The following is a 288,358-nucleotide window of genomic DNA, read 5'->3' on the forward strand; positions in this document are numbered from 1 at the left end:
CCCAAAGATGATCATGTTAGGTTAATTGGATTTGTTAAACTGACCCTGTGTGGGTGCAGGTGGTGCTTCCAGCCTTGTGCTCAATGCTGATGGGTTCTTCTTCTCCACAATCCTTAATTGGAATGAGTGGGTGAAAAAATGGATGGGAGTACAGATGGTGCTCCATCAGCTGTATAATTCTGAGCAAGGTCAGTGTAGTACAAAAGGGTTAATTTAATGAGAACAGGAAAAAAGAAGTGAGAAAGATACTTACAGATGGTGCCAGGATCAAATTACTTTCTAGTAAGAGGAAAAGCCAAACTCAAGTCCCATCCTTAAGGATTAGGGCCTTTAATAAAGACTTGGTCTCCATTTAGCAATCCAGGAGGAACAGAAACTGACAATTTTAAAATCGGAATTAGCACATTTTAAAATATCATAATGCAACCAAACAGAAATTGACTACAAACAGAATTGTACAGTACAAAATGGCATTCATTAACCCTGCTTTGATAAATGTTTTGGTTGCACTAAATAAATGTAGTAAGTATAAACTTAGAAACTGGTGATGGAGTTGTTTTGGAGAAAGGAGGGAAATTCGGCTGCTTAGGAGATGATGGAACCTGCCCAAAAGTGATAGCAATGGTGAGAGGTACATTGAAGACTTTCTGAGAGCTTTCCTCAATTTTGTCTTTTGTCTAAAGGAGTCTCGTTGGCATTGAAGTGCAAAGTTTGTGAAAGCCGTGCAAGAGCAGGACATGGCTGATGACTGCAGAAAATGAAGCAAAGCCGGAAAGAATAGAAATGAGAATGATCAGACAGACGTGTGGAGTGTCACAGAGTGAGAGGAAAACTAATGCTGAGTTAAGAGAAAGACTTGTGTGGAGGTGATAGCTGATGTGATGAAGAGAAACAGGCTAAAGCCGGCTGCACCTTACCCAATTTCTAGATGGAGGGGTTGTCAAACTTGATGACAACAATGGCTGATCTTGTTGCCTGAGGATGTCAGATTACAAAGAGTAGAAATTAAATGTGATGACAAATTACACAACTCTGTAAGGACTTTCCAGCAGTTTGTCACATTTCCAATGTATAATGTTATTGCCCCTTTTTCTGACATCCAATAACGTGCTGCCAGACCATGCAGGTGCCGTACAAATGCTTTCTAGGTATGTCAACCTCATCCATAATCTCAACCTTTATTTTTTTTTTCCATTCTGTTGTGGTATTTATAACACAAGACATCAAACAGGTGAGTTTTGTTTCTCTTTTGTAAGGTCCAAAACACCCTCATTAATTATTCTTTGCACCAGCATTACATGCATTGTACTCCTGAGTGGGCATTAATTGGTTCACAACACATACCCCTACAACTTCAGACAAAATCAATCCTGGGGTAATTCACAGACTGGTTGGACTGAGTTACTGGGGATGTCAGACTACACCACCGGCCATCATAGGAATGTGCAACAGCTACAGTGGGATGCAAAAGTTTGGGCAACCTTGTTAATAGTCATTATTTTCCTGTATAAATCGTTGGTGTTTACGATAAAAAATGTCAGTTAAATATATCATATAGGAGACACACACAGTGATATTTGAGAAGTGAAATGAAGTTTATTGGATTTACAGAAAGTGTGCAATAATTGTTCAAACAAAATGAGGCAGGTGCATAAATTTGGGCACCGTTGTCATTTTATTGATTCCAAAACTTTTAGAACTAATTATTGGAACTCAAATTGGCTTGGTAAGCTCAGTGACCCCTGACCTACATACACAGGTGAATCCTATAATGAGAAAGAGTTTTTAAGGGGGTCAATTGTAAGTTTCCCTCCTCCTTTAATTTTCTCTGAAGAGTAGCAACATGGGGGTCACAAAACAACTCTCAAATGACCTGAAGACAAAGATTGTTCACCATCATGGTTTAGGGGAAGGATACAGAAAGCTGTCCCAGAGATTTAAGCTGTCTGTTTCCACAGTTAGGAACATATTGAGGAAATGGAAGACCACAGGCTCAGTTCAAGTTAAGGCTCGAAGTGGCAGACCAAGAAAGATTTCGGATAGACAGAAACGACGAATGGTGAGAAAAGTTAGAGTCAACCCACAGACCAGCACCAAAGACCTACAACATCATCTTGCAGCAGATGGAGTCACTGTGCATCGTTCAACCATTTGGCGCACTTTACACAAGGAGATACTGTATGCGAGAGTAATGCAGAGGAAGCCTTTTCTCCGTCCACAGCACAAACAAAGCCGCTTGAGGTATGCTCAAGTACATTTGGACAAGCCAGCTTCATTTTGGAATAAGGTGCTGTGGACTGATGAAACTAAAATTGAGTTTTTTGGGCATAACAAGAGGCGTTATGCATGGAGGAAAAAGAACACAGCATTCCAAGAAAAACACCTGCTACCTACAGTAAAATATGGTGGTGGTTCCATCATGCTGTGGGGCTGTGTGGCCAGTGCAGGGACTGGGAATCTTGTCAAAGTTGAGGGACGCATGGATTCCACTCAGTATCAGCAGATTCTGGAGACCAATGTCCAGGAATCAGTGACAAAGCTGAAGCTGCGCCGGGGCTGGATCTTTCAACAAGACAACGACCAAACACTGCTCAAAATCCACTAAGGCATTCATGCAGAGGAACAAGTACAACGTTCTGGAATGGCCATCTCAGTCTCCAGACCTGAATATAATTGAAAATCTGTGGTGTGAGTTAAAGGGAGCTGTCCATGCTCGGAAGCCATCAAACCTGAATGAACTAGAGATGTTTTGTAAAGAGGAATGGTCCGAAATACCTTCAAACACAATCCAGACTCTCATTGGAACCTACAGGAAGTGTTTAGAGGCTGTAATTTCTGAAAAAGGTTAATCTACTAAATATTGATTTCATTTCTTTTTTGTGGTGCCCAAATTTATGCACCTGCCTGATTTTGTTTGAACAATTATTGCACACTTTCTGTAAATCCAATAAACTTCATTTCACTTCTCAAATATCACTGTGTGTGTCTCCTATATGATATATTTAACTGACATTTTTTATCGTAACAACCAACAATTTATACAGGAAAATAATGACTATTAACAAGGTTGCCCAAACTTTTGCATCCCACTGTACCCCCAACTTGCTGAGATTAAGTAAAAGAAGTCTGCAGCTGAGCATCGCTGGAAAAGTTATGTAAGGTGGCAGGGCCTTAAGGTCGCTTGAGCATGTAAAGCAAAAGGCTGAGACTGATTTGATGAAGAGATACACCATGATGGAGTTGGAGGAGATGAGGCCAGAGGGTGACTGAAAAAGAGTTGGGTGGAGGTGATGGCAGATGACATGAAAAGAAAGAATTTCACAAGGCCAAAACAATTTGGGGACAACTGACTAAAGTAAATTCAGAAAATGATCATTAATCCAGTAATGATGATGATATAGCTGTAGACACATAACACTTGAATGGTCCTATATTTCTTGACAAGGCAGCTTAACTGAATACACTTCTCCATTGAACTAGGATGTCCAGATGCTTATACTTCTCAACTAACACTTGACAGGTCGGGGAGATGCCCTATAAGCTGACCCCACCAATGTTGTATTTTAAATATGATCACATCTGCATTTCAGTTTCAGACAGTTTCCAGAACCTTGTCCATTTCATGGAAATATGCAAAATTCTGAAAAGATGATCCCCGACTGTATTCACAGCCTCGCTGATATCAGCCCTGTGAGGTTTTAAGATTAATCTGACACATGTTAAATTAAAGACGATATACATGTAAAGCAGGGTGTGTACAAGTGTTTCTTCACAAGGTTAAGTGCTGGAGTCATTGCTCATCTCGCTTCATTATTCACTGTGCGCTAAAAATGTAACCTGCATTCTGTTCATTATAGTAATGTAAGTGCCATATTTGAAAATATCCTGTTGCCAAAATGCAATAGAAATCAGCAACAAAAAGTCAAAATTGGATTCAGACATCTCAATTTTAAAAAAAACCTGCAAAATAACACAGATTTGCTGTGAAAAAGATATTCACAGAACTAAACATAACATTTGAGGATGGTTAATAAAAAAAGAAAAACCTATCACTGAAACATTAAGAAATAACACAAACTCAATTTTATGATACTAACAGCATGACTATTTTTTAAATAGGTTAATGGTGAGACTGTGAAAAATTATACATATATTAACTATGATGGACTCTGCCAACTGATGAGTTGTTAAGATCTTCAGAGTGCCACATCCAGACTAATGGATGAGTAAAACGCTTAACATTGTAGAGCAGCGGTCTCAAACTCTGGTCCTGGAGGGCAATAGTGGCTGCAAGTTTCCATTCTAACCCTTTTCTTAATTAGTGACCTGTTTTTGCTGCTCATTAATTTCTTTTGAATTCATTTTAATTGACTTTCTCTTGAAAACTCAGACCCCTCAACTGTTTATTTTCCTTAGTTAGCAGTCAAACAATAATGAGATATAAAATAAACCAAAACATGACCAGCAAACTGTGTCCATCATACAATATCTGAAAATATAGAAAAGTGAAGGTCTCAGGAATGCTGACCTGCTCAGGTCCACAAAACATTTTAACAGTGCTCTTAGAAATGAGAAAATCAATCATTTTGGAAATGTATGCCATTGCACAATGAGAACAACAACAAGCCATAGAATAAAAGAACGGGTTTAATTAATAACAAGAATCAGCACCTAATTGAGCAACTGGTTAGAGTCAAATTCGTTGGAGTTTCAGGCCCTGACTTGGTTGGTCTTCTGTTGGCTCACTCACTTCACAATTCATTTCTCTTTGGGTGCCATTTAAGAAAGAAACAAATGAAGCAATTCAGAGGAATGATGAAGAAATTCAGAGAAACAAGTCTCAAAAAACAAGTCAATTAAAATGAAAGGAAAAGGAGTTAATTAGCAGCAAAAACTGGTCATCAATTAAGAGAAGGGTTAGAATGAAAACCTGCTGCCAGTTCGGCCCTCCAGTGGACTGACTGTATGAAAGGGCCTGATGCTCACTACAGTAATGCAGTCCATCCATGATTCTGTTCTCTGCCCTAGATGTTTCCTTTAAAGGGTTGGGGGAATCAAAGCCAGTCGCATCAGCGTTTTACTAGGGTAACCTCCCTTATACTGGCCATCAAATAAATTACTACCAGCATCTTTCAGATGTGCAAGAAATATCTGATTACCTCAAGTAAACTCATGAAGACACGGTGAGAACTTACTAATTCCATAACGCCTGTGCCAGAGTCCCTGTCTTTAGACCTATGAAACAGCTCTGCCATCATTCAACCAATGGGCAAATAAAGCAAATAAAAACATGAAGTAAGATATATAACAGTAAGTCTGATTTTTAAATATAAAAGAATCAATGTCTATATCAGGTTAATAAGTTTCCATTTGACACCTGCAGTATAAACTACCTGATATATAGACATTGTAGATCAAAGTGAAAGGGCGTAAATAGATAACGGACACCTGCACAGACAGAGTATAATGAATAAACTAGAACATGCTAAGACTGATTGGCAAAACATCTTCTTTTTACAATGTCGAAGTTCTATTCAATATGCCCTCGGGTTCAGTGGAATGGTATTATGATCACATACAACAAATACAAGGAAAACCAAACAAATCACAAAGCAGATGAGCTGACTGAACAGCACAACTGTAAGCTTCTGTAAGCTCATATATGGCAGACTTAGAGGTCATATTAAATGATCCCACCAGCCCAATCCCCAGGCTGACGGATAAAATAAACATTTGATGCATCCGGTACAGGACTTTATCTACATGATGGTTTAAGCAATAAAATGCTGCAAACCAATACATTATTAAGTGAAAAGAAATGTTTGGGCACATTTAATTACATTCCATTTTCAATAATTAGAGTGTTTTATGGAAGTGGTGCATTTAACAATACTAGCCAACCCGTGGCGTACCATACGCTGCATAATCAGGCTGCTTTTTTAATGATTTTTAAGCAAAGGGAGAAAATTAACATTTGAAAAATTGGTAATGTAATAAATCAGCAAGAAAAGCAACATTATAACAATGCACAGAACGAACCAACACACAATCGTCCGTGACTGAAAACTGGCGGACCGCCATCGCTCATGTGCCCACCTCCAACTCGTCACTTGAGTCGTTGTCATCTTTGCACAGTCCAGATGTCCCTGTGACTCACGTAACTTTCCGTGTTCCTGCAGAAGCATCTAAGAAGACGCATGTTTGTCGTGGATGAGATTTGCTGTATGTAGCGTGTAAAACAGTTTGCTATGGTGCACGCGGTCGTGTGTCGTAACCGAAAACTCGGTTTTTAAAGACTGCTTACTTCATTGTGTTTTAACCTCAGTTGTAAAGGATTGTTTTAAGGATCCCATGGGATACCCCTCGCAAACTGTTTTACACGCTGCATATGGTGATTCACCTCCGCAAGAAACATGCCTCTATGAACAGTCAATGCGGCTCGGAAGTGCCAGGAGTTGGTGGGCGTGGCTCCTTCCTGCGTGCGCCATAGGTGTCTTACTTGTTGGCGGCTCAGTGAATCCACTCCCCTTCCGGCGTGCTTTCCGTGGTTGTCTTGCCTTAGTGAATTATATATATAGATTTTAGTAAAAGTATGTGTGTTTGGGACATTGTGAGCAAATGGCTGGCTAACACTGTATCTGAATAATGCAATATGAGTAACGTGAAATTGTTTTATTGGACTTTTTGATTTTGTTTGCTGTAGTTCAGTGCTGGTCATGATCGATACTCTGTTATATCAGAAACTTTGTTATCTCCTCTCTGCAAGACAACATGAGATTAATTTTTTTTCCTGGCTATCAATACAAACAACATCGGTTAAGTAACATATAGAAAATATCATTTTCGGGTGGAGTTTTCCTTTAATATGACATTTAATAACTGAAAAATAACTTTGAGGGTAATCCTTACTCAGGTAGCAAGACACGAATAAAGACAAATTGTAACAGCAAATATTTCAATTCATTGCGGCTGTAAGCTTTACTATCAAGCAATGAAAGTGAAAACTAATGGCTGTTTGGCTGCTGAGTGCCACTGAAAGAGGACTCAAGTGAGCACACCTGTTCTAAAGCGCATCAGTATGCAAGTGACGTCACCCAGAGGCGTTCAAAAGCTCCAGTGCTCACTTGCCCTGATGGAGCTGTTCCCAGAGCTTCCCTGGCTATGACGTGTATTTTTTTACCAATCTGTCAGGAAAGCTAATAAGCTGTTTGGACCCAAGTGCATATTTCAAAAGGGGATCAGGCTTGTAAGGGGTTAAGTATACTCTCTGGCTGTGCCCACCATGACAATAGCACCCATTTATCCCCCACTAGCCATACCACCTACACTTCAGAACAGGTAATCCACCTGAAGTTAAGCATGTTTGGACCAGGCTACTACTTGGATGGGAGACCATCTAGAAAATGTTTGTGATGATGAGGTCAGTAGGGGTGCTTACCTTGTGGTCTGTGTGTGGATCCTAATGCCCAGTGCAGCACAAATTGGCACCATCCTTTGGATGAGATGTAAAACTGAGGTCCTGCCTCTCTCTGGTGATAAAAGATCTTTGGGTATCATTCAAAAAGTGTAGAGTGTTTCTAGATGTTATAGCTAAATTGCAAATGTATCGTGTCATTACGATCGGGAATACGCGACGCTCGAATATAAAAGCACCACGAATGCATCTCTATGTCGGCATTTTGGTTCTCCACTTTGAACCATTCATCAAACAGAAAAGTGCGCACATCGATCCCCGAAGGATCTCCATAGAGGCTTGCTGTCACATGTAGATAGTAAACAGACACTCTGACGTCACGTTCCGACTTTTAGCACACTGCGCCCCCCGACTTTTTGCTGGTACTGCAACTCGCGCACGCGTCGCGTTAATTTCTGAGGACCTGCTCAGAGGACGCGTGAAATGAACGCTGGGAACGCGTGGCAGCCATGATGCGGGCGCGTATGCGTTCTAAAAAGTGAAGTATAAACCGGCCCTAAAACTCCTACCCACTGCACTCCTGTGCCATCTTGTGCTCTCTGCAAACAACAGATATTTTTATTAAAACTAAAATTGTTCTCTCCCATATGAAGAAATTGAAAAAGCAGCTGTCTACACTAAATTGAGTGAACTACTAAGAATTTGTTTAAAGAGTTGCTGCAAGCCAAGTTTATAAAAAATATTCCATACATACTAATGATCACATAAGTAGCATGGAGGTGCAGCAGTTAGTCTGGGGTATCCTGGGTCTTTGTCTGCATGGCTTAATTGACTTGGTGAAGTCTGCATGCTCTAGTAGTATATTTATGGATTTCCTCAATGTACTTCGTGTCTTGGCTCTCATCACAGATGTTAATGTTACTTTAATCTACAGATCTTCGGTTAGCAGCTTATGGATGGTAACAGGCTTAATGTATAGCCGATTCTAACGATATAATGTAGAAATGTGCAGGTTGGCAACGTGTATGGGTATATGAGGCGTACAGCATGCTCATGTTTCTACATGTCTCTCGTTTAAGAGACAATCAGTAATGATGTGCAAATGTGTTTGAAGAATGCCCCATAACCACACGCGGTAGCCAAATATTCCTCATCCGTTGTCTACGCAATTGATCTGCTGCGGAGAAAACACACTCTCCGGTCTGCGACCCGATTAATATAGAAGCGAATGTGTTTGTGTTCTTGTAAGCTTGATTTGCTAAAGCGGTGAACAGAGAACCCCAGTTCGCGTCCCGTGAGGACAAGAGTCGTTCGTTCAAAAACTACACTGCTGCTGAGGCCATGGAGGGGCGGCGCAAAAACCACCAAGCCACGGAGGTCGAGTTGCCCGAAGTGGAGACTGTAGAGAGTTGGAACTAAACTATCTCGCTGTAGTTTATTAGTCTGCAGCCTGAGGAATACTCGTTTAGCTCCCACTGGCTAAGAAGGTTGCTGTCCGTGCAAAGTGAAGACCCGATTTAAACGTGGTGCCTATTCGAGACGCCCGTGCACTGAGGACTCACTTAAATCACTACAGCCGCGACTATTCGAAGTCCGTCCTGATGTGTTAATTTCAGCGCATGTAACGGTTTGGAGGCATAAGGGATGAACGTGCTCTCTTGCACAGTAGTCTCACGTTTTCTGGAGCCTAGTCGTAAGGAAGAGAAGACTCAAATAACTGAAAGGGAAGAGAAGACTCAAATAACTGAAAGAAAAGCCTGATTCGGGATAGTGCACGCCCACGTACACAAGCGCGCGCACGCACGCCTGTATTGCCATATTTGTTTTGCACACTGTTGACACTCGCGTTATTTTATGAATTGTGGATCTGCGATACAGGGCACGTGAATTTCTCCAATATTATTACTTAGTTTTTATTGGAGAATATGTCGCGTTAATGAAATAAGTAATGTGGGTGGAATTAATGGATGGATAAATAAACAAACGAGGCCGTCACTTTTAACTCAAATGTCCAAGAATCACAAACATCATTTTAAATAAGATGATCTTATTTTTCGTTATTTTTAATACTATGATGTTTTTAAATGCATCCGCCGTCTAAATATACACGCGTGCACGGGCAAATTAACCAATCAACTTAGCCGTTCGTGCCGAGTATCTTAATTAGACAAAGATATGGGCTACTTCACCCTCCGTGGAAAATCAGTTCTGCTTTTGTTCGTTTAACTTTGTCGTGGATGCACACGTCTTAAACTAGCTGTCTGAGCAAAGTACCGCTTGTTATAAAAGTCACGAAGAAAATACGTGTGAAAAAGCAGGTTAACGGTAGCGAAGTGGAACGTTTTCAGGATATATGAAAATATGTACTTTATGTGATTATTAGTGCTTCCCAAAAACGGATGACGTATAATGGAAAGATTGATGTGTATTCAATGAGATGAAAGTTTGAATATTAACTTAGTGCAAGACTTAATCATTTCGCACATGGTTAATGGTATTTTGTCAGACACCATGTGATAATCTGTAACGATAGATAGATATATAGATTGATAGGTAATCTCTTCACAAAACCGCTCTTCACATACACGTATAGTGTTGTACATTCGTGTATTGTTTCGAGGAGAAACTGGGGTGTGATAGGTTTTTCTGTAACTGCCACAATATAACAAATTTTGGTTTTTTTATATTTTACAGGATCGTTCCTCCCAAAGAAATTGACTGTAATTGTTATGCTTTCATTTTAAACGTGTTTGTTTACTTATAAATAGATGTCTTTTAATGTAACTTGAGCTATAAATCGTTCCCTTTTCTTTCCTTGGGCAGTCTGTCATTTATCACGGAGAAGGCGCAAATACAGCAAGGAGTAGCAGGCAGAAAGAGGACTCTCACTTTGATACGTTAAAATGCTGCACATGCCCTCTACTGGTCGATTTCGATTACAACAGGCTCTGGTTTTTCAACCTATACGCAGCGGCAAAAGATTTCCATCTGCCCGTCCATTATTAGAACCCCTGTGCTACAAATGGAGAAAAGAAGAAGCACTTAATATAGGAAGAGATGATCATGCATCAGTCAGAAAGTACGTTTTATTTTCCTATAACGATCCTTAACATGCATTTTGTGCAAAAGCAAAGTGGGGTTACTTATCGGAATGTCCCAAGTATAAATACTTAGCATTCGCACCAATAGTTTAATGAATTTCAGCTTGAACTGTTTGACCCACACCATTCATTTTTTCAGCGACTTAGTCGTCAAAAAGTAATTTACTGATGTGTTATATTTCCCTATTAATAGAATATGAAACAGTTGAAATTGCTGTATATGACACGCTGGTTTTTATTCTAGTACTCGTTTCTTCAGGGATTTAGAGTCGAACCCTCTAGCATCGGGAGCAGCACCAGCAGCTAGTAAGTGCGTCGAGACTTTTGTAAACGATAACGTCACACAGACAGGGGGACAGCGCGACAAACTCCACCCAAACAGTGTCGGGGTCCGGCGTTTGACCCGAGCGCTAACCACTGCGCAGCACTGCTTTTAATTTGCATTTATTTACTTGTATTTTGTGTTGCTTTATGTTTTCATTCTTGCTATTATTATACGAAAAATAATTACATTTGTTTTACAGATAAAAATCATTATAGGCGGTAAAACATTTAAAATTAGTGTTTTTATTTTGACACCCATGCTATTTACTAAAGTATGCGTCGATTTGTAATTAACACATTTATTTTTAATAGTAACACAATAAAAAGTATTGCTTTCTTTACCAAAATATTGTGTCGTAATATACCTCTACAATCTATTATTTATTTTAACGTTTCACGTGTATTTTACCAATGGGAAAAATGCTCTTCGAAATTTAGTTGTAAAGAAATTTAGGAAGAAAACTAACTGCCTCGAAAATCGACGCATTGTAGCGCTTTCTGTTCAAGACGCTACATAAAATAAACACCGATGGAGAATTGTAATTCCGCGACGTGTTCGCCGATCACTCGTGGTTTTCTGTTTTTATATATGATGCTTCATATTAAAGTCATTTCAGAGACTTCTTCTTCGCGGTCAATTTTACGTTTAACCAAGCTAAAGTAATTTCAGGAACAACACTTGAATGTAAATAATAATTAAGATTACAGTAAATATCCTGATCTCTATGGTCTTAAACACGTCCGTTTGTGCGATCGTGTCTATTTTATAATGACTCGTGTCATTAGAAGTGAAATTAGATATTTTGTAATTATTTTGTATTTAGTTAGTCTTTACTGTCTGTCAAATAATACGTGCATGAATTGCCGATAATACATAGCGGGCGGGTGCAGTGCCGTGACAGAGCCGTGGACCCCTCTGACCAGCTGCTTCTCCTATGTGGCCCTACGCACTGCTGCAGCAGCGCCATTATCATTTAAATTAATGGTGACGACTACACCCCAGTGGAAGACAGCCAGTTGGCCAAAACGCATTAGCTGGGACAGTAAAACACATTCACATTGACTAAAGTAGTTCAGTACCTCCTAATATGCTGGACATTATATGTCAAGAGTTCATCCCACTTCTTGTTCAAAGTGTATAAGAAGGACAAAACCTTCCAAAGTCCCTCTCGCACTCTTAAGAGGAACACGACAGGCCATTGCTAAGCCTGACCCTGGCACTTCATGTCATTTCATAAGCTAACCCTCCGCTAAATTAGCATTTAGCGCCATGATTAAATGTTTTGCTTTTTAAACGAAGCTTGATAATCCACCTTTTAAGCAACTGTTTTTATTTTCGTCTCATTTTAAATCTTTATTGCTGAATACAAAACAGTCCGCCTGACTTAAGCAATTGTTTGTTTTTTTCAATTCTCTGTCATTGAAATTTTCACTATTTGAAAGAATAAGTTGTTCAATCTGTACTCGCTATTCTTAATATGAGAAAGGTCAAGACAAAAATTAATGAGCTCCAACCTCTTTATATCATGATAACTAGTTAAGACTGGTCAATTAATTGCCAAATTCCCTTTCAATTATGTCGGTTACAAAGTGTACATCTCTCAGTTTTTAATGGCTTAAGGCCAGAAAATTCTAGCCCCTTAACAAAAACACTGAGGTAAATTTAGTCGTCTGAAAATAACATTGAATAAAATCTTGTTTCTTCTTATGCTTTTTTTGAGATAAAAATACACTTTTTAAATTAATTAGATTCATGGATTAGGTTATTCGTTTATTCAGGGCTAACATTTATTTGTATGTTTGTGCTTTTCTAAATTATATTTTCTTGAAAAACTATATTGAAATTAATAAAAAAAAATCACGTATTTTGCATACACTGGATCACCAAGGACATAATAATCATAATATCATAAATCATATATGCGCAAAATACTGTTATAGGCCTACGTATAGCCAACTTTGAAACGTTCTCGTTCACTATTTTAAAATGATGATAGATAGATAGATACTAACCTCAAATATTTTTGCAACAGAAATTGTATTTTTTTTTTTATCTCTTGGCACAACTTATTTTTCCCCTTATGAAATTAGTGCCGTAAATAGATTGTACGTAAGCCTGAATAAAGTGAACTGTTAAAATAATGTAAAAGACAGTTACGTTAGCCGTAAGTCTTCCTTAATGAAATTACTATTGTTGTTGTTTGCTTTCGCAGTGCTTCAATAAAATCCACATAAGAGTTAATTACACACGGCTTTACCTCCGCACGCAGCGCTAAAAGTGCCTGAAAATGAGCAGCCGCTACTAAATGAGCCCGTTATATTTACTTGGCTCTTACGGCCCGGCGTGCTATTATTCCACTGAAACTGTAAAAGCAAAACCCCATAAACAAGACTTTATTTCATGTTATTGTCCGCTGGTTTGATTGAATGCCTAGCCAGCGCCAATTTAGGAATGGGGTCAGATTTATTGTGCGTACCAGAACGAAGCAGTCATACAGAAATTACACAATAATGACATTTCGAAATCGTGTTAAGAATTAAGGGCAAGGGCAGAGCCCTCTGCGATTCCAAATGTTGTACTTGTGAATTGAAGTGAAACTTAGCTTTAGATCAATTGCGATGTAGAGAGTCTTTTCTAAAATAGTAATAACAGTGCACCCATTGATGGAGCGCCATTTCCCTTTAAAAGAGTCAAACGTGGAACTTCAGCACCTTTAGATGCGTGATGCTTTAATTTCCCTGAACGAAAATGTAGCGAGCAGGAAAATCACCAAAGGTGTTTATATAGTATGAAAGCACCACGTGTATTTGTGAGTGTGTGAAGCCTCCGGACCACCTAGACACCAAACAAGAAAAAGTGTGTCCTTAAAATGAATATACAGTATATACGAACGGTAATATGTAGTATCAGTCATTTGTCTTGTAAAATATCATCTTATAATAAACCCATATCAGATCAGATATCACTCTGTCCATTTTCTAAACCAGCTAACATACACACTTAATATACTCTATATATATATATATATATATATATATATATATATATATATATATATATATATATATATATATATATATATATATATATATATATATATTTATTATATATACACACACATATACAAAAATATACACATGCACACGGTGGGTAGCCTTAAATGAAAACACACAAAAAATATTTCTTCCCTGCTTTACTTACTCAATGCAACCTATAACATCCAAGTGAAAGATAACACAGCTACAGTTGAGAAAAATGGTAAAATCATCAAAAACAAGACATACTGAGATTAATAAAGGATCATCCCAATGTCAATATTTTGTTGAACCACCTTTTGTTGCAATGACAGCCTTGAGTCTGCTGGGATAGTTCTCTATCAGCTTTGCACAGTTATTAATATTTGCCCACTATTCTTTACAGAACTGTTCAAGTTTGGTCAAATTGGATGGTGAGCGTTGGTGGACTGCTATCTATAAATCTTTCCACAGATTTTCAATGGGATTTATCTCTGACTGGGCCACACAAGGACATTCACTTTTTTCTCCTTCAGCCACTTTGTGGTCAATTTTGCTGTGTACCTCGGGTCGTTGTCATGTTGAAAGGTGAACACTCTGCCCATCATCAACTTTCTGGTAGAGGGTAGCAGGTTTTCTTTAAGAATTTGACGATATTTTGCCCCATCGATTGTTCCTTCTACCCTAAAGAAAGCACCAGGCCCTGCGTCAGAGAAACACCCCACAACAGGACGCTGCCACCTCCATGCTTTACTGTAGGTATGGGGTGTTGTGGATGGTGAGCTGCATTGGATTTCCACCATGTGTGCTGTTTGCTATTGAGGCAAAATAGTTCCACTTGGCATCAGAATCTTCAAGGTGCATTCTGGCAAAGCTCAAACAAGCCTTAATGTGGCCTTTCTGAGAAGTGGCTTTTTCTTTGCGACCCTCCTGAACAAGCCACAATTGTGGGGCGCTTATGAAATTGTTGTCACATGCACACAATGACCACTCGTTGCCATAAAATCCTGTAACTCCTTAAAAGTGGCCATTGGCCTCTTGGTAGCCTCTCTTACCAGTTTCCTCCTTACTTTTCCATCGAGTTTGGAGGGACAGCCGGATCCAGGGAGGGTCCTAGTAGTACCAAACACTTGCCACTTTTTTATTATGGACTTTACTGTGCTCCTTGGGATTGATCAAGCCCTTGAGATTTTTTTGTATCTATCTCCTGTCTTAAGTCTGTCCACAACTCTACCCCCGAGATCTTTTGAAAGTGTCTTGCCACCCATAGTCAGTTGTTTGCTGTCAGTTGCACTACCAAGCAAGGGAATGAATGCTCCAGGAACAGCTGTTTTTATGCTTCACTAATCACACCGATTACAATTGACCATGGTCTGCAATGGAAATGGTGGTTACTTACACCTGATTGAGTTTACAAATATTGTTTTTATCATTTATTAATCTCAGTATTTCTTGTTTTAAATTTTTTAAACTCTTCTGAATTGTAGCTGTGATATCTTAACTTGGATGTTACAGATTGCATTGAGTAAGTAAAGACAGAAAAAAATATTGGTTTGTGTGTTTTGAATTAAGGCTGTAATGCAAAATACATGGGAATATTTCGAAGGGGGTTCTTCTTTTCTATACCCACTGTGTGTATATAATATATACACACACATATATACACACATATATACACGCACATATACACACAAATGTGGGTACTGTATATATTGAAAGAAAATTCACAAAAGCGCCATAAGACAAGAGTGCTCCTATATACTCATTCACTCGATTTTTTTGGGGTCTTCTTTTAATTCAACGGGCCCCGAAATCCCGCTCCAGAACGTAATGCCTCAAGCACTTTCACTAAATGGAAAATCGCTTGGTTTGCTGCTAAATATTTAAAGCCATTAATTCGTGCAATGTCACTCGTGATATTCATGCCTTCTGTGCGTTCATTGTTGTCCTCCACACCATCCCCCATCGCACCGTTAAGGGGGTGTAAGGGTGACCTATGGCTGTCTGTCTCCGGTTGCCGTGCGATACAGGGAGCGTTACTAAGGGTAACTGGGAGCGTTGCTATGGGTTACAGAATGAGGCGGCCTCGTTCCTATCTGACAATCAGGGCTGTTCTGCCGCACATGGGCATGCAAGAGACAGAAGCGGTAAGATAAAATAATAATAATAATAATTATAAAACCTGCTAACTATGCACAGGGCAAACTTTCCAGGGAACATTAACCGGAATGGAAACTTCGATGGATGAAGCCAAGAACAGCCATCTTCTTCTAATGGAGAACGAAGAGGGGTACACAACCGGCAGTTCTAGTGAGTTATTTGTGGTTTACTGTTATCCCGGAGTATCGAATAGCTCGGTAAAAAAAGTTTAAAGTACAAGACTTCAAGTGTTTACATTTCATAGCTATATTTGCAAAGTGAGCAAACGAATCTGCATCGTTAGGGTATTAAATTACAAACCGTTAATACTTTAGTTTTTCCTAAATCAGTAGTTATTAACAGTTGTACTTTCAATGATGCTTCCCTGCCTCTGCCTGGCGATGAAACTGCGACGTCGGCCTTTCTGATATTTCTGATAACTGTGTAGCGTCGGCCCGGCCTCCGACTTCTGTAGCGTTAATCGTAATCTGCTGCTGAGATTCCTCTTTCGGTAAAACATTATTATTTTGTTTTTTGTTTTTTTTTGGTTGGTATCAGTGTTGCCAGGCGTTCAAGTGTAAACTTAAACAAGATGCATTTGGGGATCAGTAAAATGCAAATTTCAGAAACGGGTTTAATGTTAGATTGATGTTATTTCAAAGGCCTTGATTGAATATTGAACTTCCGCGCCTGGACCGCACTCTTCATTAAATGTTTATGCTGTCATGTGGTCGGACGTGAAAAGTAATGACTGTAAGTAAAACATTACATTTTTTGGAAGAAACAAAAAAAGATGACGCGTTTAATTTGGCATTAACTGCAAACTATTGGAAACGTGTAAATTGTTATCTGGATAAGGTTACATGTGTGTTCAAAAAGATGTACTGAATTTACTTGAAACGCAGGACTAAAAATTCTATGCAGTATCATTAAGGAAACAAGGTGTATGATATGATTGTGTTTGACATCATTTCATCTCAATCAAATGAGAAGCATCATTTGAGTAACTCTACTTTTATTTTAACCATGTCTTAAATGTCTAAATCATTTTTGACTATAAAGCATCCATTTCAAAAGCTGGCATTAAGTATTATAGTATTCAGGTGTGGAGGTCCAGATGTTAAATATAACAGTTGACGTTTTATCATAATTTTGTGTTTCACGCCCGTGTGAATGAAACTTAAACTGATTACATATACTGTATATTTATGTTCAAACATGGATACTGATATAATTTAAACTTTCGGTTAAAATGTATAGGCCACCTTAGATATTTATAAACGGAATTTATACAAATACGGACCGGAGTGCACATATTTTTTCAGTCACTTAGAAAAGAGTGAGGGCAAAACCTGCCGTGCTGTTGGGACCCGGCATAGATGCATTTTTTACACTGAAATACATAGCATAAGCTAGACATAGACGGAAAAATGTGCATGTGGAGCCTAACAAATTAACCACTTTATAAAATACATGAGATTATTATTGTATGAAAATTGATTACTCTTCTTTAAGTTATGAAAGATACTTTTTACTTTTGCCATTTTTTCCCCACTTGTTCAGTCTTAACTGATCATGTTCGCTATGATTTCAAATGTATATTTGGTAATTTAAACATAATTTTTGAAATTCTTATAAACTAGATTAACACATAGCAGTAAGAAAATACAAAAACAATTTGTTATTGTCATCAATATATTTTCTCTCTGTTAGGGTTTAAAGTAAGGAGGATTTGTTGTCTTTTTTGGAAACAATTTGTAATATTAATAAATTACACTTAACTTTCACATTTACTTACAAGTACATTTATTAAGGTAAATTTTATATTGCATTTAATTGAATTGAACAGTATGCAAATGTTGACCTGAAACATATATACACTTACAAAAATAACCTTACAGTAGTATATTGTTAAAAAGATCATGTACATCAAATATTCATATATGCTACAACACATGAAATAAATTAGTCACCTTCAGAAACCAAGCTGAAAAATTACATCATACTGTCTGACATTTTAACATTCAAGTCTTTACTGTAGATTCGATTAACAAAATTGTATTCTCTATAGGACAGTATTTTACAAATGTACAATTTTATAAATATTTCATTTGTATGACTAAAGATTACTTTCTCATAAGTTATGAAATTAGTATGTTGAAAAATGCAGTATTAAAAAAATGTCACAGTGTCATAAAATAACAAAATAGCAAAAGTCCATACCATCACATTAACTTTCTTTGAGAAACCTTCTTTCCACATATCTGTTTTTATAAGTGTGATGTGTAAACCACTCATTAAATTTGTAGGACAAAAAAGTGTTGACATTTAAATGGGCAAACTATAATCAGACATCAGAGTTTCATTGTTATTATTTATAAAAAGACTGTTTTTATGAGGTGAACAATTATGCCCTGGTAGCTTTTTTTGTTATAAAAAGTTAAACTCAAATATTTAAATACAAGCTGTGCTCAAAAATAATACATTCAAAAATATAAAAGGATCTCATATTACCACCAGTGTCTAGTTAACATATTTTTTATTACTATTAGCAGCACTATAGCCAGTTCAGGAATTTCACTAATGGGCAGTTTCTAGATTTGCTCATTTTGGAGCAATGTTTAGAGTACTATACTTCAGATGGCAAACATGGTGGCCAACTAAACAGTTTCCCTTTCAGACAATTTTGTTTTGCAGTCTTGAAAAGTGTTGTCATCGCTGCTGTGTCCTAGCCCCGAGGATGAACTGCAGGGAGGAAAATAAAATAAGAGGAAATTGGTTTCCACAACATACTGAAAGCCTGAGTAACAGAGGAGAACCTTAATTATCTCCAGTCACACAGAGAGACAGGAAATTTGGACTTTTAATTAGCCGTTCGGAGTGCAGACTGATATTTTTTTAGCTAGATAATTTAAAAGGAAATAATTCAAGTCTGACTAAATGAAATTCACATAATCAGAATGCAGATAATTGAATTTCCTCCACGTTCATTAATTCAGTGCAGAGGTGTAGGCAAAGCCTATATGATGAGCTGTCACAGCTCAATAAAATCTCAGTCAATTAATTTTTTCATTATCTTAATATTAGATCAACAGAAAGAATGCAGACTAGATAAACCAGAACACAAAATACCTCTCGGAGTCAGAGTCTGAATAGGTTTTGCTTTGCTCTTCATATTCTGTTTCCACTGGGAATCGTCTGCTTGAGCAGGCATATCTCTGGATGGCATCTGCCACACTGTACTTTGTCTGCCCAGAAGCACATGCCTCAATGTTTTTAGGGCTAAGCGGAGACTGAAGAAACAAGTGTAGTCGACTATCGGACAGCAGAGAAGTATTTTGTAAAATTCTGTTGATAGGGGAAATAACAATAAAAACTGTCAACTGAAAAGTGATTTGTCAAATATATACATTACTTCACAAAATTTCAGAAGAGACAAGAATTACTCTATAGCCCTTTGTTTTAAACGTACAAAAAAGGCATATGTTCATAACTATACAGTTATGGTTTCACTTATTTGTGCATGTATGGTCATAGGCACACAAAATAATCATATATGAATCATATGACTGTTCAATTATATCAAACTGACGGTTACTTAAAAGTTAAAGCTCATTTATTCAACACTGATGGATGGTATATAACAATCTCCCAGACTTCATAATCCAGGGTGTTATGCAAGTACCACGTTCATAACAATATGCAATCCAGTACATGAATCTGATTTAACTTAATTCAATTTTGCTCATCTTAGATTGAAAAAAGATTTTTTTTTTTTTTCTTAAGATTATCCATTCAGGGGAGTATATTTATGCATCAAACATTTTAAAATATGAAAGTGAGTTAATTTACAACACAGCTTCAACAATCCATTGTATAAATATATGCTATTCCTTTGTCTCCTAAATAATTCTTAGTGCTTTTATGCAGGTGCTATATATTACAGTGCCCTCCTTAGTGATGAGCGCTTCCTTGTCTGAATTCTCTATATTTTACAAAAGCTTGGAATTTTATACAGAGATGTCCAATGTGTTTTTTTTTTTTTTTTTTTTTTTTTTAAGAGACTATTCCATCTCATCCCACTTGATAAATTATCTCTACATGCTAAATGAACTAAAGCAACAACAAGAAAGTTTGATAAAATTAACAAATAGACATTCAGAACTGCACTGCATTTATGCACTTTCCCCTTACCCCCTCAAGCATATTTACAAATTAATAAAATCCTTAATAATTTTGATAAATTGTATGAAGTGCACTATGGCAAACTTGTGACATTGCAAAAATCATTCATTGAAAGCACACTGAAAAAAGGCTATCCAAATAAATGGCAAGCAGTTAACCACAAGTGTGTGCACATTTATTACTTTATTGCATTTCTTTTAAAATGTGATTTACTTTCCTTATAAAATAATATTTATCTTTAAAGAGATTTGGGATGGTTTGAGGCAGGCCACCACACATATAACACCCACTAATGTAAATGACACTGGACATTAATTTATTTCAACTTGATTTTATGCCCAAAGCAATTTTTCTAACGGCTGGCTTGGTGAAGGACTTTAATATACTTCATAACACTCTTTCACAATAGTACGGCTAAGAATGGCTTCACAAGAAAGATTGAAAAATAAACTTTGTTATGACGTTATTCATTTCCTTTATTCTCAATGCTGGAAAAGGGAGATAACTCATAATCTTCACTGAAACATCAACTAGACATGCATTTGAAGTAAAATACTCTGTGTACATCTTGCTTCAGTATTAGGGCAACAGTAATAGTCCACTAATAAAGTTTAATCTGCTAGGTGTCAAAATGAAAAACTGCAGTGTGTATAAAGAATTACCCGCATCGACTTTTAAGCATTACTTTCAAGTGCTCAGTCATTATGTTATTTATGCTTATAACATTTTTAAAATAATTAAAGGGGGTATCATCAACCATTTTTTCCCCATTTAATAATTTTTAAGCTGATCTGTTATATTTGTTACTATATCAGAGTATCACTAAAATTATCCTAATTAAATCCTAATCCTATTAATTAATGATATTACTACATTGTATTCAAAAACGTGTAAAATATTTTACACTAAAAATAATCAAATTTTGGTAACAAAAACAGTCATTAACAGTAAAAGTAAACGAGGTACAAGGGGGGAAAAAAAACGGGGAAAAAATTAAGGAACAGAAAAAAAAAAAAAAAGAAAAACGGTCACACTGGAACAGAACCAAATACAATATTTACTTTTAGCCACTAGGTGTCGCTATATGTAAGCAATTGCTTAGTTTATTTGTCCTTTTTGGTGCAGCAATACACATGGAAAAGTACTCAGTTTAAGGAAACTAATTTAATTTTTATTAAGTCATAATAGTGTCTTTATATGAAAGATGAGTGGACTCAGAAAGCATTCAGACCCCTTCACATTCTGCACAATTTGTGTTTTAGATGCGATTTTAGGCTCAATCAAAATTCACTAACCCATACTAACAAAGCAAAAGCATGTTTTCAAAAAGTTTTACAAATTTATTTAAAGTTAAAAACTGAAATCTCTAATTCATACCATTAATCAGATCCATAATTTAGTACTGTACTTTACACAAGTCCCTTTGGCAGCAATTGCAGCTTTGCGTCTTCCTGGATTAGTCTGTACAAGCTTTGCATACTGAGAACTGGGCAGTTTTCCCCATTCTTCCTGTTAGATCCTCTCAGGCTCCATTAGATTGGATTGTAAGCATCTGTAAACTGCCATCTTCTGGTCTCTCCACAGATGTTCTATGGGGTGTAAGTGTGCTTTGGCTAGTTCACTCAAGGATGGGCAGTGATTTGTTCCAAAACCACTCCAGCGTGGCTATATACTTTGGGTTACTGTCATGCTGAAAGGTGAATCTTTGCCCTTGTTTAGGTCACATGCACCCTGGAACAGGTTTTCTTCAATGACCTCTATGCATTTTCTACATTCATCCTTCCCACAATTCTGCAGGGTCTCCCTATCCCTGCTTTTGAGAAGCACCCCCAATAGCATGATGCTGTTGCCACTATTCTTCATCTTACATACTGCATAGGTGATGAGCAGTGCCTGGTCTTCTCCACACATAGTGTTTGGAGTTCTGCCCAAACAGTTCAATTTTTGTTTTGGCAGACCCAAGAATCTTTTTCCTCAAGCTCTCAGAGTCCTTTAAATGCTGTTTGGCAAACTCCAAGTGGTCTGCCATATGCCTTTTACTCAAGAGTGCTGCCAAGTTGGTTTCTCTAGCAGATTTTTCCATATTAACAGAGGAGTTCTGAAGCTCTGTTAGAGTGACCCAGCGTTCCTGGACACCTCCCTTCCCAAGGCCCTTCTTACCCAATCTCTCAGTTTGGTTGGACAACCAACTTTAGTCCTGTTGGTTCCAAACGTTTTCCATTTAAAATTATTTAGGCTACTGTGCTCCTGTGAGTATTCAAAGCTTTAGTAATAGTTTTATATACACTTGCCCTGATTTATGCCTCACCACAACTTCAGTACAGAGGTCTACAGAGAGTTCCTTAGATTTGATGGCTTGATTTTTGTCCAAACAAATTGTGAGACCTTATATATACACAGATGTCTGCCTTTCTAAACTATATCTAATCAATTCAATCTGCCACAAGTATAGATCAATCAAATTTTAGACAGATCTCAAAGATAATTAAACAGGATGTACCTGACCAAAATCTGGAGTACCACATCAAAAGGTCTAAATACTTATAGAAATAAAAGATTTCAATTTAAATTTTTCATAAAATTTGCAAACCTCTGAAATCCAGTGTTCACTTTGTAATTATGGGCTATTTACCAAGTGTAGACTAATTGGCAAAAATGACATGTAAAATTAAAGCTACTGCACAATATTACACAATAACACTTTCTGAATCCACTTTAAACCTGATATACAGTATACACAGTTTATACTATATTTAAGTTCACCTTATTTGATGATTTTTTTTTTTTTTGACAGCCTCAAAAAAACAAAAATCCACAGTTGCACGTTCAACATTTTACACAATTGTACTCATGCTGCTCCTATGGTATTTTTAAAAAGAGTGTAAGGGAAAACCAGGTCAATTAATTTTTTTTTTTTTGGTCAAACAAATGTATTATCATATTAGTATTGATTTGAAAAACAGATACCTATATAACAACAACTTACTTTTCAAGAAACTGTTGCAGACCTTTAATTCTTTCTTCTAATTGTTGCTTATTGCTCAAGCTGAAAAATGGTTTCTTTGGAGGCAGATCTGGTAATTCTCTACAATAAGAAACAAGATTAACATGCAACAGTCCAAAAATATTCAAAATGTACTAAACATAAATATACAGGAAACTAGAGAGATAGTAGGACTATAGGTCCTTAATCCATCTTTTATTTATGATTTTCTTCATTTTGAGCAATTGATAGGAATGAGGAGGTACACTCAAAAACAAATTCTATGGCAAATCTGAGAATTCAAAGCAAGTATTGTTGGGCATCCTCATTTTAGCATGGGTTCATTTAAAAAGGGGAAGAAAATAAAGATAAGGTAACTGTTTAGAGTATCAGTATTCTTTACTAGATGGCTATCATAAATAACAGCCAGTGCCAAAACATTTTTCTACCAATATATTTTGGATTAATAATACATACTGTTTTTTTTTTTTGGTTTTTTTTTTGCATTAGGAAATCACTTTTATCTACCTACAGAAGTGGCAAAAACCCACCACAACATTCTTTACTTATACTTGAATACTTGCTTTATTTGAACCAAATCACAGGATTCCAATTTTGGAACAAATATATATATTTTTAGTGTGATTTGAAGAAAACAATTTCATTGTACTAATTACACACTCACACCTACATACACAAATCATCCAACTAGTTTTGTTAGGAAGCTTTAATCACAATTAGCAGTTATGTTTTACAACTGTATGATGCCACAGACATCACTATATACTTTTCAGAAAACAAATTATATATGAAACACTATCTCAAAGCGGTGACAAAGCAGCATTAAAAAGTACTTTTAATTGTATTACAAAACGTAATTAGTATTTAAGTATGCTGCAAATCAAAATCTCAAAATAACTAACAAATTAGTCCCATGATGGAAACTGTAATCTTATTTCAACTTAAAAAGACTTATGTCCATGGCAAAATATGTTCTTATAACTCACCTCTACAGTCAGTTCACAATATGCATTAAACTTTTTTTTATTTTTGATATCTGATTTAGGTTTAGCATAATGAGCGTGTCAAGAGATACAAAAAGGTAACTATGGGTAATATAGATGAAGTAATTGTAATATATCTCTCTATTTATAAAAAAAAATCCTGGAGAGAAACAGTAGGGTGACGATACGTGATCTTCACGTTAAGATCACGGAAGACACTTAAAAAGACCCACGAGACTAGAGAGATTGGCCACGGAGCATCTTGCAGGGACCTTAAACATGAGCCTTTGTGCCAAGAGACTAACCTAGGACCGTCTCGCGATGACGTAGAACATGAGATTCTTGCAAGACACGTCCTACTTACAAATAAATACAGTAAGAGCAAGGGTAGCCAGCAACACACTCAGTCATAAGCACACACAGATCCAGGGCTCTCAGCACATATAAAGTGTATAAAGGACAATACGTTATAAATGAAACCTAGACGACTAAGCGAAGAAGAAAGCAGCGCAGAGAAAAGAGACTCAAAAGTGTTGGAGAGACAAAAAAGAAAAAGAATAATCTAGGTGCAAATTCAGAAAATAATGAAAGTAATTATCAGCCTGGAACAAGTGGAATTGGGGAAAAAAAAAAAAGCACATCCAATTAAAGAATATGAAAGCAGGAAAATTAGAAAGTATAAAAAAAAGAAAGTAAAGATCGCAGGAGCGCAAACAAACGGAAATTATTACTCGAAAAAGGGAAAATAATCACCATGGACAAAGTGTCATTGAAAAAAAAAGCAGGATAAAGCAAGGTCAGAAACGTCATTAAAAAAAAAAAAAAGTTTAAAAAACAAGGGGGCCCAAACACATGCAGAGCAGGTTAGAGATAATGAAAACTGGAATTCAAAAGACAAAAAAAAAAAAAAAAGAGAAATTACTCTGAAAAATAACAAAGGCGAATAGAGATCGAATATATAGACATAGGTGATACGTCAGAAGTATGTAAATATTGTAAAGCTTTGAAGTTTAAGTCAGAGAATTTCAAAAATGTAGTTTACCTCGCATATATTTATTGGTTACTTTGCAAAAAAAATTATTAACTGCTGATGATGTAGATTGTTTTGTCTGTGCTGATATTCCAAACAGAGAAAGCTATCCTGAATTATGGTACAAAGTCATTAAACACATGTCTCACTGACCCCATTAAAAAGATTTAGCACGTTGGGACTCGAAAGATTCCAAATATTGTTTTTACAGAAGTTCTGAAAGCCCCCTAGTTAAATGTACAAAATAATCTTGGTGTCTGACAAAGCAGTGTTCATTCTATTTACAGTGAAATGCATTCAATTTAACTGAGTGACAGATTTGCAATATATAAAGAATATAATTAAATATAATTTTAGGAAAGGGCACATTCAAAAAGTTCCATTTAAAGAAATTATTCAAAACTTTATCATCTCTTTCACAAGTTAAAAATAACAAATGAACATTCAGGTGATAAATAAGAGCCCTAAGTAATACATGTTTTCTAACCTAAAAACACATTTTGCAAATATTAGAAGTAGGCATCAGGGGCTTTTTGATTTTAACAGTACAAAATGAGTATGTAGTATTCCAGGTTAAATGTTAGCGCAGCATGCAGAGCGATAACCAGTCCATATGTACAGTGGCATGCAAAAGTTTAGGCACTCTTGCTTCAAATGTCTGTTACTGTGAATAGTTAAGTGAGCAGAAGATGAACTGATCACCAAAAGGCATAAAATTAAAGATGACATATTTCTTTTCAGCATTTTATGCAAGATTAATGTATTGTTTTGTTTTGTACGACTGTATGGGGGGGAAAAAAGGAAAGGAGCGCCATGCAAAAATCTGGGCACCCCAAGGTATGCGAGGTCTCAGATAATTTTCACCAAGGTCTCAGACCTTAATTAGCTCATTAGGGTTATGGCTTGTTTACAGTCACCATTACGAAACCCCAGGTGATGCAGATTGCAAAGCTGTATAAATTCTGACTTCTGAAAGTTTGTCCCAACAATCAGCGGCCATGGGCTCCTCTAAGCAACTAACACTCTCAAAAATAAAATAACTGATGCTCACAAAGCATGAGGCGGCTACAAGAAGATAGCAAAATGTTTTCAGGTAGCCGTTTCCTCAGTTCATAATGTTACACTGAGAAATGACAGTTAACAGGAACAGCAGAGGTCAAATTGAGGTCTGGAAGACCAAGAAAACTTTCTGAAAGAACTGCTCAATGGATTGCTAGAAAGAGAAATAAAAACCAGTGCAAAAGACTTTCAGGAAGATTTAGCAGACTCTGGAGGGGTGGTGCTCTGATCTACTGTGCAGCAACACCTGAACAAATATGACCCTCAGTCACAGTCAGCAGAAGAAAACCTTTCCTGTGTCCTAGACACAAAATTCAGCATCTGAAGTTTGCAAATGAACATTTAAGCAAGCCTGATCCATTTTGGAAACAAGTACTATAGACTGATGAGGTCAAAATAGAACTTTCTGGCCACAATGTGCAAAGGTATGTTTTGAAAAAATAGGGTGCTGGATTCCAGGAAAAGAAAACCCCTCCAACTATTTGGGGTGGATCGATCATGTTTTAGGCTTGTGGTGTTGCAGCCAGTGGTACAGGGAACAATAGAGTCAAATAAATACCAGCAAAGTCTGGAAGCAAACATCACACCATCTGTATAAAAGTTGAAGTTAAGAGAATGGGTCCTACAACAAGATAATGATCCGAAACACCTCAAAATCTCCAGTGGAATACCTCAAGAGGCCCCAAGCTGACGGTTTTGCCATGACCATCACAGTCCCCTAATATAGTTGGAAATCTATGGTTAGATCTCAAAAGAGCAGTGCATGCAAGATGGCCCAAGAATCTTGCAAGGATGAATGGGCGAAAAAAACAAGTAATAACTTAAAGACTCTTAGTTGGTTATAAAAAGCATTTACAAGCTGTGACAATTGCCAAAGGAGGTCTTACAAAGTACTATGTCAGTCACCCAAACTTTTGCTTCAGGCCCTTTTCATTTTGTTGGTATTTTGCAACTGTTAATGATGGAAATAAAAGCGTAATCTTGTTTACAGTATTAAGGAAATGTGGCATTTTTAACTTTATACCTTTTGATGATAAGATCTTCTGCTCACAATAACAGACATTTTAAGCACAAGTGCCCAAACTTTTGCATGCCACTGTATATGTTTGTGTGGCTTTAGTCCCTCAAAAGTACAACAAAGCAAATGCAATTTTTAATTCTAAAACAGCAAAATTAAACAATGTTATAAGCAAAAATATATTTGTCAGTCTAAGCAATAGTTCCTTCCCAGATGCACAAACAATGCAAGGTCGACAAGATATAAAAATATTACTTAACAGTAGTGAGAACAGCAGATTAGACAACTGAGATCAAAGAGGAATTTAATGCCAATATACAAGAAAGAGACTAAGCTCCAGTTTATCAAACAAATTTACAATTTATCATGAAAGTAGCACCTTAATCCATCTAATTTCTCAAGTTTTAGGGCGCTGGAACTCGACCGTTACCTATGGAAATGACTGCCAGCCATCATAAAGCAATCTTAAGTAGGGGTTACATTTCCTCATATTAAATTAAATTAATGCCACATTACATCCGAAGGATACACAGAAGAGTGTTTAAAGTAAACCTACATGAACACAGTGAGAATATGCAGACTACACACAATTTCCTTGCCAAGAATTCAATTTGGGGCCTCTCAAGCTATGATGCAGGATCTAGTAAATTAAAAATAACTTCTTAAAAACCCTTCAATAAAACAAGATTTTAAATTCCAACACAATACGAAATGTATGAGTATTACATTAACTGCACAATTGGACTTATGTTTAATAAATAATCACAGAAAATAGATGGATGAATCTTGTGTCTTAATTCTGAATACAATATCCTACAGTATTACCTGTTCTAAAAGTAAGGACTGCTGGCTATGTACACAACACAAACACCAGGGTTTACATTTATTTAATGAGTTAATGTTAGTTTATTGTACAATCCTATTATTTATCATGCTGTTTCTACGAAATAAGGAATCATCATAAGAAACTGTATATGAAACAGGGTTAGATTAAAATACTAAATTTACTTAAATATGTATATAACAAGCGAAAAACAATTATAAAAAAAGACATATAGCAGCAAACATCATAATGAATATAAGCCTTAAAGTGTATTACTATTAAAAAAAGTGAGGACCTTAGTACTATTATAATCATAAATAACTATTAAAAAAATATTATTAATTTCTGAAGAGTTCACATTATGATACATACATTAAAAGGGCATTATCCTGAAGCCTCTGTCTCAGCCACACAAATTCTTTATATCTTCTTCTAACACATGTTGTCTTCTTTCTAAAGCACATGCTATTTGTCTGAAACACAATATACAAAATATTAACAAATTTTTGCTGACAGATGGAATTTTTACAAAAAAAATAAGATTTTAGACAGAAAAGACATATGCATCTTACATGATTACTATTTACTGTTTTACATAGGAGGTGAGAAATTGCTTTGAGCAGCCTTAAAATTAAGCGCAAAATATGGTCTGAAATATACTTACATGAAGGCATATTTCATAATCAATGAAAGAGTGCCAGGAATCTTCTTTTTGTACCCTTGGGTCCCGAACCCAAACACTGACAAACTCCTGCAGAATCATTGCAATGGGAGGAAAAAAGCAAAAATAAATTAGGGAGTGTTTCACTGCAAGCAAGCAAGCACAAATACCACTTCCAATCTGCTTTCTGTTTGCTTATTTATTGGAAAAAGGAGAAGTAAAACAGGGTGTTGACTCATAGTTTTACCAAAATTGTTAAGCTATGTACTTAGTTGGGAAACTCCTATTGTTGGGTTAAATATCCACTCCATTCTGTTGCAACACATCCACAATTATTAGCATTTATGGCATTTCTCAGTGTAACTGGTTAAACAAACGGTTGACAAAAGAGAAAAAAAAAAGTTCCCCTAAAATATACTAAAGTGATGCAAGTTTGACAGGCACATGCATTTTCTTAATATTTTAATTATGTTTTATTAACATTTTAGTTCAGCCTATACATCATGTGTTTCCGAAAAAGGTTGATTATGCTGATACTACATAACATCACATAATAATCAAACTCTCAATGAAAGTTTTAAGCCTTTTTGTATATTTTGCTGCATTACCATAGGACATCCATAAACTCTAACAAAGACATAAAATATTTAAATAAGATTATGGAGTCTTAGTTTCATGAAGTTTCAAAAATGTAAAATAAATAATAATGCTGTCCTTTAAAATAATACTTTCTGTATTTTTCATTTATTTTAAATTGATTGTCTTTAGCAGGTGTGTCCAAATAAGGTGGTGCCCATGCCTAAACACTACATATGGTATCCCCTATAAAATTAAAATGGAGAAAAAATTTAAAACAGTAATAACTATATTTAAAAATGTTCTTAAATTATGAAAGCTTTTCAAGTTGCATCCCAAATTAAGTTGATAACCTGTTTTAATGTAAGAAAGACACATTTGTCAAGGGTTTTTATCGTATAGCTAAAAACTCAAAAGGTCAAAAAGAAAGAACACAAAAATTAAAACGTAAACTGTGCAACCTCCATACTAACATTTATTGTTGACAGTTACAACATTGTGGGAAAAAAAAAGCAGAAACTGTGGCTTATGTAGTGAATGCTACTCAGATTTTAAGACTAAGCACATATTCCAACTTCTCACCTAGTCCCTACTACAACCTTAGTTAGTACTGTTTTGCCAAATGTTCATTAATATTACAAAACAGTCAAGTCTTATTCATTCTTAATAAAAAATTAAATCCTGGTTTGTCTAGAAGAATTTTACTGCTTTTGTAATCCACAGTCCAGCTGAACAGGTTTTTGATAACTTGTTTTCTATTACTGAATAAGCAAAATACTGCTAGCCACAGCTTCACATGTTTGGAAACATATCTGATATCTAGCCTAGTCACCGTTTACCCTTCCTGTGTCCTTCTGGGTATTCTCTGGGCACTCTAGTGTTTTATACCATCAAATACATGTTTTAAGCTCAATTGTAACTCTAAACTGGCCCAGATAAAAATGAATATGTATATGTAGGAGTCTGCTTTATAACCGAATAGCTTTCCATCCAGAGCTGGATTCAGCCATACACCCAATTATGTTTTTGGTCTTTAACTGTGTGAGTTTGCAAAAGTTTGGATGGGTGTAATAATTACAGTAATACTCTACAGTTTACACAATGATAGTTCTTCCCCACTCCTTTCCCACTAATGGTCTTCAACATTTTAAAGTATTCTATATTTGTTTTTAAAGTTGTTTTTTTTTCTTTAATCACACTAACAAAAAAATGAAGAACTCTGCTCATGTATTGAAAAGAAGGACAACATCATTCTGCTTTACCACCAAAAAATGACAGAAAAAAAGACACGAGGACATTACTCCATGTAACAAAGACATTCTTTTATGTAGACACAGTATTATGTAAAGATTCTTAAAATATAACCAATAATTCAAGGAAAAAAATATGACATTAACTAATTAACGGGTCTTTGTTGATTTGTTTCAATATTCTACTTATTTTAGGACTGCTCAACAGATAAACTGAAAGAGTTCAGAGCAAAGCTGCTGCCTTCTGCTTTTCTAAGCCATGTATACTGAAATGAGATGTTCCACTTTTAGGCACCAAGTAAGTATAAAATGTTTAATGAAGACTGCAAGAGAGGGGAATTCAGTTTGCAATATTTTCAACGTTAATGTTCTTTTTTTCCCCCTTTCATACTGTTTAGTTTCATAAAAAGTATTTCAAAGTATAGATTAAGAAGTACAATATTAACAAATTATGTTTTAAATAATGAATTAACTAACATGTTATTTGTATAACCATATGAATGCTTTCAAAAACATTTGGCAGCTGACCCAGCAACAGCTTTACTCAAAGCACTTTTTTCAACCTTGATGACATAAATAACCTAAACCATGAAACCAAAAGTGACTCTTCCAAGATATTTTTGTGTGTTATTGGTGGTACGATGCATCTGATTTTGATTACTGATAGCTTACATACAGCTATGCGCTCAAACAATTGAACTTTTTGAACCAATTTTTCCTGTAACTGAATGTTTCATAAACAAAGTGTCATGCAACCCACTTATGCTGACAGCTGTACAGTCTATAGAACTGTGACTTATGTACTCCGTGATTTCTCCTCTGTCATGGATTTGATTCATATTTCTAATGTAGAATATGAATAAATTACTGTTTATGAAGTAGTGTGTATTTTGTCTTGTGATTTACATGTAAAATTAAACAGTTCTACATCTGAAAACATCAGATCCATTAACTTGAATGAATGCAATTTTAATGATCTGAGTGGCTGCTTTATTGGTAACACTTGACCTTCACATGTAGGCAATGCTATATAAACCAGGTAAACAGGTAACTTCAGCCGATGTTTAAGTGAATGACTACAACATTGCTGCAGGTGCCAAAGGCACCACGGTTAATGACCCACTATCCAAAACCCATCTAGGTAATAGCAGCTGACCAAGGCTCTGAATAAAAAACAGGTTACAGTCACATCACAGCTTGCAAGATTGTCATGGATGAGGCATAGAAGCCAATGAGCCAATTCTCTTCTAATAATGCATACACAAAACAACAATCCAAGAAGAGATTATCGTAGGCTAAAGTAATCAAATTTATTTTACTTCCCACTAATTTACACTGCTGGAAGGATATCCATTGTGAAAACCTGTTGCTGTCAACAATGCATCCTTTGGCAATTGTGTAACGGTGTAGCATGTGTTTTCACATCAGGCATGATATATTTTGATATACGTAGAACAACATTTGAATTACACAAGATAGCTGAACATCAACTGCGAAATCAGTGTGAATGGGTTCTTTCAGTTGAAGAATGTTTCATGATAGGAGGCTCAAGTCCTGGAATAGCTCTAGGAAAATGACAGCAAGCTTAATACAGTGACCTTCCCAGTTACTAGATCACAAACCAATCCAACATCTGTAGTATAGAACAAAATGAACTATCTGTAAAATAAAGATTCATCACCAGGTCATTTGCAACAACTTCAGAACAAATATGGATGTCAATGTGGGACACATGGCCTTATAAACTGGTCAAACGAGTTTGAGATGCATGTCAATTTAGGTTTTAATTATGTAAAAATGATTTGTTCCTAATTAAAGTCAAAGCAATTTAAGATGATTAAATATCCACCTTTGTTCATTCTTCTCACTGCTCAGTCATGCTGTATCTGTTTTCTCTGCACTCAGAGAAACATTTCATTTTGTGGGTCAAAAAGGCCAGAGCCTGTACTGGTGAAAAAACAGCCCTAGATAAGATTCCAGTAAATTAAACAGAACACATAAATATCAAGAGTAATCATGGATGGCAGTCAATCTGACAGTATTTCTTTTCAAAGTGGAAGAAAAATAAAGTCCCCAGAGGAGACACTGTGCTCTATCAACTACACTACTGTGTAGCCCTATTATCCTTTATATCATCGTTTAACACTTTTTTGTACTTTGCATTGTCCATCATCAGTAATACTCCTCAATCACTGATGCTCACATCAACTTTTTCCTTTATTTTCTCCAGTGAGTACAGCTCTACTGGAAGAATTAATTTTGTTGCTTAATCTCACTCCCTTTCCTTTTCAATATACGCCATATAGCAACATTAGTTCTTTCTCTGTATCAACATTTTTAAGATTACATACAGCCATACACGGATAATCCTAATGTTCTATTACTATTAAACATCAGTGTTTATTTTAAACAATCAAGAGTTGTTAAACTGAATTTTATTCAGACCTGTTTATTATATAGAATAACTAAACTTCATTACATTCACTCAGTACTGTGTACACTTCAGCTAGATTCAAAGTCAGATAAACTTTCTCTCTAGTGAAACAGTTTTAAACAGTTATAATAATCTATAAATGAAACACAAAACTACACAAACTTCCCAAAATGGGTGACTAATATACCAAATAGTTTAACTTTACCCAGTCCACTTGATTTCTGGATCATTTGTGCACATGCAAGAATGCAGCATAAAACAAAAATGACAATTCCACCCATTACAGGTATGCATCATGGACACGTTGACTTTTGTAAACACTTTGCATTACACAGATGCAGATTTTAGAAAAATGTAAGTCTGTCCATGTTTTGCAGTTTGTGACTAGAAATGTATATATAAAGATATGAAAACCAGGACTGTGGAAACAGTTTACAAGACCTCCGTCTCCGACACCTCAATTTATGGTACCACTGACCCAGGCTTCAATTTTTCTTCTATTTGTAATCAGACTGCTATTTTTACTGTGTTGATTGACAGCACATAACATACAAGATACAAGACATTTCATTACTGCCAATGTGAATCATCAAGCTACTTTTTAGCACCCTAACCAGTTACACTTTGGATTTACAGGTTGTAACGATGAAGCTTTTTATTATTATTTATTAAGCAACTTACAAAAAATTGAGTAACATTAAACAAAAGACAAAATTTAAACAATTACAAAATAAGACATTTTTATTATTAAAAGCTAGAGGAAAAAACATTTTCATTGAATTTGTATATATGAAATTTTAATTTTCAACACATTATACTAACAATTTACATTTAGATTCCAGCCCCGATGTAAACTAACTTAAAAAAAGGCATTCAAAATTATTATATTTTATATTCTACAAGTTTCCTCCAACATCTGAAATACATGTATTAGTTTAACAGATGCAAAGCTACATTGGTCAAGTGTGCAAGTTTACTCTCTGATGGAGTCTGTGTGTTCACAGTGCTGCTAAGATATGGATATGATTATAACATAGCAGCTGCCAAATACTTTAGAATGCTATGTTTCAATAAATTGTATATTTTGAAAATCCACCCGTCTCATTTCAGTATCTAAAATAAATGGCAAGAAAAAGTGGGGATATTTCATATTCTCCTTCACTTACCTTTTTTTTAAATATGTCTTCCATTTTCCGGTGCCAAGACTACAAAAAGAAATGAGTGTACATTAGTTACATATATAATTTAACAACTATTTTTTCATATACAGTAATTAATGAATATTTAAAACTGACCCAGAAAAAAGAAACCAAGTACAGTATTAAAAGTTAGAAACAAAGCTGCCTTGTACAGCACTGAAGACATTGCATATGTAATGTACTGTATTTACTAAACCGAACGACCCTATAAACCTATAAACATTTACTTGCACACAACATGTGGTCTTTAAAATACCAGATTACAAGTACAAAGTCTGTGTCACATCTTATTGTTTAAAACATCTTAAACTGAACAAGATGATAGAGCTGCTGGTGGACAAATAGTTTGATCTGAAACATGGTATGTGTTCTTTCACATCTCCTATAATTGTTGCACACATCTAAATTGACAGGCTGGTAATCGTTATCTGTATTAAATTTAGCACTGTCCTATTAAATTGTTAAAAGATTAATACAAGGGATTTCATATATCATCTGCAAAATGCTTATTCAGAAAATGAATGAATCTGGGTAAAACAAATATACAGCACATATAGTAAAGAAAAAAAAAACACTTATTTTTCAGCACTCTGAAGGATGTTGCAAGCTATAAATGGAAAATATTTCTCCTTCCCCTATTGTAGCCACATGCTGTTTCTCCAGTGGAAGTACCACTGAAGCACATGATAATGCATCATCATCTTGCAACCTAACAGTACCCGATCAAAATTGTACTTCTAACACTGTCTTGTAATTTCACTTGCACACATTACTTAGTATTCATTTCCCCACTTAAGGATTAAATCTTTCATGACAGCAAGCCAAACTGCAACAAAACTTCATCTCAAAAATGCAAACAAGAACAGAAGTGGCTGAGGAGGGCAGAGTAACTTTACTGTTTTTTTGCCAATGGTGCTCATTTCTGTCACAACATTAAATTGTGACTTTACGTCTCTCTGATCTACAGACAGACGGGTTATGTATAGTTAATGTAATAACCTGTAATACAGTATATATTCCAGTTCATCTGCCCTTTCATTACAGAACATTAGAGTATTGTCGTGCTCATCTCCGTTTTAGTTAGGTATTTTTCTGTACTTGGAGGTTAATTAAATTATAAAAGTAGTATTGGAACCCTGCCTGAACATCGATTTTGGCGTTATCTTAGTGGAGGTTCCATATTTCCTCACTGTTTTGTCAGTTTCCTAAAAGAACTCCAGATTCCTCCCAAAGTCCAAACATTTATTGACATCTTAACTGGAAAACAAGCTAGTTGTAATAATTAGTAAAGCAGATCATTTTATTTATTGAAATAGCAGTTTCAGAAAAGACTAGTCTCCAATGAGCAATCTTAATGTTTTCCCATAGTATCTGAATGTTATTAAATTCTTAAGCACAGATACGGTGTCTTTCCACTTTGCTACTGCTGTATATTTAGAACTTTCAGCAACAGGTTAGTTATGTCATATCTTGTAGTATTACTTAAAGGTGCACTTTTTTTTTTCTTATATGGTGTTTTAGCTAACAACTATTTTTTCTGCCATGTTGTTTTTGAATTTTTGCCTTTCTTAATTTGAACTGCAATATTTTATATTAAAAAGATGTTATGTTTTATTGCTTTTAATATTGCATTTTCATAGACTCAATACATAACTCATTCGGGATTTGTTCAGGCCCCAGATATTCACATTCCTGTAATGGTCCAAAAAGCCAGATAAATGAGGCAAAGATCTCAGGAATGCTAACATGAAATGAATACAGAGGCGTTTTATCTGCACAAAATGTCAGAACCTCTCAACAGCTCATTAATTCTATCTGTGCACATGCACAGCTATTAGATATTAAAGCTATTTCCAAAAATTAAACTGACTTTAGAAATTAATAAAAGAGGTTAAACTTCAGTGGCATCTGTAACAATGTTTGCATATACTTGCATTACTGCTTTTTTTTTTTTTTTAAACTTTTGTAGTTAAATTATTTATTGTAACCAGTGCAGTGACGTGCACTTTCCAAACCTTGGGAAATAGTTATTTCTTCCCCTTTATTAAGTGCTTTATTTAGTTTATTTTCCCATGATGTTGGAATATTCTACCATAAAAGAAGAACACAGATTTTTTTTTGGGAGGTCAGCATCAGCAAGCAAAACATTTTCCACTCATAAGAAAATCCAGATAAACTGATCTAAGCAGTATAGTTTTAATAAAGACTATCAGCACAAATCTTACAATGCTCCACTCACAAAACATCATCATCATCATCATTTTGGGCCACATTGAAAAAAACTTGCAATTGAAGCAGCAGGAATGTAGCTCTTGTCACATCTACTCCTTATTTACCTAAAGAATTACACTGTCCTGTGTTCAAGGTCACAGTATTCCATTCAGTGGCCTCATTGTACTTGAAACTACCTGCCACTGTAACATCTTTGCCTTTATAGAACTTTAATTATTCTCTGGACATTGCTGCACAAAACAATTTACCACATTATCTCATGTGGAATGTATTTTTGATTTTTCTCACTTTAATAACTGATGAGATTTCTTGGAGAGCGAAAAAAAAAGTCTTCTTTGTATTAGCTGGTAAACCACAACAACCTCTAAATGAGACATGGGAAATCCTGGTCCTGGAGGGCCACCTTTATTCTTAGTTGGTTTTCAATCCAATTTACCTCTTGACATCTTTAATCAAAATAATAATTAAATCTGATCATAATCTCAAATAAATGAAGCTACAGAAAATGCCACTGTCTGCAAAAGTCAGTTCAGAATGCTAACCAGCACTGTACTGCAATTCCTTTTCCAGTACTGCAGTGCTAACTTTTCTAATGACAGCAACACAATTTTACCTGAGGCACACGTGAAACCTTTAAGGCCGATTATGACAAGCTGAGCACATATCCAGAATAGGCAGCACTGAGGAAGTAAAAATAAACTTCTCACTTTCAGCAATATTTTAAATGTACACAATAGTCTAATTATTAAAAACAGTTTATTATTTAAGTATCAACATAGTTTCTAACGATTTTGTGATCTATGATTCAAATACAAGATACTTGATGAAATGACCAAACAGCATATTAATCATTCTAAAATTTTATTTGCTGTGAATTTTATTTTTTCTTCTTCTCCCATCTACAGATAGAGCCATATTCAAGTGCAATCTGATTTCAAATCCTTTCTAACTGGGCAATGATTCAACATGTGCCTTTTGATGATTTATTTTGCAGTGAGTTTAATTATGTAAAATTCCTTCCAAACAGTTATCTAATAACTAGAAATAATACTCTCACCACATGCATAACTTCTATAAAGTATCTAAATTTCGTGCACCATTGAGCACAGATTAAAATGGCAGAACTGTTAATTTTATCCAAAACAGACTCAGAAAAAGTGAGTAGTTAAGATACAAGTCGGCAGAAGACTGCTTGGTTTATTTATAACTATTCGCAGACACTCTGATGAGATGAGGAAGCATATAATTATGGAACATAAAAGTCACTCTGTATTATGTATAAATTCCTCTTCAATAACATATACCTAGAATCAATGCTTCACTGTGCAAACAATGTAATTTTCTGAACCAGGACCCTGTATTAACCATTATAAGGGGCAGCAGCTCATGCATTGAAGACAGTCTTGTCTAACACACTTAAACCCATATTAAAATGAATCCATTCTTCCTTCCCTGTCAAGTTCCAAAAACTGCACTTAAACAGAACAATTGTATTTACCACTCAATGTTTGTCACATCAAATACAGTATATCAACTCCCACTTTTAAATAGTTTATTTTTCTATAATTTATTCCTCACAATATTTCCAAACCTGTCACAAATACTGTATGTTAGAATAAGACAGGTGTGTTGTGTGTGTGTATGTATAAATTATGCTCATGTGTTAAACCATCACATTTGAATAATAAAAAATATTTTTTAACCCAGTTTTCTTTCCTTTTGACTGTTTGTATATTCCACCATGCTGCCATGTTCACAAGCACCCTGGATGTTGTTATCAAAAGACACCATTGCAGGCATTACAGTAGAGGCACACTACAGTGTTTATTAGCCACAAGTCCCATAATGATGGCTTTATCGCACATTGTTAACCGACAGGAACCCCTCCTTGCTTGCAAATGTTCTTGTTACACTAGATTCTCAAAACTACACTTCAAGCAACACCTTTAAAACACAACCTATCTTTCAAGAAAAAAAAAAAAGATTTTATTGCTGTGTAAAAAAATTCTTGGGTACATCATCACATAGATTCTGCTAATAAATAAATGAATCTACAAAAGGTAATGTACAAAATTATTCCTTTATCCCTACGCTTAATGATTTTAATCAAAAAAGAAACAGAGTAAGGATTTCTTGGATGAGGAGCAAAATACATAGTGATTAAAAAAGGCAGCTCACTCCCTGGATTATATTCAATCAAGTGAAAATAAACAGTAAATGCAAATTTCTGTTGGCTCATATTATGACTCTAAGAACATCTTCTGGTGTATACAGCATGGAATGACATCACTTTGTGAGTGCTTCTACAAAATGCACAATTCAGCAATTGGTGAAACAGTGGCATACTATGGGGTCCTATGAGGAATGAACATAACCATGGAAACTATGTACCTTCTCCAGTGGTTGTCACGAATATTGCAGATCATATGGAAAAAGTCCCCATATGTCAATACAAAGATTAATACTACAGATGAGCTCAGGTCCATTTTTCATTAAAATGTAACAGCACACTGAACTTTGCAGAACTGCTGGTTGATGCTAGTTTCAGCACTTTCTTTAAAATAGTCAGTAACATTCGTTAACATAATTCTCTAATAATAAAATAATGTTTCAACTATAACATTATCACCTATTAACATTGTCACTTCAGAATTAAATATTTTTTCATTCACCCTCCTGTATTTCACCAACCACTGAACATGCACTATTCAAGACGGATTTAAAAATAAATTTAGGAATCTTTTTCTAATGCCCAACAAAAAATTCCTTTAAACAAGGTGATGGAGTTGGCAGGTTGGAGAAGAAGAAACAAGCGAACAACTGAGGAATGGTTTCCTCTATCTCTATACCAGGACATTTTGATGAAAGACCTCCACAAATCTACGATCTACCAAACTTCTCCATACACAGTTACATAAAAACAAATCCTAAAACAAAGCCAATGTCTGCCTGTTCTTGCACTGGTAAAGCTAATTATTATAAACACAACTCATTCAGACACTCAATTCACTATCAATACTGCAATGAACAAAAGCAAGTAAAAAAGTGACATATGTTAAAGTACAAGTTACATCATTAATGTACTTATTTAGTACATGTGCATTTCAACACCGAAAAGACTTTGATTAAAAGAGCTTTTTGTCATCAACATGCAAAACTTCAACTACTTATGTTATAATCAAATAGTAGAAGGTAAAAACAAATGATCCTGACTCGTCTGTGCATAGGAGATTTCATTCAAGAGAATCTAAAAATTAAAAAAGTGCACAAACACAAATCTTAAATGAGGTATTGTCTTAAATATCAGAATATGATTTTTAAAATCAAATAAAGACAAACGAATAGTTAATTGGTTCCTTGTGGTCATCAATACTGGCTTTATAGACAATACCAAAACCAACATTTATGACAGAAAACATGAACAAATTAAACTGCATCTTGCATGCATGCAAAAGAAAAAAGCCTCTGCCATTATACCAGCAGTATTATGTAGATGAATGCCCCAATATCAGGCAGATTACATGCAGGTGATAAACTCTGGTCAGTGGAAAAAAAAATCACAGGCTGATGTTCATACTGGTGCAGTTTTACTCAATTACTGAAAATACTATAGAACTCCAGTTTTACAAATAGTCAGTATCTTAATTATAAATGAAAAAAGCACAAATATTAATTATAAAAAACATTGAGACAAAAATATATATTACAGAGACGACTGAAAGAGGAATACATTTGGAGTGCAAAAACAATTGTTCATTAATAGGAAAAAGTGAAGACAATATGAGAATATGTGTGATTACTGACAACTAAGCATGACTATAAGCCAAGACACATTTTTCCACAGAACAATTGTCACCTTTATAGATATTTTGAGCTTGTTATCAGGTCTGCAGAATACAGCAAGATCTTTAACACCAACAATTTAAGTGGTCTATAATAAAAGTAGCAGGTAAATTTGGCCTACTCTCTCTTCTGTTTCTTTTTCCTGCGCCACCACCACCTACTCAAAGCATCAGGATGCACCAACATTGATGGACTGAAAGCCAGAAGTCTACATGACCATCATCATTAGGTCCTTCCATGAAAACCCTAAATACAAAGAGGACTGTTTGACTAATGTTAGGTAGATTGACCAGAGGGGACTGGGCGGTCTCTTGGTCTGGAACCCCTACAGATTTTATTTTTTTCTCCAGCCTTTGGAGTTTTTTGTTTTTCTGTCCACCCTGGCCATCGGACCTTACTCTTATTCTATGTTAATTAATGTTGACTTATGTTTATCTTTTATTGTGTCTTCTATTTCTCTATTCATTTTGTAAAGCACTTTGAGCTACATTTTTTTGTATGAATATGTGCTATATAAATAAATGTTGATTGATTGATACTTATCTTTTTATTAAAAATGAAATACAGTCGACCCTTGACATACGACCGGCCTGACATGCGAACAACTTGATTTACGACTTAAATTTTTGTTTTGATGTACGACCAACATCTTGCGGTACGACCCGAATGCGGTCACATGTATCCGCTTGTGCGATTGTAAACAAACAGCCGAGAGCGTTCGTAAAGCGTCAGTCGGAGCCCAGATACATGTGTTTGTGGACGTACTTTCGGTCAGTGCAGTGATTTATCTATATATATAATTCACTAAGACCATGGCAAGCAAAACGCATAATTGCTAAGGAAGGAAGAGAAGGTAACGAAGGTAAAGAAAGCGATTGTTAAGGGATGTTAGCTAGCGGGCTGGTGCGGCACATGATGATGTCATCAGGCTGAGTCAGCACCGGCTTGCTTTGGAGTGTATTATTACAGCAGTTCACAACACGGCCAGTTTTGAACGGAGTGCTCAACTACAGTCATTATTAACTTGAGAAACAGCAATCACAATCGAAACGAAGAAGGAAATTGTACGGAAATATGAGAGTGGCGTTCGTGACCGATCTCGCTAATATGTACAGCATGTCGAAACCCACCATCTCGACAATTTTACAAAGAAAAGATTTGCATAAGGAGGCTCCTTCTAAACAATAACCACCTTCCGTTTCATTCCCCTCCTCCTCCTCCATTCCTGCAGCCTAAAGATGTCAAATTAAATGGTGAGTACAGTATGAAATTGTTGTTTCTGGTAGGCTAGGCACTTTTTATAACTTTTTGGTTAGTACATTAGAAAAGTTATTGGTGTTTTGGTAAATTATGTGCATTATAGAACCCTTTTTTATTATGAAAAGGTTAAGTAAGTGTTGCTGTGGGAGGTTCAGAGCGCATTATGGGTATTTCCTTTATTTCTTATGGGAAAAATAGTCTTGACTTACAACCAACTTGAGTTACAACCAGCTCTCATGAATGAATTGAGTTCGTAAGTCAAGGGTCCACTGTAAGACCCTTTAACTTGCAATTGCTCAGACCTGGGTATGACAATAACCTGCATCCAGTCCTTCATTGTGTGGTGGATGCAGCAATGTGCTGTTACCAGGGACAGCAGTACAAATTCAAACGTAAGCAAGTGTGTACTATTACCATACCGGTTTGGATTTGCCAATAAATGTAACGATATATTTTCGAACAGTAAAACTAAATTCATAAAAACACTAATAGCCTATAAAAAACTACACAGAGGTGGCACTTCAACTGCAGTTTGTCTATGTGAGGCATCAACACTGCTCACTGTAACATTGTGACTATCATTCAACATGTAACAAAACATTTTTTTATTTTTTTAAACTGTCTACTTTTTTCATTGAAAGATCTTAATAGTATATAATCACTTTGAAAAGCATTATTACAGTAAAAAAGTACAAAATACTTTTAATTAACAAAATATTATGGTAATATCATGCAGGAAACAACACATACAGTACATTCAATAGATAGATAGATACTTTATTAATCCCAAGGGGAAATTCCTAAATATATTAGGAACTAGATATGTTAAAAAAAAACAAATCAGAAAACTACCATCCAGTGATACAATCTTAGTTGCACACAAACATATTCCAAGAACAAGCGGTCAAAGGGCATCTTGTTTGTTCAGCCTCAGACACATAAAAGTAAATCAGAAAAAAACAAGAACAAATGTCAACACTGCAGACTCCCTGATGTCAACTGTCTGTACAGCAATAGTATTTTTACTTGAAAAAATGATAAATCACATTTTTATGAGTTAAATATCTTTTTTGTACAGCCTAAAAAAATTTTTCACTTAGAGATTTCATTTATTGCTGGAAAATTACATATGATAATCTTTCAGCTTGAGGTATTTATTACAAGGGATTTTCGCTGATTTATTTAAGATACTAAAATCCTTTCCCACTTCTCATTATTCTAAAAGTCTAAATCACTGTATTTTTAAAGAAGCTACATGTGCAGTCATCTAATGACTTACAAAAAAAAACCCACTAAGGTACACATTATACCCAGCCAGAAATAAGATTTACTTTTTATTCTCCCAGTACTAACTGCCCCTGTAAATGAGATCTATATGTTTAGAAAATTAAAAAAAACTCAGATGACAAAAGGCCACAGTCTTTAAATGCTGTTTTGATTCACAACCAATACTGACCCAAAAAATACTAATAGTGAAGCAGTGAATTGTTCAATGTGTGTTTTGCAGGTTACAAATCAAATAAACAAACATTTGGATAATGTTCTCAGATAAAGATACTGAACAAAACAAGAGAAGTGCCTGATGTGTGAATAAGACCATTTCATAACGTAAAAGAGCTACTCTCAAAGGACTAAAGAGTGTTTCTGCACTTCATTCATAACACAAGTATACTACTTGGTGTACAAAAATGGTCCCAAGGGTCAGAGCAAGTGCGCTGCCAAGCCATATACATAAATAAAGCAACAAGTATCATTAACTGCAAGAATTTGCTTCTAATCGTAAAACTGTTTGGTGTGAAAAAAACCTGAAGCCACTGCAGCCCTCCAGGAACGGGGTTGGGACCCCTTATCTTTTTTTCCTTTTATCTCGTGAAGCTCAGTACTTAATGCTTAACTGGCAACCAGTTATGGGGGAAAAAAAACAATTTAGGCTTAGGAATTTTAAACAGCAAATCAACACCAAGGTATATATGTTCCATTAGCAGCGGTTAATTGTCATGTAACAATTAAAGTGGCTGGAATTAAAATGTGTAGCAACTACACCCCTCCAGGAACTTGAGGCCCCCGCTTTAAAACTGGTTTGTGGTCAACGCGATGAAGTAAACTGTAGTTATTTATTCGTGCTTGTTAAACGAATCTCCATCCATTCGCAGAAATCAAGTCGGGTCTTCTGTAGCCCACCCAGTTACATAAGGCGTAAGGTATTAACCTTCCCTGAACGGGTCACCCATCCATTTTCAATTCAACAAGCTTTTGATTGTAAAAGCGAAACTGGAGAAAACCGCTCGCATACACACAAAAATAAACTCCTACAGAAGCCGATGATCCGGACCAACAACAATAGGGCTATTACTTTTGAAGACAATAAGTTGACTTACTTTCAGCCAAATTTTTTTTGCACAAATGAGGAAACTAAACTACAAAAGAAAGTGCTGTCTGCAACTCCACAATATCCCCTGGTCCGTTTTATACACTATGCGCGCATGAAAACAGAACGGGAGTTACGCTTAAAAATTGGATCTTCCTTCCGACTTGAGTGGAAAGCAGAAGCGCAGGGAAGGACAGCAAGTCTGATTTCCCTCCCACTTTCAAATGTTAATACTGAATAACTGAACATTCATTTATACTTTACAAGAAAATAACGCAGCTGCTTTTTTAACACTGTAAACTCGCCGTTGGTAGCTTGCAGTCGGCACCCGGAGTATGGCCGGAGCAGGCACGTGCGTGCGTCCGCCGTCTTCCTCCGGTAAACGACACACACCGTCTTTGCGAAAGCTTACGTCTGAAGTTTTGTTGTTGTTGATTCGTTCTAAATAGGATGTTCCTTTCTGATCACATTTAATTGTGATTTATATAAATAGCTGTGACCACACAAAAGGTATACGGCGAAAAAAAAACTCACCGTCTGAGCGCCTACTATCTCATTTCCGCGCATGTCTATAAAGCAACTCTATATTAGCGTATTAGAAGCGAGAGTCAAGTGTCGACTTAGATTGTGTATTTAAAACGAAACCGCACAGATTCAAAATCCTTACCGTCAGTTATTTCGCCGAGAAGTTCCCCAACGCGCTCTCTTTCTCTCTGCAAAACGCGGCGTTGCACGAGTCTTCCTATTTTCGCTTTTATTATTGCTGTGATCGTTGCGGCTCCCTCTCTCGGCGGAAGTCTTTTTGTGATGGGGAATCCACAGGTTTAGCAACATTCCTGGGAATTTTTATGTCCAGAAGCCAGTAGTTTGGAATTTCCAAGCGAGGAAAGACCTCGCTAATCCACAAAGCTCAAAATATAAATGTACGTTTCAGAAAACGATCATAGAGATATTTTATAGCGCCTTATTAATAAACCGGCGTATTAGTAAATACAGTGACTGTAGTATAATTAAATTAACATTCCTGAGTAATCATAGCTAAAGCTGCTGCCCCAGATCTCATGCTGAATTTTTTTTAATCCCAAGAACCATTTTGAATGATCTAACTGTATGTATTGCATATCCCAAACACGTAAGGTGTCAAGCAAAGACTAAAAACTGGCCTGGTGGATAAACCGCTTCTACTACCATGGAATGGGGACCCGGCCGTGGTTGATTTCTGCCTGTCGAAAGATGTAGCGAGGATAGGATCTGCTCCACCTCCCCTTGAATTTGACAACACGGGTACAAAAATAGATGACTAAAATCAATTTTTTTTAATTATTTACACGTGCGGGCAGTGTGGCAAAGTGGTAAAAACTTTGGAGCTCAAACCCTGAGTTTGTGGGTTCAAATCCTAGTACTAACTGGGAATCCACATCAGAATCCCATAAATCTGGGGCATCCATTCTAACCTCCTCATCACTATGCCACTCCTACCTGTACTTCAGATATGTTAAAATGGCAGTACTGAGATGAACTGATGAATTCTGCACATCCACATGATTTGATTAAGGTGAATTGGTGAAGTAATTGGATGGACAAGGGCCATGGGTTCTGTCTTGCACTGTAATCTTGTTTTCTTTAAACTGGTGATTATCTTGAAAGGTGTTAGATACATTAAGGACTGACTGATTTTATTGATCAATCTGTGGTGCCCGTGAATCACTAATTCTAGGTTTCCCTACTATTAGAACTATGATTAATGCATTTAACTCAATGAAATGTACTGAGCTGTGCTCCTAATTGACATTACTGTTGTATCAATTCCAGTTTAAATTTTTTTCTCCTTGCATCGTTTTCTGTTCTTATTTGGTCTTTGCAAAGCTCAATCTATCAGTCTACATTCTTATTTCTAATTGTTCAAGAGTTATTGTATTTTAAAATTCTATTCATTTCATGAGTCTGATCTTTTTTTCATTCTAAACACTTTGTGGTGGTACATGTTGTTCAGGGCACCAAGCAATCTAAATGTAATTTGCACCTAGTACATTTTTTCTGCTTATTATAAAATGTCACCAAGCACATGCCCTTCAATTGTGTTCGGGCACAAGTACAACCCTGATATGGAAAGCAGACACAATATGAATGAAAAACGATGAACTTACATGTTGTGATATAATTTTATTTTTTTGAAACAAATATTTAACTTATCTGCTGCTACATTAACCTACTAAACACTCCTGAGATGGCATCCATTGTGTCCTTTTTTTTTTTGGACTGTCTGACTACAATTTGGCACTTTGGTAGTCTATCAATCAATCAATCAATCAATCAACATTTATTTATATAGCACATTTTCATACAAAAAAATGTAGCTCAAAGTGCTTTACAAAATAAATAGAAAAATAGAAGACACAATAAAAAATAAAGATAAGTCAACATTAATTAACATAGAATAAGTAAGGTCCGATGGCCAGGGGGGACAGAAAAAACAAAAAAAAAACTCCAGACGGCTGGAGAAAAAATAAAATCTGTAGGGATTCCAGACCATGAGACCACCCAGTCCCCTCTGGGCAATCTACCTAACATAAATCAAACAGTCCTCTTTGTATTTAGGGTTTTCACGGAAGGACTTGAGGAAGATGGTCACGTACACTTCTGGCTTTTAGTCCATCAATGTTGGTGCATCATGATGCTTTGAGTAGGCGGTGGTGGCGCAGGCCGCCACCACAAAGAAACCGGAAAAAGAAACAGAAGAGAGAGTTGGGGTCAGTACGGATTTTGGAGCCACTGTGAATAGTTATTATGATGAATTGAACATACAGAGTATCAGTATTAAGTTAAAGTGAAGTTATAAAAGGCCATGTTAAAGTAATGTGTTTTCAGCAGTGTTTTAAAGTGCTCTACTGTATTTGCCTGGCAAATTCCTATTGGCAGGCTATTCCAGATTTTAGGTGCATAGCAGCAGAAGGCCGCCTCACCACTTCTTTTAAGTTTAGCTTTTGGAATTATAAGGAGACACTCATTTGAAGATCTAAGGTTACGATTTGAAATATAAGGTATCAGACATGACGATATATAAGATGGAGCGAGATTATTTAAGGCTTTATAAACCATAAGCAGTATTTTAAAGTCAATCCTGAATGACACAGGCAACCAGTGTAGTGACATCAAAACTGGAGAAATGTGTTCGGATTTTCTTTTCCTAGTTAGGATTCTAGCAGCTGCATTCTGCACTCGTTGCAAGTGATTTATGTCTTTTTGGGTAGTCCTGAGAGGAGTGCGTTACAGTAATCTAGTCTACTGAAAACAAAAGCGTGAATTAATTTCTCAGCATCTTTCAATGATATAAGAGGTCTAACTTTTGCTATGTTTCTTAAGTGAAAAAATGCTGTCCTAGTGGTCTGATGAATATGCGATTTAAAATTCAGATTACAGTCAACAGTTACCCCTAAGTTTTTTACTTCCATCTTAACTTTTAATCCTAATGCATCAAGTTTATTTCTGATAACCTCATTGAATCCATTATTGCCAATTACTAAAATTTCAGTTTTCTCTTTATTTAGTTTGAGAAAATTACTATTCATCCATTCAGAAATACCAGTAAGACATTGTGTTAGTGAATCAAAGAGTCGGGTCATCAGGTGCTATTGATAAGTACAGCTGTGTGTCATCAGCATAGCTGTGGTAACTCACGTTGTAACCTGAGATAATCTGACCTAACGGAAGCATGTAGATTGAGAAAAGCAGCGGACCCAGGATAGAGCCTTGTGGAACACCATATCGGATATCATGTGTCTTTGAGATTTGATTACCACAACTCACAAAGAATTTTCTCCTGCCAGGTAGGATTCAAACCAATTTAAGACACTGCCAGAGAGGCCCACCCATTGACTAAGGCGATTTCTAAGAATATTGTGATCAATGGTGTCAAATGCAGCACTCAGATCTAAGAGGATGAGAACAGATAAATGGCCTCTGTCTGCATTTACCCGCAAGTCATTTACTACTTTAACGAGTGCAGTTTCTGTGCTGTGATTTGTTCTAAAACCTGACTGAAATTTATCAAGAATAGCATGTTTATTGAGGTGGTCATTTAACTGCATAATGACTGCCTTCTCTAGAATTTTACTTAAGAAGGGCAGGTTAGAGATGGGTCTAAAATTTTCAAAGGCAGAGGGGTCAAGATTATTTTTCTTGAGCAGGGGTTTAACTACAGCAGTCTTAAGACAGTCTGGAAAGACCCCGTATCTAATGACGAATTAACTATGTCCAGAATATTGTCAATTAGCATGCCTGATATTTCTTTGAAAAACCTTGTTGGTATTGGGTCAAGGACGCAGGTGGAGGGTTTCAGTTGAGAGATTATACTATGTAATTCAGGTAAATCTATCCTGGTGAAAGCATTTAATTTGTTTATAATGGAGTACCGGGGCTTTGGAGGTTCTGCAGTGTTGGGGAGATATACTATGTTATCTCTAATATCATTAATTTTTTGATTGAAAAATACAGCAATGTTCTCACAGGTTTCACTGGAAGTATTCAGGGGGCATTCCTTTGTGTTACCTGGGTTTAACAGACGATCAATTGTAGAAAATAAGACTCTGGGATTAGTAGCATTGTTATTTATAATATTAGAGAAATAGCAGCACCTCTCAAGACACACTGTGTTATTGTATTCTGTTATTTTAACCTTCAATATCTCATAATGGATAGTTAGTTTAGTTTTCCTCCATTTACGCTCAGCTCTACGACATGTTCTTTTTAAATCAGACACTCTTTGGGTCTTCCATGGAATAACAATAGTAGAAGATTTTTTAACTGTCTTTTCAGGTGCAACTATGTCAACAGCAGCTCTTACTTTAGAATTAAAGTTTTCCACTTTACTATTTACATTATCCTCGCTATTATAGTTGGCATTATAAACGGACTGATTGCTTAGAATGTTTGTAAGTTTTAAAGCTGCTGATGAGTCAAAGAAGCGTTTTTTAACAAAATGCTTCTCATGAGTGTTTTCTATCTTTATTTCTATATTAAATAGTAGAAGGAAATGGTCTGATAGACCGATATCAATGACCTGCTTTAAATCAACTTTAAGTCCTTTAGTAATCACTAAGTCTAACGTATGACCTGCTTTATGTGTAGGCTGATTAACGAGCTGTCTCAAATCAAAAGAGTCCAGCAGATGTGCTAGAATTTTTTTTAAGAGTGAAGCATTAAAATTTGCCTTTTTGAACAATAATCATGTAAAACATGTTTATTCATTTGACATACTATAATTTTTTGCTTATTGCATTAGTGTTTCTGACAGGTCGGCACACTGACAGCTATTCACTTTCATCACCCTCCTACCTGGCAATGAGGCCTAATGGTAAACCACAGAGCTGCCAAGTCACTCCTTACCACTGACTCACTGTATAGCCCTTAGTGTCTCCTTTAATAAGCCAGTTCACCAAAGGCAGACATCTGTAAATAACTGTAGTCTGCACTTGTGATTTGTAAATCTCTTTGGATAAAAGCTTTTTTAAATAATTAATTTGAATTTCAAAGGTCATTCTTCATGCTCGGCACAAAGCTATTACTGATGTCAATTATGCAGCAGACTCCTCAGCCAAAGTCTTTTATTTAGTTCATTTAGTTTGTTCCTAGTCTTCAGAATCTATCACCTATACTTGCTACACGACCAAGAAATCTGAAGCAGCTTGCATCAGTGAATGGAGTGTAGTTCTCCAGAGCCCAAATCCCCCTGCTGTCTTTATTGGGGTGCTTGTTTCTGTGGACTATTTGTATCTGGTAATGTACAGTATAGAGCCAGACTGCTGCAACAAATGGACAGTTATATAAAATATCTAAATAATATGATTATATAACGTTATTAGTAGTAATTAATTCTTTCAATCTGTAAGCCATTTAGTTTTTTTATGAAATGAACAGCACAGTTATCCTAATTTTACTTATAGGATACAAATTTTTATGAACTGGAATGATTCAGTGAGGTTGGATTTTTGTGGACCTTAAGACCATGACGCTGATTCATTAGTGAAAACTATTTTTTCTTAGGCTGTGTACAAAAAGCCAGGCATTTATTATCAGACAGTTATTCAATCAGGAATATGCAGCTTTATACGGATAGAAATTGTAGATTGGATTAACAGTGGTTAGTGCTGCTGAGTTACAGTTACAAAGTCCTGGGCTAAATTTCCATCCACATTTGTACATTCCCACCATACCCACATGAGGTCTTTTTTTTTCTAGACATACCGTATATCCACAAGGTTTATGGATGTGATGAGAGAGGACATGAAAGTGGTGGGTGTAACGGAGCAAGATGCAGAGGACAGGAAGATATGGAAAAAGATGATCCGTTGTGGCAAACCTAACGGGAGCAGCCAAAAGAAGAACAATATATCCACAAGGTTTGTATTTTGGCAGGTTGGCAACTTTATTTGGCCTGCTATTATTGAGTATACATCAATCAATGTGCTCTACTGTGGATCAACATTTAGTCCAGTGCGGGTTACAGCATTGAATGTGTTGTTGCTAGGGTAGACTCTGTGACCTTGAAGTGGTGGGTTCACATAATAGATGGATTATTTGTTTAATTATGTTCAATATTTTTGTTAAAGTATTACTATTGTATTTAATATGCTTTTCTGTTTTTTGTACTGTAGGAACTAAAATTGTCCATAAAACACTGCATGGCCAGGATGGCTGTGGCTTCCAGAACAAATGAGAAGAAACCAAAATACAAGTATATATTACAAACTCCCTTTGATAGCACAAAGCATTTTTACCTGATTGATATGTTTCTAAGCAATACATAAAATAAATGAAAGAAACACAAAAACTACTCAGTGAGGCACACTTACGTACATATATACAAAAAAGTTTAAACCTGCTTAATTCAATTCAGGGTTGCGGGGGTTCACAGTCTATCCTGGCAGCACTGGGCACAAGGCAGAGGACAACCATGGGCAGGGCACACACACACACACACACACACTCGAGCCAATTTAGATTTACCAGTTAACGTTAGCTGTACATCATTAGGCATGTGAGAAAAACCTATACATAATGTGTACTTAAGGCTGTTTGTTGCTTTAAAATATGTTCAGATTTTAATAGAATGGGGCACTAGGTGAAAATGGATACACTGACTGACCTTTCCACCTCTTAATTTTCTTAACTTCCTATTTTTACGCAACATTAAAGAAAGTTCACAATTTCACTTCTACCATAAAATTTGAAATGTTTCTATGCTGCAGTGTTTTACTTCTAGCTGTGAATGAATGCAAATCACAAAATCTGCTTACATTTCTTTGAAGAGTATGCAATTCTAGTAACACCAGATGTTCAAAATGTTAACATCCCTGTCAGAACAAATTGAGACATATCTGTGAAATATTACATACCTGTGTAACTCATTGAAAACAAACTGTACGAGAATTGGGTGGCACATACAGTAAGTGCTGTAGTTAGTGTTGAAGACTCACAGCTCCAGCAGACTAGATTCAGATTTTAATCCAAGTGCATACTATTTTTGTGGAATCTGTATATTGTTCCTGTGGGTACTCTCTGAGCAGTCCACGTCCTAAAGTTGTGTGTATTAGATTAATTGGAGACTCAAAAATGAGTCATGTAAGAGTGGGTAAGAGGTGTGTGCACTACAATGGGCTGGCACTTCTCCGCCCCACTTCCTGCAGCCCTGATATAGATTAAGTATGCTCAAAAAATGGTTATACAGATAGAAAAATAAAAATGTATTATGTTTAGAAGTGGTGGGCAACAGAATGCTGCTATATTTCAACCAACTAGCGCAGAGATTCACACAGGTTTATCATATTATTAAATTATTTGAGTTATGTTCTTCGTGTTTGTAAACATGTTTTCTCCACATTTCTAAAGTTGTACAGCTGAAGTTGAGTGATGGTTCCAAATTGGTCCTTGCATGATTGTGACTGGGGAGAGTTAAAATGGACCAAACCATGGACTGAAACCTTGTCCAGGACTCTTTCCTGTTTTGTGTTCAGTGCTGTCAGGATAGGCTCAAGCACCTAAATCTGAATAAGTGGAGTATGAGAATGTTGTGAAATGATATATTTATGAACGGTTCCCCACATTAGACAGGAGAGTCATCTAATTGATTTCAGGCTTGTGTCCAGTTCCTCCAGGTTTGGCTCCAGTTCCTCAAAAACCATCAACTTGATTAAACAGGCTTAGTGATGAATTGATGGATGGTGTTATGTTTCAGCCAGGTTTATTTCTTAGCATACTGTTTGTGTATTTTATGTTTTATTTTGTTTTTGATTCAGTTTTAATTATTGTTATTCACATCTTCATGTTATTACTGTTACTTTTGTTTGTTTTTGACTTACTGTATACTTTACCTTTGAATGTGAATCTACCCCAACCTCAAAACTCCCAGGATTTTTTTCTGGCTATTTAAAAGCCAGGGAAGGGAATCTTAGGGGTGGCGCATTTAAATTTACAGGACTCATTCTGTAAGTATTTTGTTTGTATTGAATATATTTTTTTTTGTTTTGCTCTGTGTATTACATTTTTTGGCTTTGGATTAAATCTGTCTCTTCAAGCCAGATTTTTATTACAGTTTCTCTTCCTTGAAAGTCATTTAAGATATTTTGAGATTTTAAAGGTGGTTTTATGTTTTGGAGCCAAAACCCACTTTACTGTAGGCCTGTTTAGGCCAGTAGATTTTGAAGTCAAGCTGGCTGGGGTAAGTCTATTCTGAGTAGATTTGGGAAGGCCCAGACTGTTTTCTTTTTGCCCTGTTTTGACGAATCACTACCTTTTTAACCATGTCAGAGTCTACATGACATAACATATGAATAATTGGTAACAATTTCAATACATACCCTGGTCAAAGCTATGCTTCCTGAACGTGAGGCACGACTTTATTAAAACTGAGTGGACAACAAAAGGAGGCTCAAGCCCCATACTAAAAATGTTCATGTATGACCACCAGGACTTGGTACAACTTTTGTTTTCCAAAAAGATGGAAATCACAACACATTTTTATATTAGCCCAGATGGAAAACAAGCTCAGGAGATGAAAACACATAGAAATGTTTTTAAGGGATGAGCAGAGAATGGTCAAAATATGCGCTGGGATCAGATAACTGGGGAATCAGTAGCAACGTGCTTCAAAACCAAAAGTCCCTAACTAAAGTAATTCACAATAATTAGTTTTAGTTTGGTTTTTTTTAATTAAATTCAGTCTGAAAATTCAGATGCTACATGCTTCTTAAATACCACCATAGTTGTGCTTTTTCAACTAGAGTGGACATCCTGTCACATGCCTGCCATACACAATATGGGTGCTCACATGAAAGATAAAAAAGAAAGCAGTGTTATGAAGAAAAGGTAAAAATACAAAAATTAATTTGAAATATAGGAATAACATTACTATTCATGACACATATAGCTGTTAAATGGAAATTGCATTTATTAACTGCTCACAGAATACTATAGTGTAGTAAACACTTTCCACGGCAAAGTACACAAAATAGGGGAAGTCCTCAAATTCACTATCTAGACCAGGATTTCACCTTGATCTGGCTCACTAGAGCAAGCTTCACCCCTGGCAGCCTGTCTAAAGCTAAAAATGTGGCAAAGGTTTTAAAATAGTATAAAAATATTAAAATATCAGAAGATCAAAATTTCCAGAGAAAAAAGAGGAAAGAGTCTTTAACTGTCCGCAGATTGCCCACTGTATCTAAAGTTGTGGCATTTCCCAGCATAGTGCTGAGGCATTAGTTCCTGCTAATGCTGTTCAGCTCCCCTTTTTTAAGTTCTTTTTAGGTGTGTATATTCTGTAAGTGTTTCTTTTTATTAGCTGATTTGTAGATTTCTTTGCTGTCTCTCCCTATTTTTTAATCATTTTTTCAAGTTTTTTTTTTCACTTTTGCTCATTAAACTTTACTGTTGTTAGAATTAATGTGTTCTTTGGGCAAGAGGTTTAATGGTTTCCCTTTCTCTTTTTTAGATGTTATATGCCTTATATTTTTGAGGTTACAGGTTCAGACCTGCTTCAAGTTTTAGAGTTAGGGCTACTATTATTTTGAACCTTGTTTGAGTTTTTTTAGGCCTAGTTTTTGCAATTGAAGCCCTTTTGAGATACATATTATAACACTCACAGGTCAAGTTCAGAACTGTATCCTACCATCCAGCAGCCTTTAAAAACTGAATCTGCCTCTTGCCATTTCCAAAACATTCTCTAATACAGTGGTGAACCCATAAAGCAGCCTGGTTGGACACTAGAAACCTCAATTTTCATTATCATTCCCAGGTGACTTCTGTTTGTCCACTCTGAGTACTCTGAAATTCCTTTCTCTGTCCTGCCCAAATCTGGTGGCATCACTGAATTTATCAATCCCTTGCCATCCTGAGGACCGTTACTCACGAGTACTCTGTATTGGTGCTTCTGTGTTGGGCTGTTTGGAGAACAACGAGGTTTTTTTTGCATACCAGTGGTGTTGAATTCAACTTTTTACTTTTAAGGGTATGTCTACTTTTTCTTTCTGTACTCTGTACTGGCACAACTCGCAGCCCCTTGGTACTACAGTATTGCACAACACATGCCAACTGACAGCTGTCTCTTGGGAATTTAATTGAAGCACGAAGAAACCGGAAAACTCTCAGCATCCAACCCCATCTCCTACCTTAAATCTCTGTCTCCTAGCTTACATATGTACAGGAGGGATACACCAACAAATTCAATGGAGAAACCAATAAAGCAGCAGGAGTACCATTTTTTGTTTTGTTTTTTTCACTTCAATCCACAGGATATATTCGATAAGTCTTAAAGACTTAATATTGTGTATCAACTTGACTTACGTCTATATTTTCCACCCTATAGGATCCAGACATTGGATCAGGACACTTTGGGACAGATGTTCTACTGCTGCATGTTCAGACCACCAACCATCCTGCTTTCCATACTGGGCAGTTAGGTAGAAAGCCTTCCAAGATCCCAAATGAACAATAAATGGTACAAAGGACTGTGATACTCTAAAACGAGAGGCAGTGTTGGGAAGGGGTGCTACCTTTACATATAAATATAGTTGAGATATTTTAACTGATAGCTACTTGAGGTTGTAGGATTTCTTTAAACTTCCAAAGTGCTCCAAGGCATTCCTGACATGTAGTAGTTATTTGAAAAAACAACAGCTGTCTGAAAGGTGTGTCAGTTTCAGTGTATTACGTAAGTCAATGTACCTGGCAAAGCAACAAGCCATTGCTTGTACAAGTACAAATACCCACATCTCAGAGTATCTATCATAATGGATTAAGAGTTAAGCATATCATCCTGCTGAGCTCAATAAGCCTTCTTCATAGCCAAGGACTAGGTGTTAAATTGTCTTATTGTCTGTGAGTGTGGGTGTGCACCTAGAAATGCCCCATGATAGATGGATGCCCCATTCAGAGTTAATTCCTACTTTGCTCCATTGCTGCTGTAAAAAGAAAAATGCTGGAAAAATAAAAAAATACAGTGTTTAAATATCTCCCCGTGTCTGCGTGGGTTTCCTCCAGGTGCTCCGGTTTCCTTCCACAGTCCAAAGACATGCAGGTTAGGTGCATTGGCAATCCTAAATTGTCCCTAGTGTCTGCTTGGTGTGTGGTTGTGTGTGTGTGCGGTGGGCTGGTGCCCTGCCCGGGGTTTGTTCTTGCCTTGCTCCCTGTGTTGGCTGGGACTGGCTCCATGACGCCCATGTCCCTGTAGTTAGGATATAGTGGGTTGGATAATGGATGGATGGATGGATGTTTAAGGGACATTTAGGCATATTCATTGTTTTTATCCTCCTGTGGTGGGCTTCTGATCTCTAATCTCTTGCTTATTATTTTCCCTGTAATCAGTTCCTGTTCCTCTGTTGTCACATATTGTTGTAATCTTGGATCCTTCAGGCCTTGCTCTGTCATTGCACCAGTGCAAATTCTTATGTCTCAGCACTGTAGTTGCTAAACTTCTTCTTGCTTCTGGATGGAAGGCCCGGAATTGTCAGCATCACGGATTAATGGAGCATCCAATGAATCCATTCATAACTGGGTATATACTGTCTCCACAGTTAAAACCTTAATGTGTAAAGACTCATCATGCAGGCACTCCCTTGATTGTGTGTGGTGATGTAGTTGGTTGTTGTGGCTGTGGTTCCTGGTGATATGGCCCATAGGACTTGGGACAAGGGTTTGGGAGGGTTTGCTGTGTGTGGTTCTATTTCACATGTTGATTGCTTCCCATTTTAAAATACTAGCTTATTTTCAGTTTTGTTTAATAAAATAAATAATTGATCCCAAAAACACCCAAGGACAATAAAACAGTTGTATTAAATGAAAACATGTTGAATTAAGTAAAGAGCCTGAATCCAGGTTCATCTTGGTTGAAATGCTTGTTATGTTCTTGTAAGTTTCCTTTGGGACTACAGCTTCCTTCATGAGGTAAGATGAGTTGTTAACATTAATATGTTGAGACTATGGATTGAAAAGAACAGACATGCTCCAGTTTGGGTGAAATAACAAGGGACGTTCGAAAAGTTTCCATACTTTTTTTTAACTGTATTAAGAATTTCAAAAGCAAATTACATCACTTTTTAACATAGTCGCCTTCCTTTGAGATGTAATTTTCCCTGCGTCATACCAGCTTTTTAATGCCATCAGCAAGAAATGTTTTTGGTTGAGCATGTAGCCACTGTTGCACCACTGCTTTCACATCAGGGTTCTTTCTTCATTCCTCATGGTCATGGATTGTAGCTGGATGTTCTGCATCCGTCACACTTGTACGGCCATTGACTCATAGACGACTCCACAAGAGAAAACTTTATCCCCATACTGAGCACACATGTGGAGATGAATTTGTGCTCCCGGTACACCTTCTGCCCACAACAAAACATTTGACAGAATCCTCTTTGGTGCAATTTATAAGTTTTGCAGCCATCTTTACCACAGGGTGACAACTCTTATACTAAACTGCAAGGGCAGCCGGCTTGCCAGACAGAACTAGTCGCATGACACTCTAAGACACGTCCAATTACTACTCCTCCCACCTTCACCGTTTCCAATGACTTTTTTTGAACCCTCAAGAGCTGTTATTAACAATATGACACCAAAACATACTGAGCATATCATTCTACTGAAAAAGGCTTTAACTTCCAAAACAAATCATCAGTAGCAACTGCGTCTAAAACTGAGGAAAGTCAGTTTTAGTTACAGAGGAAAGCCTAGCTTTGAGGCCTTCAGAGTCACACCAGCTTCAGTGAAGATGGGGAATCTTTTTTGAGACAATGCATAACATGTTATGCAGGTAAGAGGTGAGCAGGTCGCTCTGACTGAGCTTGAAAGAAACATTTCCTATGGGCTCCAGTTAAATCCCTTATTGTTTCATCCATTAAAGGTGGACGGATTTGTCTACCAAGAAATATATTTGATTACAAGCAAACATGCATGGAGTTAATAGGATGGTGAGTGTTGGGCCACCCTTTGCACTATGTTACTAAAATAAATTACAAATAAAGCATATTTTTCCTCAAAAACTTTTAAGGCCACAGCTAATGTAAATAGAGTATGTTAATAATAATCAGATATGATCATCCATGTCATCGCACTCTAACTAAGGCTGTCTTGTATTTTGCCTATCCTTAAAACAGAGAAATATTCTGTCTCACTTAATTGCACATTAGTCTGCTCTTTCAAATTTACCTTTAGAGAGCTTACATCAATTTGTATATTTTGTATGCCATTTTTCCCTCTTTTACATGTCTGACAGCTGCTGCTGTCAGTAAGCAGATCCTCAGTAGTCAGAACAAGCTATTGAAACTGTAGTAGAGTCATGTCCATGTGCCTGTGGTTTACACCTGAATGTGCCGCCTGTATACACAACATGGCGGCCTGAGTAGATCTTTATCTTATGTGACATACACCCATTATAAAGTATTTTATAAACAAAAGTGAGATATCTGTCTCTGGTTAACTAAATAAAAAATTACAAATGCTCGAACTTTCTTAACAATAACCCAATCCCTGAATATATCCAAAACTTATTCCAGGTGCATATTGTGTAACTTGATTAAAAATAAATAAAGTTCTTATTTTGCCACAATTACAATAAGTAATAATAATAATAATAATCTCTCTATTATATAAAAAAAATCTTGGGACGAGACAAGACTTTTTCAGAGACATAATTTCAAGTCCCGTGAGACGAGACTTTGTGCTAAGAGATGAATTGAAAACCTAACAGGTCCAAGTGGAGGCGGAAATAAAAGACAAAGAGTAGAAGAAGAAAAGACAAAGAGTAGAAGACAAAGTAGAATGTCTTAAAGAGGTTCAAAAATGTTGGCACAATACATGCAGAGCAGATTAGAGATTATGAAAATACTAAAATTCTAATGTCTCAAAAAACTGATAGTAAAGATTGCATTAGCACTAGCAAACGGAAATTATTACTCTATGAAATAACGGAACAGCGAAAAGAGATTGAATATATGGACATAGGTGACATGACAGAATTATGTAGATATTGTTCGGCTTTAAAGTTTAAGTCAGAGACTTGTAGATCGTCTAATTCGTGTTGCCATCAGTAGTGTTTCTTCCCAATTAAGAGGCGTATTCATGAGAAATAAAAGATGTGTTATTTGGTGAAAGTGAAATCCACAAACACTACAGGCAAAATATCCAAATCTAAAATACAGTAATCTGTTTGCGTTCGCATCATTCAATGTTCAAAAAACGTAGATTTACACAATACAGGACTGTATCCTATGAGAATCTGTGGTCCCACAACAATTAAAGCTACTACAAGTTTAACTTCAAAGAAACCACAATTGGATCAGGTTTATATTTATGATCACGGAAAAGTGATACAACATAGTATCGAAAGAGAATATGATCAGACATATTACAAATTCTACAGCCAATAATGGATACAAATCCATACGTCCAAAAGTATCACACTCTAACAAAATTTATCTTAAAAACGCGGACAAAGAAGTTTTCTTGGATTTCTGTATGAATCCGAAAGATCACGCTTGCGTATATAATAAACCAACATGTGACAAATTGTCAGCAATAATAGTTTCGAAAGACGGAGATATCAAAGACAGAGCTGATATTTTCGTGTTTATCCAAAAGCACAGCAAGATTCATTGCAAGTGGCAGATCCGAGAAATGACTAGCGCATAGGGCCTGCATGGGGGTTGAAGAGAGAAGCAAGTAGGGGGCTGAACCCCTTGTAATAATAATAATAATAATAATAATAATAATAATAATAATAATAATAATTCTTAATTATTTCTCACTGCTAAAAGTACTTTACATCATGAGTATGAAACCACCATTAATGTGTAGTATCCACCTGGATGATTTAATGGCAGACATGTTTTGCGCCAGTATGCTCACCACACAATTAGAGACAGGGGATGATTATGGGGGCAGAATGACTAGGCTATGGAAGGCAATTTTGCCTGAACATTAGGATATACCCTACTCTTTACGAAGTATGCCCACAGAGAATCAGGACCTTGGTTTTACATGTCATCTGAAAGACAGCACCATTTTTACAGCATAGTGTCCCCATCACTGCACTGGGGCATTGGGCTCCACAATCAGACCACAGGGTAAGTGCCCTCCTGCTGGCCTCACCCACACCTCTTCCAGCAGTAACCCAAGTTTTTCCTACATGGTCCATCCAAGTAATGGCTGGGCCTGAACATGATTGGCTTCAGATAGATGACTTCTTCTGAAGTGCATGTGGTATATCGGCCAGAGAAGGCTGCCAAACCACAGTGAGTGACCTAACAAAAAAAAATTAACATTTTTCTGTCCCTTATCAGTCCCACTCATTCCAGATTGGTATGTAAAGAAACTATGCAAAAAAAATAAATAAATAAAAATTACATTATTTTATGAAAGGGAAGCTCCAATTAAAGGTAGAGTTACAAATATAAAAACCACATAGGCACCATTCTACCAAGCTGAGGCCTACAATAGTTTACTGAATTCTGCTATCGTAAGCTACATTAAAGGCCTTTTACTGTGGCCTTTGTTGAGTCAACAATTCTGTCCTGCCTAGCAAAGTTCTCTTTCTCAAAACACTACATTATGAGACAACTATCATAACGTTCTCAAACCTGCTTACTTGGATTCAGGGTTATGGAGGTCTGAGGCTATCCTGGAAAAATTGCACACAAGGCAGGAACCAATGCTAGAGAAGATGCCTGCCTTCAATACTAGAACATAAATTTGACAACAAGAGAAGACAATTCAATTCATCAAGTTTGTTTGTTTAGTTAATAGCCAAGCTGTCACAATATCTTATCCAGATTCTTCTTAAAGGTTGTGCTAAGGTTCTTGCTTCAACTACACTACATGTCTCAGCGGTTTGTTCCACATTTCCATAACTCTTTGAGTAAGAAAGAGCTTCCTGTTTTTAGTCCTAAATGTTCTTTCCCTTAATTTCTACTGGTGTCCTTGCATAGATGATTCTTTGTTTAGTTGAAAGAATTCTGCTGGATCTACTTTATCAAAGCCTTTGAGAATTTTGAAGTCGTGTTAATCCTCTCTGCTTGAGATGAAGCAAGTTTATTTTGTTGAGACTGTCAGAGTATGACATGTCCTTAAGTCCTGGGATGCGCTTGGTTGGTCTCCTCTCCACAGGACATGGTAGTAAAACCTACACAAACAAGAGGAAAACATACAAAGTCAAAAACAGAAAGCCTCAAGACACTTCATCTGTGAGAAAGCAGCTCAACTTTATGTTCTGCCATTCCTCCCACAACGAAAAAACTGCATTCATAAAAAGTAAGTATGAGCTTCTTACCGTTGATTTTGTATTTTTTCAGTTTTTAATCTTAGCTGTATTATAGGTTATTTTCTACCATAAAACTGTTTAACCTTCAATAGAAGGTGTCTAATTATAATGTGACTCTTCACTGCGTCGAATAAGTAAGTTATTTTCCAGCAGAAGCCATGCCAAGCTAAAAAAATGGTCCCTTATCAGCAGAAGACATGCAGCAGTATGCCACATGAGGGGAGATTTTGGAACACATCAAGAAAAGATTAATTAGGCTGCACCTATTTTAAAAACAGATTTTTAAAAAGCTTCAAGACTGTTACAAAAGCACTGCATATGTACAAATGGCAAAGAATTAGGTAACCCATGAGGAAGGGTAAGAAGACAGATAATCAATCTTTAATTTTTCTGTAGCACCTCCCATGATAAGCATCATCCCAATGTGCTTTATACAGAGAGCACAATACTTGCAAAGCTGTGTATTTATATATTTGATACAAACACAGTTTAGATGACCAGCTTGGGGTCACTAACCAAGCCTATAGTACAAATTGAACCAACACCTTTGGGTTTTCCAGTCCAGCTCTAACCAGCAAGGCCCACAGCCTGGCTTTGCTGTCAGCAATCATGTCACATGTCTTAAAAAAATAACAAAAAAAAAAAAAGAAAAAGGTAACAAATGTATGCTTTAATTATGGAAATGGAGAAGGTTCCCAATGATCTATTCTTCTGACAGATTAGGGCCGGGCATCCTAATGTCTTTGTGAGCCCTTTTGACTGTTGCTTTCTGCTTCATCAAAATCTTAGGCCTGCTTCACCTTTCATTAAAGTTTGCACCTTATGGTGCAAGGTAAACGTTTGCTTCTGTCCTCACATCTTATATGAAACAACAGACAGACTGCTAATAATAATCCATTAGCTAGAAACTGAGGGCTGCATGTTAGAGGGTCAGTACTTAACAATACAATACAATTTAGTTTTGTATAGCCCAAAATCACACAAGAAGTGCCGCAATGGGCTTGAACAGGCCCTGCCTCTTGACAGCTCCCCAGCCTTGACTCTCGAAGAAGACAAGGAAAAATTCTCCAAAAAAACCCCAGTAGGGAAAAAATGGAAGAAACCTCGGGTAAGGCAGTTCAAAGAGAGACCCCTTTTCAGGTAGGTTGGGTGTGCAGTGGGTGTCAAAAAGAAGGGGGTACAAATCACTGCTTTAGATACTTCACTACTTTAAATGTCATGTGCTGGCTTTTGGCTTGCAGTTGTTTGACAGATTTTCAGCTCCTACTACTATGTACTCTAAATGGATTTATTCTATTAACTTAACTTTTCTCATTTGCCAGGGTCTAGTATGGCTGATGCTAACATTGACCTGACATTGAACACGACCCTTGCTGTTAGTTGTGTGGATTCTGTCCAAGGATGTACGTATTGCCCAGCATTCAGACGCTCAACAATGATCCACTCTACCAGGCCAGGCTTCAGCAATGTACCCTGCTATTCTGTTCTGTCTGAGATTAATTTAGACTTATTTAGAACCATCATGTCATATTTTGTATTATTCTTTGTCTTGCTTCTCCCCTTAAAAGAATACTCCACCCACAAATTATATATTTTTTATAAGTTACTTACCCCACGTACTTTGTAGTGATGGCCAAGAAAAATTTTAATCCCGGAACAGATAAAATAAAATTTCAGGCACAGGTGGTCTATGGTAACCAATGCTGAACAACAGCAAACAATATCAAAAGTTCATGAAAAGAAATCTCTTGTTACTTGTGTCATATAATCCACATGTCAAATCACCCAGTCATATTTTCACAAGATCACAAACATGTATTTTCACTAAAATATTGTTCAATAAACCACTTCGGGAAACGACTGTCTTGAACAAAAATGAAACCTATTCAAACGTACCTGGGCATTTGAAATGAAGACCCTCCTCTCCACCTCATTCACTGGTTGTAAGTCCATCCCAGTAGCTGCTTATTCACTGGCTAACATTGTACTTCACATGATACTAACAAAAAGCGTGAACTGAGAAACAAGTATAGCTAATGATTTAAAGTTATAGAATAACGAGTGAAAGCATTATTGGACTTGCTCATATCTGAGATGCTCCAACAAGCATGTCATTTCACTTATTCAGTGTCTCAGACAGCCACTAAATAATCTCCAAGTGCTCAGGTTGTACAGTAGATATGAACATAAATGAAACGATGAGAGGCCATTAGTACATTTCAAATGCTTGCTCTCGTCTAAGTGTTTTCTGTTTTCATTTGTAACAGCATGTTATGGATTTCATTTATTTAACAACATTTTAGCAAAATTACATGTGTTAGGGATGCTGTTACCATATGAAGGGTTGATTTACCATGTTGATAATGTAACATTAGTAGCGTGAAATTTTTTAATAGATGTTTCTGATAGGTTTGCTGTTACCCAGTGTTGATAACAATAAACGCCTATTATATCTGACACTTATGCATGAAAACACGTGAATTTAAGTTTTATTTTTCTTTAAAATCAGTTTGCCAGAGGTAATCCCATTTGGAAATCTTATCTCTAGGTAATGAAGCTCCATGGATAACTTAAGCCAGAGACACATGACATCTTGTCAGTGTAGGCGTCTGGCTTCACAACTACTTCTTTTGACCTTGTTACCTAAAAATGTCAGATTACATGACTAAGAAATCACAGTGGATGATAAATTATACAACTCTGTTACAACTTTCCAGCACAGTTTCAAATTTCCGAAGCATCGTGAGCTTGTCACATTCTGATAGCACATGGTGTACAAATGCTTTCCAGGTATGTCAAGCTCAGCCACAGACTTGGCCCTTTAATTTTCCTTTTCTTTTCTGTTGTAGTATGACAAACAAGAGACATCAGATAAACAAACCTATCTCCATTTTCCATGGCCCAAAACATCCCTTCTTATCTTTCATGCCTACACTGTATGCATAGTACTGGGTGAGTGCTCATTGATTGTCATCTCTCACACACATACAGGCCCACCAATAAAACCTGAGACTGTACAACACAGTCCAATGAGTCACAGATTGGTTGGACTGAGTTGCTGGGGACATCACACTACATGACTTAAAGTCCCAGGAGTCCCATCTCTGAGGTTAAACCTTAGATTCAAGGGGTTCCAGGTGTGCAAGGGAACACCTTTGAGGGGTTCTGAGCATTTGTTAATCCTGTTGACTTGTGCTTTATGACTGTGTAGACAATAATATGTTGACGAAGGTTCTCCAAAAAAATGGGGTCCCAGAGCTGCTGTTGTGTGCTACAGTGCCTACAAAAGGAAATTACCCGCTTGGAGATTTTCAGTTTTATTTGTTATATGGTATTCAATCACAGTGGATTTAATTTGGCTTTTTTTGACAATGATCAACTGAAAAAAGACTTTTTAATGTCAAAGTGAAAACAGACCTCTGCAAAGTGGTCTAAATGAATTACAAATATTAAACACAAATCATTAATCACATTAAGCATTGACCCCCTTTAATATGACAACCCTAAATCATCACTGTTGTAGTTAATTGGGTTTAGAAGTGTCCGTTAATGTACCTGGAAGACGAGGGGCCTAACCTACATGATGACCACCACCACCAACCCACCACTTCAGGCAACTCTATAAAAAGGTGATTGAAAGCCACAAGTCAGGGGTTGGAGAGAAGAAAATATCCAAGTCACTGAAAATCCCTTGGAGTTAGGTTAAATCAATCTATACTAATAAAACGCAAAGCCCTCACTGACTCACTCACTCACTCACTCACTCACTCACTCATCACTAATTCTCCAACTTCCCGTGTAGGTGGAAGGCTGAAATTGGGCAGGCTCATTCCTTACAGCTTACTTACAAAAGTTGGGCTGGTTTCATTTCTAAATTCTACGCGTAATGGTCATAACTGGAACCTATTTTTCTCCATATACTGTAATGGAGTTCAGCTTGATGGCCGTGGGGGGCGGAGTTTTGTGTGACATCATCACGCCTCCCACGTAATCACGTGAACTGACTGTGAGCGCAGTACGTAGAAAACAAGGAAGAGCTCCAAAAAGCGCTGAAGAAAACATGCATTATACAATTGAGAAGGCAGCAAAACAATAAGAAGCGAGCAAGTGACACATACAAGCATATTCATAAGTGCAGCTACTGCGGAAACAAAGCACGGTGTAAACCGTAAGTTTAAATTAAGTTTATAGACATGCTCCCACTGCCGTTTGTCATGCACAGTGACGCATACAAGCATATTCATGACTGCAGCTACTTCGGAAACAAAGCACGGTGTAAACCTAAAGTTTAAATTAAGTTCATAGACAGGCTGCCGCTGGCGTTTGTCATGCCAAAGGCTAATGCGGGATACAAGTTTAATGAGAGGATGCAGGGTATAAACGAGAGTTTTGATCACTTTGTAACTAAGTTAAAATCGTGGGGGGATTGACAGTTGAGGCGGGTGGGGGAGTGACGTCATCATCTCCCCTCCCATTCACCTCATTTCGCTCTGAGCTGAGCTCCGCAGCTAACGCAGTCTTGCGGAAGCAACTTTGTGACTCTGCCACCAAATACTCCCAGAAAAATCCACAAGTTAATACACACGCTGTCTCTAGAGTTTCTCCACACTCTGAATCCTCCAGGCACTATTTACAAAAGGTTACATTGACAATCATGTTACGTTATTTTGAAAATGTTTCCTTTTCTTTTTCATTACTTCTTTAACACACTACTTCTCCGCTGCGAAGCGCGGGTATTTTGCTAGTCATTAATAAATGTAAAGAATACAGCAAGAAGACTAGTGTGAAGACCACCAAGAGACTTATATAAACTCCAAAGGAGTTACAAGCTACAGGGGTTAAACTGCCAAGACTGTGCAAACAATAATTGTAGCCCAGGTGTTTCACCAGACAAAGCTTTTTTGGGAGAGGGACAAAGAGAAGCCATTCTTTAAAAAATGCAAATCATAATTCAGCTAAAGTTTACTGGAAGGCACATGGGAGACCCTGAAATCAGCTGGAAGGAGGTTCTATGGTCTGATGAGGACTAACTTTTGCTTTTTGGCCATCAGACTAAAGGCCATGATTAAATACTACATGTTTAAAGACACACAATCCCCATCATGAAGCATAGTATTGGCAGCATCATACTATGTGGATGCTTCTCTGAAGCAGGCCCTGGAAAGCTTGAGACAATGAAACGGATGCAGTAAAATACAGGGAAATTCCAGGGGAAAACCTGCATTTTGGGGGATTTGTTTATTATAGCAATGATAATGGATGGATGGATGGATGGATGGATGGATGAAAAGCATAAAGCCAATGCTACTCAGGAATGACTTAAAAACAAAATTAATGCCCTGCAGTCACCACCTCAGAGTCCACATCTCAATCTAACTGAGAATTTGTGTGTGGGCTTGAAAAGGCAGCTCATTCAAAATCCCCATGCAATGTCACCGAGCTTAAGCAGTTTTTTAACATGAATAGCAGGGAGGTAGAGACATGTCCAGATGTGCAAAGCTGATAGAGACCTTAGGATAGCTGACAGGGTGCAGATTGTCTTCTCTGTTTTTCTTGATTTTTTTTTTTTTACAAAATATCAAGTCTTGGAGGACATCTATGTTTGGGAAGCTAATTTTTGCACCTCTCCTGCTTGCAAATTAAGATGTTCTCTTGGCCTTATCAGATTGGCCTTCATTAAGCACCATAATAATTTGCTTTTTCCCCTCCTCGAACCGCCACCTTATCGTGGTGGAGGGGTTTGCGTGAAGATCCTAGTAGCTCTGTTGTCCGCGGCTTAATGCCCCTGGTAGGGCCACCCAAGGCAAACTGGCCCTAGGTGAGGGATGAGACAAAGAGCGGTTCAGCAAACCTTCTATGATGAATGAAAAGTTGGACGACGTTTTCCCTCGACCGGACGCGGGTCACCGGGGCCCCCCCTTTGGAGCCAGGCCTGGAGGTGGGGATCAATGGTGAGCGCCTGGTGGCTGGTCCTACACCCATGGGGCTCAGCCGGGCACACCTCAAAGAGGCAACGTGGTTCCCCCTTCCAATGGGCTCACCACCTATGGGAGGGGCCAAGGAGGTCAGGTGCAGTGTGAGCTGGGTGGTGGCCGAATGCGGGGACTTTAGTGGTCCGATCCTCGGCTACAGAAGCTGGCTCTTGGGACATGGAATGTCACCTGTCTGAAGAGGAAAGAGCCTGAGCTAGTGTGCAAGGTTGAGAGATTCCGGCTAGACTCTCAAACTAATCTCCTTGAGAGGAGCTGGACTCTCTACCACTCTGGAGCTGCCCCCGATGAGAGGCACTGAGCGGGTGTGGGCATACTTATTGCCCCCCAACTTGGAGCCTGTTCATTGGGGTTTACCTCTGCCTTCAGGTGGAGGGACGGGTCCTAACTGTTGTTTGCACGTATGCGCCGAACAGCAGTTTGGAGTACCCGCCCTTTTTGGAGTCCCTGGAGGGGGTGCTAGAGGGCATACCTTCTGGGGACTCCCTTGTTCTCCTGGGAGACTTCAATGCTCACTTGGGCAATGACAGTGAGACATGGAAGGATGTGATTGGGAGCATTGATCTGAACCCGAGCGGTGTTTTGTTATTGGACCTGTACTCGTCACGGATTGTCCATAACGAACACCATGTTCAAGCATAGGGGTGTTCATATGTGCACTTGGCACCAGGACTCCCTAGGCCTCAGTTCAATGATCGATTTTGTGGTCGTGTCGTCGGACCTGCGGCCACATGTCTTGGACGCTCGGGTGAAGAGAGGGGCGGAGCTGTCAACTGATCACCACCTAGTGGTGAGTTGGCTTTGATGGTGGGGGAGGATGCCGGTCAGACCTTGTGGGCCCAAACTTGTTGTGAGGGTCTGCTGGGAACATCTGGCACAGTCCCCTGTCAGAAGCAGCTTCAACTCCCACCTCCAGCAGAACTTCGACCACGTCCTGAGGGAGGTGGGGGACATTGAGTCTGAATGGGCCATGTTCCGCGTCTCTATTGTTGAGGCGGCTGATCGGAGCTGTGGCCGTAAGGTGGTCGTTGCCTGTGGTGGCAGCAATCCCCGAACCCGTTGGTGGACACCAGCGGTGATGGATGCCGTTCAGCTGAAGAAGGACTCCTAGGAACCCTTTTGTCCTGTGGGACTCTGGAGGCAGCTGATAGGTACCGGCAGGCCAAGCGGAATGCGGCTTCGGTGGTTTGCTGATACAAAAACTCGGATGTGGGAGGAATTTGGAGAGGCCATGGAGAATGACTTTTGAACGGCTTTGAGGAGATTCTGGTCCTCCATCTGGCATCTCAGGAGGGGGAAGCAGTGCAGTGTCAACATCGTATATGGTGGGGATGGTGCACTACTGACCATGACTCGGGACGTTGTGGGTCGGTGGGGGGAGTACTTCAAAGACCTCCTCAGTCCCATTAACATGCCTTCCAATGAGGAAGCAGAGCCTGGGGACTCGGAGGTTGGCACCCCCATCTCTGGGACTGAGGTCACCGAGGTGGTCAAAAAACTCCTTGGTGGCAGGGCCCTGGGAGTGGATGAGATATGCCCGGAGTTCCTCAAGGCTCTGGATGTTGTAGGACTGTCTTGGTTGAAACGCCTCTGCAACATCGCATGGACATCAGGGACAGTGCCTCTGGATTGGCAGACTGGGGTGGTGGTCCCCCTCTTTAAGAAGGGGAACCAGAGGGTGTGTTCCAACTACAGAGGGATCACACTCCTCAGCCTCCCTGGAAAAGTCTATTCGGAAGTCCTGGAGAGGAGGGTCCATCAGGATTCGGATTCAGGAGGAACAATGTGGTTTTTGTCCTGGTCACAGAACAGTGGACTAGCTCTACACCCTTAGCAGGGTTCTGGGGGGTGCATGGGAGTTAGCCCAACCACTCTACATGTGTTTTGTGGACTTGGAAAAGGCATTTGACCGTGTCCCTTGGGGAATCTTGTGGGGGTACTCCGAGAGTATGGGGTACAGGACCCCCTGATAAGGGCTGTTCGGTCCCTGTATGATCCGTGTTAGAGCTTGGTCCGCATTGCTGGCAGTAAGTCGAATCCGTTTCCAGTGAGAGTTGGACTCCGCCAGGGCTGACCTTTGTCACCGATTCTGTTCATAACTTTTATGGACAGAATTTCTAGGTGCAGCCAGGGCGTTGAGAGGGTCCGGTTTGGTGGGTTCAGGATTGGGTCACTGATTTTTGCAGAGGATGTTGTCCTGTTTGCTTCATCAGGCCATGATCTTTAGCTCTCTCTCGATCGGTTCACAGCTGAGTGTGAAGCGGCTGGGATGGGAATCAGCACCTCCAAATCCGAGACCATGGTCCTCAGCTGGAAAAGGGTGGAGTGCCCTCTCAAGGTTGGGAGTGAGATCCTGCCCCAAGTGGAGGAGTTCAAGTATCTCTTGGGGTCTTGTTCACGAGTGAGGGAAGAATGGAGCGTGAGATCGACAGGCGGATCAGTGCGGATTCCGCAGTGATGCGGGCTCTGTATCAGTCTGTCGTGGTGAAAAAGGAGCTGAGCCGTAAGGCAAAGCTCTCAATTTACCAGTCGATCTACATTCCTAACCTCACCTATGGTCATAAGTTGTTGGTAGTGACCGAAAGAACGAGATTGCGAATACAAGCAGCTGAAATGAGTTATCTCCGCAGGGTGTCTGGGCTTTCCCTTAAAGATAGGGTGAGAAGCTCAGTCATCCGGGAGGGGCTCAGAGTAGAGCCGCTGCTCCTCTGCATCGATCAGGATGCCTCCTTGGTGAGGTGTTCTGGGCACGTCTAACCGGGAGGAGGCCCCAGGGAAGACCCAGGACACATTGGAGGGACTATGTCTCTCGGCTGGCCTGGGAACACCTCAGAATTCCACCAGAAGAGCTAGAAGTGGCCGAGGAGAGGGAAGTCTGGGTGTCTCTGCTCAAGCTGCTGCCCCCGCGACCCGATCTCGGATAAGCGGAAGAGGATGCATTGGTAATTTGCTTTTGAGTGTTAGAAGAGAATCAGAACCTCCAAACTGGAGGTCATATGGGCAGCACAGTGGTAGCGCTGCTGCCTCGCAGTAAGGAGACCTGGGTTCGCTTCCTGGGTCCCCCCTGTGTGGAGTTTGCAGATTCTCCCTGTGTCTATGTGGGTTTCCTTCCAAAGACATGCAGGTTAGGTGCATTCGGGATCCTAAAAAAAATTGCCCCTAGTGTGTGTGTGTGTGTGTGCCCTGTGATGGGCTGGCGCCTGGTCCAGAGTTTGTTTCCTGCCTTGTGCCCTGTGTTGGCTGGGATTGGCTCCAGCAGACCCCTGTGACCCTGTAGTTTGGATATAGCGGGTTGGATAATGGATGGATAGAAACTGGAGGTCATTGTTAACTCCCAGAGAAGAGTGGCTCACTCACTGCAGGTTGGGGCTGAGCAGCCACACCTTGGCATCTTGACCATAAGATTCACTCAAAAAATCAGTGCATTGTCAGCGGTTTTATGGATGTTGTGTTAGGTGTGGTGTTAAAGTGCCAACTTGGTCTGTCTACAATGGTGTGCTTACATACAATCAAAAACTCTGGGTAGTGACAGAATAAATGAGAACTCAAGTGCAATTGCCCAAAACATGTTTCCTGCGCAGAGGGTGTTGGGATCAGCAATCATGAAGTATTTTAGACTAGTATCATTGCTTCTCTAGATTGAAAGAAGCCACTAGAAATGGCTTGGATATGTAGTTACAATACCTCTTGTATGTCTATCAGTGTAGAAATTCCAGGCATGGGACACTTGAAGATCTAGGATATGGTGGAGGGATTGTCTTTTGACTGGCCACAAAAAATTCCTCAGAAGAAGCTGTCAAATTCCACAGGAAGAGCAGAGAATATAGGGAAGCCTGGCCTGCCTAGTTTGGTATGCTGCCACTATAACCATCATTAGGAAAACAGGACTGTGGTGAAACGTAAAATTATTATAATGTTTACTGTTTTTTTTTTTTTTTCAACAATAACAACAAAAGCAAGAAATTAAAAAATTTCAGACTCAAATTTAATAAAAAAAAATGCACAGGGCACATAATCAGAACAATATTGCTCACAGAAGTAATGTAAACTGAATAAAAAGAACAATTTTGCAATTACATCAGATCTGTGTTTTGATAAGTATGAGACAAGGAAAGTACCTTAAATAGGAAGATAGAAACACAGATAAGCATGTTCTATCAAGATATGTCAAGATATACAGTATTTTTAAAGCAATATAAAAACAACCATAAGTGACACAAAGTTTTTTCAAGGACCAAAAAAATATACTGTTATCATTAACAAAAGTTATTGTTACATGCAAAAACAAACCAAGAAAGAATCAACAAATAACTCAGTGACTTGTAGTGTATTAAATGAATAAATTATTGTTTAATATTTCAATTTTTAATCCAAGATGTTATGCTGCATCAAGTTAGAAAAAAAAACAGGCGTGCAATAAGCTTGTTTAGTTGAAGTCACATTCTCTTCTGAGGTGAGCAGCATGGACAAATATACAGGTTTTGTTATGGTAGATCCTCTTCTGAACATGAATGCCATGTGAGTTTTTCCTCATAAAAAGCAATAACAACTTCAGGGCACTTCATGCTTGCTTCTCTAGCTGGCACTAAATCTACCTCATCAGAGTCTTTCCTGGGAACAAAAAATAAACAGTGAACTACTTGCATATACATGTAGAGAAAAGCCAAGCAAAACGACACCTTATTTTATTGGCTAACTAAAAAGATTACAATATGCAAGCTTTCGAGGCAACTCAGGCCCCTTATACTGTATATACATGTAATACAAGTGAAACATGTTCCCAAACCAAAACCACCCCAACCCCAAAACAAAGTACTGCCACCACAGATCCTAAAAAAAATGGAAAATATACGCCAAGTTAAATAGAAGAAGCTGTTGATACTTACGTTTTGTAAGTAGTTAGTACAAAAGACTGGGTATAAACAACAGTAAACTAACTGGCTGTTGTAGACAAACACAAGAACGTACACTTGATAGTTACTTCTTTCAGTTCCTCTTGAACTCAAAATGAATTTTCTTACTTCTGGTGGCACATCTAAGCAAGCTGAACTTTTCTATTTTAGCCACACATTCTTTTGTTATCAACATTAAAAATTAGAGTGAACACTGATCACATTGCTGATGTTAATATTGATGTAAGGATGTAAAAGCAATGCTTTTATATGGTTAGAACTTTTAAAACGACTTGATGATGTACTCAATTGTCAAAACCCATTTCTGTCTATAAGCCTTATTGTTTGTGTGCTTCTCAATTGCTCTATATAGTCAGGATTAGTCCTTGCTTTTCAATGTGGTTCAGCATCTTGAGATCTAGTTATTTGTTGCTCTTCTTCAATTAATCACCTTCTGTGATTTGCTTGATGCTCAGTAGATGTCATTGCTCTGCTTATTCTTTCTGCTGTTATAATAGGTAAACACATTACCACAGGTCAATTTGCTGAGGCTGCCGCTACGTGACATTTGTTGAATCTCCAGAACCTGATAACCTGATCTTCTCAAGTGCTGGCATGCATTTCTAAGTCTTTGTCATTCTTGCATTCTGCATCCCATAATTGACATTCAGCACATGTTGCTGCTCTTCTTTCCATTATGGTATTCTTTGTCAAGTGATTGGGCTCTGTGATTTCTTTGAAAACAGATCAACAGCTGTTGTTGCTCTTGTTTTTCCTTTTGCCATGTCACTTGGTTTAGCAATCACTTTTGCATAATAAACCCATGAGCACAGGTCACTTTGCTGAGGATGCCACTACCCACATTTTTTTAAATTTCTTGAATGTATCAAGTCATCCATCCATCCATCCATTTTCTAACCCGCTGAATCCGAATACAGGGTCACGGGGGTCTGCTGGATGAGCTTTCAATTAAGATCAAGATAAAGGTAGTTTGCAAGTAATCGTGTAACAAGCACACGTACAATAGCAGACAAGGAGAGAGCAGGCAAACTCCTGCAAACTCCACCTTGACCACAAGGAACAGGATTTGACCTAAGACACAGAAACCCTGAGGCTATGGCTTTTATCACTGTGTCACCATACCACTCAATTTAAACATATGGGCATTCTAATAAGTATATTGTGTAAAGCTGTTTAAAATATAACTGGATTAAACTTAGTGAAAGCAATTTAACCATTATAAAGGTATTTCCTTCAACACATTGTATACTTTAATGTAACATACACAAACACACATATATATCATATACATACATATATACTACTGTATATGTGATTATGTTCACCTTGGTTGTAAGGCACTGGCATTTGAAGCAATAACATCCATTATAAACACTAGCAATGCTTTAGTTTTTAATGGTATTTTGATCATAAAATGTATCAATTTCTATCAAAAACACGAACATTTCTAGATGACCCCAATATTTTTAACAGCAGTGTACATAATGCAAAGTTGACTAAATTACTCACTTGTGAACAAAAGCACTATGTCCTGTTTGGCTAAAATGCTTAAATTTGGCAAGATGGTACATCTAGGGGAGCAAACATCTACTAAGAAAGGACATTTTGATATACCAAGAACCCTCACACAACAGAAAAACTACATACCCCAAAATCTCAAAAATGCCTTGATGGACTTGACTGAAATTTGGAGATATTGTTGAAAAAAAGAAAAAATAAGTTTTTTTTTAATTTGTTCATTTTTTGCTAGTGAGAGGGGCATTCTAAATTACAATGTCCCCTTTAAGCCACAGTGCTGACAGCAATTGCATGAGAAATGGTGTTTGCTGGTTTATTTAAATAAAGGCCACCTGCAGAAGCAAAATGAAAGGAGCAAAGTTTGGTGAAGCTTGAAAGAAGACACATTTAGCAAGCACGCCATAAAGCAGGGCTATTCAATTACAAATGCAGTTGGGCCAGATTTCCAAATTAAGAAATTTAGCTCGGCCAGACATTTACAGGAGTTGGTAAGCAGCAGGTAATAACAAATCTTAAACTATCACAAATGAATGTATTGAAAAACTACTAATGTTTATTCATTGTTTCCCTTTTAAATACGGTCACATCTGACACAGGCATATCAAAAATTACAGAAAAAATGCAAAAGCTGTAAATGAACAGAATCTGAGATAGTACCAATATTTTTTTTTTCATTTTTGAAATAAAAAAATAAACACTTTGGTCATATCTGACCTAGGCACATCTCATAGTGCACAAGTATTAGCAATAACATTTGTTTCCCTTTTGAAATAAATATTTTGCTTACATCTGACACAGGTATATTTCAAAGTATATAAAATCAAAAAATGCTAGTATCACATCACAATAACATTTGTTTACCTTTTGAAATAAAAATAACTATTCTGGTCATACATGACCCAGGCACATCACAAAGTGAATTTAACTGAATAAAAAAAAGAAGTACTGATGCATCAGTGCACAAACCCATAACATGTGATAACAGTAGCTGACACATATGAATACAACTATTGCACACTGAGGGAACACAGGTTCATTTTAAATCACCACATTTGTGCTTAGCAGTGCCCTTTTTCTAAACAAAAAGCGTTTGGATCAAGTTTTAGGGACTGTGAAAGCATATAGAGGCTGAGAGTCCTAGCACTACATGTTTTGTTTCTTTGGTTAAAAAACAATGTTTAACATTTTAAATTTAGAAATCATATAAGTATAATAATAACAACTCTACATTATTTTGGCGCTTTACTCACTACTCAAAGTGCTTTGCCAACTGCACATAAGGAGAACCCAGGACACAAACCCTTGATCTTCTTATTGTGAGGCAGCGGCACTACTATTATGCCAACTGCACAACTGAACTGTACTGCATAATATTATGTTTGATAGTTTAATATTCTTCAATTTCAAAAATCCTGTGTTTGTAATTTTAAACACAGGTTAATACTGAGCTCTACATTCTACACAAAAGTTATGTAGTTCCAAAATGCAATCGATGCTTTGAGTTTTAAAGAAAACTCCAAGCTTTTTGCATGTTTTCATCAAATGCAGTCTTTCTAATTTGTTCTTTGAGTGTCATTGGCCGATCATCGTCCTTGTAACAGCCATGAAGTCGCTGGGTCGAAGCATGTGAGTGGATGGCCAACCAATCGTGTGAAGAGAAGTTTGGAGAGAGAACTTGCCAGTAACGAGGCTTTCATTGGAGTAACAATTAGATTAATTTGAGAAAACCCACACTCTCACTCACTTGATGAAACAAGAATACATCTAAGACTCAGCACACAATTTATTATAGAATCATTTAATATGTCGTATGCCACGACCAGCTGTCACAGCCAAGGTGCTGGTACTACGTACTGGTGTGTATCGTCACCCAAAAAAAAACAAAAAACAAAAAAACAAATTACTGCATCATAGACTACTAGCACCACACCGTATTATGAACTGAATGTTGCTCAGCTACACAGAGTGTTGCATTCTTCTTCTGTACTACTGTGGGAATTTATGTAGGAGTTTCTGAAGGCTCACAAAATGTATTTTTCTTAGTTTTTCTCTGCGTTTCTGGTGGACCACCAGAAGCTGGAGCTCGGTCATGCAGAGATTGCTTCATGGCCGCATTTGGACTGTGGGTCACCATTTATGCTTGACAGGCTCTGTGAGTGCAAGTGTAGTCAAATTCACACAACTGATCCATTAAGACAGGTAGTTAATAAATACTACAACGCCACCTTCATCTAATCTACAACCCTGTTGAAAATGCTGATGTGGGGACTATAATTCCGAGTAGCCAATGTGCTGCTCCAGATAATTTCATCAGTGCTTACAAATTTTAAATAAGAGCATTGACAAACATGGAATGTCACTGAAGTTATAAACTGCTGTGTTTTTTTTTTTCTCATCCACTTTTGGATAATTTCATTGTCTCCCTGGATTACAATGTCTAACTTAAAGTGTTTTTTTTGTTTCATCTTAGAGATGTTACACTTACAAAAGACACTTTTCCCCCCATTTATTTTAACCTGGACCCTTTTCTGAGAAACGTGCTGCCAAAACCAGTGCTATTGAAAACTTATACTCAAAATGTAACGTGTTAAAAAGGAAACTCGACTGTTTTGCTTATCATTATCTATTGTGATGCTATATTTGAAATAATCTACAAAGCAAAATTCAGACAGATGGACACTGGCAGTTTGATGCACTTGGCTAAGCATGTACTTCTTTTTACTGTGTCCACCATATGTGACAATAAATCTGAAATAAACTGATTAATAGATTTCTAGAAGCTTTTAGAATTAAACAAATCAACTTTATATCACTTTTGTAACATTACCAAATACCCTAATTTGGTGATATTATTTAATACAGGATTCTGCTGCAATCTCTTTCACACCAACACCACCAAGAACTGAATGTAGCATATTCAACAGTAAGCAGCACAAGTGAACTAATAATATTAGTCCCTGGTGAAATAATACAGACATTGTAAACAGAAAGTACTTGGTTATAGAGTATTTCTGATATAATTTAAAAATCAACAGCACTGTAACTGAGGCCCACTGACTAAAGAAATTTCCTGGGTGAAGCTGGTAACACAGCTAGTCAACATATTTAATACAAAGTGGTTTAAATTTCTTACCATTTTATTAAAAACATTAACTCCCCTTTTTTATCAGTTGATCCAATAATACGCTCTGGTTGAAAGCCACAAGCAAAACCTCTTGGTTTTTCTTCCTCATATTGCTCTTCAGTCTCCTGAAGTTCAGATACCTGTTGGTGTTGCAAAAAAGTATCACTTAATTTGTTGGACATCATTTGTTATTGCAAGAAGATTATACTGTATGTTTGGTTACACCACTGTTATTAACTTACACTATACTTCATTTTTTCAGGCATATATTATTTCCTTATTGCAGAAAAATATTTTTGAAGTAACAAAGCAGCTCATACTTGGTATGACTTACGTAAGTTGCCAAGATTTTGCCCACTGTAAATGAAAACACACAGTAACAATGAAAATGCCATCTAACAGGCGATTGGGCATGCCCTATTGTATTCACCTTCATACCAGTTGAACTTTTTCTACTAAAGTACCACCAGACTTTTAGAACAGGAAAACTTTGGAAAGAAAAAAAAAAAAAAACCACTAAGAGGCCAAGGGCATTCTGCAGAGATAATATTACCAAGTCTAAATTAACCTGAAATGGAAAGAGCCAGCACTAAGAAGAAAATGGCTTCACAGTCAAAAACCAGATTGTTCACTACTGCTAGCTTGACTGGGTAAGACCATCATAATCTACATGCTGATTCCAGCTGCCCAAACTCATTTCCAGGAGCTTCAAATGAGGATATGCAACTGAGAGGGCAGACAACTGAACAGATTTCTCACAAGTGACATTTGGGGGTTTCTCCAGCATTAGTTCAGTCAGGGAGGGATGAGTGTAAGCAAGCCTAAATGAAAAGAGCCTAGTGAATTTTGAGGGCTAATTTGGGATTTACTAAGGTAGGGATAAGCAAGTATACCATTGCTCAGATGAAGAGAAACCATTGTGAAATGAATATGCCTTTCTGGCCAGGAGGCTGATTTCTCACTAGAGAGGAAGAATCTTCCTTTAGCTCCACTGGCTGAAACTGATGATGTCAGCACCTTGAATATAATACTCCATTGTTCACATCAGAGGCAGAATCTAGAGGGGCACTGTTTGAGCAAATGTTTCACTGGTGACATTTAGTCTAAATGGGATAGTTTCACCTAATTTCTTTTTGTTGCTTTTTTGGTTTAGTCGGATGATATGCTGTATGTACATCAGAAACAAGGTGATTTCAATGCAGTGGCTGGTTGTAGTAGGCTAACCTCAGTGACAATGAGGAAACTGTCCGTATGTAGGAGATGTACCTGAAAGTGGCCAGTAAAGGACTAGCACCCTGTGCCTTGTGCTGGATATTTCCAGGATAGTTTCAGGATACCTATAACACTGAACTGGATTAAGCAGACTACTATGTTCAGTTTTACAAATATTAAAAAAGACAGAGCAGCACTACAGAAAGTCCACAAGTGAACAACTAGGCCAATACCAGGACTGAGAGGTATAAGCTATGAGGAGAGACTAAAGGGACTGAACCTATTTTTAGTTTAAGCAAACATAGATTTAAATGTAATATCATACAAATGTTTAAAATTTGGAAAGGAATTAGTACAGTAGGGCCAACCTACTTTCATGTCAATGTTGTGAAATTTGTTTTAATGCACAAGACTGATAAACATGATAAATTAATAACAGCTACATATCTTTGTTGATCCAATTTAGAAGAGGAGGATTCTAAAGTTAGGTATGTATTAAGTATATGTTCATTGCTGAATGACAATTTGCCAAAAGTAAATATGGAAGCTGAAAACTGAACAGTGCTGTTGCTCCAGGAGAATGAAATTTAGTTGTGGCCTAGTCACTCTCCAATGTGGACTTTATTTCCTTGTACTTCAGTTTTCTTTTAATTATCCAAAGGAACTGCATATTAATGATAGGATGTTTGACATCTGTATAAGTGAACACGAGGGTTTGTGTTATACACAGATTTCTGTAATGTGTCCCATTACTGCAATAGGCTCCAGCTCTCTTGAAACATTACATGAATTATGCAGATCACAATATTCATGGGCTGCAGTGGGCTGGTGCCCTGCCTGGGGTTTTGTTTCCTGCCTTGCGGCCTGTATTGGCTGGGATTGGCTCCAGCAGACCCCCCATGTGACCCTGTAGTTAGGGTCTAGTGGGTTGGATAATGGATGGACAATATTCATGGGTGTATGGAATAACAAAATAATTTTTATACACCAATGTGGAACTCTGATATGTTCAATGCCTCTGGTGTAAGGATCTTAAAATATCAGCAAGAGAATTTGATGTAAACTAAGAAAAATCACAAAATAGTTATATATTATCTCCAATTCCAATGCAAATACATATGTCCTTAATTTTGTGATTTTTTCGCTTAAAAATCTCCCGAAAAAATAAAGCTCTAACTGAAAAAGTGGTTAATACAAACTAATAGCTACATCTCTAACTAAAGCAGACATTACAGATAAATTTTGCAGAAGTTGAGCTTCTAAACAAAAAGGAGACCAAAAACATAATAAAACTGAAATCTTTATTTTTAATAACCTGTTTCACTACAAAATTAAGCATTTGAGATTCTGGTTAGTTCTGATTTTTCAGATGTGTAATACTGTAGGATTCAATCATTTTGTATATCAGAGTTTAATCATCTGTTTTTCATTCAATTTCTCCTGGATAGGGTCATTTTGGCAACATACCAAACAGGAACAACCAAGTACCTTTCAGCTTTGATAGCTGAATTATTTTAGTGTATTTATCCATATTAGATCAGAAACTTTAGCATCTTTTCATCTAATTAGGGTTACCCTCAATTAAGTACTATGCACCATATTTGGTGTAACCATTTTTATCACCTTTCATCAAGACTGTGCCCTTTTTTTTTTTTTTTTTATATAAACACCACTACAAGGCCATATTTTATGAGGGTTACATATTTCTTCATTTGGCAACGAACTGTTGTCACTTTGTAGGGAAAACATGCTTGACTGCCCGCAGCTTAAATGCTTCCTCTTCTTTACAGCACAGACATGGGCACGTGTGATACACTACCAAGTGTTTTTTTCCATGTATTTATTTAATTGTATTTATGTTTTTAGTTTTCTGTTTGTAGGCAAGTGTAGAGGTATATTAATTGATCTAAAAAAGAGCACATACTATTGTAAGTGTCACTGTGGGTGTTCACTCCCTCTGCAAAAAGAAATCCCTATGGAGCGTTGTACAACAATAGGCCAATTCTGCAGTTAAGCATCCATGTTCATTTGACCTTGGCTTCAATCCGACTAACAGCAGAGAACTGCACTGTGTCGGTTTGAACTACCCATAAGTCTTCATGTTGTAGTATGTCAGCTTCTATCCATTACGGTTACCACATAATTTTCAAATTGCCTTTACTTGTTAATTTACCTTCGTACTGTATATTTATATATTAATAATGCAGAGTGCCATTTTCTACTCCTGTGCTCCTAAACATTCAGCTGCTCTGGACTATTTACTCTCTCATTCTACCCTACTAAATTCAAAGCTTCCTCTGATGTGAGACTGCACCACTGTATTTTAATTCTGCAATTTTAACTTTAATGTGTATGTGTGCAGATGCCTTAAGCTTCATATTGATTATCTTAGCATGCTGCTTTAATGTCAGTATTATAAACTGACATACTATGTATGTCTTCATTTCATCTTTACTGTCTCATGAGCTTTGACCTTAGGTCTGTGACTAACTTTGAACTTGTCACTTGTCATATGAATTTACAGCACATCAGAAAACAAAATATTTTTTCTCTAAAACGGATGATATTCCCAGTATATATAATAGTTTTGATACATTTTAATGTATTGTTTCACTTATGGTTTATGGACCTTTGTTCTTTGTATATGCACACTATCTACAGGAAAAACCTTGCTAGGAGTTGATAAAACATTTGTACCGCATATAGCTCTGTGTGGTTATTCATTGGGCACACACAAACTGCTTTTGCTAACTTAAGTGCACTATGAGACACTAATATACCTGTAAGACAGTCACTGATAATGTCAAATACTAGTGTAATTCTAATAAGTTTGTCTAATAAAGCTCCAAAACAGCAAATCTTTGCTTTACTTATGAAATTACTTATGGAATAATAAGTTGTTTCAATCAATTGTAACTATTGCTCTTTGATGAGTCACTTTAAAACTCACTAGTTTTTTGATTGTACGTTTGATTTAGTTTTATGCATTCAGGGTCCTCTGTTGACTTGGCAGGAGTGACTGTTTTCCATTTTATATTCATAGGTAAGCAGTTTTTCCTGTTCAATAGCTGTGGTGCCTGTGAAGGTGTAAAATATATTAAGCCTGCATCTTGTCAGTTTCGTTGGTTTAAATTGCCATAATATATACTTTTACTCTTGTTTGAAACACACTAGTCTTTAGCAGTAATTAAATAAAAATCCATTGTATTTGCTCTATAAATAGGTGTAAAGAAAACCTTAAAGTTTACTAATATCACTTAGGACCACTTTTGACACCACTGTTAATGATGTTATCCCACCCACTCTTATAGATGATGCTATCCTTAAGTACACAATATAAAATAAATAAAATATAAGTACACAATATAAATTCACTGTTTAGTCATCAGATCCAGTGTGCAATAACAAAATACTGAAAAAAAACAAGCCAGACAAAACAGCAAAAGTACACTTAATGTTCTAGGCATTTTAAACTGCATACACAAACATATTACCAACAAACTCACTATGCTGTCCCAGCAGAGCTTAGGATGTTTACACCAATAGAAAGAAGGATGCAACCTCTTCCATGAAACTATTGGGAAAGGTGAAAATGCGATTACCCCAATGGAGAGGGATTAAGCAGACGCTGGCCAGTATTATGAACTGTATTTTTACACAGGTTGCTCTTTTACTAATAATGCAGTCTTGATCAGCTTCCAGAGCCAATAGGGTACTGAATAAAGTGTCCTTATACTCGAACCTTCATGCTGATGTTGTAAATGGGGGCCAAGGAAACTTGGAATTTCAGTTCCATCTGGTAATTAGCTCTGACATCCAGCCTGCTGCCAAGTGCTGACATTTCTTGTCTTGTTAAGTACCAGAGAGTCTCTTTTCTGCTTGGCAGAAAGACAACTGCTTAGCAATTACTAGGCTGTTGTATCTATTCTCTCATGAAGTTTTAAGTTTGGGGAGAAAGAAAAAAACAACTACACAACAAGGGAGGCAACAGAATAGTTCTTTAAACAAACAAGAAAGAACCAACATATTTTAACAGTGTTTTACACGCAATCCTGTTATGATAAAGGCTACAGTGTTCATGATTTCACCAGTTAAGAAACGGCACCTTACACCACTGTAAAATTAACATATTAAACCTCAAATAGATAAGGGAGACCACCAGCTATGAAATATCTAAAAGCAAGCTGTCACTATGTATCTATAATGTGACTCATGCACGTATCTTACTCGTATAGCACTATATGGTCAATATTTGAGAAGTCTGTCAGCAATTACAAATTTTATGCATTATCTGTACAGTATCACAGTCAAAATGTGGTAAGCAATACCTATTTACTATACAAGAATCCAAAAAATGCAAGAAAGAACACAGTAGCCACACATTCATAATGGAAACCTGATCCTCATCGCTCTTCAAGGGCCCAAAGTATGGCAATACGACAGAACTGGGAGGAAGCCTATGGTCCTGGTTTGTTCTAAATTGTCAGGTCTCATAATCCTTCTCAATAATTAAATGCCATGTTCCAGGAACTACTCTCTCCGCTGTCTATATGTCTGAATTCAGCAAGCAAGTGATTTGCACAGCAATGTTTACTGGCAAGAGGTGAAACTCCAAACTGCCTATAAATAGCGAGAAAAAATGTAAGCGGCCTATATTGTAAAAAAAAAAGTATAATCAATAGCCTACCAAGCGTTCAGTTTTCACTTTTCTGCAATACTGCAATTCGCTTGTAAATATTTATATTTTGTGAAACAAAATTCCATATAAAGACAGCAGAAGAAGAATTATAGTATAAAAATAAAAACCACTACAAAAGTTAAAAGGGAACAAGACTTTGTGCATGGTTCTCTTTTTCAAGCTCCTATTGCATTTCCCTTTGATGAAAAATACCTGTTCCTCATCGAGATCCAAGTTCCCTGATTCTGCATCAGGTACAACTGTAGACTCCGGAGGAGTTGTTGCATCTTCTTTTTCCTCTATCAAGTATGGAGCATTTAGAAATTCTTCAATTAACTCTGGACAGTCCAAGTTTTCCTCTGGCTCCCAGGTGTTATCAGCACTAGACAAAATGGATGAAAATATGTTCACACAAAGTAGACTCTACTGAACAATTGTGTATAAGAACATCATTCTATATACATGACACATCAACAGCTATAACACCTAACAAGATTTTGTTATGGTACTGCACATAAAAACCATAAGCAAAGTTACATTTACACTTGGAACAATGCTTACAACTAAGTACAAATTGAAAGTTTCAGAGTATCTGCACAGAACTGCTAATGGAAAATGTTTGAAATTTGCACCTACTCTGTAAAACCCTTCCATTTCAAAAAGTACTCTACTTTTCCATCCACAACACGTCTGTCAATAATTTTCTCAACAACAAATTCTTGTACTACAGTTGCTTCTTCTGTTTTTCTGTTTCGAACATTCTGCTTCTTCCTCATTGTGTCCTGCCAAAAAAAAAAAGAATAAGCTTTATGGTAAATAATAAATAAAATATTTAAACTGGCTTTAAATTTAGAAAAGATGTTAATTTCATACTGTGAAAAATCATTTTCTACATAGTGGAGGATTTGTGAATTTTTGCAGAATGTCCATGTAGAGCAACATGTTATAGATTAAAAAAAATTATAGTAGTAAACACCTGCATAAAATTTATCTAGATTTATGTTAAATTGGTTTGAATCCTACCTGGCATGGAGAAAATTATTTGTTAGTTGTGGTAATTATAACTCAAAGACACAGGATATTCAATATGGTGTTCCACAAGGCTCTATCCTGGGTCCGCTGTTATTCTCAGTCTATATGCTTCCATTAGGTCAGATTATCTCAGGGCACAACGTGAGCTACCAGAGCTATGCTGATGACACACAGCTGTACTTATCAATAGCACCTGATGACCCCGATTCTCTTGATTCACTAACACAATGTCTGACTTGTATCTCAGAATGGATGAATAGTAACTTTCTCAAGTTAAATAAAGAGAAAATTGAAATCTTAGTGATTGGCAATAATGGATACAATGAGGCTATTAGAAATAAACTGGATACATAAGAATTAAAAGTCAAGACGGAGGTAAAAAGCTTAGCGGTAAATGTTGACTGTAATCCGAATTTCAAATCGCATATTAATCAGATCACTAGGACAGCATTTTTTCACTTAAGAAACATAGCTAAAGTTAGACCTCTTATATCACTGAAAGATTCTGAGAAATTCGTTCATGTGTTTTTTTTCAGTCGACTAGATTACTGTAAAGCACTCCTCACAGGACTACCCAAAAAAGACATAAATCGTTTGCAACTAGTGCACAATGCAGCTGCTAGAATCCTAACTAGCAAAAGAAAATCTGAGCACATTTCTCCAGTTTTGATGTCACTACACTGGTTACCTGTGTCATTCAGGATTGACGTTAAATTTCTGCTTATGGTTTATAAAGCCTTAAATAATCTCACCCCATCTTATATATCGGAAAGTCTGACACCTTATATTCCAAATCGTAACCTCAGATCCTCAAATGAGTATCTCCTTAGAATTCCAAGAACAAAACTTAAAAGTGGTGAGGCGGCCTTCTGCTGCTATGCACCTAAAATCTGGAATAGCCTGCCAATGGGAATTAGCCAGGCTAATACAGTGGAGCACTTTAAAAAACTGCTAAAAACACATTATTTTAACATGGCCTTCTCATAACTTCACTGTAATCAAAATCCTAATACTCTGTATATCCTACTCATTATAATAACTATTCATGGTGGCTCTAAAATCCGTATTAACCTCTACTCTCTCTTCCGTTTCCTTTTCCGGTTGCTTGCACCACCACCATCTACTCAAAGCACCGTGATGTTCCAACAATCATGGATGGATTAAAAGCCAGAAGTCTGTATGACCATCAACATCAAGTGACTCCGTGAGAACCATAACTACAAAGAGGACTATTTAATTTATGTTAGGTAGAATGGTGGCCTGGAACCCCTGCAGATTTTTTTTTTTTCTCCAGCCGTCTGGAGTTTTTTTTTTCTGTCCACCCTGGCCATCGGACATTAGTCCTTTTCTGTGTTAACTAATGTTGTCATATTTTAATTTCTCATTTTGTCTTTTATTTTCTTTTCTTCATTATGTAAAGCACTTTGAGCTATTTATTGTATGAAAATGTGCTATATAAATAAATATTGTTAAGTTTATCAATAAAGACTGTTTATGTTTTATACAATTTATACACATGTTTTATTTATCCTTTAATGCAAAAAGTACAAAAGATTATGGTGCCAATGAGAATGATAAAGATCTGTATAAGTAAACTTAACTGCTTTGCTTTTAAAACTTCTACAAATTAACTATGAGCATAATGCAGTGCTTAGTGCTGCTCCTCATAGATCCTGGTTTCAAATCTCACAAGTGGTTGTAGTCTGTGTGGGGTTTGCTTGTTCTCTTCACGTTTGTGTGGGTTCTCTCCCACACAGTCAAGATTGGAATATCAGGTTATTTGACAATTCTAAACTGGATTGGTGTAAAAGAAGGCCATTTGATAGAATGATTCCCTGTCAAGGACTGATTACTACATTATGGCCAAAGCTAATGAGATATGTCTCTGGCCCTCCATGGCCCCTAAATTGATTAAGCAGATTTGTGAATGTTGTGTATACATATAATAAATAATGTGGAGTATTTGAAATGACTGAAATTTTTCTATACAAATTTTGAGATTATAGTATAGCATGCCATTAGCAAAATGACAGACATATGATTCACTAACATGACTATATTTCTCAATTCATCAACTTTTTAAGGATTTGCCTAGTGGTAAGTACTTTGTATCAGGTATCCACATTTTTTTCACTTTATGTTTTGTTATTACCTTTACACATGAATTCAACATATTTTTTTATTAGTGAGACTTCATCATTCATATGTTTTCCATCAACAATACAAGCATGGCATTTTTTTTGCTCCATGTACTTTCTATATTATCATTATTAACACTGTTCACTAACATACAGTTTCTAAAACTACAGTCACATATTTTGTTTGTTTGGCTAGATGGTACATAGATCCAAACCACTGCAAACAATATCTCACAGATGCACTAAAAAACCAGGAAGGACATGGGGTTGATTTTATCATTAGCCTGCAGTGTCAAAATGCCAAATGTGCTAAAAAAAAAAAAAGTTTTCTTCTTTTAGACAAATATTCTCTTTCGAGTAGATTTAGAGGCAGAATAATGTCATAAAACTTCGTGCTCCTGCCTTACAGATCCAGTGTCTATGTGGGTTTTTCACCACATTTTCTCTCCCAAAAGAGGTATATATAATTCTAAATCAGTCCCTTTTAACATGTGCAAGTGTGAACTGTAATAGACTGGCATCCAGTCTGGGGATGGTCCCTGCATTGTGCCAAGTGCTTTAAAGAACACAGAATATTGTGTCAGGTTATAGATTTAGGAAAATTACTGATTTATTGCATGCAGAAGACAATTTGCAATGATTTAATGTGAGCATTAAAAACAACAGTGGTAATTTAACACAATAAAAATAATATATAAACTAAAACACAAGCGCAAATTAAACCATTTAGTCTATTCAAAACATTAATGATTCTTGAAGATCCCCTTACCTACATTCTAATTAATGGTATTATGTTCTATTTTTCTTGGAGTTGAATATAAAATAAGTGCAATACAGTGGCGTTGTGGTTAGTCCAGAGTGTTTAAATCCCGGCACATCACTCCAAGTACTTTTTTTTTTTTACACTACTCCCTTTTTTTCTCTCATCCTTGTGGCTGATGTTGCTGGGATGAGCCCCTGAGCATCCATGGCCCGATAACTAAATTTATTGAGTTTGAAAGTGTATGGACATTTGAATATAAAATGTAAAAGGAGCACTGCTGCTTCCTAAATGAGGCTTCCTTGTTGATTAATATTAAGTAGGTGTTTATCACAGTGAGCTAAGAGAAAAAGATTTTATTTTGGTAGCCTCTTCCATATACCAATGATTCAAAATTTGGACAAGTTGTATGATTTGTCATCATTGAACCCAAACATGATGATTCATAACTTGGTGTAACTTTATATTTAATAAAAGTCATAAAAAGTATAAAACTGAAAAACATTTTTGTAAAGTATGGGCATATTATAAAACTAAATAAAGATTTCATGGTTTATGGCTTTGCACATTACATATTTATTTTTCTATTTTCATAAGGCGTAAAACTAATGATTCACTATTTCTTATCCTGGGAACACTGACCACAAAGCAGTAACCCACTCTGGAAAGATTGTAAATAACTACAGTGCCACTCTTACACAACCCCAAAATTGGGCCAATTTACAACCACCATTTAACCTAACCTACACATCTTCTGGGATGGAGGGGACAAATAGGAGTAATCAAGGAAACACAAGAAGAATGCGAGACTCGATCATGGCATTTTGGATTCCAGAGGCAGTAAAATTAACCACAGTTTCACTCTGCTTAATTAGGTATTATTTATATATAACTACAGTATGCATGTGTTGTTAACTAAACATTACACTTCACAAGTCAGATTCAAAACTTGACGTGTTATGCAAATGTGCCTTTAAATGAACTAAAACCCCTTACAGGATTCAGTTCTGACTGAAAGTACCAGCACAGGATCTGTCCCCTCTTCATTACAGATGTTAGTATAAGGGATTAGTGCATTTTACCTACAAAATATTTAACAAAATATGGGTGATGAATTTTCATTGTAGCTGTATACAGTAATTAAAAGTTGACAATTCACTATGGACCTCATTTAATACTAGTGGCATTATGAAAGTGTTTTTAGTTTGTTCTGAAACAATGTGGATGGAAATAAAAAACCACAAAACCAGTTAAAATACATAAATCTGTAACACTGATTAAAGTTTATATTTTTGCCAATTACTGTACATTTTGCATTCCATTTGAGTTTACAGAGTAGGAAATAAAGATGCAAGTTACAATAAATAGCAATGACGACTAGAAATGTCTTGGGAAAATTTGTGTAGGATACTCTAAATTAAACCCAACAAGGATGCACTCCACCTTTCATGTATACTTTGTCACCTAGTTAGTGATTTCCAAATTTAAACTCCTATTCATGTATTATGAAAAGCTTGGCGTCCTCTGTGTGAGGTTTCCTTGACTGCTCAAAGATACATCAGCGTGGAAAAGCACATAATCTTGATCCACATTGGACTGATATCCAAACTGAGTGGTGGTTTTACCTTGGGCCACTTGCTGCAGGCACTCTGAGACCCTTGACCATTAATAACTGACTATGAAAAAGGTATGAATATATTAGATTTCTCATGCACATTATACAATTATCCCAAAATGTATTGAGCCTACAGGTTGTGTTGCAACTATACTATGAGCCACTGATGTTTCTTTGGAAAGACACGTTCAGAAGAAACACATTCTTTATACATACCAAAATAGCGCACTTTTTACGCTTGCCACTCAGGCTGACAGTCAAAGCAACGTAAAACCAGTACAATAACATTAGCAACAATAACAATCTTTAGGAAAATTTTTTTTGATTAAGCATGACAAACATTATACCCCAAACAAATTACTTTTATACAAATGTGCTCTATACCTAACCAAAGAAACTCTGCTTTGGTAGAAATTACAGAAAAGGACAATGAAACACAACCAAATCAATAGATAAAAGTGAATATTTCTTGATCTACTACAAATCAAATGGACTAAAGTGCAGAAAAAGAATTACTGCTTTGTGAGCAGTGTATTAAAAGTCTATTTAGTTTTAGCCTACCAAGCTTTTAACAGGTAGAGCACTTCATACAAAAAAATGAAATTTAAGTCAGGACCTTTTCCTGCTTAAATCATGCATTTCTTAGAATAGCTGACATTAATATATATCTCTTCTTCTATATGTAGGTTCTAGAACCCCTCTTAAATCTGAAAGTGTTAATCATTGTTGCCTTAACCTTTATAAGCCTTTTTTTGGTTTAACATCATATGGCTCCCTCAGCCTTCTTCCAAAAGTGCATGACAGCATTATTTCAACCTTTCGAAAACTGCGGGTAGATGATATTATACAATAATAAATGTTTAAAACAAACAGACTTTAAAATTGCGCAAGGGGAGAAATACTACTTGTAGGACTTTCCTGACAGTCCACGCTTTTAACTCAAGACAATAATATGCAACTGTCTAAATCAGTTAAAAAAAAAATAATTATAAAAAAAACCTCTGCAGTATGAGGGAATGATGATGGTGCATGAGTGCCCCTTCCAAAGTTGGCTCCTGGCTTGCACATGATGATGCCAGCATGGGCCCTGGCTACCCACATCTGTCATATGGATTAAGTAGGTTCATTAAATGAATGGGATGGTAATATGTGTTAACTTATAAACCACTAGATGCATGCTTTAAACAATTACATAAATAACAGTGTTGTCAGTTTCACATTACCTTAAGTTGATACACTCAGTTATTCTAAAATGCTTCAAAAGCAGTAAAATAACATACTTCTTACATAAACATAAAAACAATTTCTAAATGAATGGAACAAACAAATCGTACACTAAAAAAGTGTGCTTTTTCTGTCAAAACTGCATTAGAATTAGTCACAGAAACCAAAGACTAAAGTGAAATTTACATTTTGTTCTTTCGGGTTTTTCACTGTCCAAGTACATTCATCCATCAATTAATTAATGAATTATTGTTATGGGGTGTCACAACCCACAGAAAATGCAGGAATCGGCATACTGTATTACGGAATGCTACTGTGCCTCTGGGCACGCTCAAAAACAAATCGTTCACATCGGGTCAAAAAGCAAAAATCTCATTTGGGAAAGTGGAATGAAAATTGTTAGTCGTGAGAAGACGTGTCAACACCAAAACCAGTGACTGGGTCTGGGTGAGATCACAGTTTCGTGAACCCGCGGTACGATACTAAACAATGAGCCATGATAATCCATGATTTTTTTTTCACGTTTTATAAAATCCTGCATAAAATCCAGTATTATTTGCATTAAACAAACACGAATTAAACCACTGCAAAGAGAGCACATTAATCGCATAGAGAAAGCGTCGCTTTAAACAGGGTACTGAGGAGAGCAATATTTCAAATATTTCGGCGTTTCATCCCAAATTCTTCTCCAAACTTACTAAAAAGAAAGTTTAAATATGTCAGCCTAACTATAATGTGCACTTTTAAGGATGCATGGAGCCCACCGCAGGGTCGCCCATCTAGCAGAAAGCAGAGAATTTGCATTTTCAAGCGCAAAAACTGAATGCCCTGGATTTAAACATAATGCTGTATTGAAGTTGTAAGCCTCCGGAGAAAACCAATGCTGTTATAAAGGACTTCATATCTCCAGACCTCGATTCAAACTGTATACTTTATATTCTGGTCAATTCGTAGGAAAGGCAAAATAAACATTTACATTTTTAAGAAGGTTAATTCTATTCAGCGGTTTTATTTTGAAGTCAATTAAAATTGCAGCGTGCTCTTAAAACACGATCCCCCGAGTGTTTCGCTATGACCGGAATACTTACACCACAGACTTACAATTTCACTCATTTATCAGTTTTCTTTTTAATATGATGGTTGTGCTAACGGATGCAGCAGTTACAATTAACCCTGATCCTAAATAAAACACCAGACGCGGGAATCGAAGTTTATCCTTTATAGATATTCTGTTAATTATTTTAAAATAAACAAACGTTTTAAATCCCGTGTAACTATCAACCCCTTCACACCCTTCTTGGTCAGCAAGTTTGCACAATAGATAATTACCGTACGTTCGGTCGACAAGCAGAGCGCGTGGGACGGCGGACCCTTGAGTCACAAACACCGGTTGCGTTACGTCATTTGCTTTGGCGTAGGCATGCGGAAGAGTAATGTGAGCCTCTTAGTAAACAGACGCACGTCGCGCGATGAATACCACGGTGTACCACACAGAAACCTCCTACGACACTAAAACAGACAACTCGGTAACACAAGTAAATCGCAAACATTGATTTTTAAACAATACAACGATTAACGAAAACAGAAATATGCATTTCAAGCTGTGATGGATGCACGTTTCTATTGCTGCTTTAACTAAGGTAATTAAAAATGGCGACACGATAAGGACGGAAGGAAGGAAGTCCTTTCATAGGTTAAAGGTCAAGGGGGAGTTTTAAAACAACAATGGCAGGTTGTTGCCTTTCTAATTAAAATCAGTTCGCTTTGTTGTTTAAAATGCATATTTGCAAGCTACGTATTTTAAATCGGGCGTATGTAAAAGCTGCTGGTGCAGACATAGGTAAACTTGTTCCGCAACAAATGCCGTTGTAGCGGATATTAAAACCGTTGTGTTAGGGCTATAGTGGACAACCGGCTTGCAGAGGTAAATGAGCTCTCCTGTTGCCCGAGTGTCCGCTGTGTTTATGAATTTTAATCGCCGGAGAGAGTGCGCGCTCCAATAGCCTATGGGACATGCCTTTAAATTGTATATAATACTTATTGTACGTTGTACAGTTATGTCAAAAATTGTTTACTTTTTTAAGTTCAGAAACACTTCATTGTCAGTCGGTCATTTTCTAACCCGCATAGTTCTGAACAGGGTCGCGGGGATCTGCTGGACCTATCCTAGTTAGCATATAGCGTAAAGCAGGAATAAACCCCGGACAGGGTGCCAATCTATCACATGGCGAAAACCCACAGACACACCAAGATCAATTCAGAATTGCCAATTCACCTAAACTGCTGGTCTTTGGACTGTGCGAGGTAACGCACACAGACATGGGGAGAACATGCAGACTCCACACAGGGATAAGGCAAACCCTGGTCTCCTCTAAGCTAGGCAGCAGCGCTACAATTGCACCATCATACCACCTACAACCCTTCATTGCAATCAACTATGTAATGAAGTACACACATAAAAAAAATGGAACAATTTTAGTCAATTGTTCTTGTTATTTGCTACTTATTACACCCCTATGCATTCTAACACTAAGTCTCAGTAAAATTCACAGTGATATACAGATCACATTAGTTTCTCAGACGAAACAGAAGTAATCCAAGTGACATTCATTTATGCAAGTGGATCATCCAAACCTCTGTCACTATGGGGCCCTCCAAAGCCAAGATTGCTCATTACAGGCAGTCATGAAGTTCAAGCAATGTTAAATGTGATACTGTGGTCTGTCCTTTGTGCAAGTATTACATGCATATAACATGTTTTAAAATATTACGTATACACATATATACTGTATACAGAGAGAGAAAGAACCATGAGATTGATTCCCTCTATTTTTGTTAATTCGTAATACTTGTTTCTAAGCCCCAAACAAATTCAGTATAATACTAAAGACAATCTGATTAGACACAGTACAGTTCTAAAGGGATCATTTGATTTATTGAAGGAAAATTGTTCATCAGCACCTAAACTTAATTAACTTAATAGCCCCATAAATTTAATAGTTGATTGTGCCATCTTTAGCAGCAACAACTGCAATCAATTGCTCCTGGTAACAGGAAACCACTCTTTGGCATCACTGTGGACCAATTCTGGCCCACTCTTATCTACAGAATTGTTTTAATTCAGCCACATTAGAGGGGTTTCAACTATGAATTGCCCATTTATGTTCGTACCACAACACCTCTGACTATGCCAATCCAAAACCTTACTTTATGTTTTTTCAACCATTCGGAGGTGGTCTTGCACTTGTGCTTCAGATCGTTGTTTTGCTGCATAACCTAATTGTGGATGTTCTCTTTTAGTAGTTTCTGGTAGAGATCTAAATTCATGTTTCTCTCAATTATAGCAAATCAGTCAGGCCCTGAAGCAGCAAAGCATCTCCTCACTATCTTTGACTGTGGGCATCATGTACTTATTGTGGAAAAATGTGTTAGCTTTACTCCAGGTGTACGAGACAGTCCATTTCTTCTTCCAGAAAGTTCCACTTTTGACTAATTGTCCACAGAACATTATCCCAAAAGTTTTGGTGATTTTTTTTTTGGCAAATGTTGTGCAAGCCTTTATGTTCCTCTTATTTGGCAGTGGTTTTCACTTTGCATCTCTCCCATGGATACCATATTTTCCCAGCATCTTTCTAATGGTGGAACCAGGAACAATGACATCAACTGAGCTGAAAAAAGCCTGCAGTTTTTTTAGAAGTTCATCTGGGTTCTTATGTGTTTTCCCATATGAGTTTTCTATGTGCTTTTGGAGTGATCTTCCTAGGATGGCCACTCCTGGGCAGATTTACAATTCAAAATTGTTTTCATTTTGAGATGATGGCTCACTTGGTGGTTCGCCAGACTCAAAGAATTTTAGAGATTTCTTTGTAATCTTTTCTGACTGAAATATTTCAGTACATTTCTTTCTCAGGTCTTGTGGAATTGCTTTTCATCGAGGTATGGTGTGCTGCTTGTTAAGGCAACTCTAGCCAACTTCACATTGGTGGAAAGATTGTATTTTAAGTCTAGATTTAATAAGACTGGCAGCAGCCAACCTTAAGTCTGCCTGGTATAATTTAATGTTACTAGGTGGCTTTGCCCCCTGCTCATTTCACTTGCCCCCGGCATGCTATGCGCCAGCAACTTCGCGTCTCTCTCGCTTGTGTTGTGAAGAGGGGGGCTGAATGCACCCTGAGGAGACACAGTCACTCCTAAATGGTGATACATTGGGAAACAAATAAAAAAAAAGTTTACCTCCTCTTTGCTCGATCAGCTGTTGGCTTGCTGCTGTGGGATCTGCATATTGTGTAGCACTTCGAACATTTAAAAGCCTGTACAGCAGCTGTCCTTTTGTCTCACAGCCTTGTCTTGTGGGATGTTAAAGTTTTTTTCTGAGAAAATTATGTCTTGTCTCCTTCCAAGTTTTTTTTTTTATAATAGAGAGATTTAGATTTGGTTCATTGGTTTATTGAGTGACTAAGGAGGTAATTCCTTTTTCACATGGCTGATACAGGTGTTGGTGAACTATTTTCCTTTGATAAGTCAATTGATTATTTAAAAAACCATGTATGTATTGTGTTTACTCAGGTTGTCTTTTACATTATACTAAATTTGTTTGGCTATAAGAAACAAGTGTTAAGAATAAGCAAAAACCGAGAAAATCAGGAAGGGGTAAATTCTTTATCATGGCACTCATACACGCACATATAGGAGTCATGTGAAAAAGTAAGTACATCCCATGGAAACGGTTGACTTTTTCAACATATTTGAACAGGCAAATGGTAGATCTTCATGGAAACAGTGCCTATAAATAAAAGTGATATACAAACAACTGACACAAAAAATGTACATGGTGTATTCATTCTCATAATCTAAATGAAATATGCAGATTTGTCATGTGAAAAAGTAAGTACACCCCTACATTTAACACCACTTCAAATCCATAAAATATTAATCCAGCATTCCAGATTAAGTGCCTCTTCAGGGAGTATGCATTTAGAACATTTTGTATTACAACCACAGACATCCAGGGTCTGGTGGTCTCTTTGCTATTTACCTTAGTGGTGCCATCATGCCAAGAACAAAAGAGAACTCTAACGCCCTCAGAAAAAAAGGATGTGGATGACCAAGAGTCTGGCAAGGCAAAATCATTTGTCCAGAACTGTCCAGCAAGGCAAATACAGCTGAAAAGTGGACGGTTTGACCAGATCTACAGGCATCAAGAAATGTCAGTGTCAAAGTGCATACATTTACAATGAAAAAGGTCACACCAATTTGATCTGTATATGATGCATGCTCAGAAACTATTTGCTGTCCAAAAACATTACAGCAAGACCAGCTTGGAGCTGAACACATGCCTTCTGAAACAATGTGCTTTGGCCACATGAACCAGTGATAAGTTTTGTTTGGCCACAGTAACAGTGGACATGTTTGCCGTTAGTCAAAGACATTACTTCAGGAGAACCTTATACCAACCATGAAGCATGCTGGTGGAAATATTATGGTTTGGGACAGGTTGCAGTCATTAAGTCAAATATGAATTCTGCATCATATCAAATTGTGGTTTAGGACAATGTGAGGTCATCTGTCCAAAAGTTGCACATTGACACTTTCAATATAATGATAGAAAGCACATTAGCAAATCCACCAAGGAATGTCTTGAAATGAAGTGTTATGGATTAGCCTAGTCAAAGCCCTGATTTGAATCCCATTCTAATATTTGGGTGGATTTGAAATTGCAGTACATGAAAGAAAACCCACTAACACCTTGCATCTGAAGGAATTTTGCATGGAGGCATGGTCAAAAAGTTCACAGTACTTTTTCATAGGACCATACTTCATGTATTTCAGGTTTTAATTAGTAATTTACATTAGTTGTTTATTACATTTCTCCATCTGTTTAGTTCACCTAAAACGTATTACATTCTATATATCTCTATATCATCTCTCTCTCTCTCTATATATATATATATATATATAAACTGTCATTGGGACCACACAACCGCTGAGCCCAGTGTTACACCACAGGTGCCGACTTGTTCAACCCAAGGAGTTCTGAATTGTAGTCCTCCATAAGCTTCCAGCCTCCAAAACTCTGGAGGCTTTGACAGCAGCTGAAACATACAACAGCAACAAAAGTACCTCAGTTAACTGCTACGTTCATTTCTATCAAATTTTATCGTGGATCTCCAAGCAGGATCAGATTGTGGATTTGAATTGTAAAAGATTCTTTAATGCAACCAAAGTATATAATCACTTGCATCATAATGCACTTGTGTTAGAGCTGTGGTTTTAAAGCAGTATTATAAGTGCATTTAAAATATCTGAAACTGGTCCAACCATTGATCTTATACTAACTGTTAGATTCATTCCCCATACTAAAACTATCTGCCTGGATTATTACTTCTATACTGGACTAGTATGCCCAAGTGAGGGAATGGGCATTATTTGGCCCTGCTTACTGGCATCACATTTATGTTATTCTTGCATCTTCATAAACCTATGCTGGATTAGCACAGTAACTGGTTTATAATTGCTTATTTGTATTTTTATAGAAAATGCAGATCCTGGCATAACTGCGGCTATTTTTCCATTCAGACCTATGTGTATATATTTGGACAGTTAATAAAAATAATGTTCAAATATTAGCTTAACAACTTCTCAAATGTCATTTTTAAAAATTAGTACAAAATTTCTGATTAATATTAAAAATTACCTGATTTAAAAAAAACAAACTTTCTTCCCCTTCTCCCCATCCATTTCCCTCTAGGAAGACATTTGACTTTTAAGTTTGATAAAATAACAAACAACCACCTTCAAATCAAATACATACCATGACTTAAAGGAAAAAAAAAAAAAAAAGCGCAGACCTGACAAAAGATAAAGAACATTAATATTCACAGTGAAGTATTACGCAGACATATTGCAATTAGTAGAAAATTGACCCAGTTGAATTTGACACACGTCTACTGAATACTGAAAGTACTCCATTTTAGTATGTCAAGAGACACAGAGAGAGAGAGAGAGAGAGAGAGAATGCAGCATTGTTCATTTGTTTTGTCTTCATTCTGTCACCCATTACAACCTCCAGAAGGGCAAGAGCAAGTCCATAACTGAGCTTGCCTTCTTAATCAGCTTGATGGTTTGGCAGTCATCTCTTGAACAGATGTTACCAACCTAGCACACTGGCTGGCTTAGAGTATGTAAAGAATGCTACTACTCATATTACTCAATTAGAACAGCTTCTTCCCCATATTACTTAATGTATAACCAATTAAAAAAAACACCCACACAACAACTTTAAACACGAGATAAAGGATTAAAGTATCTTAAGAAAAGGGGAGGGGGAACAAAAAAAAATCTGCTGTGTTGCCAAGAACAGTCCATCATGTTATTGACATAGACGCCCAAGCTATCAGTTTTATGTTTCAATGAATGACAAGAAATTCATAAGCATTTCCCTCTTCTGTACTCTGTTTTCAATAGCTGGGGCCTGTATTTTATATTTAAAAGACATGCATCTTCTGCTACACAGGGAGTATAGTGGATGCAGACAACATAATGCCTGTAAATAAACAAACTTCCCCAAGGTCATTAACCCAAATCAGGCTGGGGAGAGAATTTACAAGTATGGAGTGTTGATCCATTGCAGAGTCCATACCATTTAAACATCCTACCCTTTGTACAACAGTGTTTTCCCCTCCCCCAAAGTTGTATATTCTTTCCAAAATACATGCATTCGGCAGGATGTCAGTATATGAATAGGTTTCTGACATTTGGATTATGAGACATAAGAAATTAGTTTTTTTTTTTTTAAAATGCATATTTTGGTATGTTTTGTTGTAGTTCAAGTCTCCATTAGGACCTACTAAATCAGTAAATGCGTAATTATATTCTCTATGGAAACATTAAAACTTAAACTAAAAAGCTTTTAGCCATCATTACAAGCAAGATGGGGTAAATATTTTTGGGTGGAGTACTAGTTTAAGCAATTTTTTTTCTTTCTTTCTACCCTCCCCCATCATAACCTATTATATATGGGGAAAAGAAGCGAAAGCTTTAGACTCATCAAAAATTTTTATCTCCCGTTTGACGTATCTTGACGTTTTAGGGTGCCGATAAACGAAACATTGATATCTCGATGATTGGTGTGTCGGTGTCAGTTTCTTCAAGACCATTTAGAGCGAACACCTGGATAGAAAAAAATCAAAAATTAAGCCTGTTATGAGATGACAATGTGCCGATTCGCTTTTTTGAGTCAAATCGTGCAAGAGAAAGAGGCACTCTAGAGGAACCCTCAAGTGCCAAAATTCTGCAATTAATTATGAACTCTTCTCCTCAATTGCTATTGTAATGATCTATTTTATGATCAGAAAGATCGGCACCAGAGTGGTAAATCACTGAAATATTATGAATAGTTCAGGTAACTTAGATTCCTAGGGTGCAAGGCCTACTGCTGCTCACGTTAGATACTTGCACTGTTGTATTCTATTTATACAGCCTCAAGTGGAATATAAAACCTTTTCTCCATGGATGAAGTCTTGTTCCCAGACACAGACTGGGATCAGACATTTGCACACTAGACAGCCATCTTTGGTCCAAGTACATTTTCTGGGTGAAGCTACTTTTACTTGAACCTGTCATTTAACATACTTCTTTTTTCAATGTCTTTCAAAATTGTCATAACATTAATATGAATCCATGCACAGACAACTTAAACGGTAGAAAGGGATTTTGTAGAGATACAATTTTCAGCCAATACTGTGAAATTTACACATAGCAAAACTTTATATCCAATGACTACTTCCATCCATCCATTTTCCAACCCGCTGAATCCAAACACTGGGTCACGGGGGTCTGCTACTTTTTACCATCTATTAAACACTCAATGTACCTTTATAGTAATTTATCAAAACAGAATGGGTTAAAAAGCATGTCCTATGTCATGTTCCCACTCAGGTTTCAATGCACACACAATTTATTAAATCGTGAACAAATATATTTAAACAAGTCCAAATGATGTAGCGAACCTATACAATGAACTGGACTTCAAAATGTGAGACAGATATACACACACACACACACACACCCCTCAAAATGCAGCAACACGTGTGATGTTGAAAATCATGCCTATAGACAAATACATACCCAAGGCCCTGGATTTAAAATTCGCAGATTAACCAAAATGTACTTGAATGAATACAGGAGGACGTTAAAAGTAAATAAAACATTTTGGTTTCTGTTTCGAGTATGTTATGTCAGAAATGTAGCAATTTTGAAATGAATACATATAATGGATACATTATTACACTAGGAGTAATTCAGTTCTTTCCCAGAACTTTCCAATATGCGACATATTCTTTCAAATTTTAGACAGTTCTATACAGTAGGAATGGTACACTGGAAGGTTTTATTCTTGTGTTGTACATTAATATGGCGTTATATATTGTTATACTGCTACACCACAGATTTGGCATTAAATAGAAAACCAAGTCATGCTGCCCAAGAATTTTTCCTCACTGATCCGCACTATTAGTTTCTTTCAGTGGTTATGAACTGGCTACTGTTTCAGACCCCACAACATGCAGTACATACCAGTAATGTGTAATCTAGTCCATTAAGTGGTTAATCGAACACTGAGAAGCATTTCCATCAAACATAGTTGTTGGTCAGCTTAATTGGTAGAGATATCACTGCATCGAGAGTGGAGAAACAGCTGAATAGTAGTTAATTGTGCTTTTTAGCAGCTACTGTACTTTTTAAAAACACCCAAACCCTCTGTCCCAAAACCAATATAAAGTTTGTGTCCAAATTTTACACTCTATTAAAACACAACCCCAGTGCTTCAGCCGTTCAAAGATTAATAGCCAGGCTGAAAATGCTAAATAATAGAAGGAAGACGGATGTTGACAATATAGTGTTAAATGAAAAGTACATATTTTTTCCACTGCTTGAACAGGTTTCATTTTTTAAAACTAATATGAAGTTAAACTGAATATTTTAATTCTTTAACAATTATGAAAACATCTGATCAAGTTTCAATTAATATATCCGCCTCAGAACTGCAGAGATGGATGGTGAAACATTAACTGAGGCAGAATTTCTTTCGTTAAGCCAGGCTTTCATCTTGAAGTATGTATTCATGATTAGAGACTTAAGGAAATACATTATTAAATAAAAATAACCAAATACAGCTTCGGATATCTGGGGTAGATGACAGCATGTCATAATATTGGTATTTATTAGGTACAGTCCCTTCCCAACAGGTTTAGTTCTTTGCACAAATGCATACAAAACATTTCTCAGCATGAAGATATTCTGCTTTTAACAAAAGGCAGTTTTTTTAGTTTATTGTAAACATACTTAATAGGTAACAAGGATGTTACATTAGTTTGAATGAATTGAAGTGTGGTAGCAACAGTAGCTTTCATTACCAAAGAAGAAATGTGTTTACATAAAAAGGTTGTCAGGTGATAAGAGAAAACAATTTATTCAGTTTTGAGCCAGGGAAATGTGGTCACCCCCACCAGCTCATTATACGCATTATTTAGGTTTTCAGTTTGCACAGAAGTTATATAGTCTTCAAAAAATGAAGAAAGTAAGCCAATTAACTAACAAGCAGTTTAGTTACAGGAGCTGCTGTAGTATGCATATGGAATTCAGTAGTACATTTTATAGCTGATATACACTGTTTCCTCAGCTTTGGCTACCTGAAGCTTAACTAAAACAAAGCCTTAAATGACTGCCTGGATTCTAAACAGAATTCGCTTCTAGTCAAAACCTCCACCCCTCAACTTGGATCATTAAGATATAAACAAGAACAGTTACTAATTTTAATGCCTCTGTTATGCAGGCATTTGATGAACATTGCAATTCTCCCCACCAAATGGAAAAGCTGGAATTAAACAGAAGCACAGAAATTTTATTTAACTGTTCAAAAATATTTACAAAAACACAAAATGATTAAAAGGACTTCAAAGGTGTGTTGTGAAAAATTAAACATGAACTTTAAGGCAAAACATCAATCAAAACCACAGGTCTAAACTCTGCTTTATGAATGCAGACCATAAAATGTCTGAGCTTTTGTAAGGACTAACTAACATGAAATTACCAGAAACCAGATCTTAGGAAGGGGAAGAGCCAAAAAGGAATAAAAGATACCATATAGTAAAACTGGTCATGTCCATCACTCACTAATGGTATACCTTAGTCACTGTCTGCTCTAGTAAGAAAACCCTGAGACTTTAAATCAGAGCAAACTGCAGACCAAACTGGCTTTTTCCAGTGCTATGCAATTTCAAGTAATACTGTCTATTAAAAAGCTTGAATTAGGGGTTTAAAAATATTCCCATAAGATTTCCATTTAACACCACATTTACTGCTGTTCATCCTCTGGACAGGAATGCCAAGTAAGTCTCTCTTCATAAAAAGCAATTACAATTTGAGGGCACTTCACATTTGCTTCTTTTGCTGGAACCAAATCAGCTTCATCAGATTCTTTCCTGTGTTGCAGATATGGACGGGGGAGGAGGGGGTGGGTTTTATGGGGAGGGGAAAAAAAAAAAAAGTCAGTGATAAGCAATAACCAACAAAACAATCTCGTTTAGATATGGTCAAAACAACCTGGCTAATTAAACGACTACTCAATTTTCTGCTGCCATTACAGATTTTCACACATCAACTCTCTTATATGATGCTTTCCATCCATCCAGCCCTCTGTCATTTTCAGTAGAGGCATTTAATCAGAACACACTCCGAGAAATCAGTGACACTTTTGTTTGAGATTTTACGGGGCTTTACCCATCATACGACACCGATAGTACCCACAGGAGGCACGGTCATGTCCCTGCTATAATAATGCATAGTTCTGGGAAGCTGGGATTCTTCCTAAACAACGAATTCAAAACACCTATGAACATGTACCTTGGAAGGTAACATTTTTCATTTAGGTGCACATGAAAGATGGAACTAGTTAAAATGCTTAGCATTTCAATAGGGCTAAGCATGGTGGAATTAAACACTCACAAATTGGGAACTAGAATAAAAATTCTTTTAATTGTTAGAGATGGGCAAAACACCATAATTTTTGTAAATGGATACTCAAGTGTTTTATGGGTTGATACCAATACAAAAGTATTTTTTAAAGAACACAAGAATTTTGCTTTGAAATTAGTGTTTTAGAACTACTAATATTAATGGGTCAATCTGTATTTAAATTAAATATCCCTAACAGAGTATCAAGGCCACCATAACAAATTATAAGATATAATTGAATGAACATGCCACATCATTTTGTGACCCACTTACTCCAGACTGGAGCTGTGCCAGAGGCTATCCAAGATGCCACAGGGCATAAGGCTAAAGCAAACCCTGGACAAGGTGCCCATCCACTGCAAGTTAAAGACACCAAACATACACTTTGTTTCGCCAGTCCACCTAACCTGCATGTCTTTGGACACTGGGAAGAAACGTGGGTACAGGGAGAACATGCAAATTTCACGCAGGGAATTTTGGGGAGCCTGACTTCAGTATCTTTACTGTAAGAGAGCAGCATTACCCACTACACCACCATGCTGCCCAGAATGAACATACAAATAAAAGTTCATAGTATCTTTGTATTTTCAAAATGTGGTTTTTAATACATGTAAAAAACAGGCAATCGGTTCAAGTACGTACTTACTTAGCACACCAACATTTACAATGACAATATTCCCACATTTGCATTTTCTATTATATTCTGCCCTTCTGTTTTATCAAGAAAAATTGTCATATTAGGTTTATTTTTTTTCTAAATACAAATTTGAAGCTTCATTAAAATGTAGCATTGATGTTTTTACCCTTAAAGCTATTTTGCCTCTGCAGATGCACGGTAGGAGCAGTCCTTGGACAGTGCAAGAGCTCCTCACAGGGTGAACACTTGCACAAGAGGCCAATTTAAAAGTCTAAAGACATGCAATTTAGGTGGATTGACAATGAGAGGAGACAGGAGCACAATACAATTCTAACAATACATAAATTAAAGTAGAATTACACTAGATATTGTTACTAATGCAATAAAAGTACTTTTAAAACCACTAAACTTGCAAAACATGTTTATTAAAACTTTACTCAGACTTTTTTGGAAATAAAAACTACTTTCAGTGAAAAAGGTTACTGCTACAAAAAGTTTTATACTATGTCTTTTTATAGTCAATTATGAAAACATTGCAAATTGAAAATATTTTTTAAAAAAGTACAATGTTTTGTAAAAGTAAAAAAATATTCAGCATGCTACCATATTCAAAGAAACTTTGAATTTTATTACAAAGTAATAAACATGCACAAAGCTCACCACTTCATTAAAAACATTAGCTCCCCACTGCTATCTGTTGCACCAATGATGCGTTCTGGTTCAAGGTTTCGAGCAAAACCACGGGGTTTATCAACCTGCAATGACAATGTATTAATTTAAAACTGCCTGATTAAGAATACATATCTTCACACATCAGTTTATAAAGCAATAAATCATCAACTTGACAATTGCTACAGAGAGTGACAACAAAATTTCATTTCAGTGTGGCAGACTCAAACTCTGTACCTCAAAAAAAGGTTAAACCTCCACTTCATAAATCAGCTGTAAATTAATATACAGTAAATATCTAGCAAGTAGAAGCAGCCATAAATCAGTTCTCAGTCAATTATAAACAAACATACAGTAGTTCAAACTAGGGTTGTCACAATACCAAAGTATAGAAGCTTGAAAGTATAGAAATTTAAATACAGCGATCCCTCGCTATATCGCGCTTCGACTTTCGCGGCTTCACTCCATCGCGGATTTTAAATGTAAGCATATCTAAATAAATAAATAAATATATAACGGATTTTTCGCTGGTTCGCGGATTTCTGCGGACAATGGGTCTTAATTTATGGTACATGCTTCCTCAGTTTGCTTGCCCAGTTGATTTCATACAAGGGACGCTATTGGTGGATGGCTTAGAAGCTACCCAATAAGAGCATGTATTACGTATTAACTAAAACTCCTCAATGATATACGATATGCTTCCCGCACAGTGCTTGATCGTTTGCTTTTCTTGGTCTCTCTCACTCTCTCTGGACGGAGGGGGTGTGAGCAGAGGGGCTGTTTGCACAGAGGCCGTTTGCCTAGAGGATATGGACACTCCTCTAAAAAAAATGCCGCTTTATCGAAAGCCCAAAGGCACGTATTGATTTTTTGATTGTTTGCTTTTCTCTCTCTGACATTCTCTGCTCCTGACACGCATTCTTTGAAGAGGAAGATATGTTTGCATTCTTTTAATTGTGAGAAAGAACGGTCATCTCTGTCTTGTCATGGAGCACAGTTTAAACTTTTGACTCAAGTGTGTTATTTCATGTGTAGAGGGCTCTAATAATGTTAACAGTGTGGGAGAGTTTATAAGGGCTTAAAATATATAAAAACCATACAAACATATGGTTTCTACTTCGTGGATTTTCACCTATCGCGGGGGGTTCCGGAACGCAACCCCCACGATCGAGGAGGGATTACTGTACCATTTAAATACCCAATACAGTATATAATGCAATTATGTATAAATTGCAATTCTGTATGCATTAAAATCTTAAGATTGATGAAAACAGAAAATTTCAGCCATTAAAATGTAAGTATTTCATTTAGTGCAAACTTTTACAAAAGGTAAGACTAAAGTTCTGAAAATAGAGTAAAGAAGTTTAAATCTGGTGAACATTACTATACGGATAAAAAAAACACTGTTACTGACATATTACAAATGTCACTAAATGTATGTCTTTGTAACTTTCAAAATTTTTAGCAAGACAGACTAGCATGTCAACATGTTGTTCAGAATACTGCTGTGTGCTTTTGCTGGGGTGCAAATAAGCCCTGACATACAAAATACATGCTGTGAAGTACAGCTGGAAGTTAATGCAGGTGAGCACCAAAAAGTTACAGCACCGTACATTATAAATAAATGTGCTTAGAAGAAAATACAACACACGCTGGGTGGTCAGAGCTACCTTAGCTATACAAGTTTACGGCGAGAACACTCTGGATGGGTTAAAAAGTTCAACATATTACAGTATTAAGTGAAAGTGTTCAATTTAACACTTAAAATTGTTAAAAAAAAACAAAATTAAAGCCAAGCGAGCCTTTAATGGCACTTACAGATTCTTTTTTCTTCTTTGCTTTGCCATCATCAGATTCACTTTCCGACTGTAGTTTCCTTTTGTTTGAATCTGGTTTTTCAACTGTAGTTTTTTGAGAGTTCAGAAAAGTTTCTATTAAGTCAGGACAGTCCAAGTTTTCTTCTGGTTCCCATGTATTGTCAGCACTGGAGATAAAGTAGAAGATATATCAACAATCTAGACAGCACTCTTGCAAACTGATACATTCAACAAGTTATTAGTGGAGGCTTTAAAAGGAATGCACCCTAAAAAGGTACAATTTAAAATGTACAGTTCGACAATTTAAGCTCAATAGTGTAGTTAGCTAGCCTTGGCAGGGGGACATTATGCTGTAGTCCTCATTTCTTTTCAAGTTACTGAACTTGGCTGGAGGTACAGGGGAAAACTAGTTACTTAAAAGAACATGGACTCTACAACCTTTATAGTGCTCATTTGAACAATCAGCTTTAAATAAAATTCATAAACTGGGAAAATTACTTTAAACTGTTTTGTAATAGCTACCTTAAAACACAGCACAGTGTAAAATTGACAAAGCCAATATTCCCTGTCACCTTAAAAATTAGCATGCAGCCTGCAATTTAACACCACAAGGTCCCCAGGGCTATCCAGCTCAAAAGTTTCCAATAATATGCATCAATTTTGTCAACTTGCTTGAAAGGAGAACTGCTGCAGGAAGATTGGAGCCTATGTCAGCATTGAGAAGGTGGACAGGATGCCAAGTCCGTTTGCACACAGATGGGCCAATTTACTTAACTATCATGTCTTTGAACTGTAGTTTAATACATACTTACTCTGTAAAGCCTTTCCACTTCAGATAGTATTCAACTTTGCCATTCACAACTCTTCTGTCAATAACTTTTTCAACAACAAATTCTTCAGGCTCAGCTTCCTCTGTCTTTTTGCTCTTGCCATTCTGCTTCTTTCCCATTGTGTTCTGTAAAGAAAACAAACGTATTAAAATGAATATGTAATGGACGACACACTCAACATACAGATGATTGCAGAAGCAAAGTGTTTGTTTACAAAAGATAATTGGCTATTGGCAAAGACAAACACTGACATTCTTATTTTTGACAATCACTTAGGTTGTTACAAGACACACGGAAATAAACACAATAAATGACAAAGTAGAACATCATAAATTCAAAAACCATTGGCACGATACACATACAGAGCAGATTGGAGATAATGAAAGCACTAAAAGTCTCAAAAAGATTGTTTTCACTAGTGCAATCTTTACTAACAAATTACTCAGTGAAATAATGGAACAGCAAAAAGAGATTGAATATAATTGTTCAGATTTAAACTTTAAGTTAGAGACTAATTAGTGTTTCTTCCAAATGAAGAGGCGTATCCGCAAGAATTAAAAGATTTGTTCTCGAGTGAAAGTTAAATCCACATATGTGAGCAGCAGAGACACGAAGCACAGGCCAAGGGGGTTGGGGAGTGAAGCCCCCTAGTATCTATAAAATCCAAAGTCCGCCCGTTTAGATCTTCTATAAATTTGCTTGAACATTGTTGATTTTGCACTCTCATAGGTTACTTGCAGGCATGATTTATTTGCGCTAATCCGAGACATGCTGCAGACTTGGGGAAGGTGTGACCTCAAGAGTGGGGAGTTGGGCAGGGCCTTTCTCACCTCACGCGCCAGCCTCTGTTCGATTCAGTCTACCTCTGGCCATGTGTCGGAGCATTCCTTGCCTACACTTTGCTAGCAATAAATGTTTATTAATTTTTAAAATTTTGTCCCGCAGGGGACAGCTAGTGCTTTATAAAATCTATACCCAAATTATAAATGCCACCACCACACCCCTTGCACTGGGGGAATCTTAAATGTCTATCGCACATATATTTCATATTCTGCATTTTTTATTGCCATTTATGAATTAGAATACTAGTTTACTTAACAGTTTAAGTATAGGATAACTACTTAATGGGTACATCAGTGTTATAAAGATAACTACTGTTAACAGAATTAACAGAGAAAAAGGCACAATAGTGTTCACTTGAACAACGGAGGGACTTAAAAAGTAGTTGAATGGGATATCTGTTTTTGCCATTGTATTGGATAAAGTATCAAGTATAAAATTTCACTGGTACCGAATGCAAAAAATTCTGGTATTGTGGCATCTCTACTTTGACCATTACAATTTTCTTTTATGGGATAATCTTTGATCCACAAAGCAATTAAAATTGCCTCCAACAGAAAACACAGCGCTGTCAAAAGTTTATAAAACATACATGTTATCAGTCTTTAAAGGGTATCCCCAGTTTCAAAAATTAAACACACAGGGAATGAAAGTGTCTTGGCATGGGGCAGTTTAAAGATTGAATAGATAAACTTGTCTATCAAATAGTTGTGTCCACTATTTTCACCTTTATGAATGTTTATTCCCTAATTTACAGATATCCTCTCATTGAAGTTCTAAATTCAAGTGGAATTTATAACTAAACTGCAAACCACAGGTAATAGCAATCATGTATTTAAAAAAAAAATTCTGTAGGCTTTGTTCAGTGACAAGAATACTAAATTTTTTAAAATAAAAACTATCCAAGAATTACCTATAATAAACATGCCATAAAAGAATTGTCTTTCAAGCCACAATTTAAATAAAAATGTTCATGTTCATCAAGAAGATACAAGGCTAAGATACATAACAAGTTTAGATGTAAAGTTGACAGTTTGCTCTTAAGAAATCAAGCCTAGGTTTTACCAAGGATGGAAGGCAAATTCCTCACGTTTTTTGCCCCCCCCCCTTAAAGTCCTATGTTTTGACTTGACTTTCCACTTAATGTTTTGGGTAACAGATAAACAGATAGTCAAATTGATTATACAAGCAAGGGGGATTATGTAATTTGTAGTGTTGTTCGACCTCTGTACGTTGACTTGCTTAACCTTTAATAAAATTGTTAAAAAAAAAATTAAAAAAAATAGAAAGAAAACAAAGTGAAAAGCTGTAGTAAGTATATGCCTCTTTCACCACGTACACTTGGTCAAGATGCGTCCGATTTTAAATTACAAGGCACAATGAAAGGGTCTGAACTCACTCAATTTCTGTCAACATGCATCAGTTTTCTTACACTGACTATCACATCACTCCTCTCCATGCACAGGACAACTCCTCAGACTCCCTATTCTCAGCTCATTTATACATTTAGTCGCATTGTTCCTTAATACAATTACAGTAAAGTTTATTACAAGCTAAATTTACTGTTCATTTGGGTTAGGTGGTTGAAGTGGGGAGATTGAACAATCTTTTTCAGAGCATCACTAGTACTGGTAAAAACTTAAATATATGGAAAATGCAACACACACGGGGAGTGGGGATGGGCGTTGCATTTTAGGATTTAAAAAAAAAAAAAAATCCACATAAAATTTTTCAGCAAAAGTTATGCTCTATTATACTATATATAAAGTAATGCAAAGTTCACGGACACATTCACTTACTCAACAGAAACACCACTTTACATTTACATATTTAAAAAAAAAAAAATCTTGGAAGGAGACGATACACGATTTTCTCGGAGACACCAACGTCCTCGGAGACAAAAGGACAGCTGCTGTACAGCCTTTTTAATGATCGAGCAAGCCAGCTGCTGAACCGACAACATCCCCTTATCGTGCGTTCAGCCCCCTTTCACAACGTGAGCGGCAAAGATGCAAAGTGGCTGCATGTCCCCTAGTAGTTTAAAAAGCTGAAACTAGCAGAATGATATATCTATGTCAGTAGGTATCTGCCAAAAAAAAAAAGGGCATCGATATATCCATATTTGTGGGGTAACAAAAACACCCCACTCCCTGGTGCCTTGAATTTCATAATGTTTGTTTATAATAAATACTTATCAAAAGTATTCTGAGCAAGCACATCCTTCTTATATCTTAGCATTGAGGCTGTAATCGCACAGAGAAATGGGGCATACAGTTCATGCAAATCAATGGGCTAGCAGTATGTGAAAAACGCAACTGCCCTTCATGGAAAATGAGATGCAAGGTGAACTAAGGAAAACTTAAAGCTCAAAGACATGTTTACCAAGTATCCGCCTTGGATACAAAAAGTACTCCCTATTCGGCCAGCTTCTTCTTACCCCTCAAAATGCAGTGTAAAATACATTGCAACTCAAGCTAAACAGGATTGTTGAGTCCTCCGATTAACATATAGATAGCTAGATCATGGGTTAGGAGGCTTGGTGGTAAAATACATGCATTACTGCAGAGAACTAGGGTGCCCCATTCAAGTTCAAACCATAATGTGTCACTACACTCTGGTTTGCAAAGAACAAATACAGAACTGCCAATACACATCTGCCTACTTCATTCCTAATGTGCAAGTGATTAAACAGACCAAGGCATGCTGCTACTCCTGGCTTGTGTACCACATGGAAAAAAACATGGAGTAGATTTAAATGGTATATAACTCATGGTATTTTTCACCTGGTCTTTTCTGTACAATGATCAAGTTAAAGCAAGCCACTCTCAGAGACTATTGGTTTTGAGCTAAACCCTCGAAAAACACCTAAAATGTAAGATTACATATCAAAGTGTTACATTCACACCTGTCTGAAGCTACCACTTTATTTATATAATAATAATAATAAAAAAAAAATTCACACCCCGTGAATTTATACCCAACACTGTCTACAAATTACCTGTTTACATTCAAAAGAATACAGTTTCCTCTAAAATTGTGTTTTGCAAAAATTGCAATGATCATCAACAAAAGCCAACTCACCAGGGTGTTTTTTTTTTTTTAAATGATAAAAACCCACACACAAGATTTGATCTACTGTATTGGACAAGTGATGAGCAGTGCCTGGTTGTCTCCACACACTGAAGAGAGGCAAGACACATGACAGCCCGCATGGAGTTTGCTAAAAGACACCTGAAGGACTCTGGGATGGTGAGAAATAAGATTCTCTGGTCTGATGAGACCAAGATAGAACTTTTTGTCCTTAATTCTAAGCAGTATGTGTGGAGACAACCAGGCACTGCTCATCACTTGTCCAATACAGTCCCCACAGTGAAGCATGGTGGTGGCAGCATCATGCTGTGGGGATGTTTTTCAGCTGCAGGGACAGGAAGACTGGTTGCAATCGAGGGAAAGATGAATGCGGCCAAGTACAGGGATATCCTGGACAAAAACCTTCTCCAGAGAGCTAAGGACCTCAGACTGGGCCGAAGGTTTACCTTCCAACAAGACAATGACCCTAAGCACACAGCTAAAATAACGAAGGAGTGGCTTCACAACAACTCTGTGACTGTTCTTGAATGGCCCAGCCAGAGCCCTGACAAACCCAATTGAGCATCTCTGGAGAGACCTAAAAATGGCTGTCCACCAACATTTACCATCCAACTTGACAGAACTGGAGAGGATCTGCAAGGAGGAATGGCAGAGGATCCCCAAATCCAGGTGTGAAAAACTTGTTGCATCTTTCTCAAGAAGACTCATGGCTGTATTAGCTCAAAAGAGTGCTTCTACTAAACACTGAGCAAAGGGTCTGAATACTTAGGACCATGTGATATTTCAGTTTTTCTTTTTTAATAAATCTGCAACAATTTCAAAATTTTTTTTTTGTCTGTCAATATGGGGTGCTGTGTGTACATTAATGAGGAAAAAAAATTAAAATGATTTTAGCAAATGGCTGTAATATAAACAGAGTGAAAAATTGAAGGGGGTCTGAATACTTTCCGTACCCACTGTATATCACACAAATGAAGTGCTTCAGAAAAACTTGAGGATTAAGTAAACCTTTAACATTGCACTATTATTTTGTATCTGTTCTTATAAAAGGGTTTATTATTATTTTTTTCTTTTTTTTTTAAACCAAAAAGGTACATAGACTATAGACAAAACTTATAAACTAAAGCAGTTGTAGCAGGTCATTTCAGTTTTAAAACAAAGGAGAGCCAGAAAAGTTGAGGCTATTTGCCAGTTTCTATTCAAAATGATTATTATGTCCAATGTCAAAGTGGCAAACCTTATAAAAATGTTAAAATGACAGTACTAGTTATAGACTTGTTTTCATCACCAGGGGTGCGGAAATCCAAAATCCAACGACTGACTCGTCCGATACGGGTAAATTGACCATCGGACAAGTGTGTTTTTCTGGTGTAAAAAAAGAATTGTATATGTGCTGTGCAGGACACATTTTTGCCACTACTTTCAAATTTTAAACTTTTGGGTACATACTTCGCGCGGAAACAGTCTACTTTAAGCACGTTCTTCATGTCTCAAATTGGTCTTCAATATTGTTTACACAATGACGGCCGATTTTTCAAAGGGGAAGCACTCTTACAGTCTTGCATAAGTATTTTACCCTACTATTTACACGCTTGGAGATGTGGTCATTATTTTTTTCATGCCAACATTGATGTAATCCGATGATTTTTCATTATAATCGATTACTTTTATATACATTGATAAAATTCATTATTTCTACATAAAAATGTGGTCATTTTTCTTAAATGCACATGTTTTCACCACATAAAGCTGGTTAGGCAGTTAATCTTTCCTGAAATTTGCGATTTCACGTAGGCTGATATATTGAGCTAAGAAATTTATTGCGTGGCAACATCAATTTTGATGAGCTGTCTATAGATCGTTTCTGATTACAGAATTTTTCATATAAAAAGTTGGTTTATTATAAATAAAGAAAAAACATTCTCACAGTTTCCAAATGTTATGAAATATCTATAAAAATCTTCACGTAGACACGATCCCCCCCCGACAACATCAGTAATATTTACTTCTTTGGTAAATCAGTCTAGGAACCATGCAGTTTAGCTCAAGCAGAAATGAACAGCATTCAGCCAATGCTGTCTGAGATGGTAAAGATTCTTGGGGGAGATGTTGTTGCAAGACAAAAGCTGAAGAACATGGCAGAAAATGAATCAGGACAGTGTTCTATGTAACTGTAATATGTGAGACAGAACTAGTGCAGCTATGACGAAAACATTGTTTATTAGGGAGTTAAAATAAGGGAATCTTTTATATAATGTTCTAGAGCAAGGTGGCAAAATACTATTCCCTGAAAGAATTTTTTTCAGTTTTAAAATGGAAGGCAGTTTTGATATCAATAAAAGAGATCAGAAAAAAAAACTATTTTTCACTTTTGTTATTTAAGGGCAAGTGAATTTAACTGGAGGATAAGTGGATTTTCTAAGTTTACTTGTCCGTGGAAAAGTAGAAAAAAAAAAATTGGATTTCCACACCCCTGATCACATGGCTTTATTCACATAAGAACACCTAGTAAATTCCTGAAAAAAAAAAAACATGCAATGTCTAACTAGTATGAGGACAGATAAAACACAGTACCAACCATCTCCTTACGTGGTTAATTTACTAGCAAACACACACACATTGCAGAAGCTAAAGCCAATTTAATGATAATGTGAATTCTCCAAAACACTCTCAAATTCATCAATAGTTTTATCCCCTTGGAAGAAAACATATAGGCTCTTTATAATTTGTGCCTTTGAAATTCTTTTCTGCATACACTCCTGTCATTCACAAGCAAACCTAAAATAAAAAGTTTAAAACAATGAGCAAATTAAATAATTTATCCAGCTATACTTCACCTTGAAAGCACTTAAGATTAGTTTTAACTGTCAGAAACTGGACATCTATTCTTTACTACAACCATTACCAAAATTACAATATAAATACCTGTACATGATTTTTTTTAAATGCAGTTAAGAGGAAATACTGGGTCACATTTAAGCATTAGGAATATGTAGTGTCAATATTTATAGTTCATGTATTTGAAGACCATAGCCTATGCAGAATTACTTTAAGCAATTTCCAAATCAGAACTTAAAAAAGTTAATAAAACATACAATCCAACTCTTGCTTGTAAGTGCAGTCATTGTGCCTTTTCAGATATTTCTAATGTGGATTTTTTTGAATCCAAGAACATCATTCATACTTTGTGAACCTCAACTGATAAGTATTTTTTTGTCACTGGACTGATTTCCTTTACAAATGTTTTAGTGAATTTTACCTTATGAACAGAAATGGTACCAAAATTATCAGGCAAGTTGATTTAATTGCTATTTAATCCCGACTCAGCAAACAAGAAAATATAAGAATGGTGCCGTTTAACAAATAGATGAGATCTTGTAAATCTTAAATTTAGTTAAATTCGCTCTTATACTACAACATATTGGGAATCTGAACAAAAAGTTGCCTTCAAACCAAAATACCTAGCTGGAATGAAAACAATGCCTCTATGGCATCCTTGCCCCAGACCAAGGGCTACAGTTTTTTTTGTTTTTTTAAAAATGTCAACATGGTGTAAACTATAACCCCATATGACAAAGTTAGTGAACATCAATGGTAAAAGGCTTGAACATACAGCAACATAGTCAATTAAAAAAAAATAAAAAATTTGCGCAAACATTTGACTTAATTAAACCCTTAAAGCTTAAGCAAGACTAGTAGCGTGCAGTCAAGTTCTTCATGTAGAATCTTTGGTTTAAAATGGAGATGGACTCAAACTGTGTACTGCATACTGACTCCATGCAGACAAATGTGGACTAACCTGTCGGCAAATAAATGATTTGATGCCGCAATAATCAAATTTACCATTGTAGTCCAAGCCTAGCTTTTCCAGCCTTCAATGAAGACTTGGGGTTAACCTGCAAATGTTTCGTAACTATTTCAATAGGCATTGATTGCTATTCTAACTAAATTTTCACTTAATAAAAAAAAAACAAAAACACCCTTTTCCTACTTGATACCATAACAAAATTCAAGGGGGCATCTTTATTTAAACAAGTCTTCATTGCAAGAGGACAGCTCTGTGTTGCAACCTATATCTGATGGATGCCCAATTAAATTAATTTGGCATTCATACGTGTGTGGCATGTTTTGGAGTGTTGAACTCATTATGGGTTTTTCTAATAAAACAGATTAAAATCTTTCCATATTTTAGCTACCATAAGACAAGCCCAAACCCAAAACAGCAAGAAAACTTTCATGGACTTAACAGAAAAAAAGTAAATGCAAGTTTATACAGAATAGAAAATACCAGTATAAATTTGTAAACCATCCACAACTTGTTTGCCAAGCCAGTTCTCTTGACAACACTGTTCAAGAAGAGATGGGGTTATAACCATGCCAGACAGACAGATTGTTCTCAATTAGTGAACTGTGCATTTGATGCATTACAATTACTGTAGAGCCACCTGTGCAGTACGAATATGGAACACCCTAGTTTGTATCAGTAAAGGTGGAGGATCTTGCTAGTTCAATTATCAGGAGGTACAGGCTAACTGAATGTGAAATAACATTCAACATGTGCATTCAGATCTGGCAATCATCAGGAATACAGGAAAGCCAAGTATACCTTGGAGAAAGTAATCAAAAGGTGCAAAAACAAAGTACTCAAGAGAAACTGCAGGAACAATTGCCTGCAAATGACAGCACAACAGTCTGGAGAGGCTTTAAGCGAGTCATGAACTACGAGAGAGGGGGAAAAAAAAAAACAAAAAAAACAAACCAAGATCCCTGTCTTGCTAATCAGTTGCTTTGAAAGACAATTGGACAGAAGTCTATCAGATAGTCCCACTGTCACTACTCTACACTCCTCAGCTTCCCCATCCAGTCATCACTGCAAAAAAACCACCTGCAGCTTAATCAAGAAGCACAATATCTCTCTATTATGAAAAAAATCCTGGGAGAAAAGACAGTAGATGAGACGTGATCTTCATGTTAAGATCACGGAAGACACTTAAAGACCCGCGAGACGAAAGAGAATGGCCACGGAGCGTCTCCCGGGGACATTAAACGTGAGAATTTGTGCCAAGAGATTGACCCCAGGACCGTCTCTTGATGACGTAGAACATGAGATTCTTGCAAGACACACTCCACTTACAACCAATATCAAATAAGACCACGGGCAGCAAAACTTTCCGTCGTGTGAAGGATTTGAGCATACACAGATCCAAGGGCTCAACGCATATAAATCGCATAAGGACTATACGCTATAAATGAAATGTTGATGACTAAGTGAATAAGAAACCAGAATGGAGAAATGAGACTCAAAAGCATTGGAGAGAAAAAAAAAAGAGCAAAAAAGAAAAATAATCTAGGTGCAAATTCAGAAAATAAGTTATCAGCCCAGAACAAGTGGAACTGAAAAAAGTAAGTCCAATCGGGCTCAGAATTAAAAGACAAAGTAGAACTTCATAAAGATGTTCACAAATGTTGGCGCTGTACACATGCAGAGCATGTTAGAGATTATGAAAGCAGTGGAATATGAAAGGCTAAAAAAAAAAACACACAGTAGAAAACAAAGTAAAACATCATAAAGAGGTTAAAAAAGCAAGAGGGCCAAACACATACAGAGTAGGTTAGAGATAATAAAAACTGGAATTAAAAAAAAACCCAAGAGAAATTACTCTGAAAAATAACAAAGGCTAATAGAGATCGAATATATAGACATAGGTGATACGTCAGAAGTATGTAAATATTGTAAGGCTTTGAAGTTTAAGTCAGAGAATTTCAAAAATGTAGTTTACCTCACATATATTTATTGGTTACTTTGCAAAAAAAAATTAACTGCTGATGACGTAGATAGTTTTGTCTGTGCTAAAATTCAAAAGTGAGAAACCTATCCTGAATTATGGTACATAGTCATTAAACACATGTCTCACTGACCTCATTTAAAAGATTCAGCATATTGGGACTCCAAAGATTCCAAATATTGTTTTAACAGAAGGTCTGAAATAAAAGTGAAACTAATGAAATAGCAACAATTCAAAGAAAAAAAAAAAAAATCTTAAAAAAAAAAAAGTGTGTATCCGGAAAACCAAAACACGGGGGTTGGCGAGTGAAGCCCCCTAGTGAATATAAACATGAAAGTTGCAGGCTCAGACCTTATTTCCCCTTCCATACTCCGACATTATGCAGACCAGTTACCTACAGTATTTGCAGACATTTTCAACCAATCTCTGGATATGTGAACTTTTCCTGCCTTCAAGACCTCCACCATCATTCCAGAAGCAAAAAAAAAAAAAAAGGGGTCACAAGCCTAAAGAACTTCAGACCTGTAGCTTTCTTTACTGTCTGTAGTAATGAACACCATATTCTGAATTGTATCAAGAATGCTACAGAAGATTTCCTAGACCCATTTCAGTTTGTAAACAGAGCCAACCAGTCTGTGGATGATGCAGGAAATTTAAGTATGAGCTTTAGTTACCAACACCTTGATAAGCCAGGGGCATATGCGAGAGTAGGTTTATGGACTTTAGCTCTGCTTTCAATAGTCTTTCCTGAGCTCCTGGATAAGAGACTCACCTAGTTCAACCTGTCACTAAATAACAGAATTTTTTACAGATAGGAAACTATGTGCGGCTGGGCATACACATCTGACCCATTAACCCTTAGTACTGGTGCACCGCTGATGTGTCTGCCCCCCCCCTATTCTTCACAATTTACAAAAATGACTGTCCCCACTGCCAATTAGTCTGTCACATTTCTTAAATTTGCAGAGGACATAACATTAATAGGCCACATACAGACAAGAGGTGGAAAAGCTCACATTGTCGTGCAGCCATAATAATGTGGACCTTATCCAAAAGATGATCATACATTTCAGGAAACAGTTACCAGCTCACCTATAATTTTCTATAAATGGCTCAGATGTTGGGATGACAGAATCATTTAAGTTTCTGGGCACTAAGCTGTCACAAAACCTTTAGTGGGACGATAACATCACATGCATTATTAGGAAAGCCCATCAGAGAATGTTATTTTTGCATCAGCGGAGGAAATTCAGTCTTCCTCAAGCAATACAGGTCCAACTCTACATAGCCATCATGGAGTTCACTCTGACCGCCTCTTTATATCTGATTTGGTGCTGCCTTTGTTAAGTCCAAGACAAATCTGCAGCGCATCAAAGTACTGTATGTGAAAGGATCATAGACTAACTTGGCGCACACTTAAGCCCTATACGAATCCAGAGTAAGGAAGAGGGCTGCAAATATCATTGCTGATCCAACCACACACAACCACTTCCCTCCAGCAAACGTCTTGGTGCAGTGAAAGCTAAAACACGTCATCTAAACAGATTTTCTCCATATGCAGGTATTCTTACTAATCAGGTCTGAGCTTCTACTCAGTATCTACGTATACCTGCACATTAGACTGCCAGGACATTCATTTTTTTCTATTAATTTGAATTGCCCCTGTATGCTGCATAATATTTTATATATATATATATATATATGTTGCACCAATACGACCAAGGCAAATTGTACCTGGCCAATAAAGTGAATTCCAATTCTGAAATTTGGATACGGTTTCTAGAGCACCCTGCATTTTGAACATGCAGCACAGGCCTGTAAAACGTTACTACGGAATGCACCCGGGAGAGCAGAATATACATATAAAAACACTACACACACGGGCCGCCTAGGTAATCCTTACAACACGTAGAGTACCGAAAGGATTATTACGGTCATAAGTAATTTCTCGAGTTTACCTAGGAGTAGTAAGGCCCAGTTCTACATGCGGACAGCGGCCTTTAAGACATAAGCAGCAACGAGCAGATACATACTTTTTGCGGCCTCGGGATTTCCATTAAAATACACAGTTACCTACACCGTCTATTCTCTTTTACTGAAAATAAAATAAAAAAAAAAACTTGATTACTTAATGTGGAATACTTTAATTACCTTTTACGAAAAGTCAAGGCGTCTTTCTCAAACAATACCAAGAGCCGAGCTCACCCTTTTCTATTCCTCTGGCGCCAAAAACAACCACCTCCTCCCTTACATTACACAGCCCTACACACTTGTTCTGAAGACAAAAGGGGCGGGACACAAATGAAGTATCGCGATAAACACACTAAAAGAATATTCCAATATTATGTTCTACACACGCACGAATAAACCGTGCGATTATTTTAAAGTTCGTTTCTTGAACTCCAAATCTAATGTTAAACGCTCTGTTGGAACTGCTCCAGCATCTTTATCACACTCTTAAGACTTTGCTTATATCTTAAGAATGGTATGCTCCGAAGGTCAGAACCGCGCGTATTAGCAGACATTTGAAATGAGCTAACGGTTAAAAATGTAAAATGTTTAATTGTTAAAGTAATCTATATGTTCTTGAAACATGCATTTTACTTTCTTTGATAAGGGTATTCATGTTTAAGTAACGGCTTTACGGTAAGGCATATCGATTTGTACCTTGCCAATTAACGGAATACTTTAAACCGTAAATAAATAAGACAACAATACGCTTCCGTACACAACAAATAGAACATGAAGAAAGAAAGAAAAAAAAAAAAACTCGTGCGTTGTGACAAGGACGAAGTAGTCCGACGCATTTTAAATTTTCTCTTCAAGGTGTGAAACTAGAAGACGACGAAAATGCCCCCGACCTTTAATGGAGAGATTGGGTAGCGTTTATTTGGAGTCGTACGGGACACCCATAGCAACGGATTTTCATAACTACAAAACATTCCTAATATAGGAGTATCCTCGCTTTAAACATGACAGTTTGTGAAATCATTATAGTTTTATTCCAGTTCGGTACAACATGAGCTTTATAAAAAAAAAAAAAAACAACCTTTCATAAGGGGATAATAAAAAGTTCAATACACAAATTTAACCGGATATTTAATCATCAAAACATCGGAAGCATACATAAGGTTAGGTTTAAAGGTAAAAAACCACACACACGCCACTAAATACAACTCCTCTTATAAATCGTTTTTGCGCGTACCTGCTCTTTCAGAGTTAAAATGGAAAAATGTACAAGAATAGCGAATGCAGATACCGTTCAACAAATACATGTACGTTTGAAATTCTAGTGAGAAATTAAAATACAATTACAAGCAGAAATTGGTCTGCAAGTATAAGAAAAAGGGCAAAAAAAAAAAAAAGGTAAGAAAGAGAACCTACTAGGATCTTCTGAAGGCTGACATTGAGATCCATACAGCCTAAGCCTAGAGTAACCATCTATTGCCTGGTTTATCAAACATTACTCTTAATTTCATGTAATTAATATTTTTTTCTCTTTCTATATAGAATAAACCTCAATTAAACTAGGACAATAATAATTCGTATTGCGGTTTCGTAGCTGATCTACTGTGTATGAAGAGATAGTCTGTGATGGAAACAGTTAAGCACATGCCAGCGTTTATTAACTAATAAGGCAGAGATTAAGAGTAAATGGGGAAACTGGAACCGAATTGTCACCTTGCACAAAGATGCAGAACAAAATTGTCTTTTAAAACAAGGTATTTACTTACACTTTAAAAATCTTTTAAGTTATTTACTTTACGTGAGAATTATCCACGGGAAAGTGGGAATCAGTGTTTTCTAAGACTAATTATTTGGCTTTTGATAGTTTTGTAAACTGTGACTAATGCATTTAACAATAGAAGGGGACAACACTGTAGATTTTTTTTAAAAAAAGTACAGTTTCTATATAGCGCCTCAAGCATTTCTGTCTATAAATCATCACCCAAGACCTATCATTGTTTTAAATAACCCCCAAGGAACGGGGTAAATCACAAACAAAATGGGTACTATTTGAAATCTTCCAATTAATTTCTGCTTATTTACTTTTCCCGTTATATTGCCATGTCTTAAATATAATTAGAGTAACAAATTTAGGAGTTATTGTCACAAGTCTTGTTCCACAGTCATTACATTTTTTCTGCAAAGTTCCTAGTAAACTACTCAATACATAAACTGCAGCCTTTCCAATTTAGAGGTTAATTAAAGATACATCAAGTAAAATTTAACACAATTACTTTATAAACTATTTTAGTTTTAACTTTTTTTTCCCTCCCCTTACAATAACATACCATGATTTGAATCCAGCTCCTCCAACCCTGATTGTAGAGAGACACCAGCCACAGCAGAGCTCACCCTGCATAACCTTAAATCGTTATTTCTCGCTAACAAAAAAACGGGGGAGGGGGAATAGGGCAATTATTAATTGGTCATCAATTGATTGTGTAACTTGTTCAATTAAGAAATCAAATTTCTGCAAATTTGATAAATGCATGTTTCACTCAAATTACTTTCAAACGTCATTTTTTGTAATGCATGCTTTTGTTGTTTTTTGTAATACAGCAATCAGGTCTTGAAAGACAAATTTTCATGATGAATATATATATGTATATAGTTAGTCTTTAATGAACTGGGAAGCAAGTTAAGACCCATTTCACATCTTTAGAATCATGAGTATTAGAATGAGTCACTGTGGTACTCGCTTTCAATCTGGGGAAACCTAGTTGCTACTTTTTTTGCTGCCACTAAATTATTATTTCAAGGGCTGTCTACCCTGCTTGTGACCCTAAGTTGGCTTTAATAGGACTGAACTAGATACAATAATTACAATTTTGTTTCCACGATTCTGGATTATTATTTTAAAATAATTACCAGGCTTTATGAAGTCAGTCATGTCATTTTCCAACCCGCTACAGTATATACTAGCACAGGGTCACGGGGGTCTGCTGGAGCCAATCCCAGCCAACACAGGGCGCAAGGCAGGAACAAACCCCGGGCAGGGCGCACACACACACAAAGGACACACTTGGGACAATTTAGGATCACGGATGCACCTAACCTACATGTATTTGGACTGTGGGAGGAAACCGGAGCACCCGGAGGAAACCCATGCAGACACGGGGAGAACATGCAAACTCCACGCAAGGAGGAACCGGGAAGCAAACCCAGGTCTGCTAACTTGCGAGGCAGCAGCGCTAACACTGCACCACCGTGCCGCCCGCTTTATGCAGTTATTAGCTTTATTTACCTAACAATAAATGTATTTATAGTACATTTTATAGCTATGTTACTTTATTTCATATAATCTTTTAGTTATTTTTTATAACAATGTAATTTTATTTCTCATCTAGGAGGCTTCGCTCGCCAACACCCCAGCCTGATCTACACGCCGCAGCCACTTTGTGTTTGTGCCGCTGGCATAGGTGGATTTCACTTTCACCAAACAACAAATCTTTTAATTTTCGCGCATACGCCTCTTCATTGGGAAGGAACACTACTTTTCCCTGATGGTAAGACGAATTAGCCGATCAACAAGTCTCCGACTTAAACTTTAAATCCGAACAATATGTACATACTTCTGTCATATCACCTATGGCCATATATTCGATCTCTTTTCGCTGTTCCGTTATTTCACCGAGTAACTTCCGTTTGTTTGCGCTAATTTGATCTTTAATATAATTTTCTTGAGACTTTTGAATTTTAGTAGTTTCATTATCTCTAACCTGCTCTGCATGTGTATCACGCAAACGTTTTTGAACTTCTTTACGACGTTCTACTTTGCCACCTACTCTTTATCTTTTATTTCTGTCCCCAGGCGTGGTTTAATCTCTTAGCACAAAGTCTAGTCTCGCAGGACATGAAATTCTCTCTCTGAAATCTCGTCCCAGGCTAAAAGGTCTTGTCTCGTGCCATGATTTTTTTTTTATATAATAGAGAGATGTAAAGTAATATTTATAAATCTGTCCTACACATTATAATTATTTCCAAATAAGGGATGTAATTTTATATTTTTCATAAGCTGTTCAGTAATCACAGATAAACAGTGATTAAGAAAAAAGATAAATGACATCTGTAAAATATTAATATAAATAAATACACTTGTATTAAGCTGGTTTGATACTTATTGGATGGATGGAAATATAAGTGGTGTCAGGAAATGGTTTTAAAATATCCATCTATCCATTTTCCAACCTGCTGAATCCGAACACAGGGTCATGGGGGTCTGCTGGAGCCAATCCCAGCCAACACAGGGCAGGAACCAATCCCAGGCAGGGTGCCAACCCACCGCAGGACACATACAAACACACACTAGGGTCAATTTAGAATCGCCAATCCACCTAACCTGCATGTCTTTGGGAGGAAACTCACGTAGACACAGGGAGAACATGCAAACTCCATGCAGAGAGGACCCAGGAAGCGAACCCGGGTCTCCTAACTGCGAGGCAGTAGCACTACCACTGCGCCACCGTGCCGCCCGGTTTTAAAATATGTAAACTCCTAATTAAATACCCAATCAAAGTGCATCTTAAAAATGAATACTGTATTTCTTTTATAACTATGTGAAGAGTATGTGAAACTTTTATTGATAAGGCATTTTTCAAAAAAGTTAAAGGGCGAGGGAATCATAAATCTTTTTAGTGGACTTATACAGAAAAGGAAACAATAAGGCACCATGTTTAGGCCTAGAAAATTGTATGATGGTTACCATCTGATTTTTAGCTTTCTTGCATTCTAAATGTTTAAGGAAACTGTAATTAAAACATCATAGAAAGAGTTGTGGAGCATTCTGATTGTGAAGTGTAGTACAATATGTACATGACATTCACATAATTTCATTAGTGGCCCATCTATTTTTTCTTTTTAAAAATAATAAAAAAAAAATTACAAATATAATTTGATTGTTGATATTGTTGAAGGTATCAACCAGATTAGTGCTAATTTAAGTGTGCACATTTACTAACACCCAATAATACAGAGGGAAACATTACTTCCTTGTCTCTCTTGCTTCATGCTTTGTAACATTCAAAATTTGTAAAGGGCAGACATATACAGTAGGAGAGACTAAAATGAAATACATTAAACATAGGGTAATGCTTAGGCAAAAAAGTAAGAGAAGTATGAGGTGATCCACTGTTTGGGTGTGCTAAAGACATTAAATGATATCGGATATCTGTTGTGACTTTTATAAACTGTTAGAATAAAGGAGACTCAACGATACCACTCCAAGATAAAAAAAAAAAACTGGGGACAAACAATAATTCCAAACTAAGATGATTTTGTGTTTTTCTCCTGCACTGTGATTTTTGTATACTGTACTTAGAAAAAAGTTTAATTTGTATTTCTTGTGTTAGGCAAAGGAATACAACTGAGTGGTATCTGTACTGCATGGGACAATTTTTGTCATTTAGTTTGTATTAACAAAGCAAACAACAGTACAAAAGAGATTAACTTTGCTTAAATTAATTAGATTAATTCTTGGATGAACTTATGTTATAACTTCATCCTTTCAGAACTTTCGGATGTTCTTATTAATTTCTCTCCTCTATCCACAATATCATCTTCAGAAAATGGAATTTCACTTATTAAAAAATGCTTATGTTGTTTTAATTGGGATGTGTAGGGCAAGCTGCTTTTTTCCAGTCATCTCTGAATTTTTTTTATGGTGATAGCTGGTGGGATGGGGACTTTATTACTTTTTAATGTGGCATGTTTCTTATCTTGTTGTTTCCCCTTTTCCTCTGTTTAAAAATAATTTTAAAAATATTTACAAAAATACAATTGATTAGACTGCATAATTTGAATAGCTTGAGGGAGCAAAACTGACTGTAGGGTTCGGAGGATAAGCATGGATAGAAGCTTTATATCAATAAAAACTTCATCTGAAGAAAAGTTTAAAGGTGACAGTCCTGTCAGATATGTTCGATAGGGTGTGAAAGATTCAGTCCAAATCTCCAACAAACATTGAGCAGTAATATCTTTCATAGAACTGCTTTAGGACTTTATTGATATCAGAGGAGTAAAACCGAGCAAACTCATTAAAAACTGAATGTGCAAAAACAATTCTTAGCCAGAAATGTATTAGATTATTTTACAAGTCATTTAAAATCTAAACATCACAGCACAAATTAAAAGCATTGAGATTCACAGAAGCTAATGATGGGTCAATCATTATATGATTGTGTAATACAGACATTTCTGGCTTTCCATTTCAAGTTAGGTATCAGTATCATTTTATTTTTTGCTGCCATGCACAACACATTTTCCAGGGAATGCACAAAGTGTTTTTTGTGGGTAATAGGTCAAAATTCTTCTTAATTTATGAAGCCCTTAAATGTTTTAGATAATATCTATTTCAAGAAGTTTACTTATTTGACTCACTACTTGTTAGCAGCCCAGTTACTTAACAGCTCTGTGATAACAATAAGATACTGCTGCTATACTGTACAACAGCTGAGAAATGAATTTAACCTTTTCCAAAAAGTCTTGATCCATAGGCTTCTTATAAAGGTGCACAGATTCCCCATTCTGAGTGTTTTTATGGGAATCTAGCACCCTGCAGTTGTTTTCTGAACTAAAACAGGCTCATTTTTTTAAATGAAAGGTGTATTAATTTATACAATTTTTATAGTTTTAGCACCTATTTTGTGTGTTTTATTTTTAGAGCTAGTTCCTTCTATTTCCTCTCTTTCTTTTTTTGTACTAAGGTCTGCTGCTCTTGTTAAAAAGCAACCTGATCAATACCAGCAGTGATGTGTGGAAGATTGATAAACAGGGGTTGGTGGTCATTGGTCTGCATGGTTTTCAAAAGTCTGTTGTACTGGGCAAGGCTCTGTAATTAATATCTAAACTTTGGAAAAACATTTGTAAAATGTTGTGAATTAATTTAAATTTAACTTCTGGATAGTATCCTAAAAGTAATATTCAGTGTGATGCAGTATACCTGGATTCGGACATACAATTATTCTGTTCCAATACAATCAATCTGAATTATCAATAAATACTTTATTCTTAACTTCCATTTTAAATCACAAACATTTGAAGTTTATTCCACAATCACATCTTTATCCAGTCCTACTAATTATCTTAGGGACTTAAAAAGGAAGAGGGAACTGATATACTAAAACCTTATGACAGCAGGAACGTCTCCCAAAAAGTTTTGATGATCATAGACAGAGACTTCCAATTGACTTATAGGACTGGAAGAAAATGTGGCAGCTGAAGAAAGACCTCCATCTGAGTATGCAGTCCAGAAAACTAAATATGACACTGATGTTTACACTATTCTAAAGAAAATGTTGTTTCAGTTTCTTATCAACTGGCTATTCCATGTCATATCAGGATGCATACAACTTTTTATGTTTCACACCAGTTTCCAGTAGTCCATTGTATCCAGCTAATTTTCCTCTCCCTCCCATTTAGTTAATAACGATTTAGAACATAAAGTGCAGGAAATCCTTTTTTCTTGACATGTGAAAATCATGTACATTATCAGGTATCATTGGATGGTTTTGGTCCTGAGGATAGATTATGAGATGTTCACACTCCCTGAAAATGAAGGGGGTTCATTAAAGATTCCCATGAAAACAGGACAGACATGTTTGGAACCTATGTCTTAAAAGAGGAGCACTGTCATACTTCTGTGAGTTAGTTTTATTAATTTTATTATACTACTTATTGTTTATTTAATATTAAAATTAATATTTCATTTATAGTTTCATGCATTTTGGATCGTCATGGGCACCACCATTTTGTTCTCTTTGCTTATCTGCTGTTATGGCCGTTGCTAGGCACTCTGACTTGACTCCAGTTGAAATGTGTGTGACATCCTGACACCACCAATATAAATCATGGGTATAATGTTAATTCAGTACCCAGATACTTGGGTAAAATATCAATTATAAGTTTGTGTTTGTTTGTTTTTTTTTTTACTTCTGGTACAGATCTACATTATTTGAAGACAAATGTTAGCATTAATGACAGGTAAACTGAATTGGATGAGCAGTATGAGAAACTGCTTGGGTGTCTCTTCATTTAAGCCATTGTTTGAAACAGCAGAAAAAAAGGAGAAAATTTCTACCTTTTCAAACAATAGCAAAAGCTTAGGGCACAAGGCAAGAACCAACTCTGAACAGGAAGCTGGCCCTTCACAGGGTATGTTCATACACATAGCCCTACTTTCTCACATCAAGTCAGTCATCAATTAGTTTAGTGTGCAGCTCTTTGGGATGCAGGAGGAAAAACACACAGAGACATGAGAAGAATTTATAAACTCCACACAGACATTGTTCAGGCTAGGACCTGTATCTTGGGCTCTGGAACTATTAAGCAGTAACACTAACCACCATATGATTGTACTGCCAATTAATTAATACTCAGTAAATTAAGTAAATGATTGACTGCATTGTTACCTATACGCTGTATAATACTGACAAAATGTATTAGGTAATTTAAAACCGAAAGTTAAGAGTTATTATTATAGCTACATACTATATGTGATGAAAAAATGTTTTCCATTCCGTCATTTATTTTTAAAAATTTTTTCCAATTAGCATGACTGTCCCACAGCTCCAGGAATCTGAGTGCCAGTAATTCTTGACCTGGTGATTCTGTGTGTGAAACTTTCACATTCTCTCCATGTCTGTGTTGATTTATTTGCAAGTAATATATGTGAACAATTTCAGTGATGGACTAATATCTTGTTTAGGGTTGGTTCCTGCATTGTGCTAAATGTTGTCCAGTGTTGCTAGGGTAGGTTCTGAGACATCTTAAGATTTGAGAATGGATGGATAGATGCATGCATCCATTCTCATATCTTAAGAGGAGAATGCGGAGGGAACATAAAAAGTTAAAATCCCTAAAGTTAAAAGGATTATGGACTCATGCATCTCAAATTATACTCTTCTATCTTTTCATTGTAGCGCTGCAAACATTCAGGTGAAAATGCGTCCATAAAAGTTACTGAATGGGCCCTGAAGGTTACCTGGCCCAATTTGTTTGTTAACAGAAAACTGATTGCCTTGTCTGGTCAGTTAGCCCAGATCTTTATAAAAGACTGTCTTCATAGCTAAATGGTTCACTTCCAGTGCTTGAAGGGATGTGTATTCTACTCTGAAATGCCTAAGAGTGTACTTTAAAGGGGTTTCTAACCCTGATAACTTGGAAAAGACAAGAGTAGGCAAAAGGAAAGCCCAGGAGTTACTTGTTACTTGTTTTAATTTTCAAGACAAGATTTTCAGGAGGCATGGCACTATCTAACTTTCAATTTTATTATTAGGCAGCAAATATACAAGCTATAAAGCCAAGGAATTTGACACAAATAGATGTATTGCAATATAAATAAAATCCTGCTGTACCTCTTTATATGTCTTTCTCTGTGCCCCCAGTATTGACAAATTATCATCAATATACAGTACTAATAATCCAATTGACCAGCATTCATTCAGAATATGGAAACAATGCAGAAAGCACTTTAAGCTAGAGAAGCTTTTATCGCTCACAACTCTACAAGACAGTCATCTTTTTCTCCCCTCTAAAACCTACACAGTATTTAACATTGGAAAAACGTTCAGGATTAAAATACTTAGAGATATGTATATAGATCATGTATTTCCATCTTATGGTTAATTATGCTTCAAATTTAACTTCCCATCAACACAATCTTCCACTACTTTCAAATCAGAAACTTTGCTAAAAGAAACCTGCCTAATTTTCCTCACTTCCCAGCTAATTCTATTCCAGAGGAAATACTGATCAGTCTTGAAGACTTAGGCAACATCTCAGTTATATATAAAGTCCCTTCCTTTCAAAGATATCTGGGTACTATGGGGAAAGAATGTTTCACTTAACATCTCAAAAAAGGAGTGGAAGGCAGCCAAGCATAGAATACACTGTAGCTCCAAATATGCAAAGCATTCAATCATTCAACTATCTAGGTTAAAATTGTCCAAAATGTATCCAGGCCAAGACTCAACCAGTGAACATTGCAATCTAGCTCTAGCCTCACTGGGCCACATGCTTTGACCGTGCAAAAAATTCATATTCTGGAAAAAAAATCTTTGAATGCCTATCAGATAGCCTTTGTGTCACAATTACTCATAACCCATTAATAGCTGTGTTTGGTGTACTCCCAGATCAGCTTAAAGTGGAAAAGGACAAATTGATTGTAATTGCCTATACCTCACTACTAGGATACAGACTTACAGTGGGATGCAAAAGTTTGGGCAACCTTGTTAATAGTCATTGTTTTCCTGTATAAATTGTTGGTTGTTACAATAAAAAATGTCAGTTAAATATATCATATAGGAGACACACACTGTGATATTTGAGAAGTGAAATGAAGTTTATTGGATTTATAGAAAGTGTGCAATAATTGTTCAAACAAAATCAGGCAGGTGCATAAATTTGGGCACCACAAAAAAGAAATGAAATCAATATTTAGTAGATCCGCCTTTTGCAGAAATTACAGCCTCTAAACGCTTCCTGTAGGTTCCAATGAGAGTCTGGATTGTGGTTGAAGGTATTTCGGACCATTCCTCTTTACAAAACATCTCTAGTTCATTCAGGTTTGATGGCTTCTGAGCATGGACAGCTCTCTTTAACTCACACCACAGATTTTCAATTATATTCAGGTCTGGAGACTGAGATGGCCATTCCAGAACGTTGTACTTGTTCCTCTGCATGAATGCCTTAGTGGATTTTGAGCAGTGTTTCGGTCATTGTCTTGTTGAAAGATCCAGCCCCGGCGCAGCTTCAGCTTTGTCACTGATTCCTGGACATTGGTCTCCAGAATCTGCTGATACTGAGTGGAATCCATGCGTCCCTCAACTTTGACAAGATTCCCAGTCCCTGCACTGGCCACACAGCCCCACAGCATGATGGAACCACCACCATATTTTACTGTAGGTAGAAGGTGTTTTTCTTGGAATGTTGTGTTCTTTTTCCTCCATGCATAATGCCCATTGTTATCCCCAAATAACTCAATTTTAGTTTCATCAGTCCACAGCACCTTATTCGAAAATGAAGCTGGCTTGTCCAAATGTGCTTGAGCATACCTCAAGCGGCTCTGTTTGTGCTGTGGGCGGAGAAAAGGCTTCCTCTGCATCACTCTGCATACAGCATCTCCTTGTGTAAAGTGCGCCGAATGGTTGAACGATGCACAGTGACTCCATCTGCTGCAAGATGATGTTGTAGGTCTTTGGTGCTGGTCTGTGGGTTGACTCTGACTGTTCTCACCATTCGTCGCTTCTGTCTATCCGAAATCTTTCTTGGTCTGCCACTTCGAGCCTTAACTTGAACTGAGCCTGTGGCCTTCCATTTCCTCAGTATGTTCCTAACTGTGGAAACAGACAGCTTAAATCTCTGGGACAGCTTTCTGTATCCTTCCCCTAAACCATGATGGTGAACAATCTTTGTCTTCAGGTCATTTGAGAGTTGTTTTGTGACCCCCATGTTGCTACTCTTCAGAGAAAATTAAAGGAGGAGGGAAACTTACAATTGACCCCCTTAAATATTCTTTCTCATTATAGGATTCGTGTATGTAGGTCAGGGGTCACTGAGCTTACCAAGCCAATTTGAGTTCCAATAATTAGTTCTAAAAGTTTTTGAATCAATAAAATGACAACGGTGCCCAAATTTATGCACCTGCCTGATTTTGTTTGAACAATTATTGCACACTTTCTGTAAATCCAATAAACTTCATTTCACTTCTGAAATATCACTGTGTGTGTCTCCTATATGATATATTTAACTGACATTTTTTATCGTAACAACCAACGATTTATACAGGAAAATAATGACTATTAACAAGGTTGCCCAAACTTTTGCATCCCACTGTATTTTGCTTAACTGGAAGAATCACAGCGCACCTTTTATAAGTCAGTGGGTAAATCATATTCTATAATATTTGAAATTGGAAAACCACATATTTCTTAATTATACGATCTGTTCAAATTTTTTTTTTAAATATAGCAAGATCTAATTAATAACATTTTAGAATAAGCTTTCATATTGGGGAAAGGATAGTCTCCCTTTTTTGTTGTTTTTAAAGATTTGCTCTTGCTGTTGGCTGTCCTCTCTCTCTCTGGTGGGTGTTGAATTCAAGTTTGTTAAGTTTGATTTGATTGTATGTAATGTTATTTTCTTTGTGTAAATGTAAGTCTTGAGTGTATGGAGTGTTATTTTCTTCAAATAAAATCTATAAAAAGACAAGATTTTTAGATGAACTGATTAAAAGATACTGAGAAACCTATGAGAGCTATTGTTTTTTTCATATTTTGACTTTAATTTATCAAGCAGTTTTAAAATAAAAGCATTTCTGCATTCTACCAATGAAAGTTTTAGTCAAAGAATGTGCACACTGGTTAGTGGCATTCCCTCTAGTAGTCACAATATGCAAAATATTAATTTATACTAGGGACAAACCTCATGCTTTTTTAACTCACATATGGGTGGCCTCTTTCAACTAATTCCTTTATAGCTTTCGGCACTCCTCAGATTTACGGCATAGTTTTGACATGTACATACAAAATAAAAGTAAGCATTAAAGAATAGACAAATAAGCCAAATAATTATTTTACAGAAGAATTATTATAACTGGTCACCAAAGATGCAACTAATGTGCTAGAGATATATGGACTAGATCAGACAGAAACTGCAAGCAAAACAAAGAGATGGCATCAAAATGATGCTGGAATTCTTAGTACCGTATGTCAGAACAAAGCCTTTTTTCAACTATGATTATTACATTTCAGAATTGTGGATGTGGATAACAGCACACACATCCTTCAACTTCAGCAAAGCATACCCAACTTAATTGTCGTGTATTGCATTTTGTTGCTCAATCCTTTGAGCTCATAACAACACAAGATACATAAGTACTTCTAATTCCCACTGGTACTACCTGGTAAATGTCACAAATTATATAACACTAATCATGGTGTTTTCAGCACCTAAGATGGTTGGCAATATCCTTCCATTTTCATGCACACGGTATTGTATACGGAGTCAGAAAAAGTCCCCCAACTTTTCAGTTATGTGACTCCATTTTGTAATATAAATACAGGGTGTGAAGAGTGGCAGAAATCCGATAATGTGAGCTGGCATATAGCATAGCATTTGTCCTTGACCTGATTCTTCAGGTTACATTGTTCTGTATCAGAAATACCTGAATTATAGTAGATTCTAGTATAGAAAAGATTACTCTAAAAGAGTCCAGAGACTCAAGCTATTAGCTGTAACTGAGAACTGAGTCCTGTGTTGTACTCAGTCAACATTTGTTTACATTTTCCATTCATCCATTATCCAACCTGCTATATCCTAACTACAGGGTCACAGGGGTCTGCTGGAGCCAATCCCAGCCAACACAGGACGCAAGGCAGGAAACAAACCCCGGGCAGGGCGCCAGCCCACCGCAGAAGTGTGATCCTACGGAGTCTATTTAGAGTTACTGTGCGTCTTTGATATCCTGGGTGGGAGGCATTGGAGTACAAAGGGAACATCTGTACCGACATGCAGTTTAAGACCCAATCCTGCATGGAAAAGGCAAGCTCCAAAAAACAGTGTTCCCAAGGTCAGCCTGTTTCCCTAGCATACTGTTGTGGCTAATGTTTCTACTAATTGTGACATTTATTTGAAGCTGATGGCTTAGCCATACTGATTAACTGGGTTTTGTGTGCTTATAATTCCAGCGCCAGCCCACCACAGGGCACACACACACACCAGGGACAATTTAGGATCGCCAATGCTCCTAACCTGCATGTCTTTGGACTGTGGGAGGAAACCAGAGCACCCGGAGGAGCACCCACCGGAGACGGAGCACCCACACAGACACGGGGAGAACATGCAAACTCCACGCAGGGAGGACCTGGGAAGCGAACCCGGGTCTCCTAACTGTGAGGCAGCAGTGCTACCCACCACGCCACCATACCGCCCTTGTTTACATTTTACCTTACAATATTCTGAACCACAAGTCAGACCCTCAAAATGTTTTATATCCTGACTGTTATTCCAATGTTGTAATATCTTTATTATTAATGAGATCCAGCCAATGCCTTATTTCTGTTCTCTTAGTGTCTTGTGTTTTGTTGATACTACAGAAAATCACATAAATAAGACATTTAGTCTCATTTGCATTAAATACACATTTGATTGATTTAGCTGGGTTTTCCTCATTAAGCCGTTAATCACCCCACCATTCATAGGCCTAGTAGTAATATTACACTTCATTAATATTTATTGACAAGAGGTGAAAAGGATATACCTCCAAGAATATGCTCTAGCAACTCAATCACCTCCTCCCATGACTGTGCTGATCAATGTTTGCCAAGTTTGATGTCACTGGAAGGTTGCTTGTCCTTTTCATATAAGCATTCAAGTAGCAGTATCCATAGCCATTGAGGAAGGACAATCCTGACCACTGAAGATACTAGCAGTGTAAAAACTGTCAGAATTGAATTTGTACTGAGTAGGAAGCCTGGGGCCTGGGGCCAGAGGCAACTGACAAGAGGAAGTGATGCCAGGATTGAAATTGAGAAAGAGAAATGGGAAATGAGGAAGGATTGCTTTACTGTGCAAGACATGGGAGGATGGGAAGCTATACTGCCTGACAAATAGAGCTAAAAGTCAAATGGCATTTTAAATTATTTTTTTCATCCCTAGTCTGCATTTATTGTTTATTGAACACATCCATTTTTGATATATTTAGAAAGCTTGCCATCATTGCAAGTACAAAGAGATGCCATATGGGAAGTGTCACTGTTATAACAGAATCGTTAGTAGATTGTATAGGTTATCCTCTGGCCAGTACTACATACTTGTAAATAAATGCTCTACAAGTAGTAACACCTACTTTTTGAAGGCTCTTTCATAACACCGTCTGGTCTTCCACAGCACGAATTACTGTAGAAAGAAGGACGTATCCAAAAAAGATAATGTAGTACATCTTCTGCGGATAACTTTAGACAATAAAGGAGATCTCGAAATGCCATTTGTATTAAAACGTTAACAGTTTCCCGTTAGAATAGCTTTTGCAAAGACAATTAACAGCCAAACATTCAAAAAAAGTAATTTGATTTAAAGGAGAGAAAGAAACAAAATTAAATCACGGGCAGTTATACTTTGCGTTGTCACGATGAAAATCCAAACAGAGAATCAAAATTCAGTGTGACATTGACAAAAATTTAACTCCAAAAATTGTTTTAACTGAAGTTTTACAGTAAAAGTGTAAGTTTAAAAAGTATTTGCATGTTAATTTCAAAGCCAAACAGAATGAAATTGTATTACGCAATGAATAACTGTAATGCAACATGAAACATAATTTACTTTCAAATTATTACATTTTACTATTTTTTAATATGGTTAATTACTCGCTGTAATGTATAAATAGTTAGTTTTATTATGCATATGTAACAATTCCCATGAAAATAACAATCTGTTTAAATTGTACATCTGCATCCCCACATGTGAGCGGCAGAACCGCAAAGTGGCAGCGCATAGCGCAGGCCCGGGGGTTAGTGAGTGAAACGAGCAGGGGGCAAAGACCCCTAGTTCCTTTAAAAGACAATGTTCACTTTATCTGTATGCAGATTATACTCATCTATGCCTTTCTTTGAGACAAAATTACATTTCTTTAACCGCTTCCTTAATTATTTATGTCAGTGACTTAAATGAGTCAATGTATGATAGCTATCTGTTTTTGAGCACAGAAATAACACGTGTTATTAATTGGAGGGAATGATATAAACCACAACAATAACCTGCCATTTGCTTAACAAATTCTGCAAACACTGGAAACATGAGAGCAGGATTTGCACATTAGACTGATCCATTTGAGGGATCTTTTCACATCAACTGCTATAATTAGATGCCTGAACAAGGCCCACATCAGTGACAAAACAGTAAGGGACATGCCCCATGCTGCTTGTCTTAAAGAAGGGTGTCTTGTCAAAAGCCTTCTGCTCACACCTTCTACCTGTACATCAGGACAATGACAAGCCAAACATCATTTAATGTGCTGATATTACCTTAGCCTGCCTTCTCTTGTGCCTTTAACAACACAGAGCATCATCAAGATGCCCTGAGGTACAATTTCGAGAAATGTGTTAGTACCCAGCAACTATATCAAGTACTTCCAACGGCCTGCAATATAACACTACAACTGCAAATTCAGTGGCTCAATGGATCTATGCACTAGAGGTATCAAACGGTGGTGGCTGCAAGAGATGGTCGCACAGGATACTGACACTACAAGATGGCTGTTTCAATGTTTACAGTTGTTATTGTTCTTATCTTTTTTGTTGTTGTGTTATTTTGTTTTGTTATTATTCTAATTTCTTTATTGTTATTTCAATAACAATTTGAATGTTGAAATTTTAGTTAAACAATGAGGGAGTATTTCTTGTTTTCATTAATATGTATATACTATGTGTACTGTACACAGGAGAGAGAGAGAAGAGAGATTGGGAGCATGCATTGATAGTATCTATGTAAACATGATTTTGTTTTCTTTTTTACCATATTTGTTTGTAAACATATCAAGCTTCAATCTTCATTTAAACAGTATCTATACATAAACGTGATATAACAAATATGGCACATTTACATTTTGTAGTTCATTGTATGATTTAAATAAATGAATACAGATTTTGCATGTGCACGAAGTAATTACACCCCTACATTTATTACTACCACAAATACCTAAAATAAGAATTAGATGCACCGGATCAGGTGCAAATGATTAGAACATCATTAGGGGCTTCAGAAAGAAGGTTATAGATACCTAAGTGTCTGGGAAATTATTTAAAAAGATCTCCAAACTATTGGAAATCAACAATTCCTCTGATTCCAAACAACTGCCAACTTGTCCAAGTCAGGCCATTCCAGCAAGTTAAGCCTGAGAGCAGAACATAAGATGCTGACAGAAGTCTCTAAGAACCCCAGAATTTCATCACAGGACCTACAGGTAACTCTTGCCATTGATTTCAAAGTGAACAAGTCTACTATTAGAAAAAGGCTATAAAAATAAGATCCAATAGGAGATGTGTCAGGAGGAAACATTTGTTATCCGGAAATAACATCATGGCAAGACTAATATTTGCAAATGAACACCTAGGCAAAAAGCATGACTTCTGGAACAATGTGCTCTAGACCAGGGTGTTCTCAAACTCGGTCCTGGGGACCCACTGTGGTTGCAGGTTTTTGTTCCAACCAGCTTCTGTTTTTAATTGGGCTCCTGGGCTAATTGAGTGAACTGTTATTTCCCAGATTCTGTGTTTTAATAACAATATAAAAATTACAAAACTAAATTTGGTAAAAAAAAAAAAAAAAAAAGATTAAAATGTATTAAGCAGTTATATAGGAATAATGTGTTTTTTTTCTTTTTAACATCTTGATTTTTATTCTACATTTCCAGGTGTTTTAATTAGTGGGTGTGATGCTAAAGTAGTTGCAGATTTTCGGTGTTTCGGTGTTGTTTGCCTGGCTGTCTGTTCTGCTCGTTTTTAATTGTCATTATTAAGACAACAAGAGCAAAACGGAACAGATAAAGAGCAAAATATTATGAAATCAACAAAAAAAGAGAGTTAAACATTTAAATCAATAGCAAAAACAGAAATATTTCTAAATGTCTCAAAAATGTAAAAATCATTATGCTGTGCTTTTCTCAATGCAGATTAAGAAAAGAGAGAAAAAAGAAACAGCTAATGAATGAGATCAGCGTTATGAGTTGTTGTCACCGATTATGAAATTGGTTGAAACAAAAACTTGAAGCCACAGTGGGCCCCCTGGGTCCAAGTTGAAAATCACTGCTCTAGACGGAAGAGCCAAAGACAGAATAATTTGACTACAGTACCAATAGACATGTCTGGTAAAAATCAAAGACAACATTTGACCAGAAGAACCTGATGCCAACAGTAAAGCGTGGTAGTGGAAATGTTATGCTTTGGGGCTGCTTTGCTGCGCCAGTCTCAGTAGCTTGCTATCATAGAATCCACTATAAATACCTCATTGTACCAGAGGGGGTAGGAATAATATGAAACCAGCTGTCAGAAAATTAAAGGCCAACCAAAAGTGAACCTTGTAACTTGACAATGACAGTAAACATACCAGTAAATCCGTCAAATAATCGCTAAAAAGTAAAAAAAAAAAAAAAGTTAGGTTATGGAATGGCCGAGTCAAAGCCTGAATCACAATCCCATCGAGATTGCTGTTGGGTGGATTTGAAACGGATTATGCACAAAAGACAAACTTCAAATATCACACGGCTGAAATAATTCCCAGTCGATGTCAGACTGGTGGAAAATTATAAGCAATGTCTACTTTAGATTGTTTCTGATAAAAAGGGACAACACCAGCTATTACAACGAAGAGTGTACTTACTTTTTCCACCAACTGAAATGGCATATTGTTTTTTTCAATTATATCACCTTTATCGGGAGAGACCGTTTAACTAAATATCAAAGCTTGACATCCACATGTTAAAGAAAAAAACATTTCATCGGGGGTACTTACTTTTTCACGTGACTGTGTATTTGTTTATGTTTAATGCTTACAGTATCACATGCAGAGAAGATTAGCTTGTGTTTTTGTTGCTACATTTGCAGTTAAAATGTTAACTTTTTAAATTCTCAGTAGAATAAAAAATCCCCGTTTGGTCCCCAGCTGGATTGAAGAAAACTGAATAAATGTATTAAGTTTTGATTTTCCTCTGCCATTTGTACACAGTTGAGACATAACATTAAATCACACTTTTACTTTCCTTTTGTTTACTTTTTGGGTCAAGAGAATGTGAGACACCAACATTATTGTTCATTAACGGGTCGGAAAAATATACTGATCAAAAGAACTTCGAAAAAGAAAAAAAAATACCACAGTTATAGGTAACAAAAATTTCTTTCTTATAAACTACAACCACGTTAACTTTAACGCGAAGAGAGGGTGCAAGTATTTGCAACTGAAAAAACGCAATGTACAATAGACATTGTAGTTTTACGCGATGCTGCTAACACTATATTTTAAAGGTCGCTCGTCAATGAAGAAACTACAATTCCCATGATATCCTCAAAAAAAAAAAAAAAAGCCGAAAGGTTACGCCCGAAAGAATTGAAAGAGGCCGGTTGGTTACTTCCATGTACATAATGCAAATCCTCCTGGCTCAGTCTCCTCCTCGTGTTTCTGTGAGAGGGGATTATGTTTTTGTTTCTGTTTTTTGGGTTTGGTTTTCTTTATTTCAATAATGGAAAAGGATAGTGAACAAAAACTATAATATTCAGATGTTAATAATCGGCTCATTTAACGATATACCTATGTGTTGGAATCGTCCGATTGAATTTGTCTACATATCAATGTGGCTTTAACCTGTTTCTTTACAAGTGGACGAAGCCGGCAACTTAGGGAACAGTTTACCGGTATTGTGTCTTTGTTTGTACAGCGCCGCTCAAGGGACGCGTGCTCTTTTGTGTTAAGTTTCATTTTCTTTGTTTAAAAAAACGAATTGTGCTAATTGATTATACATCAGAACGAAAAGGTTAACATTTTCGTTTGAAATATGCGCTACGCTAAGAAATTTATTACAGAAAGGTTGATAAGGTTTGTCGTACTTTGGAGTTTAGTGGGGTTTCGCGTTGATTTGGACTCGTATTACTTTTCGCCACTTTTAGAGTCAAGTCTGGGTTCAAGTTCAGCTTATGTTCAAACACCATTTCATAACTTCGGGGACACATTAGAGGGCTACAATTTGCATCCTAAATGTCCCGATTTGGACTATTACTTTACAAGCAGGAGGTTGCTGAACGAAGTGAAAGCATTAGGGACACCACATTTCCCCATCACGGAGGTGAACGCATGGCTGCTACATGCGGTATCCGGAGAGCCTGACAGCTCGGGTACAGCGACCCAGGGGCAGCAGACTGGCCATGGAGCTTTGGTCATCCAAGGGGAGGAGAGTCCGCTGGAGTCTGGAGACGACAGAGGTTCAGCTGAAAATGAACTTAGCAAAGAGGTAACAACGTTTCTTCCTTTACAGTAGAATTTTCACTTTCTAATAATGTCTTCGGGTTGGCTAAACATCACAGTATTTTGCAACCTGCTTAATCCAATGCAGGGTCACTTGAGGCCGGAGTTTATCCCGACCAAGGATGTTCGGGAGCAATGCGTGAACCAGGGCGTTGCAAGGCAAACTCGGGCACACGCTCACACGGAATGAATTTTAAGATTATATCTTTTCCAATTGTGGCAGATAAAACATTTGAGGAAACGGCCAAATTTTGCACAGACAACAACCGGACTAAAGCTACTATGCTACAGCGCTAACCACTGTGCCATCGAGTCGACGCTTGGCCGAATAAAACGTGTTAAATCTCGTTGTTGGCAAGATATGGGCGTCTTGAACGCGTTGCAAGCTCTTGCCGTGAGTGGTGTAATTAAATGATTTAGTTTTAGGTGTGTCGTCTATACGTGTGTATAGTTACTCGTATGCTTTACTTTTTACAATCATATCAACTTTCTTTGTACTTTTTGTATCAATGAGCCAAAGTCATGACAAAAGCTGTGTCACAAAATGCTGTTGCCAAACTTGAAAGATGACATTCAGCTGGGAAAGTCTTCTGTCAATTTTCAGAACCTTAATTTTCTGTTACAGGGACACAGGTAGCCCTATTCTGGCAACAATTGGTACAAGGCAGGGACCAATTCTGAACTTGATATTGGTCAAATATAGGGTGCAGTCTTTCAAGACTTAACCAGTTTATATTGGCCAGTAAAACTGGAGTACCCAGAGACAAGCATGCAGGGCCGTCTTAACAATTTCAAATACCCTCGGGGAAAGTAGCGTGCTTGGGCCCCTGTTTTGATAGCAAAACAGAAATCTACATAAGCATCAGAAACAACGTGGGCCCCCAGGCCAGTGCCCATTGTGCCAATATGTTAAGATGGCCCCAAAGCCATGTGGACAAAGAGAAAATACATAGTTTACTTAGTTGGTGTGTGGGAAGGCAAAATTAAACCTTTGTTCTGGTATATTTATTTTCAACCTTGTAATTGTGCACATATTTATTTATTCTTCCATCCACCCATTTTCTGACTTGGTTATCCAATCAGGGATGCCATATTCTTTTATTTTACTGTTGAGGCGCTGAATAAACCATGCAGAGTATAATGAAAGTTCTGCATTAATGGAATGCAAATTTTTGCCTTATAAGGAGTATTTTACATGTGACACGTGCATACATTGAAAGTAGTGAAAAAACAAAATATATCTTTTTTTGCCATAGTGCATAGTGAGTTTTTTGAGTTTGGTGACTCAGAGACCTAAAAGCAGTTACTCAAGGTGTTTAACATAGCATTCTTGAAGATAGTACTTTTTTTTTCTGGGTGATGATATAAATCTTTTAATAACTGACAATATTGCAGTGTTGCCCATAGCATAGCAGGCAGTGGTGTTTGCCAAGTTTTATCTGAAAATTTCTTAATTTTTTTTTTGTATGATGCATGATTCAAAGATGGTGCTTTTTCCACTACTGCAGGAGAGTGGGTATGAATCCTTGCCAAACTGTTGCCTGGATGAACTTTGACTTCCTGCAATAATAAAATTAGAGGAAGTGTGTACAGAAAATATGTGGGAAGATTTTTCATCCAGAAATCACATTAACTAAGGTTAACAATAGAAAATCTAATGTCCTAGGAAGAATTAGACTTTTGGTATAACAGAGATAGTACAGTTCATTGACATGTCCATTATGGAATGTTCCATAATGGGCATGTTTTCAACCATTTTCATAATGGACTTTATGTCACAATTAAGCAATGGAATTGTAATAACACAGGGTCTTTGGACAGGTACAGGCTTGGCACCATTATATAAACAAAGATGCCAGTTTCACATGGCAGAACAATCCAGCACAACCCAATTGGCCTTGAAGTTATTAAACAAAATATAATTGGTGGAATTATATATATATATATATATATATATATATATATATATATATTAATTAAAGTGTTCATCTGCATCTTATATCGCATTGAGTGTGCATTGGAGTGATAGAGTAGCACCTTGTTCATGGTTTCACTTTGTCTTGTTCCGTGTGAATCAACCTCATAATTGAATTCAGTGAGTTTCAAAATGGGTGTACTGTATGTTTTGGAGAAAAATGTTTGAGTATGGGTATTTGAGTGCATCTATGATGAACAGGCAAATTAAGGGATTAATTCCCTACAACCCTCTACTAGAGAAAGAAAATGTATGTAATTGATACTCCTCCTGCTCTTTCAGCCTAAGATATGAATTTACAAGATTCAAAATAATTTACCCACAGATCCTTGTAATTGTCCACTTAAAGTTGCAAATACTTTCATAATCCTTAATTCAGTATTTATTACTAATTTATGAATGTACTTTTTCAAACTTTGAAATCTGAGTTGGAGTTTTGTTATATATTGCTGAATTTATGTATGTAAAATTTGTAAATGCAAACTGTTTTGCAAATGTGTCAAATTTTCATTATTTTAATTTAAATTATCTAACCCCTGTTATTTCAATTAGTTTACATTTTGCATATGTTTTGTTTAAATAAAGTATTACACATATTTATGGATTAAATTATGTCTGATTCAATGTCCTTTTTTCCTTTGCACTGTCAAAAACTCTCTGAGAATAAGACATTTTATTTAACTTTCATTTTACCTATACAGCAGGAAATATGGCGTAATAATGAATAATGAATTAGCCATTTACAGCTCATATTGATTTGTTGTAAAAGCATTTGACTAGTTTTAACTTGCTCTTTTTTACACATCCCCCAGCTGCAATAGGTTGTTGTTTGACCTGGCTGTCATTTGCAGTTGATGGATTAAATGAAGAAAACAGGAAAAAGGCATTTTACAAAAAAAACCTTTATTCTTAACAAACAGTGCTGTACATTTTTCATATACCAACTAGGATGTGACTGATATGAACAGTGCATTTCTGGTTTGTTGGACTATTAACACATGTATTGACCAGCTCACAAATGTAATAATTAACAATTTAATGGCTTTTTCTTAATATAATAATACAATCTAAGAGTGTGTATAGTGAAGAAAATGTAAGGGATTGATGACACATTCACTTTCAACACAAATGGTTCAAATTCTGGCTTGGCCACCATTCTGTGTGGAGTTTGTATGCTCTCCCTTTGTTTGTGTGAGGGTTTTCTTCAAGTATGCTTGGTTTCTTTTCACATCCAAAGATGCGTTCTGTTCATTGCTGACTGTGAATTAACCCAGTGTGATTAATGGTGGCGATATGTGTAGGTGAACAATGGCATAGGCTGGTGCCCTGTTCTGCTGGAGTTGATGGATTTGATAATGGATGGTTGGATGGAGAAATTAATTAATTTAATGTCTAGCTCATGCATTGATCACTTGGAAAATAACTATCTTATTGCTGCCATGCTGTTTATGCTTAATCTAAGTAGGTCTTGGTAGTAAACCAAATTTGTTGGATTTGGTCTGACCAGTGTTAGTGTAGTGCAGCTGCTCACAGCGTCATATCACATTGCTTTGAAAGTGTCAGGAAATATTTCTTTCCATATTTCAAAACCATGGAGTTGACATAATGGTACCAGGAGAATGGAGTCATCACTCCAATTTGTGAATTGACATAATGGTACCAGGAGAATGGAGTCATCACTCCAATTTGTGAATAACTGACCTATCTGTAGACTGGCTTTTTGTCTACACCTTATTTCAGTTCTGCATCTATTACTGCCTGCATAATAGGCTCTCAAGGACCTTGGCCAAGAAAAGTGGAGAGAATAAAGAAAACGGGAATAGTGCTGTGGTGTACGAGTACCATGGGCTTTATATGAAATATATAGGAGAATTTGTACTGTATCTTTTTGTCTACTGTACCTCACAATGAATGGAAATGCAGAATTTAATCAACTGATAGTGTGACATTTGCATTTTTAAAAAGTGTTACAGCTGATGTAAAAGAAGAAAATCACAAACTGCATACTTGTGCATTCATAGCCTATATAGCCCTCTTGCTTTTGAGTGGCTGTTGCTTCCCTCTTTGTTTTCATTAGTATTTTAGGAATTGGATTGTCAGCAGTGTTTAACAAAGCAGTGCCACGTATGTTGTGCACAGTATCTTTCTTTTTTCCTATTGTAAGTTTGTAAAAGACTTTTATGTGAATAACAATAGAAGATATAACTAAGAATTTATAAACTTGCTTTATATATTTTATATATATATATATTGGGTTTGGAGAACAGGTATTAACTTAAAGAGGTATTTGAAATGTTTTTATATAACAGAATGCATTTTTTAGTAATTTATTCATTCATGCACTTATGCAAAACGTAAAAAAGAAAAAAAAAAACTCTAAAAAAAAATGGCAAGCAGTCTTGACTGGGTTCCATGCATTTTAAGATTAATATAAGTATTAACAAAATAGTTGTATTAAAATTTAAATTATTTTCAAAAGTCGTGTTTGTATATTTTCACAGTGGACACTGAGTAAAATGAAAAAAAAATGAATTTGTGCATTGAAGAATTTCAAAAACTCACCAAATATTCTTAAATGACTGGTTATGATTCTATCCATAATCTGTGTCTTCTATTCTGAATGACAGTCACCTAAATTTACAGAAGTTTTATGTGGACATATACAGTATGTGTATGAAACCAGTTTAAAGTAGTGCCAGAGGAGCCACAACAGTATTACAGAGAAATAATAAGAATACTGTGATGTTCTCTGCTTTAAGAAGCACTACCTAGATCTAAAATAATACAGTAACAAGCAGCAGATGTTTACCACTTTGAATAAAGCAATATTAGTGCTCTTCAACCAGACTGGAACTTTTCTAGAATATAATTTTAATTCAAATAATCATTTAATTGCTTAGAAAGTAAAAACTTTCTTTGTAGAATTTGGCTTAAAGATGTAGGTTGGAAGTAGGTATGTAGGTCTGATATTTTCTAAAACTGAGCAGTCAAGATTTTTTTTTAATGGAACATTTACACTTGGCAGAAAATACACTGTCATTTAAGTATTGACAGACTTCGTTTAAGGAATGCATTTGCGATTGGGTAAAGGATGCATGTGGATAGTCTGATCTGAACATTTGTACCACAGATTCTATTAAGTCAGCAACATACAGTACTTGGTCATATATTGAATTCCCTGTGCAAATATCTTTTCAGAAGCTTCAGTCGTGGTTTACTAGTGCCTGGATAATGCACTGTAAGGGCTGTACTGGATTTTATAGATGATCAAAGGTTGAAAAGAATATCTTTGAATTTTGGGAGAAAGTAGTGGTAATTTACATGACTGTAAAAGGCTACGGATTACTATTTCCTATGGAAATAATGTATGGTCTATGACAATTACTATTAATTCTACTACCAATTGTATAATATTTGTGTTCTGGTAGTGTTGTTTTGTATTACACTAAAGTTGGCTGCAATGTCTGTGCACATGCTAAACCTACAGTGGTGTGAAAAACTATTTGCCCCCTTCCTGATTTCTTATTCTTTTGCATGTTTGTCACACAAAATGTTTCTGATCATCAAACACATTTAACCATTAGTCAAATATAACACAATTAAACACAAAATGCAGTTTTTAAATGATGGTTTTTATTATTTAGGGAGAAAAAAATCCAAACCTACATGGCCCTGTGTGAAAAAGTAATTGCCCCCTTGTTAAAAAAGAACCTAACTGTGGTGTATCACACCTGAGCTCAATTTCCGTAGCCACCCCCAGGCCTGATTACTGCCACACCTGTTTCAATCAAGAAATCACTTAAATAGGAGCTGCCTGACACAGAGAAGTAGACCAAAAGCACCTCAAAAGCTAGACATCATGCCAAGATCCAAAGAAATTCAGGAACAAATGAGAACAGAAGTAATTGAGATCTATCAGTCTGGTAAAGGTTATAAAGCCATTTCTAAAGCTTTGGGACTCCAGCGAACCACAGTGAGAGCCATTATCCACAAATGGCAAAACATGGAACAGTGGTGAACCTTCCCAGGAGTGGCCGTCCGACCAAAATTACCCCAAGAGCGCAGAGCGACTCATCCGAGAGGTCACAAAAGACCCCAGGACAACGTCTAAAGAACTGCAGGCCTCACTTGCCTCAATTAAGGTCAGTGTTCACGACTCCACCATAAGAAAGAGACTGGGCAAAAACGGCCTGCATGGCAGATTTTCAACACGCAAACCACTGTTAAGCAAAAAGAACATTAGGGCTCGTCTCAATTTTGCTAAGAAACATCTCAATGATTGCCAAGACTTTTGGGAAAATACCTTGTGGACTGATGAGACAAAAGTTGAACTTTTTGGAAGGCAAATGTCCGTTACATCTGGCGTAAAAGGAACACAGCATTTCAGAAAAGAACATCATACCAACAGTAAAATATGGTGGTGGTAGTGTGATGGTCTGGGGTTGTTTTGCTGCTTCAGGACCTGGAAGGCTTGCTGTGATAGATGGAACCATGAATTCTACTGTCTACCAAAAAATCCTGAAGGAGAATGTCCAGCCATCTGTTCGTCAACTCAAGCTGAAGCGATCTTGGGTGCTGCAACAGGACAATGACCCAAAACACACCAGCAAATCCACCTCTGAATGGCTGAAGAAAAACAAAATGAAGATTTTGGAGTGGCCTAGTCAAAGTCCTGACCTGAATCCAATTGAGATGCTATAGCATGACCTTAAAAAGGCGGTTCATGCTAGAAAACCCTCAAATAAAGCTGAATTACAACAATTCTGCAAAGATGAGTGGGCCAAAATTCCTCCAGAGCGCTGTAAAAGACTCATTGCAAGTTATCGCAAACGCTTGATTGCAGTTATTGCTGCTAAGGGTGGCCCAACCAGTTATTAGGTTCAGGGGGCAATTACTTTTTCACACAGGGCCATGTAGGTTTGGATTTTGTTTTCTCCCTAAATAATAAAAACCATCATTTAAAAACTGCATTTTGTGTTTACTCATGTTATATTTGACAAATGGTTAAATGTGTTTGATGATCAGAAACATTTTGTGTGACAAACATGCAAAAGAATAAGAAATCAGGAAGGGGGCAAATAGTTTTTCACACCACTGTACTGTACTTTGCTTATAATGCTAGCTTTTGTAGCTGTCTTATAATGTCTATCAGACACTACCCTCTTTCAAAAATTACTAGAGATCCATAAAATCATTTTTCACAATGCTCTACATTTTTTACCTACCTATCAGCTCAAGTATATTGCAGTTAAACAAAGCACTGAAAAATCATGGAGATCTGTAACCAACTGCTTGCTCTGACTAAAAAAGCGAGGTACAATTTAAAGTCATTTGGATTGGGACTAATAACTTAAGGTGCTTAATTCTGCCTACATTTGCCCAAAGAATAGTGCCCTAGCAGTCATGGATATATTCAAGGGTTTCATGCTTAATCAAGTGTTTCCAGCGTTGTTTCAATTGCTGAAAATTTGTGCCACATTGCCTGCATCAATAGCAATTGCTGAACTTAATTTTTCAATTCAGTTAAGTCCAAACTGACATCAATGTGAACAGGAACAGCAATTTCAAGTAGTATAGAACATCGGTTACTCACTGACTTAAGAGTGGTAGAGTGGGATTCTTCCAGTTGAGCAAAATAAGTCTACGTGCTAGTAGTGTAGTAAAGAAAATTAGAATTTGTTTGACCTTCTCCACTTCAAGGCCATCTGGGAGTACACCAAACACAGCTGTTAATGGGTTAGGAGTGATTGTGACACCAAGGCTGTTTGATAGAAAATGTTGTTAATTTTGTGCACGCCCAGAACATGTGGTCCAGTGAGGCTGGAGCTAAATTGCAACGTTTACAGTTTGAATCTTGCCCTGGAAACATTTTGGACAATTTTAAATGAGATAAATGCATTCAATAAAAGATTTTAAGTTGAGTGACTGAATGCTTTGCACATATAGAGCTCGAGTGTATCTGTGCATGGCTGCCTTCCACTCCTTTTCTGAAATATTGAGTGACAGATCCTTTCCCCAACATACCCTGGGGTCTTTGAAAGGAAGAGACTTTAAAATATTTTTATAAATTGCAGAGATGCTATATGAGTCTTCAAGGCTGATCAATAATTCTTCTGGAATAGAACAAGGTGGAAGGTGAGGAAAATTGGGCAAGTTCTGTTTAGCAAAGCTTCTAGCTTGAAAGTAGTGGAGGAATTGTGTTGATGAAAAGTTGTATTTGGAGTGTAATTGTTGTAGGATGCAAAGGCATTCAGTCTTTTAAGTGTTTTGATCCCGGACATTTTCCAGACATTGAATAGTGTATATGTTCTATCTAGAAGGTGGAAAAAAGTGGTTGCTATGTAGAGAAGCAACAGAAAAAAGCTTTTCTGTCTAAAGTGCTTCCTACATTGGTTCTATATTCTGAAAGAATGAAGGATAATTGGATTTTTAGTAATGATGATTGGATTTTTAGTAATGATGATAGGTTGTATTAACTGGGGCACAAAGCAGGGAATATAAAGAAGTACTGCAAGATTTTATTTCCTTTGCAGACCAGGCTTGTAGATATTCATTCATTTGTGTTGATGTACAGGGGCCTTATGCATAACGGCGTGCATAGAATTCACAATAAAACACGGTGTAAGGACAAAAGTGGAAATGTGCGTACACACAAAAAAATCCAGATGCATACATCTCTGTGTTCGCCAACTTCCACGTTCTTCTGCTCCATAAATCCTGGTCAGTGTGAAAAGTAATGCACGTGCACGTGCCTGCTGCACCGACCAAGCTCCTCCCAGAATTACGCCTCTTTGAATATGCAAATTAATATAAATAGCCCTTAAGCTCAAAGTTCTGTGAAAAGACAATGGAAATGGCACGGGGGGAGGGAATGGGTGGAATAGAAGAATTTCAGCGAATACCAACATACTATTTATTGGTTTAAACAGTGGTATAAACAACAAAAGGAAGTTGGTTGAGTGACATATAGTATTGGAGAAACTAGAAAGCTCAAGTTTACAAAGTCGCACAGTGCCCAAAATAAAAAAGAAGTTGTCAAATATCAAAGTTACCGTAAAAAGGTGAGTCGTAGTCCACCGTCTGAGTGTCATATGAAAGCTTATTAGGGTACAGAGAAAAGAAAAAAAAATAGGGACACAATGAGAAAAAACTCAAATATCAACTTTAATTTCGAAATTTCCACTTTTAATCACGTAGTTTATTTTGTCATTAAAGTAGAACATCATAAACTTCATCTTTAAATCATTTAATTTACTAGTTTCTCAAATCCCATCATAACTAAAGTAGCACGTTAAATGCTTTGTTTTGTATGTGTTCTTCTATGTGCTCTATATGTGTGAATCACTACTTGCTTCTTAAACAGGCTTTCTCTTCCTCCGACAGGACACAGAATCCAGTACATTAGTGATATTACAGCTGAATAATTAAAATACTGAGATGTATACTTAATATAATTTTCATGATGATAGGAGTTAAAGCATTTTATTAAACATGGGAACACAGTGGCGCAGTGATACTGATGAGCTGGCGCCCTGTCCATAGATTGTTCACGTCTCCCGCAAGATGCTTGCTGCGCCGTACGCGACCTTCGATGAATGAACTTATTGCAGCAGTACTGTCTCTTTCAAATGTACTAATCTCCAATTCCTGTCCTTCCTTTTCTTTCTCCAAGTAACCAATCGCCATACAATCAGCTCTGTAATAGATGTTTAGCCATCTGTAAGCTTAGAACTTCAAAACTTTTAAGGAACATTGAAATATCTTCGTAGTACATGTCTAAGTATTCCACCCATCTATCCTTCCAGTGTCGTGCCAGCACCAGCAAGAATACAGCACGAGGCAGGAACAATCCCTGAACTAACTAGCGCTGCACCAAGTCCTCACATGTTTAATTATTAACAATATAGATTATTTAAATGATGTTAACATTTTATCTGTATCATGTAATAAACATATTTTGCTGCATTTCATCTTAAAAATTATATCGTCATCATATGTAAATACGCGCTTTATAAAGTGGTGCAGGTTGTGCAATATTATAACTATATCGCAAGTTTACAGTGAGGTAATTGTACTTATAAGTACAAAGCGTTCTACAAGGAGCATTTGATGGACTGATTGAGTGTGTTTACAGTTCTTGATGAGACCCGCGATGTCCCTACAGGAAAGGATCAGAAGCATTTGTCAAATGAGCAGTGCAAATAGACAGCATAGCTGAGGCAGCGTGTGCTTGATGCTGTATACCGATAATTCTCTTTCCAATCAGCTGCTGTAGAGCTGTGATTCCACACTCAGATACAGTGATATAAATACTCAGAGTGGTGCAGTGAGAATTATATGGAAAAAGATGATCCGCTGTGGCAACCCCTAACGGCAGAAGCTGAAAGAAGAAGGTACAGTGAGAGTAACAACGCTATAGCAGCTTTGGTATGCGGCTAATTTCAGTGCATTTATAAAGCTGTGTCAGGGATGTGCATCTAAAAAAGAAAGGGAAACCACACTGGAACAAAAGCACTGCTTTGACGCCGGGTGCTGCCAGTTTGCAAAACCGAGCAGAGAACTTGCGTACGCCGGGGTTTTAGCTAGCGTGAAAATATGGATGGCTTTACACCAAGTTTAGGTTTTATACATAGCAATTTGAGAGTGGAAACGGGCTTAAGCAACATTTTTGTGCATACACGCTGTTTATAGATGAGGCCCCAGGTCTTTATAGCTTGTATATTTGCAACCCAGTAATAAAATTGAAAGTTGGGTAGTATAATGCCCCCTTTTGCTTTAGATCATTGTAGAGTTGCCCTTTGGAAGCGTGAATGTTTCAAATTTCAAATAAATGAAGTTATCTTTGAGCAATTTATTTTAAAAATTATTTGTAAATGTATATAGGAATTAACAGGCGGAGTGGTGGCTCTGAGGTAGGGATCTGCACTGGTAATCGGGAGCTTGTCGGTTCAAATCTCGTAAATACCAAAACTGACTCTACTTTGTTGGGCCCTTGAGGAAGGCCTTTAACCTGCAATTGCTCTGTCCTGGGTATGAGGTTAATCTGCTTCCAGCCCTGCATTTAGGCCCTACAACTTGCAGGTAAAAACCTGGGGATTGGTGGCAGAATTGGCACTCCAGCCACCATAGAAAACCTCACACTATTCCATTCCATCTGAGCTAGTGTGGTGCTGAGGTGTCACCCATTACATGGCTGCACTCTGGCCCTAATTTGGGATCCTGAATTGATTTGTCATGTGGTGGGTGCGGCAATGTGCTGTATCAGCGCATGCTCCGAACCTCTCATATGGGGATGCTTAGATAGGAACAGCAGCTTAGGAAGGATGGTCATCTTAACACTGATTCTCCCATCTAATGTAAGGTGGAGGGTAGACCCTCTAGTCACAATTTGTTTAATTATTTCCATGCAGACAGCAAAATTTTATTGAAAATGAGCTTTATATTTACTTGTAATATTTACCCCTAGATATTTAAACTGATATGCTAAGATAATGGGAAGGTGTCCAGTCCGATATTACGTGCCTGAGCATTCATTGGAAAAGCTTTCTTTTATTCAAATGGATTTTAAGTCCAGATATCTTTTGAAAATCTGGTAATGCCTTTAGGACTGCTGGCACAGAATTTTGTGAGTCCGTTATATACAGTACAGTATCATCTGCAAATAGTGATATTTTCTGTTCAAGTCCTTCTCTGAAAATCCCCTTTATCTCCGATGCGTTTCAAAAGTATACAGCCAAAGGTTCAATGGTGATTGCAAACAGCAAATGTAATATGGGGCATCCTTGTTGAGTACCACATTCTTAAATGTTACTTTTAAAAACTTACTGTTTAAGAGAACTTTTCAAAATGCAGACCATTACATTGGCACAGTGGTTAGTGCTGTCTGTTGCAGCTCTGTGAAGCTAGAGCTAAAGTCCATGTGTGTAGTTTGCACATTTTCCACATGCCCACAATGGCGGTTTTCCTTCCAAATCCCAAAGACATGCAGGTTTGGCTAATTTATCACTTGATTTTGGTCCAGAATGAATTAGTATGAATATATTAATGAATGTCCTATGACAGACTGCCATCCAGGACTGGTTCATACCTATTACAAATATTTGATACTGGAAGAGTATTTTTGGCTGCTAGATTCTGACTTGGATTAACTGGATTAAAAAAAAAGGTAGATGGACTGTATTACTATTGATTGTTTGGTCTGGAATCTCACTCATCTTTAACTGTTCCTGATGAGTCTTTTCTGACTAGCTTGGTCACAAACTAACTTATATCTAAGAGATCAACTATTCGTAATTTCTAGAACCTCAGACAGTAGTAGTCCATCACCACATTAAGTAAGACCTTTAAGTTTCTGAATGCACAAACTCAAGTGCCGATTACCCTAGCAGGCATGAAGAGTGCACTTGAGCGGAGTGCAACACATAATGCCAATATGGATAGATGTTTCAAGCAGGTATGGTTGATAGAAATATTTCTTTAAAAATACGAACTTAATTCATATGCATAAGTAAATTAAAACAGCACTTACTACAAGGGATCACTGTAGTGAATATGAGAGTTAAAAAATAATGGTATTTTTAAGTATCATTTTGTAAAGAGTAGTCCTTTGTTTAAGCATAGTTTTTCCAATAGTGAACTAAAACAGAAACACTGGATAACAAAAGCGATTGATTGCCTTAAGCAGTAATCAAAGTGAAATTATTCTATGTTTATAATCCTTTCACAGCTGCTTTTTTGCATTTAAGAATCTTCTGTTAGAATTCACTCCTATAGGCCTTTCCCTGTTCACAGCTGGCTCAGTGGGACTGTCATGTTCCTTACATAAAAACAGATGTAGCTAGTAAAATAAACTCTTGTCACACTTTAACCGACAGGCATTATCTACAATATTGTATGATCCCATACCATACCATTTTCTAAAACCAATTAATCCTGAGAAGGGTCGAGGAGGGCTGAGTCTATCCCAGCGAGCGTAGATCCCAAGGCAGGAATGGTTTTTATTTTTAATTTTAAAGAACATTACTGAACTGTACTATGAAAGTACTTTTGAAATTTTTTTAAAATAATTTAACAAAAATGAACAAAAAGATTTTGCACACAAAAGGAGAGATGGTACCAGTCCTTAGGCTATTATTGACTTCAGTATAATAGCATGTTTTAAGTCTGGTTTATAAACATATACACATGTAAGTTGCTATATCGTATAATTTGGTCATTTTTTCCCTTTAATGCTCATCATTTGAAAAATCCTCAAAATTTAGATCTGACAACTTTTGTTTGTGGTTTGTACACAGAACAAAGATGTATAAGACACAAATGCTGGAGAGGCTAAGTAAGGAATGTATTTGACATCATTGATTCATGCAAAAAGAAGTGAAATGTTTACACATTATTTCATTGTATTAGCATGCTTCTCTCTCTGACACAAATCCTTCTTTCATAATTAATAATAGTCAACATGTTGACAAAGTAATACTGACTTAAAGTGACTGGAGTGAATAGCTTGGCATCTCCTGACATGAAGTGAAATTCCAGTCTGCCTAATACAGCATTTAAAATGGGGCTAACAGAAGTTAAGAAATGAAAAATAGTGTATGATCTGAAAAAATAACAAAACACGTGGCAATGCAACACTCATTAGATATCCTGTTTACCAAATTTTGGGTATCATTTTAGGGTTAGGGTTTAAAGATGGAAACGTAATTGTGGGATAAATCAAACAGAAATATTGAGGATGGAAAGGAAAAGCATCATTTTCACCAGATGACTGTTAGTAGGTAAGCTTGTTATATGTGAGATCTGAGAACTTGTACAAGTCACTTAATGTGTGTAATGACAATAGTTTTATTTAATATTTTACATTTGTAATTTCTTATTCTTTTGAGTAATTCTGTTAGCTAGATCTTTTTTAATCTGCTTTTGATAACTGTAGTTGGATACTGTAGTAGTTCAAATGCTTGTTCTTCTCAACCCTAGTTTATGTTGTAACTAGGGGAAGTATGAAGATATTTGTTCCTAAAATAAAATATAAATAAAGATAAGGTGCTGTTGAAACTTCCGATGTTTTCTAGTTACTTCTAGTGGTTCCTGTAGAAGTGATAATGCCTTTAATTACTTCTGTGGCTCATCTAGAGCTAAAGTAACTTTTATACTTTGTCAACACATTCTTTTGTTTTCAACGTGAAAAAATACACTTTGACATTAATCACCGATGTAACTTTTATAAGTTGTGTTCTTCAAGGAAACCTTGATGTAAGGATGTAAAAACATTGCCTTTATATAGCTGAAAATTTTGAGTAGTTAACAATATAACCTCATATTTGTCTTGCATGCCTAGGAGTCATTATGCTTATCTGCTAGTCAATTGGTCTATATTCAGGATTATTTCTTGTTTGTCATTGTGGTGCAGCATCTTGCTGTAAACATACCACAGGTCATTTTGTGGTCCTTTACTGACATTTAATAAAATTTGATGATCAATAAACAAAATACTTAATGAATTCTGAACACGTATTTACCATGTTCTGAGGGATTATCAATAGATGGGCTTGCTGGGACCATGGTTTTATTACAATAACCTTTTCTGGCCAGTGAATTTCAGGAGCACATCTGGCCATAATAATGTGACAGATAAACAGACTTAGCATTATATACTGTATAGACAGACAGATATAGATATGTACATTCTTCTAGTGACCTGTGAAGATTTAAAGTTACATTCAGTTTACTGCCAACATCTTTCATATTTCAAAAGAAGATGTGTAATGTAAGAAATGAGAAGGAGTCAGAGTATGAGAAGCCAAGAAATTCATATCTCAAATTCTGTTTTTATATTCTTAATGATTTCATGTCCTGTTATTTTCTTCACATTGTTCCTCCTCCTTTAAAAAATAGGTATATAGCTTTGCTTCTGCATTTGCATGTGTAAATATGTTTGTAAATATAAACGTGTTTACATTATCACCTTTATTTGTGTTAATATTAATTTGTTTTGTAACTGGGAAAGGAAATAGGTTTGCGAAACTATAGGTTAAAAGCTACTTTTAAATTATTGTTTAGCAAATTATTAAATGGTGCAAATGTCATAGTTACTTATTCTTTAATATGTGTTTTTTATTATAATTTAGGATATAGAATTGATTGAAAAACTTTGGAGGCAAGATTTAAGCATATCTGATGGGTCTGGAGAATTGGAGAATATTTCATTGGAGAAGAATACTAATCACATAGACGATAAAAAGGTTAAGGAATCGGAGTCAAATGAAACTTATGATGAGTTGCAAGAACAGGTTGGTCAGAGTTTCCCCTCTTCAGATGAGGTAAAATGTTTACATAGTCTAATATGACATTATATTAGCCACATCAGTAAGAGGCCAGAGGCTATATAGGAGTCTTGTATAAATAAAGATGCCACATACCATACCATACAGATTCTTGTGGTTATAGACTTATTTCTGAGAACACAGCCTTGATGATTGATTAATTTTTAGTGTTACCAATCTTCTCAATAGTGTAAAAAGTACAGAATTGTGATGATTTTTTAACATGTACAGTGTTTGTGAATACTTTGAAGGATCCTTAGAATAAAGATTATTTCCTCATTATTTTGTTCTTTGCCTACATATTTGATACAGAGAATTCTGTGTTTGCATATAGTATAATCATACCTTCATGTACCATCACTTCACACAATTTTATGATGATTTGTATAAGTTGTCAGTTAAGCCTACTGTATCTAACCCCGTGCACAGGGAGAAGATAATTATTAATGAGCATTACTGAAACCATTTTTTAATTCCATGACTGCTCATTCCACTATGGAATCATTGGCTGGTGGGGCCTATCTTAATAGCTTCATGAATAATATAAACCAACCCTAGGCAGGACATCAGTCCATTGAAGAACCAATTTGGAGTTACTAGTCAGTTCAGCAGAGTCTAGCCTGTCCTGTCCTATTCTATCCAGCAACATCTGGAGCAAATTAAGAGTCTCCAGTTATGGGGGCTGAATTCTGTTTTATTAAGCTTGACTTGATTGTAGAGAATGTTTCCTACAATTACAAAAAAAAAAAAACAGTCCCCAATTAAACTGCTATACATGATGTATAAAGTCCACACAGAAGACGACTGAAAACTGCGTCCATAAGAGGGCAATGCTAATTGCTGAGCCACAGTGCTGCCCTATGTTAAATAAACTAATTGCAATTTGCTACTTGATATATTTCAATCTCTTTTCTGGCTTAGGGCTGGAGTGTGTAACTTTTGCAAATAAATACAAATTATTTTTTGTCTTTGTTGTCAGAATGCGAGCATTACTAGTTTTGCTGTCACAGCTTAATTTTATTTTCAGAATGCTTCTACTCTAGAGATGTAATGATAAATGAAGTGGTACAAAAAACTTTTTGATATAAGCCATACTTGCCTGAAATGTATAAACATATTGATAAGCAAGAGAGTATATTGTGCAGAAAAATAAGACATTTCTGAGTTATTCAATCTAAACTTAAAATGGGGGTGGTGGGGGGGTAAGATCTGCCAGTAGTTCTCTCTGGAGTGACTTATACCAACAAACGTTTAAAAAAAAAAAACTGTCATAAATATTTGAATTATTGCATTGTTAAATTGTTCAACAAAATTGCTTTTTAATTAATTAATTAAAAATGTTTTAAATAGTATTTGTTATTAAGACACGGGATTGTCAAGGGATGTTTGTTAGTCTGTACTGTAGTCAATGGAATAGGAATAAGCTCTTCATGATCCTAAACTGAATGAGCGGAATAGAAAATGGATGCTTGAATGGGAAGTCCCTGCTCTTGATCTGTGCCTGATATGTTTCACATATTTGTATTGAGGTTTTGAAACTATAACTGAAGTAAAGTTTACAGTGATAAGGATCTATAACTAATATCTTTTTCAATATATAAAAAAATGTATGTTTTTCCAATTTTTGTTGGCTGATTATCTACTGTATGTGCTAGAACCAATATATGTGACTACTTTCACACCGGGTTTGAGCCAAATATTTGCCTTTTTACAAGTTACAAGGGACCAGAGAATCCAGTTTATTTTATTTTATTACAGTATTTTAAAGTAGTATGATAACAGTACCTATCAGATGTTTTGTTATATATATGCAAATGCACATTTATTAATGGAAGGTAAAATGTATGTGATAAGATGTGTATTACTCTGTCTGAAGGTAGGATTGTTGTAAAATTTTGGCAGCATTAACACAAGTTTTCTAGGATCTTCTTATTATACAGTATATTATTATCTTTCATATTTGAAATCAGAGGTTAGATACAGATAGGATGGGTTATAATTGTAAAAGAATGGCTTTTGGTGTCCTTTTTTTATAACAATATTATTCCTAGTTATAACAGTGGTGTCTACAGTAGGTAGACCTGTGCTACTGGGAGGAATAGAGCCTACATTACTCTGCTTTTTATCTTGTTTATTTGCAACTACTGTACTTTTATTTGTTACTTTTCTTTTACCTAATTTGGCTTATTAATCTAACTGCTGTTGGACAGTTTTATCTAAGTAAAGATAAAGTTTATCCATCTCTGAATAATATTTAGTTTTTAACAATTTTTTTTTATTTTTCTCTTGCAAAATTTGTGCATGGCTACACTTTTTTTTTCTTTGCACTTAGACTAAATATATTATATCAGTTAATGGTATCTTTTTTTAAATTGATTTTACATCAATCATTGAACATTCACTTATAGTTATGTGTTGTTTTAAATCCCTGTTCAGAATATACCGCAAGTACAGTCAATACCTCCGGAGCCTCGGGCTTTATTAAGAGATGATCTGGAGCAAAGATGGCGAGATTTTCTGTCTTTAACTGAGTTACAGGTATGAAAAGTATTTAATTGTTAAACAAATGTTTTTTTTTTTTTCATTAGTGAAGCCTGGGGGGAAATCTAGAATACATAGATTTCAGAGCCTTCTTAAGTTTAGTGAGGATGACTGGGGAGTCAAATAAGAAACCTCTCTCTTTGTTAAGCATAGAGAGGAGCAGATTTTAATAAGGAATTTAGTTCTGTGGAAGAAGTTAAAAATTTCCAATAAAAAACACTTATTGATCTCCATGGAATTATTGACATTTGGCAAGGAGCCTCAGTTTATTTTTAATAGTTGAAATAGATGCACACAGTACTAACAACTTACTAGACTTCGCTGCAGACACATATCATCACACTGTGAGGGGTGGATCTCACGTTTATCCCTTTGCTGAAGAAACAAGTTGCATTTAGATCTCATAGGAGCAATTAGTAACTCTTATTCTGGTTCCATTACATCCCCAAAAAGATAAAAGAAACGTAACTCAAGGATGGCCAGTGAGAATGAGCCAAACAACAAGCACAGTCAATGTTGAAATCACAAATAGAGCTTTTGATAGCCAACCACATATATGGGGACATCTATCAAGCCAGAATTAATAAGAATACATTTTGAACATTAGAGGAAAGCTGTCCAAAAAATCATTGTTCTGGACCAAAGAACAGTTAAAATTCCAGTGAGCAACAAGCTAAGAAAACAGTGGAAAGTAAAAGTGTAATAGAGTAAATTTTAGTCCATTAGAGAAGGTGCATTGAACAAATAATTTTTAGAGAAGAAGCAAAGCAAGCTACAGGGAAATGAAAATATAATTGAGTCTGGAATGAGAATGATGACGGGGATAGAAAAATTAGAAGTCTCTACCAGAGGGATTAAGCAGCAGAAAAGAGTGGAGTAATTTTAAATCTTAAATCATTTTAACAAAGTGAATGAGAGAGAGACTAGAGTTTGGGGGTATGAGAAGAGGAACAAGGTTGGGGTGTTGTGGTTTATGTAATAAACTCTATGTAATTTGCATTCATATGCAGAAATATTGTAGCATTTCCCATTTAAAATCTGATAATGTTTCTAGGATGGGAAACAACACTGTTACATGGTTGGTGAATAAACAGAACAGACCACTGTTTTTTTTTGTTTTTTTTTTTAAACTGCATATCTCCACTAGCAAGTAGTACAACTAGTCAGTGGAATCTTTACCTTTTGTTTCACATCTGGAAATCGCATGGCAGGAAAATAGCCAAACCCGCGCTGTTTGGAACTGGAAGATACCAGAACAACTATAAAGTAACTCTTACTGCCAGATTGGTGCACGTCTTTAGCCAATAATCTTGTTTACTGTTGTGAAAAATGTCAACTACTTTACATCACAGATGGCCAATGGCACTCAATTTGTCTTGTTTAGCCCAAGAATGTGCTTGTTCCATGAACAGACTGATAAGTTAGCTACTGACATAAAATAGGATATATTAAGCTAAGTGACAGTGAAAAAGGTGGGGGTAAAAAGGTCCGATCTGGAGCACAGTCATGTCATCACAACCCCCCATGTTTAGTTGCACTGGCACCAGAAACAATTGCCAGGTCTCCCCTCCAATCCCCACTGAAATAAACCCACAGTCATCTTGTGGGAAGAAGAGGAAAGTGTTCCATTTGCTTGGAAATTGTCAGTGGCTTCTGTTGCTTTCTTTGGGTCATCATAGGTGATTCTCTTAGATATAAGAGAGTTTAAGATGAGCCTGCTAAAAAAAACATCAATTGTAGCTATGCATGACATGCTGCTTTTATTATGCGATTAAATGCCTTCCTGGCTTGTGCTATAGCTTAGCTGAAGCCAAGAAGAATGAATTGGCCTTCATGTGATAAACCGGCTGTTTTACAAAGAGCCTTACAAATAACAGTTGGGTGGTCAGTGTAATTGAGGAAGTTTAGTATTAAAGACCTAGGACAAAATTAATTCCAATGTGATGTACAAATTCCATGGCACCTTGTCACTGCTGGGGAAAATGTACAAATAAATGGAAATATAACAGATTCTGTAACTGCCCAAGAACCTATCCACACAGGCTGGTCAATTCAGAGGCTGGTCACACTTCAGAATCAGCCTGTGTTTAGGATTTGTTTTTTTTATACAAATGCTCAGCAATGAATATAAGAGTTCAGTTTTAAATCGAGTGCGTTTACAGATAAAGTGCAAGCATGCGCGGGTATATGTATACATAAACACCAGTCAGCTGCAACATTAAAGCCATGTGCCTAATATTTTGTATTTCCCACTCGTGCCATCAAAACAGCTCTTATTAGTCAAGGCATGGACTCCACAAGACCTCTGAAGGTGTCCTATGATATTTACCTGGCACAAGACCGTTGGTAACAGATCCTTTAAGTCCTATACAGTAATTTGTGAGGTGGAGCCTCCATGGATCGGACTTGTTTTACCAGCACATCCCAGAGATGCTCAATCAGATTGAGATCTGGGGAATTTGGAGGCCAAGTCAACAACATTCTTGGCCATCATTGTTTTTCAGCAAGTTCTGCTACAGTAGCTTTAATTGTATAAGACAGGCTGGTCTTTGCTCCCCATGCGTATCAATGAGCTTTGGGCATCCATGACTCTGTTGCCTGTTCACCGATAGTTTTTCCATGAACCACTTTTAGTAGGTACTAACCACTGCATATCGGGAACACTGTGGAAGAGCTGCTGTTTTGGAGATGGTCTACCCATTCATCTAACAATTACAATTTGGCACTTGTCAAAATTTTTAAGATGCTTATGCTTTCCCATTTCTCCTGCTTCCAGCATATCACATTCAACGACTGACTGTTAACTTGCTGTCTAATATTTCCTATCCCTTGACAGGTGCTATTGTAATGAGAAACGCTACTCACTTCTCCTGTCAGTGGTTTTATTGTTATGGCTGATTGGTTTGTGTGTTTGCATGTATATGCATTTTACAACTTCAGGGGAATGGCATGCAGTCTTTATATTTTCATTTAAAAATTCCCTTGTTTGTTTGTTGTTAGCTTCACAATAATTATTTCTCAGTACTTATTCCAACAATTTTGTTTTCTCAGATATGAATGTTGAACTGTTATGAGACATGCATACATTTTGTATTTCATGTAGGTATAGGAGTCCTTATGAAAGAAAACATACTTTAACATGTGTTTCCTAGTTGTAAAAGCATTGCTTTCATGATTATAATTATGAATAAATGTGGAAAAAATATTACTGCACATAAAAATAAGATTTATGTTAGCAGAGTCATTCTATTATCAATGTAGTATCAAATGAAATGACCTGTTGAGGGTAACGCAAATAATAAATACACTCACCTACAAGGATTGGTTAAAAACATAACTGTGGGTCCAACACTGATGTATGGATTATCAGATTAAGATCTTCCTGTCATTTCTTGTAGGAGTGTGGAATCAAACATCGATTCTTACAAGCAGAATAGTGGATACAAGATGAAAAAAATCCAATAAATAGAGGACTACATTTGGTGAAATAGGTTATAAGATTTGGGCTCCTATGTAATTTAAGTAGCTGAAGAATATGCAATCTGCTGGTACGTGTACAATACTGTTGTTCTCTCTCATTAGAAAGGAAAATATACTGCCATTTCAACTGAAAATATAAAATGGGAAGCAAAAGTAATGTAGGTCATCAGATGTACCATCTCTTTTTCCCCCTTATAAATGTAATAGAAAATTGATTGTTGCATAGCTATGTTCTTACCTCTTTTATGTACAAAACAATAAAAACATGCCAAAGTGTTTTGAGCTGAAAACCTATGGTGCGACCAAAAGTGACAAATAGGTCATTAGTTTTATCACCATTATCCAATTTAAGCATCCATCCATCCATTTTCCAACCCGCTGAATCCAAACAATGGGTCACGGGGGTCTGCTGGAGCCAATCCCACCCAACACAGGGCACAAGGCAGGGACCCAACACACACAAACACACCCACACACCAAGCACACACTAATCCACATGTCTTTGGACTGTGGGAGGAAACCCACGCAGACACGGGGAGAACATGCAAACTCCACGCTGGGAGGACCCGGGAGGCGAACCCAGGTCTCCTAACTGCGAGGCAGCAGTGCTACCACTGCGCCACCGTGCCGCCCCAATTTAAGCATGAGTGAGGAATTGGAAATCAGTTATTGCATATATAATATTATATTTGTCTTTCCAAGGTCAACAAGACAAAAGTATTCAACTTTTATACTGTACACTTTGCAAGTCAACATTTTTAATGCCTTATCTTGGAGATCATTAACCATTTTTCTCAATGACATTTCTAAAATTATGCAATCAGTTGGGCAGTACAGTAACCTAGTGTTAGCGTCGCTGCTCCTGGGTTTGAATCCTAACCTGATCACTCTGTTAACAGAGTTTGAACATTCTTCTGTATGTATGGCTTTCCTGCTGGTACTCAGTTTTTCAATCACATTACAAATATGCAAGTGTTAGATACATTTGACACTTCAAATTGGCACTCGGTGCATGAGTATGCCCTGCAGTGGAGTGGCACCCTGTCCGTGGTTGGCTCCTGAGGTTATGTTTGATACTGCTGGGATAAGCACCAGATCTCTGCAACACTATAACAAAGTAACTGTATCTGTTAAATTAAATAATGAATGTTATGAGATTGAATTTAGTATTATTTATGTTGTTCCTTTGGTGTACAAAGATCATTAGTCATAAAAGTCAAGGTATTCTATTGTTCATCTATCTGCCTTTTTAAAGCTTGTTTTTTTATTATTAAAATTGATTATCAATTTACAATTGTGCATAGAGCTGCAAGTTACACCTACCCAAAACTAAATTTTACTGTGTTAAAACTGTATTGCTTTAAGAAGGTAATTTGAGGATTATTCCTGCCATGTTTACTTTCTTAAAATAATTTATTTTGAGGACGTCTTATTTTGGCGCTGAGCCATAGACAGTTCACATAAATAATTTGTCATTTCAACCAGAAATGAACATGTTTTATCAGACATGAATTTTCTATTGAAAACTCTTTTATTATAGAAACAAAGCACTTCATTTGTGTCTTTATCTTGAAACAAAAAATAGAAGAAAATATAGACTGCTTAACTGTTCAAAAATATATTAAGTGCAAGTTATGGTAGGATATATAAAAATTAAGTAATTTTTTTCTCAGCGTTGGAGTTATTCTTTAGACAGAAAAAAGTTAATTTAAAAGAGGTAAACAATAATTAAATGTCTTCCCTGTATGACATAATGTACCAAAAACAAAACGTGGCTTTATTCAGTTGGACTAAATGGTGATTTATTTTTTGCAGTACAAGGAAAATACTGTTTTGCTGTTTCTCCAAGTAAATTACAGTTACCACATTCTTTAATGGCAATTTTGCTGTGGTTTAATTAAATCAATCTATAAACAGAGGAGAGCTTCGTTATGTGCTACAACTGCATGAAAATGTTCATGGAAACAAGGCTTTATTGTAGCTTTTTTGTGATCATATTTTTGCTAAAACGCATTAATATATGTAAAATTTTGTAAACTTGGAAAAAGAGTATGAGGATAAAACCAAAGTTTTAATGAAGACACAGCAGAATTCACCATTTATACCAAAAAGAAGCAGTAATACCAAAAAAGCTGAAATGATTGAGTATATGACTGTATATGCAGTATTCTAGTGCAGTGAAACAGTGAAAAATATAGTTCATTGCAGGATGTGTGGTGATTAGTTGCAGTATCCTAATTGACCAAATAAACCCTCAATTGGATGGGTTTTAGTTAAGGTAAAAATAGCTTTCTCAAGGAGAAAGGTTGAATGCATCAACTTTAAAGCCAAGAATGTTTCCAAGCATTGATTAACTCGAAATAATACATATCTTTCAAATGTGTGTGCTAAGAATGTTTTTGTAAAATATAACTTAGTGTGTGAGGCTCCAGAAGTACTCCCTTCCTTCACAGTCTCACAACAGAGCAGTCTTTCATCCTTTTGCCATGGTTTCTTGTAGCTTCCTTGCGAATGATGTAGTTGCAATAGTACTTTGATAGGCTTTGGTTAGCTAGAGAAACGTGAATTGCTACCAAGGATGAAAACAATGTTGTAGATCACCTTTCTGGAGGTCTATTTTTAAATCTATGCTTTGTATTAAGGAGGTTGATAGAAACTATAGGCATAATTTGTTTAATTTTATTTATACTGCTGGGGTACGCACATTTTCATAAAATCTAATTGAAAGGAAATTTTGTGCTAAACACCTACAGACACACGCTTTTTTACTCAAGCACTTTAGATATGCTTCCTTCATACTGCCTACCACATGAGTTGAACAAAGAAGCAAAATTTTATGTCTCCTTCCCTCAGAAAGATGCCCAGAATCTGTGAGAAAAATTGAGTCCTGTACTTCCAAATTCATTTTGTTATTATAAACATATTTTTGAAACACATAAGACATATATTTTTAAAACTCAACCTTTTACCACTTTAACAAAGATGTATCTTGTAAGTTTTAGGCTTGCAATTTATATTTACTGTGGCACCAATAGACTGACACAGGGGAGATCTTTTTTTTTTATTTTAAACTAAGGGTCCCTGGTGGTCCAATCCACTGTTGATAGCTCGCTTTGCTTAGTATCACAGCATGATGGAATTTTTTGTTAAATGCAAAAAAAAAAAAAAACAACAAACAAACCTTTAAAAAATATTTCACACAGGGAGAGTATCATTGTTGTATTATCCTAATGAAGATGAAAAAAATCTACATTAATGTGTACTATGTGACATACTGTATGGTTTGGAAGAAAAATGAGTGTTGCATGAAAATGTTGCTTGAATTACCTAATTGTATCTTATATTTTATTTATATACTGTGTATGTATGTATGTATATATGTGTATATATATATATATATATATATATATATATATATATATATATAGCCTATATATTAGCCTATATATAAAAAAATCTTGAGACAAGACTTTTTCAGAGAGCTGATTTCATATCCTGTGAAATGAGACTTTGTGCCAAGAGATGAATTGAAAATCTAAAAGGTCCAATTGGGGGCGGAAATAAAACACAAACAGTAGAAAAAGAAAAGACAGAGAGTAGAAGACAAAGTATAACGTCATAAACGTTGGCACGATACTCATGCAGAGCAGGTTAGAGATAATGAAAGTACTAAAATTTATAAGTCTCAAAAAGCTGTTAGTAAAGATTGCATTAACAGTAATAAACGGAAATTATTACTTGGTGAAATAACGGAGCAGCGAAAAGAGATTGAATATATGGACATAGGTGATACAACAGAGCTACAAGTTTAATTTCAAAGAAACCACAATTCGGTCAGGTTTATATTTTTGGTTACGGAAAAGCGATGCAACATAGAATCGAAAGAGTTAATCGGACGTATTAGAAATTCTACATATCAAAGACATAGTTGATATCTGTGTTTATCCAAAAGCACAGCACAGTTCGTCGCAAGCGGCAGATCCAGGAAATGAGTAGCGCGTAGGGCCCGCACGGGGGTTTGTGAGCAAAGCAAGCAGGGGGCAGAGCCCCCTAATATGTATGTATGTGTGTATGTATATATACTGTACAATATGAGTAGATAATACTTTTCTTGCAAACACAGGACAAAACAAATGTCAAAATTATGAAAATGTAACTTTGCCTTCAAAAAGCCAAATTTATCCTAAATTCTGCTCTTGTTGAGGTGCAGTGGCTAGTATTTTTTTTCCTCTCCCCTTCTGACCAGTACTTTATTAATAAGATGTCAACCCCTGCTGCTTAGGGAACATTTGGTAAAGTTGGAGACGGCTTGCCTTGGCTTGTATGTCATAATCTTAAAAATTGCATATAGTGCAGCATTTACTTCTTTTTGAATGCTGCAATACTTTTTGCAGCTAGATTTTAAAAAATTTTTTTTTTCAGGTGCATGCTTAAAATTTCAAGACATTGATTCCTCCATTTTTTCCTTACTAAAAAAAACCTGTAAATAACACAGCAGCTAACAGTGGCTTGCTAATTGTGTCCTGCTTGCACCTTTTAGGATTCTTCAAAATGTTTAAATAAAAAGCCAATCTTTAGATAGATAGATAGAGGTAGATAGATACTTTATTAATCCCAAGGGGAAATTCACATACTCCAGCAGCAGCGTACATAAAGAACAATATTAAAGAGTGATAAAAATGTAGGTATAACAGACAATAACTTTGTATAATGTTAACGTTTACCCCCCGGGTGGAATTGAAGAGTCGCATAGTGTGGGGGAGGAACGATCTCCTCAGTCTGTCAGTGGAGCAGGACAGTGACAGCAGTCTGTTGCTGAAGCTGCTCCTCTGTCTGGAGATGACACGGTTCACAGTGGATGCAGTGGATTCTCCATGATTGACAGGAGCCTTCCTCGCCAGTTTGTCCAAGTGCGAGGCGTACCTCTTCTTTCTGCTGCCTCCCCAGCATACCACCGCGTAGAAGAGGACGCTCGCCACAACCGTCTGATAGAACATCTGTAGCATCTTATTGCAGATGTTGAAGGACGCCAGCCTTCTAAGGAAGTATAGATTATATATATATAATCTATATATATATAGATATATATATATCTGTCCTTTCTTACACAGAGCATCAGTATTGGCAGTCCAGTCCAAGTTATCATCCAGCTGCACTCCCAGGTATTTATAGGTCTATCACTATATGCAGTCATGGTGATACTCCATCTGAACCCACTGCTTTGCTGGCACAAAGTCTCCTCAGCTCTCTGCTTACCTGGGCAGCTGTAATTGTGGGTGGGGGGAAACTCTATCCTATGCTGGTATCGGCAGAAGGATGGGTGGAGGGGAAAGGGAAATTAACGGTCAGGAGATTAAACTTACATCTTACGAACAATAAATGAGAAAATCTAACAGAAATAACTCCAACATAATAAAAACAATAAAACAGAAAATACAAGTCAGGGAAGAAAGCCTTGGCTGTAAAACAACAGTGAGAAGTATGGTAGCACTATAGTTTGCACTACAGTGTTATAGCCTTGGAAGACTGGATTCCAAACACAGTCTGGGGGAAGTTTTGCATGTACTCTTAAATTGGCAGTCTTCTCTCATCATTCTGTCCATTTAATGCCTACTCCAATATTTTGTTTTTATCACCCTTCAATATTTTGCTTGTGTCTGAGCCAAAATAACATTCTGTGATCTAGAAATTCTCAGCTATTCAGTTATTGAATCTGTTTCATTACAGAAACTATTTTTAAATGGTTATCCCTCATAAAAATTCAAAAGCTAACTATTACATATGCTTTCATTTTTGATTTGGACCAGAATAATAGTTTGAATACACTTTCCTACTACCATATACAATGTTACTTTCGGTATTCATTTGCTGACTTAGAAAGCATTTTTTGTGATTAGATTTTTTTTATTTAAATCAATAAATACAAGAGAACAGCACCAACTAATTTTAAATAAAAGAAACATTAAATAAAATCTGGCCCCATTATATAATACTTGCAAACTGTGAGGTACAAATGATGACCAAATTCAAACTGAGTTCAAATTAAACCTTGCTTTCAGTTTACCTTCCTAATTTTCAGCGTCCATGGTTTTTAAGATGGGAAAGTTTCTTTCTTTTTTCAGTAAGTGGTGGATGAGGATGTAAGGATGTTTCCATATTGAATGTTACAGTAAAGACAAAAAAGAAAACTTTTATGGCATTACACACAGTCCTGCACTGTCTTCAAAGAAAAACAAATATCAGGAAAAAAATAGTGGGGTGGAGTAAATTGTAGAGCATAGCAGAACATTATTCACCTTTATGAGTGATCTGAGATCTAGTCAAAACTGATACATACTGTAGTTATAAATGATATCATCCAACAACGCTTGTCATTTTGTAAGATTTCTTTTGTAACCCTCCTTACTATTCTATACTACATACCCTGTGAAAACGTTAACATTAATATTCAAGCCTCCTCAGAAGACCCATCTTCCTAGAGTAAATTTTTGCATAATATGTACTTGGCTTCTTTGTGATTTCTATCTGACCAGTTCTGGAGGCCTTTCCTTTTTGCCTTTTCTAGAGCATACATGCAGGACATAGTATCCCCAGCTGCTCCTACATTTCCTCTGTGATTGGCTGCAGGAAACGTCCTGTAGAAATGTGCCACGGTTTTTGTCTGTAGAAGACTTGATCCAAGACCTACCCATACCCTCAACCTACCCAAAGAATAACCCTTATCCCTTAACCCTATCCTTGCTCAGGCAATGTCTTGCCATATGGGCACCTCATCATATCTTTGGAAAGCAAATATAAAGGTATTTTCAAGTAAACAAGGAGTGAAATACAGAACCGTCTAAACAACAATATATATATTTGCATTTTTAAAGTGGAATATATTTGACACAAAGAGCTACTTCATGGTTCTAGCATCCTGGGTTTGAACTGTGTGCCTTGATTTTCTCCAAGTGAAGTTTTAAACTTTTTACTACATTCATGCCCATTTCCCTTCAGATATTCCAATTTTCTGCTTCATTCCTAAAGACATGCATCTTAAGTTGATGGGTTCCTGCCTTGCCCCTAAAGGTTCTGATATAGACTCAGGTTTCCTTGGACACTAAATTGGATTTGGTAGGTTGCAGAATATTTGTTTTGTTATCGACAGTAATGACTAATATATGTAGTTCTTTTTCAATTAACTTTTCAGTCTCAGTTAAAATCATCTGTATAAACTGGATTGAGATCTTTTCCTGAGTATGTCTTTGTCAAATTCTCACACCCTCATTCAACTCTTTTGCATCAGCAGTGCCTTTCTCTTCAGCATTTGTATACAGTATGTGTGTGGGGCTCATTCAAGACAAAGTTATTATAATTGATTTCTATTTACCTTTTCCTTTCTCCAGGAGAGTGTTTACCACTTAGTCTGAACATGTGTAGCTACTTTCCAGTGTTCATTTCATGTTTGTACAGTAACATATTTCATTTGCTGTTTTAAAGTATGTTCTTATAAACTGGCTAATGGTACACTTTTTTTAAGAAGATCGTATATATATATATATATATATATATATATATATATATATATATATATATATATATATATATATATATATATATATATATATATATATATATATATATATATATATATATATATATATATATATATATACATACATACATACACAGTGGGTACGGAAAGTATTCAGACCCCCTTCAATTTTTCACTCTTTTTTTATATTGCAGCCATTTGCTAAAATCATTTAAGTTAATTTTTTTCCTCATTAATTTACACACAGCACCCCATATTGACAGACAAAAAAAAGAATTTTTGAAATTGTTGCAGATTTATTAAAAAAGAAAAACTGAAATAACACATGGTCCTAAGTATTCAGACCCATTGCTCAGTATTTAGTAGGAGCACCATTTTGAGCTAATACAGCCATGAGTCTTCTTGGGAAAGATTGTTGTGAAGCCACTCCTTCGTTATTTTAGCTGTGTGCTTAGGGTCATTGTCTTGTTGGAAGGTAAACCTTCTGCCCAGTCTGAGGTCCTTAGCAGTCTGGAGAAGGTTTTTGTCCAGGATATCCCTGTACTTGGCCGCATTCATGTTTCCCTTGATTGCAACCTGTCGTCCTGTCCCTGCAGCTGAAAAACACCCCCACAGCATGATGCTGCCACCACCATGCTTCACTGTGGGGACTGTATTGGACAAGTGATGAGCAGTGCCTGGTTGTCTCCACACATACCGCTTAGAATTAAGGCCAAAAAGTTCTATCTTGGTCTCATCAGACCAGAGAAGCTTATTTCTCACCATCTCAGAGTCCTTCAGGTGTCTTTTAGCAAACTCCATACGGGCTGTCATGTGTCTTGCCTCTCCTCAGTGTGTGGAGACAACCAGGCACTGCTCATCACTTGTCCAATACAGTCCCCTGTGACGATGTGGGTTCAGGCTCCACACTCCCTTTGATATTGGAAGCACATGAACCCAACACCGTCGATAATGTTGCCGAGTGAGCTAGTCAATGGAGGCAAATTAAGCATCTGAGCAAGGGAAGGTAAAAAGTGCAAAAGTGCTTTTATTTATAATTGTCCATCAAATCAAAAACAGTGTTCCAATAAATAGTGCAGATCTTCACTAAAATAAATAATCCATTAAAAGAACACGTGGGGGTTAAAACTCAATAGAAAAAAACAATCCTTAAAATCGGAGGTTACAATCTTCTCTTGGAATCAATCTTAAAACACTAACACAATCCGGTGCCTATTTTCTGTATGCGTCTCACCTGCTTATCCCGTACGGGCTTAGCAGCAGGCAAGACGCTCTCTGCAGCTGCCCTCCTACATCATACGCTCGAGACTGGAGACCTCCCGAACCCTGGCTTCGGTCTGGCACTCATCCCAGTCCCCGAGACTTGATTACCCTCAACGGCCAGGTCGCCCACGTTGGGGATTCTATCACCAAGTCTCCCGACTTCCGCTGCCTTTTCCATGGCCTCTCTGCGGCCCGTCGCTTTCACCTTGTCACTCCCGCTACCAGATCGCTCAGCGGGAGCGACATCTACACAAACACCTGGGTGTCGGCCTAACACCCAGCTTCCTCGCAGCTGCCCACGGCGCGATCGCGCCACCACGCTCCGCGTGTCCGTCTCTCTCCTGCACCGCTTGCTTCCACGCTCCCTGTAACCTCCGTCCTCTCCTTTCCTTTCTCTCCAATCGATTCTCTCTCTTTCTCCCCAACTGACTTGCGCTTCTTTTAAAAACGTGAGGGGCCATCACAGCTGCAGCATTAGCCACGGGAGCAATCACGAATGTGGGCAGTTCCTCACCTGTGCACACGGTGAGAAACGCCCACATCGACGACTGCCCCGCGGCTCGCTACAACAACGCCCCCCTCACGAAGCCGCCTCGGGTGCGGTGATTATTTATTTAAAATCAATGGCCTTTTCTCCACGAGCTGTGGACCCATAACACCACATCCCCACAGTGAAGCATGGCGGTGGCAGCATTATGCTGTGGGGATGTTTTTCAGCTGCAGGGACAGGACGATTGGTTGCAATCGAGGGAAAGATGAATGTAGCCAAGTACAGGGATATCCTGGACAAAAACCTCCTCCAGAGTGCTAAGGACCTCAGACTGGGCCAAAAGTTTACCTTCCAACAAGACAATGACCCTAAGCACACAGCTAAAATGAAGGAGTGGCTTCACAACAACTCTGTGACTGTTCTTGAATGGCCCAGCCAGAGACCTGACTTAAACCCAATTGAACATCTCTGGAGAGACCTAAAAATGGCTTTCCACCAACGCTTACCATCCAACCTGACAGAACTGGAGAGTATCTGCAAGGAGGAATGGCAGAGGATCCCCAAATCCAGGTGTGAAAAACTTGTTGCATCTTTCCCAAGAAGACTCATGGCTGTATTAGCTTAAAAGGGTGCTTCTACTAAATACTGAGCAAAGGGTCTGAATAATTAGGACCATGTGATATTTCAGTTTTTCTTTTTTAATAAATCTGCAACAATTTCAAAAATTTTTTTTTTGTCTGTCAATATGGGGTGCTGTGTGTACATTAATGAGGGAAAAAATTAATTTAAATGATTTTAGCAAATGGCTGCAATATAACAGAGTGAAAAATTGAAGGGGGTCTGAATACTTTCAATACCCACTGTATATATATATATATATATATATATATATATATATATATATATATATATATATATAAACTTATGAAAAAGTTTGGGAACCCCTCTCAGCCTGCATAGTAATTTACTTTCAACAAAAAAGATAACAGTGCTATGTCTTTCATTTCCTAGGAACATCCGAGTACTGGGGTGTTTTCCGAACAAAGATTTTTAGTGAAGCAGTATTTAGTTTTATGAGATTAAATCAAATGTAAAAAACTGGCTGTGCAAAAATTTGAGTCCCCTTGTAATTTTGCTGATTTGAATGCATGTAACTGCTCAATACTGATTATTTGCAACACCAAATTGGTTGGATTAGCTCGTAAAGTCTTGAACTTCATAGACAGGTGTGTCCAATCATGAGAAAAGGTATTTAAGGTGGTCAGTTGCAAGTTGTGCTTCCCTTTGGCTCTCCCCTGAAGAGTGACAGCATGGGATCCACAAAGCAACTCTCAAAAGATCTGAAAGCAAAGATTGTTCAGTATTATGGTTTTGGGGAAGGCTACAGAAAGCTATCTCAGAGGTTTAAACTGTCAGTTTCAACTGTAAAGAATGTAATCAGGAAATGGAAGGCCACAGGCACAGTTGCTGTTAAACCCAGGTCTGGCAGGCCAAGAAAAATACAGGAGTGGCATATGCGCAGGATTGTGAGAATGGTTATAGACAACCCACAGATCACCTCCAATTACCTGCAAGAACATCTTGCTGCAGATAGTGTATCTAAGAGGGGTTCCCAAACGTTTTCATAACTATATATAAATAATTGCTTTACAATTAAAATGTTTAAGTACCAAAAGTGTTTTGTTAAATACTGTCTTTTTATTATCTATACTAATAAAAGGCAAAGCCCTCACGGACTGACTGACTCACTGACTCATCATTAATTCTCCAACTTCCCGTGTAGGTAGAAGGCTGAAATTTGGCAGGCTCATCCCTTACAGCTTACTTACAAAAGTTAGGCAGGTTTCATTTCGAAATTCTATGCGTAACGGTCATAACTGGAACCTACTTATGTACATATATACGGCCATGGCCTGCAGCTCGGTTGCCGTGTGAGGCGGAGTTGCATCCCTCATCGTCACGCCTCTCACGTAATTGAGTGCCTGCCCATATAAGGCCATCTGTCGGCAGCAATCCAATAGACACGCTGCCGCTAAATATCCGCGGGTGAAGGACTGTGCTTATGCAAACGAAGATGAGATAGTCAGGGATAGACTAGTGTTTGGCACAAACTCAGCGAAAGTGCGAGAGAAACTTTTAAGTTCCAGGTCTTAGCTAACATTAAATAAAGCCGTGGACATCGCGAGATCACACGATATAGCACAAGCACAGGTGAGAACCTTCGATGCATGTACTCAGAGTGGCTCATGTGAACTGACTGTGAACGCAGTATGCAGAGAACAAGGAAGAGCTCCAATGAGCGCTGAACAAAAAACGCATTACACAATTGAGAAGGCTGCAAAAGAATATGAAGCGAGTGACGCATACAAGCACATAAGTACAGCTACTGCGGAAACAAAGAACACGGTGGAAAAAGTCAATGTCCAGCTAAAGAAAGACAATGTAAAAAAAAACCTGTGCATGATGTATGTGATGTCTCACATAGAGGAAGACGAGCTGTTTATTGATGCAGTAAGAAGGGAATCGATGAATGAAACCTGTTATCTTTACAACGGTTGACAAACACGGAATGTAACTTGAACACAACACATAAATAAAATAAGTCAACATTAATTAACATAGAACAGTCCCCTCTGGGCAATCTGCCTAACATAAATGAAACAATCCTCCTTGTATTTAGGGTTCTCACGGAAGGACTTGATGATGATGGTCATGTAGACTTCTGGCTTTTAGTCCATCAATGTTGGAGCATCATGATGCTTTGGGTAGGTGGTGGTGATGCAGGCCACCACCTCAAAGAAATCGGAAAAAGAAACAGAAGAGAGAGTAGGTGTCAGTACGGATTTTAGAGCCACCATGAATAGTTATTATGATGATTTGAACATACAGAGTATCAGGATTAAGTTAAAGTGAAGTTATGAAAAGGTCATGTTAAAGTAATGTTTTTTCAGCAATGTTTTAAAGTGCCCCACTGTATTAGCCTGGCGAATTCCTATTGGCAGGCTATTCCAGATTTTAGATGCATAACAGCAGAAGGCCGCCGCAACACTTCTTTTAAGTTTAGCTTTTGGAATTGTAAGGAGACACTAATTTGAGGATCTAAGGTTACGATTTGGAATATAGGGTGTCAGACATTCCGATATATAAGATGGAGCGAGATTATTTAAGGCTTTATAAACCATAAGCAGAATTTTAAAGTCAAGTCTGGAAGACACAACCAGTGTAGTGACAGCAACACTGGAGAAATGTGTTCGGATTTTCTTTTCCTAGTTAGGATTCTAGCAGCTGCATTCTGCACTCGTTGCAAATGATATATGTCTTTTTTGGGTAGTCCTGAGAGGAGTGCGTTACAGTAATCTAAGCGACTGAAAACAAAAGCGTGAATTAATTTCTCAGAATCTTTCAATGATATAAGAGGTCTAACTTTTGCTATGTTTCTTAAGTGAAAAAATGCTATCCTAGTGGTCTGATGAATATGCGATTTAAAATTCAGGTTACAGTCAACAGTTATCCCTAAGTTTTTTACTTTCGTCTTAACTTTTAATCCTAATGCATCAAGTTTATTTCTGATAACTTCATTGAATCCATTATTGCCAATCACTAAAATTTCAGTTTTCTCTTTATTTAGCTTGAGAAAATAACTATTCATCCATTCAGAAATACCAGTAAGACATTGTGTTAGTGAATCGAGAGAGTCGGTGTCATCAGGTGCTATTGATAAGTACAGCTGTGTGTCATCAGCATAGCTGTGGTAGCTCACGTTGTAACCTGAGATAATCTGACCTAACGGAAGCATATAGATTGAGAAGAGCAGCGGACCCAGGATAGAGCCTTGTGGAACACCATATAGAATATCATGTGTCTTTGAGTTGTGATTACCACAACTAACAAAGAATTTTCTCCCTGCCAGGTAGGATTCATACCAATTTAAGTCACTGCCAGAGAGGCCCACCCATTGACTAAGGCGATTTCTAAGAATATTATGATCAATGGTGTCAAATGCGGCACTCAGATCGAGGAGGATGAGAACAGATAAATGGCCTCTGTCTGCATTTACCCGCAAGTCATTTACTACTTTAACAAGTGCAGTTTCTGTGCTGTGATTTGTTCTAAAACCTGACTGAAATTTATGGTGGTCATTTAACTGCATAATGACTGCCTTCTCTAGAATTTTACTTAAGAAGGGCAGGTTAGAGATGGGTCTGAAATTTTCAAAAGCAGAGGGGTCAAGATTATTTTTCTTGAGTAGGGGTTTAACTACAGCAGTCTTAAGACATTCTGGGAGTATATATATATATATATATATATATAAAATATAATATGACAGCAACACTCATAATAGTGAAAAAACAATGTTATTTTTAAAATGTTTTTTTCTTTTTCATTACTTCTTTAACACACTAGTTCTCCGATGCGAAGTGCGGGTATTTTGCTAGTATATTTATATGTGTGATGTGTGTGTGTGGTTCATGACAGTACAGAGTTTTTTAAATAAAAATAATGAGGTTCAGTGGATGCATATATTGTACATGCAGATGTGAAGCCACACTACCCCAAACTATTTAATGGGAAGATTGGCTGATTGCATATTAATGTGCAAACACAATCAGTTCAGATGATTTACTCATTGACACCCCATGGATCATTGATGGAAGCACCTGCTCCCTCAAGTACAAAGAGAATGTGGGTAGGATAGAAAAAGAGAGCAAAAAGAAACTGAGAAAGAAAGACCAATGAGAAGTGAGTGGAAATGGGTGGGAAGCCAATGGTATTAGAAGGCGGCAAAGTGGTCTGGGAAGCCATGCAAAGGAACTGAGTGAGAGGTGCTGTAGTGGTGGATTGTCCCTTTTGAGTAGCAGGGAGCAGGTGTAATTGAGTACTCCAGGGGTCTTGTTGACGCTAAGGGATTGCATCAGGATGAGGAAGTCTGGGTTGGCCAATCCCAGTGGATGCCGACAGATGGGTGGCCGGGGTGGCATTTGGGGGCTGCTGTTTCTGGTGTCTTGGTGTCCTCTGAGTATACCCCAGAGATGATTGAGCAGCACTAGAAAGAGGAGTTCAAGGCTGATTCATAATCTAATTTTATATTTGTTTTTAGTGTTTTGTTTATTGATTTTAATTTAATCCACCAGTCACCTCATAACTTCATAACCTGCATATACAATACAGATTACTTATTTTTTTCTTTACTTATGTTTTCTGTTTGAGGTCAGTAATTAGGTTTTTAGGTCATAGTATATATTTTTTAATATATATTGTAAATCGGTGTTGATTGATCAGAAATTGTAGGCATTGTTTGTAATTATTTGAATACTGAAACAAAATAATTTAGCAGTATACTAGTATACATGTTACCATCATTTAAAACAAATGCATGAACAATAAAGAGTTTAAAGATGTTTTTCACCTTAGGTCAATAGACTCGTTAAGACTTTATGTGTTAATATTTTCTTTTTTTATTTTTAGGACATGGGCATATATTCTGTTCAGGCAAATGGTGATTCCAGCACTGGTATGAATATTTCACAAGCTGTTAGTCATAATGTGAGCTTACAAGATGCAATGGCTTCCAGAAACCACCATGATCTAAGAAGAGATTTTGATCTAATGAGAAGTGAGCAAAGTTCAGAACTTCTGCAGTCACAGTCTTCCAACTTGTCCAACTCTGAAATGCTTCTCAGTGTTTCTAATCTGACAGCTGAGCTTTTTCCACTTATCGAAAATTGTACCAGAAATATATCAAATCATAACCAGTTATCTGGTTTCCTTGATGAAGCTGTGTTTGAACAAATTAATTTAATGGGCCTTTGTATGGAAGGACTTGATAAGATGCTTGAAGAACATGATTCAGATTCTGGACTGTCAATAAATTCTAGTTCTAATAGTCCCGAATCTCCCATTAGTTCAGAGATGTCTTCATGTAGATCATTCTGTGAAGATGAAGGAGCTGTTGGATATAGCATTAAAGCTGAACATGTTTCATGGGATGGTGTGGAGGGAGCTACAGGAGGCTCAAAAGTTTGTTGCTCCCAATACAATGAACGTTCCCCTGTTTGTGACTATAGTGTGCATCATGACCACACTTACAACCTTTCTCCAAATCAAAATATTTCCACCTTTCCTCCATCAGATGTCAAATGGGAAGAGGAGGATATTAAAACTAACTGGAGTGAGGATATTGATCTTACTCAAGATGAAAGACGAGTAAGAGCTCTAAGAATTCCATTTTCAGTCTCTGAAATAGTCAACATGCCTGTTGAAGCCTTTTTGGATCTGGTTTCTAAATATGATCTTACAGATGCCCAAGTTACTCTAGTTCGGGATATAAGACGTCGGGGGAAAAACAAGGTTGCCGCACAAAACTGCCGTAAACGTAAAATAGATATTATTGCAAACCTGGAAAGTGATGTGGAAAAACTTAGGATGCAGAAAGACAAACTTATGAAAGAAAGGTGTCAACAGAGCAGATCTATCAGTACCATGAAAGAAAAGCTGAATGCCCTATACAAAGATGTATTTAGTCGACTGCGAGATGATGAGGGCAGGCCTGTTAACCCAAGCCAGTATGCTCTTCAATGTAATAGTGATGGAAGTGTCATAGTTATGCCTCACAAACTGTTGGCAATGAAACAGAAATCGGACAAAAGAAAAAAGGAAAAGAAACGTTGAAAATGAAGTTATTTATTTGCCCCACTTTTCACTTTAAAAGAGAGGTTTAGTTGTTTGTTTGCCTATGTCTGTTTTGAAAGCTCTGAGGTGAGGTGTCAATTTATTGCTAAAGGGGGCTTTTGTATGTTTTAAAGATTTTAAAATATTGCAACTTTTATTAACTTGTTAATTTTTATTGAAAACAAAATCTCTTACTGTGTTGAGACTTTGCAGTCCACTTCTGTAAAGTAAAATCCCCAGGAGACATTTAGGACAGCTGTTGCTAAGCACATCCTGAAAAGTATACACCTAAAGCAATAATTTCTAATCTGCATCAATGTCTGATAATTTTCTTATGAAAAAAAGCTGCTAATCACTGGATGACTGTTAATAAAAATAACTAACGGTTGCTTAAAAAGTTATTTATTTATTTATTTATATGAATCACCTTGTCCGAAACACACATCAAAATCTTTAGTCATCATCTTCCTGACAAGAGTAAGACTGTCCCATTTCCCTATGCTAGATGTGACTAGTTATAACAGATCAAAAGTGTTGCTGAAGTTTGGCTGTATGCAGCCCACTTGGTTTTGATTATAACACGTTAGTGTTAGTCAAGTTCAGTGGAGTTTGCATAGAAGAATAACGTTTAATTTTAAAACAAAACTTACTTTACATAATTTTACTTGAGTTCTCTTTGAATTAATTTTAGGTCTCTAATATGAAAATTATTAAAGACTTTTTTTTTTCCGATAATCTTTGTGATCATTTGCTCCTTGTAGATGGCAAATGATGCCAAATTCATGCAATAAGATTGGTGAAGTATTAAAATGAATGTATTATGTTAATGATATTTTGCCTGCTTTTTGTGTGGCCTTTAGTTTTAGGGTATAAACAATACAGCGGGTAAGGGAAGACTCTCTGGGAGTCTGTTTCTGCACTACTGATTATTTTTATACTATATATACAGTGAAATGTGTAATTTTGCTTAAAGAATAGTGGAAACCTCTTTAATCAAAGATAGTTTGTTTTTTGTCATATTTTGCTAAACATACAAAACCAGTGTTAATTTCACCTGAGCATTCTAAGTAATCTTAATTTTCAGACAAGCATGTTTGTTTTTTTTAGCTGAACTGGGTAAATAGAAGACTTGGATTTTTATTCACATGTATTTTATTTGTTCATAAAGCAGCATGCTATTTAAGGTCAGGTATAGCACACACTGTAATTTCCCACAACACCATTACTGTTAGCAATGAATATTTCCAAATACTACTAAAATTTGTTTCTACACTCTAGCTTCTCATCCTATTTTTCTTTATTGATAATGTTTATTATATTTCAGAGAAAGATTTACTTCTGCATCCTTGATTGTACAAAGTAAAAGATTGTACAAAAATGTCCTGAATTGTTTGAGACAAACAGACACATGCATTGTGTATGAACAAAGAAGAGACCAACAAACTTTGTTTTGTGTCTAATTTTTGATTTTGGCCAAATGGGTGCATCTGTTTGGGCAGATTTAATGTTTGTTGAGTAGGACCAATACGTTATAGGGATAGGTTATTAACCATATGGCCTTCAAGGCTTTTCCCTATGTGTTTTTCTTGCTATTGAATTTCCTGCTGGGGTGGAGATGGAGAAGAGGTGCATGTAGGGCATCTTGATTCTGCATTCAGCTTGCCTTGGCACAAGCAAATTGTGTAAGTTCAAAAAGAAGCTTTTACTACTTTTACGAATTCCATTTACAAATAATGTGGTGAGTTGCCTATTTAGACAGAACCATTTTGATGAGTTTAAGGCAGCCTTAATATTTTGGCTAAGAGTATAAGGAAAATAACTAATCAAAGTTCATTCCACAACCCACACTAAAAAAAAAAAGTTTTAAGTCTGAACAGCCAAAGTACTGTTTTATCAGCTTAATAGCAACTTTAATGTTGTGTTTCTGCATTTGTATTTATTTTCGACTTGATATTAACTTTCATTTTTACCTTTGAATATTATGTATTGGTATTCCACACTAGCTACATAGGGAGAAATACAATTTCTGCTTTAGTAATGAAATTACTTAACTCTTTTAGACATTGTTTCCTTATATTTATATTGGTGAAATCACAAACTGCTTTCTGCCGTGAGTTGCGGCAATAATATTTGGATACCTCCTTGCATTTTTCAATAAGAAATAACTAGGAGCTTGTAATTTCTTTAAAAAAAATGGAAAAAGCTATATACAATTTTTTGGAATATTGACAGGCATGTGTGTATTTTGGTTTGGAATTATTGGTTCTGAGAATGAATGTGTTTGGTATTTTTTGTGTGCTCTGAACAAGAAAAATTTTTTTTGTAATAATGTTTTGATTCTATAAATGTTGTGCCACCATTTTCCTCTTATGCCAAAAATTAATTTCCTTGTTTGGATTTCAATTGAAAAAACATAAAACGTTGTGAACTAAACTGAAAAAATTTGTTTGTCTCTGTTCAAACAGCTTTTTTGTGAAAGTCATTTTAGCCATTAAGTTTTAGTGCTTTACAGCAGGTACCACTTTACCACTAATGGTTGTAAAATCTGAAAAGTCAGAATGCCCTTGCACTGTAATGAGATTTGTATTACCTAAGAAATGGGCAAATACTGTACTTTTTTTAGAGTGTGAAATAGTGTTTCTGTTTTAAGGTATGATTTGAACTATACTTATGTAATTTTGCTCTTAAACTACATTTTTTAATGTTGCTTTTTTATGTTTCAACATGTCATTCTTTATACCACTCCAGTGCATAAACAAGACCAAGTGTTATCTCTTAAATATTCCTATTTACCCTAATAATATTTGTGGTTTAGCTTTTGTAGGAGGTGTAAAATAAATTACTGGTCATGTTTTTTTTTGTTATTTTGTTGAGTGCATGTGTTATTTTTAAATGTGTTAAATATCTTAAGCAAAATGATGATTTAAAAAATCTTTTTTTTCTTTTTCAGTTCAACTTGAAGTTTTGTTCCCTAATTATAGTAGTATACTTAGTTGTAATTTATCACATAATTCCAAAGCTGATTTAAGTTGTCATTTTCTTCAAATATTGGTTTGTGTATGTTAAAGATACATTTGTTTGGGATTCTGTTCTGCAGTTAGAATCTTTCTTTTAGTATATGCATTGTTAATCACATGCCTTGATAAACATTGCATTTCTGAATACAAATTACACTGACTGTTTGTTTTTCTACCTTTTTAGTAATGTTTTATAGTAGTTACTGTTTATAAAAACTGATTACATGAAACCTTCATACATGCCCTATGTATACTCAGAGCTCATTTCCACAAATATGTATTCTTCTTATTTTTATTGGAAATGTGGATGGTGCTTGTTCAGCTTGATTTTAACTTGTCAAAATAAAGTGATGGCAACAAACATATTTATATACATTTTCCCATAAAATTTAGAAGGTAGAGAATCCACAGTGCCACTTTAATAGTCATAATGCACAGTAAATATTTAATGGGTGAATTATAACTTTTTTTAGGTTGCTTTGGAAAATGTTTTGTCTCTTGACACAGAATTGTGGAGATAGACATTAAAAGCTTATCATGTCTTTATCAAGATCTTACTTGACCATTATTGCAATGTCTTTTTTGGGCATGCTAGCATCAGGTTCTTTTTTTTTTTTTTTTTTAAGTGTAGACAACTTGCAGTGAAAAAGCAATGAGCGTTTTGCATAATGATGCAATAATTTCACAGTAAATGTAAACTTCAGCAACTGAGGAATAAATTGAGCACTGGAGTGAGAAAATTAACACCTATTGCATACTAAATAGTTGTTCCTACTGCATTATCATCTCTATTAAACATTTTGCAAATCTGAACACTTATATTTTTGTGGAAGTAGTGGCAACAGCAACAGTTGCCATTTCCAGCATTTCTATTTCTATGATATTCCCATTTTCAGAGAATTTTGTTTCATGTAATAATGCGATTAGCTGTGCTATCCATCTAAGATTGGTTTAAGTAGTCAATATAGACATTGGCTTTAACATTTGCAGAACACCATCTATGGGAATGTATTTTGTACATAGTATCAAAATGCATTACTGCAAATATTTGTGATGCAGCATCTGTTGGAATGATTAATACAATGCATATATCTCTGTTATATGCAGTTTGGTATGGAATTTGTAAAAGGAGTATTAATGTTTGTGATGTGCCATCTGTTGGAATGACAGGCATGGTAACTGGATAGACACACAGATACTATTCCTTTTATTAAGGTAGAATGCTGTGTAATATGACAGTGACAGTGTCGAATAGTAGAATTGAGTATTCTGTGATCAGATATGGGCCACTGCGAAAACAGTGGTTGATGAGAACACACCAACACGAGATGTTAAGAACAGTAAATGCCCCAGTGGCCATATGTAAAAGAATGTGTTACGGGAGATTGAGTTGTGGTGAAGAACAGCCTTTCTTACCATTGGGAGGCTGTGTTATGGCACTGTACGCAGACTGGAGTATTATGGTGTAATGATAACAGATCTAGTGAGGAAAGGGAGGCAATACAGGGCATCTTAAGGGAAACCCATATGGTAGCTAAAAAGCATAACTTTGATGGTTATTTTCACAGAATTCCTGCTGACTTGTGAGTTATGCGCAATATGGAAAAAATGCAATTTGTTTTAAACCTATTCACCATCCTAAGATCTTTTATATTCTAATTTATCTTACTAGTGTTATACTTTATCACCAAATATACCAAAATGTGCTGATAACATGTGACTGTTCTCCTTTGAAGTTAAGAACCCTTTCTTATGACATAAGAAGAACACGTTTTAGTGGTTTAATATAGTATTCCATTAAAGTATTCATAAGTCCTGGGGGCGAGGGAGAAAATTCTTCAGTACATTTAATTTTTCAAGAGAATTTTCCTTTATTACATGCTCATACAACATGCACAATGTCCTTCCCTTGCAGCACACGGTTGTATTACATCCTGTGGAGTGAATCCCTAGTAACTTTCTGTGCTATGTAACCATTGAGGGCTTTCCTCTCCTTAAATGAAAAATAATTAAGGGCCCAGTATGGGCCTTTCACCTATATACAATTCAACAGTTTTTTTTAAAAGGCTAAAGCTTTATTCACCCCAATGCACAGATATCTGCCTTTTACTTCATAGACTAAGCAATATCATTGACAGTAGATGTGCTGTCAATAAGAAATAAAATTGTGTGTTGAGAGCTACATACCAACTAATTAGAATGATTATGATGATAAGACTTTCTACAGGTGACGGTCTGGTGTTCAGCGTCACAGCTTCCAAGCCCTGGGTGCTCCATGGGTTTTTCTAGAAGTATTCTGGTGTCCCCCCACATTTCCAAGAGAAATATAACCATTTAATTAGTGTCTAAAATGACCTGGCATTAGTGTGTATTTTTGACTTCATGTATTGGAATACTGGATATGTCTGCCATAGTCCACTGCATGAATCTCCAGCAATGATATTTACTAAAGTGATGCTTCATAAAATGTTGTCATGTGAATTATTATGTGCAGTTTAGGACTGGCATGCCATCCAGGTTTGCTTTATGACTGATGCTGCTTGAACTTCAAACCTAAAAGGCTACATTTCTACAAAACTCAGTTTTGTGATGTTAACAACATAAAGGACTCTCAATCTAAAAAAGAGTAACAACAGCAATTTTTGCCACACACATAGAAACCAGTTCACCTTGGACTCAAAGTTTATCATCCTCCAGTGGGACATTTCTAAGTTGTAATGAACATCACTGGGGTTTTTGGATTTGAGTTTCTTCTGTTGATTACCTACTTTTTTGACATTTATGGAGTGCCTAAATTGATCTCAATACATTACATTTTTCAGAAATGTCGCACAGCAGGACACTGAGAACAAACTAATAAAAATAGAGGGTTAGTAATGGTTCATAATTATTTGTATTACTTATAATCTTACCTTCTAACAAATTGGTCTAATATGTACAGCTAAAGTGCTGTAATTTGGGTATGCTAGACTAAAATAGTCTTCGGTCTGGATTTAAATGTTAGACTGAAGGGGCATCTTTCATAAAAGTACACAGGTTCTTCCACTGCTCTAGTATACTGTAGTTTAAAAGCTTGACCTGTTATTTTGTTAATCCTTGGAATCTATAGTAGATTGACAACGTGATTTTAATGTGTGCTATGGTTAATGACAGTTCAGATAGGTAAGCAGTCCCTTGGCCATTCAAGGCTTTATATGTATAAATGATTTGTGAAAGTGAATTTTGAAATCCAACCTAAGTTTAGATGGAAGCCAGTGTAACAACTTGAGAACAGGAATTATGTCATCATTCTTTTTGGTTCTTGCAATGATTCCCATCAGTTGATTTGTACCTCTTGCATCAATGAGTCTTGGCTACCCAACCCCTTGTTGTTGGTTAGTGGTTCTTCGATCTTTGGACCACTGCTGGTAGGTACTCACCATGGCTGATCATGAGCACCAGACAAACCTTGCAATTTTGGAAACAATTGGACCCAGTCATCTCCATAACAATTTGGCCCTTATCAAAGTCATTTAGGTCTATACACCTGGCCATATCGTCTGCATTTAACATATTGCCTATGCATACCTAACGTCAACATCCTGTCTAATATATCCCTGACCATGACTTGTGCTGCTGGTAAGAGCCAGAGTCTTTCGCTTCACATGGAAGCAATCATAATATACTGCTGAAAAAAAATAAGGGAGCACTTAATCATGTCTAACACCAAGTCACTTAAGCTTCAGGGACAGTCTGTCCAGTTAGGAAGCATAACCGAGTCTGAATCAACTTCACCTGCTTTGGTGCAAATGAAAGTGACAACAGGTGCACTGGAGAGGCAACGGCAAGACAACTTCCAAAAAGGGAATGGTTTTGCAGGTGGCGGCCACAGACAGTTGCTCTCTCCTTCTCCTTTCTGACCGATTCTTCTCTAGGTTTGCATTTGTAGTGCCCTTGTCACTACAGGTAGCATAATGTAGTACTACAGGTTGCACTGGTAGTCATGCTTCTCCAGGATGGCACATTCATAATCTGCCATCGCAAGGAGGTCTTGAGAGCATGGGAGTGGATACTAGGAAATGAGTCGATACATGAAGAGAGCTGGACAGGGCCATAGAAGGGCATCAGTCTAGAAGCAGGACTGGTATCTACTCCTTTGTGCAAGGAGGAACAGGAGGACCCCCAGAAAATGACCTCCAGCTGGCTACTGGTGTGCATGTTTTTGACCAAATTGTCAGAAACAGACTCCATGAGGGTGGCATTAAGGCCCAATGTTCTGAAGCTTCACTGACTTGGTGTTAGACTGATGATTAATGTTTCCCTTAATTTTAATTTCTTTTGAGCAGTTTATTTTAGCTCATCAATGTAGTCAAGAGTCATGCTTCAGGACATTAACTGTATATGGATTAGGGAATGAGTGATGGAAAAAGTCTGGAAACCGAATTTCTTTTTTCCTCATCAGATTTTTAATATGGGATACTTTGTAAAATATGACTTGTACGTACATAATCCCATCCTTACCCACCACTTCTCAGTGATTCTGTCGTTTTTTGCAGCACATCCTGAGAGAAATGACAATCCTCCTGGGTGAGGATGCTACTGTTCACCATATCCTTAATACTTTGATGCCATACATACAAACTGGTTAACAAACCCAGGTTTAGGACAGAGTCTGGTTTGACGAGCATAACAAACTTTACATATGCAGTGCCATTCTCATAATCCTATCATCCATTCACCAAGTTTCCCTGATGTTCAGTTAAATTGAAATCTAGGAATGTTAGAGGCCAGGGCAACACTTTAAACTCTTCATCATTTCCCTCAGAACAATGCTTGACAGAGTTTTCTACTCTTATGATGTTACCCAACATCGTTATGCAAAATGGATTGCACATGCATACTGCAGAAGCATTGAAGTTAGTCAATTGTATAACTGAACATACAAACTGTTATTTTTGGGCCCAAATCCCTGTTAAGTGACTTCATATTGGTGTTTTCTTTTAGTGTATTTTGCCACTTCTTTTGTATAAAGATTTGAGGGAAATTATTCAGTCAGATCCTGGACTGAAAATTAAAGTAAAACAATATTGTGTATTTTGCTCATACCAAAGTTTAGGAATGTTTTTTCTTTGTGAAAAGGCTATAATAAAAAAAATATCTAGGTTAGTTTTTAAGCTTTATGCAGTTATTTAATTTAAGGTTAAGCATTTCAGTCTGATACTTTCTGGGCTCAGCAAAAAGTGAATCCCAAGGGTAAAAGTGTGATAGATGAAGGTACAAGAACTATACGTTTTATCTGTTTGCATTTAGTTTTATTGCATGAAGGATAATTAGAAAGTATGAAAACTTCACAAAATTGAATAAAAACACATTAGCCTGATGTGCATACTGGTTGGTATTCATTTACATGAACAGAATAACTCAATTTAGCCATCTGGGGAAGCATCCTTATACAGTAAATATTGGCATTAAAAGTGTCATGTAACATGTGGAGCCCAATTTCAGCTGCATTTGTAAATTTGGATTTTGCCTTAAAAGATTTCATTTTGTATACTTAAACTGCAAGAAATTTACAGCCCATATGGAACTCACAAGTGTGTCTAATGCACCTTTATCTATGATGTATCTTGACATGTAATGGAATATAGATATCGGTTGCTTGGCCAGATGGAATCCTCTGTATATCTGTGTGGGTGTGTAAGTATACACTCATTGCACACTTTAAGTACACCTTGCTAATACTGGGTTGGACCCCCTTTTGTCTTCAGAACTGCCATAATTCTTTGTGGCAGAAATTCAACAGGGATTTTGGTCCATATTGACATGGTAGCATCATGCACTTGCTGCGGATTTGTTGGCTGCACATCCATGATGTGAATCTCCAATTCCACCACATCCCAAAGCTGCTCTATTGGATTGAGATCTGGTGACTGTGGTGGGCATTTGAGAACTGTGAACTCATTGTCATGGTCAAGAAACCAGTTTGAGATGATGTGAGGTTTCCGTTATGGGGTATTTTTCTGCTGGATGTAGATATCACAAGATGAGTTCACTGCGGTCATAAAAGGGATAGACATGGTCAGTAATAATACTCAGGTAGGTTGAAACATTTAAACAATGCTCAACTGGTACTGACGGGCCCAAAGTGTGCCAAGAAAATATTCCCCACACCATTATACCACCACCAGCCTTATCTGTTGATGCAAGGAAGGATGGATCCATGTCTTCATGTTGCTGGCGCCAAATTCTGACCCTACCATCCAGATTTCACAATAGAAAGCAAGACTCCTCAGAACAAGCAACATTTTTCCAGTCTTCAGTTGCTTGTTCTTTGCTGACAGGAGTAGCACCCAGTGTGGTCTCTGGTCTCCTGCTACTGTAGCTCATTTACTTCAAAGTTCAACATGTTGTGAGTTCAGAAATACTCTTCTGCATACCTAGGGTTGTAATGGGTGGTTACTTGAGATACTATTGCCTTTCTATCAGTTCAAACCAGTCTAGCCATTCTCCTCTGACCTCTGGCATCAACAACTGAGAACTGCTGCTTACTGGATATTTTCCCTTTGTTCGGACCATTCTCTGTAAATGCTAGAGATGGTTTGCTCGTGAAAATCCCAGTAGGTCCATCAGTTTCTGACCAGCCCGTCTGGTACTAACCATGCCACATTCAAAGTCACTTATATCACCTTTCTTCCCCCTTCTGATGTTTAATTTGAACTTCAGCAGGTCATCTTAATAATGTCTATGTGCTGCCATTTGATTGGCTTATTAGATATTTGCATTAATAAGCAGTTGAAGAGGTGTACCTATTACAGTGGCGGTGAGTGTGTGTGCATCTAAGTACTGTATCCCCTAATATGCCAGAGAGCACCATGCCTACGATTCATATCCCATTCAGATACCCACAGGGCATCATGGGATTTGGAGTTTCAGAATACAGCCCTGTTGGGTTCTGTGGGTACCACTAGGGGGTGCTGCAGGGAGATATGGTGCAAATTTTGTGGAACTCCCAGCTGACCTAGAAGTACTTCTGACAGACCATGCCCTATCCCCGTAAATACTCCTGGGTCAGAGATAAAAGGAGCCACTCCACCTTGACCAGAGTTGGGAGGTGGTGGATGAGGCTTGATAGGAGTGTGAACATAGAGAATAATTTTCTGTGCTGTCTATACTTTGATTGTCTTAACGTGTGTGTTAAGGTAAAGTTTATTAATAAGAGGGACTAAATTTTAACCCGTGACTGGTCTAAGTATGATTGTGCCAGTGATATACTGTGTACAGTGGTGTGAAAAACTATTTGCCCCCTTCCTGATTTCTTATTCTTTTGCATGTTTGTCACAGAAAACCCTCAAATAAAGCTGAATTACAACAATTCTGCAAAGATGAGTGGGCCAAAATTCCTCCAGAGCGCTGTAAAAGACTCATTGCAAGTTATCGCAAACGCTTGATTACAGTTATTGCTGCTAAGGGTGGCCCAACCAGTCATTAGGTTCAGGGGGCAATTACTTTTTCACACAGGGCCATGTAGATTTTGATTTTTTTCTCCCTAAATAATAAAAACCATCATTTAAAAACTGCATTTTGTGTTTACTTGTGTTATATTTGACTAATGGTTAAATGTGTTTGATGATCAGAAACATTTTGTGTGAGAAACATGCAAAAGAATAAGAAATCAGGAAGGGGGCAAATAGTTTTTCACACCACTGTATATCATGTATACATACACATACATACAGTGCATCTGGAAAGTATTCACAGCGCATCACTTTTTCCACATTTGTTATGTTACAGCCTTATTCCAAAATGGATTTAATTCATTTTTTTCTCAGAATTCTACACACAACACCCCATAATGACAACGTGAAAAAAATTTACTTGAGAATTTTGCAAATTTATTAAAAATAAAAAAAACTGAGAAATCACATGTACATAAGTATTCACAGCCTTTGCTATGAAGCTCAAAATTGAGCTCAGGTGCATCCTGTTTCCCCTGATCATCCTTGAGATGTTTCTGCCGCTTAATTGGAGTCCACCTTTGGTAAATTCAGTTGATTGGACATGATTTGGAAAGGCACACACCTGCCTATATAAGGTCCCACAGTTGACAGTTCATGTCAGAGCACAAACCAAGCATGAAGTCAAAGGAATTGTCTGTAGACCTCCGAGACAGGATTGTCTCGAGGCAAAATCTTGGGAAGGTTACAGAAAAATTTCTGCTGCTTTGAAGGTCCCAATGGGCACAGTGGCCTCCATCATCCGTAAGTGAAAGTAGTTCAAAACCACCAGGGCTCTTCCTAGAGCTGGCCGGCCATCTAAACTGAGTGATCGGGGGAGAAGGACCTTAGTCAGGGAGGTGACCAAGAACCTGATAGTCACTCTGTCAGAGCTCCAGAGGTCCTCTGTGGAGAGAGGAGAACCTTCCAGAAGGACAACCATCTCTGCAGCAATCCACCAATCAGGCCTGTATGGTAGAGTGGCCAGACGGAAGCTACTCCTTAGTAAAAGGCACATGGCAGCCTGCCTAGAGTTTGCCAAAAGGCACCTGAAGGACTCTCAGACCATGAGAAACAAAATTCTCTTGTCTGATGAGACAAAGATTGAACTCTTTGGTGTGAATGCCAGGCGTCACGTTTGGAGGAAACCAGGCACCGCTCATCACCAGGCCAATACCATCCCTACAGTGAAGCATGGTGGTGGTAGCATCATGCTGTGGGGATGTTTCTCAGCAGCAGGAACTGGTAGACTAGTCAGGATAAAGGGAAAAATGACTGCAGCAATGTAAAGAGACATCCTGGATGAAAACCTGCTCCAGAGCGCTCTTGACCTCAGACTGGGGCGACGGTTCATCTTTCAGCAGGACAAAGACCCTAAGCACACAGCCAAGATATCAAAGGAGTGGCTTCAGGACAACTCTGTGAATCTCCTTGAGTGGCTCAGCCAGAGCCCAGACTTGAATCCGATTGAACATCTCTGGAGAGATCTTAAAATGGCTGTGTACCGACGCTTCCCATCCAACCTGATGGAGCTTGAGAGGTGCTGCAAAGAGGAATGGGCAAAACTGGCCAAGGATAAGTGTGCCAAGCTTGTGGCATCATATTCAAAAAGACTTGAGGCTGTAATTGCTGCCAAAGGTGCATCGACAAAGTATTGAGCAAAGGCTGTGAATACTTATGTACATGTGATTATATATATATATATATACTAGCAAAATACCCGCTTCATGGAGAAGTAGTGTGTTAAAGAAGCAATGAAAAGAAAAGGAAACATTTTGAAAATAACGTAACATGATTGTCAATGTACTAATTGTTTTGTCACTGTTGTGAGTGATGAGTGTTGTTGTCATATATATATATATATATATATATATATATATATATACACACACATAAATATATATATATATATATATATACATATCTATACATATACACATATATACATACATATATATATATCTACATATATACACATACATATACATACACACATACATACACACACACACATATATAAACATATATATACATATACATACATATCTACATATATACACACAGCTATTTCAGATCAGTGCAATACGCTGCTTGTTAAAACGGATGACTCCGCTCTTACGCAAGTCTGCGTGGATATTATGAACTATCGTATTTGTTCAAGTTCTATTTAAATTTTAAATAGAAGGAATTTTTATTTAGTCGACAGAAATATCTTTGGTAGGAATGGTAAAACAGACAGGAATATTATTCTGAATAAATCAACTCAAACCTTAAACAACTTATAATATTTTGCTCTCCATAAAAATATATCCTGTCTAAATTATACAAGTTAGAAATAAAGTAAACGTTAAAAGAACAAACATTCAAATTTCTTTACTCTTATGTAATTTTATATAAAAATAAACTTAGATTTTAAATATCCCAAAAGATTTTGCTCTCCATAAAAATATATCCTGTCAAAATTATACAAATTCAAATATGAACATGCTGCATAACAAAACCTAGAAATATAAATAAAATGTGTTCCTTTCAGCAATAACAAATCAAATCATTCAGTTGTCTTTGCTCATATGTCATTTTAGAGCTGGACGCCTGGCATCTTTTTTGGCCACAAGTTCGTTTCTGTTTGGTGTGAGGTTCTGTGTTGTGGAGATTCTCAGGATGGATTGCAGGTGCTCATCAGTGAGGCGACTCCTGTGTGCTGTTTTGTTAGTCTTTATCACTGAGAAGAGCTTCTCACACAGATATGTGCTACCAAACATGCACAAGGTTCGAGCCGCATGTAGACGGACTTTTTGTTCTTCAAAGTCACCAAAGCGCCGTGCAAACTCAGTGCGCTCAGTTTATCAGCAAAGTGCGTGTTTGGGAACACCGTAGTGACGACTTGGTTTAACATTACTTGGCAACAGGGAAAGTGGGGCAAGTTGCACTGGTGCATTTGTGTCTCCCATAAAAGCAGCTTCACTTGAAATCACTTTGTGATTGTGCACGGTAAAACGTCCGCTGAAGTGTCAGATTCTTATTTAATTATGCTGCTTTCTGTATCTTCTGCATTGCATTCAGGTTACCCTGATGTTTTGTCTCATAGTGCCGTCTTAGATTAAATTCTGTAATTACAGCCACATTAGCTCCACAAATGAGACACACGGGTTCAGTAAACATATACTCAGCCTCCCATCGGTTTTAAAGGCTCTATTTTCAGAATCAACTTTTCTCTTCAGCATCGTGTGAGCTAGCTTCGCAATAACTTGCAGCATCATAAGGTAGACTTGATTAACGGTAAGTGTTGGCAAGGCAGCTGAAGCGCTGCATTATGGGATCTGTAGTTTATTGTGTTACCAGCGCTTCATATACCCGGCTTTAATAACAATAATACAGTATATAAAATGATCTCGGGCGGATATAATTACGCCGGGCGGATGTGGCCCGCCCCTTGAGTTTGACACATATGGACTAAATAGAACTTGAAAAGATATATTTTTTCAAATGTGATCGCGCAATTCAGATAGAGTTGACGCACTACAGCCTGCATGCCTCAATAAGTCATCCTCCCCTCGCTCTTACTTTTTTACCGTTCATCTAATGAATACACTGAGTATGGCTTTACCAAAACAATCATTGATGGCGAATAAAGTATCCATTATTCGAGTATGTAGATCGGGATATATATATATACATATATATATATACCCGCGTATCGCAGCGGAGAAGTAGTGTGTTAAAAAAGCTAGAAAAAGAAAAGGGAACATTTTAAAAATAACGTAACATGACTGTCAATATACAGTATTTGTTTTGTGAGTGTTACTGAGTGTTGCTGTCATCAAGGATTTGATTATCATTATTTCTTTCAATCAGGTTCGTATTTGTAGGATGTGTTGTGTTCAAGTTACATTCCGTGTTTGTCAATCGTTGTAAAGATGACAGGTTTCATTCATCGATTCGTTTCTTACTGCATCAATAAACAGCTCGTCTTCTTCTTTATCTGAGACCTGACACACTGCATGCACGGGTTTTTTTTACACTGTCTTCCTTTAGTGGGACATTGACTTTTTCCAACGTGTGCTTTGTTTCCGCAGTAGTTGGATTTATGAATATGCTTGTATGTATCAGACGCTTCATATTTTTTGCTGCCTTTTCAATTGTGTAATTCGGTTTTGTTCAGCGCTCTTTGGAACTGTTGCTTTTATCTGTGCACTGCGTCCAGTTCACGTGAGCCGCTCGGTGTACATGCATCGAAGTTCCCAGCTGTGCTGGTGCCATCTCGTGCTATGTCCATGGCTGTATTTAATGTTACCTTAGTCCTGGCACTTAAAACTTTCTCTCGCAGTTTTGCTGAGTTTGTGTCAAACACCACCCTGACCATCTCATCTTCCTCTCCATAAGCACAGTCCTTCACCCGTGAATATTTACCCGTGGCAGTTTGCTATTGGATTGCCGCTGACGGACGGCCTTATATGGGCAGGCACTAAATTACAAACGCCAGCGCAGCCTGTCTATGAACTTAATTTAAAGTGTAGGTTTACATCGTGCTTTGTTTCAAGTAGCAGAACTCATGAATATGGTTGTATATGTCACTTTCGTCGCTTCTTATTGTTTTGCTGCCTTCTCAATTATATAATGCATGTTTTCTTCAGCGCTTTTTGGAGGTCTTCCTGGTTTTCTATGTACTGCGTGATTACGTGGGAGGCGTGATGATGTCACACGAAACTCCGCCCCACGGCATTGAAGCTCATCTCCATTACAGTAAATGGAGAAAACTGCTTCCAGTTATGACCATTACGCGTAGAATTTCGATATAAAACCTGCCCAACTTTTGTAAGGAAGCTGTAAGGAATGAACCTGCCAAATTTCAGCCTTCCACCCACACGGGAAGTTGGAGAATTAGTGATGAGTGAGTGAGTGAGTGAGTGAGTGAGGGCTTTGCCTTTTATTAGTATATATATATATATATATATATATATATATATATATATATATATATATATATATACACATACATATACATATACATATACATATACATATACACACACACACACACACATATATATACACATATATATTGTGGCATGCGGCTGGGGGTGGAGCTCAGCCAGGACGCCCAGGAGGACTGGAGGAGGGCTTCTGCCTCCTTCAGATCACGAGGGGGCGACCGCCCTGGTTGTGTTGGGTAGAGGGCTTGGAAGCCCAACCCTGTAGGGGCCCGTGGCCACCGCCAGGCGGCGCCCCGGTGCCTGAAGAACCCTGGACCACAGCACTTCTGCCACACCAGGAAGTGCTGGGAGGAAGAAGACTGGGGACACCTGGAGGGCTTCCGGGTGCGCAGCCGGCACTTCTGCCACACGGGGGTGTGTCCACGGGGGATTGCCGGGAAAGCAGCTGGAGCCCATGCGGGCTGGTATTTAAGGAGCCGCCTCCCTTCTTTCATCAGCACGAGTCGAGTGGAAGTGGACGGAGCTCGGAGAGAGGAGTGGAGGGGGCCAGGAAAGGCACTAGAGACTGTGAGGCCTGGACACACACTGGAAGCTGAGCACACAGTGAATGGCGTAGCCGTGGCCATGCATGATAAGCAAATAAAGGACATCATTGTTGGGGAGACAGTGGACGCACACACACTGGAAGCTGGGCACACAGTGAATGGCGTAGCCGCAGCCGCGCATGATAAGCAAATAAAGGACAGCATTGCTGAGGAGAGTGCTGTTTGGGTAGTCGCGGCCGCGCACATAAAATCCTTTGCTGGGGAGACCCCACACATACTGCCCCGTGCTTGTTAACTATCTACTAACAACATGCCACCCCAAAAAAAAGGACACGTTAAGTAGGACAAAAGACACAGACACTCAAATTGTATATAAGCAACATCTCCTGGAAGAACAGTCAGCTCAGCAAGTAAACATCAGCAAAAGAAAGGCTGAAAGACAAAGAAAAATACGAGCAAATAGATCGATTGTAAAAAAGAAAATGAGTGTCAGAATATTCCCCGTATTGATTTGGCTCTATCCTCTACTAATTTACCCTTTACCATAAGAAGGCGACAATTTCCAGTTACATTAGCCTTTGCAATAACAATTAATAAAGCTCAAGGGCAACCCTTAGAAAAAGTTGCCATTTACTTGCCGGAACCAGTATTTAGCCACGGTCAGTTACATGTTGCATTATCAAGAGTTAGAAGTTTTACAGATGTTGTTGTCAACGTTGTTGATGGTCCTAAACAAGAATGTTTATAAAAAATGTCTATAATGAAATTTTATTGAAAAATTTCCTGAGGTAAAAAAATAAAAACATTTTCCTAAATATCTTCTTCAGATATTGTGTATTACGGATTGTTATAAAGTTTTACACTAAGGCAATATTATTTATACTTACTGTATTGTCATATATGTTTCTATTTTATTTTTAATATTATTTTACTTTAGGCGTCTTGCAAAAATATTTTTAACAAAAAAATTAAGACAACAAACAGAATGAGGTCAAGGTCCCTTGCCATTTAATATACAGTAGACTGTTCCTAATAATGTTTATGCAATACTGTTCTAGCACCCGTTATTGTAACGGGCTTAATGTCTAATATATATATATATATATATATATATATATATATATATATATATTATGAGGGGCCGTTCAGGAAAAAAAGATTGGTTCATAAATACATAAATATATACATTGGTTCAGATATATATATGTCGGTTCAGATACATTGGTTTGAATATATACATTGGTTTTAATACATCCATTCAGATATATATTTTTGTTCAGATATATACATTGGTTGGGATATATTGGTTGAGATATATACATCGTTTGAATACAACCGGTCAGATATATACATTGGTTGAGATATATATAAATTGGTTTGCATAGATCCGTTCTGATATATATACATTGGTTGAGATACATCCGTTCAGATATATACATTGGTTTGAATACATCCGTTCAAATATATACAATGGTTGAAATATATATATTGGCTGATATACATTGGTTTAAATATATATATTGGTTCAGATAGATCCGTTCAGATATATACATTGGTTGGGATTTACGGGCAGGCACAACGCGGCCACCCATGTTTAGCATCTCCCTTTCGCTTCGTCATTGCTTCAACACTGTTGTAATTATTGTGCACATTTTATACAAGTAGCATATGCCTGTCTGTTGCGTTTTGTTTCGTAAGCCCACTTGGTTGGGGGTCCTCCATTTCAAAGCACTTTTTTTTCCTTTCATTATTTAAAACACTCGCACAGATACCGCCTCTTAAGCCTCCTCCGTCCCGCCCCGGCTTATTGTACCCGCCTCACTCTCTCCCTCTTGTCCCACCCATGACAGATTCTTCTCAAGAGCAGAGTTACCAGAAAGCATTAACCGCAACCACAGTACGTCCCATTTTTTCACCTCATGAAACGCTGGTTCATCATTGACCGAAAGCCGCCCGATGATTTCTGTTATTTCGTATTGGCTGCATTTCATTAAAGGGCGATCTGTTTCAGCAAGGAACTTAGTCCTGTTTGCTGAAAGGATGTTATGAAGGAAAACATGGAATAGCGCGGTTTCTTCTGAATGTTTATCAGGGACCAGAATTATCAGAATATTCCTGCTTCACAAATAACTGATGTCTGTTTTTATAGTAAAACGGAGAAAACCACACACACGCGCGTATACAACACAAACACTCAAACTCACACATCGTGGGTCGCACACACTACTGATTAAGTGTATCTGTCACGGACGATTATTTTTTTCACCCAATAAAACTTTAGTTCGTCAAAGTTAGAAAGCAGCGGTGATTTCTATTATTCCTTATTGGCAGCATTTAATTTAAAGATGATTCACGCAACAAGGTGAAAGAGTCTCTTATTTTGACAGGGCGATCTTTTTTTAGGCTTAAGCATTTTTGATTGACTTACAAAAGAAAATAGTTATTACTTACCCTCTTTGCTTCAAATTGGCTTTTTAAAAAACTTTTTGATATAATTTGTTTATGACAGTATAAAATAACAAAACTAGTGCTCAAAAGTATAACGCGCGTATCTAACAGGAAGAGGTGGTGGTAAGTGTAAGATTGCTGACTCGCAGTTAAATGATCACTGGCTTGTGTCCGGGGGGCTTCCTTTCTGTTATATTATTTATTTACTTATTTATTTTTACAAATTGCTTTGAGTAGTAAGAAACGTAAGGAATTAATAACAATAATAATAATAGTATTATTATTATTATTATTATTATTATTATTATTATTATACGTGTGAATGCATGATCAAATTCAGCCGCTGCGTAGTGGGGTATGAATAGGGACAATACCACGAGTTCATTGAAATAATTACACAGCAAGGTGCACACGCAATGCAAACATAATGTGTATATTATTGAAGTAAAGGTTCATATAAATTAATTATATACAACTTTTAACAAGTTGAGAGATGTCAACTGGTTAAAATGCACAAAATTATACATGTATTGCTTTATAGTCCACATAGTGTATGTATATTATTAAAATAATGATGTAAAATCCTATAAAATGGTATAGAATCTGCGTCGTAGACTTATTTTGTGTCAAATTTCTTCAAAGAAGTTTTAATTAGTTTGCTTTAAAAAATCTTACGGCAAACATGTGAACCGTTGAAAATCGCTGATCTTAATCAATTTGTTTTAACGCATGCTCCGTGCAAAATGCTGTCATATCTGTTAGTAAACATGCACGCGCAGCGATGTCCTGATGTCTGCGTTCTACGGCTGCAGGTATTAAACGCTATTGACGTTTTACTGGGGTGCTCTGTGATTGAGGGCGGACAGTAAACTTTGTTAAAATGATATCGAAAAATACCAGTCGTCAGTTGTGTTTTCAGTCGTTTTGGCGTGTTTACTGTTCTGTTACCAAAAAATTCTTCAACGGGGATCATCAACAAAGAAACGTGGATAGTAAGATTTAGTAAAATATCAGTAATAATAATACATTTCTCGACACTTTCCAAAGACATTTAAAAGACAGCTCGTTAAAATAAATGTAGCAATCCATTGTCATGCTATAAGTGACAGCTTGCTCTTAAACATTTACACAGGTGGTTTTCCTTGGGAATAAAAAAGGGGGAAAAATCCACGGGAAATGTTTTGTTGTTGAACTCAAATTTCACCTCCGCCATGTGAGTCATTAAAACTATTGGAATGAAAACGCATGTCTCATCCACTGGTCGGGACGCTCGTTTTCCATGGCTGCTGTAGAGCCGTAAAATGTGTGCCCTCTGACTGCTGATTACAAAATGAACACCGGAGAGGTAAAATATGTAAAACTGATTTTAAAAGGTTGTAGATATAGTTTTCTATATAATCTTCTTCACTATGTGTCTGCATCCTATCCCTACAGGGAACACTCATTTCCATGGCTGGAGCAGATCCATGGGCTTGTGTGCACACTGTCTGCTGCTTTCAAAATGAACCCTGGATAACTAATATTATCTGAAATCCATGGTAAAAGATTGATGAAAGTCTTCTACATCACTTTCAAGTCTACTGTGTCCCATTGTCCTCTCCACTCAAAGGGACATTCACTTCTACAGCTGAGCTTTTGCTCAGAGTTGTGAGCCCCAACTGTTGCTTGCAGAATGAACATTAGACAATTGTTATTGGATTGGCTGTTTATTTCATTATATTAATATTAATTTATTTATTCATTCAGCCTCTGTTAAAAAAGAAGCACATTTTCCCTTAGAGAACAAGTTCTATCTATCTATCTGAAATATATGAGACTTGGAAAAATTATTTGTCAAATGAAGTACCAAATATTCACTGATACACATTTGTAGGACAAGTCAATTAAAGAGTCCGACAAACAGCAACTGAGATATTAAAACATTTTATTGAATCTGTTCTGACAATTATAGTCTTTTAATTAAAATAATGATTATAATTATCAGAAAACATAGCCATTTTAATGTCAGCATAAAACCAGGCCAGTAACATCTTTGTGAAATAATATCAGCAGTTTTATAAATTCCAGAATGTACACCAATAGCACTGGCATGAACTTCCTTACAAGTATTTTTTGTCTCCTAAACTCAACAAATAACTTTCATATTCCTCCTGTTGCCCAGCTTCTGTCTTTTTGACAATAGTAAAGGTCATCCCTTGAAAAATTATATTCACACAGCAATTAATAATATGGTTATAATGTAAAACACTTCAAACAAACCTGCAAAATGTACATTTTCTTTGTTTAAGTTGACTTCTTCAATGGATCTAACACTTACAACATGGGGCACTACAACACACATACACAAATATCTTTTAGTATTGTTTTAATATAGCCTTGAAAATTGTTAGTATCTGTCCTCTATCCAAGCCACCCATTTACAAAAGAGATTTACAGGCTTGGGCCAGAAGACAAAAAATGAAACGGAAAGAAATGCCAATCTAGTGCTTGCCACACTGACGCTCACTCATACTACTACAATTTAAAAGTACCATCCAACCTGATGCCAACTCTTTCAGATGGATAGTGAAACCTGGAAAATGTATTAATGGATACAGGAAAAAGTTAAAGACTTATTCTGACAGTGACCATGTTGGGGATTGTTGATCTGTGAAGTGGCAGTAAAAAAAAAAAATTTAAAAACCTGATTACAAAATATATCAAGAAACCTCAAAAGGTATATAATGATTAATTTATGAAAACTCCATAGAATACTTTCTAATACATGTTTTCCTTCAACAGTCATGCTAATGTCAGAATTTGTGTGTTTTATCACCTATACTTTGTGCACATATTGAAGCTGTTTTATGGAAAACTCAAGCACACGAGTAAATAATTGTCAGCCGTTATAATTTAAATGTATATTTGCAGTATATACTGTATCCTGAAATGCCAAATTAGAAATGAGAAGATGATGAAAAGTTATTTTTTGCTTAATATACTTTAAACAAACTGATCACAAAATTTCCTAATCAGTTTGACTTTGTTGGTACCCTAGAGTGGCACATATCTTGGAAGAAGTCCTATCAGGTTTATTTGGATTTAAAAAACCAAAATAATAATAATAATAATAATATCTTACATTTATATAGCATTTTTCTGGCTACTCACAGCGATTTTCATAGACATACAAAAAGACAGTGTAAGCCCTTGATTTTTTTTAATTAGTGGATGAGTAAGGACATAGTAGACAAAAAAGTGATATAGAAGACTTCCTTCAATCTCTTTAAATAAACTGTGGACAGTTTTGTAATTCCAGTATTAATTTACAAGCAGAAGACAGGGGGCACACATTTCTACAGCATAGATCAAGCTGTGGAAATAAGTGTCTCCTCTGCTAGAAGGGATTAAGAGACACACTCGATATGAACGCGCTATAAAAGACTGTCTGATAGGCTTATTAAAGAAACTGTGCACACTTTTAACTGCCTGGTGTTCATTTTGTAATGGACCGCTGCAGATGAGGAATGCCACAGGCTGCTAAAAGTTTTTTAAATACATTTGATGAGTTTTAATCTTCCATGAAAAACGGTGCACAGAACTCCTGTGTGTTTTATAGGATAATTGCACCTGCTGTGAAAATGAGATTCCACTCCAATATGCAGGGGTTAAAGGGTGGGTGTGATAGGAAATTTATTTATTTATATAAAACTATATTTCATTCCAATAGTTTTAATGGCTCACATGGCGGAGGTGAAATTTGAGTTCAACAACAAAACCTTTCCCGTGGATTTTTCCCCCTTTTTTATTCCCAGGAAAAAACACCTGTGTAAATGTTTAAGCGCAAGCTGTCACTTATAGCATGACAATGGATTGCTACATTTATTTTAACGAGCTGTCTTTTAAATGTCTTTGTAAAGTGTTACTGGGTGTCGAGCAATGTATTATTATTACTGATATTTTACTAAATCTTACTATCCACGTTTCTTTGTTGATGAGCCCCGTTGAAGAATTTTTTGGTAACAGAACAGTAAACACGCCAAAACGACTGAAAACACAACTGACGACTGGTATTTTTCGATATCATTTTAACAAAGTTTACTGTCCGCCCTCAATCACAGAGCACCCCAGTAAAACGTCAATAGCGTTTCATAAACCTGCAGCCTTAGAACGCAGACATCAGGACATCGCTGCGCGTGCATGTTTACTAACAGATATGACAAAACAAATTAAAACAAATTGATTAAGATCAGCGATTTTCAACGGTTCACATGTTTGCCGTAAGATTTTTTAAAGCAAACTAATTAAAAACTTCTTTGAAGAAATTTGACACAAAATAAGTCTACGACGCAGATTCTATACCATTTTAAATGATTTTATATCATTATTTTAATAATATACATACACTATGTGTGGACTATAAAGCAATACATGTATAATTTCGTGCATTTTAACCAGTTGACATCTCTCAACTTGTTACAAATTTGTATATAATCAATTTATATAAACCTTTACTTCAATAATATAAACATTATGTTTGTATTGTGTGTGCACCTTGCTGTGTAATTATTTCAATGAACTCGTGGTATTGTCGAGCACATAGTGTCCCTATTCATACCCCACTACACAGCGGCTGGATTTGATCACGCATTCACACGTATACTAAATAATAATAACAATAATAATAATAATAATAATATTATTATTATTAATTCATTACTTTTTATAGCGCCTTTCTTACTACTCAAAGCAATTTGTAAAAATAAATAAAATAACAGAAAGGAAGCCCCCCGAACACAAACCAGTGATCATTTAACTGCGAGTCAGCAATATCACTCTCATCACCACCTCTTCCTGTTAGATACGTGCATTAGAATTTTGAGCACTACTTTTATAATTTTATGCTGTCAGAAACAAATTATATCAAAAAGGTTTTTTAAAAAGCCAATTTGAAGCAAAGAAGGTATGTAATAACTATTTTCTTTTGTAAGTCAATCAAAAATGCTTAAGCCTAAAAAAAGATAGCCATGTCAAAATAAGAGACTCTTTCACCTTGTTGACGTGAATCATCTTTAAATTAAATGCTGCCAATAAGGAATAATAGAAATCACCGCGCTGCTTTCTAACTTTGACGAACTAAAGTTTTATTGGGTGAAAAAAATGATCGTCCGTGACAGATACACTTAATCAGTAGTGTGTGCGACCCACGATGTGTGAGTTTGAGTGTTTGTGTTGTATACGCGCGTGTGTGTGGTTTTCTCCGTTTTACAATAAAAACAGACATCAGTTATTTGTGAAGCAGGAATATTCTGATAACTCTGGTCCCTGATCACTGATCAACATTTAAAGAAACAGCGCTATTCCAGTGTTTTCCTCCATAACATCCTTTCAGCAAACAGGACTAAGTTCCTTGCTGAAACAGATCGCCCTTTAATGAAATGCAGCCAATACGGAATAATAGAAATCATCGGGCGGCTTTCGGTCAATGATAAACCAGCGTATATATATTTACAGTGAAGCACACACAACCCACTTTCACCCCAAAGTCTAGGCCTCACACAATGCCTCTCTCCACAGGTCCGGTCCGGTCCAGTCCGGTCCGGTCCAGTCCAGTCCAGTCCAGTCCAGTCCGCCTCCTCTCTTCTCCTACCCGACTCCAGCCATTGAATGGAGGGAGGCAGCCCCTTTTATGTTCACCTGGACGAGCTCCAGGTGCCTCCTGATAACCTTCCGCTGGCCCTCCCAGGTGTGGTGGAAGTGCCGACTGTGCACCCGGAAGCACTCTGGGTGTCCCTAGTCTTCTTCCCCCAGCACGTCTGTTGCCCCTTGTGGTCTGGAGGAGGCGTAAGCCCTCCTCCAGTCCTTCTGGGTGTTTCTGCAGCTTCATTGGAGTCCACCTGTGGTAAATTCGGTTGATTGGACATGATTTGCAAAGGCACACATCTGTCTATGTAAGGTCCCACAGTTGACAGTTCATGTCAGAGCACAAACCAAGCATGAAGTCAAAGGAATTGTCTGTAGACCACTGCGACAGGATTATCTCAAGGCACTAATCTGGGCAAGGTTACAGAAAAATTTCTGCTGCTTTGAAGGTCCCAATGAGCACAGTGACCACCATCATCCGTAAGTGGAAGAAGTTCGAAACCACCAGGACTTTTCTTAGAGCTGGCCAGCCATCTAAACTGAGCAATCGGGGGAGAAGGGCCTTAGTCACGGAGCTGACCAAGAACCCGATGGTCACTCTATCAGAGCTCCAGAGGTCCTCTGTTGAGAGAGGAGAACCTTCCAGAAGGACAACCATCTCTGCAGCAATCCACCAATCAGGCCTGTATGAGAGTGTAGAGTGGTTAGACGGAAGCCACTCCTTAGTAAAAGGCACATGGCAGCCCGCCTGGAGTTTGCCAAAAGGCACCTGAAGGACTCTCAGACCATGAGAAACAAAATTCTCTGGTGTGATGAGACAAAGATTGAACTCTTTGGTGTGAATGCCAGGTGTCACATTTGGAGGAAACCAGGCACCGCTCATCACCAGGCCAATACCATCCCTACAGTGAAGCATGGTGGTGGCAGCATCATGCTGTGGGGATGTTTTTCAGCGGCAGGAACTGGGAGACTAGTCAGGATAAAGGGAAAGATGACTGCAGCAATGTACAGAGACATCCTGGATGAAAACCTGCTCCAGAGCGCTCTTGACCTCAGACTGGACCGATGGTTCATCTTTCAGCAGGATAACGACCCTAAGCACACAGCCGATATCAAAGGAGTGGCTTCAGGACCACTCTGTGAATGTCCTTGAGTGGCCATCTTAAAATGGCTGTGCACTGATGCTTCCCATCCAACCTGATGGAGCTTGAGAGGTGCTGCAAAGAGGAGTGGGCGAAACCGGCCAAGGATAGGTGTGCCAAGCTTGTGGCACCATAGTCAAAAAGACTTGAGGCTGTAATTGCTGCCAAAGGTGCATCGACAAAGTATTGAGCAAAGGCTGTGAATACTTATATACATATGATTTCTCATTTTTTTTATTTTTAATAAATTTGCAAAAACCTCAAGTAAACTTTTTTCATGTTGTCATTATGGGGTGTTGTGTGTAGAATTCTGTGGAAAAAAAATGAATTTAATCCATTTTGGAATAAGGCTGTAATATAACAAAATGTGGAAAAAGTGATGCACTGTGAATACTTTCTGGATGTACTATATATATATATATATATATATATATATATATATATATATATATATATATATATACATACTAGCAAAATACCAGCTTCAGGAGAAGTAGTGTGGTGAAGAAGCAATGAAAAGAAAAGGAAACATTTTGAAAATAACGTAACATGATTGTCAATGTAATTGTTTTGTCACTGTTGTGAGTGATGAGTGTTGCTGTCATATATATATACACATACACATATATACATACATATATATATCTACATATATACACATACATATACATACACACACACATATATATATACATACACACACATATATAAACATATATATATATATACATATACATACATATCTACATATATACACACACAGCTATTTCGGTATCAGTGCAATACGCTGCTTGTTAAAACGGATAACTCCGCTCTTACGTGCAAGTCTGCGTGGATATTATGAACTATCGATTTGTTCAAGTTCTATTTAAATTTTAAATAGAAGGAATTTTTATTTAGTCGACAGAAATATCTTTGGTAGGAATGGTAAAACAGACAGGAATATTATTCGTGAATAAATCAACTCAAACCTTAAATAACTTAAAAGAACAAACATTCAAATTTCTTTACTCTTATGTAAATTTATATAAAAAATAAACTTAGATTTTAAATATCCCAAAAGATTTTGCTCTCCATAAAAATATATCCTTTCAAAATTATACAAATTCAAATATGAACATGCTGCATAACAAAACCTGGAAATATAAATAAAATGTGTTCCTTTCAGCAATAACAAATCAAATCATTAAGTTGTCTTTGCTCATATGTCATTTTAGAGCTGGACGCCTGGCATCTATTTTTGGCAACAGGTTCGTTTCTGTTTGGTGTGAGGTTCTGTGTTGTGGAGATTCTCAGGATGGATTGCAGGTGCTCATCAGTGAGGCGACTCCTGTGTGCTGTTTTGTTAGTCTTTATCACTGAGAAGAGCTTCTCACACAGATATGTGCTACCAAACATGCACAAGGTTCGAGCCGCATGTAGACGGACTTTTTTTGTTCTTCAAAGTCACCAAAGCGCCGTGCAAACTCAGTGCGCCGGTTTATCAGCAAAGTGCGATTTGGGAACACCGTAGTGACGACTTGGTTTAACATTACTTGGCAACAGGGAAAGTTGCACTGGTGCATTTGTGTCTCCCATAAAAGCAACTTCACTTGAAATCACTTTGTGATTGTGCACGGGTAAAACGTCCGCTGAAGTGTCAGATTCTTATTTAATTCTTCTGCTTTCTGTATCTTCTGCATTGCATTCAGGTCTTTCAGCCTCACTGATGAGCACCTGCAATCCATCCTGAGAATCTCCACAACACAGAACTCCCTGATGTTTTGTCTCATAGTGCCTTCTTAGATTAAATTCTGTAATTACAGCCACATTAGCTGCACAAATGAGACACACGGGTTCAGTAAACATATACTCAGCCTCCCATCGGTTTTAAAGGCTCTATTTTCAGAATCAACTTTTCTCTTCAGCATCGTGTGAGCTAGCTTCGCAATAACTTGCAGCATCATAAGCTAGACTTGATTAACGCGGTAAGTGTTCGGCAAGGCAGCTGAAGCGCTGCATTATGGGATCTGTAGTTTATTGTGTTACCAGCGCTTCATATACCCGGCCCATTAATAACAATAATACAGTATATAAAATGATCTCGCGGGCTGGATATAATTACACGCCAGGCCCTTGAGTTTGACACATATGGACTAAATAGAACTTGAAAAGATATATTTTTTCAAATGTGATCGCGCAATTCAGATAGAGTTGACGCGACTACAGCCTGCATGCCTCAATAAGTCATCCTCCCTCGCTCTTACTTTTTACCGTTCATCTAATGAATACACTGAGTATGGCTTTACCAAAACAATCATTGATGGCGAATAAAGTATCCATTATTCGAGTATGTAGATCGGGATATATATATACATATATATATATACCCGCATATCGCAGCGAGAAGTAGTGTGTTAAAAAAGCTAGAAAAGAAAAGGGAACATTTTAAAAATAACGTAACATGACTGTCAATATACAGTATTTGTTTTGTGAGTGTTACTGAGTGTTGCTGTCATCAATGATTTGATTATCATTATTTCTTTCAATCAGGTTCGTATTTGTAGGATGTGTTGTGTTCAAGTTACATTCCGTGTTTGTCAATCGTTGTAAAGATGACAGGTTTCATTCATCGATTCGTTTCTTACTGCATCAATAAACAGCTCGTCTTCTTCTTTATCTGAGACCTGACACACTGCATGCACGGGTTTTTTTACACTGTCTTCCTTTAGCGGGACATTGACTTTTTCCACCGTGTGCTTTGTTTCCACAGTAGCTGCATTTATGAATATGCTTGTATGTATCAGACGCTTCATATTTTTTGCTGCCTTTTCAATTGTGTAATTCGGTTTTTGTTCAGCGCTCTTTGGAACTGTTGCTTTTTATCTGTGCACTGCGTCAGTTCACGTGAGCCACTCGGTGTACATGCATCGAAGTTCCCCAGTTGTGCTGGTGCCATCTCGTGCTATGTCCATGGCTGTATTTAATGTTACCTTAGTCCTGGCACTTAAAACTTTCTCTCGCAGTTTCGCTGAGTTTGTGCCAAACACCACGCTGACCATCTCATCTTCCTCTGCATAAGCACAGTCCTTAACCCGTGAATATTTAGTGGGAGTTTGCTATTGGATTGCCGCTGACGGACGGCCTTATATGGGCAGGCACTAAATTACAAACGCCAGCGGCAGCCTGTCTATGAACTTAATTTAAAGTGTAGGTTTACATCGTGCTTTGTTTCCGAAGTAGCAGAACTCATCAATATGGTTGTATATGTCACTCGCTCGCTTGTTATTGTTTCGCTGCCTTCTCAATTATATAATGCATGTTTTCTTCAGCGCTTTTTGGAGGTCTTCCTGATTTTCTATGTACTGCGTGATTACGTGTGAGGCGTGATGATGTCACACGAAACTCCCCACGGCGTTCAAGCTCATCTCCATTACAGTAAATGGAGAAAACAGCTTCCAGTTATGACCATTACGCGTAGAATTTCGAAATGAAACCTGCCCAACTTTTGTAAGGAAGCTGTAAGGAATGAACCTGCCAAATTTCAGCCTTCCACCCACACGGGAAGTTGGAGAATTAGTGATGAGTGAGTGAGTGAGTGAGTGAGTGAGGGCTTTGCCTTTTATTAGTATAGACATATATATTTGGCTTCCTTATCGCTTTCATTTGATAAGCCTGTGTCTACTTTCACCATTTCATCTCTGAGCTCTCTGATCATATAGTCTGGGGGACCTTTAAAACCTGGTCACAAGGGTACCTTCATGATGACCTGTGGGGTGTATTTAAGGGTCATCCTGTAACCACCCCCAATATTGTGTACTTTTTTAACCTTATGTAAGTACTAGGGCGAAATGGATTATCTGTCCTTCCCAATCACCCAGCAAGCTCACAGCATGCTGCCCTCTAGTGGAATGGAGACGTGCAATATTAATGTCTATATCTATATACTGTACATCAAACCCTTCACAATGTATATATATTGATGTGTCAGTCCAGGAATTCACTCTGTGTTGTTGCAGCTGTATGCTGCTTATAAATCATGAACCTGTAAACTTCAGAACAGCTTTTAAGCTGCAGTGGCATGCTTCTGTGTGTGGGACCTGTCCTATTTCAGTGAGCTATAAAGGGGTGCTTAGGATTCGTAAAGAAACAGGGAACTGTGGTGGCCATGAACTAAGGCAACCGGTAGCAAAGGTTACATGGCTGCATGAGGAGCTGGAACTATCAGCAAAATATGATAGACACAGACCTTTCAAGAGCACCCTGACCTAAATCACCCTGGTTGTGCAATGAAAAAGAAGAAACTCATTAGTAATGTGCCAGTGTTGCCAGATGTTTGGACAAAGAGAGATTAGTTTACAGGAATACTTTTTCCACATGTTACTTATGCTATGTAATTTGAAGTGATGGCAGAGAAAAAAAATGTTAATCTCATGTTTTCATGCAGGAAAGAGAAAGCACATTTTCTAATACAATGCTGGACAACAGCAAACATAATCGAAAACATCCATGAAATTTTCGTGTTAATCTTGTTTCATAATCTACAAGTGAAGCCATCTAATCATATGCTAACAATGTGCTGAACACATGTATTTTTACTAAAATATTGCTGAATAAACCACATCCTGGAAATTATTCTCATGAACAAAAATGGAAAGTGCTCAAACATGACCTAGCATCTGAATTGAAGACCTGTCATCTCCATCACGTATTGGTCCTAGGTCCAGCCCAGTAACAGCTTATTCAATGACTAACATGATAATGTGATATCAACAGTGCAGAATGCATACAACTAAAGACTAACATTTTCAGTCAGTTTTATTTAATTTTTATCAGAATGGGAACATGCCTCTGGTCTAAGCATATCTGAGATGCTTCAAAAAGCAGAAGGTCAATCAACGCATACAGGTTCACAAACCACAGCTATATAAAGTACTCCGGTTGTGGATACAAATATAAATGTATTGTATAATGTACAAACATATACATGTATTGAGGGGAAATTTGTTGACATCTGAGCATTTTCTGGCATTCGTTTATTTAACAATATTTTGTAAAGATTCAAAAGTTTGGGATATTTTGAGCATACAGCTGGATGACATGACCTATGGATTTTGCAACACGAGTAAAGTGATATTTTTCTTGGACTTTTTGAAACTGTTTGATGTTGTCCAGTGTTTGTCACCTTAGACACATCTTTTCTACCTCAATATTTGTTATCTCAATTTAGCATGAAAACGTGAAAATAAAGGTTTTCCTTGGCCATCACTACAAACCACAAGGAATAAATAAAATATAAAAAAAATATCATTTTTGGGTGGAGTATTCTTTTAGGATTGAGAACCTATGGCAATGTCATGGCGGACAAGAAAATGAGCTACACCTCCATACATGGTCTTAGGAAGTCTGAGTGAGATGGCTTCAGTATTTGGTTTGTCCTTTTCTGATTGTGCTCAGGTTACTCCCTTTGTTCCTCCCTAACTATTGAGTTTGTGAGTGTGTCCATGTGGTTCAACGAATGCCAAAGAAAATAATGACTCACTTAGATTTGACTCTTCTGTGCATCTCATATATCATTCTTTGGGGCTGCCTATCACTAGTACCTACTTAAATAAAGGGACATTTGATCCCCTTGAAATGATTCAATGTTTCATGGGACTTTTTCATTCTGAAAGAGTGTGTTTGGAGGCTGGTAACAGGGACACTCAGATCTTTTGTTTGGGAAATACCTCACTGTATGGGTGCAGATTGACTTACATGGCCTGTGGTCGGATACCTGGCTATGTGATATTAAAATCATGCTCTAATTTCCACAAAAAGACAGTGATGTGCATGTATGCCACTTCTGTAGCTATATATCAAATGCATGCTTCTAGACAAATTTGGGCATGATCATGTTGCAATTGGTTTTCACTTTAATAATAATCTAGACTCTCTTTCCTGGAAAGGCTTTACATTCTCAGAGTGAACAATGCGAATAAACCACACCGGATGACGGTACGTTTTCACTGGCAATGCAGTATAATGTTTTTACCTGTATATATACACACCGCTCACTTTTCCCAGAGCACTGAGAATTCTTTTAATCTTTAATGGTATTTCCTAATAATTTTATTTGTAATTAAACATGCTGAAATAAACTGGTTTTCCAAGAAACAGTTCCAGAATGATTCCTTACTCGATTCCTTTTTCCATATAAACCATAAACTTTTAAGGAGTTACTATACTGATGAGTTATCAATGGAAGAACACTCCTGAAAGTACTGTGGGAAAAATACACATTCTTCACATTAAAATGACTTAAATGTATCTATACTTGTTAAAGGTAATCTACAGATAAATTAAAAAAATTTTAGTCTGATAAAGTAAACACGACTTTCATAATTAATATACTGTATATAGAGAAAGAGACTGGGTGCTAGACAGACGGAGGTAATCAAGGTGCATGCTTCCCCAGAGGATGCCGGTGTTCGATCTTGTTTTCCCTAATTTAGAGGTTTTATACAATTTAGAAAAAATTACATTAAGCACTTATTCTCCCTAATAAGCTGATAAGAATAAGTACGGCCACTGATCCCATTATTAATATTCAGTTGTCATGCCTGCACATTTGTGGACCATTTTCCTAACTCCGGCACAGTAAGCACTACCACCCTGGGCATAGAGAGGGTGCTGTCGCTAGCGATGTCTTCTCTTTTACCTACGTCCAGATCCAAAGTCTGAGGAGGTTGTCTAGCACTCCCCACATTCTGCCTAGACTTGCCAGATCCCTTCTGGCACAGGAAACATAAAACCAGACACAAGTTGAAGAATGACATCAGAATACGACCAAACATTACCGAGGACAGAGCTCCTGACAAAGCCTTGTTTCCATATAGCAGAGAGCAATAGCTAAACAGCCTTTTGCTGGTGCACATTTTTGTTTATTTTTATGAACTTAGTAAAAATAGTGACTTGGTTGGTGCCCCAGCATTCCTTGTTTGTTGTTGTGGGTGTTTATCTCAGTCACACACTAAATGATTTTATTGCTGAAACGGCTAGAGTTTAGCTAACCTTTCTTTCAAAAAACAATCCAAACTTGGCAAAAATATTTTTTTTTAATCAAGAAAATAATGGTGCTTAGTTTTTAGTTTTACCTAGTCTAAAGACAAGCTGTTAATACATGCAAGCTGATATCATATAGAAATGTGTTATTGTGAAGAAATTTATTTTTATGTATTTCTATTTTATATCTATGTACTTATACATACAGTTAGGTCCATAAATATTTGGACAGAGACAACTTTTTTCTAATTTTGGTTCTGTACATTACCACAATGAATTTTAAATGAAACAACTCAGATGCAGTTGAAGTGCAGACATTCAGCTTTAATTCAGTGGGTTGAACGAAAAGATTGCATAAAAATGTGTGGCAACTAAAGCATTTTTTTCACACAATCCCTTAATTTCAGGGGCTCAAAAGTAATCGGACAATTGACTCAAAGGCTATTTCATGGGCAGGTGTGGGCAAGTCCATTGTTATGTCATTATCAATTAAGCAGATAAAAGGCCTGGAGCTGATTTGAGGTGTGGTGCTTGCATGTGGAGGATTTTGGTGTGAACAGACAACATGCGGTCAAAGGAGCTCTCCATCCAGTTGAAAGAAGCCACCCTTAAGCTGCGAAAACAGAAAAAACCCATCCGAGAAATTGCTACAATATTACGAGTGGCAAAATCTACTGTTTGGTACATCCTAAGACAGAAAGCAAGCACTGGTTAACTCAGCAATGCAAAAAGACCTGGACGTCCATGGAAGACAACAGTGGTGGATGATCGCAGAATCATTTCCATGGTGAAAAGAAACCCCTTCATAACAGCCAACCAAGTGAATAACACTCTCCAGGGGGTAGGCATATCGATATCCAAGTCTACCATAAAGAGAAGACTGCATGAAAGTAAATACAGAGGGTGCACTCCAAGGTGCAAGCCACTTATAAGCCTCAAGAATAGAAAGGCTAGGTTGGACTTTGCTAAAGAACATCTAAAAAAAGTCAGCACAGTTCTAGAAAAGCATTCTTTGGACAGATGAAACCAAGATCAACCTCTACCAGAATGATGGCAAGAAAAAAGTATGGAGAAGGCGTGGAACAGCTCATTATCCAAAGCATACCACATCATCTGTAAAACACGGTGGAGGCAGTGTGATGGCTTGGCGTGCATGGCTGCCAGTGGCACTGGGACACTAGTGTTTATTGATGATGTAACACAGGGCAGAAGCAGCCGAATGAATTCTGAGGTGTTCAGAGACATACTGTCTGCTCAAATCCAGCTAAATGCAGTCAAATTGATTGGGCGGCGTTTCATGATACAAATAGACAATGACCCAAAACATACAGCCAAAGCAACCCAGGAGTTTATTAAAGCAAAGAAGTGGAAAATTCTTGAATGACCAAGTCAGTCACCTGATCTTAACCCAATTGAGCATGCATTTAACTTGGTGAAGACTAAACTTCGGACAGAAAGGCCCACAGACAAACAGCAACTGAAATGCAGTAAAGGCCTGGCAAAGCATTAAAAAGGAGGAAACCCAGCATCTGGTGATGTCCATGAGTTCAAGACTTCAGGCTGTCATTGCCAGCAAAGGGTTTTCAGCCAAATGTTAGAAATGAACATTTTATTTCCAGTAATGTAATTTGTCCAATTACTTTTGAGCCCCTGAAATAAAGGGATTGTGTTAAGAAAATGCTTTAGTTGCCTCACATGTTTATGCAATCTTTTTGTTCAACCCACTGAAATAAAGCTGAAAGTCTGCACTTCAGCTGCATCTGAGTTATTTCATTTAAAATTCATTGTGGTAATTTACAGAACCAAAATTAAAAAAAAAAAGTGGTCTCTGTCCAAATATTTATGGACCTAACTGTACATACAAAAATGTTTATACTTATGTGTGCTCATATAATCTCATGGAACAAAGTATTAGGACCATTATACAGTAGAAATACTTCTTTTGTTCTCAAAAAATCTTGGTTTCATGGATTCCACAAAATGTTGGCAACATCCCTTTGAGATTGTGGTCCATGTTGACATGATTGCATTGCAACATTTCTGCTGATTTGTCAGTTGTACATTCATGCTGCAAATCTCTTGTTCTGCCACATCCCAAAAGTGTTCCATTTGATTCAAATCTGTTCAGTGGAATGGCCAAGGAAGAACACTGAACTCATTGTCAGGTTCATGAAAACAGTTTAACATGACTTTTGCTTTGTGAAATTTTGTATTGTCATGCTGGAAGATGAGTAAATTGTGGCCATAATGGAATGCACATGGTCAGCAACAATATTCAAATATGCTGTACTATTCAAGTGATGCTTAATTGGCACTATTGGGCCTAAAGTTTGCCAAGAAAACATTTGTTACATGACCACCAGCCTAGACTGTTGACAAAGTGCAGGTTGGGTACTTGGATTCATACTGTTGGTGACAAATTCTTACTCAATCATCTGTGTGGTACAGCAGAAACTGAGATTTATCAGACCAGGCTACCATTTTTCCAGTTTTTAACTGTCCACTTTCTGTGAGTCTGTGCCCTCTGCAGCCTTAGTTTTCTGTTCTTTGCAGAAACCAGACATGATTGTCTGCTGTTGTAGCCCATCTGCATCAATGATCAACATGTTGTGTGTGTATTCCGAGATGTTTTTCTGCTCACCACAGTTAAACAGAGTGGTTATCTGAGTTACCATAGCCTCTCTGTCAGCTCAAACTAGTCTCGCCACTCTCTTCGTGTCTTGTGTAATGGCCCATCCCCTGGTATCTCCTCCTCTTAAGACTGTGCTGGGAGACACAGCAAACCGTCTTGCAAAGGCATGTAATGATGTACAATCCTGGTGGAGCTGGATTACCTGTGCAACCTGAGTCTGGAGCACGTACTGCCTCATGCTAACGGTAGTGACAAGGACATTAGCAAAACATAAAACTAGAGAAGAATCAGTCAGGGAGGGTAAGGAGAGAGCAATTGTCTGTGGCCACCACCTACAAAAAGCATTCCCTTTTTTTTGGTGTCTTGCTGTTGTGTCTCCAGTGCATCTGTTGACACTTTCATTTGCACCTGAGCAGGTAAAGTGGACAGATTGATATCCCTGAAACTTAATTGACTTGGTGTTAGACTGTGATGATTAAGTGTTCCCTTATTTTTTATATTATCTATATGCAAACTTGAGTGTAAAGCAGTAAAACTCCAAGTGACTTTAACAAAGGGTTCAATTAAAAACAGCAGTGAGTCTCAGATTAAGATCTTGGTTTTAGGGAAATTCTTTAACCACTTCAACACCCCTAGATCCAGGTTTCCTTAGCCTGGTGAAAATGATTATTAAAACATACATCTTCTGATGGCTTGGATACATCATCAGTGACGTTACCTAAAGTTATTAGTTGTTTCTCCTAGGTGACCCAACCAGGCCTCATCAAACCCTTATCTAAGTTACATGCATTGACAAGGATCTTTACCTTTGATCCACAATGATACATGTGATGTTAAAACAAACATATGCTTGGCACAGAAAATGAAATATAAAATCTATGGAGCCTACCTCAATCGGCACATACCATGCACACTACCCTAGTCTGTAAGACTAGTTGCTGTATTCCTTGAATCCCCAGTCTGTGGCCTCGTCTTTCTGTTCAGTCATCTGTACACAATCATCTTCTATAACGTCTGTAATACCAGCATAATGACTCCTGACTGTCTTCCATGTAATGGTATCTGGGACCTTCAGCTGCTAGTCTTATCCTAAGCGGTCCTTCTGATACTCTGAACTGGAGCTACAGCTTCTCCCCTGCTCTGCCTGTCTTTCTGGATGAACTTGCTTGCTGTAATTCAAAACACTGCAAATGGTGCCTGCTGATATTTCCTGCACATGCTTACGTTGCCAGTTGTGGTGTCCTTCTTCAAATGCTTTTGTGTTTCAATGTTTCCCTTTGGTGGCACAATAGTATGTCAGCCTTAGCCCCATAGATAAGATTAGCTAGATTTAGCTGAACATTATAGATTGGTGCAATCATTAATTTAATGCAATGAGGTTGAGCACATAGAGTTTAAATCATTAAATTGTATGGCCCATGGCTTGCTTCCTTCTACTACATGCCCCCTATTACCATACCCCTATCATCCAACTGATCTACACTTCTTTCACAATTGCTCACAGTACATCTTGAACCAGTTCATAGAGTTCCTTACCATGAATTTGACTTATTGTTTTGAAACTTTAAAGACCAGTCTGTTCTAGTGCCACTGGCTGCACAATCACACTATTCTGCAACTGTTCATCAACCCTTGATAGCATCATATTCCCTCCACATCCTCCCAGACCTAACTTTTATGGCAGTCTATAAGACCTTGGGATCACTGGACTCCAAAATATAGCAGTAACATTCTTAATCCTTCATTTGTCCTGTTAATTAGGATCTTCATCTTGTTGCTGCACCATGGAATTTGTGGTAAATCAGAGGGCAGGTATTTACTATTGTACATGTATTTATTATTAAGCCGTTTCAACAGTTGGCAATGGAATTTCATAAAGCTAAGTCCCAAAGGGTCAATTTTGGCTTTAAATTGTTCTCATACCTTGATTATCCACATATGCCAACCAACACTTTAACTTCTTATACCTTAATGGTCAGAAAACAATTTATGCAAAGTCATATGTTAGAGCATAATACTAAAAATCTTTCCTTTTATGCCGAGGAGCAAGATTTTGATCCCAAACTGCTTGATGTTACTTGAATTCATGCTCTTTGAATCTCCTCTAATGGTTCGCCTTCCTTCTCCTCTAAATCATCCTCTAAATTCTTCCACAGCTAGTTTGGCAATATAGGTTACTTCTTATACACCATGTAGGAGGCTCCTCTGGTCCAGGTACATATTTTGCCCTTGCAGACTTGACAACATCCTGGAATCCATTCCACTAAAGTCCTTTACTTTCCACCTCAGCTCCTTACTATTGAACTTCGGACTTGTCCTGGTGGGTTAATCAATGCTCCACACTATCTCAAACTCTGCTCCCTCACTGTGTCATTGAAAGTGTTGTGAAGATGCTGGTGAAACACCCCTTTAGAACAACTCGGCTCTTATTCAGGTGACTCCCTGGTAAATCCAAATTAGTTTGTAAGGAATGCAGCTCAATTTTTGGCCCATATTATTTTCTGCTCTTTCAAGGTTATTTTATCGTACAGAACATAATGGGTTTCTTTCTTAACATGTTCTAGAGCCCCAGCATGGCATCACTTTCATCCCCTTTAGCCATCCTGAACCGGCACTTCAAGGACCCCAGTTTTTTCTCTATCCTGTAGTTCATCATATTGAAGGCTCTAGTTGTTTCTTCCTTTTAACATCAAACCCTTCCACAGCAACTCATTGACTTGAACTGTTCATATCACCATTCAGTGTCACTTCCAGAATCTTTCTCCTTGCTAGGTAGATCAATGTTCTGTTTCTCTGCCTTGGGATGAACTTGACAGCCTTCAAAAGAGGTATGGGGACAAGCACCCAAGCAGCTGAACTGACAAACAGACACCCATGCAAATAATCTACTAACAATGAGTGCATGTGGTAAGAATGCAAAAAAAAAAACTGCATGGCCTGAAGATCCAAAAAGGCATAGATAAAATCTCTAAGGAAGTAGTGGGTGATAAATTGCATAGAAAGTACTCCTTGTGGAGTAGCTCGGATGATGTGTGGCATAGCCAGGCTGAAGCAGCAAAAGCACGTATCAGTAACGTAGCCTGGGATCACTTGACAATTCAAAACCACCAGCTCCATGAGTGGTGACTTTAATGGAAATGGTTAACCTCATATTTTAGTATTAGATATGCAATTCTTCTCTTACTAAACATATTCAGTACACATTCACAAAATCATTATGTGCCAAACCCTTTTTTCTGCAACAGCATTAGTGACTTATAACTTCCACCTAATTTATTTGAAAGTAAACCATATATGCTTTCTAGTTGTCTGGAAAGGATGAAGATGTAACTCCAGCGCATCTAATTGTCACGTAATTACAGCTTCCTTTTGAGTGTCATGTGCACAGGGCTGACTTTGAAAACTAATTAAATGTTTACTTCTGAGCATGGAACCTGCATTTAAAATTAGCAATGTCTTAAGTCTGAAACACCCACTGTTAACTTGAGTTGGTGGTACAATAACTTTGAATGCAGACTACACTGCATAAACTGTAGAACACCATTTAATGTTCAATACTCTATTTTGATTATATGCATAAAATTTTGTGTGTCTTATAGTGTGTTATACAATGTAAGGCAGATTAACTGTTTTAATATAGCCCTTTTTATTTTAAATACATTTTTAAACAGTACATTGTTACCTTAGTAGTAAGCAGGCAATCAAAGAATAATACACTGGATATGGAATTTACCATTTTGACTAAATGTGTTTAATTTAAAAGAGAAGTTTGGTACTTTTCAAGTCAAAGATAATTCTTCACAATCATGGTCTATATTAGTTTTTCCACATGAAATTCCTTGCTAAAGTGAAGCATATTTTATAAATTTTAAACAATAACTAGCCTGCACTTTCATTCTTGTATTGTAGATCTTATGGAAACTGGAGTTCCATTATAAAGAAAAACCTTAAAATGTACTGAATATGTCTATTTTTCCAAGTCAAAAATGTTATTTATTGAACCACATCATGAGATTACACACATATTGCAAAAGAAAACTAACCATGATGTTTTAATAAGGTAAAAAAGCAAACCACTGTTGTGAGATTTAGCCATATTAAAAGGAGACTTGCTATGCATTTCACTTTGACGACTATTCTGTTCATCTTTCTTTGCTGCACCCTTTTAACCCTATGGGCATGGATTCATCTCAAAAAGTCATTGCCAAGCAGTGATATAGTGATAGACCTATAAATACCTGGGAGTGCAGCCAGATGATAAATTGGACTGGACTGTCAATACTGATGCTCTGTGTAAGAAAGGACAGAGCCGACTATACTGTACTTCCTTAGAAGGCTGACGTCCTTCAACATCTGCATTAAGATGCTGCAAATGTTCTATCAGATGGTTGTGGTGAGCGCCCTCTTCTATGCGGTAGTGTGCTGGGGAGGCAGCATAAAGAGGAGGGACACCGCACGCCTGGAAAAACTGGTGAGGAAGGCAGGCTTTATTGTAGGCATGGAGCTGGACAGTTTGACATCCGTGGCAGAGTGACGGGCGCTGAGCAGGCTCCTGTCAATAATGGAGAATCCACTGTGTCCACTGAGCAGGATCATCTCCAGACAGAGGAGCAACTTCAGCGACAGACTGGTGTCACTGTCCTGCTATACTGACAGACTGAAGAGATCGTTCCTCCCCAACACTATGCGACTCTTCAATTCCACCCTTGTAAACGTTAATATTATGCAAAATTATTGTGTCTGTTATACCTTCATTGTTATCACTCTTTAATTTAATACTGTTCTTTATCAGTATGCTGCTGCAGGAGTATGTGAATTTCCCCTTGGGATTAATAAAGTATCTATCTATCTATCTATCTATCTATCTGATATTGGCATTACTGAATGTTGATGTCCACTCTCTGTACTGTAGACTATTTGACATTAATAACTAGAAAAGACACAATTATGATTGCTTATATTCTTTCACAAAGATATTGTCTGCTGTTGTTGAACTGATAATGCACTTGTGTACTTTAATGAGAGAGAACATTAAGCAGGCGTGTGGTTTGCAATAAAGTAAGTTTAGTACAGATAGGCATAGGCAGAGGAGTAACACAGAGAGCTGTCATTCCTGCCTCACAGCACCAGGGTCTGCATAAATTTGACATTTTCTCCGCATTTTTTTATACATTAATTGGTATGTGTGAGTACTGTATTGGTGAGTTTATTCACTTAACCATGTTGTCCTTTTATTACCACAGCTTCTGCAAGAATGACTTCAATGGCTTCAAACTGCTCTGCTCTCCGAGTATTTATTTTTCATGCATGCGGACAACACACCACAGAATCTGCAATGTGCAAGTGGCCTGGCTGTTTCAAAAATCTAAGGCTTATATTAAAAATACAGTGCAGTGTAATCAGTTAACTTCAGGTTCAGTGTTATTTTTGAAAAGTACAATGAAACTCCTATGTGCCCTTTCACTACACTGCCACATGGTGTGATGTTTGCTCTGAGATCTATGTAAAATAACAACACGAGTTGGTCTCGTCCATTGCGAGAGATGGACGTCTGAAGCGGAGCTCCATTGCAGTGGCTTTATTTTTTCTCTTATTTCTTATTATCCCAAGGTATTCTGTATTTACCCAACCCGAAGAGTTTCTACTACAGTATATAAACATGAGTAACAAGAAAGGAGTTCAGAAAGAAACGGAAAAGAAACTTAAAGGTACACCCAAGTCTAGACAGGCATCAAGCCCAAGTGCAAGGTATGGCCTTTCAGAGACTGACCTGGAACAGGCAGGCGAAAGCACAGACTTTCTAGGACCCCGCTCCACTGCATCATCTCCAGTCGAGAGTGAAAATGGGAGCGAAGGTGCAAGTGATGCAGGTCATGATAGCTCACTGATTCCAGAAGATCACTTGAAACTAGAAATGGCCTTGCAGTCCATGCTTTCATCTACCCTTTGTGAGCCAGAGGCATTGGCTGTAACTGGGGTTGCCACTTCACCCGCGGAGCATGGAAGCTGAAATGATTTGATCGAACTGAAGGAAATGATCGCAACATTGGTCACGGCCATAAATGAGCTCAAGAAAGACATTCAGAAAAATATGAAGAAGGAAATAAATGGCTTGCTCAAGACAAACGAGAAGCTGCGGCAGTATAATAAAGACTTGGAAAAACGTATATATAATTGTTTTGATGCAAGCTTTAAAGGTATGCTGGGAAAAATTGAGGAACACATTCAGGAAAATGCGTCTAAACTGAGAGAACTTGCCGATCAGCTGTAAGACGTTAAGCAGACATTCACGACTCGAATTGAAACAACAGTACATTTTGCTTCTACCGCTGATGGAAAAGCTACAGCTGTGAATCCCGAATGCAAAAAAAACTCGGAGACAGACTTATGGCTCTGGAAGATAGATGCAGAAGGAATAATATTTGAATCGAAGGTATACCTGAGAATCATGAAAGTCTAAATCCAGTGAAATTTGTAGCTGAACTATTCTCAAAAATAATTGTAGAGGACTTTAAATCAGATACCGAGATAGCGGCAGCTTATTGCATACGTGGATCAAAAACCTCTAATCCTAGCACTCTAATTGTCTGCTTCGAGAGATTACAATTTAATATCAATGTAATGGCACTTCTCAGATATTATATTTGAAAATAATCACATTCGTATTTTTCCCGATTTCTCACCCTCAACAGCTGCTAAACGCGCAGCTTTTTACAACATTAAAAAGCGGTTACGGAAAGCCGATATCAGATACAGCCTCTTGTATCCTGCCAAACTGAAAATGGATATTCAAGACAAATATTACATCTTCTCCTCCACGGAGGAAGCAGAAAAGGAATTAAGAAAGCTGATCCTGACACTTTTTTGAAATGTGATAGTGAGTCGCATCCTGTCATGGCAGGAAGATATTACCTGCTGTCTGACCCGCTTGCAACGATACGAGTACCATAATTATACATCCTTTTCTTTTCTTGACCACTTTTTGTTTATGTTTTAATTACAATTATATGTAATGAAGTATGTGTGGAAGAAATTAAAGTTTTATTTTTTTAACTATTCTAAAGGAGACTGTTTAACATCATACACTTGGTTTATTGTTATTATTGCATTAGGATTTACTATGCTTATCCAGGACCACTTTTTAACACCATTCCCTGGGTTTACTGTCTTAATATTTCAAGACTGTTGAAGATTATATTTTATTTTATGTTTATAGTATTTAGACTTTACTGGCAATAGATATCTCTACTTTTTAATCCTCAAATACTGCTGCTAGGGAGCTTGTTTTGTTTTGGACATGCTCTGTCTCTAGGTATGTCAGAGGACTGGGACTTTGTGAAGTGGGGTCCAGCCTCACATGGGGAGGCAAAATGGGTGGGGGGGAAGAGAAAGAGAGCAAGCTATATCTAAACTATCCTTTTAGTCCTTATAATTATAACTACCAATGTAACAACAGGCTGCATGGCAATGACTCGTGGGAAAATTGGAAATTAAGGTTAAAGCTGTCTCTGTTCCAGTTAAGACTACAAAATGACATCAAAATTTCAGAATTAATGTCTCCATGATGGGACAGTTAACTTTGTGAGCTGGAATGTTAAAGGCCTGAATCACAAATTAAAGAGAAAGCATTCTGTCACCTAACAGGTCTAAACACTAAAACAGTATTTTTACAGGAGACCGACTTACTAAGCAAGGATCAGTTCCGGCTGCAAATAGACTGGACAGGCCAAATGTTCCATTCCAGCTTTACAAAGAAAACTAGAGGTGTGGGAATTCTCATACATAGAACAGTCTTATTGGCAATCGCCATTGAACCACTTGCAGTTCATTGTCGAAATGCTTATCAAGTAAAGGGAAATATCAGAGGAGGACTTTAACAGAAAATTTCTCTATATGCAGATGATATGGTGCTGTATATATCAGACCCACAAAATACTGTTCTTGCAGTCTTAACAGCACTTACAGAATTTCAAAAGATCTCTGGTCTCAGAATTAATTTGCATAAAACATACAATATTAGATTGGACACCATCCCTTTTACTGTTGCAGATCAGTTTAAATACCAAGGGATAAATATCACAAGTAAACATAAAGCCCTTTATCAACAAAATTTTGCCATATGTATGGAAAACATTAAGCAAGCCTTGCATAGATGGTCAACCCTTCATCTCACTCTAGATGGAAGAATTAACGATGTTAAGATGAATATCCTTCCTAAGCTTCTCTTTCTATTTCAAAACATTCCAATACACATTAATAAATCATTTTTAAGCAATTAGATTCAACCATAATCTCATTTATTTGGAACTTAAAACATCCGCGTATCCAAAGAGCAACCCTACAAACACCTAAGGCAGAAGGTGGCATGGCTCTACCTAACTTTCAGTTTTATTACTGGACAGCAAACATACAAGCTATAAAAACCTGGACACAAATAGATGAACAAACACAGGCTTGGTCCGCAATACAAATAAAATCCTGTAGCACTTCTTTATATTCTCTGCTTTGTGCCCCAATAAATGCAAGTTCTTGCCAATATACTAATAACCAAATTGTGCTTCACTCACTCAGAATATGGAACCAATGTAGAAAGCATTTTAAGATGGAGAATCTTTTATCTGTGGCACCTCTGCATGAGAACCACCTTTTTCAACCCTCGCAAACATACAGTATGCAGTTTTTAGTATCTGGAAAACATTTGGGATTAAATTGCTTAGAGATCTTTATATAGACAACATCTTTGCATCCTAAGAACAACTTTCCAGCAACACATATCTTTCACTATCTTCAAATTGGAAACATTGTTAAACAGATCCTGCCTGATTTTCCTCATCTCACACCTTCCTCTATGCTGGAAAAAATATTGCTCAGTTTTGAGGACTCAGACAGCATTTCTGCAATATATAAAATTATTTTACAGTCCCTCCCTTTCAAAGATCAAAGAGGACAATGGGAAAATGATCTCTCACTCAAATTATCAGAAAAGGAGTGGAAGGTTGCAATGCAGAGAATTCAGTCAAGCTCCATATGCGCAAAGCATACAATTATTCAACTCAAAATTATATATCAAGAACATCTGTCTCACTTAAAACTGTCCAAAATGTTTCCAGGGCCAGATCCAACCTGAGAACGCTGCAATCAACTTCCAGCCTCACTAGGTCACACTGGGTCATTTGGGCCTGCACCAAATTAACATCATTCTGGACCAAAATTTTTAAGTGCCTTTCAGACAGCCTTGGTCTCACAATCCCTCCTAACCCATTAACAGCTGTGTTTGGTGTTCTTCCAGATGGTTTTAAAGTGGAGAAGGACAAAAAAAACTGTGATTGCCTTCACTACACTATTGGCACACAAACTTATTTTGCTAAACTGGAAGAATCTTAACTCTACTCTTTTAAGTCAGTGGGTAACTGATGTTGTATACTATTTGAAATTGGAAAAAATCTATTTCTCAGTTTGAGGATCTGTGCAGAACTTTTTTAAAACCTGGCAGGATCTAATCAATAATATTTTAGATTAAGCTATTAAAGCACTGAGGAAGTACTGTAGATTCTCTTCCCATTTCTTTTTCTTCTCCATTTATCTTTATCTGCCTATTAAACTCATTAATTTATTTATTTTTACTAGCTTTAAGTTTTTCTCTGTTGGGCATGCTCTCTTTTTCAGGGGGTGGAGGGTTGATTTGTTTTCAATCCTATTTTTTGTAACAATTGATCTATTTGTATGGAATGATGACAATAAAATCAATAAAATAAAAAAAAAAACAACAACATGGAATGCAATGGATAAAAAGTAGGTGCCGCTTAGATTTGAGTGTGCACCTGTCTGTTATTACAAGCTACGGCAGAACATAACCGCTGAAATAGCAACACTTCAGTAGCAAAAGTAGGATTATAAGCAGAATGTAGCCTGGCACCAGGAGCTTGTTCAGTTCTCATAACTCCAACCACATTGATGACTGTGAGCAGAAAAGTGAACAGGAAATGTATTCTTAGCTCACAAAAATAGCTACAAATATCTATGAAAATTATTTCTAATTTCCTTTCATTATTACAAGGATGCCTCATAAACACAGAAAAAATGTTTTATTGAACTTAAACCTATGCTGCTTCAAAATGGATGTATTTGACAAGTTATGTTTTATTTCGTTCACCTAAGGACGTTGGTACCCTGCAGCTCGATTATAAGTTGCATGACCAGACTTGGTACTTTTAAAATTTATAAAAAGCACTTCACTTTGTCAAAGTACATTCACTAAAGCTTACATTTTATAGATCATGCTAAAGACATACCTGGTGTTTAATTTACGTATTGAAATAGAGGTATTATCTTAAAAGGTAATGTTGTCTTACTTCAATAAAGCTTTATCATATTTAGTCTTGTAAAAAACAGAAAGTTGGTTTAAGAGTTTTGTTTGTAACACCCACCAATAATCTTTGTTTTAGCCTTGTTATATTGCTTAACTTTGCATAACAATTAGTTTTGTACATTTTTTTCTAATTGTACTGACTGTGAAATATATTAACTGCAATGCTTTACTTTCTCAGAATGTTACCATGGCACAATATATGAATATTTAAGTTCCTGGTTTTATTGCGTCTTGATAGCAATTTAAGCTAATTATGACAATTACCAACAATCAAACTTAACAAATGGTAAATTGCACTTTGGTCACCACAATACTGGAAAAAAAAAAACTTTCCTAGCAAAAAAAATGAAATTCTAGTTAATATCGGATATTAATCCAATATTTATAACATTTTCTTTAGGTTTATGTCTCCTCCTAGGTGGACATTGCTTTAGTTTCAACATATGATTTCATAGATTTGACTCTGGCATTTTCATAAGCCATAACCACTGTCACCTTTATTGGCACTAGTTGCGACTACAAATTTCATTGTTAAGTCCACTTCAACATAAAGATGAACACCAAAAATTCTGATGCCATGCTTGAGGACACAATTTGCTTGAAAGAATCTTAAATCTCAAAACCAACTTGGTGTTTCGTATGTGTCTAATCTCTGTTTTTCATTATATTCAAACATTTTATTGAAACTGTGAGTTATTTTCAAGCTTTAAAAGTTCTCTTCAGTGTTTACACCTTTTTTGTAAACATTGACGGTTTCTAGTTTAAACAAAGTTCAAACCTGTATTATGGATTCTTATGCAGTTTTGACAGGTGAGGGAGGGAAACTGTATTCTTTCCTAGAGCAACAAAACGGGTTGGATTGCAGAAAGTTATAAAACCTAACATTTAATTAGAATCTTAAAATACTTCCAAGCACTACCTGGAGAATGACAATCATGCATTAACATAACACCAAAGTCTTAATAAAAGTTTACTCTTTTGCTATCTCCCATCTTGTATTTATAATTAATGTTCCTTTCACTTCAACGCTGTATTTTTCAACTGTACTATGTAATATGCTGTGAAAAACCTCTGCCTTGCCTGTAAAAATAAAAATGACGAAAGAATTATGAGAACAGTTAATTGTTCATCACTTTATTAAACCTGTTCTTACTTGTAAAGTAGATGATTGTAGGGTGGCTTTCCTGAAAGCATGAAGGTCAAGGCAGGAATCAGTCATAGACAGGTCATCTTCTTGGGACACACTCAATTTAATAGCATAGTTTTACAATGGAGAAGGAAACCCAAATCCTCATAACGAACCAGTGGAACCTAAGAGAACATAAATCCACAGTTAAAAGTACAGAGACACCTAAACCAAGGCGACACGTCTGACTGCATTTGTGCAAATATCCTGGCCACACCGTAAAGGGCATAAAATGAAGCTCAGCAGAGGCCGCTGTATGAGTTCATTTTGTAAAACTCTACTGAAAAAACAGTCAGCATACTGATTCATGAATAGTGGCAGCCATTCACTGGTCTGTGTTACTCAGAGAGCCAGGTGCACTAATTGCTGGACACCTAGAGCTAGTGTTATTTCAAAAGCCAAGCTGAGATAAATACTTGGTGGCTGGCCAAGGTGTGCTTCGTCAATTGCTGCTTTAGCGATACCTCTATTTTCATATAGTTCCTTCTTTTTGAATCTACAGCCTGTGCTGCTTAAGAATCAGCCCTGTACGTGGGCTGCAATGGTGTTGACAAAAATAAACTGACTGGTGTGAACTGAGTAGGCACCCTAACATAAACTTTCAACAGTTTGTGGGAGGTTGATTTCATCTTGACATTGATGCATGTCAAGCTAATTTACACGTAGATAAGCTACAAGCAGTTGAATAATCTGTAAAAGTGTTGATGTGAATAGAAGACAAAAGTCAGCTCAAGCTCCATTTTCAAATGGAGGTTCAAGTTAGCTTTAATCTGACAGGGAAACGTTAAACAATGTAAATGCTTTTTTATATTATTTAGATGCAGTTTTTAGGAAGAAGACTTCTTGTGAAGGAAGTTGTACTGTAACCTGGAAGGTGAACCAGCATAAGGGATGGGCAGTGGAGGACTGTCTACCAAGGCAATATATTCCCCCATTACACTGAGTAGCAGTATACCATTGACATGTTTAGAATCCTACAGGGCCACATGTGAAATGTATTTGGAGTGGAACCTGCTGTAGGGAGCTCTCAGGAGGCAGCTTCCCTTCCCACATTTGTGTGGCCGGGAAGTGCTTCTGGAATACTTCCAGGTGCAGCTTTGACAGAAGCCTCTCCTTCTCAGCTGGGTGAATTTGGGGTCAGGAGAGAAGTAGTAATAAAGGCTATCATGGGATAGAAAATGAGGGAGAGGTCCCTGTGCACTTAAATAATCTATATTGTGGTACAGTTTAACAATATATATATTTAAATATTTTGGCTCTAAGACGATGTCTCATTAGTTGTGTCTTTGGTCAGGGGTGCAAGAAGTCCCAGCACCATCTCAGTCTTCTAACCAATTGACACAGCACACAAACTCTGGATTTGAATTTACAATTCACTAGAGCGTACTTTATTGGTTTTTACCTCTTGTCTCTTTAAGATTTGCTTAATTTCTTGACTCTTTTTGTTTGCACCAACACAATTAAACAGCCTACAGCTGTCTGTTTCTCTTCAGGCAACACCCTACCCTCAAGGAGTGGTGCTAAATCTCACACTTTTTGTACGTTAACCTCCCATGCTTAAAGGAAAGGCTCAAAAACAGCAGTTAATGCTATTTTATGCATTTTTGTGTGAATTTCCCTAGCTTGCTTTTGTTGGTGACATATTAGAACAATTAATGATTAAAGTGCAGGGAAGCATCTAGTGACCACTTTGCTGCACTTCATAAAGGAGCACATGAGCAAATACTGAAAATGACAGTGGCAAATGATGATTGATGCAGGATCTGCAATCTGCATTTTTCCATTTTTAGGTTTTGACAATACATATAAGAAGACAATGAAATATTTCCAGTATGATCCTATGTGAGCATTTTTACACTGAAATGAAATTCCACAAAATGTATTTTTTCAAATGAAGCACTGATGTACATACAGACATAGGAGATATACAGTAGACTACTGTCACACAAAAGTTTATTTTTGCTTAATTTAATTTTTTACCTTATGGATGCTTGTTCCTTCTTAGTTATTTGATATTCACCTGTAAATTGCAGTTAATTACAGTGTGAAGTTTTCAACTCACAATGGACACTTTCTATTTAGGCTAGTACATGTCACTTGCACAAAACAAATAATAAAAAAATAAAAAATAAAACAAGTGCTGGTTTTCCTCACAGCCCCACAGGCATGCTTGCCAGGTCGATTAATATGCAATTCCAAACTGGCCCTGTGTGAATGTGGATGTGTGCAAGAGTCGATCTTGTGATGGACTGTCTCCTTATCCAAGGCTATTTTCTCCTTTTGTGTTCCAACCTGAAGAGATAGGCTGCAGTCACTGCAACCAAGCAGGTTTGCAAATATTATGCACACCGCAGGGCACACACACACACACTAGGGACAATTTAGGATCGCCAATGCACCTAACCTGCATGTCTTTGGACTGTGGGAGGAAACCAGAGCAGCGAGAGGAAACCCACACAGACACGGGGAGAACATGCAAACTCCACGCAGGGAGGACCCAGGAAAGGAACCCATATAGCAGGTTGGACAATGACATGACATGTTATTTTAAAGCAAGTATTTAAAAGTGGTATGCAGGCCAAAATGTTTAAAGAACAGGCATGTCATGCATGTGACAAGGGCTGAAGCCAATCAGTGATTGTGATATCATCATAGTTTTTTTTAAGTGTTGAAAAATAGAGACAGATTATACATAGACAGTAAGAAATGATTAGCATAGTAATTTTGGCAAATGCTTGGCTAAATCACACAGAATATTGAAACAAAATAGAAACAAAGCAGGCTTCTTGGTCCTCAGTACTAATGAAAAATTGCCAATAATGTCCTTTGTTGGTTTTGAAAAATAGGTAAGGATCACAAATAACCTCTAACTTCAAGACATTAAAAGACACCTTTTCACATTCAATGTCCAAAAAACATTCTGGAGAATATAGTTTCATTTTGGCCATTCTTGAACCCATGACTAAACTTTAGAAACCTTGCAACAAAAGTGGGCTGAATAACAGGTTTCAGCTGTGCCAGTGCAATTACAAAGGTTTCTCTAATAGCCAATTGGCATTTAAAATGACTATTTAAGGATGAGCTTAGGGATTTTACCATTAGAACACTGACAAAATGGCTGTTGAAAACGACACTTTGCAGTTACATGCAAATAATAAAATTAAAAATTCTTAATTTCAACCAGTAACACTTGTTTGTGTTTGGCTATATTGTTATATCAGTTTAATAGTATGTTGATAAAAATGCTGTCGATTTCAATCAAAAACCAGAACATTTCTGGGTGTAATGCTGGTACCACTGGCAACAGTAGTAATATATTGGCCCTATTTTATATACTGTACAGTAAATTGAATATTGATTGAAATGCATCGATTTAAATAAAAAATGAACATTTCTGTGTGCGTTCATACTTTTGGCTAGTAGTGAATTTGCACTGCTCACAGGCGTACAAAGGTTTGCGCGTTAATTTTTTTCAGTTCACTACCTGTGAAATTCAAAAAGCAAACAGAAACAAGTATATGTACAGTTAAACGTTCAGGCAAAACCTCTCGTTTTTGCATGTGCAAAAAAAAAATTTGACTATTCATTTAGGTCACTTACTAACCGGTTAGATAATCCAGTTTTAGTGGGGCAGACGAAAACCTGCCCGTTCAGTCCTCCACCCAGCCCGGCCCCGCCACTCTGGGCTGCTCCGCCCGCAGCCGCTCCTGTTTCTATAGACGCTGCGCACAACTCGCTGCTGCTAAATCCGCCGCGACCTTCGACCCCATTCTGTGAGATCCAATCAAACACTGGGTCTGCTCTAGAAACCCAAAATTTCCACGTCGGCAGAAAAAATGCAATATGGAAGAAAGAACGGAAACTGTTCTAGTACACCTTAATCTGGACAGGTAAAGCAAAACTACGGGAAAGCAATGACAAATAATAAGACCATGTTGCGAGGGTCAAACCTTCTTTAAGTGCACCCTGAAAGTGACTTTTTAAAATCTTGCCGGCTTCAAATTTAAAGGGGAACATGTGTGTAAGTTTTGCATTGCACGTAATGGAAAGCGCTTCGTGGCGAGTCCAGGCACAAAACGCAGGGTTGAGAGGCGAACTGTGACAAAGTGGGGATCTTCTGCAAGCTTACGTTTGACAAGTTGCGGACACTTTTTGTACACTTGACTCGCTGTTCGCTTCTGTTTTACCCGACTAAACAGCTGGTATTATTGGAAACCTGCATGTGTCTGTTACAAAGTCATCACAGGAAGCTGGAAATGTCTTTTAACACGAACTGAGCAGAAAGCGTATTGCTAAGGGGAATGCTAGTTTTTGAAAGGAAAGTTCTGTTAACACTTCGACTCTGAGTACTGTAGAAGTCAGTGCACTACAGAACTTTGTTTTCAGAGACCAGAATCTTACGCGGAAGAGCCTTCATCGCTGGACGAACATAGTGGATGGATCTCTAAGGGCAAGGTGGTCTGTGTGATTATTATTACTTTTATTTAAATCCGGTTGAACTGTCTGATTATTTTGAGAACGTTTTCTCGATCGACCTGCAGGGACTGGGGAAGGCTTGTGTGATGTCAGTGGGTCTCGTTTTTGTGTATTCACCCACTAATACACAAGCAGAGAGGGAAGAAAGAAATGTTTATTGCTTTTAAATATTTATTTCCAATATGCACGATTTATCCCTATTTCAAGGAATCTACGTACTTGAAATATGATAAGCCAATAAATCTCTCTACAACTCACCTGTGACTATTGAGCAATTTCTGGTAAATTTCAGTCGGCATTTCAGTTAAACGTTACTCCATACAACGCCATGAAGAAAGTCCATCACCTCAGTGCGCTTAACAGGGCCATCGGGGTTACAGCAAAAAATCGCGAGAAGAAGGCAGATCACCGTATTAATTTTTAGATGGCAGCCAGAACAAACCGTCACCTGTTGCAGAACTGCCAGAAACATTACATAATTAATGTTCCTTTTATTTTCCAACCATTGTCCAAGAGCGCCCCCTATTGCCATTCACTGTCTCACCCAGTGTTCAGTTAAGATCTAATCTTTGTCAGCATTTAACTTTGATGCCCAATCTCTCATATTCAGCGATGAAAAGACTAAGGAGATGGATGTTCATGGCAAAGGCAACGGGATCCACCTCTGCGATATTGACATCAATGTTTTCAGTAATAATGTACAGGAGGGTTTAGTCGGGTTACTGGGCAGTCACTTGATAGATGAGGTTACTCTTCATTGAAGTGACCGATTGCAGCATTCTGTTATAATTAATAGAAACAATTGTTTGATGTTGGGTTCAACAGGCAACAAGAGTATTGTTTGTGCAGCTGGATCCAAAACGGAGTTTGAGGCGCTAGCTTTAGAGTTTTCTGTTTCTGCACATATCACAATTAAGTTAGCCTCTATACAGATTTTTTTAATGGTGATCAACAAGCATTTACCCTTTTTTTTTTTACACTATTGTAAATAAAGCTCAAAAGATCTATATTTTTATTCTATTATTTTTGATTCTGTGTAATCCAATACATGGGACCATTAAAGACATTACAGGAAGTATAATTGCATGTTGTAACTTTAGCTGGGTTAGCTGTCATTTGTTATTCTAAATATATTGTCTTGTTCAAGTGTTCAGTCAAATTTATTCTTACAGTAGATGGCATTCTTTTCAATAGGCTGTAGTATTCAATGTGCTGGTACCAAATGTATTTTGTTTGAGATAGAGTTAGTCTTGCATTCTGCAGAATAAGCTAGGATGGTTTTATAATTTAGACACTAGAGAGTTCACATGCAAATGATTCCTCTTTCAATAATGGTAAATTAAAATTACTGTTATCAGCATTGTGTGTACCCATTGAAATTGAAAGTCTATGGATACATTTCCCCTTTAGAAATAATGGCTGTTGGCCTTTGTGTATTTACTTGAGATGATAAACTGTGCACAGGAGGAAACAAATTAACATGCACAGCCAATGTGAATGTTAAGTGTATTTAAAAAAAAATAAAATAAACTGCCATACTTGATTGCTGTTTAATGAACTTTCTAAATCATTTGCTTGGCTACCTTTACAACGTGTGTTGTTTCTTAAAAGCTTATCACAAGTAATTGAAAAAATTGAATTAATACAGCATTACTTTCCAACATGAAAATACAATGCGTCATCTTTTCTAAATTGCTGAGACGGGTAATGAAGTGTGCATAAACATGTGGCAAGCAAAGTAGATTTTAAGAAGTATTTGGTGTGTACAGGGCAATACACCTTCAATAAATTAACTGAAGTTTTCAAAATGTAACTTTGTTTTAATGCACTTAATAATCATATTCTTCATTTTTTTTTCTGTGTGATGTACTTTTTTTTGTATGGGTGTTTGGTCTTGTTCAGAGATGGCAGCTGTACACACATTACTGACTTTGATATTTTTTGTTTTTGGTATGAATTCTTTTGGACTAGTTCATCCTTTTTTGTCTACAGTGGCTAGAGTTGCTGGAGCTGTTTTAAATGTATTTTAAACTTTTATCTCTTAGATAAGTAAATGCAGCTGTTGGTCCATCTGCTCCTTTTTGTGCCCACTCTAGTTCAGGATCACAGAGCCTGCAGCCTCAGGAACATTTGGCACTAGACAAGAATAAACCCTGGACTGGGTGCAAGCACATTGCAAGCTGCCCTCATTCATACTAAAATTTAGAGGCACCAGTTGATCTAACATTAACATCTTTTTGGATATGGGAGTAAAAACAGAATACCTGGGGAAAATGCATAGAGCCCTAGGGAGAACTTGCATCCTCCACATAGACAGTGCCTGGGCTGAGATGTCAACTCAGAACTATGAAGCTGTGATGCAGTCATGTTAACCGCTGTGCCGCCTCGGTGTCCTTCAGCTGTTGGGTTAATCTAAAGTAATAGAAAACCTCTGGCTCTGAATTGAGTTGTTTTTTTTTTTTTTTTGTGGTACCTCAACTCTCTTAATAATATAACACATAATGTAATATATTATCTTGGAAACGTTAAATACAAGCAATATCCTTATATTTAAGATAATTTATAGGCATTAGCAAATTAAAAAATATTGCTGACAAGAAAGTATGAAATATTGCACAGTCAACAAACAATAGCACTTTTAAAGTATTTGATTTTTTTTAAATAAAAACCATTAGAATATTTGATGTTTTTGTTTGCTTAAAATATAAAGCACACTTAATGTGTTTTATGTGTTAATGTTATTTTTAGAAGCTTCTACAGTTGAAAATGATTGGTTTATTTATATTTCAGAAGCTGTATTGGTTAAGAGCATCATTTAAAAAAAACTACATAGAAAATGCATGAACACTAATATTTTCTTTGTTTCTTCTGAGAAATGTACAGATAATGTGTAGCGTACTGCATATTAAAATTAATGAAACTTTTGGTGTATATCTTTATTTTTTTAAATAAATGTGTAGTGCACTTGCTGTTATGTTGTCCAGTGGTTTCAAGCAACTGAAGGAAAAGAAAGCATCTCTTTGGCATATTGAATTGATGTTATTTGGATTTTCTACACTGTATAGGTACTGTGGTTAACTCTACTGTACTGCTGAAATGTCAGTGATGTTGTTCTGTATGTTAACTTGCAGGAAAGGAAAAATATCAACACTCTTCATTTACCAATTAGGAGGTTGGGCTTCTTAAAATTTTAAAGAATTTTAAAGTGCCACTTAAAATGCTGTAAGGTGCAAACAGTATTAAATACATATATTGTTTTCTTTCATAAAATTGTTTTGGAACTGTCCAATATGGCATGTGTTCTTTCCTAACTGGCATTCATATTTTCCTTTTGCTTTTCTTCTGTGTAACTAACTTGTTAAATCTTTGTAATGTTTGCTAACATTAACTTGAGCAAAAATGTCTGTTTCATAATCTGAAAATATCTATATTTGTCTCATCACTGGTATAATGATTAGACTTCAGTGTTGTTTTACTTGTGCTTATTTTAATATTCCCTCTTATCATTTTGAATAAAAAAAATTGAGACTGTCATCTGAAAGTACTCTTTTGTGAAAGTACCTGATTTGATGTATTTAATTTTCAGTTATGATACTGTGGCCCTTACTTAAATAGCTTTCAAATCAGCAATGCTTGTTTCACTGTGTTCTCATTTTTGCACGTTATACTGTTTATCCATTAACATTCAGCATATTAGTGAATGTGTCAGAAGCCAGCAATAATGTATTAATTACTAAGTTTAACTATTTTGACAAATGTGTGTAGTGTGAATAATATTGCTATTTAATTTTAGATAGTTTTGGAATGACTGTTTTTGAGCAGGAAGACCATTTTAATTAACATCAGATATGAGTTGGCTAAAAATTAGAGGAAGTACATGTAAAAAAAAATATAGCTATAATTATTTATTGTATTGAAATGGTAAAAAATATTACAGATGAGTTTAGTTACTGGCTAATTAAAAATCAGTAAAGTATGTCATAATGAAACTTGTTGTTCTTGTGCAAGATTATGAAAAGAGAAAGGCTCTGTGATGCCAATTCCAGTAGTACAGTATAATTGTCGAAAAGCATATTGCAATAAGTAGATGTCAATCTATTCATTTTTAGATTAAGTTTATGTGGACAGAAATAACATTGTGCCAGATTACACTTCAATTCAGATTAATATTGCTTTAAGTATCTAACTCTCTAACTACAATAATACTGCAATATTGATTGAATTATTACAGTATACATCATTTGTAAAGTGGAACTGCTGCTCATTTTAACTAAAATCACCAAGTTAGTTCAAATGAAACATCATTGAATAAATGTTTCTGGGATTCAAGTGACATGTCTTAGAGCAGTTGTTTTCAATCCAAGGGGGTTACAAGATGACTGATAATACTTAGAGCAACAGAATACTTAAAAATCAAGCTACAGCAGGAGTGTCAAACGTATCTTTTTAAAGCTGGCTGCTTCATCAAGATTCAAAATATGTTATATACAGTGCATATATATCTGAAAGAGCCCTCCTTTAAAGTGTGCTTCATGTATAGACTGTATCTGCTTTGTAGTTTAGCTGGATTACATTTACACCTGGCATTAAAATGCGTCTCCATTGTTGCATCATATCCGGTCAGAAATTGGATGAGCTCCCTATATACACACAGCAGTTCAGGGTTTAGTGGTTGCTCATATTTATCTGCCTAGCACAGTGCACCCCAGCTGCTAACCTGTAGTTAGAATGAGAACAAGGAACACTGAAAAGAAGGTGACATGATGCATTGTCATAAAGAACTTTAGTGTTTTAGCATGATGCCAAAGATAACGATAGTCTCCTGAAGAAAGTGGTAGTTCAGCTTCAGAAACTGCTGCTGTCAATGTGCACACTTGTTAAAGCTCTATGGGTGTCAGGACAGGCCACTCTGCTGTGGCTTACCTGACTGCTGCCACTGCCCTATATGATGCTCTTGGATTTTCTGCTCACTTCATTGTTTTACCTGGAAGGAAAATGCATTTGCATTTCGACTCGTGTTAAATGAGGCCATTGATGATATAGAAGCGCCGGTGCTGAATCCAGAGGATAATGAAGTTGCTTCTGTAATTAAGTTGTGAAGAAATGGCTGCAGCAACTAATTTTGCACTTTAAATATTACTTTTGTTTTTTTTTTTTCAAAAATAGTAACCATTTATGCTTAATTTAAAAAGTAATACTTAACACCTCTTATATCATTGAAAGATGCTGAGAAAATTAATTCACGCTTTTGTTTTAAGTCGACTAGATTACTGTAACGCTCTCCTCTCAGGACTACCCAAAAAAGACATAAATCATTTGCAACTAGTGCAGAATGCAGCTGCTAGAATGCTAACTAGGAAAAGAAAATCCGAGCACATCTCTCCAGTTTTAATGTCACTACACTGGTTACCTGTGTCATTCAGGATTGACTTTAAAATTCTGCTTATGGTTTATAAAGCCTTAAATAATCTCGCTCCATCTTATACTGTATATCGGAATGCCTGACACGTTATATTCCAAATCGTAACCTTAGATCCTCAAATGAGTGTCTCCTTAGAATTCCAGAAGCTAAACTTAAAAGAAGTGGTGAGGCGGCCTTCTGCTGCTATGCACCCAAAATCTGGAAAAGACTGCCAATAGGAATTCGGCAGGCTAATACAGTGGAGCACTTTAAAACACTGCTGAAAACACATTACTTTAACATGGCCTTCTCCTAACTTCACGTTAACTTAATCCGGATACTCTGCATGTTCAATTCATCATAATAACTATTCATAGTGGCTCTAAAAACCGTACTAACCCCTACTCTCTCTTCTGTTTCTTTTTCCGGTTTCTTTGTGGTGGCGGCCTGCGCCACCACCACCTACTCAAAGCATCATGATGCTCCAACAATGATGGACTGAAAGCAAGTAGTCTACGTGACCATCATCATCAAATCCTTCCGTGAGGGAAATACAAAGAGGACTGTTTCATTTATGTTAGGTAGAATGCCCAGAAGGGACTGGGCGGTCTCATGGTCTGGAATCCCTACAGATTTTATTTTTTTCTCCAGCCGTCTGGAGTTTTTTTTTTGTTTTTTCTGTCCACCCTGGCCATCAGACCTTACTTATTCTATGTTAATTAATGTTGACTTATTTTATTTTTTACTGTGTCTTTTATTTTTCTATTCTTCAACTTGTAAAGCACTTTGAGCTACATTTTTTTTGTATGAAAATGTGCTATATAAATAAATGTTGTTGTTGTTGTTGAATGAGAAGTGAGCAGCTTTTGCTGTTATCAGAATATGCACAGTGACAAATGCTGTTCTCGAAATGGCCTAATAATTTTGTATTATGCTTTAAAATACAGACAAAGTAATAGCACTATCAGCAAATATGGTTTTATTAATAAATGTAAGTTCAAAAACAAGAACCTTAGTCAAGACTGCAGCAAAAGTACCAAAACATAAATATCATGGCCTGTGTAGGAGGGCCCCTCACATATTCTTGTGGCACACTGGGGGGCCCTGGATGAATAAAGATTGAGAACCATTGCCTTACAGCAGTGTTTCCCAACCTCTTTCCTGGGGCCACAGTGTGGCTGCAGGTTTTTGTTCCAACCAGATTCCTAATCAGTGACAACACCTGATAGCACTGCCCTCATTTAATTAGCTTGTATTATTTTTTTTATTATATTTTACATTCAGAAAAACACAGTAGCATGAATTTTACATTTATAAGACATTTAGAAATATTTCTGCTTTTGCTATTGATTTAAATGCTTAACTCTCTCTTTCATTGATTTCATTATATTTTGCCCTTTATCTGTGCAGTTTTTCCCCTTCGTTGTATCTTATTAATGACAATTAAAAATGAGCAGAGCAGACACGCTGGCAAACAACACTGAATAATCAAAGGCTGCAACTACTTTAGCATCACACCCACTAATTAGTAAATAATGGATTAATTAAACAATTAGAACACCTAGAAAAGTAGAATGAAAATCAAGATGAAAATATTGTTAAAAAGAAACTTGGGAAATAACACATCACTTAATTAGGCCAGGAGTCCAATTAAAAATAGAAGCTGGTTGGAACAAAAACCTGCAGCCACAGTGTGCCCCCAGGACCGAGGTTGGGAAACACTGTCTTAGAGTATACTTGTTAAAGATATTTTGTAGGGATGTGTGAATAAGGCAGGGGGTACTTTCTTGAACACTTATTTCTTGTCTAAGTACAGTTTTGACGCAATTTCCTTTTATAGAAAAAAACAATCTATAAATAATTAGATCAGATGTACATGTATGTCAATTTGTTTTGTGATTTTTTTTTTATTTTTATTTAACTTTTACTCTGTTAGACACTTTCTATAAGTGTCTCCATGGGTTCATTTCACTTTTCGTTAAATATGTTGTTTTAGCTCTGTTCATTAACATTACTATTCTTCCCTTGTGCTTGTGTTTGTTTGAACATTGGACTTGTGTTCGTTTTTGGACTATGATCCTGTTTGTTTTGATCTTGCTTTCCTGCAGTCTCCCAACACTACTGCATGCTACAGAATGCATAAGAGAGTGTAGAATTTGACATCTTTGTGTCAACTGATGTCATCAGAAAAAGGAGATTACAAATATTCTGGGTAAAGCCATTACCAGAAACATGACGAGGCTTGAATTTGTTAAGGAATTTTAACTGTTGTCTCATTGATGATTGTGTTGGCTTATTTCCAATAATTAAGGTCAACTACTTGTAATATACAGTAATATAACATTCTCACTCCCACTTAAGCCAATTCTGGGTTGGTTGGGGCCAGGGTCTATACTGACAGCTTTAGGGGGCAGGGCACCACTGTGTATTTATCCCAGATGGGTTATAAATGTGGAATTGTAATACCAAAAATGAATTTGATTGTTTACATGTTTATTATTGAAATTTCATAAAACCTGTTTATAATGTAAATTATAAAGATCTGATTATTTTAGACTTATGTTTACCTAGCTTCAATCATGAGTGTTTTTTATAGGCAATTATGTAAAGTTCAATTAGTAGAAAGCACAAATTTTATGCATATACACACACACATACACACATATATATAGACATATATATATATATATATATAGAGAGAGAGAGAGAGAGAGAGAGAGAGAGAGAGAGAGAGAGAGATCTATATCTCCTGTCGGTTGTAATCAACAAAAAATATATTAAAGGAGCAACAAGCAGGATCCAAGAACATCAGGATGACACACTTAAAGAACATTTTGCAAAGAATGCAATTTCCTTGTTGCATGAGCAAGGGATTTGAAGAGGCTGACATTACTTGAGTGAAACCTTGAAGGGTGTAGAAAACAGGAGAATGGCATGATGTGTCATACATAAACTGACAAAAAGTACCACAGTACTTGTAAACTTTGCTTTTTACTTTTTTCATGCTTCATCTGGGAAAATGTTGTAATGGATGCTGGCTTCCTAAAATTGAGTCATTTATTGCAAACTATTGGAATGTCCTTCCTTCCTTTCTTCCTTCCTTCCTGAGTGGAGATCAGCAATGAACAGAGCAAGACTGATGTGGTGTGTTTTTGTCTTTTTTTAAATTATTTTATTGATTTTATTAAAATCAAATAGCATTCCATACAAATAACTTTTAACAAGTTTTACAAAAAAAAAATGGTTTGAAACAAATCAACCCCCACCCCTGAGAAAAAGAGCTAGGCAAGCAGAGTAAAACTTAAAGCTAGCAAAAATAAGTAAGTAAATAAATTAATAAATGAATAAGGATAAATGGAGTAAAAAATGGGAGAGAAGCTGCTTCCTCAATTTAAATGCTTATTCTAAAATGTTATTGATTTAATGATCCCTTAAGATATCTAACAGTGCCAAAGGTTGAATCTGAAAACAATATTCTAGTTTTAATTAAAATATGCAAAACCACTGTTAAACTAGGGAAAGTATTTTTGGAGAACAGAAAAAAATGTGGTTCATTAATATCACTTTAAATAGTTATTAACAGTGATTCAAGTGGATACACAGTGTGGAACATGGACATAATGGCACCTAATAAGCTCTGTGGCACTATTGACCTACCATTATGTAACTGCACATCAGTGGAGATTATGATATTCACAGTGCTTGGAGCAAGCTGGTGTAGGTTTTTCGTGATGTTGCAAACAGGTTCACAGGGATTTGAGCCTGGGTGCTGATCTCATATGTTTCCTGTGAAATTGCACCCACTTGTGGATTAAATCTTCCCTGCTGGAAAATGACACTAGCTAATCCTACCAGGAAAGGTGTTGCAATGGGTGACCAAATCTTGATATTCTGTGTCATGTTTAAACTGGTCATATAAAATGGGTGAAATGGACCAGCTGTTTAACATGATCAAGCTCCACACCATAATACTTGCTGCTCTGTTTGATATTTTAGATTCTTGTCAGGGTTTCGTTATTGTTCAGGTAGTACTAGGGTGTTGTACCGTGCTAGCCATATGAATGTAGAGAAAAGCCAAGCAAAATGACACCTTTTATTGGCTAACTAAAAAGATTACATCTTGCCTGATGAAGGGGCCTGAGTTGCCTTGAAAGTTTACATATTGTAATCTTTTTAGTTAGCCAATAAAAGGTGTCATTGTTCAAGTAAAAATTTTTTTCATGAGAGTCAGGGGAACAACAGTATCATTACTGAAGATACCAAGCAATGAAACCATGATGATGAACAGTAAATGACCAACATTATTATGGATACCTTCAGTGTAGTCAGTAGGGAATGTATAGCACTTGCATTTGGTTTAAAGTTCAGTGTCCTGGCCGCTACCTGATGGAAAAGCAAAATCAGCTGATTGATTTTAATAAAGTTGTAGGTATTAAGGTCAATCATCACACCAGGGTGTTATTTTGTTTTGTTAATACGCATGTTTACACTCTTTATGCTGCATATTACACACAGTTTAAATTCTCTTTTATTTTTAATAGTATGGGTTGTAGTTGTAATTGCTGCCTGCTTTAAAAAAAAAATCCACTTACCTCTCCAAAAATAAAAATAACTGCAGTTATTATACCCAATTAGGTTGAAACATCTATAGTGCTAACATGACAGGGCCAGTTTCAGTAGTTCTACATTTATTCTATTGGAAGATTTTAATACAAAACTACCATAATTGAGAAAATGGTGCCACCATGAGGACATATGATGGAAACAACTTGGATGTTTATTATTATGCAATGACTGAAACTGTTGCACAAAATCGTAGTAATAATAACTGTTGGTATTTAAAGATACTGTTTTAACTGAAAAATGGCTTTTATAAATTTGGCCAGGGTCATTATATTTTGTTAGACAGCAGGTGATTTTTACAATCTGTGCAGTTCATCAGTGTTCTGAAAGTGCAAAATGGACTGTGCATTCATCTGTGTTTGAATTGGGTGAAAATGGTGACACAGGCCATCTTCGATTGAAGTGGTCTTGTATCATTAACTTAGTAGGCCTAGTGTGCTAACTCATCCCTGTCACCTTCTCTTCCTTTCTTTTGACAACTGCAGGCTTCAGAAAAGACTGCTCAGTGAGTTCTGTAATGAGGATATCATAAAAGGGGTCATTTTGGTTGTAGGTTGCCTAGGGAAAGGGAACTAATGTGAAAGCAGAGTCATTCTTTTAAAAATACCCATATATATATATATATATTGATATATTATGGTGGAGTGGTGGCAGAGGAACTGGACTCAAAGTCATGAGATGGTCTGTCCCTGCTCAGACTAGAAAGAAACTCATTTAACCAGTATCTCTACCTGTAAAGTGCTATGGAAAAAAGTGCTATGTAAAATAAATGTGCGCTTGGTTAACCTTTTGGCTTTAGGCACAGTAGTACGGTGAGTATACAATGAGTGTTTTTGGTTATTGACAAAACGTTGCTGTACACATTTGATTTCATAATGGCACTTTTATGCAGTTGTTTAACATTGTCACATCACAGCACCTGTGACAGGTACAAATCCCAGCCTATTAACTATCAAGGTGGAGAATGGAAGTTCTGCTGGTGTCTGAGCTACTGTACTTGAGAGTATTTTAAATCCAAAAACTTTACATTTCCGCTCATATTCTGCAGAGGTGCATTTTAAATTAATTGATGACATTTAAATGGCCTGCTGTGAGAATATGCGTATAAGTGTTCTCTGAATTGAACAAATGCCCCCAGTAAATGAAGGGACACAAAATGGATAACACTACACTTTGATTTAACTGCCTGAAGAATATTTTCTGCGACTCTTACTAACGATACCTACAAACATAATGTAGCATTTAACCCAGGTTAGAGGTTAGGAGTTCACACTTTTTTTTTTAGTTAGAAACTCATTTATCACCTATTTGTTTACAGGATAATTCAGTTCCTCATCAGGATATCCTCTGCACAAGCTTTGGAAAACTGCTGCCTTAGTGCATCCTGTGGTTATCCCATCAGCCCCAACATTCTGTTTCTTGAATCCTTCTTTAGCACACTCCAGCCATCCTCTCTACTACATATCTCATGATCTCATCCTCGATGGAACCAACTGGCCTTTATCTGTTTCTGGGTGGTAGAAGGTGGGTTGGGTTACTTTGTATGCTCTGTCCATTTACTGATATATCCCATCAGTTTATATTTAACTAAAAAGTTAAACACAAAAAAATGACTAACTGTACAAAATAAAGGACTTTCAGTGTTGTCAGGTTTATACTGGATAAGGACCAATTTATGTGCCAGCTGTTTTATTTTTATTGGGGTGAACACAAAGAAGTTTATAAATGGTTTCTTATTTTCTTTACAAGCCCTCTGCTCTACAGCTTGGTCTGCAGACCCCCTGCAACATTATGATTTTTCCCTTCAACCTATTAAAGATTGATCAAACCTTATTTTTTAGGATTTGATATACTTTGTTAATCCCTGAGGGGAAATTGTCTTTTTGCATGACCTTTGGGGGTCAGAGCAGCCATTCTACAGCATCCCAGAAGCAATTTTCTGGTTAAGGATCTTGCTCATGGGCCCAACAGAGTATGATCCCTTCTGGCAGTGACAGGATTTGAACCTGCCACCTTCCAGATATAAAAACAGATCCTTAGCCACAGAACTAGCACTCCATCTTATTTCATTTAGGAGTAACCTTTTATTACATTTTATTGCTACTGCGGACACTGTCTCAAGACATTTCACAAGTACAGCTCAGAACAATTACTTGTCTGTAATAGAATCCCAAGTTAGCAGCATGCTGGTGTAAAGGTTAGTGCTACTGCAGTACTGATCCAGAATGTCACACTGCCCCAGTGTGAGAGCAGCTGCGTGAGACTGTGCCTTATGATGGAGTTTCCCTAAACAGGTCTGATATCTGCCCTGAGCACATTAACATTCCAAAAGATAATTCAGGGGATGTTTAGCCAATACTTAAATAAATGCATGATTGCAAGGTGAAAATTCAAATGTAATGATTTTGTTAAACTTTCTGAATTGCAATCATTAATTAATAGGTTGTGCTGACACATTAATACTAATAATTACTACTGCAAGCAATTTGAACTCCAGTCTATTAATTCACAGATAAGAATCAAAAATTATGTTGTGGTAACTTAATGGGTAACGTTATTTCTCTCCATCTTCATTTGAAAAAGGACATCTGAATTCCTGCCCATGCACTTGGCATGTCTGCACAGGCTCATGGCACATTACCCGCTGCTGAGCAATACTGTCTGGTGTGCAGAAACACTTGCTTAGCGTGAGGATTACATTATGTACAAACACATTCTCATGATCAAAGCGAAGTCTGTATACAGGCTTTGGTTTGTGATATAACAAATTATGTTTTTATGTTGACATCACAATTTATCTTACAAACGCTAACAAATAATGAGGTAAAATTATTGGGAACAATTTCAATATTGAAATGTTATCAACCTAAGAACTTAATGTTCCTACTTACATTTACTAAGAACATGATGCACTAAGGAGACCGGGGTCTGAGACCCAGGTGCTTGTTGCATGTTGTCCCTGTGCCTGTGTGGGTTACTTCCCACAATCCAAAGATGGTCCCTGTGTGTTCAACCTCTGATGGGCTGACTCTTTTTCCAGGGGTTTCTTTCTACCTGTGTCTGTGCGTGCTGGGATAGGCTTAAGCTACCCTGTATAAGTGGGCTTAGAAAATGGATGGATAGAAGATGGACGGATAATTCTTCAAAGACCTTTATATATTGAGAAAAAAGTAGTTTGGAACTTTTTTTGTGGCCAGCTTAAAAACTTGCAGCTAATACTTATAAATATTAAGTACTTGATAATGAAAAACGCTTTTATATTTAAAGAAAAAGGTAATTCATCACACTCATTGAAATGTGTTGGATGTACTTAATTTTGACAGAAGTTCGCATAGCTCAAAAAGCTAGTTGCTTGCTTTATTTATTTATTTAATTTCTGACCTGAAACATTAGTTTTCTGTCTAAGAGAGACGCTGACAACACCCTAAAAACCTTTTTTATTGTCTCCTTTTCTTTTACACCTCTCACAAAAAGAAGACCTACAGCACATGGCTGCATAATCGAACCCTGTAATTAATATCACAGAGCACATATATAACAATTAGTTTTAAGAATACACTGTTTGGATAGGCCCTGGGCTACTGCAACTATGAATTCAGTTACACACGTCTGAGAATTTTGAATTTTGCATGGATCACAGATGACTTGTTCAGAATCACATGGACAATCACAGAGTCTGAAGCAGCGATCTTGGAATTTTAATTCTAATCACTTAGCCGTTACGTCAGGCAAACAGACGTACACGTTAATTATATTTGTTTATTTAATCATCAGTATTATTGTTTTAATACACATTACTTTCAGCCGCATATGGTTACATAAAACAAGTGATGCTGTCTGGAATTTTGTCCGCATTATTAACATGTTGATTTCTGTTTTGAATCTTTCTTATTATGTTCATGTAGGCTGTAATTTTCTGGTTTGGATTACGTTTTAAACGAAGACTTAAAGTCTCTCGAATCAGCGCCGACTGTTTGAATCTGTGAATTGATACCAGAACGTCATGTTTACAATATGGTATGTGCGCCATACATTGACTGCTCAATAAATAAATAAAATATAGAACACCTCAGTTTTCGCTTATAACTGCTCTCAGGATTTATTTTGTCGTAGGGCTTATATTAATATCTCCAAACTCCATGTAATTAACAGTATGAACTATTCTTAAAATATATTTTTTAGATACTGTATTAAACTTTTTTTTATTCATAAAACTCTTTTTTTAATACAAGCGGTTGAAAAACAAATGTTCTCTTTTTTTACTTGTTAGTCTATCATACACAACATCCTTCTGCGGCGCTTCTTCATATTCATAGGAGGTCGGACTAAGGAGCGTCTTTCACTATTGGTCGTTAACAAAGGAAGTAAGTGACAGGTCCCTAGCGTGCCCCCGGATAGGTTCGTTACTGCCTAGTGACACGCCCACATCGAACAGAGAACATTTGTGTCTTAAATTTCAAATGGTAGGAGACGAATATTACTGATTTTTGAACTGATTTAAATAATTCGATATAACAGTGAAGACCTTCGAGTTATGAATTTTGTTGCACTCCCATAAGGTAGCAGGAGATGTTTCTATGCTATATGCGATAAATATTGATTTTGAATGGCAGTGAGAAGATGGTGATTTAACGTCATTCAAGTGCATATTTTTGTATAAGCAGTGGATAATGTGAGTGGAGAACATGCGAAATATAATAATACTACATGTAAAAAACGATTTTCTCTTTACCTTTCTTTATACTGGGTTCTGATGGACTACATTCAAGAAACGTTGAATGTAAAGCTTATAATGGCACGAAACAATGAGCTTTACGTATAATACAGCATTTTTGCGCTGCATATCTCGATCACACAGCATATTTTCCTCACTTAACATTTAGCCTACATATTAATTTACTTATTTAATACTAAAAAGAGTGCTCATGCCCTGGTACCCCATCCAAAGATTTATCAAGATTTTACTGTAATAAACTGTAGAATTAAGCTGTTTTAGAAAAATGGACCGATAGCCGAGTGAGCACAGGTGTGCGCGGCGAAGAGCCCCAAAGTGGACTCCCATTCTATGCGGGATGGCCACAACTTTGGACCACTAGGATCCCTACGACTCCGTACAATAAAATGCATATTAAGAAAACAGATGGACGGAAGGACGAAGGACATTAATTCATAAATTAAATTATGCGAACTTGAATAAAATAGTTAGGATTTGGAATGTGTTTTGCTTTTTGAGGAATGCCCCGTAGGACATTAGTTTTTATTTATCATTTACACTGAACATTTACCACGTAAGTGTGACATTTGCCACATATTTTCTATTTTAAGCAAGAAAAGAAGATGAATCATACCTTATGCATCGTTTAAATGTACAAAAACCGTGGCCCATACCTCTGTACATTCTTATAAATAATAGTTCTAAACTGGCATTTTACTGGGCCGATCTTGAATGTATAGTGGGGTACCAAGCAACAGATCAAAAAAACTGAACCTAGCCTATTATTGTTCGCCGCAAGAGTTCTTTTAATATCATTAACCCGCTGTTATTCACTAATCCATTATCATTAATCATGGTTAATTTTAAAACCCGTTACGGGTCTAAATAAATAAAAGTAATTTTTGGAACCTTCATGTGGCTGATTATTTTAGAAACCAAAACCGTCTTCTATGGCATCATGGTCCTTTTTTAAGAGTATAGACAATTTTTAGTTGGTAAACTAGTGGACAATTTCATTGACACATTTTCTTTTGAAGTCTCTTGATTTTGCTGTGATATGGTTCGCCTTCTCATGACCCTGCAAAGGAAGGATGAAGTGTGTAAAATAATATATATCAATGGAATTTCCATTAAAGTGTTATTACTTTAAATTATGCTCGAGTACTATTCTTTTGTTTGTTAGTAATATGTTATTATTATTCCTAATTTCTTTGATATTTTATAGTTATTACAAAATATTGTAGAAGTCAATTGTTACTCTTTTTAACTACCCGCTGAAATGAAATTCTGCGGGCTGAGTCGTGAAAAGTTGTGCTAAGGCGCCCTCATGTGTCCAATTTACTTATTGCTACTAGAATTAGTCTACTATTCAGGTATTCCTTAATAAAAGACATCAGACTAAACGTATTTGACATTTAACTGTTCAGAAACTAGCAATTTTGAAGCAAAACGTTATTATATGAAATCCATCTCACATAAAATAATCAAATACGAGAATACTGGGCAGATTAAAGCCTTTTTGTATTTCACAAAATGGCTTTTTTTTGTTTCTTGCACCATGATTGCTCTTAGTTCTTCAACTGTAATTTAGAAATTCTGCTATCTTAGCTTCATATGCCTGTAAAGATCTGTACAGAAATGTTTACTTCTGTTTAAAACCTTTACTACATAACCAATGAAATATTCCTCAATAATTAAGAAATAAAAGCGGTTGTGGTTGTGGTGAGCAGTCTAGATGCTTGCAGATATTTTAGCCTTAGTAAACTCTTATTTTGTTTTTCTTTTCAATAGTTATCTGATCTCTGTTTCTGTCTTATTTAGCATATCAGAGTATTCTACTGACTCCTAGTCCATGCATGAATTGTTACTGCACATAATTTATTGAAATAAACAACATATATTAAAAAATAACAAGGAAACTGTTTGATTGTTTTTCATATCTATCTATCTATCTATCTATCTGTCTGTCTGTCTGTCTGTCTGTCTATGAATGAGACTTGAATAAGAGTTGTCCTCTTCATCTTGCTCTGTTTCACTATCACCTGCATGTCCTCTCTCACCACATTCATAAATCTTCTCTTAGGCCTTCCTCTTTTCCTCTTACATGGCAGCTCCATCTTTAACATCCTTTTCTCAATACACTCAGCATCTCTGCTCTGCACATGTCCAAACCAAGGCAATCTCACCTCTCTGATTTTGTCTCCCAGCCGTCCAACTTGAGCTGACCCTCTAATGTACTTGTTTCTAATCCTGTCCATCCTTGTCACACTCAATGCAAATCTTAGGATCTTTACCTCTGCCACCCCCAGCTCTGTTTCCTGCTTTCTGGTGAGTGCCATCATCTCCAACCCATATAACATTAAACATCAGTTACTAATGGAGTTAAATACAGAGTATATGGCATTTAAATTATGCCCCTCATGTAATATTTAGGGGTGGCATAGTCGCGCAGTGGGTAGTGCTTCCCGGGTCCTCCCTTCATGGAGTTTGCATGTTCTCCCCGTGTCTGCATGGGTTTCCTCCAGGTGCTCCAGTTTCCTCCCACAGTCCAAAGACATGTAGGTTAGGTGCATTGGTAATCCTAAATTGTCCCTAGTGTGTGCTTGGTGTGTGGTGTGTGTGTGTGTGCACCATGCGGTGGGCTGGCACCCTGCCTGGGGTTTGTTTCCTGCCTTGCGCCCTGTGTTGGCTGGGATTGGTTCTGGCAGACCCCCGTGACCCTGTAGTTAGGATATAGCGGGTTGGATAATGGATGGATGGATGTAATATTTATTTTAGATGCTTATATTTCTCCAGGTGATGATCAACATGCTACAGATAGTTTGTCTCTTTCTTATTTCAGAAAATGTGCTTTTCTTAATACATTTTATTTATTTTTCATTTAAGCTTTGAAATGAAAAGAGAATAACTATACTGTAATCGATGTGGCTTTTCAATGAAAGTGAAATAAAGTACATAGAGGCACATGGAAGGTTACCTGCTCTACCTTTTCTTGTAGTTAAATCTTCTCGATTAAGAGACCCTCCATTCTCTAGATCTCTACTCATAAAAAGGTTGGTATGAAGTTCACTTTTCTGCTGAATTTAGTTCAATACAATGGAGGAATGAATAAACAATAATCTGTTTTTTATGATGTGAAGTTAAACATGTTCTTTATATGTTATCAGCAACATATGAAGTGAGAGGAAAGACTAATACCAAACTAAGGTAAAAAAATTCAAATGGCACGCAACAAGTTTCACAATCTTTTATCTGTTACCGGGGGCTAGAGGCTCTGCTTTGTTATAACGGTTGAATAAAGACTCGAGCTGAATAAGAGCCAAAGATTTTCTTGGCTTATAATGTAACAGAGATTGAATTGGTTGTAATGGTTGATGTAGTAATGTGACTACTTTACACTGAGAAGCAGTGATTGTATCTTATTGGGCTATAGGAATTTTCCTCTAATTTGGCTGCTGATCACTGATTTTAACCTTCCTTACTTTTAATGATCAGTCCCAAGGTGTGTATTCAAGCTTAGGAGGACTGTCAGAACCACCATGAAGTAAATCAGTTTACTAATTTGTCATCATTTACATAGATTGTTACTTGTTATACACTATCTGGTGAGCACTGAAGGTTTTCTTCACAGGTCTTTAGGCCGATTCCTTCCATTCTCCTAAGTTATTTTTGTCAAAAATGTGCAAGTTTTGTTTCTCCAAAAAATTCAGTGACTAAGTGAAGAGTCTTTTTCTTCCAGCAGCTTTCTGCTCCTTCATGCTGATGCTTTCCTGGATGATCTAAGGAGGAAGTTGCCTCTTTTTTAATGCAGATAGTCTGTAGATTTTTACTCAATCTTTTGTGCACAGAGCCCGGTCACCCCGAACAACGAAAGTGTCTTTTCTTAGCTCAGAAGTAGGTTTAGTTTTCCGTTAAGCAAGTTCTTTGTGGTAAGGTCAGTTCTGGAAGTTAACTGGACAGCTTGTCTCACAGCTCAGCATACATCTCTGAAATGACCAACAGTTGGGGTTTAATTTGTTTATGAAATTTAGAAGGGGGGTGTTATTTTTAGTAGGGTTTACCACTTTACAAAGGGATATGGATGACAATGTAAGCCACAGCTGCATCCCCTCTACACAGTTATATTCTTAAGTTTTATCTTACTAAATCAACACCACCAATGTAGAGTAGAGTTTAGAAAGAAATCTGAGAAAAAAAGCTGAGAATCGAAGAGCAGTAATCTCCTTTTTTTTGAAAACATTTTCTTTTTTCGTCTATAGTATAACAAGTTTCTGTCATGACAGAATGAATAGATTATCATGCCATCTTACAACACATTCCCCTAACAGGTAGAATTTTCTTCTGATTATGAAACTGGTTAGAATTAAAACCTGCAGTGCCAGTATGTGTCCCAATTGAAGAGAGCAGTGGTTTTACTGAAACTCAGTGCTAGCTCTAGCATTTTTGCCATCTTAGACAAAGTTGTAGGCATCCTGCCACCCTCATCGCTTAGAGTGGAGTCATCACTGCAAGGAAATTGACACTTGTAGCCAGGACTGGTAACAGCAAAGTAAGGACAGTTTGGATACAAAACAGTGTTTACAATTTGAGAAGTCGTTAAATTAATTAATTTGCAGCATTTACCATTTTTCTATAGAAAAAAAGAAAAGAAAATACATAATCATATTATTATTTAAACTGTTAAATCTTATCAAGGCAGCTCCATAACATATAGAACGCAATATGTGAGCAAAGTTAATCAAATGCTAAAATTTAATGAAATTGAAGTATGATAATTTTATTTAAATAAGAATCTTTGCTCACGATTCCTATTTACTGCATATTTGTATAAATGGACAGTTGTATTGAGTCTGAGTGTTCATAGGTTTTGCCTCCCTCGGCCACTGCCTACTTCACCCAAGTGGCAGAGCTGGCCCTTTGTAGACTGACCCGTTGTGATGCTGCTGAATACATTTAAATGTAAATCAACTATAAATACTGCAATAAACTAAAAAAATGGTCAAATACGGCTGCTTACTAACAATAAATATCACAAACACATCCAGTAAGCAGACACTTAATGTGCTATATACTAATTATACAATTAATTAATTATAACATATAAACACATGTTATAAACATACATACAAAATGTATATTTTTTTAATATTTGTACAAGAAATGTGCAATACATGTACACTAGGTAGTTATCTTCTTAATGTACATGGTTGGAGGTTTATAATGTAATTGTTATGTAGCTAGTGATTGGTTATATCACTCTTTCCAGGTTTCTTACTTGGTTGCTGGGCCCTGAATAAGAGACGAATCCTCGAAAAGCACGTCTGCCGGATCGATACTTCCTTGTTATTATAGACTTATTAGATATATGTGTGGTTCACATTGTTAATCTTATATTTATTTTGTTATCTGTATGGTGATCCTTTTGATCACATCTGTTTTGTTTAATATGTCTTGATTTTGTACATGTTTTTGTTTAGTGGTATGGAATTTGCATCTTGTTCCCTGGTTTATGTACAGTAAACATATGATTTTTCTGTATTGGGTATTAGATGTCTGTTGTTGTTATATGATATGTCATATTTATAATTTTTTTGTTTTTTTACTATAGATATATTATTTGTGTAAGATGTTAAAATATTTGTACTCAGTTGATTTATATTGTTTTTTTCTTGTATAAATATTAAAAAATTATACATTTTGTATGTTATAATTAATTCATTGTATAATTAGTACATAGTACGTTAAATGTCTGCTTACTCAATGTATTTCTGATACATTTAAATGTAAGCCTGTAGCTATCAGCCTCATATGTCTCCATTTATTTTTCAGTGAATTAATGAATTTACGAATCGGACAGTATTTTTCATATACCCTCCAGTTCAAAGAATAAACACTCACAAGGTACTTTACACAGGAAACAAGGATATTGTAGATTCAGACTAAGTAGCAAATGCATCAGCTTTCGATGACGTATTACATTTGTAAGTCAAGGACAACATTAAATTACAGTGCAGTAGATAAGCAGCCAGTGTATGGTAGAATCAGGATGCTGCAGTTGGTATTAACATGGACGATAACACAATTACAGGTGAGTTAACTGAGGTGCAAGAGGAAAGATCCATCCATCCATCTGTCCAGTTATTAACCTGCTTATGCAAGTAAGGATCATGTGCAGCCAGTGCCTATCATTGTTGTCCTAGGAAAAAGGTAAGAATAAATCCTAGACACGTTTCCAGTCTTTTGTAGGGCGATTTCACACACACTCAGGCACACTTACTCACAATGAGACAATGAAGATCTACCAATTATACGATTTAATTATTTATGGCATCTTTTCTTTAACATTGATTTTGGCGATAAAACATATTTTGTGTCTATCTATCTATCTATCTATCTATCTATCTATCTATCTATCTATCTATCTATCTATCTATCTATCTATCTATCTATCTAAAGGTCCATCATAAACAGGCTTTTTGGATATAAACTGGAATATTTCTGAAGTCAGTACATTTAAAAGCGAAGTTAAAACATAAACCCTTAAGTCATTGCTGATATGGTTTATGATGCAATGATTACTTTAATAAAAATATTTCTATATTTAGATAGCCCTCTTCATGTCGTTACAGAACATGTCCAGTTGTAACAACTCAATGGTGATAAGTGGAGATAAGGGATACAAAACACCTGCATTACATGAATTGTAGTAAACTATTAAGCCTTTGTGAGCTTACAGTTCTTGCATACAATAATATTGAACAAGCATAGGTAATATGGAGGCCCGAACAGTTCCTGCATATTACGACGTTAAAGAGACAAACAATCCATGTCTGTATCCATATCAAGTGGTGATGTGTGAAGTGAAGGTCCAGTTCTAAGATCAACAATGACATCAGCTTTCCCAGCTGATATGAGGCCACATTGAACAATTAGGAGAAATCTCTAAGCCCTGTGTTTCAACACATGTTGAAGAAATCAGAAAGAGAATAAAAATAGGTATATTCAAAGTCAAGAGATAAAGCAGCCACAACTTTAATGATGTGAGATATATAATATACAATACATTATACATCTTACCAAACCAGCTCTAACACGAGTAAACTTTGCTAACATAATGTGTTTTTAGTTTTGATTTACATATTAAGGTTTCCTGCCTTGCGCCCTGTGTTGGCTGGGATTGGCTCCAGCAGACCCCCGTGACCCTGTAGTTAGGATATAGCGGTTTGGATAATGGATGGATATTAAGGTCTGTGGGCTTCCCTCAGAATGGTTGACAGATTAAAATGTTTAAAGTCTCATAATTACAGACACTATCACCTAGAGTAGTTTTGTTTATCTTTGGAATTACAGACAGTTGGACTCATTGTAACAGACTACCATCTTGTACGTAGCTGTTAATAATTTTTTGCAAAATCAAAAGGAGCTAAGCCTTCATGAAGCAGGACTTTGGAACCTAAACTTACCTGACAGTCAATGAAGGGTCTTAAGAACTTGAGTAATGCACGGTCAGATGTGTGTTAGTTTTGGTTAAGATCTTTGAAGGAGCCTCTTGTAATAAGTGAAGAAATGAAAGAGAATGATTTGCAGTGCCTGAAAAATAAACATGAATAATATATATTTTGCTAGGAGATGGATGTGGAAAAGGGGTTCATATTAGGAAAATCCTTGATGGTGAAACACAAAGAAGGGGCTAAATCAAAACGGACAGCTGCATTTCTGGTGAATTTAGCAACACTGAAGTCTGAACTTTCTAAATTTAAAGCTGTCAAACAGGCATGACAATCTACAGAGTTTTTTTACCAGATGAAAGAAGTCATGTATCCCACAAGTTTAAAAGTACAAATAGTATTAAACAGCACAGGTTTAAGCTTATTAGAACAATTAAGTGCTGTTCTCCTGGCCCTCGTATAAAATATTACTGTGTTATGGGTGCTTGAAATACTTTATATCTGTATTCTAATCATCTTATAGAAAGAACAAGAAATTATTTCCCAATGTACACAACATAAGAGTCATTTAGGCTATATAAGAAGAAATGACAGGGGATCTTTAACAAAAACACAGCATAGATTAAACGGGTGGGTGGCTATAAGAATTTTAATATAATCATTTAGTTAGTTGTGATTAACCCCAGTTACTTCTTCTTCTTTCAGCTGCCCCCGTTAGTGGTTGCCACAGTGGATCATCTTGTTCCATATCTATCTATCTATCTATCTATCTATCTATCTATCTATCTATCTATCTATCTATCTATCTATCTATCTTGTTCTGTTACACCCATCACCTGCATGTCCCCTCTCAGCTCATCCATAAATCTTCTCTTAGGTCTTCCTCTTTTTCTCTTGCCTGGCAACTCCATCTTTAACATCCTTTTCTCAATATTCCCAGCATCTCTCCTCTTCTCATGTCCAAACCAACGCAATTTCGCCTCTCTGATTTTGCCTCCAAACCGTCCAACCTGAGCTGGCCCTCAAATGTACTCATTTCTAATTCTGTCCATCCTCATCACACCAAATGCACATCTTAGCATCTTTAACTCTGCCACCAATGCCACCGTCTCCATTTAACATTAAACATCAGTTACTAATGGAGTTAAATACAGAGTATATGGCATTTAAATTATGCCCCTCATGTAATATTTATTTGTAGATGCTTGTATTTCTCCAGGTGATGATCAACATACTGCAGATATTTTGTCTCTTTATTATTTCAGAAAATGTGCTTTTCTTAAAAGATTTTATTTATTTTTCATTTAAGCTTTGAAATGAAAAGAGAATAACTATACTGTAATCAATGTGGCTTTTCAATGAAGGTGAAATAAAGTACATAGAGGCACATGGAAGGACACCTGCTCTATGTTTTCTTGTATTTAAATCTTCACTATTTAAAACAAGCAATTAAGAGACCGTCTATTCTCTAGATCTCTACTCATAAAAAGGTTGGTATGAAGTTAACTTTTCTGCTGAATTTAGTTCAATACAATGAAGGAATGAATAAAAATACACTTTTTTTATGATCTGAAGTCAAACATGTTATTTATATGTTATCAGCAACATATGAATTGAGAGGAAAGACTAATACCAAACTAAGATAAAAAATTCAAATGGCACCCCACAAGTTTCACAATCTTTGATGAAACTGGAGGCTACTCAGTAATTTGGAAGCCAAGGATCAACTCTGTATGGGATGCCAGTCCGTCACACAGTACAGCACCCCACACTTGCTCACAGGGCCATTTCGGTTACCATACTACTAGGAAATGGAGGAAAAACACATTTGTGAGGAGAACATGCAAAATCTACACAGATATGACCTGAGATTTAGGTACCAGAGGCTGAGGAACAAATTGCAAGTGTAAAACTTATTTCTGTAGTATGAGGTGTCAGGCTCCGACGATCAACATATGATATATAACAGTTTCTCACAATAAGCAAAATAAATAACAATAAGCTAATATAGAGTGTTGAAACAGAGAATAATATCACCAGAAAGAAATAGCACATTGCAAGTGAGCACCCTTGTAATTTAATCATACACTATAAGTGATGTGTTCATTTTTAAACCATTATTTTCAAACCACTTGTCACTTAGGAGGATGGAAGCATTGTTACTTAATTTTCCAAACCTGTTAACCTGTTAATTGCTGAACAAATGTTCAGGCTGGTGATTTTTGAAGGCTGGATAGACATCAACTCTGCACATAATGCCCGTGGATTACATGGCACAAGGCCATTTTGGATAGCCATAATGCAGAGTTACCTTGAGGAACCTCATCCATATCCTGGAAAATGTGCCAACCCACAGATCATGTGCCCAGACTGGCATTTGTATGCAAGACATTATGGCTTTGAATAGATGAGTTAACCATCACCCTCAAATTAGATTACATACTGTAAACTGAATGTAATAAAAGTAATATTTCTATGCTATCATTCTAAACATTCCCCTTCAGAAGACAATCCTAAAATAAAAAACCTAAAACATTTGGAAGGCATTAGCAAAATCAATAATAATAAATGAACTCTGATAGCATTAATATTAATGCATAAAAGTGTATAAGCTGAAAGAGTGAACCCATAAGTACACTTATAGTTTTAACAAAGAATTTTACTGTGCATGTCTGATGATAGTCTGCATTGTAGTAAATTAATATGAATGTTAAAAATATTATAATAATGCTACTTCCTAATAGATTCCATGTTCTGGGATCATGTCACATATCTGCTTGCTATGTGAACTTTTCATATTCTCCCCTTGTCCTCACATCTCCATGTAATCTCATTCTAAAGATATGCCAGTTAGGTTGCCCCACCTGATCTAAGTGTGTGGAAGCGTGCCACAGTGTGCCCAGTGATAGACTGGCACCCCATCCAGGGTTCTTTTCTGCCTTTCCGCCTAGTGCTACTCGGCATAGTTGTGGGAGCCCAAATTCTATTAAATGGGTCAGAAAATGTTTTACTAAAGAGTATCATTTTAAGCAAAAGTATGTTTTAAGTTATTTTATTCTGTTTTATATTCTCGTGTTATAAATTGGTCATGTGTTAAAATTGTATTTGTTTGTGGAGTGTACGAGTTAACAAAGTACTTTTCACACATGGTACACAATCTAAGAGTTTCTTTCCTTAAAGCCTTAATGTAAATTTGCGATTAAACTCTAATTAATCGTGTCTCATGGGCATTCAGTTCATCATTTGACCTTTACAGTTGGTAAGGATCCTGCTCTCCACAACCAGATTTATGGAACCTCTAGATGAAAACATTTGGATTTTCGCTAAAATATAAACGCATTGGGCCACATTATTGTGAATGTGAAAGTGTGCTTTTCATTTATTCTATCTTTTCCCTGGTAGCGAACTCTGCATGAATGCCAATTCGTTAACTGCAGTATTTATGAGCTCTTCTGTAACGAAAACATTACTTCCAGCTGTTGCGCATACCCAGTGCGAGTTGTGCATTCTGCATTAACTCATTGTCGGTTAATAAATAATCCTTGTAGGATTACAGTTAAAAGTACTCAGGGTAATAAAACCTGCACACAATAGCAAGATCCAATGTAGCCCTGCGTTGTTTAACGAATTAAGTTGCACAGCATGTAAAGAACTCGAGCAGTGCGGAGACATATAAATCTTACAGAAACCTCACTGAACGATGGATGAGGTTTGATTTTACCTGGAGTGTTTTCAGTCGTGTCTTCTTTCGACGTGTGTCTTTTTTAAATACCCTCACTTCATTTTCCTCTTCAGTATCATTTATGTAATTGCTAAATTATTTCGCTTTCACAGAGGGATCAAAAGTCTGCTAAGAGCATAAAATATTTAGCTTCATGAAGTCCAAGGGCGTTTGTGACCACATCGCCGTTATCTTCAAATACATTTGTTAATTATTATCAGTACACAGCGTGGTAGTTCTTTCATATTCACGGTTTCGTTCGAGGAAAGAAAAATGAACATGGGCGCTAACCTTCACGCTTACCTCATCAAATAAAATTACTGAATGTAATGTGGAACATTCATTTTAATAAATGGCATAAGAACACCTCCCTGACAGCAGACAGTGATTATGCAGAAGCTTTCCTCTGTAAATTAACAAGCTCCGAGGCGCTGGCTGGGGAGTGATGGATGACTAATGTGTCATACATTTATATTTTACCATAAATCGTGAGAAAATAATTATTTTCTGGAAGAATTTCAAGAGGAAGTATCAGGTTTTGAGGAAAACACTGAACATAATACATACAGTTCAAATTTAAACACCGACCAAGCAATGCAATTATAACTGCAGTGTCAAAAATTATTATTAGGTCAATTCCATCCAACTTCTAACGCGCACATCTAGTTCAATGTTCCGGGGTACGCTTACCTCACACACCCAGGCTCACGCCTGCCGGGCCAGTTTAGAGACACCAATCCAACTTGTCATCCCCGTGTTCGGAAATATGGGGGGGAGACCCGGACTACCAGAAGTGCCGACCGGGACAGGGAATCTGTGACTCTGGGGATTATCAGAAAATGTATGAGTGTGCAAACACTGCTTGTCGTTGTATGAATTTTATCAATGATATTTAAATATGTCCTTAAAATATATGTATGCTGTGGTGTTTAATCTGAAGGGATATAGTCACGTAAATCAAGAATTTGCTTTCTTCAATCTGGTAAAGACTTTAAATGTAACTTTATGTACGATTCTCACAGTCTTCAACAATTGATCAAAACTTTTCTGAACCCAACAGCCACCCACTAATTACTTTACCGCTGTCAGTATAGGCCGGGGAGTTTGCACTCGAAATCTTTGGAATACTTCTGAGAATTCAACAGCACAGTGAACGCACAATATTTATTGTAATCAAAACATGTTTGATCTTAAGTGTTTGAAATTATTCTCCAATTTCATGCTCACTGTATACACTTTAAATACTAAACAAATCAAAATGAACTAACCGCACTAATCCTGCACGAAAGTAATATTGCCCCTGAAGGGATTTAAAACATTCTAAAAAATATATCACAAAAATAAATAATAGATTTATGTTAATAATTCGTTAATTAAAATAATTATTTAAACAATATGTTTATTTTAATGAGCGGTCAATGCCGCTCATTTGGTTAGCCGTGCCGACTAGACCTATAAGCTGAACATTTTATTACATTTGGACTCTCCAGCACTTCTGAGCGCTGGACAAAATTACAAGAGCTAAATTCTTGTTTGCTCCCCGCCCTTAGCAGATTATGCCCTTAAGTGCAGTCACAGGTGGTACACCAATTCCAGGTGACTCGAATGCCGTTGGCTTGAAATGTTTTATTATTTCTAAGACAACGGTGTCACATCTTTATTTTGCATATGTTCATAAATCGGAAAATAAATAGCTATAATACTACTAATGTAATTTAAACGTTTAAACCGATAGATACGAAAATTTGCTAAATGGTAGGTCGATGGATGGAACACGTGTAATTGGACTTTTATCATTAATATAAAAATAATTTATATTATAAAGCCATAGCTTTCATACTATTTTTTCTTCTTAAAATTATACTAATTAAGTATAAGAAACACATACCAAACCACATAGCGATGGTGATTCTTTAAATTAAAAATGTGTACGACTATGTGTACTTAAAATCTGAGTCCTGAGCCGGCATCATTTTAGTGACAAATCATCAATATATTTTTGTGGCTACGGACTATGCGCTTCTTAACCACAATTTAAAGAAAATGTTTACAAAAGTAATGGAGGGAATTTCTTTGAGATCTCCTAGCTCAGACATGTTTGTTTTTAGGGTTGTTTACCCTGCGGTGCAATGGTAGAGGAATGCTGATGATAGACATGTGTCAGCAAAACCGAAAGGCTCGAGTATCAGCTCAAGTCTTGGAATGCGTTAATACAGCGAAATTCTTACACGAGAGCCCCAGAATGCAAGAGTTAAAGCACTAGCCCTCAGGTTACACACCTTTAAATACGCTATTTTTCCACAACCAAGTTAAAAAAAAAAATTAAATAAAAATGATATATCTTTTGAAAAATTCAGCCATTTTACATTCATTTGTTGGCATACATTGTTTTAATACTTCCTAAGAAAAATAAAGGAATAGCTGTAAAAAACAAAAATATACAAGCATGAAATTGAATTACATAAAATGTATTTCCCGATAGCCTTAAATGATGCATAGTTGGCATTTCAAATAGCAAGGATAAAAAGAGTGCAGTTTTCATCTTAATATATTGGTAAGGTTTCCACGGTTTAGATTAATAAACTATATTGATGTCATACATCCAGTTTATTCCGGTCACTCATTCAGAGTCGATAAGGATCATTAGTATTGAATGAAAACTGGATTTATTACGTGTATTAACGAAACCGCGGTCACCTTATAAAATTAACAGGCACAATATATTGCAGGGTAACCGCGTGGGGCGGTGCGTAAGCGTAGGTAATTTCATGATTTAGTCACGCCTCTCTTGCCTCCTCTAAATGTATTTCCATTTCCGTTTGGCAGTCCTGTATTTGCATTTAGGGGCATTTTATTTAAATAAGTGGGAAGAGTTACGAATATTAGACTAAAGCGACGGCCCTTCACGTCACTTTCCCCACCTTCTTGAAAAATGACGCATATAACGCCAATTGGTTAATTTAAACCGCGTGACTGACTTTAATTTGCAAGAGGGGCCGGTTTTACGTGCACGCCCCCATTTTTTTACATAGTGGCTGTGTTGCGGAATTTTATTGGCTTAGGTTTAGCACGTGTCCATTGCTAAAGGAGGAACGATGTAAAGTTAGACGCGAAGCACCAATAGAGAAATGCTCGGCAAGCATGAATTTTACACTTTGTTTTGATTGGACGTTAAGAAAAATGTTGCATGTTAATATAATTCTTTTAGCATTTCTTTATTTCTATGTACTCTGTAGCAACGATCGATTTACAAGTTAAATATTTAAGCGACGCCTATTCTTATTAAAACGAATATTAATTTTGATTCCCAAACAATACTTGTCATAACTAATCATTTATAAAATAGTTGTATTCTTTATAAAATTACTTTATAAGTTATCAATTGAACGTTTTAATCGAGAATAGCCTTTTCTTTGTACAATTACATTCATCTTATTATATTATAATATTATGCTATATTCAACGAATACAAATTTAAAAAGTAGAGAGCATGTTAATGGTAATTTTCATGTAACATTTTAGCACCTAAAAGGAAAACAATAGGCTTAAGACGTACACGCGTTAATGTACATTTTTTCTGTTATTGGAGGTTCCTTCCGACTTACTTTATTAATAAGTCCAAAATTTCTTAACTCCGACGTGATAAAGTTCCACGGCGGAAAATGTGTCAAAACGCACATGTATCCGTTTTTTGGTATATTTTTTAATAGGGTTGTCAAGAAGTTCATAGGAACATAAACTAGCCACGTTGTAATTCATATATCGGTTGTAATGCTGAAACGTAGCGGAGACAGCAGGGCAACAGCTGGTTTTAAATTTCAGTTAATTACTTGACGCTTTCAGTCTCCTGGAAATAAATGACTTAGATCAAAGACTTTAGGGAAAGAAAGGTAGATAAATTGTGAGGCTTTGATACAGCACACCCTGAACATGATGCATTAAGACATTAGTAAATTACACAGGTGAGGAGGCCTGACTGGAAGAAAAGCTACGTGTCAGCACTTTAATACTGCAAACTAATTTCATTGTAAATTAGTTTACAATCTTTTTAGTAGTAGGTTATTAATCAACCAGATTTCTAGCATTCTATACATATATGATTTAAGAGCGCAAACTGGCTTGAAACGTAAAAATGAGACATCTAACTCTGAGTAATTTCACATTTATAAGATCCCCAACTATCAATAGACTACGGGATTATAATCGCCGTATTGTGCAAAAATACCTTAAACTGGCGCCTTGTCCAAGTCTGTTTAAAGTATTGCTTTCGGTAAATTGGAAAAAGCGGATACCAGAAACTGAAGCACACAATTATGCACATTAGTTAAGGCTTTTTCCATCAAGCCATCTACTCATTCCATCCTTTCTTGAATCTCCTAAATCCAGATCAGGGTGTTGGGGGGCTATTCTGTCAGGATCAGGCGCAAAGCAGGATTCAGTTTAATTAAGAACATTTTGGACTACAGAAGGTTTAAAGTAAAAAAAGTTACAAAATATTCACATAACTTTGCCTAGAAAAGTAATACTACATTTGAAGCATATTAAATTATAAACGTTATTTTTCCTAGAGGGTTTAATGCTCCACGAAAAATACAATTTCTCGCTTTGCTTTTCACGAATATTAAACTTTTATCAAAAACATATTCAGCTTTCATTATTTATTTATTTTCTTATATGAGTTACGGGGGTTAGATGTCCCAGATAGTAGTGAAATTTGTCTTATATTTAATTTCTCCCGTTTCGTTATTAATACCATGAAGAGATTTTCTTTAACAACAGTAACAATGATCCCATAACTTAACAACATTGCCAGCTTCTGGAGATTTATGGTGGTGTAACAGGATTTATATGCTGGATAATAACATTCAGCTATCGGATTTGTACGAGACTACAGGATAATTATCACCCCAGCTTTATAGGAAACACGTTATAGCTATCGTTTACAAACGGATATGTTTCATGGATATTTATCAAGACTGACAGCTAGTTAGGATGGACGTTGATATAGTGTAGTATGAATTAAAAATACATTATGGACATATATTGTGTAATCATTTTATATAATAATAATGGGTTTTCCAGTAAATAAAACTCTTTTGAAACGTGTTCTATAAATGTAACATTTAATACAAAAGTGGCCTTTAAATGTAAGAGTTTTTTTTTGCGTTGCTTCGTTGAGGCGGAATGTCTGAAGATACGCATCACAAGTTTCCCATGTTTACCTGCATTATAACATAAACATTTTAGTTAACTATTAACCCACAAGAATAAAAATAACTGAATTATGACTCCTTCATAAATTAAAAATTCTGTTTATTATATTATAATAGAGTATATAAATGTCCCGATTTTTAAGGGAACGCCTAACTGATTCGCTGTTGTATTTATGAGTTCAAACACCAAAGACAAGATAAAAGTCGGCAAAAAAATGATTTTATTTAGTCAGATGACAAGTTAACAATGCAAGTCCTTACAACGTTGCCCCTTTAGTTTATCTTAAATATTATCAATGTTTTCGACATCTATCTATCTATCTATCTATCTATCTATCTATCTATCTATCTATCTATCTATCTATCTATCTATCTATCTATCTATCAGCCAATCAAAACTCAGTTGGTCGATCCTTTGGTCACTCTGCTCATTTTAAACTCTAAGTGCCATGGTAGTGGTATGAAATAAATAAATAAATAAGCAATAAATTAGCAGGACCTGCTGAGGCTCCAATCAAGAAAAGTGACATTTTACACTTATGGGATTGCGTGTTTGAACATATTTTCTGGTTACAGTATCACTTTTAAATTATTGTTTAGGAATGCTTTACAATGATTTAAAGGGAAAATAATATATTTTGGAAGCGTGGAATCCAGACCGTTAATTACCATATGAAATAATACTTCATAGCAAACGTTTAATCTTATTTGTGTAAATCCTAATCTTGTAGGCTGTGACAGACTTGCAACTTTATTGCATCTTTGATAAAGTAATACACTTCATAAAACGCCATGAAGTCTCCACAGAAGCTAATCCGCACCTTTCATTACACACATTTAATAAGTAGTTAAACAAATGTTAAATTATTGTCATTTCCCAAGAATAATTCCAGCCAAAAGTCACCATTGTTGGAAAGAAAAAAAATCCACAAAAATGCTTTTGTCGTTTGTAATTGGCAAATATAGTCAACATAATCATCCTTCAAAATACACACATAAAAGCACTGGAATTCTGGTGTAAGACATGATCATGTTTAAAGTCCTCGCTTTGTCGATTTCCAGCAGTTCTTTGAAATCCCTTTAACAAATAGTCCTTACAGGCAGATCTAAAGCAGCCAGGAACCATGCAATAATCCACAAGTATTTTCATAACGATTCAAAGACCATTTAAATCAAATTCATGACATTCGGGACAGATTTATTGTTGTGGAGCTCTTAAATCATTACCAAAACCCAACGAAGCCCTCCCTGAGCTATTGGTCAGTAAAAGCGTGACGCGTGGCAGCAGCTTGGACCGCGCCCGAACTTCAAACGCGCATGCGTTAGTTTCTGTCCCTCTGAAGTGATGGATTGTGGGTCATCATTAAAGCCAAAGCACAACCGCCGATCAAACTGGCTAACAGTTGGCTTCCAGACCGCAGTCAGGCTGTGCTGTGGTCTTCTTTCTGTAAAAAGGATTATTGGCCTCTGTTTAGACTGAAATATGACTTGTATTAAAATTTAAACATATTTGGAGAATGAATGACATTTCAGTACTTGTTGTTTTATAAGTAAAAGATTACACATATTTTATGTCCTGGGTGAAATTTAAGTCCCCCTCCTCAAAAAAAAAAGGATAACACTAATATCTAACGCAAAGATATTTGGGTATTAGGATTATGTGCATTGCGTTATCATTGTTGTAATCTTTATTTACATGTGAATTATTAATTGTTATTTGAATGTTGGTAATATATTGCCCGACGGGAACCGATTACAAAAAATCTTAAATACGACTATTCAAAACGGATTTACTTGAAAGGAAATAACACATTTGTAAAATGTTTTACTGCAATAATGCAGAATACTGGATTGTTTTAAGGTATGCAGACACAATAACTACTGTTTTTTAGGAAACAAAGCTAGTACTGTACTTACAAACGTGATCTACCTTGTCTTATGCACATTTAAATTTTATTTTCAGTAGTTTTACAGTAAAATTAATTTTTGTTTTGAATTAAAGGAACCAAAAATTAAATGCCTTTATAAGATCAACGTGAATCTTTTGAAAGCCACGCGAATCATTTAAACTGTACAAAATAATAAAAATGAAAACAGTAATATAGTTACGACTACTTAACTTTTATATACACTCGGTAAGTTAAAATAAAAAATACTATGCAATATAAAATAGTACACTGTATGTATAAAATAATGCGGACAGTTTTAAATGTAGTCATTGGCTTTTTGTCTTTATCTAACAACACAGTCGTCGGCATGTGTAGGGAAGGGGTGTAATTCGAGCATAATTTCTTTTTATAAAGTGACCTTCATTTAATCTTTGCGTGATAGGTTACGGTGTATGAAGGTGAACAATTCACACCCAGGGAGCTTATCGGATCCACAGCTCCTTCCACTAAACTTTTTCGCCGCCAAATGCGTCTACAGCTGTTAGAGAGTGAAACAAAGGTTTGATTGACATTTGCTCCGCGTCCAATCATCGGCCTTGTGATGACGTTTTAGAATTTAATTGGTCCTGTATGAAAAAAAAAGTTTTTCTGACGTTGACCAATCAGCATATGTATGTAAATCATGAAATACTACACTTCTGCCTGTGTTGACAGAGTGGACTCTATTGCGCCATAAAGTGGTTAATGTGAATATTACATATGATAGAGGAAAATCCTACTGGGAAAGACCTCGTGTGTTTCACTCCTTTATTAGGATCTATAAAAATGCGGGCAACACATTGTTTTTAAAATCCTGTCCTTTTTACTTGATGTTTTCATTTTTTGAAAGATTAAAATCAGAAAGTAAATAAAACAATATTGACTAAACATTGTGATGTTATTGTGACATTAAAAGGGCTTCATTTCACGCTGTGTATGCTGCACATTCACTTCATTTGGTAATGATTAAAATTAATGTTTGAACTCAATGAATATAAATACGTCTTCGTAACCAACCTCTAATATGCCTTTTTTACATGCATAATGTTCATTAAAAAAGGTAATTCTACTCAAAATATTGTGTGCAGTAAAACGGAATCCGTCAGAGGCTAATAAAAATGTGTAAAACCAGAATAATTCAAATGAGTACTTAATGAAAGGTACCCCAGTTAAGAAATTTGTAGCACAGCTCCGAGACGTAAATCCCAGCTGCTTATTTTTAATCATTATAAACACAATGCTGCATTTTAAATTCATACCTTGTGAAAACTTATAGACCTATTATCTAAAAAGTGGAAAAAAGCAAAATGATTGGCATTTTAAATCACAGACAAAACCGATTTTTAGGGACTAGACAAATGCCAACACATAATGTAAGTTTGAAAAATAAAAATTACAAATCCGATCTGCGCTCAATACCAACAATTTCCACTTGGGGGCAATAAAGTCCAACATTTTTGTGTGAGAATGGGGTGGACATTTACCAAGCGCTCCCTGCCATTGCATGATTTGCGGACTAGATAAAACCAATACTTAATTTTTACATAATAATAATACATCTGAACTACATCAAGGATGACAATGATGGATAATAATAATATAATATTCAGAAATCCACTTAATCTAATTCAGGGTGACAGGGACCTGAAGCTTACCCTGGCCGTGGTAACTGATCTAGCCCTGGCAGGGTCTACTTATGCACACAATCACATTCACACAGATTAGAATGACCAATCACAAAAACATTTTTTTTAATATGAGAAAGAATCCTGAATAATCATACAGACTCACTCAGACAATGGTAGAACATGCAGGTTGTACACAGGCAGTGTTTGGGCTCAAGAGTCGAACACTGAAAACTGGATCAGTTCTCATTACTTTGTAAATGTGCTAATAATAATAATAATAATAATAATAGTAATAATAATAATAATAATAATAATAACCAAGAGAAGATATTTTGTGTCATCTATATGTAAAATGTGGTGAGACTGTTCATCATATTGTCACTGCTTGTGAAACACTGGCCAATACTTCCTGTCTATGTCATCACGATAACTTGGTAAAATAGATCCACAGGACCCTAGCCAAGGACAACAATTCCTAAAAGCCATGGCAGAGGTGAACGTGGAGCTTGGTAGAGCATAACATTCTGGAAAAAGCTTAATCCAAGATACTTTGGGAGCTCCCTGTGCAAATGTCAAGATTAGTACCAACCAACCAGACATCATCTATATGAACCTAGACCACCAATAAAATGTATCTAATATTATCTCGGTTCCGTCAGAGCACATCGTTCCAAAAGAAGAGCACTACCATCAGCTCCGTAATGAGATTAAAAGACTCGGGAAAACAGATGCTGAAGTAATCCTTAACATCATAGGTCCAGCTTGGATTATTACTAAATCCATGTAGTGATATGCTGAAAAACTCTCGCCACTATCAACAAATTCTGCAAAAACAAGTGGCAATATGTATGGAACTTATTGGTAGCAGAGTCTTTGGCATTGTTAAAAGTAATTAATACCAGACATTTTCCTTTGATCTGGTATTGACCTGCCAGCCCTAACCCCGAATTGACTTAAGTCCAGAAAGTTTTTCATCAGCTATGCTCTGTTTCAAGATGTTTCTTGAGTGGGCATATTTTTAATACCAGCTATAAAAAGACATTACACCCAAAGAACAGGAATTATGATGATGATGATGATGATGATGATGATAATTATTTGTCATCATCATCCATCTTTGCTGAGAACTTAATTTGATGAAAGGGTTGTAATATCCAGGGGGCTGCCCTGAAAGTTAAGATCCTTTGCCAAAAATGTTAACATAACACATCCTAACATTCTCAAGCTGACATGGAGCCTATCCTGGCAGCACTGTGCACATCACTGCAAGGCGTGCCAGTCCTTTACAGACTAGTAACAGTAAGAAAGTAAAATTAGTTTGTTTAATCTGTTCAAATGCAAGAACACTGAAAATAAAATATTTAAAAAATCTCAAACAAAATTAAAAAAAGCAAGTACACCAAATCAGACATAACGTGTTAAAAATGGAATCAGTCTTACATAGTGTTTCTTGAATATAATTTCTATAGAATGAAGAAGCCACATACAAAGCATATTGCAATTCTTGCTCTGAGCTTTATTATACTTTTCTGGTAAATCTAAAATATACAGGAAGTAGAAATAACCCCCAATTAAATGGCCGTGCCTTTCAGATGTTATGTTTATGTCAAAAAGGCATTCCTTCCTTCAGACCTGATTATTAATAATAGTATTAAAAAAAAAAATCCTGCCATCTTTAATTGCAGTCTTCACACCTCTGACGGGCATATGAAAGAGAGCCTCTATAAGTCAAACACTTATGCCACTGGTTACTTTAAAACTATGTAAATATTTATCTCTTTTACCCTTATTGCCACAGGGATCATAGGGGTACTTGTTCCCTTATCGTCCTTTTTTTGATGTTTCCTGTCCCTCTCTTTCATGAGGGCTGACAAGGCGAGATCCCTTCAGTAGTGGACCAGTAAACATGAATGTTTAATATCTGTTGTATTTACTACAGACTTTTTGTCATTTTTCCCACCATTTATCATTTTCACAGGCTTAATGACATAAATCTCATGGAATGTTGGCTATGCATACACCATAAAAGATGCAATCTTTCAGGATTTGGGCAACTTGCCCATCTGCACCAACAGCATATAGTGGGACAAATGTAAACGATATTTTACAAAAAAAAAAAGTACTTTGCAGATCTCTAAGAGCAAGAAATTAAACTGCTCATTGGTGTACATATGTAGTGATCAAAAGAAAGATTAGATAAGAAGTGCATTCAAATTGGTACAATTACTGCTGTATTTCCTCTGTTGGGACATTTGATTAAAAGAATGAAGAAAAGTCAAATAACATTTTTACCCTTTGAAACTTTGCCCAAGTCTTAGTCACATGAACTAGCTGCAATGAAATATATTAAGTACTAATAAAGCACAATGTAGCTGTTGGGTGATATCCTAGCCGCAAATCACAGACTTGCAGTTTTCTCCTTCATTGCGGAGCCTCAATTTTGTGGTGGCTTATGTAACCTATAACTTTACCGTCTGTGATCCTGCGATGTCTCTAAAGTCTGGCTTGTAATTTTGAAAATCACTATCTCTCGGATCACTGTGTATAATTTTCACTCGTAAATTGCGCTGAAATATTAGCGTCTTTGGGACCCATTTCAGTCAAATGTGCTTGTGTGTTCCTGCTTGTTGTGTTGTGTTTTACTGTATAGGGGACTGGATATCAGTAAGCGTAAGTGCTCCTTAATTGCACATAAACAGTATGTAAGTTTCAAGTTTTTAATGCACCACAGAGAGGCATTTTCAGGTACTTCATAATGGGGCATATTCATAAGCAGACAGTTTTAGCAGCTTTCCAAAAATTAGGAAACCGATCGTCCACACGTATTAAGGCACTGATTTGTGGTTTCAGTGCTTACCCCAGAGGCTAAATGCCGAGGATGGAAAAGGTCTGCTGGTCTCGAGTTTGACTTTCCCTTAGTTTGTAGGCTTTGGCTTTGTCTCAAATTCCCCACCATTCCTTGATTTTAAGAAGAAGCGGGCTGGTTGCCGGCCAGCACTACGGGCCTGTTCTCAAAGGTGTTGACAGAATATTTTTCAGCTGTACCAAAGGCCACGGATTTTGTGTCAGACCTCAAGATACACAGCTTGATAAACATGGCTGCCTTCAGAAACTGGCAGCATTCTTTGTGGAAAAGAAAACAAAACTTGTTATATAAACAAAGAAAATGGTATGAATAGCTTAGAATAACAGTTCAGAGGTGTGACTGCACCCTGAACTTCGCAAGTTATTTTATTCTGGACTCACTTTGTTTTTTCAGCCTTAACGGCCTTCAGGGACAGCATAGGTTTAGTAGATGTTAGATTCAATCAGTCAAAGTATATATTTTTATTATATATATATATTTTTACTTTTCATTGTGAGGTTCTCTTTATGACCAATTCAGCTGATTGTAAGCAATAACAATAAATGTAATAAATACAGCAGCAAACAGCAATGGCTGGTGTCCAGGTCTCCAAGGATAATCTGGGTCTCAGTCAATTTCACTGTTATTGCACCCACTGTACTTGGCCCCCATAAAACAAAGTGCTTAGTTAATGGCAGAAATTAGGCTCTGATTGGCTGTGATCACATGACAGCTGCCTGTTTTGGACATGTGTGAGGATTATTTAGGTAGAGGCAGGTGAAGGTCTCGGGAAGGTCTTTAGAGTGGAAGCTAGATGAAAGTAATTTGAAAGCCAGGCCTGCATTTGGAAAGCTACATTCATGACATAACAATGCATGGAGTCGTCCAGCCTGTTCAGTCCAATGCAGGGTATGGTGGGCTGAAGCCTATCCTAGCGGCACTGAGGGAAACAGGCCTGGACTGGGTGTCAGTCCAAAAAGAGGGCCCATTTGTGTTCCCACCCAGAGACACACACCCAGTTTGTAATCACCGGTCAACTGGCTTGTGTAATGAAATCCTGAGTACATGGTGCAGACCCCAAAAAATGGAAGAATTTTAGAAGGTCGCACAGACAATAACAGGGTGGAGAATTCAAATTAAGGTGGATAAATCCCTGAGGTAGCAAAATGGACATGGGGCTGGGAAGACATAGCCCTTGTAACAAATGCACAATGTTGCTAAAATAAATCTGCAGTAAATCAGATGTCACATTGCCCGACTTCTCGTCAAAGGGTATGTCAGAATTACCATCTGCAGTTGCTGATGTTGTCGCTGGATCACGTCAATTTAAATGACTACAAATTTCTAGGCATGTCATAGCTACCATTTGCTGGCCTTTCAGCACAGTCTTGCTAACCCCTTTTTCTTACACCCAATAATGTGCTGCCTGATGGAGCCAGTGCTGTACAAAGTGTTAACAGGTATGGAGAGTTTAGCCTCAATCTCTGCCTTTTCTTTCTTTTTCCATTCTGTCGAAGTACATAACACACGAGAAATCAGACAAATGATCTTCTTGTTGTGAGGACCAAAACACCTGCATTCCTTGTTGTTGCATTATCTGCATTGTACTTCCAGATGAGTATTCATAGGTTGTCAGCTTTCGTGCACACAAAGCCGTCCCTACGACTTAAGATAAAATCTAACCTGTTTGATAATGAGTTTGAATTTGTCTGGGAAAGTCACAGACTAGTTGGAATAAGTCGGTGGGCAGATCGCATTATACAGTATGGCTGCACATGAGCGCACTGCTGACTGCCCCTGACTCAATAAGATTATGAAGATCACTGTAAAAGTCATGTAATGTGACATAGCCTTAAAGGGTACTTTTTCCTTAAATGTTTTTTAAGGCCACAGTCAATGTAAATATGTTAATAATCAACAATTATGATAATTGAAGCCATCGTATCCTAAGCAACACTTTTTAAAAAGAAAGAAACGTTCTGTATTAAATCAATTAGAGATTTGTTTACCATTTCAAATTTAGCTTAACAGAGATCACTTCAACTTGAATATTTTGTACTCAATACTTTCCTCTTTTACAAGTCAGATAGCTGCTCCTGTCAGCAAACAGATCCCCAGTAGTCAGACAGAGCTTTAGAAACGCTGCAGAGCTATGCATGCGTTATGCCCGAATGTGCTGCATGTACAAACAGTGGTGAAGCAGTCTGAGCAAACCTTATCACATGTCACACACAACATGGTAACAAACCATTAATAAACACGGATTGTCTCTTTGATGAAGTGAATACAAAGTAAAAAACGCTCCACCTTTCAAAACTGTTAACCTGATCACAGAACACATCTGAATTTTACACCATGTATATATTTTCTCATTTGTTTAAGAAATGTTGTTTAAGAAAGTGTTTATTTTTCTACAAACAACACAAAATTCAAAAACAGCACAGACTAATGCTGGTGCAATTTTGCTATCTCATGCTTTCATTTTCTTATGTCTTTAAGAAGTTAATCTCATATCATTTTAAATTAAGAAAGGGCTATGAAAATATTTTTACCAGAGTTCCAAAAATATGTCTGTGTGACACCCCAGGATCTGCCTAAAATATTTCACAGGCACAAGTTCTGCAATTAGGAATAGAATTCTTCTCATGAACTCTTATCTCTTATTAAAAAAAGCTTGTGTGAAGATGTAAGTCTGACTCCAATGCTTATTGTTTTCTGAGACATGAATAATTTAAAGTAGCAATGACATTTACTAATACTGCGCGTTCACTGAATGTTTGCTTCAAACACTATAATCCCATTCTAACATGCAGGCTTTCAAGGTATTTACTTGTTAAACTAAACAATTTCCCAGGTGAAGACTTCTTAAAATTGTCGGGAGTTTCCCAGATCAGTGTGAGTGTGAAGAAAGCTATAAAAGTTTGGGTGAAGCATGACATGTTCTACCGCATGACACATGTTCTACCGCATCCTGTACATGTGAACATACTGTAACACCCACACCCAGGAACAACACCAGTACACATTTCAGGAGTTTGAAACTGATGAACTTTTATTGATTGCATCCCAGCTAAATTCCCACTGTTCTAGCTATAGGAGATGCCTTAACTCTCTACTCACAATAGGACTCGTTTGAGTCTTTTCTGCTGCTCGTCTTCCATTTCAGTGTCACCAAATGTGGCTGAGCACCATCCTCTTTCCAGCATAAAGGATAAGAGGCACACCGATAAATTGTTTTGAATGCAAATCAAATAAACACTATACCTCTTTGGAGCCTTCCTGCACTGTATTAGGCTCTGTTGTTTATCCAGTTTATCAACCACAGTATTTTAATGTTTCAAATGCATTTGTGCGATGCAAAGAAAAACAACAAATATGTAAGCAGAACAAGTGCAACACATGTTCAACAAATTTTTAGGCGTGTTTCTGTTTTGACAGAAATAGCTGTGACATCAAAGGTTGTAGTCCTTCTTATGTGCAACCACAATCATCCAGAAAAATAGTAGGGACCAACACACTGAGAGCATGGCCTCCTAATATCTTTATATATAATACGTTACCATGGGTGTCCGTTTGTTTGTCCAGGATTTTAAATCACCTGTAGCTCCCAAACCGTTTGAACTATTGACCTGAAATTATGTACACATATACTACGTGACATCTACAATCTGCTTTTGGCGTGATGATTGACCTCCCAGGTTATTCCTCTTTTTAGTTTTATTTGATTTAATTGTAGAATCAACTCTCAGCAGTGGCCAGCAGGGTGGCTGTGCAGTGCCTGTGTACAGGCATGGTTCTCATTCCCTACCACCTTCGCCATTACATCCCCTACCTCTTCATATCTTTAATCATTCTTGAGGCAGATTGAAGACTTACAGTAAATGCCAGCTTAAGTGAAAAATTAAGGAAAATGTACTAAGTAATTGCAACACAAAAACTGACTTAATCAGTTTTAACACAAAAAGATACCAACGAAAGAAGCAAAAAAGCAGCCGCTAGGGTGGAGAAAAGAAGAGCTGCTCAGGAAGCAGCAAGCGCATCAGCCTCTGAGCAAACAAATGCTAAATGTACAGAGAGAGAAAGAGTATGAAAACTATGATTGCTCAAGTCAAGTGTATTTGTGCAGTGCGCCGTTACTGGTGAGATCATAATTATTGATAAAGTGGACATTTAGTGTCCATTAGTTGATTCCTCTGTTTTTCTTGGTTTTTCAGCTATGTGTGACCTTGACCAGAAGAAAGAAGGTAAGGTTATCCCTAAGCTTTGGAAAATGGACATGCTTTCTGAGAACCTGATTCAAGTAGGGGTATCACAGTCACCTCAAAGCCATTCGATGTCCATTTTTGCAGTGAAATATAGCAGGGCCCTTTCTGCATTTTCAGATTTCCTGTTGATGACCTTCACAGTATTGACTGGGAAATGCTCGATGGAAAACTGAAGTAATAAAAAAAAAATCAAATTGATTAATTATTTCTTTATTTAAATTTAAGAGATTGGAAATGTTATGAACATGATACTGAAAACACTAGGTTTCAGGTAATGGGAGCATATAGACATGAGTGTGTAGCACAGTACATCAAGTAAGCTGATTTGTATTCCTTTGAAATAAAATAATATCTACATGAATTAAAAATAACTAAATAATATTGAATAAATGTATTTTAACAGTTTCTTGTTTATCCTGTCAGTGAAGAGTGGTGACATCCTGAATGGGGGTCAGACATGCAAGTAAAATTTTCACTGTACACTGCAAGTATAACAATACTGTACTACTAATATGACCAGTTATTAGTTCCAGTGCCTCATAGTTCTACAGGATGGATTTTGGGTGTTTATCTTTTTGTTACATTAGTTTTTTCAGGTTCTTTTGTTTTATCTCACACCCCAAAGACATTGCACACGTTCAGTTGTTAACAGTAAACTGACATTGCGTAGCAAAGTATAGATTGGGAGTATGTGTGCCCTGGGATGGCTGGCATTGTCTTATGCCTGGTACTTCTTGAGAGGTTCTGTAGTGCCCCACAAACCTGTAGTAAATTACATGATTTGAAAAAATATTGGTTGGCTGGATCTGTCAGAAGCTGTTATAGGAATTATAGTGAAGGGGACCTAACTATTCTCAGTCCTTAAAATTAATGTTGGGTGCATCAGTTTTCTGCATCAGCTATTCATATCACGATTAAACAAGGTTAAGTTAAAAAATAATTATATTATTTTTAAAAGGTAAATATACCGCTTTCTTAACAGTTTCTTCCATTCGAGGTAGCCTCACTTTGCTATTCTGAATCTGTCTATGAGCTCTAAAATGACAAAGTAGGGCTGACAGAGCTGTTGTAGGCAGTGGAGCTCGGTAGCATGATTTAAATTCACACAGTTAAAAATAAATCCGTCTCAACATGCACGCATACAAAGAGCTAGGGGGGTGAGGTGTGTTTCCCTATTTTGTTTTTGGCCTTTCAAACTGCATTGTCACATTCATTTCATTATAATGATTTGTTTGCTCATCTTAAGGAAACTAAACCTGTGGTATTCAGAGCTCCTGTGTGGCATCGTGCTTTTCTCTGAGGAATCTGATTGAGCATGACTTCAATACGTAAAGGTACCTATGAGTGCCATTCCAGGCCTGCACATGCTTTTTTGCCCCTCTTCCTGCTCCCAGGAGAGCTGATTAAAAATGTTTCCTTTTCGAGATTTGCCACTGCTTTTCAGTAGAAGATTAATGTGATGTTGATCTTATCCTCTGCACCTCCCATTGATCATATTATCACAGGCAGATACAGTGCCATGAGAAAGAGTCACCTACCCAAGCAGCGTATTGTCAATATCAAATGCATTAACCACAATGTAAGATTTAATGACACACCACAGAAAAGGCAGTAAATACAAGGAACACTCAATCCACAGCTAACCCAGGCGAGCCAGCATTGATTAAGAAACCGAGATGCCACTTCAAAAGAGTGAGGTGGGAGAGTACACCTCTTTAACATTTTATAGATTAATGCATTTAGATGCACTTGACCTTCACCTAATCATTACTAGGTCCACAGAGTACATTAAAATCACCTCTTTTGACAAATAGCATACAAAAATCCTTCTTTATTATTATTGATTAAAACACAGAAATCATTCAACAAAATTACCTTCACAGCAGTGCATTTTCGACTGTCCTACTACAAAAACCATCATCATCTAATAATCTTATAAACTTTACAATGGAGGCTTTTAGATCCTTTGGCTTTTCTTACAGTTCTAGGAGGATTGTGTGCTCATACTATGGCAAAATGGCCTCACCTGCACAGACTAGCAACACCTATACATGTTCTAATTTGTATATTTTCTTTCCTAACAGAAAATGATGGACTTCATATTGTTTGAAAATAGCTAGATTACCATTGTCATAGTAATATACATCCATCCATCCATCCATCTATCCACCCATTTTCTCATCTCATCCAAATTTAGTATATGGGTGACAACTGAAAGGCCAGTCCATAATAGAGCAGTCTGATGCGCAGCAATGTTTACTTTCTAATTACTTTCATAACAAAATTAACAAAGAGCACTCTCATTTTTGGTATTATTATGAGTATTAAGCATGATGAATAAAGAAAACATTTTTTTTAAACTCTTTTATCTAATATGAGACCTTGGTTAGGGCAAGATGGTCATTAAATGAGTTTCCATCAATATTCTGAACGTACATTTCATACTACACGGACATGAGGACAGGAACTGAGGAGATAACTCTAGAAGAAACCACTGCCCCATTGTGTTGAACACATTCACTCCTACTAGGCTAATTTAGAGTTACCAACTGATGAAACATGCATGGATTCAGCATTACAAGAGGAGATAACCTGAAAGAAACCCACAGAGACATGTGAAGAATTTGCAGACTCCATACAGTGACCGGGCTGTGAATCTAGCTTAAGTCTCTGGAACAGTAAGGCAACCATGCTGCCTTGTTTAAATATCCATTCACTTTCTGAAACCATCTCTTTCCTTTACAGTATTGCAAGAATACAAATGTTGCCCAGCAGCATCAGACACAAAGCAAAAAAAAAAAAAAAAACACCACTAAATTGGAAACCAGTGTCTTATAGGATGAAATCACATGCACACTCAGAATCATTAATTTTGGGCCAATTAACCTAATATGCACATCTTTCGATGTGAGAGGAATCCAGAACATCAATGAAAAATTCACATGAAACATTGGCATTCATGCCAGCTCCTCACGGAAAGGGACCAAACTTTACATTTGACCTATGGCTAACCATTGTGAAAGCTGTTTAAATAAGTTAAACCATGGAATCTTGGTATGAGGTATACTCTCTTTTCTCATCTACCATGAAGGTGGGTATCACAGTTTTCTGTCAGTTCTAATTTACTATATCTAGCTGCTGATCGAGATTTCCGTATAATGGCATTTGTAAAGGCCTTTGCCTGTCCTTTTATCATATCTGCATTGTAGTTAATGTTCACAACATGCTGCTTAGGCAGTTGACATGATATTAATACTTTATTGACTGAACAATATCATGAAGATTCATTTGTTTTCCTCAAGGTCACATATAATATGCTGAAGATCACCTGAGGAGTCCTGGAGACTGTTATTAATTTGCTGCTAGCATGCACACAGGGTGTTTACGCGAATAAATCACAGCAGATATGTGGCATATACAGTGCATTTCCGAACATCTATTGCATCATATTACAGAAGAAGCCACAAGTAAGAGTCCCTTTACCTGAACTGAGTTACAAGATGCTCCTGACGCTGACAAACGTTCACTTCATTTCACCTTTGCAGTAACACTGACAATGGATAAATCTGCACGCTTAGCTTATGTTTAATATTCCTGCTTTCCAATCTGCTATAATTCAGTCAAAAAGATCTCTTCAGGTAGAAAAATACATTTTTATGTGTATACTGTATAATGTTTCTCTGTTTATATTTTATCATTATGTTTTGGGTTTATTTCTTGTATTCACACTGCATTTGTAATTATCATACAGAACACTGGGCTAGTAAGTGGAAATTAACTAAATGAAAATTAATGGAACTGAGCCAAGTAAGAAATCGTTACATGCAAGTGGGTGAATTTGTGACTGTGTCCTTCGATCGAATGGCACTTAGTTTAGGATGAGTTCCTGTACCTGCACCTAGTGTGACTGGTATAGGCCCCAGTGACTCAAAGCTGGACTAAACATATTTGATAATAGATGAAAATATAAAAAAAAATGTATACTTAATCTGCATATATTGTGATTAAGCTATTCATTATTTTCTATGTTGTATGTTAGTAAAATGTGCATTAGGTTCATTTTGAGTTCAGTTTACTCTTTTATTGTTTGGTAAATAAAGAATTCCCACATGCACAGAGTTTACATGTCCCAGCACTCTCCATCTCTTGGTGGTCAGTTAAACGTTCTTCTTTCTTGTTTTTTTAAGTATTTAGAAAATACTAGGGGTCTTTGCCCCCTGCTTGCTTCGCTCGCTAACCCCTGGGCTTCCGCTGCATGCTAGCCTCTTTGCGGTTCTGCTGCTCGCGTATGGGGATGCAAATGTACAGTTTAAACAGATTGTTATTTTCATGGGAATTGTTACATATGTATAATAGAACTATTTTACATTACAGTAACCATATAAAAATAGTAAAACGTAATAATTTGAAAGTAAATTATGTTTCATGTTGTGTTAGAGTTATTCGTTGCGTAATACGGTTTTGTTCTGTTTGACTTTGACATTAACATGCAAGTATTTTTTAAATGTACGCTTTTACTGTAAAACTTCAGTAGAAACAATTTTTCAAATTAAATTTTTGTCAAAATCGCATTGAATTTTGATTCTGTGTGTGGACTTTCATCGTGACAACACAACATATAACTGCCTGTGATTGAATTTCTTTTTTTTTCTCTTTTAAATAAAATAACTATTTTGAATATTTGGCCCTGAGACTTGTAAATTGTTTTTGCAAAAGCTATTCTAACAGGAAACCGTTAATGTTTTAATACAAATGACATATTAAGATCTGCAGAAGATGTACTACATTACCTGTCTTGGATACTTCTTTCTACAGTAATTCATGTGGTGGAAGACCAGATGGTGTTAACGGTTGTAGATATTCTTCGGGATATTGAAGGTTGATGTTTTCGTCTTCTGCACGATCACCACTATCTGTTTCAGCATAGTCCATTGATACACATTTAACCAATTTGCCTTGTAACTGATCAACATTTTTGACATTAATTTGTTTGACTTCATCTTTTCTCAGTGGCTAGGATTGCCTGTGTACTCATTTTCTCTGTTGATAACAGTATCGTGTGTGTGGTTGAATATGGTTGAAAGGAGGGCATGACTTGAAAAAAATCTCATGGCCAAAGTCTAGTCTCGTGGACTTGAGAAAATCTCTTGAAAAAAGTCTTTTCTCGTCCCAGGATTTTTTTTACATAATAGAGAGATAGAAAGACAGGTGGTGCTGTAGTCAGGGCTGCTGCCTCCCATGTACAGGAGACGGCACATTCTCTGCATGAATTTTCTGTGGTTATTCTCGTTTTTTTGACTCTTCTCACACTGGTGACAATAAATTTATCTAGTGTGAGTGACTGTGTCTTACTAATGATTGGCACACCATCCAGGGATGTTTCCTGCTTTTAACCTGATGCTGGCAAGATAGGTTCTGGCTTCCTGCAACCCTGAATTGAGCAGGAAATAAATGGATGAACGAAATTTAGAAAAAACATGTTATTACAAATTTGAAAATAAAGTTGATTTTTTATTGTTTGTTGTGGAGTTTACATTGGAATGTCCCCTGGAAAAAATAATGATTAAAAAATGAAAATAACATTCTGTTTTATTCTATTGTATGTTGATCACCAATTTACAAATGCATGGTTTCTTTTTATTATTATATTGAATCATCTCTTAGTTATTCTGGACTTAATATGGTGTACTTATGTCTAGCTAGTGTGAATGAAGGGCTGGTGTTTAGTATAAGACAAGAACCAGCCCCAGAGGAGATGCCAGATGGTACAGTTCAGAATTTGGTGCCAGTAGCATGAATCCCTGCACCCATTCTACCTGGTGTCAACAGTCAAGGTTGGTGGTGGTGTTGTAATGGTATGGGAAATGTTTTCTTGGCACACGTTTTGCCCAGTCAGTCATCACTTGAATGCCGCATCCTGTTTGAGTATTGTTGCTGACCAAGTATATCCCTTCATGGCCACAATTTACCGATTTTCTAAAGGTTGCTTCCAACATGATAATGCACCATGTCACAAAGCAAAAGTAATGTCAAACTAGTTTCTTGGACATGACAAAGAGTTCAGTGTTTTTCAGTGTCCTGTCCTGACACCAGATTTGAATATAATAGAATGGGATATTTGTAGAATGAATGTGCAGCTGACAAATCTACAGAAATTGTGTAATACAATCATGGCAACATAGAGCAGAATCTCCAAGTCTCCAGCATCTTGTGGAATCCATGCAATGAAGAATTGGGGTGTTTTGAAAGCAAATGGACGACCGCCCCAGTATTAGTATAGTGATCTTAATAATTTGTTCAGGTGAGTGTAGTAAAACATAACTATACATCAGACTGTATTTTACTTAGCACCTTTGATAATAAGATCGTTGTTTTTAATTTTACACAACACTTTTATCATCAAACAAATGGACAGTGTGGACACCAGGGGGGCACTCCAGTTCCCCAAACATCCAACACAAGCAGGCTCTGGAGACAAGTTAAAATCAAAGTGTCTAACCTCTTCTCACAAACATTTCCCCCCACAATTCTTTGCCTTCTTCCTCTCTCAGTTACTGTCTCCTCCATACCTCCTCCTCACAAGCATTGTCCACCTTCCTCCAGGCACTGGCTTATTTATCTGAGTCAGGCAACTCCGTTTATCTTCCACCTGGGAGTACTTCCGGTCTTCCATGCATCTGCTTTGTAAGTACTTCTGGGTGAGATGGAACCCCCATGAAATAGGGCTCCCCAGTTCCTGCAGCATCCTCTGGAACTGATCAGGGCTAAGTGGAAGAACTCCATGTCCCACACTGCCCTGTGGGAATCTGAAGCACTGTGCATACTCTCCCCACTGGTCTTTTCATCTCATGGGCATCCCGGCTGGGTAAAATAATAAATCTTTATTTTTAGTTGTTATGCTTAACAGCACTCACTGCTGCAAAGGACATGACACATAAGAGGCAATGAGTTAAGATTTCACCAGTGTACTGAGAGCTTGGAAGCATGGCCTACATTTGCACTTGCAGTTATTTTTATATTTCAAAACCAATTAATAGTCAGCTTCAAAACACTAAAACAAAGGTACTTGCTATTGGCTACTTGGCTATTCAAAGCAAAGAAGGAAACTACTTTATATATTGTAGACATTGATACTTTCTTTGTAGAATCTACACACACAGGGGTAGCCAGTGCTTCTTTCTGGTGTACTTACTGGCTGATCTACAAAGATTTTTGATGTGATTTATAAAGTGGCTGAAGCTGAATGAAACACTAAAGCTCTCTCTTAACTGTCAAAGGAGTCAGGAACCCCCCCAAATTAGCTTTTGCCAGTTTATTGTGAATTATAATGATTCCTGCCATTTCGACAGGAGTAATTAATGGGATAAGTGTTGCCCGGTGGCTTTTGAGCGACTGAGGGTGAGGCGGCTTGTCTGTGTCAGCTTGAGCCTAAACCACTAGAACATTCTCTTCCTGTGTCAATAGTGATTGTGCAACAGGCCCCCATTGATCAATGCCCTTTGTTAATTAGGGCCAGCATGAGCTCGCCCTGCGCAGGCTGTGCTTACTGACTGACAAACACAATATGACTATTTCAGCATTATTTAAGTAGAAACAGGACCCCGAGAGCAAGCACAGCACTGGCACCCACTGCGTCTGGAAGAGGCTCAGACATTACCCTGACAAAAGTTCCTTCCTTCCTCTCTTTATTTCTTTCTTTCTTGTATAATGAGTTATTTATATTCATTTTAAAATTCACATTTTTATATAAGCATACACTTGTTTAGAAATTCAACAAATAAATGAGGAATGCATGCTTTATGTGTATGTCACTCATATTCCACTATTTTGAAGTGTGAATAAATTAAATATGGCTTGTTTATATGTTTATTTTTTTTTCTATATATTTCAATATATTTGCATGAATTCAGAAAAAAATGCTGGCAGATGTCTTTTGTTCTGCTTTTATTTAATATTTGCCACCTGCTTTATACTTCTGAAACCCTTAATCATATTTCTGAATGCACAAATACAGCTTGTTCACAACACTCATCATATTATATAACCTAAACATTCATTGCAGATAATTTACTATTTTTTGGATTTTTGCATTTGTTTACATTCTTTATTCTTATCTGTTACAGAAAAAAAAAGATCTTTTGTTTTAGGGCCCCTTCTGCATTCTTTTGTGTGCAGACTGATTTTTTTTTTTTTTGTTTCAGAGGCTCCGAGTTGTATGTTATTTGGTACAGGGCAAAGGTCATGGAGGATTGTATCAGCCCTGAGGTTAATCATTAAGTGAAGACAGATGTACTCTTACAGGCTGCTGAAACTTTTTCCACCCATCTGCAGGACTGTGCTCTCTTTATAGTGTCTGCATTTCTTTTTTGTTCAAAAACTGATAACTTCTTTGCAATGACTACTTTTTATTCTACTGCCAGCAAGGCAGCGGAATTTCATTCCCAGAGACACTCAATGGATTTAAAAACACTTTAGAGCAAACATACCTGAATATGAATTCATTGTGCTTTACCTCAACTTGTTATTTTGGAGAAATTAGGTGAACAGGAGTAACAAGCTGAGATGGATCGAATGGCCTGTTATCATCAGACTTACTGCTGCTCCTTTGCTGCAATGTAAAAATGAGCTTTTACTTTTGCTAAGTACCAAAATCCAATAAGAAGTGTATATATTAATGTTGTATATTTCAATATTAGATGATAATTATCATATATTAAGTTGCAAAACCCATATTTGAAATTAGTTTTTTTTCATTACGTTATTCTTTCTCAGTTCCCAAGCTCGATTTCCTTAATTATCTGATGCAATGAGTAAATGATTTTTTTATTGAAAAAAAAAACTTAGTTTAATGGTGGTGATTTATGTGTGTTTAGCACATGGATGGGTTAATATCAGGGCCAGTGTGTTAAATAATGCCACCTGAGGCAAGGCACATTTTTGCCACCCCCATCTCCTCTGAATATATCATTACTAAGCACAAGTAGAATACAAAACGTATTGAGACACAAGATTCATAATACACTTCTCCCATGCCACAGCACATCTTTGTAACAACTGGCAATTAATAGTGTGAAAGAATCAGACTCGACACACTTAAAAAGGTTTGGGGAGGCCAACCATATATTATCCCTGGCTGAAATTGGTTTGGCTTTGTAGACATAAGTGTCTCTGTTGGAGTCCCGACATGAACTGTTTGAGGTTTGGGAATATAGCAGTTTTAACTGATAAGACTGGAAGTGACGCAGGAGAACCGGAAGTGACCTTCTTCTGACGTCATCATAGGCACTGGAACCGGAAGTGACATTAGCCTGGACGTCGGAACTGGAAGTGAAGTCAGCCTAGGTGCCTGAACCGGAAGTGACGATGAGTCAGACAGGTTTTTCCATGGTTGGTCTGCAGAGATAACAGGAGAAGGTTTAGTGCACGCCGCCATCCCCTGTCCTGACGTGGAATTACCATCGCTTGGTCCATACAACATCCTCCTACTCGCACATGCATGACAATAAATAGTATTTTTTTGAAAAAGCGTTAGTTTAAAAACAATAAAACATATAAAATGAGCATTAAAACAATAAAGATACATTCTTCACTACTTCTGTTTTATCTGAATACAAACTGTTAATTAATAAGTTTTGCTAATCCTGCATGCCCCTGTCAATAAGTTAGCAGTTTCGAACTGTTCTGAAAGCTAAAAACACCTCTGCTTTATAACTAAACACATGCATTGCAAACTTTAGAGACATTTAACAGGAATCACACCTGTGACTAGCACCTTAATAACATCCCAGCAATTACAAAAAGTTTACAATTAATATTTGCACAAAATGGTATATGAAATTCTGAAAAATGAGCACCATATCAGTTACTGACATGTAGCTTTAAAACTCACATGCACTGTTTTGATTCTTGGGAGCTTGTAGGGCAGTGAAGTGGTGAACATGGTAGCTGTGAGAAATCTGAAACATTTGTAATAAAAATATTTCTTACAATTTTTAATCTAGGCACTTAGTTTATAGATAATCATTATGGTCCATACTTAATTGTCATCTTTTGTATTATTTCATTAAAATGCCTGAGGCTACTGTCTTGTCATCTTACTTCACATGTCAGCCCTGGGTAAGATATGCATGATTTTTAAGTGTTAAGAACTTCCAAATTGGAGAAATAAAGTAATGAAAAATTGCCTCTGGTATAGCCCATTTGTATTAAACATTAATCCTTGATTAAAACTGCTAAAAATGTCTTTAAAGCAGTCACAATTACCAAAAAATACTTTCTCAATGCTGTCATTCTTTATAATATGGCCAACTTTAGATTGCTAATCCTGTGTTATTTCATTGTTATTTTTTCACACAACCATCCATTCATTTTCCAATCGGTTTATCTAGCATTGACTACAACAGTGTTTCTCAAACGTTGGTCCTGAGGACCCCCTGTGGCTGCAGGTTTTTGTTCCAACCAGATTCCTAATCAGTGACAACAACTGATAACACTGAGCTTATTTAATTAGCTGGTATTTTTTTTCCTTTTATTCAACATTCAGAAAAGCATAGCAGCATGATTTTTACATTTATAAGACATTTATAAATATTTCTGCTTTTGCTCTAAATTTAAATGCTTAACTCTCTTTTGTTGGTTTTATTATACTTTGCACTTTCTCTGTGCAGTTTTTCCTCCTTCATTGTATCTTAATAATGACAACTTAAAACGAGCAGAGCAGACACGCTGGCAAACATCACTGAATAATCAAAGGCTGCAACTACTTTAGCGTCAGACCCACTAATTAGTAAAAATTGGATTAATTAAACAATTAGAACACCTTGAAAAGTAGAATGAAAATCAAGAGGAAAATACTGTTAAAAAGAAAAAAAATACATTATTCCTATATAACTGCTTGGTACATTTTAATATATATTTTTCTTTTTAGCAAACTTAGTTTTCTAATTTCTATATTGTCCCCTAAACACAGAACTTGGGAAATATCAGCTCACTTAATTAGCCCAGGAGTTCAATTAAAAACAGAAGTTGGTTGGAACAAAAACCTGCAGCGACAGGGGTTCACCAGGACCGACGTTGAGAACCCCTGGACTACAAGATAAACCCTACCAACCCTGGATGGGTGCCAGTTCATTGCAGGATGCTGAATGGCCTGATCTTACCCAGATTATTCCAATGTTCTTATATTCTAATATGTAAAAATAGCAGACAAAAAGCACAAATTAGTTAAAGGAAAGGTTTACTTACAATGCAATGGAGAGATAAATTAAGGACATAATCAGTTCTTCATATAGACAAACAAACCCCTATTTTGTCCCTGGATGTAGTTAAAATTGCTTTCTCCCATACCATCTGGTCTACCTACTTTCCCCAATTCAAAAACCATTCCCTCTCACCTCTTTGTGCACCACATGAATCTAGTTACACTGCATCAATGTCAGTAGATTCTCGTCACAAATAACCTTGATTTAGTTATTACCTGTTTGGGTACTCCTGAAACCATTGCCCAGTTCATGACCATCAAAAGAGCAGGGTTCAAGGGAGTATGTGAGCTGTAGCCAACCTAAGCTGTCACAACCACATACAGTATCATGCACTTCTGATCATCTCTGCACAGCAACACAGTAGCAACCGTAAACAATCTGACTTCAAAATGGTGGCACCCATAGAAATCAAAGTTGTGTCTCTGTAAGTTGTCAAAAAATAAATTAACTCCCTCAGAACAAAAATGAAAATAAAAATTAATTGACAGAATCAAATTATGTGATATGAAAAATCCTAAATGGGAATTAATACACATAAAAAAGAGTAACAAAGAACCCAGGAAAAAAATTTAAAACTAAACCAAATCATAACAAATCCCTTAGCTGCACAAAAAATAAGCTCTCGCCCCATATGTAATGAATATATATGTGTGTGTGTCCTGCCTATTAAAATGTTTCCAATTCATGGTAAATCGAAACACTTTACTGCACCCTTGTATAATCCTTATCCCACAAGAGAGGCGGTTTGTTTAGATTTAACCCAGATGCTCTCTAAACGACATCACTGTGGGGGCAGATGTATACCAGAGTTAAAGAAAAGTCAAAAAGTTATAACATAACATTGTCAGATTTGTTTAATCCACTTCTTAGTCGCAGAGGACTGGGTCTCATCCCGACAGTGCCAGTGGCAAGGCGGGAAACAACCATTGTTAGAGCACCAGTCTGTTGTAGGGCTCTCTGATGCATACACAAACACACTCACATGGACTAATTTAGAGCTGTCAGATAGACTTAAACTCAGACAAGCTGGGGTACTCAGAGCAAAGCCCAGAAATATCTGAGGAAAATGCACAAACTCCATATGGGTAATGCACATGATTTGATATTGAATACATGAGACAGCAGCACTGACTACTGTGGTGACAATTCATTTTTCCACAACTTTCAGAAAAATAATGTGCAAATTTGGTGATTATAATGTATTTCATGTTATCCTACTAGAATCTGCCACTACTGATATGTACAATACATTGCAGTTGAAGTTTGGCAGTTATACTGCACAATGACCACTTCAATGACAAAACTCTCACGCACACACTGGCTATGCAGTCATGCAACAGACATGCAGATGGTTGCTACACAAACGAGTGTTTGTACAAAAGTGAGAACACTAGGTGATTGTAAGAGTGAAGCTTTCCTGAGGGAATATTTTGGGAATCAGCCATGTGATTTAGCAGAAAGAAACATGACAACTATTTGCATGGCATGAAATGTTATAATTCCTGTTATATAACTTTTTTTTTTTTATTGGCCTATGCAATGATAGAGTTATTTATACAAATGGAAGGTAGTAAATGTTAAAGTAAATAAAATAAACTGTAAGTAGCAATTCTATTTAAAAATATATACATTGCATAAATACTTGTTTTATTTAAAATGCTGGCATTGGTGCAGAAAGATGCAAGGGGTCCAGACAAATAAAACATATATTTTCAACTGTTTATTGATGTTTTATAATGGATAGATAATATACTCATTAAAACATTCTCTATGCTTGTCAGGCCGTTTTGTTCAGTATATGGACTCTGTGAGGGACAGCTGGGATCATTACACAGCTCTTTAATGAAAGGACAGGAGGAGAAGGTTAATGAAGGGTGCTATCTCTCCTGAGCTGCTATTTGGAAGTCCCCTTGGACTCCCACAGGGTCTGTATGAAAATTGATAATTGTCAGCTGAGCCCTTTTGGGTTCTGGAGGTGCCGCCAGGAGGTGCTGCAGGAACTGCTGAGCCCTTTTAGATAGATAGGGCTCCCACTTTACCCGCAAGTACTCCTAGGCCACAATTATGCGACACCGCAAGTTCTCCCGGAATTCTGAACGTAAGGAGCTGCCTGTCTTCATTCAGGAGAGACAGGACTAGGCTTGCCTAAGGAGGAGTGGAGGTGGAAGGATAGAGGGAAGAAGTGCTGTGTTTTGTTTATTGTGCTGTACTTATTGTACTGTGCTGCTTGTGGGAATGGTTTGGGAAGCGTTTCCCACCTGTAAATAAAATGTGTGTTGCGGGACTTGTGCCTGTGTCTGTTGTGTCAGGTGTTGGAGAGCTGGTGTGCTTCTTGATGGTCACAATTCATAGATGTGAAGTGGCACAACAAACACAGCTCTGTTTTTAGATCTTTTGGGACTGTGGTGTCTGTTCTGAAATGTACAATTTTGGGCTGCTGGTTCTCATTCTTTGCCGTTGGGTTAGACATTACCTCTCCATGACGGTGACTAGGTTGGATGGATTCTTAAAATAAGTACATGGATGAATGACTGCTTTTAAATATTCTGCTCAAAACACAATCAAAGGCAGACAGATGTTTAGTAAATCACCATTCCCCCATTATCAGGGTGTACGATAAGAGAAGAAGCATTTGTGAAGCACCTCAGTGACCGTACTTATCATGCATTTGCCTCTCTCTCATCCTCAGACAGTGAAGAAAGCTGGTCACTTTCTCTCTTCCTTTCTGTGTTTCTCCCTCTCCCTCATGCTGGCTATGTGTCCTGGTATCCTCCCAGGTTATATCTGAGGCCTATAGAAAATTTAAGGCTCTTTTTAACTGATGTACACAGGGTATGGCTAGCTGTCTATGGATGTTCAATCACTGATGAGAGTAGAGATATGCTAATAAGACATCTAGAAGGAATTACAGCATCTTTGACATCCCACTTGAATGCTTCCCCAAAACAGAGCCCAGCTGATGACTTTGATGACTGTATGGCGTAGAAGATATTAGAAATGACCAAGTAGTCTTCATAATAGAAGACACCATAGACAATGTTTATGTCAGTAAACTAGTGTACTGATATAAAGTTAGTGATAATAGTGAGTCCCATTTACACTTACAGGGACAGTTAAGTGACAATGTGCTCTACTGATGGCAGCAAAAACATACCCCATGATAACTGATTCCTCATGAGGAATAACACAGCAGATATATCTGTATTGGTTAAGCAATATGCAAAAGAAAATAAAATGTTATTAGATGGCTGCTAGTCTGGATGACTTTTTTCCTCAGTTTAGCAGACTGAAGTGATGGAATGGTGCTGGAGTCTTGAGTTCAGATTGAATATGCTTTAACTCTGTTTCGGTGGGTTTATGCTTGAAGCTCCTGTTTCTTCATGCATTTGAAAAAAGTACATTTTAAATTAATTTGGATGACTCATGTAGTACTTATGGGCGTGGGTGTGACAGAATGGCATCATGTGCAGTGTAAAGTCCTACCTTTTGTCTGATGCTAGTAATGTAACAGTAATTTGGTTGAGGATGAAGTCGGTTCAGACAATAGATGGAGCCTTAAATTGGATTTCTGGATGAATTATTATTTGTTATAAAATTTCTTAATGTTTTATGAATGGACGTTTAGTTCTTTTAATATTGTATTTTCCACCATGTATTTGTTTCATTTCAGTAAAGCTAATTAAATATTACCTAATGATATTAACAATTTCTTTGTATTGATAATTATAGCTAAATGTGATTGGCTGCACATAATTAAAAAATACTCCTACATCTCCAAATTACATCTTCTAATCAGAAGTCATATTTTTATGACAGTGGTACAGTGGTTAGTGCTGCTACAGCAAGGATCCAGAATCCTTGGTTTGAACTGCACACCTAGGTGTTGTTTATGTGGACATTCTTCCTGTGTCTTTATGTGTTTTCTTCAGACATTCCAAAAATATGCCCCTTTTTTAATTGCTGAATTTAGACTGGTCGGTGGTGCATTGGATTTTTAACCTAGTGAATGTTGGTTCCTGCCATTACGCTAAGCTCAGATTCTCTACCTTTTGAATGGAAATTTAATTGGCTTAATAGCATTCTCAAAATACAAGATTAATGAAGCGTACAAACACAAATAATAATATAATTACAATGTGTTACATTGCATTATCAAAACATACTCTATTTTAAAAACACATAAGTAACGTCCATACCAGTGAGGTGCCATGGCTGGTTGGTCATATGAATGATGTATGCTTAATCTATTGCAGGACCATTTTGTGTGCATACCCTGCATTGTAAAAATCTAAGGACAAAAAAATAAAATATAATATGGTTACAATATTTCATCAGATTATAAAAACATCCTTTCAATAACAGGCAGAGGTAGTGTCTGTACTGCAGAGATCTCATTCCTGGTTAATAAAATATTAATGTCATGTGAATCTGTTAATCCTTTTATTTTATTGGCCTTATTTGCACAATAGAGGAGCATTGGGTAGAGAAGCCAACATCCACTTTCTGCTTTTATTACAATGATAAAGCTCTCTGTGACTCTGAATTTAACTAAGAGGATAGTCAATGCATGGATGGATGGGTGGATGTAGCTAAATGATTCAATTCCACAAATATCTGATGAGCATATAACAACAACATTTATTTATATATCACATTTTCATACAAATGATATAGCTCAAAGTGCTTTACATGATGAAGAAAGAGAAAAAAGACAAAATAAATAAGATAATAGAATTAGAGAACACTGATTAACATAGAATAAAAGTAAGGTCTGATTGCCAAGGAGGACAGAAAAAACAAAAAAAAAAACTCCAGATAGCTGGAGAAAAAAGAAATCTGCAGGGATTCCGAGGCCATGAGACCACCCAGCCCACTCTAGGCATTCAACCTAACATACATGACCTCACAATCAGTCCTCAATTTATTCAGGGTTCACATGGAAGAACTTGATGATGACGGTCATGTGGACTTCTGGCCTTTAATCCATCAGTGTAGGGACATCACAGTGCTTTGATCAGGTGGTGGTGGCGCAGATCTCCACCACAGAAAACTGGAGAAAGAACAGAAGAGAAAGTAGGGGTTAGTACAGATTATGGAGCCTCCAGGAATGATACTGATAATTAAATGCATATACAGAGTATCAGGATTAAACTAAAATGAAGCTATGAGTAAGCCAGGTTAATATAATGAGTTTTTAGCAGTGTTTTAAAATGCTCCACTGTATTAGCCTGGCGAATTTCTACTGGTAAGCTATTCCAGATTTTAGCATTAACAAGCAGAAGGCTGCCTCACCACTTCTTTTAAGTTTAGCTCTCGGAATAATAAGCAGACACTCATTTGAAGATCTAAGGTTACGGTTTGGAGTGTAAGGTGAAAGACATTCTGAAATATAGGATAGAGCGAGATTATTTAAGGCTTTGCAAACCATAAGCAGCATTTTAAAGTCAATTCTAAATGACACAGGTAACCAAGATAGTGACATCAAAACTGGAGAGATGTGTTCAGATTTTCTTTTACGAGTTAAGCTTCTAGTAGCTGTTCTAGCACTAGTTGCAGTCGATTGATGTCTTTTTTAGGGAAATGCAAAAAAAGTTACAGTCACCTCCATGATAATGAATCACTGTTTAAGTAGTCATAAAATGTAATTAGAAATTAACCTCAGATTGGTATAGATGAAGTCAATAAATAACAAAAAGTCTATATGGAATGGTCCATACAGTACTTCCATGTAAATCACACTTTATTGATACTACAGGAAATCATTCAATGTCTTTGTGCTTCTGTGTATGTGAACATGTATATTTAAATAAATTATGTATCTCGAAAACTACTTGTGCAAAAATTTTACAAATAATATTACCTGATTGAACAGAGCAGACTGCAAAAATCCAGGTTAAATAAAACAGTTTCTACAGCAGTTATTGATATAGGTCAAACGGTTTGAGAAGGATACGGGTATGAGTACTAGTCCAAACTGGACCAAAAACGATAGGCCTGGAGCTGGTAACAAGACAAACACGATATAACTAACTTGAAGATTTTTTCTGAAGTTATCGTTGTTCATAGGTCTTGGGATTCAGGGTGGATATCTAAGAAACCATTTGTTCTACAATGATTACTCTTTACTGGAATGCAGCACCTAGGAGTGCTACTGAACAAAAAAAAAAACATCAATTTCCCAAGAAAAACTGTAACGTTAAAATGTGAAAATCAGCTTTGATTTTCCTGAGGCACACACACACACACACACACACACAGACAGACATTGTGCCAAAATCAACTTTTCTCAACATTTTGAACATTGCCAAATTAGAATTTGAAATTACGTTGATAGCATATATTAGCATATATTTGACCCCATCACCAAACTTTCATATAGATAAAAGTAAATGCACTCAACAATGTTATTTAAATATTAGATATCATTCTTCTTATTCACAAGGATTAGCAAAAGTGACAGACGAATATTAGGAATGTACTAATCGGTTTACTGTATGTGTAGTTAATTTTGCTCTTATACCTCATACAGTTTAGACTGTAGAAATTCATAAAAATAAACAGAACTTATCTTTCTACCTATCAAGAAGCATACACCCTTTTTTACACAGTTCAGTTATTCACTTTCTGAACCAGCTTCCCGGTTGCATTTCTGTATGGAGCTTAAGCCAGTTCTAGATCGCTACATATTAGACAGGAGTCTAACATGGAAGGGCTGTAGTAAGAAGTCAAGAAAATATACTTGTAATTGGGATGTGGGAGGAAACACCAGAGGAAAGCCCATGAAGACAATGTGGAAAGCCTGCACAGGGAGTGACTAGACTGGAATTCAAACCCAGGTCTCTGAAGCTGTGAGACAGCAGCATGCCACCCTTTTTTTTCTCCCTTTCTGTATTCAAAAATAATATCTTTTGGAAGTAAAATGTAATGTTTAAAGGCATTCAAAAAGGTGAAATAATTGTTGCTGTTTTAGTTACCCTGCCTAAGTCATTGCCTTTAAAATCAATTAAAGTGTTGAAAATATGCTGCAAAAATAATAGCAGTAAAATCCTTAAGCATTTTCGACATGGTGTTTTCAATGAGTCATAAATTAAGCTGCATAAGGGAAGTGGATTAAAGACAGACACAGTGCTTATTGACGTGGTTAGCAGAAAGCAGCACTCTGGTCAGCCATAAAGGCTGAAATCATGCTTGCCTGAAACCGATCACCCTCCATCCCTTGTCCAGATGTGAGACTCACTTGTGATGCTGTATTACTTTCAGGTGGCCATGCCCCTTTACTGGTAACGCTTATGCATTCATACAAATTCCATTGCTCCAGGGTGGTCATATATTTTTGTTCCGAGATATTGGATATGGAGAGAGGAAACCACTTTTCCAGTTTCACTGCACCACACTATACATCTCAATGAAACTCATTCTAAATACACAAAAGAAGTAAATTTATAGCATTGTAAACATGTATGAGCACTACAAAGTAAACTGTAAAGATTTAGTCAAGCATAGCTAATCTCATTAAGAGATGATAAACCCTGGAACATTGCCTCACACGGTCTACACAATTTGATAGTCCTTAAACTGGAGAAACGAACGTAGCAACTTTGGGGAACTGATACGTGTTGTAACAGAATTACATTCTGTCGACAGACTCGGTTATTTGGATTTATTAGGATTAAACTTTTTTTTCTGTTTCTCTTTTAGAATGAATTTGTGTTATTAGAAAAAAAGACCTGCAAGTACTTGAATGTAAAGTACTGTAGCTCAGATTTCCTTAAGTATCCCAGATAAAACTGGTAATTGCTATTTGTATAAGAAAAGACTAGTTTAAATTCTAAAATAATAAGCAAAACAATATATACAGTACACATAATAAACACCTAAGACAAAAGTTATATAAAAACTCTAGGGTGCCTAAAACATTTGCACAGAATGAATAAAGTGTATGTACTGTATATTTGTATATACAAAATAGATAGATAGATAGATAGATAGATAGATAGATAGATAGATAGATAGATAGATAGATAGATAGATAGATAGATAGATAGATAGAAAGATTACACTTTATCGTCTCCAAGGGGAAATTAAAATATAAACATAAACATATATTTTTTTATATATATACATTATCTCTCTCTCTGTATGGTACATACATACCATATATATATATATATATATATATATATATATATATATATATATATATATATATATATATATATATATATATCAATATATATCATATATTTATATACAGTATATATATATATAGCATCACTGGATTTCTAGAAGGTTAAGTCTACAGGCTATCGAGTGCTTGTTAAATCAAAAAACTTGGGAAACTACAGTAACTTTAGGAAATCCCTGTAATAAAAGTAAAAGCAGGCAGTAAAAAGCTTCCCCAGAGGACCACACAACACCAAAAAAAATTCCAGGTTTCTGTTTTCTTATGTTAGCATAGCTAAAAATTACAAGACAGTTCCTGTTTGAAAAATAATTACACAGCAATCTGAATGAGACACTTTTTATTTGCATAGTTACAAATATCTGTAATTTTCCTAACTCAGAAGTAAAACTAAAAATGTATTCTGTGGTCAATGGTGTTATAATTTCTTTTCAAATATGATTAAAATGAACATATTTACACGGTAAACAGTGTATTTGTTTATTCTATTTTATTTTTTATAATGGTGGGCATGTCTCCTTCATAGGGTTCCCGTCCTGGTGGACAATTTGTCACTAGGATACATTTGGACTTCATGAGCTGGATCAGGATAATCGGGTGAGAACATGCATTAATGTTATTTGTTTATGTGTCTATTTATATATCTACATTCTAATTTATTTTAATTTATACCATTAATTAGTAATTATTTTTTTATTGTATGCCATTATTATAATTGACTATTTGGTTATTAATAATGATTTATTATGATTTTGGAGTTTTTTTCTTTTGTTTTGGAAATAATAATATGAGGGGCATTCAAAAAATGTTATCTTTTTGTTGGAAAAGGCAGGAGGAGTAGTAATTTGGCATTAAAAAGTTAGTACGACGCTGGGAAAATTGCAATGCATACAAAGGTGACTATGTAGAAAAGTGATGTAATTTGTTTTTGAAATTCATGCTCAAAGTGCTTCACAAATGTTCAAAGGAATACAATAGGAATATAAGCAAAGATGGCATTGATAACACAGGATACTAACTAATATCAAAAATTAAACACCAAATAATAGATAAATCTGTAACAGACTCTAAAGCACATTTTGCAAATCAAAGCTGAAGACCAAGAAATACAATAATTATATTGGAAATGAGAGGTTCTGTTTATTTTAAAAATGTTCTAGGTTTCCTCTTTGGGAAAGTTATAGTCCTGGTTGGCTTTGCCTTTAATGTGGTTAAGGACATAATTTTGTGAAAAACTTGAATTTATACTGATTTGTTTTTCTCTTCCATGGTATGTTATAGAACAAAGGGGATAATCAATCCATAAACATTCTCGTAAATAAGTAGTTTGACTAAATCATCAGAACTTGATAGATGATGCCTTTAAATAGTGCTTACTGAACTTTATTCACTTACACCCACAATATTACCAAAAAAAGTTTAATTGGGAGCTACTTAAGTTTATAGTTTTTAAGGACTAAATTATGAAGAAGGACAACTGTCTAATGGCAGTGAATATTAAAGAGGGAGAACTACAGGATGTTTTCCAAAATGATGCTGTTCACTTCTGTGGTCCATATTTAATTTAATGTCAATATCTCTTTTAGCAATATGAGTTGGAACATCACCATTCATATCCAATAGAATCAAATGTCTTTATTTTGAGATTTATTGTACCATTTGTCAATACGATTCCTGTTCTGAATAAATGAAAACAGAATGAATGGCTCATTAACCTGCGTTATTGTTTTTATGGTCATGCGAACCAGAGGATGTCCAAAGACCATGTTTGTGAGATGACAGCATATATGCACAAACAATGTTCTCAGATCTCAAAGATCAAATGGGGCCACACCACTGGTCACCAGTCCATTACAGGGCCTACTCATGCACACGCAACCACACTCACATGGGGCCAGTTTGAAATTTCATGCGAAACTGGATGTCTTGGGGATGTGTGAAAAAAACTGAAAAACTTGGAGGAAAATTCACACAGAAATGGAGAGGGTGGGAAAACAATGCAGAGATCGCAGGACTCAAATCCAAAATATTGCATTCACGAAGCGGCAGTGCTACCCATTGTGTCACTGCAAATATAGTGTGTGCAAACACTTAGTCAAAGACAATTAATGTAAAAAAGTGCAAAATTCTACATTTAGGCAGAAAAAATATTAATTATAAATGCAATAAAAGACGGGAGACACTGTTTAACAAGAAGTAACCTCTAAAAACATTGTATAAAAATAAATATATTTGACACTAAAGCAAATGAAAAATACAAAAATAAAGATTTACTAATATTCTGTACAGATAAAAAAAGCTGCATATTTTCGTCAATATTTTAATGTAACAATTCCTTTAAAGACCTAAACGCTATACAGAAGCAATGAATATA

The 288,358-nt window shown here is 36.7% G+C and overlaps 4 protein-coding genes and 1 long non-coding RNA gene across 18 annotated transcripts; 2 read left to right on the forward strand and 3 right to left on the reverse strand.

Annotated features, from left to right (window-relative positions):
• Nucleotides 1–15,905: 15,905 nt before the first annotated feature.
• On the forward strand, nt 15,906–50,195 carry LOC120515453. The gene is made up of 3 exons (XR_005630661.1): nt 15,906–16,164; nt 30,778–30,880; nt 50,156–50,195. It is a non-coding gene; the product is annotated as an uncharacterized LOC120515453 (long non-coding RNA).
• On the reverse strand, nt 17,783–45,212 carry snx10b (sorting nexin 10b). 6 transcript variants are annotated; one of them, XM_039736482.1, is made up of 7 exons: nt 45,107–45,212; nt 34,183–34,221; nt 28,760–28,846; nt 28,468–28,568; nt 23,165–23,263; nt 19,126–19,341; nt 17,783–18,738 (listed from the first exon to the last, which is right to left on the reverse strand). In XM_039736482.1, the coding sequence occupies exons 1-7, from the start codon at nt 45,107–45,109 to the stop codon at nt 18,654–18,656; spliced, it is 630 nt and encodes a 209-aa protein (XP_039592416.1). In that variant the 5' UTR covers nt 45,110–45,212; the 3' UTR covers nt 17,783–18,653. The 6 variants fall into 6 exon arrangements, with proteins under 6 accessions (XP_039592416.1, XP_039592413.1, XP_039592412.1 ...); XM_039736479.1 differs by lacking the exon at nt 45,107–45,212 and adding an exon at nt 45,082–45,098; XM_039736478.1 differs by lacking the exon at nt 45,107–45,212 and adding an exon at nt 44,586–44,867.
• A 20,477-nt stretch (nt 50,196–70,672) lies between the features above and the next one.
• Nucleotides 70,673–90,515, reverse strand: LOC120515732 (chromobox protein homolog 3-like). Of its 3 annotated transcripts, none has more exons than XM_039736995.1 (5): nt 90,253–90,515; nt 82,791–82,936; nt 82,368–82,536; nt 76,274–76,404; nt 70,673–71,320 (listed from the first exon to the last, which is right to left on the reverse strand). In XM_039736995.1, the coding sequence occupies exons 2-5, from the start codon at nt 82,928–82,930 to the stop codon at nt 71,194–71,196; spliced, it is 567 nt and encodes a 188-aa protein (XP_039592929.1). In that variant the 5' UTR covers nt 82,931–82,936; nt 90,253–90,515; the 3' UTR covers nt 70,673–71,193. The 3 variants fall into 3 exon arrangements, with proteins under 3 accessions (XP_039592929.1, XP_039592928.1, XP_039592930.1); XM_039736994.1 differs by lacking the exon at nt 90,253–90,515 and adding an exon at nt 90,025–90,227; XM_039736996.1 differs by lacking the exon at nt 90,253–90,515 and adding an exon at nt 90,012–90,227.
• An 8,589-nt stretch (nt 90,516–99,104) lies between these two features.
• On the reverse strand, nt 99,105–225,106 carry LOC120516067 (chromobox protein homolog 3-like). Of its 6 annotated transcripts, none has more exons than XM_039737516.1 (6): nt 225,014–225,106; nt 220,247–220,404; nt 104,871–105,013; nt 104,060–104,225; nt 102,233–102,327; nt 99,105–100,403 (listed from the first exon to the last, which is right to left on the reverse strand). In XM_039737516.1, the coding sequence occupies exons 2-6, from the start codon at nt 220,310–220,312 to the stop codon at nt 100,277–100,279; spliced, it is 597 nt and encodes a 198-aa protein (XP_039593450.1). In that variant the 5' UTR covers nt 220,313–220,404; nt 225,014–225,106; the 3' UTR covers nt 99,105–100,276. The 6 variants fall into 6 exon arrangements, with proteins under 6 accessions (XP_039593450.1, XP_039593453.1, XP_039593454.1 ...); XM_039737519.1 differs by lacking the exons at nt 220,247–220,404; nt 225,014–225,106 and adding exons at nt 114,738–114,800; nt 116,756–116,868; XM_039737520.1 differs by lacking the exons at nt 220,247–220,404; nt 225,014–225,106 and adding an exon at nt 118,900–118,992.
• Nucleotides 135,754–177,057, forward strand: LOC120516066 (endoplasmic reticulum membrane sensor NFE2L1-like). Of its 2 annotated transcripts, none has more exons than XM_039737514.1 (4): nt 135,754–136,601; nt 151,718–151,909; nt 154,349–154,450; nt 172,687–177,057. In XM_039737514.1, the coding sequence occupies exons 1-4, from the start codon at nt 136,149–136,151 to the stop codon at nt 173,887–173,889; spliced, it is 1,950 nt and encodes a 649-aa protein (XP_039593448.1). In that variant the 5' UTR covers nt 135,754–136,148; the 3' UTR covers nt 173,890–177,057. The 2 variants fall into 2 exon arrangements, with proteins under 2 accessions (XP_039593448.1, XP_039593449.1); XM_039737515.1 differs by having other exon boundaries at nt 151,718–151,879.
• Nucleotides 225,107–288,358: the final 63,252 nt, after the last annotated feature.

This window comes from Polypterus senegalus, chromosome 15 (genome assembly GCF_016835505.1).
Source record: "Polypterus senegalus isolate Bchr_013 chromosome 15, ASM1683550v1, whole genome shotgun sequence".
Taxonomy (NCBI): domain Eukaryota; kingdom Metazoa; phylum Chordata; class Cladistia; order Polypteriformes; family Polypteridae; genus Polypterus; species Polypterus senegalus.

What these genes read in the sequence shown, in the direction of transcription:
- snx10b (XM_039736477.1), bottom strand. Translation starts at nt 44,485, where the DNA reads ATGCGCGGAAATGAGATAGTAGGCGCTCAGACG. An exon ending in AGATAGTAGGCGCTCAGACG is followed by an intron (nt 34,222 to 44,452) that starts GTGAGTTTTTTT and finishes TTCTTTTTGTAG; the next exon opens with TCTTGGCACCGGAAAATGGA. An exon ending in ATTATGAAATATGCCTTCAT is followed by an intron (nt 28,569 to 28,759) that starts GTAAGTATATTT and finishes ATTGTGTTTCAG; the next exon opens with ACAAATAGCATGTGCTTTAG.
- LOC120515732 (XM_039736994.1), bottom strand. An exon ending in AAATGGAAGGGTTTTACAGA is followed by an intron (nt 82,537 to 82,790) that starts GTAGGTGCAAAT and finishes CATTTTGTCTAG; the next exon opens with TGCTGATAACACCTGGGAGC. An exon ending in TTAATGTTTTTAATAAAATG is followed by an intron (nt 71,321 to 76,273) that starts GTAAGAAATTTA and finishes TTTTGTTCCCAG; the next exon opens with GAAAGACTCTGATGAGGTAG.
- LOC120516066 (XM_039737514.1), top strand. Translation starts at nt 136,149, where the DNA reads ATGCGCTACGCTAAGAAATTTATTACAGAAAGGTTGATAAGGTTTGTC. An exon ending in GTTTCCCCTCTTCAGATGAG is followed by an intron (nt 151,910 to 154,348) that starts GTAAAATGTTTA and finishes ATCCCTGTTCAG; the next exon opens with AATATACCGCAAGTACAGTC. An exon ending in TGTCTTTAACTGAGTTACAG is followed by an intron (nt 154,451 to 172,686) that starts GTATGAAAAGTA and finishes TTTTATTTTTAG; the next exon opens with GACATGGGCATATATTCTGT.
- LOC120516067 (XM_039737516.1), bottom strand. Translation starts at nt 220,312, where the DNA reads ATGACTGATTCCTGCCTTGACCTTCATGCTTTCAGGAAAGCCACCCTA. An exon ending in TACAATCATCTACTTTACAA is followed by an intron (nt 105,014 to 220,246) that starts GTAAGAACAGGT and finishes TTTTCTTTACAG; the next exon opens with AACACAATGGGAAAGAAGCA. An exon ending in AAGTGGAAAGGCTTTACAGA is followed by an intron (nt 104,226 to 104,870) that starts GTAAGTATGTAT and finishes CTTTATCTCCAG; the next exon opens with TGCTGACAATACATGGGAAC.